Source organism: Ciconia boyciana, chromosome 12 (genome assembly GCF_034638445.1).
Source record: "Ciconia boyciana chromosome 12, ASM3463844v1, whole genome shotgun sequence".
NCBI classification, from domain to species: Eukaryota; Metazoa; Chordata; class Aves; order Ciconiiformes; family Ciconiidae; genus Ciconia; species Ciconia boyciana.
This window is the reverse complement of record NC_132945.1, coordinates 23,477,750-23,759,406: the sequence shown is the minus strand read 5'-3', so window position 1 is coordinate 23,759,406 and position 281,657 is coordinate 23,477,750. Positions and strand designations below refer to the sequence as shown.

At 47.1% G+C, this 281,657-nt stretch overlaps 11 protein-coding genes and 2 long non-coding RNA genes across 25 annotated transcripts; 6 read left to right on the top strand and 7 right to left on the bottom strand.

Annotated features, from left to right (window-relative positions):
- The first annotated feature begins 75,570 nt into the window (after positions 1-75,570).
- LOC140658696 (endothelin receptor type B-like) lies at positions 75,571-84,241 on the top strand. Its single transcript, XM_072877383.1, has 7 exons — positions 75,571-76,035; positions 79,186-79,298; positions 79,779-79,983; positions 81,345-81,494; positions 82,311-82,444; positions 83,088-83,196; positions 84,092-84,241. The coding sequence occupies exons 1-7, from the start codon at positions 75,586-75,588 to the stop codon at positions 84,239-84,241; spliced, it is 1,311 nt and encodes a 436-aa protein (XP_072733484.1). The 5' UTR covers positions 75,571-75,585.
- Positions 80,852-87,518, bottom strand: LOC140658697 (uncharacterized). Of its 2 annotated transcripts, XR_012044818.1 has the most exons (4): positions 85,791-87,518; positions 85,216-85,407; positions 84,368-84,662; positions 80,852-82,584 (listed from the first exon to the last, which is right to left on the bottom strand). It is a non-coding gene; the product is annotated as an uncharacterized lncRNA (long non-coding RNA). The 2 variants fall into 2 exon arrangements; XR_012044817.1 differs by having other exon boundaries at positions 85,216-87,518.
- Positions 87,519-90,239: 2,721 nt separating this feature from the next.
- LOC140658323 (DNA-directed RNA polymerases I and III subunit RPAC2-like) lies at positions 90,240-98,338 on the bottom strand. 3 transcript variants are annotated; one of them, XM_072876560.1, is made up of 6 exons: positions 98,265-98,329; positions 97,212-97,420; positions 93,730-93,827; positions 91,962-92,038; positions 90,783-90,865; positions 90,240-90,431 (listed from the first exon to the last, which is right to left on the bottom strand). In XM_072876560.1, exons 2-6 carry the CDS (start codon positions 97,389-97,391, stop codon positions 90,384-90,386), a joined length of 486 nt encoding a protein of 161 aa, XP_072732661.1. In that variant the 5' UTR covers positions 97,392-97,420; positions 98,265-98,329; the 3' UTR covers positions 90,240-90,383. The 3 variants fall into 3 exon arrangements, with proteins under 3 accessions (XP_072732661.1, XP_072732662.1, XP_072732663.1); XM_072876561.1 differs by having other exon boundaries at positions 97,212-97,469; positions 98,265-98,319; XM_072876562.1 differs by lacking the exon at positions 97,212-97,420 and having other exon boundaries at positions 98,265-98,338.
- VAMP7 (vesicle associated membrane protein 7) lies at positions 97,793-120,850 on the top strand. Of its 5 annotated transcripts, none has more exons than XM_072876557.1 (9): positions 98,397-98,478; positions 100,058-100,184; positions 105,844-106,002; positions 110,692-110,749; positions 111,356-111,493; positions 116,403-116,493; positions 117,123-117,190; positions 119,699-119,791; positions 120,507-120,850. In XM_072876557.1, exons 3-9 carry the CDS (start codon positions 105,857-105,859, stop codon positions 120,573-120,575), a joined length of 663 nt encoding a protein of 220 aa, XP_072732658.1. In that variant the 5' UTR covers positions 98,397-98,478; positions 100,058-100,184; positions 105,844-105,856; the 3' UTR covers positions 120,576-120,850. The 5 variants fall into 5 exon arrangements, with proteins under 5 accessions (XP_072732659.1, XP_072732655.1, XP_072732658.1 ...); XM_072876556.1 differs by having other exon boundaries at positions 100,058-100,194; XM_072876558.1 differs by lacking the exons at positions 98,397-98,478; positions 100,058-100,184 and adding an exon at positions 97,793-97,816.
- Positions 120,851-122,936: 2,086 nt separating this feature from the next.
- LOC140658324 (uncharacterized) lies at positions 122,937-124,695 on the top strand. The gene is made up of 3 exons (XR_012044695.1): positions 122,937-122,966; positions 124,432-124,583; positions 124,677-124,695. It is a non-coding gene; the product is annotated as an uncharacterized lncRNA (long non-coding RNA).
- On the bottom strand, positions 124,569-152,629 carry LOC140658320 (SLAIN motif-containing protein-like). 2 transcript variants are annotated; one of them, XM_072876552.1, is made up of 9 exons: positions 152,558-152,629; positions 149,052-149,779; positions 138,044-138,180; positions 135,288-135,437; positions 131,102-131,242; positions 128,784-129,101; positions 128,439-128,576; positions 127,960-128,278; positions 124,569-126,179 (listed from the first exon to the last, which is right to left on the bottom strand). In XM_072876552.1, exons 2-9 carry the CDS (start codon positions 149,759-149,761, stop codon positions 126,113-126,115), a joined length of 1,980 nt encoding a protein of 659 aa, XP_072732653.1. In that variant the 5' UTR covers positions 149,762-149,779; positions 152,558-152,629; the 3' UTR covers positions 124,569-126,112. The 2 variants fall into 2 exon arrangements, with proteins under 2 accessions (XP_072732653.1, XP_072732654.1); XM_072876553.1 differs by lacking the exon at positions 135,288-135,437 and having other exon boundaries at positions 124,850-126,179.
- Positions 152,630-154,568: 1,939 nt separating this feature from the next.
- ZNF185 (zinc finger protein 185 with LIM domain) lies at positions 154,569-209,038 on the bottom strand. Of its 3 annotated transcripts, XM_072876971.1 has the most exons (32): positions 208,925-209,038; positions 190,489-190,564; positions 187,754-187,892; positions 187,102-187,161; positions 185,159-185,197; positions 184,443-184,517; positions 183,510-183,584; positions 182,766-182,846; positions 181,629-181,712; positions 180,400-180,438; positions 179,688-179,771; positions 177,964-178,038; positions 177,234-177,314; positions 176,733-176,795; positions 175,216-175,299; positions 173,508-173,552; positions 173,015-173,101; positions 172,071-172,151; positions 171,460-171,558; positions 169,506-169,595; positions 168,720-168,833; positions 166,283-166,363; positions 165,969-166,070; positions 165,342-165,500; positions 163,894-164,007; positions 163,529-163,624; positions 162,268-162,369; positions 160,705-160,773; positions 158,507-158,587; positions 158,044-158,146; positions 157,353-157,451; positions 154,569-156,512 (listed from the first exon to the last, which is right to left on the bottom strand). In XM_072876971.1, exons 2-31 carry the CDS (start codon positions 190,511-190,513, stop codon positions 157,353-157,355), a joined length of 2,526 nt encoding a protein of 841 aa, XP_072733072.1. In that variant the 5' UTR covers positions 190,514-190,564; positions 208,925-209,038; the 3' UTR covers positions 154,569-156,512. The 3 variants fall into 3 exon arrangements, with proteins under 3 accessions (XP_072733072.1, XP_072733074.1, XP_072733073.1); XM_072876973.1 differs by lacking the exon at positions 163,529-163,624; XM_072876972.1 differs by lacking the exon at positions 173,015-173,101.
- A 7,488-nt stretch (positions 209,039-216,526) lies between these two features.
- Positions 216,527-229,389, bottom strand: NSDHL (NAD(P) dependent 3-beta-hydroxysteroid dehydrogenase NSDHL). 3 transcript variants are annotated; one of them, XM_072877330.1, is made up of 9 exons: positions 229,343-229,389; positions 227,983-228,127; positions 227,436-227,485; positions 224,913-225,074; positions 223,845-223,991; positions 222,255-222,383; positions 220,109-220,251; positions 218,432-218,534; positions 216,527-217,718 (listed from the first exon to the last, which is right to left on the bottom strand). In XM_072877330.1, the coding sequence occupies exons 3-9, from the start codon at positions 227,454-227,456 to the stop codon at positions 217,383-217,385; spliced, it is 1,041 nt and encodes a 346-aa protein (XP_072733431.1). In that variant the 5' UTR covers positions 227,457-227,485; positions 227,983-228,127; positions 229,343-229,389; the 3' UTR covers positions 216,527-217,382. The 3 variants fall into 3 exon arrangements, with proteins under 3 accessions (XP_072733431.1, XP_072733432.1, XP_072733429.1); XM_072877331.1 differs by lacking the exon at positions 227,983-228,127 and having other exon boundaries at positions 229,343-229,388; XM_072877328.1 differs by lacking the exon at positions 229,343-229,389 and having other exon boundaries at positions 227,983-228,705.
- A 333-nt stretch (positions 229,390-229,722) lies between these two features.
- On the top strand, positions 229,723-234,333 carry LOC140658609 (centrin-2). Its single transcript, XM_072877246.1, has 5 exons — positions 229,723-229,826; positions 230,089-230,247; positions 231,790-231,918; positions 232,626-232,763; positions 233,556-234,333. Exons 1-5 carry the CDS (start codon positions 229,824-229,826, stop codon positions 233,643-233,645), a joined length of 519 nt encoding a protein of 172 aa, XP_072733347.1. The 5' UTR covers positions 229,723-229,823; the 3' UTR covers positions 233,646-234,333.
- A 2,631-nt stretch (positions 234,334-236,964) lies between these two features.
- On the top strand, positions 236,965-238,830 carry LOC140658700 (centrin-1-like). The gene is made up of 3 exons (XM_072877387.1): positions 236,965-237,074; positions 238,347-238,484; positions 238,711-238,830. The coding sequence occupies exons 1-3, from the start codon at positions 236,988-236,990 to the stop codon at positions 238,828-238,830; spliced, it is 345 nt and encodes a 114-aa protein (XP_072733488.1). The 5' UTR covers positions 236,965-236,987.
- Positions 238,831-241,379: 2,549 nt separating this feature from the next.
- Positions 241,380-245,675, bottom strand: LOC140658584 (glutamine amidotransferase-like class 1 domain-containing protein 3, mitochondrial). The gene is made up of 4 exons (XM_072877201.1): positions 245,568-245,675; positions 243,201-243,372; positions 242,216-242,417; positions 241,380-241,572 (listed from the first exon to the last, which is right to left on the bottom strand). The coding sequence occupies exons 1-4, from the start codon at positions 245,673-245,675 to the stop codon at positions 241,380-241,382; spliced, it is 675 nt and encodes a 224-aa protein (XP_072733302.1).
- Positions 245,676-249,060: 3,385 nt separating this feature from the next.
- Positions 249,061-257,963, top strand: LOC140658699 (uncharacterized). The gene is made up of 9 exons (XM_072877385.1): positions 249,061-249,121; positions 249,875-249,988; positions 251,621-253,306; positions 253,897-253,996; positions 254,682-254,830; positions 255,001-255,113; positions 255,911-256,000; positions 256,894-257,016; positions 257,498-257,963. Exons 1-9 carry the CDS (start codon positions 249,061-249,063, stop codon positions 257,690-257,692), a joined length of 2,631 nt encoding a protein of 876 aa, XP_072733486.1. The 3' UTR covers positions 257,693-257,963.
- Positions 257,964-269,483: 11,520 nt separating this feature from the next.
- Positions 269,484-272,096, bottom strand: LOC140658418 (putative threonylcarbamoyl-AMP synthase). Its single transcript, XM_072876832.1, has 4 exons — positions 271,976-272,096; positions 270,970-271,135; positions 270,228-270,322; positions 269,484-269,597 (listed from the first exon to the last, which is right to left on the bottom strand). Exons 1-4 carry the CDS (start codon positions 272,040-272,042, stop codon positions 269,512-269,514), a joined length of 414 nt encoding a protein of 137 aa, XP_072732933.1. The 5' UTR covers positions 272,043-272,096; the 3' UTR covers positions 269,484-269,511.
- Between the last annotated feature and the right edge of the window lie 9,561 nt (positions 272,097-281,657).

Here is a 281,657-nt window from a genome sequence, read left to right as displayed (position 1 = left end):
GAGGAAGGCAAAGCCTGGCAGACACGAGGTCAAAAGCTATTGATGGGAGGCCAGGATTGGAAAGAGAGTGCAGCTAGCAGAAAAATAGTTCAAATTCAACAGCTTCCCTGATTAGACTCAAAAAAAAGTAATTTCTGAGATCTGTGCTTCCACCGCCATTTGCCCCATAATTTTACTGCAGGATCAGCACAAGGATCGGTCAGCTGTAACAAATTAACCCTTAGGTTAATAGGAATGGAGGTACAGCTCAACCTGGGAGGGATCGGAGGTACAGCTCAACGCTCCCTGGCCCCATGGGACGCAGGGGAGGCCTGTGGTGGTCTGCAGCCCCTGCAAGAGGACACCCCTCGCTGACCACGCAGACAGGACCATGAACCTCCATGGAGCACTTCCCACCACAGCATCCCCAACAACCCTGCTCCGTGTCCTGCAGTCCAAGCGAAGTGACTGCTCACACTGTTGTCTATAAGGTCTTGATGTACCATATGGCTTCACCGGTCCATCCCACCCTGCGTGTGAATAGTGCCTGGCCACAGCTGACCGGATGGGTATCACACATAAAGAGGGGACGGACATCCTTTATGCTTCATCCAAGTACAAATGGATAATGAAGGCATTGAAAGAATCACCAACAGTTTGCACACAAGTGTCTGTATGGTGGGGCTACACCCATGAAATCAAGTACTGAAGTTTAATCTTTGCCAGTGCTGCCCACTGCATCCTCGGGCAGACCTTGCTTTCCTGTGGTGCCAGAGCCAAGGTGCAGATAGGGAAGACTGAACCTTTTTCACCAGTTTAGGCACGGGACATTTCCTTGGACATCTTCTGTCACGTTTGGCTGGTGCTTTCCCTGCTGGTCATGATCCCTGGCATTTAAGATGCTTCTATCATCTAAGTTGTTACATAGCTTCAAAAGTCTTTTCCAAGCCAACCTTCCCTCTCAGCTTATTGCCCAGTCCCTCCACTAAGGGAAGGTCACTTCCAACCCATCCTGGGAGCGTTAATCACTGGATTACGGATGCCTGAGGAAGGCAGGAGGCCGGGCTGGTCCTTGAGCAACGTTACGGAAGTAGCTCCTTCCTTGCCTCCTCCCAGAAGTTGTTCCACATTTTCTGCTAATAAGGGCACGGGGAGAGAGAGAGACAGAGAGAGAAGAGGAGAAAAACTGCTCTAAATTATTCATCGACAATATCATTATGTGTCATATCAGTGTGTCTGTGATGGGAAAGAGTGAGCGTGGCAGGGGCTGGGGTAGCACAGTCCAGGCTGCACAATAGCGAGATCTGATTAAATATTGATGTGCACTAATTGGCTACAGGGTTTCAGGACAGCTTGGGCTTTGTTGGGATCATTTGTATTCTTGCTTTGGAAATGGACCCCCCCCACATATAAACCCAACATTTTCATGTGCAACTCTTCTCCCTCCGCCTCCTCCTCCTCCTCCTCCTTCTCCTCCTCTTCCTTTTTTATCCACCCTCCCTCTCTCCCTCCGCTCCTTCCAGTCCTCCCGATCCCCCCGTGAGTGTACAAATTAACATGATCTTAACCTCTCCTGATTTTCTACAGCACTGACATGCTGCCAACACCTCTGTGCAATTAGGCTAAGCTTGCAGAACTGCTTTTTGGTGCAGAAAACAGGCCTTGCCCTCGTGGACTGTCCTCTCTTTGCATCTGTGTCTGGCCTCTTCTCTTAGCCCTTTTCCTGCTTTTGCCCCCAGAGCAGGTGGAAAATCCTTCCCAGGCATTTTTTTCCTTCTGAAATGCTCCAGACCTTGACATGGAGCCTCCTATGGCTTGCAGCCATAGATCTGAGTGCAAGCCTGGGAGATGTGAGCAGTGTGAGGGGTAGTAGCTTGAAGTTTATAGGCCAGGTCATTTCATGGTTTAACTTAAACATCACAAAGCCTCCAGTACTTGGGCTGCTCTGCCGACAACTCCAGCTCTTCTCAGTGTCTCCAATAGATCCATCAACTGGTGGTACAACAGTGGGGTCCCTCTACCTCTCCCCTTGCTTCTAATAAGCAGGTTGCCACAACCTCATCCTTTGCCCATGGGCTGTTCCAAGAACTCCCCCACAAACATCACCTTTTCAGCCCCACGGACCCTCCCTTCAGGATGCCCCAGTGGGTCTCATGATCAACCTGAGGTCTTTTCACCCTCTGATACCTCAATAAGAGACAGGCTGAGTTGTCTGGAGCCAGTAGCTGCTCCCAGCAGAACAGTCTCAGAGCAAGGGATACTTCCTGCGATGCTTCATGCTCTGCTAAATACCTTTATCCAGTCTTTTGGCATTTTAACGATGCTGTTTGCAAAGAAGAACATCCAAGTGAACATCCCCAGTATCAGATCAGATGAGCTAGAGATCTAGCTAAGGAATTAACTGGAGCTGATGACTTTTTTTTTAGTTCTCTCAGCTCCTGTTTTTTGATAGTTATGATTAAAATTTTAAAGAAAGAATGACACGCATGATCTACACTATCTTTCAGCTGAATGGCTGAGAGGTATAGTTTGAGGAAAGATATTTGCTAAAGATATTTCCCAAGCTGCTTTTAAATAAATCAGATGGCACAGAGTGAGGTGAGGACTGGACGAAGCACCTTGTGTGCTTTGGTGTGTGCTTTGCTGAACGTACCCAGTAACACCCTGTTGAGTTTTTACTCCAGTGAATGAAGACAGGACTTCCCAGAGGGGTCTGGTTAATCCAGCCAGCACAGCAAGAACAAGATATATGTTAACAAGAGCATGGCATATCAACATAAATCAATTTGTAGGACCAGACCTTGGAGTCCATGTTCATTTTCACTGAGGGCTTGCTTCCATCAAGATGAACGAGCTGTCTCACTTTGATAAAGCGCGCTGAAATAGGATTCGGGCGATGTGGACTCAATTCTTAGCTTTGTCACTGACTTGCTGGGTGACCTGGACATATGCCTATATTCCTTAGTTTCCCTAGGATTTAGTTACCTTGCAAAATCTGGAATATCTACAGGCCAAAGCTATCCTGCATCTGATGGGCTGAGGAGTAATAGTCTGAACCAGCCAGACACAGTAATCTACTAGGGTGAATTTCCCCATGCTTTATGTTATTATCCATTTCTCATGCTTCCCAAAGAGAATAACTATTGAAATGTCTCTATATTCCCCAGAAACCTTCACACAAAAATCACATTAATATTGATACCACTTACCCCCGGAACAGTGCAGTTGTCTGTGCAGAAGACGTACCAAAAGCTGAGATGCGCACCCCAAAACAGCCGTTCGCTCTGCCTGTTTCAGCCCCTGCCTGGAAAGCAGCGGGCTGCAGTTTCAAATCCTGTTTGCTGGAATATGCAAGGCACCCATATATAGCCAAGCGAACCATAGAGAGAGGAGCTGCTAATTCGTTAACACCCCCTCGGTGTCTTGGCGACTGCCAGACACTAAATGAAGGACTTTAATGTTGCCTGCAAATCTGAACAAGGACCCAGAAATTATCTCCTCTCCAGTAAGAGCTAATTAAGGATTCTCTGAGAGATGTTTTTTGCACAGACCGTCTGAGATTATCTTGAGAAAATTAGTAGTGAGTACATGGGTCTGAAAAAAGCCAGCTGTGCTTTGCAAACATCATCCTTTCCATCAAAATCTCACATTGTTAATTTTAGGGCCACCCTCTGCAAAGTGCTTGCCCTTTTCAAGGCCATGTGTGGTTCTGAAGGAGAGGGATGCAGTTTTTCAGACCAACACAAACAAAAAAGACTTCTGAGTGATATCTCTGGTAAATTTTTCCCCTCTGATTTTCCTATAGAAAACAAAAGATTTGAGAAAAGGAAAGTCTCACTGGAATAAAGAGAAAACACAAAAAGAAAGACCTGATAAAATAAAAAGAACATTAGTCTAAAACACTGTGAAAAACACTGAAAAATTTTGGACAATTTTACTGGGAATCTGGAGAAGAAGAATTCAGTCAGAGTACTTGCATGGTAAGGTATTTTTTCCACTCGTTAAAGAAGAAATGAGATAAACTGCTAAAAAGCCATGATGATCCTGGCTTATTTTTTCAATCCTGATTCCCACAGTTGTATCCTCACCCAGTACCTCCAATGAAAGGACACAAGTTTAAGGTGATCTCCATGAAAGGAGATGGAGCCCTTCCAGTGATGTTAGTGCAAGCTGGACTGGTGGAGAAGTTGGTGTTTCCACCTACTTAGAGAGACGTCTCCCCCTCCTTACCCACATACACAGCCCCTCTGTAGGCAGTACAAAGCCCTAGTCTTTTTGGTCAGAAGCCACTTTTTATTCTGCCCTAACTGGAGAAGAATCATTCATTAAGAAGTGTCTTACCAGGAGATAAAGTCACTTACCACTCTCTTGGGTGTCTCGTTCATCCCAGTGCCTCAAGTGACTCCAGCTCCAAAGCGATGAGTTTGAAAGGTATCTAAACAGTCATGGGAGGTGGTAGATTCTCCATCTCACAAGTTCTTCAAATCTGCCATAGTGCTCTGTGGAAAGATATGTCAGAGCTCAGCCAATGGTCAGGCCTTAAGGGGCAGCTCCTTCGGTCCTGCCAGGTCCAGGACTGGACCCAGGACCTAGGGAGGTGCCAGGGGAGGCAGGCAGAGGTACCTCCCCACGGCACTTTCCCCGTCTGCAGCAACATTTGGCTTGGGCACTTTCTCAGGAGGAAGTGATATCTTTATATTTAATTCTCCCTGGTGGATCTCTATTGCCTGATTTGGCTGATCACTTTCTGAACCCATGCAAACCTTTACCATGAGCGTTGCAGCTTCACTCTGCCACGTGAGTTACCATGTCCTCTTACTTGTTTTGAACCTGCCACCCGCATGTGAAGGGTCCCGGATTTCTCTTAAGAGAGATGGTGAGCAGCCAGTCCCATGTCCAGACAATGACTCTGATGGTTAACATGGAAAAGGAGAAGTCAAGTGCTGTGTACGTGAGGGACTTGGCCAGCCACCGGCTGACCTGGGTGATTTCTGAAGCCCCTGTGCTCTCAGGATGAAGCTTGGACTGTTTGTTCTCTTTGCTTTAATGACCCTTCCCCCTCTTCTTTGAAATCTTTTGCATTATTCCTTATAGGAATAAAACAAAAAAGAGTTTAGTTAGTTTGCTTGTTTATTTATTTAGGACTAACCCTTCCCTTCCCTCCCGCGTTGGGTAGCGCCCACTTCAAAAGGGGCCACGTGCAAGAGTCTCTGGTGGATCCCACAATGTGGGGGAGATGGAGAAAATGCCTGATTGATTATCAGAAAGGACCTAAGTGAGATGAAAAATAGAGTGATGGAATTCATTTTAAAGGAGAACAGGCCTATCTCAGAGACTAAAATGTCATCAATTTTTTATTAAACAGAATCTTTTCAATAGACAAAATGAGCTTTTCTGTCCTCGCTCATTCACTTCTGTTTTCTCTTTCTTTCTCCCATTTCTGCTTGCCAGTGGTGCCTCCTGCGTGGGGAGATTCTGCTTTTCTTCTTTCTTTCATGCTCCTAAGTTTGGTAAGAGGCACGGGGTTAAATGGAGACCTGGACTCCAGGTGTCTGAACATGTGTTCAAGGCTATTACTGGTCCACCAAGCACTGAAATGTGCCTAAAGCTATGGTGATGGCTTCTCATCAAAAGGCCTCTACTCTTTTCCTCTGGAAATGCTTTCCCCGATCAACACAAAAAGCCACAGGCAAGGATAGGGCTGGGGAAAGCAAGGTCTGCTCTCCACATCTTCTGAAGAGCTCCTGGGTGACCATTAGCCATTGTTTCCTGCTCCTGCTGGTGGTGAATGAGATTTTCTGTCTCTCATCTCCTATGTCTCTTGCCCACTAATTTAACAAGACCAAGGCCCCTAAGAGAAATTTGGGATTTAAAAAACTTTTGAGATGTAATTGTTTCTTCCTCTGTGTATCTTGCTACCTAGCACAGCAGAGCTCTGGGACATTGAAGCCCCCTTTCTTATAAATATCTGAATGTGACGTTATCCCCTCCCCTTGCTCTGGAGCAAGCTTATCATCTGGAGGATGGAAGGAAGGATGTGCCACATGATGCTGCTCCTGAGAAGGTGGGGGATACTGGGTTGGCACTGGTACTGCTGTGGCTGATGGGGAGTGTAAAAGCAGCAGGAGCTGCTGCTGCACTGGAAAGCACTCAAGAAAAGCCACAGGAATGATTAGAAAACATAAGGACTGGAATCCCAGTGTTCAGTCTGGACCATCAAAGAGATATTGCAGAGATGAGCTGATCAGGTACAGCAAGCGCCCACAGCAGAAAAGAAATGCCTTGGTGGAGAGGTGTAAGTTATAGGTGTGGAGTGTGCACAGGGAGGGGAACGAAGGCTGATGCAGAGATCAGTCAAAATATCCTGTCACCTATGTGAGTGACAGCTGGCATCCTAGGACACATCATCAGGACATATTATGTGCCCCAGTGTCAGTATAAAAGTCAGAGGAGTAAGAACAAATGCAAAGTCCTGCCCCAGGAAGGAAGAAAACCCTGCAGCAACACAGGCTGGGGAGTGACAGGCTCTGGAGTGACTGGAAATGTCCTGGGGTCCTGGTGGATGGCAAGCTGGACATGAGCCATCCGTGTGCCCAGGCTGTATGAAAAGGAGTGTGGCCAGCAGATTGCGGGAAGTGCTTATCCCTCCCTACTCAGCACTCATTAGACCCTTAGGACAGGAAAGAAAACAAACTGAACTGAGTTCAGTGGAGGACCACCAAGATGTTTGGGAGCTGGAGCACTTGCTCTCTGAGGAGATGTTAAGGGAGCTGGTCTTGTTCAACCTGGAGAAGAGACAGCTTCAGCCATCTCAGCAGCTGCCATCCTGCTGATAGCAGCTTTCTCATACCCACAGGGAGGTCATCAAAAAGATGGAGCCAGGCTCTTCACACTGGTGCATGGTGGGAGGATGAGCGACGGTGGGCATAAGATGAAACAAGAGAAGTTCAAACTGGATATAAGTTAAAAAAAAATCACCATAAGGTTCCCCAGAGAAGTTGGGCAATCACTCAACACCTGACTGGATCAAGCCCTGAGGGTCATAGCTGACCCTAATTCAAGCAAGAGTTTGGACCTCGTGAGGTTCCTTCCAGCCTGAACTATTCTGTGGTCCTGTGAAGTAAAGCTGTCAAGCCCCTGTGCCCATCAATGGCAGTGAGGTGGTGGCACGGCTGCTGTATGGACTGAGGTCGTATTTTGCAAGGTCAGTTGTTGGTCAGTGTGGCAGTGACCATAGCTTCTGGGGGGAGGATTTGGTCTGAGGAAAACGAGAGGAAGGAGGAGGCTGGTGTTTGGTCTGGGGTGTAGTTAGGTAGGGGAGACATGAGTTGCGATGTGGGCATGGGAGGGGGAAGGAGCTGTTTAGGCAAGCTTTCAAGAGGGGAGAGGAGCAGGGAACGTTTCCTCCCTTAAGAATAATTTGGAAGCTTGCTGCTAAATCACAGAATCACAGAATCGTATAGGTTGGAAAAGACCTTTAAGATCATCGAGTCCAACCATTAACCTAACACTGCCAAGCCCACCACTGCACCATGGCCCTGAGCACCTCATCCAAACGGCTTTTAAATACCTCCAGGGATGGCGACTCCACCACTGCCCTGGGCAGCCTGTTCCAGCGCTTGATAACCCTTTCGGTGAAATAAAATTTCCTAATATCCAACCTAAACCTCCCCTGGTGCAACTTGAGGCCATTTCCTCTCGTCCTATCGCTTGTTACCTGGGAGAAGAGACCGACCCCACCTCTCTCCAGCCTCCTTTCAGGCAGTTGCAGAGAGCGATGAGGTCTCCCCTCAGCCTCCTTTTCTCCAGGCTGAACAACCCCAGTTCCTCAGCCGCTCCCCATCAGCCTTGTGCTCCAGACCCTTCCCCAGCTCCGTTGCCCTTCTCTGGACACGCTCCAGCCCCTCCATGTCTCTCTGGGAGTGAGGGGCCCAACACTGAACACAGCATTCGAGGTGCGGCCTCACCAGTGCCCAGTACAGGGGACGATCACTGCCCCAGTCCTGCTGGCCACACTATTCCTGACACAAGCCAGGATGCTGTTGGCCTTCTTGGCCACCTGGGCACACTGCTGGCTCACATTCAGGCGGCTGTCGACCAACACCCCCAGGTCCTTTTCCGCCGGGCACTTTCCAGCCGCTCTTCCCCAAGCCTGCAGCGTTGCGTGGGGTTGCTGTGACCCAAGTGCAGGACCCGGCCCTGAGCCTTGTTGAACCCCACACAGTTGGCCCCAGCCCATCGATCCAGGCTGTCCAGGTCCCTCTGCAGAGCCTTCCTCCCCTCAGCAGATCAACACTCCCGCACAACTTGGTGTCATCTGCAAACTCACTGAGGGTGCGCTCGATCCCCTGGTCCAGACCATTGATGAAGATATTAAACAGGACTGGCCCCAGCACCGAGCCCTGGGGACACCACTGGTGAGCGGCCACCAGCTGGATTGAACTCTGTTCACCACCACTGGTAAAGGGAGTAAATTTACCACCACTGGTAAACTCCATTTACCACCACTCCATTTACCACCATCCTGCTGAAGGCTTCCTTCTGCCTCAAGGAAGCTGTGCCTGGGAACCCGGGAGGTGCAGGCATATGGCGAGAGCAGTACCACTGGTTGATGCTTCTCAAGCCACAGGGAGACAGCGAGCGTGGCATGTTTGTGTCAGAGGTGCAGAGAAAGAGCAGCAGCCAGACACAAGAACCAGCAGGTCCGAGCAGCAGGCGAGATGACCCTGCAAAGCAAAGCAGAAGGCTGGAAGGAAAGAGGCAGCAGAGGTGGCAGAGGCATGGGAGGTGAAGAGAGGAGAGGATGGAGAAATCAGGGGGAGGCGGGCAGAATAAACCAATTTATTTCCAAACAACCCAAGATAAAACTGACTGAGATTCAAAGCAGCTTTGGGCTCGGCTGGCATCACAACATCACTGGAGATGCTTTAAAAGTCACTTTCCATGTACTATAAAATATACATATAGTGCAGCTCCCCTACCTTACTTGGCACCACGTTACAACCTGTACAACAACTCCTGCTTCTCCTCCTAACCTCTGCCTCGCTTCCCGGTGGGATTTCTTTATTTGCAGGTTTAGAAGCAGGTCCCATCACCTGGGCAGCCCAAGCATCGCTCAGCGCCTGGGCTAAAAGGTTAGCAGAGTGGCGACAACCTCCAGAACTGGTACATGCTGAGAGGGGTTTTTATAAGCCCCCCCACCGAGGCATGTCAGAAGAGCTCGACACTTCTCCGTTCGTCTGCAGAGGCAGCTGTCCGTCTGCAGCAGGCTGGCATCTCAACGGAGGGCTGCATGCTGGCTGGTGTCTCTCAGTCTGTCCTACGCGGGTGGGCAGAAGATGACTGATTCAGTAAAAAGGCCTGTGTCGGTGCCCATGATTTATTCTAACCCATGCTTTAATTTATAAACCATCCCACTGGTTTTCTGATGCTCGTGCGTGACAAGGAACAACCCAACCTCTGAGTCAGATCCGCCTCTGCAACCACCAGTGCAGTGTTTGCTGCAGGTTGCACAGATCGACGCTGCGTTTATATGCTTTGTTCACTACTAATTGCTACTTAGCGAGGAATTTAATGAGAAAGTGTCATCCACTTGTGTTAAGATAGACCAAAGTGTGAGGAAAGCTGCTTAGTGGCAGGTGTATGTATATGCATGTGGGGCTGAGTTGGAGTATTTGCACTTGTAGCTGGGGAAAGCCTCTGTGCATATATGTGAATATAGGTTTGTGGTCCTTTATCAACGTGTGCTGGTGCATTGAGGGTGCGTGTAAGTGTGTGTGTGTGAAGGTGGCTGTGTGCATGTATTTGTGCCTTTGGGTGCTGCTTCCCAAGCCACGGGGAGACAGGGACACGACCCATTTCAGCTGTGCGCTATATTTTTGTGTGTGTGCAAGTACTGGGCTTCTATATTGGGGAATCTGTGTGTGTTGCAGGTATTTGTGCACATGCAAGAGATGCGATGTACAAGGATGCTGCTGTTTCTCACAGGGGCTGCCTCTCATTTGCTATATTACAGCTTTATCCATGAAAACCTTGCTACGACTCCAGAATGTACCAGGGAAAAAAACCCACTGACAACAATGCGTGTTTAGGATCCATTTACCAGAGGGACCTTTTTCCCCCCCCTTCTCTTAATCCCTCTTGAGCTGAGCGAACGTGAGCAAAAGAATAAAAAAACACACACAAAAAAGAAAGGGCGAGAGTGAGGGAGAAAGAGGATTTCCTTCAAATCTGCTCTTTCTGCCCATGATGGAGTCTCATTCCCATAATCATTTTGACAGGTGTGCAATGGTTGAAAAGTTGGGGGGTACAAGGGTGAGGCGGGGAGGGGGAGCACCAGAAACCCGCTTTCTTGGCGCGGGCGGCCCAGTGCGCCCAGCGCGCTGATTAGACATGACAAGCACACCTGCCGTCTCCGCGGCCCTGCAATTAAAGCCTCTTTGAGGTCCCAGGAAGTGACCGCATTAGAAAAGCCCCTCGCAGCCAGCTCCTTAGCATATTTCCAGTGTCATTAGCAAAGCGGCAAAGGCAAGGCACATCGGCGGAGGGCTCTGACATGACCCGTGCTCCCTTCCCGCTCGGGGAGGGGATGCAAAGTGACTTTTAAAGAGGAGTCTCTTTTTTTTTTTTTCCCTTTTTTTTTTTTTTTCCCCTTTAAATTTTATTTCCAAGCCCCTCTCGCCGCTCCCTCCCTCCTGCTCTTGGAAATGTTCCATCTTCTTCGGGGTCGGCAGGGGGAAGGGAGCCAGAATTCATTAAAGACAGAAAAGGACTTTGCTAAAACTGGGCGGCTTCTGGGAGGAAAAACCAATTCTGGATTCCAGTGTGTATTCTCACTTTGCTCCCTGCTTTCTCTTCTTCCTCCTCTTTTCTGCATCCTCTTCCTCTCCTCCATCACCTCCCTGTCCCCCTTTCCTCTCCCATGTCCTGCTCTTGTCGTTGCCCCCTCTGGCTGTCCCTTGCCTGGCTGGTTGTGACCACTGTGAGTGGTGGGGACCAGATGGTGACTGCCCCGTGCACAGCATGGCGGGAGCGGGCTCGCCCTTGCAGCACGGCGTGAGGCCAGTGTCATGGGCATCCACACCAGGCATCCGTCAACCCATCTGACCTCCCAAGGCAGCCCAGCCTTGCAGCTCCTCTCCAAGAAGGGAGAGGAAGGGCCAGGACCAGACCTCCAAGAAGGTCCCCAGGGTCAGAAGCCCTTCCCTTCTGACACGGGAGATGGCCAGGACTTTTGCTGAATGTCCCATGGGTTCACATCGCTGTGCAGGTCTGAAGGAGGTTTGTGAGCTTGTTGTGTCCCCCAGCCCTATTTCCACATGAGCTGGGAGGTCCCCAGAAGGAGTTTGCCATCGGTCCTCAATGTTCATAAGACCTCTGGGGGAGGGAGGCTGTGTCCCTTGAAATTCCTCAGTCTTCATCACAAGTGAAGTCCTAAACCCACCTCCGTTCTTATTCCATTCGCCCTCTCTCCTTGCACCTCCCAAGCTTGCTCTAGAGACAGGAGTTCCTCGCTGGCCTCCATGCTGTGGAAGATGCTTAGGAGAAGATGCTTTCCCTTCCTTCCGCAAGTCCTCGGCACTGTCCCCCTTCAGCCTCTGGCCTCGCTGAACACTTTCCTCCTAAAGCAGCGTTGACTGCAGCATCCCTCGCTTGTGTAGGCACCTGGACCTTCTCTTTGGCCAAGAAAGACCCTGATCCACCATGACCTTGCCACACTCATACTAACCCCTCTACCACCGCAGGACGGGGCCGTGCATCAGCAGCACCGGATCTGCGAAGGCATCATATCACCCTGCAGCACGCAGTGGGCAGGTGAGTGTGACTATTAAGTGTAACAATCCTGACAATTATAAATAATGCACACGGAGCTTTCCTGCGAAAGCATTCGGGGTTGTTAGACTCAGCTAAGAAGCCCAGGCCTTGACAGCAGAACAAAAGGGTCCCTCAGGGACCGTTGCTGATTCCTCCGTGAGCAGTGGGGATTAGCAAAGCCATTTTAGCAAGGTACTGATAGGTCCTTCGGCTCCAGAGTATCGGAGCGCTGCGGAGACTTTAATGGATTCACGCACGCAGCACTGCAGAGGTGGGGTAGGGGCTGCCTCCGTTTTGCACAGGCGAAGAGGAAGCATGCGGCAGATTAAATAACTTCAAGAGCAGAGCCCAAGGGCCGTATCCTGGCATGACTCAGGGCCAAAGCAGCAGCTGCTACCACTCTACCTGAGGACACTTCTTCGGTGGGTGGCACTCACTGCGGAGCAGCATCTGAGCCAGCTCCACCTCGGCGGTCCCCAGCCCTCTGATGATTAACATCAACCCAGACGTGCCTCCTGGCCATCTCGGTGGCACCTGAGCAGTAAGGCAGGGCTGCACAGTGCTGTGGCACCTCCCCAGTGCCACCAACTCCTCAGCCTGAATTAAGCACAAAGGTGTCTGGGGGGAATTATTTTGGTAAATGATGTGCCTGGCTCTACCTAACACCCCCTTTGGGGCACTGCTCTGCTTCCAAATTACACTAGCTGTCCTTCTGGGCCCTTTCCCCTCCAAGAGTGAAGGTAGGCTTGGAGAAAACTGGTCCATTGGTGGGGCGAGGAGAGGCGAGGAGTCTCCCTGGCCCTTGTCTGCTCTGGGAATCATAACAGGGAAAAGCAATGAGAAAAATGGATTTGTTGAAAAGCTTCAGGTTCAAATATTCTTCCCTATTTTCTCTCCATTCCTTCCAAGTATCTTTGCAGAAGTCTCAGAAATAAAACACTTCAAGCACCTCCCTTGAGCCTTTCCCTTTGTACCACCATGGCATCGAGGACAGCAAGCACCGACTCCAAGCCTAACAGACCCAAACTGTGCTGAGTGAAAGGAGAGGAGGGACAGCAATAGCTGTGGAAAGAAACATGGCCATGAACCTAAAATAATGGCACCAGATGGCTGGTCTTCAGCAGTTTGGGCTGTCCCACTGTCCTGTACATCAAACCCTTTGTATCCACTTTGGGTGCAAAGGTCTGGGTTACATCCTTTATAAAGCTTGTGACAACATCCATAATATGACAACCCCACCAGCCAGCTAGTAAACCTCCTAATCCTCCATCCTTGATGGTCTCTGGCTTACAGGCTGCCTGGGGAAAGTTTTCCAGGAAGGACATGGAGGGCTGTTTTACAGGTACAGGGATAGGAGAAGAGAGGGAGGTGCCCCTCAGAATAGGTATAACTCTGCAAACACCCCATGCGATGATAATTTCTGACAGCTTCCCCCAACCCATGGTGTGTGGATTTCAGCCTTGTAATGGTATCTGATTCCCAGTCCAGGCTCCTCTGGAGCTGACCAGTGCCCAGAGCTGACCAGTGCCCAGGCGCTCCATATGCCACTGCCTGCAAGTGTGAGTGGAAGCCAGCACAGCAGGTCCCCCAGAGTGCCTTCCGCTTATCTACCTCCAACGGTTAGCAGTGAGGGGTCTAAATCTAAGCTGGCCGGTTCCCTTCTTATCCAGGGAGAAACAGCTCCAGGGACTTCCCCGAGGAACCCGCTCAGGATGTCCCTGCAGTGACTGCTCTCTCCTTAGATGATGCAAAAAAACCCCAGGTTCGGTTCCTCACACACCTTTGGAGGAGAGGAGGCGAATCCCACCCACCAGGTCCACAGTATGGTGTATGGCCACCTCTTGTTACCACGACTGCTGTGTGCTGAAAGCTTCTGCAAGAAAGCTCCCTTAGGAGCATCCCTCACGACCGTGCGGGAAGGGATGCAGGGATGCTCATCAAGCAGGGCCTGCTGGTGTGCAGCTGAATGCAAGCGGTGATACTCCACGCTGCTGCCTTGTCTGCAGAGCATGAGGCTGGGGCAGCAGACGTGTCTGTCCTTTGCCTGCTGCTGGGTGCAGGTGACAGAAGCGAAGGGGACAGAAAGCTGAATGGGAGTGGGAGGTGGAGCATGAGATGAGCAGAGGGTAGAGAAGAGGAAGAAGAAAGAAAGAGGTGAACGGAAAAAGAGGAGCTAGAGGAGGGGCAAATACTTCAGGAGGAGAGAAACCGAGCTTGAGGATGAGCTCTGAGCCCGCTTCGTCACTCTGGGTCCCCCCAGGGGACAGGTATCCAATCTGTGGAGCAGACGAGTGCTGTTCCAAAGTAATGGTTAAATCAATGTGTTTACGGATGATGACACTAGAGTGACACACAGTGGAGAAGCCTCATGAAAAAATAAACAGGTAATAATCACACCGCGATGTGCACACTCCACTTCTCATTATTGCAGAAAAAAAAGCCCACCAGGGTTCAACGCTTCAGGAGATTAACCATTCCCTCCCTGGATGGGACCCTGCCCAGGGGGTGCTTGCTCCCAGGGGGGTTCCCCAGCTCCTGCTTCCCCCATCACAGAGCAAAGGGGTGCAGCAGTACTTGCAGGCAGCGAGATCACACTTAGCACAAGTTAAGGGATGTGACTTATGGGGAAGTGCGGGGAAGAGGCACTCACAGCCCGGGTAAGCAGGAGAAAGGCTCCAGCTCCAGAAAGGGAAGGCAGCTCTGGTAACAGCTTGCTGGCCTCACACAAGAGGAGCTTCCACTGCCACTTCTGCACAAACCAGCTGCTGCTGTGGGCATTGCTGACCTCCACATCTGCCCCAGAGCCCATTTCTGTACCCATGGCTTCCCACGCACACACGGGCAGTCCCTGGGGACCTGCTTCCACACAGCTCAGTGCAAGTACAGACCCCCTGAGCCAGCTTGTCTCCTCAGATCCTCCCCTCTGCCTTCCTGCCACAGCTGCCCCCAAGGCCACAGAGGTCCTCCGGCCACGTAAACCAGAAGAGGATCAACTTTTTAGATGTGTTATTTAATACAGTCCTTTGCAGACAACTTGAGGAGAAACATTAATGAGCTAATGGTGAATAACCACTTGGCTGAGCCAGCATGAGCAGTGACTCATCTGCGAGACCCTGGAGGCAGCTGGGGAGAGCTGGTGGATCACGCAGGGCTCTACGAGACCTCCAACACCAGTGACAGGCTCTCTACATAAAGCAATGGTCAATCCAGACCACCTCCTCACCCAGACCACGGCCGTCTCTGTGGCCATGGAGAGAAGCAGGAGTGTTGACTTGAGATCGTGAATTGATCACCCATAGAAAACAGCTGTTGGACCATGCTGCCTTTTGTTGTCAGTAATGGGGACCCAGAGCCTCTGGGTGTCTGGGTGACTTGGTGCTTATCTGAAGCCTGGGTGGAAGGAGGTGGTCCAGCCACAGCCCTCACTGCTTCTGTCACAACCCCAATGGGGAAATTACAGCAACAAATATGTCCTATGCTCTTCTAAAATGGATTCACTGGCAAATGGTTGCTGCCCTGGGCTGCTCATGCATTCAAACTTTGATTGATATATATAGAAAAGGTGGGAAGGGAGTACCTGTACCTGTGTCTGCCTTGGTGTCCTTCACATGCCCCTTCACTGGGGCATGCTGTCAGGAGAAGAGAGTTGCTTTGATTCCCTCACTGTTCAAATCTCCACAACAAGAGACAGAAAAGCCCCTAGCAGTAGCAAGTGAGTGTTTACAAGTTCTGGGGAAGACTCCACCTTTCCTAAATCTGTTCCAAGAGCAGCCAAACTCTTCTTTGCTGTGCACTTTCATTGCCTGCCCTTTCTGTGTTTAAGTGACTACATGATATATGCCCCCTGTATGGGAGTATCTCCCATTAGTGTCAGCAGGAGATGATAGGTAAAGTTGCTCCAAGTAAAGGAAAAGCCCTAGAGGGATCTATGAAGTGAATTTGATACTGGAAAAATATCCCTGGGCAGACTGAACTAATCTCTTCCCTCTCTTGCAACTGGAGAGTTTGAAAGGAACCTCCCCTCCTTCTAGGAGCAAGAGATCTCCTTCATCCCTTCCTGATGCACATCTCCTAATCTATTTTCTAGCACCTCCCTACCTCCACTGCCAGATATGTTTAGGAGTGGAAAAGTGCACAGAGATGACGGAAGCTGGTGTTGCATCAGTGGGCAGAACCACCCCTAACCTGAGCCGGAGGAGAAGCCAGCATCCAGCAGCTGGGAGAGCAATTTGCTATGACTGTGCTCTGGACTTGCCCACCACCATTCAGAGGTGAGGTCTCTGAAAACAGCTCAACACCCTGCTGGGATGGGAATTGCAACCCAGAAGTTATCAGAGAGAAGGAGAGGACACAATACGTGTCCATGTCACTGTGCATGTCAAAGAGCTGGCTGCAGATATGGGGTCTATAAATCCATTTCTGGTGCAGCCAGAAGGAGGAGGAAATCACCATCACCTGCTTTACAGTACACAAACAAGGGACACGTGATAAAATTATTATCAAATAGCTTAAGAAAAACAGTTGTTTTCATGCAAGAGTGGAACTCGCTGCTGCAGGATCCTGGGGAGGCTAGAAACATAAATGAATTCAAAGATGTGGTTGGTGTGTTGGAAAGAACCGGTGTCACAGGGCAGAGTTTGTCCATCCACTGCTCAGCCTTCCCAACGTGACTGCTTCATTTCTGAGTGCACATAGCTGTGAAGATGCTGGCTGTGACGGTTTTGCACCTAGGGCAAGAGCCAGCTTACTCAGGGTTGCCGTTCACTGTTTGAACACTGACAAAGTGGGGTATGGACACAGGACTGGGAAAGCACACCCAGCTCGGCTCAGCCGTGCTCAGCTGCAAGCAGTCCTGTAACCGCTCCTGCAGCCATCAGAAAAGACCACGGAGCACGTCTCCACACCCACAACAAAACCCACCTATTCTGCAGGCTTCCCGACACTGTCCTGCCCTCCAACAAGCTTAAAACTTGCATAAAATAGTTCAAGTCTCCAAATCCATGTGTTCCAGGAGGAGAGCAAGGGAAACTGAGAGCATCACAGTTACCCTGGGGCGAGACAAAAGCTGATGTTTCTTACACCGCCTCCCCACCTCTCTGCCTGCTGTGATTTCAGGTTATGAGATCTTTACTGTGCCAGGGAACCTTTAGATCTTAAATGAGTAGAGGAAAACATGGAATAGCCATCCAGAAGTCAAGCTACATGGTGAGAAAGGGAAAAAGCCTTCCTGCCCTTGAAAAAGATCAACAGAAACACTGAAACACTGTGTTAATTCAGTATAAATGGGATGTGAAAAAGCAGCAATCTCCCCTTCATTACCCCATGGTGCTCTTACCTCCTTCGTTACCCATTATTACAAGCTTTACTGCAAGGGGCTGAGATTTGGACAGCAGAAGAGGGAGCTCCCATCCCTCCCTCCTCCATCTCCTGCCTTGGCAGGGCAGGAGCTTGGTGGGGTGGCTGGGGGAGAGGGGCAGGAGGCAGAGGGTGACAGCAGCAAGGTGACAGTGCAAGCAGGGTCAGGACGGAGAAGGGGAAGGGGCTTTCTCTGAGGCACTTGGACTGTCCAGGCATTTGCACTTCAGCCTTTCGAGAAAGAGCAGTGAGGACTCCAAGGTGGTGGGTGCTACCTCTCAAGTACTGTCTCCAGAGGGTCTTCAAGCACCAGATGTGTCCCCTGTCCCACACAGTAGCTTTTCAACAGGCATGTTGAGCTAGGGGAGGGCATCACACCAGCCTCAGGAGAGCCTGTCTCCTGTATAACCCATAAGGAAGGTCTGGACAGCATGGACAGGGGCAGCGAACCATCACCTTCATTGCCTACACTTCCCTCTTTGCCTCCACCCAGAGAAAGCCCTGCTGTGGACGTGAGCGAGGGCAGAAATGGGCTCTGCAATTCACACAAGCATCCCCCAGTGTCATCATCTCTGGGTGGCACTTGAGGCTGAAGGATGCCACCTCGTCCCCTGCCTGCTGCTGGGAAGCCGTGTGCCCGTCTCCTTCCACTACTCTCATTTCTTGAATCTGTTGACTCTGGAACAGCTTCAAAGTGTCAGTGCTGGCTGTCTCCCAGGGAGAAGGAGCGTTTTGTAAAATGTTAGCCGTGTCCCTATTCATTATGAAGCCGTGAAAGGCCCACAGCACAGAACAATCACTTCGCTGCTGCGTGACGGGAACGGCTTCTTGGCTTGGGCAGCCGAGACAGGCAGCTTGGCCTGATCCATGGGGCATGCAGCCCCTTCCCTCCAGCATGCACAGTGTCCTGGGCACTGCTCCCCAGCCCCTCGGTGCCTGTGGGGTGGCCCTCGGCACGGAAGGATGGATGGAGAAAGCAGCTGAGCCTCCTCTCCTCCACCCAGCAGCGTGCGGGTGGTGAGGGAAAGGAGGGGGAACCAGGGAGGAGGTTAATCTACAGCTCCTTGTTAGTGTAACCAAGATAACCAATATTAGACGCAATATTGGTTTGCTGTGCAAACCGGCACCCCCTGCGTCTAAGAAGTTCAAATGCCATCATGGTGTGCGAGGGCTTGGGATGCACCCATAGGTCCATGCACAGGCCACACGTAAACTTCCACTTACCAGCAAAAACGTATATGCAGACGCATGCCCTCTGCTTGCTTGGCTCTGAGCTCTGCTCACGCCCCCGACAAGCACACGAGCAGGTTGGCTTCATGCAGATTCTCAAGACAGGCATGTTTTGCCCCAAATCATTGATAGTTTCCACTGACAGGCAGCAGAGCTGGCTGTAGTTCTCGACTGCAATAGAAAAGCATTTTGCATGAGGAATTTGGATCTTGCCCTAAATCTGCTCGGAAGAAGGCCCAGATCCGAGCACGGGGTTGCACCCCTGTATGGGTGCAGTCTAGGCTGCGTGATGCCCTTGAGGATACAGACTATTGCCCGCTTCTGATCTTAGGGAAGGGTTGATCTCGTTGCCTGAGGTTCCCACTGCTCACTGCATGGGATCCTTTGACTCCAGCCCCACACTTAGATATGGTGGGGGAGCCCAGAAGCCAACGGAGGGGCCTATGAGCCACTGAAAAGCAACTGAATTCCAACCACACCCTGCCCTGAAGCATCTATGTAAGCTCCTTTTGGGAAGGATTTTGTTAATGCAGGGGGGGATTACATCAACAGCTCTCTTCTGCAGCACTACTTTGTTTGGGATGTTGGACAAGCAAATCAATCAGCCTCAATCCAACCCTGAGGAGCGGATAAATGTTTCTTGCCTTTATTGTGAAGACTGGGAAACTGAGGCACATAGGGATTTAAGTGGCTTTAAAAGAAAGAAAGAAATAAAAAGCAGATAATCACAGAGCAAGTCAGCCACAGAGAGAGGGATCGAATGCAAACCTCCCGGGTGCCAGCCAGCAGCTCGAACGACTTTCGTCTGCCGGACGGGGCTCCCTGTTTCTGCCACAGCTGCAGAGCACTGCTCGACCGTGGGCTGAGCACAGGGTCCAGCCTCTGCATCTCCTTGCAAGATGGGCTGAGTCATGGGCAGGTGGGCAGAGGGCTCCTGGACAAGGACACACGGTCAGGCAAGATGGACAGACAGGACAGCTGAACTCCAGTTCTGCCCAGGCGGGAAGGGGAAGCGGAGGGAAGAAGATAAGGTTTTGTTAAGACAGTGGCTGGACCCTCAGGACTGAGAGCTCATCCATATTTCAAATACCAGTTAGAAAAACAAAACAAGAACCAGAGAGGCAAGCAAGGAGCCCGTTTGTCATATCAAAAGGGGTTTCAGTGGTACCTTCCTTGCCCTCCTGTCCCCTTGAAGTTTGTAGCTGGGGGGGAGAAGGGACAGCTCCCTCTCCAGCCGAATGGCTCCTGCCACAGCTGGAGACGGCCTGTGTGTAATTAACCTCCAAGCCAATCCCCCAGTGGTGGCTGCCAGGCAGATCAAAGAACTCACACATCTTTGTCTGAAACCGGCAGCCAAGGGGAGCTGGGAGGAAAGCAGAGTAGGGGTGGGAGAGAGAGCGAGAGAGCGCGCGTGTGTGCTCCTAATTGATAAAAAGGGAAGAGCGTCTTCCTCCGAGAGATCTCAAGCCCCATCAAAATGCAGGAGGAGAAGAAGAAGGGGAAAGAAAAAAGATATCCTTTCCCTTACAGAAGCATGCCAAAATCCAGCTGCTTTCAACAGAAGAGGTGGTCACTGCTGTGGGGGCCAGGTCAGCCCCCAGCCAGGGCTGGAAGGAGAGGGCATCGTTGGTTGTGGTATTGCTGCTGCTCGGCGGGTGCGTGAGCCAGGATGCTGGCTTCCAGCTTTGCCCAGGGTGGGGAGGGTGGAGGGGCTATTCGAGGTTTGCTGTGGGGATCCTTTGCAAGGTGAGGAACTGCAGGAGCACTCAAAAGGATGAGGTTGGCCATCTGCCTCACCTTCCCTTGCAGCACCAGTAAAAAGAGGGGTGAAAACCAGCAGAGTTTACACATAACCTTGCGTGTTCCAGCATGGGGCTTGGTCAATTTGTTTACCGCCTAACTGCATGTTTTGGAGAGTGGCCCAGGCAAATGACTAGCTCACTGATGAGCTCCTGGCTGGAGCTCAAACTACTGGTCTTGACAGAAGGAATTTCCAGATGTGACAGATGCCAGTGTCAGAAGATGACAGAAGAAAAACGACGTTGTGAAGGATAGCTGGCTTTTACAGTTTTTTGTAAAGGGGATTGACATGAGAAATGGTCGGACTTCACAGATAACTGGAGGGGAGTATTGGGGGACCTTCTGGGTCTGACTTAGGACAATAACCCAAACCTCTTGTTCTGACCACAGCACAGGTGTCTAAGCTGCTTCTGCACTCAGGATGACCAGGAGGGAGCAGGTTGCCTTCCCCTGCTGGCAAAACACCTGATGAGACAGACTGAGCATCCTGGTGTCACCAGGCATCTTCCCAATCAATTCTAACACTGACACTGCAGGCCAGAGGGCTTTCCTAGAGCCTCACAGGCAAAATACACCTCACACAGCTTCACCCATCCAAAAATGAGGCGTCTGAGTCTAAGCATCCCTCTGCAACTGGTGGAGAGGGACAGCAGTGCTGCCCAGAGCTGGTTCACTCACCTTGAATTTGAATTGTGAGATGGATGGAAAAAAACACCTGCCAAAGGGACTGTTCTTTTCCATCAATTGCAACAAAAACTTGGACTTCCCAGGAACTGGAAGATACGTCAGTCTTTTGTGCACCACAGGCCGTGGGGTTCCATCGGGTTGCTCCTGAACTGAATGCACCAGTTTGTGTTTGGCTGAAGCACAATTTTAATAAATAGCATATTCCTTGATCCACAGGATTCAGTGAGGTTGGTCTTCTCTTGACAAAATGCCAAAGGCTACGTGCACACCAGTGTGTAGAGATGGAGAGATGAAAATGCAGAAATCTCCATATGGCACCTCCTCAAGGGCAGGGGAGTTCTGTAGCCATGGGCATCCTTGAATAGTGCATATACTTACCCCAATAACTATTCACATTGTTCTTTACACTTTGTTATTTTGCTGTATGCAAAGTCTCACTTGGGAATAAAGCAACCTTGATTTGGTTAATTTTTAAGTCGTATTTTTAAAAATGCACTAAATAAAAGGGTTGAAGCAAAAATTTCAATTATTTACTGTCATGCAAATTGGGGTGAGCACCACCCCAGAATCAACCTGTTTCAGGCTAGTGAAAGTCAGTTCCTGAAGAAGGAGAGGCCGGATTTATCATTTTGGTTGGCCGTGGTTTCCAGGGCAGGAGTCTCATCGCAGAAACCTCCTGTTTTTCTTTGTTTTGCTTTTAATTCAAGAAGATGCAAGTCAAAAGAGAAACTTGCCGGTGATCAGGCGATGTAGTATTTAGATTGTCAACATGGGTGTAAGTGACTGAGAAGGGAGGAAGCGGGCGTTGTTTGTAGATATTGTGCTCTGGAAATATGCAAAGAACCTTCAAAGGAACTGCGTGGCCTGATAAAAGAGCATATTAAAACTGGGCAACATGTCAGGTTACGTGCACAATGTGTTAATCAGAAGCCTTCCACTCCTGGACTGTCGCAGCCAATACTGAAGAAGGGGACGCCAACACACTTTAAAACAAAAGCAGCAGTCTGAAGATTATGCAGCCTTTACCACTTGGATCTGAAAAGAAATAGAGCCTGAAACCAAAAGATGCTGCTTACAGAAATACACGAACGAGTCCTCAGCACGTCCCTGTGCATGCGCAGGGTTATGGGACACAGCTCAGGCACAGTGTCCCTTCCTCCAGTGCTTGGTTTTTCAGCTGGAGAAACCCACAGGTCCATTCTGCGTCTTGCAGAGAGCAAAAATGGCATCGATGAAACCCCAACATGCATGGCAGATACGTGGTTCGATGGCACCCAGGAGCACACTTCAGCTTGTCGGTATTTGACGAGATCCAAACTCCCAACTTGATCTAGAAGAAAAGGCATTTCCCAGCTCAATGCTCTCCAAGGCATGGCAGCTGGGCTTGGGCGTAGTGCAGCTATCCAGTGTGATAGTCATGTCCCAGCCCAGAGAAAACCAGGAAACTAAATCAATTTCTTGGTAAAAAGAAAAGTTTTATTGCTCATAGTTTTAGAACAGAAATAATTGGGGTAATAAAAGCAGAAAGAGGTCGGTTGGGGTTTTTATTATTCCCCAAGCGAAATCGCCATAAGAGGCCCCCACCAGGGGCTGGCTCAGCACAGGAATAACCAGATTACAAGGAGGAAAAGGCAGCCCAAGTCCTGAGGTCTCAAAAAAACTGCATCTGTGCCCAAGAACATAGCGAGTCCCCAAACCTACCATGTCTCAGGTGGAAAGCTGAGGTTGCTCCGTGTTGATCGGGGGAGAAGAGCTGCCTTCAGAGCTCTGGGCAGCACGGGATGCTTGGCTTCACCCCCCCAGGATTGTTCTTATCGTGCCCTGTGGCCCGGGGGGCTACAGGGTGCACCCAGGAAACGCCTTGCTCAGACCACGGACCCAGATGAAGCTCATGGGTGGGACAAGGCATTCGGGATCCAGAGCCCGGGGTTCAGCCACATTTCCAGTATCTGCAGGACCCACCAAGGGAAATGAGATGGATAATAGACATAGTCATTGGGAACTGCTTTTTAGCTGTAAGATTTCCACAGACTGTGCTTTTGCCTTCAAAAAATCTTTTTTGACCTACTCAGGTTTGGGTTAAGCTAATACTCTTGCTCCTTCAAGTCCAGAGCAGCTAATGAGGCTGTGTTCTTGCTGCTTTTCTTTTCTCCTGTGCTCATCCTGCTGGTATCTCAGCCCCTATTCAGTTCTATTGCAATAATATATACCGTAAGGCTTTCCTAACCCTGAGATTCCCCCAGGCAGGTTTTGTAGAGTATCTATTTAAAATGATATTAATGAAACAACTTTTACTTAATTAAAGCCAATTATTGACTAACCCATATGCTCAGTAACACTCACTTGCTGACCGGTATAAAATGATTGGATTTCCCATCTTACCACCTGACTCTGAGGAAGGATTTCAGATATTAGCCGGCTTTCTGAAAATCAGTGTGCTGTTAAATGGTAAGTAGCCAGGCTTGTGGCGAGCCAGGAGCTCGTGGCTGTTTGGGTGAGTTTTTACTGGGCACTTCTATGGAGATACTGAGGTCAGGTAAGGGCAGGTTTTGGCAGATCCTAGAATTTAGGGCAGCAGTTTTTCTACTTTATGGTAAATTTGCAGTAACTTCATTATGAAGCTTCCTAATGAACTTCAGTAGAGCTGATTTTTGGTCTGAAGACATGTCCATGGAGGACAAGAAGACCAGGAGGGAAGCAGTCTGCAGGTTATTGTAGCAAGTAAGAGGTTGGGGTTGGTTTTGTTTGTTTGTTTGTTTCTTTGTATTTTCCAGAAATAATTTTTATGCCCTAAACTAGCAAATTCCAGGGGTTCCTTCCCATTTGCACCATGGAGTTATTTTAGCTATTATTTTCATCTCATTTCTTCCCATGAACAAGACTCAAACTACCCAAATGTCATGTTCTATGATTCTACGATATTTCTCGGGCTAGATTCACAAGATGTCCCTTCCCAACCAGCCTGAATGTCACCTCCCTCGCCTAGCCTGAGGGCTCAGCACCCATCCACACAGCCGTCTCAGATCCCATCCCTGCCGGCTTCCAGTGGGGCTATCAGATAAAAGAGGACCCTTGCTCCCACCATTTTGTCACAGCACCCTAAATCCTGTCATGAATCCAGCCCTTTGTTTCCACAGCTCGTGCCTGTGAAGAGATGAAAGGTGCTCCAAGAAAACAAGTTACTCCACAAGCAGAGGAACTAATGAAGCCCAATTCCCTGCAGGTTTGCCTCTTGTAGTTGGATTCCCTGATGTCTGGAGCAGTGTGAACTCAGACGAGAAGATGCCCCACACGCAGGACTTTCCGAGCATCTTTCTTCTCCCAGGTGGATTCTCCAGTGTCTCATTAAGGTTGAACACATGCTGCAGGCTTGCCCTCTCTCAGGCTGTTAGTAGGGTTTTGGTGTTACATCCGATTGCTTTATTTCGTCGTACCTTTTTAGATCGCATTTATCAACCACAGCTAAATGTGGTTAAAGCTGGCCACTTTTCAAGTGTCACTGCGTGGAAAGACAGGTGGCAGATGCACACATAAAATGTGTGATTGCATACATGTTTTTTCTTTGGAAAACAGATTAAAAGTAAGTGCTCTATTTAAAGGTGCCACAAACTTGCAAATTCCTGTTTCAGGCTGGCCGAAAACCAAATGGACACAAATTTTCAGCTCAGCCCATGAATATAAGACTTCCTTATCATGAACAAGCTCAAAGCATGCTCCACTCCCTCCCTCCAGCCCCACCATGGATTGCATCTCAAGCAGGACATAAAAGATAACAGTACCCAGAGCCCCACCTCAGCACCGGCAAGTGCAAGCGGACGTGGTAGAACACAAACGTGGACTCAGGAGAGCAGAACAGATGAAGACAGTGAAGCAAAGACATGTATGTGTGAGGGTGTTTGCATGAACCAGCTTGCATGCACACGGTAGATCAAAGCTGATATTCATCCATACCCCTTACGCTGTGGATACTGCAAAGCCAGCGTGGGTCTAGCCAGGTTCACGGTGCTCAGGGACGTTACTTGTTGCAGTCTCATGAGAAACCAACGCTGAATTGCAAAGCTGACTGAATCTTCGGGTGAGAAAATAAAAGTGCACACAGCTTTCAGTGGCAGTCGCAGTTGTACTGGAGGGCTGTCTCTATTGCTGGAGAGGAGTAACGTGGCTGATGTGTACAGAATCACAGAATCACAGAATCGTATAGGTTGGAAAAGACCTTTAAGATCATCGAGTCCAACCGTACGGTGTGCGCAGATCAGGAGAGAGCTCACTGTCACAGGCAGCGATGGTGGGGTGTAGCCCTTCCACTGGGGAGGAAGGAATCAGTATCGAAATCAATAACTCTTCTTCTCAGGGAGGAGAATTATCTAAGCAGGGAGAAGTGGTTCCCTTGCAGCTGGTTGATTTTGGTAATCCATTATTAATGCTTGAGTTACAGGCCTGGCACTCTGAAAGGTCATGTTGGTATAAGAGCACATCAATTGTTTCCAAACATTTCACCCTGCAGCACCTTTGCCATGGCCAGGGGAGTTAACATGGCAATTCTTGTTAGCCTTTGCCTGTGGCTTTTCTCTATCAGGGTTTTCAAGAGGTCTTCTTCAATATGCCATGATAAAATCTTGATACAAGGGCAAATATCAAGACACACCTCGTCCCTTTGGGGCTGCATTTAATCCCTGGCAGAGAGGAGAACCTGCTGAGCAGAATTTTGTCTTCCTTGCCACACTGAGGTGTTGGTTACTGAACAGTCTCAAAGGGAATCAATGGCATTATAGACAGAAAACCTAAATGAAAAAAACTAAGGATGCAATCAAAAGGAAGGATGCTGAATTCGGATGAGATCGTGGTTTAGTTTAGGAGTTGTGATACTGTTTAGATCCAGACTCAACAGTCTTGACATCTAGTATTCACGTGGCTTTGAAGCAGATGGGTGAAGCTATCTTACATCATTTACTCCCCTAAGATTTCCACCACTTTGAATGTTTATCTCCCAAGAACATCTCAAATTTTCTGAGAATAGCTGTATCCCAGCATGGAATAGCTCTGAGCCAAAATCCCAAACCCAGATCCAACTTCAGACATGAGCCTGCAGCTCAAACCTATCTTTACTATTGGCCAGCCCCAAAGAGCCTGAGCTCTAAGAAAGGTTATCTGAAGTTTAGTTGAGAAAGAGATGATAGGACCTCAAAGAATCTCTTGACTAATAAATAAATAAATGAAATCAGTCAATAGTCTACGGAACTCTTTAGAGTCAAGCCTGAAGCCACAATGGGATACTAGAGAAGTTCCTTCACTATGTTTTATGGTAGTAAAAATTTGCCCTAAGCTGTAAGACTCAGGATAGGACAGAAAACATTGGCTTTTGTACCCACCATCACAATAAAATGTTCTCCTCCAGTCAGGCACCTTCTCCGTGGCGAGCACAGGGCAAGGCTCGCTTTAGGACTCAAGCTATATGCAGGACAAGTTCTTCACCCGGGAAGGACACTAAAGAGAACGTGATGACACCTTCAAAGTGAGCAAGCAGTCCTCTGAGCCACCAGATAAATGAAGACTGCTCTCCAATGGATTTGCATTGTGTGATTGGAGTCTCTAATGTCTAATTAACTAGAAGTAGGCATTTGGGGTATTCAAGAGTCTCTGCTGGGTAGATACTCAGGTGTCTCATGAGGGCTGGGCACAGACTGTAGTCCCTTCCTCAGTAAGTTAGTTCATGAGACCTTTTTCTCCATATGGCTGCTAGTTTCCATGAAACCTGCAGGAACATAGTATTATGAGATACGCATACTTCTGCCAAATCTGTAAATTTGGCATGTAAGAACTGTTACTATGGTGGGGCAGACAGACATGCTTGCACACACGGAGATGGCATCATGACACAGGCAACGTTCTCACAAAACTAGGATAAAAACTAGCACGCTTCTTGCAGGAATGTTTGCAAAAATGTAAATTACTCACTCCAAAGCACACTTACAAAGCACATATTTCTGTGGCTGGCCTTCAATTCAGTCAGGGTGCATGCATATCTCTCTGGCAGGAGGACCTTCTCAGGGCATGCGGTTGAGTCCCTCATCCTGCTCCAGCTGAAAAAGGCAATGTGAAGGCCATGCTGTGGTGGAGAATTCATTTCAGACAAAGTGGGGTTTAGCCAATTTATTTCAGAAGGGCACAGGCTGGCATCTGAGAGCCCCCTTGCACACGTGTGAAGATGCTGGAAGGCAGGGCTAAGGGCAGCAGAGATGCACTAAAGTCTTGCAGCACTGCAGAGCTTCCAGGACTTATTCCATCTATAGGTCAGACTGAAACTCTCTCCTGGCTTAAACTGCACCTCTCCACACCTCCTCCACAAATCTTTCCATTATGTGAGGAGCCATCTCGCTCCCTCCTTAGCCAAGGAAGGCAAAGTCTGTGCAGCACAGCATCTTATGTTGGTATCATCAAGCTGGACATTAACTAAAGGGCAAATCAGGCAGCGCTGAACTAGATTGGGCACAGATGGTGGGCAAGGTCACCTGTGGGAGATGCTGAAGAACAGGCAAGACAGACTTTTAGCTGGATATGGTTTACACTTGATCCACCTTCACAACAAAGGACAAACTTTCTGAGGTCTCCATCCGGCATCGTTTACCAGAATTTTATTGAGTTACTAAGTTCTCCCTCTGCAAAAGCTGTGGACAAATTCCATCTCCATCAGCGTTTCATGCTTTATGCTGAAACCTTTTCCTTCACAAGTGCATTTGCTTCAGGAAATGCTGAGTGGACTCTGCCTACGGAATCCATATGGGATGGGGAGACCATCTGAAGACACATCAACAAAGCCCGCTTTTTCCATGGAGAAATAGAGAACATAGCTGAGAGTAAATCCCAGCAAACTATAGGAACAAGGGGGCCCGTCTCCATTTTACCGGAGGAGCTGGTCACTTTACCAATAGCTATGCTCAGAAATATGCTTTTATCAATAGCTGAATACACTCGAGCCAGCATTTAAATGACTCACATTAGTGTCTCTATTGCCCCTGTACCATGTCATGAGGTCACCTATTGCACATGTTAATGACCCCTAGGGTGAGAGAGTGGTTTCTGGTGTCTAGCCCACACTCCTCTTTATTCAGTCCCTGTGCATGCCCTAGGTTTTCGCCCTTGTCACTTATTTTATTCTGAATCCAAACACTGCCACACAATGCACTTGACCTTTGCCCTGGAGGGAACACACTTGGGATGAAGGAAGAATTCACTCTTTATTCCTTTCTAATTCTAGTTGTTACTATACCATCAAGGACAAATCCCCACTTACACAATAGAAATCAAGTCGTCTGTTCTCAGTAGTTCTGGGACTTTCGACAGGGGTTCCTCCTCCTGCCACAGACGGTCCAGCTTTTGCCTGCGTCCAGTTTTCACATTCTACATCTGTCCCGATTAACCCTTGTCACGACGCAGCAGCAGCTGCAGAAGGGATGAGCGGGATGGGTTTTCTGCCCCTGCCACCCTGGTTGTATACGACAAGAATCTGGCAGGCAGGTAGCTGACTTGCACTGCATGTGTGGCACATTTCACAGCCCAGCACACGACTCCTTGCTTTTCTGGGCATTTCCTGGGACTGTTCATCTGCCGTGGATGTGTGGCCAGTGTAGGGTGAGCTCTGGGCTGCAAACATGGCGTGAAGGACATCCAGCCTTCAAAACAGGCACCATCTGCACAGGGCATCCGTCTAGCCAAACTGTGTGGAGACCTAAGGAGAAATGGCAGGTCCAGACTCTGCCAGGAAATGGCCATCGCATCCTATTTCCTCAATAGTCCTGACTCCTCCTGCTTTAAATTATACACCGAACTGAGGAGCCACGTTGCCTGAGGTTTTCTTTCTGGTTGGAAGTTGATTCTGTCCCTTGGAACCACCCTTGGAAGGTGCTCCCATTTTTTGGATTCTCTAGCAGGATCCCCAGGGCATCCTTCGTGCTCTTCTTTGGGTCACGAGTTGAAATGCAGACTGGAAAAAGTCAGTCATTTCACTGAAGCCAGCAGAGCTCCTCCAGGATGATGCTGCTCTGAGAGAGAGTGAAGGCAGTGAGCTAGATGCTGCTGCTTAATTAATTGGCTTAAACACCTGAAAAGTGGCCCAGGAACTGAAGCCAAGCAGAATGTTTCAAGCTGGTTCTGCAATGGAGATGAGTTCCCAACATTTGAAATATAGAGCGAGATGTGGGGGGAAAGAAAGAGATTTTCCTCACACCCTCATTTAGTTTTCATCAGCTTTTAAAAGTGCACTGAAACCTTCAGGTTTCCTTACTACTGGGACCCTCGCTCCCTGATTTCATGGACAGAGCTGGATTAGACCAGCTTTCCCGCAACACACCTTGCTCTCAAACTAGCAGCAATTTGTATGGAGTCCACACACTGATCCCATGACAGACTCGTATTTACTCACTGTGTGCATCTTTGAAACCTATGTGGTTGGGACACAAACCTGCTCTCAGAAGTCTCAGCTGTACAGATGCAGAAGGCTGAGGTCAGGCTTGGCTCATCTTTCCAAGTCCCCAATGTACCTTCAGACATTCGTCTGCTCTAGGTCATTTTTGCATTAGTGATTCCAATGGGTAACTGGATTTCACATCTTCTTGTTATCTATTTGTGTTGATTTACCGCCTTGAAGTTGCATAAGTGGACTAAAACCTATGTGTACCAAGAGCGTTGCAAATCCTGAGTCCAGAGGTGACTCCTAGATCAAAGAGCATCTGCCTAAATGCATAACAAAAGGCAGCAGATGTGAGGAAACTGATTTGAAAAGAGCTCAGCCCATGGAGACTGTAGTCAGTTTGGTGAGCACAGTAACAGCACAGCCACTGTCACAGCTCCTGAGAAGGTGTCCGAGCAAAGAAGAGTTTGCAAGAGGACAAGGAGGCAGCTATGGGGATGTTTATAGAGAGCTCCTCCAGTCTGCTGGGACTCACCTACCTCTCCATCAGATGAAGAGGTGGGTGGGAATGTCCCAAATATCAGCCCACACCTTGGGCTATTCCACCTGCACCAAACCGGCTGATGAAGAGACTCGTGCACTCCCTGACTTCTTAGCTGTCCGTCATCCACATGGGACACCCCAAGGGAGACTCAGCTGGAGCCAAAACACTTAACCCCCTGAAAGACCAGTCCATGTTTTCCTGGAGAACCAGAGAACAGCCTTCTTCAGCTACAAGCATTTATTCATCCTTTCTTTTTCTTTTTTTTTCCTTCCTGTTGTGTTAACAGAGCATCTAATGTGACTAAATAGGACAACCTGCTCTCCCATCCCCATGAAAAATAAATGATGTGCTTTCTCTCGACTACCTTCCCCCCCCGCCCCGTCCTGGCACTTTTCCCACCAGGCAACTCTTGGACCTGTCCTCCCTTGGGCAGACCTCATGGAGGGGCCTGGGAACCTCCCCTCAGCCATCGGCTTGAGCCAGCAAAGCGCGGTGGAAGCAGGAGTTTGGGGGAGTCAGAGGAGGGTGGGAAGAAGGACAAAGGGGGTGTGTGTGTTTGTGGGGGTGGAATCTACGTGCAGAAAGCAGCCAAGTGGCAGCTTACCCTGTTAAATATTAATCATCTCTGCTTCTGCAATTTCGGCAATGCGTCTAGGCCCACCACTGCTGAATATTTCATTAACACCACTCACTTCCAACTGTACTTCTCCCACTTTTCTTTCTCCCGTAGACCCCTCTCCCATCCCTGCCCCCCGCTCCTTCCCCTACCATTGCCAGTGCCAGCCATGGCCATGATGTCCATCCTCTAACCCCACATGCTTAACTCCCCAGTGGTGAGCACCAGCCCTGCTCTGTCCACAGCCCACCGATCACGATGTCTGTGCGGGGAGAGAGCAGCGAGGCCGTTCAGAGGAAAGAAGATCATCAACTCCGCTGGGAGAAAAATATAAGTGCACATCAACAAGTCCCGTGCTAAATAATACATGAGGCAGGTCAGGGCAGAAATGCTGACTCTGGGCTGGGAGCTTTTTAAACTACGTAGTCTATGTTTCTTCATCACTGGCTTGCTCTGTGTGAGTACTTTGGGAGTGCAATCAAATGTGCTAGGGTGAGCTTTGTTGGGCCTGAGCAATTTTCACCTCAAGCTCCTAATTGCAGCTTCCCCCTGCCTGCTTCTAGCCACCGATGGAGAAGAGCCCACGTGGCGTGCAGCGCGTTGGGTGGCTGCAGCCAGCCAGGGCAGTGGCAGGAACCGGCACTAGAGAAGGACTGTGCAGGAGATATGAGGGTCCACCAGGAAAACCAAAGCAAGACCGTGTGCTGGTGCTCTAATCCAGACTTGATGGCCCAGTGTGCAAGTTTACCCCTCTATTCGCCCCAGGCATAGGTGCCTCTCATTAACACCAGCTGCGAACCTCTGCCTCTCCCTGCTCCAAGCCCTTCTTTTCCATCCCTTCTTTCCTTCTCTTCCACTCTTTCTCTTTTCTCCATTCCCAAGCCTTACTTTTTTCCCTGTCTATCATTATATTCCTTTTAAAACTTAAACAAAGTCAGTGATTAGAAAGTTCAGGTTGACCTTTAAACATTGCACTTCTGAACAATTACCTCCTCCCACTAAGTTCAGGTTTAAATGTTCGTATGATCCCAATGTGATATGAGGAAGTGTGGGGAAACAAAACAAGCTAAGCTGGGTCCAGACTATCTCTACCCATGGCACATGCCGGCCCCTAATTCGTTGGTGGAGATTTCTTATGCTGATAGGGAGATCTGCAATAGGTATGGACTCATAGCCTCTTGCTCCAAGAGGAGATGGCCATGGTGGGATAGAATCATAGAATAGTCTGGGTTGGAAGGGACCTTTAAAGGTCATCCAGTCCAACCCCCCTGCAATGAGCACGGACATCTTCGACTAGATCAGGTTTCTCAGAGCCCCGTCCAACCAGGATAACTCTGTCCTCACTGAAACATCTGGATGTGAAGCATTTAAGTCTGAGCTGGTCCTCTCTCCTTCCCTGTCACCCTTTATAATGAGTAGAGAGAAAAAAATGACTTGCAGCTCATGACCTGTGCCAGTCAAAAACTAGGTATCTAAGGCAGGTTATGTGAGTCTCATTTCTCTCCACTGGCCTGGCATGTCTAGCTTGGATTTGGAAGTCTAATTTTCAGATATCTCATGAGAGGTGAGATAAACCACCCCAAGATCATCAGCCTGGGTGAAAAGAGGCAAAAAGGAGCAGATAGTTATTACCTCTGAGGTAAGTGAAAGGCTCTCTGCCTGCCACTGCTTCTATGTGGTCTAAGATCAGCTGGAAACAAAGCTGAGTTGGCCATCGTGTTATGCGTATTGATGTCATCGCTGATGCCATCTGACAGCGTTAACTACTCACTTGCAGAAAGACACTCAGGCATCGGCTGGCGTTAGTTGTTCTTCTTCCAGCTACAGAAAGTGCAAATCCCAGGCAGGTTTTAATGTTGTTATCTGTCAAGAACAAAAAAATAAGATTCTGATCAATAACGGAGGGAATGCATAAAGCCAATGGTACGTTTGTTGCAAGAGAGGGTTTTCTATGCAAATCTCATTGGGGGATCAACATATTCCTTTTGTGTAATATATTAAATAAAATGTGCACTAGAGAAGTCACTTGAAAATATTGAATGAGATAACTTCATCTGATTAACATAGCATGCTTTCTTTCCCCCTTTTTATTAAAAATTCACAAGGCTTCCCATCCCTTATCTCAATTAAGCAACTTGTTTGTCAGGATTATTTGTTACGCGTTTTCATAAACATTTGATGAATTATATGCAAACGTCTCACTAATGTATTAACAAGACTGAGGTTTTAATTACACAACACTCAAGGAAAGCAGGCTTAAGGCTCCTCCAGTGAAGTTAATTGTGCTTCCTTGTGTGCCTGTGCATTGCAATGGGAATTTTCCTCTGGGGGAAATCACATTACAGCCCGCAGTGGCAACATACCCGCCTAGACTCTCTGCTAGCACCAGCTGGCCGAGCATCATTGAATTCAACCACTTCAAGAGCTCCACTAGCCTTTGCTAAAAGGATGCAACTTCAGCTCAAACTTTGGTAGTAAGAAGAGGAGTTGGGAGTTGATACAATCGGTTTTATATCAGTTCTTATTCATTGTCACATGGAATGACATTTTTAAGGGACTTTCAATACAACAGAACAAGTGTCGTGCTTGGTCCACCCCCTTGAACTTCTCAATTTATGAGGACGAGGAAAGTTTCAGACCATCTGCTGTCCTGGTCTGCTACATAATCAGTGTAGAGATTCAGGCACAACACCAAAGGTCATTACCTTCTGCAGATGGTCAGACGTCAGCCCTAAGTCCTCCCTCTTGACTATCCATGGAGCTGGGATATTTTGATGTTAGGATAACTCACGACTTGTCTGAACTGAGCTACTGTTGTATCTGTTTCACAGCAAGCCTAGCTGGCAGCTTGGGTGAAGTCCACAGCCAGGCAGGCAAGGAAAAAGTGGCTGTCCAGGTCTGACATGCCAAGAAGTGAAGAAGAGAAGCCAGGTCAAGGCACAGCAGATTGACCATGGCATCACAGTTCATGTATCTCAGAGTATCCAGACCTGGTGCTGATGCTATGTTATTCCTTACTTTGCCCCTCTGTACACTGATATTGACCTAAGAACTGTGAACGGAAACCTGGACCTGTTCAAGTCAGTGTTAGCTGCTGCTTTAAAACTATGCTGAGCTCAACTGCTTTGAGCCCACCCTAACCCTGATTTTCTTCATTTTTTTGAGACTTGATGACTAGCACCTTCCACAGCTCCCCAGCAAGAGACACCCATTGTGCAGCTGTCCAGTTTATATCCATTCTGCCAAGAAGCAACATATTGTCATCTCCAGGGTTTCCTCTATCCTACATCTGCCACCAGAATTAGGCAAATCTGCAGTTCCTGAGATGGGTCTAAGAGCTGTTCCTACCCCTGAGATCGCAGAAGGTTAGAGGCATGATAACTCCATGCTCTCCCTCAGTCCCCATTACCACTGCCTGATACAGCATCACCTCCATGTTACTGGACAAGGAGAGGCTGGACAGTGCACTGTCCTCCTGTCACCACTGCAGCTTCATCCATCCATGGTCTTTCACAGTGTAGGTCAGGGCTTGCACCATAACTTGCGAACAGCTGGATTTTCTCGTGATCTGTCTGCTGAGGCAGGATTTGTCCCCATCCTTTCCTCCTGGCATAGACAAGCAAAGTATAGGGACATCTGCATGGAGGACCTATGTTGCTGTACAACCACCGAGTCCCAGATCACCGTAAATCCCCCACTCCTTGGTGTTGTTGAAAGCATCATGGCGGTGTCCGGAGCAATAATACCAGCTTTCAGGTCTCAGCTCTTCAGCACAGGCAAAGAGCATTTGGTTCAAGCCAATGTGCTGTCAGAGGTTAAGGAACCCTCAGTTATTGCTCCAAACTTTGATCAGTCTGGGGCAGAGTAGAGAGCCAGGCTCTTGGTTATAGGTAGTCTTTGGAAGGTTTAACAGACCCCGTGTCAAGGAGTGATCACCATGCCACCTGCTATAATAGACATCAAGCTCTTACTTTATCTTTTCCCTTATAGATGGTAACTTGAGCAAGGAGGAAGAAGAGGAGGATGCTTGGAAGGAAGGGAAGCCACGGAGCAACCCAGGTCCGAGCAATGACTGGAAGGTTGCCTGACACGTGCTCAGAAGAGAGGATTTCCCCCTTGGCTCCTATCTTAAACTCTTCTTTCCTTAGCCCAGCCTTAAGAGAAACTCCTGCACAAACCTTTCCTTGCTTTGTGTCACCTCCTTTCTGTGTTTGGACAGCACTTCTTGCTTCGATGGATGTCTCTAAATAGCTCATCATTGCCTACACTGCAGCTATTCATTAAAGGTTTCAATATCTATTCAGCTCTCTGCTGGGATCTGGGCTCCTAGAAAACCTCAGCACTGAGGTTTTCCTTCTAAAAAGGCCCAAGTCAAAACTGAAACATTTTTGCAAAATCATTTGATTTTGATTTCCACCGGGTTTAGAATATTTCACTTCCTAAAAATAATTTAGAAATCCCTGAAAGTCCACTTGGAAATTAAATATTAATTTTGGTCTAATACTTGTGACAGCATTATTTGTTCAATATAATTTCTTTATGTTTCTGATGGAGCAGTGCGTACCTCATTACTTGTTAGTACTAATGACATGTCGACATATTATGATATGATGGGATGGCCAACTATATTATTTCTTCTATTTTTAACATTATTTTAAAGCTTCTGATTTTATTTGCTGTTCTTTTCGTTTTGCAAATTGGAACATTTGCAGTGTTTGATATCCTTATTTTAGCCAGGCAACAATTTCAGATGTTTTTTCTAAAATCAGCTGCTACCCTAATTAGTACTGAGCCCTTATCTCTCTCTCTGTTTCGGAAGTATTAAAACATCAAACTCTTTCATTAGGCCAGTGAATGTTACTGCCTTTGATTAATAAAATAAAGTGAGCATGTAATGCTAATTAGAGTATTAGCCATTCATTATTGTGTCATTTATTTTGTGACACATAACCAATAAAGGGTCTTACAGGACTTGTTCTAGACATGACTCATTTCTCCTGCAGATTTGTCACGATAGCACATGCATTCAATTCAATTACAACATTAAACCGAAGGAGCAAAATTTTAATGGCGCTTTAGACAAAATTAAAAACAAATAAATTGTTTCAAGACTCGTATTCCATGAACAAGGAATTCCCCTTTCCGAGCACAGCAAAACCAAGTTTCGAAATGCCTGAATTTCCCTGCAAAAGGATATTGAGTTTTCAAAGCCTTCGAAAGTCCCCATCCCTCCGACGGCTGGGATCATGAGACGGAGAGGGGCAAAATCAGTCCCTCCGTCTCCCGCGCCCCTTCCCGCTCCCTCCGCCACCCGGGCACCGGGGCTCGTCCCTCCCTACCGAGGGCGACGGCTTCCGTCTAGGCATGAGCTGTATTTTTCTTTCCCACTCCCAAAGTATATCCGTGGTAGCCAGTGAATACAAATCAAGGCAGTAGCGTTAATATTCTCATTACATTTAAATCTAATGGGCTTTTTTAATATTCAGAATCAAAGGCACTTCACCACCAGTAGATTTTTTTATAGGTTTTTTTTAAAAAAAGGAGCCCTGCATCTCATTCCACTCTTCCTCCTCCTCCTTTTTTTTTTTTTTTTAATTTTTTTAATTTTTATTTTTTTTTTTAAGCCAGGCTAAACCACCAGGGAAGGGCCGTGCCTATAAACAGATGCCACTCACAGAGGGTTTGGGAGGCTTTCACATCATTAGATGACGGTGAACTTTGAACTTGTAATTTGGAGGCTGTGTTTGCGGGAGAGGAGGAGGAGGAGGCGGCAGCAGGGATGAGGCTGGGGTGCAGGGTGGGGGGAGCTTGACGGGGCCTCTCTGGTGAATTGCTGGCCTACCCAGCACAGGAACGCTCAGGACTTCAAATCGGCTCCAGTCACTTTGAAGCTCCTCTCTCTTAATCTCTCTCTCTCTTTCTCTCCCTCTCTCTCTCCATCTTCCCCCCCCCTTGCATCTATGAATCATTCATGCCTTTTTTTTTCCCCTCAGAGGTTCCTTTAGGGAAAAAAAAAAAAAAAAAAGAAAAAGAAAAAGAAGGAAAAAAAAAAAAGGAGAAAACAAATACACACACATGCTCACACAAAGCCCTGCCTGTGTTTATGTTCTTATTGCTCTGTGTAGCTTATTATCACCAATGTTCAACAAATTACTTACATGATGTTTGCAACGTGCTGCCATCCCTCAGAGCGATGCTTGTGATGGGGCTGACTATTTTGTTTTAAATGTTAATGTACAGTGGGTCACCACGTTCGATGTAAATACACGGTGAATAGTATTTACGTGGTGCACAGAAAAGAGCCTGGCCCCAGCGCTGGAGCTGCCAAATGCAAAGATGAATTTGCACACACGTTTGCCAAAGCCAGGGAGCCAGAAACTAGTGCATACACGGCGACCACAGGCGGGTGGGAGAAGTGCTTTTTGCTTTATGTAGGTACATACGTACCTGCGGGAAGGTTTGGTAGCCTTTGGGAAAGTACATGACTTTCAGTGTAAGCACTCAGATGATGCAATACCTACTCCTGAAAATTAGATACTTCGACTTTCAGAACATATCTATGCTCCCAAACAAGCCCAGGAAGGGGCTGGTCCCACGTTTGTGGTTGCACCCACATTCACTCTTGGACTTTGCTGAAGAGAATGGTCGAACCTGCCTTGCCCGTGGGAGCAGTCCCTGGCCCGGGCCACCCCAGATGCTGCTTGGATCTCGTCTTGGAGAGCACCAGCACGCACAAGGCCAAACCAGGCCAGTAAGCGTGCTAACACGTGTGCAGTCTGACTTTGGGTACAAACTGGAACCAGTGAGAATTCACCATGTCTTCACCAGGACAAGGGTCCACAAGCCCATCCTGTGGGGATTGCTTCCCTCTGATGGCCAAGAGGAGCCCAGGACTGGCTCCTGCACCAAGGCTGGGGTCAAGCAGAAAGGGAAATGAGAAACAGCAAAGGCCCTTTTGCAGAGGGACGTTCACCAGGAGGGACGGAAACCCCATGTTTCCCATGCGAGGAAGAGGGGTCGGCAGATGGGATCACGGGGACCCATCACCTCTGAGCAGGTGAGCAGCGGTGTTACTATAGCAGTGGGGGAGCTTTAAGGAACCAGCATCTGTTTTCAGAAAGATCCCTTGGGTCTTGACCACTCCAGCATCCGTGGATTTCATTTGCCACCTCTTGTGGTTGCAACCAATCTGTTTGTAGTGAATGGCACTAACGCTCCCACCACAGCAAGCCTGAGCTTGGGATTTCACAGCAGAGGCAGACCTGCCCAGCAGCTGCTGCTCACCGCCCTGAAGAATACGAACATATCGGATCTACTGGAAATAGCTTGCTTTCAGAAACCCCACTGCCTGGCTGAAATCATCAAACTAAACGCAACTGCTCATCACCACCCTACAAGACTTGTTCAAACCCCCATATGTTGTTCACAACTCTCACGCTCCCCTTCTCTGCTCTCTAATCCTGGACTTGCAAGAGGCGGCTAACGCAACATTATGTTTGACTCCTGGAGCACATCTCAAGTCCTCAAAGCAAAAGGACAACCCAGGGGGACTACCTCTCATTTGGAAGCAAGGGGAAACTGAGGCATGAAGGGTGGATGTGGGTTGCTCGACACCACCCAGCTGGCTACTGGGGATGGGAAGAGAGTCAGCTCTGGAGCCTGGTGTTGTACTTCACATTGCTGTGTCGTTACAAAAAGGGGCTTCACTGCGTTTGGAAGGAAATTCAATGCGGATACCCAGCTTTTCTTAGCTCCTGGGAGGCCTGCGTAGATTGATGTGGGGTTAATGCCATCGGATGGGGATTTTAAAATGCAGGGGGCTTTGTACAACACTTGTTTTCCCCCGACACCTGGACTTGGCAGCACTGGCAGGTCCTGATGCACTTAAGCATCCAGCTAACTTCAACTCTGGAGCTCAGGAAGCTTTGTAGATATATTTCTACTGATGCAATGCTTTGTACATCCCCTATGTCTTTATTCTGTCTTTATTATTATTTTTTCTTTTTTTACATATAACCTAATAAATTTTCTAAGAAGTTTAGGGCAATAAGTGTTATCAGGAAAAATGTGAGAGGCCACCCACCTCACCTTCCAGGTGTGCGTGCGTAATTTTTCTCCATCTCTCTGGCTGATTGAAACCCTGAATCCCAAGTACAAGGAGCAGGCTCACCAACCAACACAGCCCAGAGGAGCCGACGCAGGGATGTAAGGGGGTGATTCATCCGGCAGCAGATTTAATTAAACCAAAGGCAATGCTTTCCCACACCACGAGCATGCCAGCTGGGGAACTGTGTCACGGGACGTGACGAAGTCACGAGCAGAGAGAGGACACGCACATTTGGGGCAGAGACCTGTAATGTCCCAAGCAAACCTGCTGGCACAAAACACCCTGAACTCTCTATTGCTGGAAGCTAGAAAAACGTCAGAAGGATTGCCTCTAAATACATACTTTTTTTTTACTATTCTCTGCATAGCTGTGATCGTAGCAGGCATGGGGAGACATACACGGGGATGCACACACCAGGGACGTAGCAGGAAAGGGGACAGGCTACTTACTCTGCCTGGGGACAGGCTGGGAGAGCTTAGCTGAGCAGACATTGCTTGGCCCATGCATCTGGACCAGGGAATAGCTCCTGTCCTGTGCAGGTGAGGATCTGAGAAGAGACAAGGAGGCTCCTGGAGACGCACGACAGAGTCCTTTTAAGTAAGCTCTGAGCCTGCACTAGCTATTGGCATGTCCCCAGTCTCCCCGGTGCTGTCACCAGCAACCCGCCTGCTGTCTCCAGCTGTAACGCAGCATCCAGAGCTCTCCTCTGATGCCTTTCCTCTTCTCCAGCACCTTCTCAGCAGGGCAGCTGCAGGGCTACTGATGGTCAGCCTTGAGCTGTATGACCCCTCGCACTGCCGCGGTAGAGCCTGGTGCCAGGAACCCATTTCCCTCTCTCCAAAGCAGAGGTACCACCTCCCAACCTGCCAGCCCTGGGGAGAGGGCTCGAGCATCCTGTCCAAATGCCCAGGGTGCAATCCTAGCTGGGAGCCCCACAGCAGGGCTCACAGTGGTAGAAGATGCTACACCTACATCTCACCATATAATTCCCCAACTGAGCCCGACAGATCGCTGGGAGCAACAGCCCTCCTGCAGCCTGCGGAGCATCACTCGAGTGCTTTTAATCACAGCTTCTGAAGAGAAAGCCCTGCTCTCCCCGTGCTTGCAGGGGTGGGCAGCTACCCCCAGCCCCAGCCATCTGCTCCGACTGCTGGGCATGGCGAAGGAGGGAGGGACGGCCGGACGCCTCCCGCCGAGCCGCTTTGGGCAGAGCCGGCTGCAAGTCCCCGGCAGAGCAGAGGACACCAGCTGCAGAGCCGGCTCCAGCCGCAGACACGCTTTGGAGCTGAGTGGGGGTAGGGAGAACAAAAGTGCTGTTTGTCCTCGCCCCAAAAATCAATAGAAAAGGTTTTTTCCCAAGAGCTTTGAAGGAAAGGTATTCAGGTACTGGGCCTGAATACCAGTGCCTTCAACATTAGGGAGTTATTACCTTCCCCAGCCCTTTGCCCTCCCAGTCGCTTTAAGGTAGAAGGAAATTTTGGGACAACGGGAGCTTGGTTCCTGTTTGAGCTGTCACTTAATTAAGAAAAAACAATTCTCTTAGTCTTACCTATTTACATGAGAGCCAGGCACACATCTCCACAGCACGCCTTTTTGGCAGAACATGTGATGCTCTGGGAAGATGCACGCTGCATGAATCGCACCCACACCTTGGGAGAGAAAACTGGACTGGGGGAGAGAATACACAAGGGTTAAACATCAGACTTTAGGGGAGGCTGCTAAAAATTCCCCGCTCTCTGCACAGAGTCGGTAAATACAGGAACGACACGTGGAGAAGCATCAGATCTTCCCAGGGTATTGATTCTTGACTTTCATTCCGCGGCCGTCGCCCAACTCGTTAGCTTCGGATCAGGCAGCCTAATCTGACCTGATTCTTAGATCTTAGGCTAAGCAGTCTGAATAAAAGTCGCCTGCCCAACGCTAATGCACTGTCTAATGGGCCATCTGCACACCTCCAGGGACCGGAGGATTGCTGAGAGCTCGTTAGGGCGTTGGGAAGGATATTGGTACCTGAGGGTTTCCTGAGCTGGGGAACAGGTTCCACCCATGCGTTTGCAGCAAGGCATATGAGTTTGGGTCAAGGTTAAAACCAGGCTTTGGAAATGAAGCTTTGAGTTCAAGTGCAGAAGGGCCTCTGCGTGTATACACTGGTTTCCAGAAGCCAAAGGCTGGTGCCAAACCTTGCTAACGCTCAGCATCGCGGGGGGGACCTGGGGTCTGGCACCCAGCTGGAAAAAGAGGAGCCTGAGCAATCAGCAGGAGGCTTGTTTCCTGCCACAAACCTGCAGCATTCAATTGCATTTATTTTTAGGTAGAATCAGATCAGACAGGTAGATTTTTTTGGCGATTTGATCAAAAAAAAGAGAAGGAAATAGGCTGCAAGGAGCTTTGGTGTATGAAAGTGAAACAGCATTGGTTTAGACCAAGCGTAAGCTCCGCATCCCATTTTGCTGAACTTTCAGGCAAGTAACATTCAGACCACCTGCCCTTTTTCCAGGCAATTCATTTCTATCCCTTGTGCCTCAGTTTCCCCACCCACCAAACAGAGATTGCCCCCATGGGATCTCCTTTTGCTTTGAGATCTTGAGAAACACTCTGCGAGGCTCTTACTGCAAGTTTTCATCAGCAAGCCATGCTCTTTGGGCCACCAGGTCTGTCCTGCACAGGCTCATGGACAACACCGTGGTCTCCAACCTTGCTCATCCCTTTGCCTTGTTGATAGCTGCTGCGGGGGGAATTTACCAAGATCAGCAAGATTGCCTGAAAATTTGGACCAGGGCTGGAAAATTGGCTTTATTGCTTAAAGCATGCCAGCAGCAGAGAGCTGGGGGAGGCAGCAGGAGGGAAAGGCAGAGAAAGGAGGGGAGAGGAGGGCAGTCTGGTGCAGCCAAGGCGATCGCATCCCACCAAGACATTAGGACCAGCTGGCAGAGGATCCCCTGTCCTACTTGGGCCAGACCTTTTGCCCTTGTTGGTCAGCTGTGCTGAGCATCAGCCATCCCCAGAGAAACCTCTTGGTACATCCCTCTCAGCCCCCCCCGGCCCACGCTCTGATCCTGCACGGACACGAGGAAGATTTTCCTTGAGTCTTGGGTTTTAAGTCTGCATCTGTGCAACCGATGCAGGTGAGCCAAAACACTTCTGGATCATGAGAAACTCTTGTCCTCTCCCGCTATCCAGGGCTCTCTCTTTCCCTTCCCCACTAGCTTTCAATTATTTAATTTCCCCTCCCCCCCCGCAGCATCTGAAAGCCAAGCGTCTTAAATACAAATCACCTCCAAATCATTACGTGCAGGACCTTTCGGCCCTCTTCAGAGCAATGGGCCGTGAGTAATGAGCTCTGCTGAGAGTTTGCTGGATTTCACATACAACAGATGTAAAAGATGGGGCTGGAGAAGGGGGAGGAAAGGGGGAAGGAAGCCAGATCCAGCTGGGGAGACGAAATATTTGCCACTCACCTTTTCCTTCATCTGCAGCAGGGAGAGGAGGTTCAGGTCCTCCTGCACTTCTGCAATCTGGCTCCTGAGCTGGGACCAGGCAGACAAACAGGCAGGGTGCAGCTTGAAATTTAAGCCCTGAGCCCTGCAGGTGCTCAAGCATCCTTCCAGGGGTGGGGGTCCCACCCTGGACCTTGCCCCCAGCAGACCATGAGCAAGCCCTTGTCTCCCAGGAGTTGTCCTCCCCTTCCTGCTGCTGCAGCAGGAGATGCTGAGGCACAGGGCGTGGGGTTATCCGAGATGCCAGGACCTGGGCTTGGCTCCAGCTCCTCTTGCTCTTTCCAGGTGATGCCCAGGGTGACAAAGCCTGCACAGAAACCTCGCTGCTGAGACACTGTGGACAGGGAGGAGAAACGGCCACAGGCCAGGCTGGCTCCAGACAAAGCTCCATGCAGAGATGGACAATCCCTGAGCTCGCCCAAATCGGTCAACTCCATCCCTTGAAGGGACGGTCACGGATACCCCTGATGGCTGCGGGTCTCTCACATGTCTCCATCCCCAGTTCCTTTGCTGCAGAGCCAAGTATTTTGGGTGAAAAAAACCTGGCAGAAGAGACCCACAGCATACCATCCTGCCCTCCCAGGCTGCATCTATGCCTCCCTTGCCATGCACTTTGCAGGCAAGCGTTACTCCACGCAGCATGCATGCTACCACCCACAGCACCCCACAAACCCGGGGGCAGGACACCATGTGGCTCAGGGTCACCGAGGCCAAAAGAAGCTTTGCACCCAGATCTAGGATGCTACAGGCTCAGGTCCTGAAGATATCAGATGATGCTTGGGGTGGTTTCACTTCCATGCACCGTGAGAGAGCAGCGTACAGGACAGCCAACATGGACCTCCCTGCCATGAAAGCAGGCTGCCTCTGCACCGTGCCCCGCAGCTCCTGGGGGCTCTCAGGACCCCAGCAGTACCAGGCAGGGACCTGTTGTCCCCATGGAGGAGGAGGAGTGCAGCTCTGCTGCCATCCCAGCCCCTCCACTGCCCCTTTTAGCATCCACACCCAGAGCACAGGGTTTGCTCCTTCCAAGGGCTCTCCTGGCCCCTGCAGCCAGCAACCATGGCTTTCCTCCTGCTTCAGCAGCACCGAGCACCAGCAAGCTCCCACACACACAGCAAACCACCCTGCACCATCTCAAGCAAGACCCCGATGCTGGGAGAGCCAGACCTGGCCAGGGCTCACCCTCCCCTTCCTGCCTGGGGAAAGTTGGGGATGGAGGGGATGGGGGGGGGGGGAGGAGAAAACGAGAGCAAACCCTTTCGCCTCAGACTTCAAAGTCATCGTCAGCAGGAGCCTTCGGAACAGTTTAAGTACAAAATGAATTGTTTTAATATTTAATCAGTCTATAATAGGCCCAGGGATCCCAGTGGAGGTGGTTTGCAGTTGAAAGGATGTCCAAACTGAGTATCCCCCCTCCAGAAGGGACAATGGTCCTGTAGGATCCCCTGTCCCCGAGACACATGTAAGGACAATCACCTCTCTGCTGGCTCCCCTTGATGCAGCACCGCACCTGAGATCGGCTCCCACCCACTCACCTGATGTCTGCTGTGGGCTTTGAGAGCCATAACCATAAATCCTCATCCTGGAGGATAATGATTTAATTCTCTGATGAGCTCAGAATAAATTCCAGCCTGCTCCCTTCCCACCCCGTAACACCCTTCCAGAAGAGTCAGACCCCCTTAGCCCACTGCGCTCCCTCTTCCCTGCGGGTTTGTGGGTGCACGCAGCCATTCAAAGGGCAGAGTCCCAAGCGCTGGCATTACTCAGGCTGGGAAGAAGCCCTTTGGTCTTCTGTGAATTGGGGTTCTTGGATGTGCAGGGAATAGAAACCAGATTTGGCTCAGCTCAGCCTTTCAGCTCCAGGATCAAGCTGTGGTCACTGCTGGGCTGTTACTGCAGTGTCCTGGTTTCGGCTGGGATGGAGTTAATTTTCTTCCTAGTAGCTGGTACAGTGCTGTGCTTTGGATGCAGTATGAGAATGATGTTGGTAACACAGTGATGTTTAGTTGTTGCTGAGCAGCGCTTACACTGGTCAAGGACTTTTCAGCTTCCCATGCTCTGCTGGGCGCACAAGAAGCTGGGAGGGGGCACAGCCAGGACAGCTGACCCCAACTGGCCAAGGGGCTATTCCATACCATATGGCGTCATGCGCAGTATAGAAACGGGGGGAATTGGCTGGGGGGCAGCGATCACTGCTCGGGGTCGGGCTGGGCATTAGTCGGTGGGTGGTGAACAGTTGCATCACTTGAGGTTTTTTTGTTTTTCCCTGTGTTTTGTTCCTCTGTCTCTCCCTCTCTCATTGTTTTCCTTTTCATTACAATTTATTATTATTATTTTATTTCAATTATTAAACTGTTCTTATCTCAGACCATGACTTTTCTTACTTTTGCTCTTCAGATTCTCTCCCCCATCCCACTTGGGCAGGGGGTCAGGATGAGAAGGGTGAGCGAGCGGCTGTGTGGTGCTTAGTTGCCGACTGAAGCTAAACCATGACATGCAGCAAGTCCAGATCACACAAGCAGGGCTCAGCTCCGGTCCTGCTGCATGACCCCCAGTAGCCTCACCCGAAGGGAGAGATGCCAAGGGACAGGCAACACTGGCAAAGTCCTTTCCCTGCCAGCAAGAGCACCCAGACTGTGTACTGGTCCCCCTCTCCCTTGCTGGAGTTAGAGCAACACCTTCTGGCCCTAGAGATCAGAGCTCACTGTGCATGGGATTGCGTTATCACATGCAAGCCTCTTGGGCGGTCCAGGAACAGAGCATCACTGCTCCGTTCTGCAGGCTGGGAGCTAGAGGCATGGAACCCCCAAGCACGGAACCCCCATCACTGCTCCGTTCTGCAGGCTGGGAGCTAGAGGCATGGAACCCCCAAGCACGGAACCCCCATCACTGCTCCGTTCTGCAGGCTGGGAGCTAGAGGCATGGAACCCTCAAGCAACCTCTCCAAGGCCCTTAGGCAGATCTGAGCCCGGGTCCCAAGCACACCTCAGAGATGTGCACAGGAGTCCCCAGGGCATGAGGGACACAGGGTGCTTCCTCCACTTCAGCTGCCTCCTTTTTCCTTGGGGAAAGGGAGAAGCTTCTGCACCCACCGGGAGGCAGAAGTAATTTGCTCAGTGCCAAGCCCCTGATCTGCCATCACACTCACAGATAGAGGCTCCTTCATTCCTGGTTAGCACCTGAGCGTGATCCTAAAGCAGCTTCCTCCTGGTAGTGGGATCCAGCCACACTCTCCAGCAAACTGAAAGTCTCACTCCTAACTTTCTGGAAATCTCTCATTTAAATTGTCCCAGCTTGGAAGACTGGAATAATAGACCTGGCATAGAAATCAGCTCCTGTGCAGCAGCTCTCGACATGCAGCTCCAAATGCAGCAAGCTCTGCTTTTGATAGGGGCCGCTAGATATTCACATAAATATTCACAAAGCCACTAGCGGGCTGAGGATGCGATAGATAGAGCAACACGGCACTTGGCCTAAAGCAGACCTCTGCTCATTGCTATAAATACAACTGTTTGGATCTTGCAAGGGCTTTGACAGTGAGAAACGTGTCCCATCTACAGCAGGGTTAAGGGCTGTGCGCTGACAGCTGGTAGGGAAGCGCAGGAAAGGGTGGTGATTTCATCCCAGGTGTCCTGGTTTCGGCTGGGATAGAGTTAATTTTCTTCCTAGTAGCTGGTACAGTGCAGTGCTTTGGATTTTAGTATGAGAATAATATTGATAACACGCTGATGTTTTGGCTGTCGCTAAGCGGTGTTTACACTGGTCAAGGACTTTTTTTTTTCAGCTCCCCACACTCTGCCAGGTGCCCAAGAAATGGGAGGGGGCACAGCCAGGACAGTGGATCCAAACTGCCCAAAGGGCTATTCCATACCATAGGATGTCATGCCCAGTATAGAAACTGGGGGAGTTGGCCGGGGGGTAGTGATCGCTGCTCGGGGACTGGCTGGGTGTCGGTCAGCGGGTGGTGAGCGGTTGTATAATTTTGGTTTTTTATTTTATTTTTTTCCCCTTTTTTCCCTCCCTTGGGTTTTGTTCCTCTCTCTCTCTCATTGTTTTCCTTCTCGTTATAATTCATTATTGTTATTACTATTATTTTTACTACTATTACTACTTTTTTTAAATACTATTTTTTAATACTATTTCTTTTATACTATTTTTACTACTATTACTATTATTTTTACTACTATTTATTATTATTACTATTATTTTTACTACTATTATTTTTACTACTATTATTTTTACTACTATTATTTACTATATTTTGTTCCAATTATTAAACTGTTCTTATCTCAACCCACAAGTTTTCTTACTTTTGCTCTTCCAATTCTCTCCCCCATCCCACCGGGGGGGAGTGAGCGAGCGGCTGCGTGGGGCTTAGCTGCCGGCTGGGGCTAAACCACGACACCAAGCAACTTGCAGGAGCGCATCTCCAAATGTCAGCAGTATCATAGGCTCGGTCCCTGCAGTCCTGCTGCCCAGTTGCTCGAGGCCATAGGGAGTTGCCACCATCTTAGGCTCCCAGCAAGCCCACGTAGGTGCCTAGATGGGAGGAGGAAAGCAGCCTGCACCGTGACAGCTGATGGCTTTACTGCTTCTTACCTTGGCATAGGCCAGGTTATCCCCCCGCAGGCACTGCCCGACGGTGTGGGCAGGAGAATCAGAGAGCAGCCACAGTATGAGCAGCAGCAACGGGAGGGACCAGAGATGCCGGCGTGGCTCCAGAGCCTGTTGCAGCAGTGACTTGCCCCCAGAAGGACCGTGCAGCACAGCCATGTCCAAAGCTGCAGCAGAAAGAAACAATTCCTGCATTTTCACAGCCTTTGCAAGAGGGATGCCTCCACCCCGAAAAAGACCTTCCCCAGGATGGGGTGTCCCCCACACCATTTGCTGCTTTTTGGGGGAATCCCCAGAGTTACCCCACTGTGGGGCAGCCTGGCCTGGCCCAACCATTCAGGAGGATGTTATGAGAAGGATCCTGGGGAAAAATAAATAAGCCTAAAACCATTATCAATCAGGGTTATGCTTCCATTAGTTGCCCAGAGAATCCTCTGCCCAGAAGCAGCCTTTGCCTCACAGGTTTCGAGTTACTGCAGTTTAGCTCTCAGTAACCTGCTGGATGTAATAAATAACTCTGTGGGCCCTGCATGGTAGATCTGGGACCATTAAACATGCTGAGTTATTTTTACAGTGTTTCTTATAGGAAGGAGGAGGGGAGGGGGAGGAAATCTAAACTCTTCTCTACCATCAGGAGTGGAGCAAGGTCCTTAATCACTTTCCTACCAGCACCATCTTCTGGCCAACACCAGCCCCTTGCCCTGAGGCTGGTGTGCAGGCAGCAGCCCAGGGCCCTGCCAGATGCAGGCAGCTGAAGGCTCAGGCTGGAGGAGTCGTGTTGGCTCCTGGTGCTTTGGCAGCATGCAGGATTGCAGATCTTCTCCCTTTGGGCTGGGGACCTGGGGCAGGGTCCCAGCGATCGGCACTGGTGCAAAGCAGGTCCTCCCACCATAGTTACTCCAAGCTACCGTTTGGGTTTGTAACTCAGTGGTCCAGTCGCTCAACCCTGGTAGTACTGAAGGGAGCCCTGGTGAAGTCAGCCAGGGTACCCAGAGGAGATGCCCAGCTGTGCTCACCTCCACATGCTTGGCCAAGGAAGGTTTCCTCACCAGCAGGAACGGAACACCAGAGCCAGGGGCAGCCCGTGGGGAGAGCTTTGCCATCCCATGGGGACCTGCTCTGCCTCTGACCCACAATATCACACCCATCGTTTGCAAACACGGCTTTCAGAGCAGACAGCCCAGACACCTGGTCCTGCAAGGAAGCTGTGCAATATCCCGAACCCTTCCCTAGACAGCCCTTCACTCCAGAGATGGGTACTTTTATCTCACTATCACTCCTGTTAAGGAAACAAGCTATGAAGGAGACCCATTTGGGTCCAACAGGGAACCGCTCCTTCCCTCCTGCTGGGTGAGAGCTTCTCTTCTCTCTTGGATGATTTCAGGGGGCAGCAGCCCCAGGAAAGGCCCCACATGGCCACTGAGCCAGTCCCCAGGAGCTGGCAGCAGCCAGCGAGAGAGCCACCCCCAGCTGGAGATCACCCCTGCTAGGGGCCAGCAGACCAACCAAGAGCTCTGGGGAGACCCTGCACCCCCATCCCCGGAGCTGCGCAGTCTCCGGGAACCCCTGAGCCGAGTGTTTTGGGCTGTAGCAATTCACAGGCCAGTTGCAGCAGCTGGAAAACTCCAAAGCTGAGAGCTCAGCAGTGCCATTATGCAACGAACACACAAGGCTGGAGCAAGGAGTTTCTCAACATCCAAAAGAAACCTGTCCCCAAAAGCGCAATTGTGCCAGGTCTCACTTCTCCCCTGCCCAGGGCAGTCAGCTATCTCTAGTCAGGATTTCCTTTCACATGGACAGATGGGCCATTTACCAAATCCTTGTACTTTGTTATCTTGACACCACATTTGAGGTCCACTACACCTTGCTTAGGGTGGAAAAATAAGCATTTCATTCTGAACTACAGTTCTCACTGGATTTTCAAACCCTGGCCCTGTTAGTGTTGGACTGGAGTCTTCAGCTTTTTCCTTGGTTGGAAACACCATTGAAGAAATAAAATTAAAAGCCTACAGATGCTGACTGTCTTCCTAGAAATGGTATGTTAACATTCATGCCCATTTCCATCTCTTGGCAGCTCCATACAGTAGGAAGAATGATACCTTCAGGTTTTATAACTCTTGGATGCTTCCCAGGAGGTATAAGGGGTTTCTCAGAGCAGTCCTCATCACTTGGGGCCAGAAGGAGAGCCCAGGAGATCTGTCCATCTGCCACAGCTCTTTTTGCTGAGGAAGGAGCAGACCACTGTGAAGCTGGTGCTGCTACCTGCACACCAACAGCCCGCATCCAGGTGATGGGTGCCTCTGGAAAAGGCTGTTTCTTCCCAGTCTTTCTTGGACTCATTTGGGACAGTTAAAGGGAGCAGGGGATGAACTTTGCCAGCTGTGAGGTGGTCAAGCACTGATGTGTATGTACCAAAAGCTTTTTTTAAAGTCTTCAGGTTTAATCAAGTTCCCAACCAAATCAGTAATTAATTTATATTTTGCCTTCTAGCCTCCTAACTTGGGGGGAAAAAAAAAGCACTGTTTTCTGTCTCAACACAAACTGATTTTCCCCTGAAGTCCGCCCATTTCTTCCTTGCTTTCCGTAAGTTCTTATGCCTCCCACTGTCCTGGAGAGCTGCAGGGTCAGCACATTACAGGAGGTCTGAAGAAGCAATCTTCCCTTCCACCTGCACACAGGGCTGCAAGCACCATGGATTTGCTGTATCACAGCATCGCTGCCCTCCAGACCTCTCCAGCCACAAGAATGGCCATGGTCTGATCAAGAAGGCAGATGTTCATTAGCATCGGTGATTAGCTGGGCAATTAGCAGCTGGGTTTTTTTGTCCATCAGCCCTGCCCCTCAGGGATGCTAAAAAGGTAACTCCATTGGGGAAGTGCTCACTGCTCAGATACTTTTGTGTTCCTCGGACATTGCTCAACAGCTCACAGTAAGATCTTGCCTCAGCAGACGAGAGGGCAGAGCACCGGAGGGGTGAATTCACCCACCGCTGGAGATGGCTCTTTTCTTTGAGGAGCAGTAGAGGCTGGAGATGGGCTGCCACCACCCAGACTCCACGCAAGGGCAGCATTCTCCACCACAGAGGGACCTTGGGCTGAAGGGCCAGTTATAAGACCAAGACAGAAAGGACACTAGCAACACCGGTGCTAAGATATGGAGCTTATTGAGCTCTGCCCAACTCAAACATGGCTCCATATGCTTGGGGTCTTACATGTGACAAGTGTGGGCAGGAGGGCAAGAGCCAAGGAAGAGGCCGGTGGCAAAAATGAAGCTGCCTGCCCTCATTTTTCCTCCTGAGAAATCCCACAGTGATGAGCCAGCTGTTTCCTCACCCCTCCACGCCAGAGGGCTCTGGGCTTTCACCCTTCGTCACACCCCAGATCCCTTTGCTTTAAGCCCTGGTGCCACTACAAGTAGGAAGCAGACAACCATCACTTGAGGGCACCAGGAAGGCAACCAGCCCCTTCCTGAGCAAGCCCTAGGGCCAGGGCTCCAAGGGAGCCCCAGAAGGCCAAGTCCAGCCCATTTTCCCCAACCAAGGCACTGCAGTGGTCACCAGCAAGCGAGACTGCACTCTTGCTGACCCAATGCCTCATGGGGCAAGGACACCCTCTCTCCACGTCCTTCTGCCCATGCTCCCGGTCACCACTGCCCCTGGGAAAAGCCAAGAAGCACCCAGCGATCTTTTTTTTGGGCTCAGGAACACAAAGTCAAGTCTCCTTTCCCTCCTACACCATTTTTCACTTCAGGAAGTCCATTCCTGGCAAGACCAAAAATAACTACCTGGGCGAGGTGATGACCAAAGCAGTCAAGTCAGGGCCAAAACAAGCAGCAATGGTCTCAAAATAGCTCCGGCAGCATCCCGTTTCCTGAGGGGGAGGGAAGGGCTCCTCACACAGCCGTCAATCCAGTTCCCACCACAGCAATCACAGAGCAGCTCTTCCAGCTTCATGGGAAAGGGAGAAGAGGAGTCTTCCCACATGCTCCACTTTGCCTTAGTGCTTGGCACTCCTGGCACAGCAGCCGGGCCCTCAGAGACCCCGTCAGTCGCTGCATCCCCTCCAGACCTACTCTCCTTCAGTTTGAGACTGGGTCTAGAAGGCACCATCTTCAGCCCTGTGTCCTGGCCTCACTGTCCTGCCAAGGACATAGGTACAAGGGGGTCTTTGCCAGATCCTTGGTGGCCCCTCAGCAGAGTTGTCCAAGGTGGTACGGCTTCCCAGACGACACCAGGCAACAGCAGCAGCCAGTCTCAGCTTCTCACCATCCCCATACAGGGAACACCATGCCTGAACCAAGCAGCTCTGCCACTTTGGAGCAGCGGCCACTGGCAGGTGTAGACAAAACCGGACTGACTCATCCACAGAGAGGACCTAAAGACTCCCTCATTCCTACTCCCTATTCCTTGCTGCCACAAGTGCTAGCAAAGTTTATAGACACTTACAATAATAGGCTGGTGCCAGGGACTTTTTTCTCAGCCCTGAGAACTGGCATGGCCTGATCAATACAGCTAGACCATCTCGACAGCAAGGTCCGTATCCAAGCTGCATATTAAGACCCTCCTGGACCCCCACCAGCTCACAAAGCACACCTGGAAATTGTTTGGATGCTGCTACTTGACCCAGGCTGAAACCAGGCCAAGGACCATTTCATCAACATAAGAGGCCAAACAGTTGCCTTCTAGCACCTAGAAGCATTCATTAGCACCACCATTTGGTAGTATAGACAGAGCCAAAGTCTGCAGTTCTGGAGCATATAAAAGACCATGGATTCATCCCAGCATCTGAAGCGTCTCTAAATTTTGAGAGGTCCAATAGCAAAGGGAGTTTGCACTCAAAAGTTTAGCTTTGTTTTGCCTGGAAACACAAATGCTGTGGTGGCAGGGGACAGGGCTGGGACTGGCTCTTCTCTTTGGAGACCCTGGCCAGCACCTGCTCCGGTTTTGGTACAAAACCTGCAAAGTTTCTTTCCTCACAGCCCTCTGGTCATGCCTGGTCGTGGTTTGGAGTCCGAGGAACTCTCTCTGCACTCCAACAGAAATAAATGAAGGGATGTGATTCATCTCACCTGAGGCAGACTCCAGGGAACAGGGAATGAATTCCAGTCAGGACTCGGATGTCTCCCCTTGACAAGAGTACAAGAAGAACTCATACTGCCTAACGGAAGGGGAAAAATGGGCACAAGTTGCATACAAAACCCTGTGGATGTGTGATTGTTCAGCATGTTTGGGATGGACTCTACACCCACCTCCCTGAAAGACAAAGCCAGATGGCTGTTAGAAACTCCTGCAGTCTCCTTGCTTGGCTAACACACACTGTGGTTTCGTAGGATAGACAAGCAGCTTTTGAGTCGTACAAAGGCTGTGGTTAGCCTTTGCAGACCAGCTTTGAGAGGAGCCAGAGCCAAAGGATTTCAGCCCAGCATGATGTCCGCCAATAAGTCCTTACTGGCAGCCTCCAGCCATCAGGAGGATGGACATGGACATGGTCCTCCACCCCCTCAAAGGCAGTCATGGTAGGCAGCCCTCCAGTGAACCGTCAGTTGCAGAGCTGAGGACCGAAGGACTCCACCATTTCTAGAGGATGTTCAGGCATAAAGGACCACACTGAGAACAGAGCCATTTCTTAGACCACAGCAGAGCTGTCACACCCCATCACAGCATTGCACCTGACATAGACCTGCACTCCCAGTATAGCACCTCCTGATGCTACGGTATCACATCCATAAGTTAGAGAGATACAAGCGTGAGGGGAAAGACCAAGCACTCATAGCTGACTGGACATGAAAGACAACTAAGCCCTGTCAGGACATCAAAAAAGCATCATCAGAAACCATGCTGTCCTGCACACTCCTGCCAGTGTCCTCTCCTGCCACCAGAGTATGTAGGAGGGAAGCAACGGGTATGTGGGGCTGGGACCCCACTAGCTCATGTTCAGTGCAGCGTGCCAGGACCCCTTTAGTTTGTTGCCATTGCCACCACTCCTCCACCCCAAGCAGTTGGCCCTGGGAGTCTTTTTCTCATCGTTCAGTAGCAACCACATCGATAGTTTCCAGGAAGGGAAAGAGAAGAGAGGCACAAGGAGTTGTTGCACCTCCCTTCTCATGCACCCCGTGTGAGGGCTCTGTCCCGGTCCAACAAACACACACATGAACATACCATACAGACAGCGGGACTTACAGCAGGCCGGGTCAGTCTATGCCAATGACCCCATATCTCTCCATACAGACAGGCAGGATATGAGCAAACTGGCGGCTTGGAAAGAAGTTAAACTCTGGGCAAATGTTCTGGAGAATGAATTCCAAAAAGTCCTTTCTTCTCTGCAGTTCATTGACACATCAAAAGAAGGGACTCATGTACTGCCAATAAAGCCGAGATAAGCCTTGCAGACCATTGCACTTTCAAGGAAGGCTTGGCGTGACGTTATCTCACTTGAGTTTTGGCTTCTGCATTTTTCTCCCGTCATGTAGCTGTGGCTCACTGAGATGCTTCTGCTCATTCTCTCTCCACTGCCCATATTTTGCCCCAAAGTTTCCATGGTTGCCCAGCTGCTGCTAGAAGGAGAGCTAATGTGAACCGAGGTGTTCAACAGTCCTGCAGGAGACCATGGTCACAGTGTCACATGCTCTCTGTCCATACTTCACACTCATTGACTTGTCCCAGGCTGGGTTACCAAGAACCACCCCTGTAATTCCTGTAACAAAAGCCCAAAAGACACTGGTCTCATATTTGGTGGCTCAGCTTTCTCACAGGTGACATAACCTTCACCTCTCAGAGGCAAGGCCAGACCCCACCAAGCAATGGCAGCTCCCAACAGCTCTGTTGGAAGTGTGGGTGTCTGCACCTTGCCCACAATTTGCAATGCCCATGCAGGCTGCGCTTGGTTGTCGTCACCTTGACTGTCACGGGAAAAAAGATACCAGAGATCTTTTGGACTGCAGTGTGACTCCCATGGAAATCACCCTGTGGAACAACCACCTCACATTGGAGCTGGATCTCCTCCCTGGTCCCACACAGTGCGAGCAGCAGGAGGTTGTATTAATGCCCCATGAATTTCTGATTACAGATTCATTACAGAGCTGATTACAGATTGGATTATATTTGTGAGCACAGCTAACACCATGCTGGTGTCTGAGGAACTGACTGGCAGTGATTCACTTCATGGGGCATGCAAGTTAGATAAATTATACCTAAACCAGCTGTGGCTAGAGGTTTGATCCCCAAGGGTGTGAGCTGGACAACCTGAAAACCTGCTGCTTGCAAGCCCAATGCCCAGCCTGCCTCCTTGACTTCACCTGTGAGCACCATTTGATGTAAGAAGGGAAACTGAAGTTAATCCAGCAAAAGCAAAAAGACTTTTTGCTCCGTTAACCAGGACAACTGGCAGCTGCCTCTTACCTTACAAGACCATCCCAGGCATCTGGAGCGATAGCTGCTACCATTGCCAGCGGAGAGGGTCATTGCTAGGAAGAGCAGACACTGCCTCCGCTCCTTCCCCCCATGACTGCGGGTGCAGGGGGGCAGCTCTCCAGGTCTCTGCCCTCCCTAGACCATCTCTCCGACACTCATCCAACCCTTAGCTCTGGCATGAGCATCCTTACCATGACAAATTGCAGTTTTGCCTCTTCCAGTAGCAGCCTGGTGCCAGCTCTCTCCCGAGGAGCCACACTGCTCCCACCCTGGCATCAGGGATGAAGAGCGGGTTGCCCTGCAGCCAACACCGTTAGCTGCCACGAAGCCATCCCAATACAGAGAGACACCAAACCACTGCCCTTCTTCTCTGTTTAATGGGAATCATTTGGAAGCCAGCAGGGATTTGAGCCTAGCAATGCTGGAGATGTCTCCTTTAACCCTGGGGGCTGCTGGCAGAAGGGGTTCTTGGGCAGGGAGGTTCTTTTTTAGACTCTCTGTGTTTCAGGGCAGAAGGTTAATTAGGTAGCAGGGTAATGAGGAGTCATTAAATCTGCCTGCATCATGCTGTTAGCATAACAAGGGCAGACCAAGAAGGTTAAAGCTGGGATTCTTGTTTTCCCATTGCCTTCAATTAACCTTTCCATGTTTTTGCAACACTCTGGGCCCCAGAGATAGTTTCTGGGTGCCTCTCAGAGGCTGTCAATTAGCAGAACACAGAAACAAACTTTTCTTTTAAGTAACTAGCATGATCATTTTGGCTTTCAGCTTAAAATAAACAGGCAGGACCTAGCTCACCCTTTGAGCAATGCCACTGTCCCATCAAAGTTTAGGAGGGTGAATTAGGTTCCTGGGGTTTATTTCAAATTGTTATTCTACTCTTGCTTTCACCTCCTCAAGTGGAAAGCTCTGGGGGCTCATCTCAGCCCTCCACCAGCGAGATCCCTCTACTCTGCATCCTGCAGCACTGCATGCACCAGGCACAGCTAAGGCAGCGTCCCCTGGAACTGGAGGGTCGGTGGGTTGTTGGGAGGAAGGTGTTCCCACCACCTTATTCTACACACCTGAAGCTGTTGGTCAATCAGCCTTCAAGAGTCTGTGGGGTGTCCGTAGGGCAATTCAGTGCCAGTAGATTCAGAGCCCCCATTAATTAGCAAGCACAGCTAGGATCTTATCTTAGTTACCTAAAAATAGGTGATGTCAATGACAAATACATCTGTGGGATATACATGAATAGCAGGCACATCCCAGGGAGTCACGATATGAAAGCTCTGACTAATCCACCCCCTGTGGAGGATTACTCAATCAGTATTGACACCACCTCCATGACTGGGAGGACACGTTAGGCGTACCAAACTGCACAGGATGGGGAACAAGCGCCTGGCTGCAGGATTCAGTTCCTCTAATGTTGACTTCTGCCTTGTCTTATGCAGAGAGTATCTCTCTCTGGGATCTTCAAAGACTTCATCCTGCCTCCACTGACTGGAGGCAGGCTCTTACTCTGGGGGAAGCTGCTCCAGGACAGATAAACTACTTGCCCAAGTTTGGCAGGCTGCACCCTGCCATAGGAAAAAACTTCAAATGAAAAGGCTTGTGAAGCATTTGGATGCACCTTCTGGATGCTAGGACATCTTCAGCCCAGTGGGCTGTAAGAACAAGATGGACAAACCCCTACCAGTGGGTTAGGCAGAGCTGATTGTGGGTGGAGGCAAGGAGATGGACGAGAGGCTTTCTGGGATTCCCTGTTGCATAAGATTTCTTACGTGTGAGGAAGAGCAGGTGAGGAAGATCAGAGAAGACTGACAGTGATTTACAGTGAAGGAGACAGAAAAGAGTCTGGAAAGGTCCAGGTACTTTTCTTACTGTGACAAAGTGCCTGGCTCGGTGCAGGAAGTGTTGTTTTCTCCTATAGCTTTTTATCATAGCACCAAGACACCTTTCTTCCACTTGACTTTCACTTCATCTCCTCTCTCTTGGTGCTCTTTCCTCCCCTCGTCTTTGATCTACTTACAGATGGGTGGTGAGACTGTTGTGGCATCCCAGCTCTCTGAACCAGCTCCTTCCTTCCAGAGGCTGTCAACAGAGCACACAGGGCTGTCTCACCTGCTAGCAAAGTGAGTATTTTCAGGGTCCATGGTGCATTCATTGGCGGAGAGACTTCTCAGCATAAAGGAACCTCCCATCATCATATGTTTAGCAGCTAAGCAGAGGGCATCAGCTACTGCCCATATGCTGCTTTCCTATCTTAAATCCCAAAGGAGATCTGTGGGTGACAAATGAGAAGTGTCCACAAGAAAAGCATTCTCCTCATCAGTCCACAGCAGCAAGAACCACATTGCACAGCTCCTGTGTGCAGGAGCCCACAAAGCTCCCCAGAAAACAACATTTTACAAGCCTAAAATGGGACCTTGGGAGCATTTTTAACATGAAGCCCTCCAAAAAAAAAAAAAAAAAATTCCTTTCCTTCTCTAACTCTCCTGCTTGTGGGAGTTAATGGAGCAGAGGGAGGCTTCCTCAGACAGGATGCGTCCACACACACTGTCCTTAACTCCACCATTAGGATGGATTGGCCATGGTGGGGCCCCACACTGGGGTAATGGTCTCCAGTCACATGCACTGCTTGTGACCCAGCAGCTCTCCTGGGACACGCAGCCCTCCACAGAGGGCCAGTGTCTTCTCCACACAGAGACGCTATTGAGAAGCCTCACATGAAACCAGTCAGTCCTAACACACGTGACTGGGTTTTGTCTCCAGGCTATCCTTGATTACAAGGCAACTACTTCTTTTGTAATTGTTTTTTTCCTTCCCCCATTAGTATTACTCCAGCTCCACTCCAGCAGGATGAAAACCTTCTCTGAGCCCCTCCGTATGCCCACATCACTTGACTCACCCTAAACTCTGGGGGCAAGTTTCACGTTGCCTTTCTCAGCACATCCCCTCCAGCATGAAGCTAGCAAGAACAAGTTGACCACTCTGGTTGGAATAGGCACTCATAAACATAATGAGTGGGACATTTAGGATAGCTACCAGGGTTACCAAAGGGACTTGGAGGTTAGTGGCATTAAGTTCAGGAATGGAACTGAGGACTGCTATCTGCTGTTGGCATGAAGATGACCTTGGGGCATTTAAATGGGATGTTTACTTCTGTGGATGAATGGATTTTTAACTGACAGTTAATTTATAAAGCCATCTTTGTGCACGTGCACTAAATGCTTCTTTCACCTCTCCTTTCAGAATTACCTTGCAGCAGCAAGGTAATTATTAATAGGGATGAGAAGGTTCATGCCAACTCTCCTCTTTCCCAAACTGTTTCGGGGACACTAGTTTCAAGTACCCAGTCCCTGGCCCAAAGACGACTGTCACGCACCATAGCGCGGGGCTGCCTACCTACAAGGCTCTACCATCAGCTACAGACATCCTGGTGGCATGATTCAGCCGGTGGTGTGATCCCCTCACAAGGCTCCTCATGCATTTTCCATCCCTGATCTAATGGCCACTCTGGGGTGGCTCTAGAACTGGCAGAGCAACAAAACTCTGCTGGTATTATACAAAGCCTCCTCCATATCACTGCCAGAGTGCCACACGCTGCAGACCTCTTAATAAAAGGGTCAGATTCTCTTTTGGCAGTGGGGACTTCCAGGGGCAGAGATTTCTCAATTTTCTTTCATGGCATGCATGAACCTGCTTTTCTTCTAGCAGGGTCCAGTTTCAAAGGGCGAGTTTGAAGCCAGCACATGCTGGAATAGGCCAGTTGTAAGTTAGCCACCATCTACATTAAATTCTGGTTATTCATGGCTCATCCCTGAGCTGGCTACCAAGTTGTTGAAAGTTATCAGTAAAGCCCAAAGTGAACAAGGCCTTGAGTTCCTCGCTGTATCTTTGGCTTTTACTCACTTTCCCCAGGCACAACCAAAGCTCAGACTGTAGGAAGAAAGTGTCCTCTATCACATGTTAGGGGAAATGACACACACTTGTGTTTTCCCCTGCCTTCTCTTACTCCCAATACATTTTTCCGCTGGCTTTGAGGCATTTTGCACTTTACCCTTTCTGACTTTATCGCTGGTGAAGAGCCAGCTAACGCTGTTTGTCTGCAAACTGCAGCAAGGGGGGTGGTACGGGTTGAATGTGGGGAATCACACCAGTCTTGCTCTCCCCATAATTTTAAAGAGTCTAAATTACATACTGTTTACCCAATCCATCTCCCACTGTGCTTCCTCATTCCCATTTCCTGGAAAGGTCATCAGTATTTGAAGAAGATGAAGCCTGCATTGGTGGCTCTTCAAGAAGAGGCCATTAATCTTTATATAATTATCTGCAGTTATTTCAGGAGCAATAACCCATTTGTCCAAACTTTTCTCAGAAGCTTGTTAAGCGGAGTGAGGGAATGGAAGGTAGGACAGACTGGGAAATAGTCCAGAAAAGTTACCACTGATCTTCTGGGTACTGTGGCTGTCGTTGCTCCTCTGCTGGCATTGTCCTGCCAAAGTCGACGAGGATTTGCACCAGCTGATCAGCCAGTCTCCAATTCCCTTCCTGCAAGATCACAGGAGGATCTGGTGATCTCCCCAGATTCTTTGTGGACTTTACATGAAGTGGCTGGATCTATGCCTGTGCAGACAGTGCTAGGAATTACTTTAATTTAACTGACTTTTAATACCCCAGGAAGATTGTTCCTGAAGTCAAAATATTCACATCTTCCAGTTCTCCACCTGAGCTGCTTAAATGAAACAGATCCCCCAAAATATATGAAGATAATAAATAACATTCAGACATTAAACAAAAACCCAAATCTATTTTCATTTTCTATCAAATTATAGAAAGTTACTGTGTAAATACGCAAAGGATTATTTAAAGGCTATCGCAATTACACAGGGCAGGAGAGTATTCTCAGCTCTATGAAGCCCTATGGTATTGTCAGTTTTAAAGCCAACAATATTTAGAATTCAGTCAAAGAGCTGGTAAAGGGAAATGAATATAAGATTTTCATCTCAGCTCTGCTGCCAGACACAGTAGCCTACCTTCAATCAGGCTTGTTAGCTAACAGCATCAGTGCTTCCAATGGATGTTCGTACGAGATCTTCCCAAAACAGCTCAGGGAAACACACTTTGTGACGTATAAAATCCAGATGAAAGAATGCTGGCAAAAATAACATTTCAGCATTAATGTACTTAATTTCACTCTCTTCCCTGCGCTTCCAAGTAAGATATTCGCAACAAGGTAGTCAGGGCAATCTGGCAGGTGTAATTTGGCAGGAGCCTCTGTGCTCACAGGCAAAACATCATTCTGTTGTTTCCTTGAATAAGACATACAGAGCTACAGAATTCCCCAGTAGGAAATGCCTCTGAATCCATAGGCTTGATTAATGCACAGGCATTAAGGCAGCACAGTTATTGAGTCTGAGTCTTCAGGGGTTATACACGCACACAGGAAAAAAATTACTCCTGTAGTATATGTTATGGTATAATATCAGTTCGTACATACACAGTCAGCACCATCTCCTGTTTGTCCCACGCTGTGAAGCCACGTGCACGTCCCAGCAGCACACCTGGCTAGCCTGGAAGAGCTCAGAAGTTGAAGCTCAAACGCTGCCTGTGCCACACTCGCATTTCCAAACTGTCCACCAGATCAGCTATGGACCAATCTATGAACCACTAAGGGAACCGCAGTTCCCCGTCCAGGAGAGCAGGGACCTCCTCGATCTGGGAGCTGCGGCAGAGCCGTGGGTGAGGAGGGGTGTTCCTCAGACAGTGCAGGACCAGCACTTTGGGGGGAAACTCTTTCAGCTGAAATCACCTCCCATTTTGATGGCAGCAGTCCTGCCCTCGTGGTCCTAAAGGGTGGGACTGCACTTGCAGATTGGTACTGCTTCACCAGGAGGACCCAAAACTCCTTTCCATCCACCTACAGCCACCTATTTTTTTTTTAAAAAAAACAAACACTAGTTCAAATGTGCTATGTCATCTGGCAGATTATTTCACCAGTCTCTTCAGCTCTACTCATTCCAAAGTCAAACCCAACAGGGGAGTAAACTTTTGGGGTGAACTAGAGAAGATACTGCCATGGGCTACTTTCTGAACGCATTAAGACAGACCAGCCTTATGGATGGATTTTATCCTGAAACAATCACACCCAAAATAAGCTGGAAGTTCCCCTCCACTTTCCCAGGGAGGAGAAGAAAGACCAAAATACCCCTATTTACTTTTATTGATAGGAATCAACTATCATCATTATAGGTCTTGGGTTTTTTTTTTCTGTCTTGTGCTTTTGGTTGCCATCCATTACCTAACCAAGCCTGGCACAGGCCAAAGCTGGTTTAGAGAACAGATTTGCACAGCAGCCTCCATTCAGTTGCAGGGCTTCATTATCAGGGAAAGCCCTGACAAGACCTGAGGATTTCTTGTTATGGGATGCCAGGGGATATATTCTCTCCTTTGATATTGTGAGTTTTGTCTATTTTCCACAGACTTTTCTGAACTAAACACCCCTTACCTGTCCCCCTGCACTGGGCTCACAGCCAGCCATTTTAGTTTTGTGTTCTTCGCTTTGTAAGAACATCAAAACCACAATGACAACTCACCCAGCTGAAGGACAAGCGTCCTGAGCCCTGCTTGTTCGCTCTCTACTATGCACACCAAGCAAACAAGCCACTTTCCTGAGTCAGACCAAAGACCTGGACCTCCATCCCCCAGCTCTGGGGATGCCTGACCACCAGGCTGTTCCAAACAGGCCTTTCTCATCCTCTTACTAGCACGTTTCCTCTTCATATAGATAACTAAATACTAAGTCGAGCAGAGAGCCAGGCTCACTGCAGGAAGATGGGAGTTCAAACCCCTGGCCCAAGCTTGGCAGAGGACTTGAAGTTGGGTGCTCTGCCTTCCGGAGGAGTGCTGCATGCACAAGGCTACTGGATTTGCTCTCGCTGCAGACCACAAATCCCAATGGGGACAAGAGGAGCATTGTCACCAGACCTGGAACAATTCCACAGAGGGTTCCAATTTTGATAAAAACCAAGGGGGGGGGGGGGGGGATCAGAAAACCCAAGTTAACCCTAATCTTCAAAAGGCTCTAACAGAAAATCCCTAGTAAATGCAATACAGAGAGGATACTGTTCTCACATAATTTCCTTTCCAGCGCTTTACTACATTCCTCCCTACAGAGCTGCAAGGCAACACCAAAGGCTGGATACTTCTCAGCCCTTTGCATCTCACTGACAATGCCAAGTTGGCTTGAACACCAGTCTAATGCCTGGTAGATGCTTCCCCTCTGTCTCTGGAGAATCCTCAGGATTTGTGGGGTTTCTGGAGAAACAAGTCCTCTTTCCATCAGGGTCAGGATCAACATCCTCCCATCACATCAGTTTCAGCAGCGTCTCTGGAGTACAGAGATGTCCACAGTTTCTGGGACTTCCTTAACGGCTCCCTCCACCCATGAGGAGTACAGTTATCCTGAACTCTGATGGCTTGCAATCAGGGCCTTCTTCTAAGGTATCTGAAGACGACAAGATTCTGCTCACTGCAAGCCCCAATTTATGAAATGGCAAGCAGGAAGTCACATACACACATGCACCCTCAGACCTGACACTAGGACATAATGGACAATCTTCAAAGAGAAGAAGCTGGCAAGTATCCCTTTCTACTTGTGACTACTGTCATGAAACTCCCCATGCCTCAGAAGTCAGAGCTGCAAATGCCCTGTCATCCCCAGCCAGCTTGACTTCGCTTGGCCCCAGCTGATAAGAAAGTTACGAGCAAAAAAACCCATCAAGTGCAAGGTCAGCGTGGGCTCGTGGGAACAGCAGTGATCTGGCTTTGCAACGCAGTGATGCTCTCCGAGACATCCCCTCCTCCAATGGGAAGGAAGAGTCCCAGCACTCCATGTGTTTTAAACAAGCCTATTCCTCCGCTCTCACATCCTGACCAGTGGGAAGGGATGTGGCTGCAAACGGACACATAGACACAGGCAGAGGCAAGTACTCAAACAATTACTATTTTCTATAGTCCTTTGCAAAGGAGCACATCAGCAGAGTTTGGTGGGATCCAGCCTGGAATTGCTGGAGGTTTTGTAGTGTGGGGTCCACACGAGGTTACTGGTAGTTCCTCTTGGGCTGGTACAGGTCAGGGGTGGGGACCACTGACAAAAGTATGGGGGAAGTGGGGCTTTTCATCCCACTGCTTCAAAGCTTTCCCAACCAATGGAACATCTCTTCAGACTGCCCATAAGAAAGGAAATGAGTAGAGGGCAGGATAGGTGTTGGCACCATCATTTGCTCTTTTTACTGTCCATTGCTACACTGGTTGCACCAGGGGTTAAAACTGGGGGATATCAGCCTGGAGAGGGTAAAGGATATGACAAAGTTCAGAGATCAGCAGCACCAGAGAGCTTGACAAGAGTGAAAACATTTGCTGCAGAAAAGCACCCCTGGAAAGATGCCAGAGCCGTGCTCCAGGACTCCAGACCTCTCTGGCAAAAGAGGCAGGGTAAAGTGAACGCTGGCAGCAAGATTTAAGGAACACGACTAGAAGTGCAGGCACAACTTTTTTTTTTTTTTTTCCCCTAAATAATGCCAGTGAAGATGTCAGTTTGGGAGTCAGTTTCTGAGCTTTTGACGTCAGCATTCCTAGTGCCCCAGAACTAAACCCAAACCTTCCTGGAGGATCATCAAACAAAAATACACTGAGCGTTTAAGTCAGATGAGAACAGGCCTCCCAAAAGCAGGAGGATTTGCCCACTCGCAGCCCTAGAGAAGCATATTCCCAAAGGATTTGGTCATGCAGGTCCCCAGCAGTCTCCTCTCCAGAATGTTTTACCTGCTTGAATTCCTGAGGGACTGTCTCCAAGTTTTCCTATTCAGGTCCCAGAGGACAGCCACCGTACCTGACATCTGCATGAATATCCTCTCCTTCCAGGCATCCCTGCTCTGCTGTTATGTTGCTTCCTACAGCACACTCCCTGCATTTGGGGTAATGCAGACTCAAACTCTGGGAGATACAGGGGAGGGGAAAAGCAGATACAGCTCCCTGGCTAATTAGCAGGATTAATTACAGTCAGGCTCAAAGTGATGTTGACTGAATTATATTGCTTCCCATGAGCACGATAACTCTTCATCATGTTGTGTTTCAGAGCAGAGCATAGGAACAGATGAGTCAAGACTGGAGGTCGAGCAGGATCTGTGGGAGGGCACGTGGAAGCACCCAGAGCACGGCAGGAGGGCAAAGGAAATGGGAGAGGAGAGATGATGTGAAGGAGCTGGAACAGGCAACGAGATGATCACTGTGGCAGACTCCCATTCCTTCCTCAAGGTGAGCTCAGGAGGCCAACTTGGATGTAGCTTCTCCCTCTAGAGATGGGGTCCCCCCGCTCAGCCACAAAGCCCTCCTCCACATCCCTGCTCCTAGAGGTGCACCTCTACCTCACGGCACCATCCCATCATCAGGGCACCACAAAGACCAGCAGCTCCCTCAAGGACAGGGAGCCAAGGGGATACCCCAGCCAGCAAGGCAGAGCCTCACCAGCCAGGGCCCGTCCCACAGTACCTGGGCAAAGTCAGCAGAGCAGGGCTGGAGAAGGCAGCCAGGTTCAACCACGGGTTGAAATTGTTGGGTAAACTCTTGGTGACAAGGCACATTTTGAGATCATCAGCCCATGGGTCAGGGTATGGCTCAACAGAACCCATAGCTAAGCAGGGGCTAGCTAGGGCTGAGCTAGAGACTAGGACTCCTATAGCTGAACTGAAATAGGGCTCCAGGACCCATGGGTGGGGGTGAAGGTCTCAGGTGAGGCTGCTCAGGGCCATTAAGATCAATTAGTGCCCTAAGGGTCCTGACAGCCACCTCCAGCCCAGGCCTGAATACATTTTGGGGTAAAGAGCTGCATTCATTTTGCAGGAGGGTGAATGAGTGTGTACGTGTCCATATGTTAGGGGGTATAAGATGAACCTCTTAAATGATTCTTCCAGATATTTCTCTGCTGTATGACCATACCTGTATGATCTGCTTCCTCTTGCATGATCACACACAAAAAACGGAGCACAACTGACTCTTTGTGGAACAGTTCCAAACTTACTTATCTGCAGGTTAAATCCAGTGATTCAGGCTTGAAGCAGAAGCGATTATTTTTGTTTATCAGTGCTTTAAGGGCTGCTGTTCCAGTGGCTTTGATTCTAGAAAGCCATCAACCTGTTCCCACAGTTGGCAAAGCTGTGAGGGATGCATGCCCTAATCTGTGCCTCTCTCCAGACCACAAAGATACACTGATCACACCAGTAAGCTGATTTCTTGCTGTGACACAATATCATGTCACAGCTTTATTTTGGTGTTGCAGCTTTAAAAAGTTAAAAGTTATCTCCCAGGCAAAGCCATGCACTGGGATGACTTACTCCAAGATGAGCAGAAGGGCTGCACATCAAAGGCCAGGAACAAACTCAATGTTAGCTCAGAGCTCTGGAGTACCACTTCCTATGAGTATCTCAAACTGGGAATGCTGGACCTAAAGGTACTGGTCAAAGACAGTCCCAGGGTGCACAAACAGCCCAGAACTTGGTTGCCATTCACTTCCTCTTGGGCTGACCTCTTCCATCATGGTAGCACTCTTTTGGCTACACTCATTCACAAGATCTTTGCTATGATCTAAGGAATTCATGCTGCCTAGGTTTCACCTATTAGCCCTTTCTCTTGAGATATTTGAGTATCGTATGGACAGGAATAGGTTAGGTGGGAATAGGAAAGAGCAGAAGGCTGTTGAGGTAGGTGGCCACTAGGTGATCCAAAGCCTGTGCTAAGAGGAACAAAAGGATGTAAGAGGATGATCCCTGGACAAATCAAAGAGGTGAATCAGGTACTCGAGACACCTACACTCAGTGCAAAACTATGATTTTTCCACACCTTAGCTTCTTGCATAGAAAAGAAATTGTAGAAGCCATTAAAGTTTAGCTGCAGAGGTGAGTTTTCAGAGCGCATCCTTCCAGCAGCTCACCAAGTTAAAAGCAAAAGCTATGTGCTCTTTCTTGTGATATGATAAGGCTGTGGTATTTCATTTCAACACAGATCTGTCTTTCTTCTCAACAAATACGATTGAAGCATTAGCAGGAGACACTGACAGATGGATGATGGTCTTTAGCAGGATCTCATCCAGATGCTCTCTCAAGGACTTGAGAGTATGTCTGATTTCCAAATGAAATCTTAGCTCCAGGCTGCAGATCAATCGACCTGGCTTAAAGGTAGCATGAAGACAAATTATCATTCTCCTCCTCATCTAATATATCAATGAGGAGTCGGTGTTTTTCTGAGCTACGGCTCCTCTGAGCTTGCCATGCAAAGGACTAGCTAATCTTCCCAAGCCACCTCCTGTGCTGCTCGCATGGGAATCACTTAAGCACAAATGGCAGCAGAAAGCCAAATTAATTATACCTGACGTGTCATCTTTAAAATGTAAGGGCAGTCTGTGCAAAGCAGATCCCATGAAGCTGTTGCTTGCCTGCACGATGCTAGTTGCTGCTGAATTGTACCGTGGCTTAATTCAGAAGTAGTTTCTTCATTCTGATAATTTTAGTGACCCTTAACATCAGCCTTGAAACTGAAACAGGCTGAAACATCAGCCTTGAAACAAGTGTTTCAAGGACACTAGTTGACTGTACAAGAAGATTGCTGTTTTTCTGGGGGTCTCCGAAGGGGGCTGGAGCTGCTCTTTGTCTCCAGCAGAACAGAAAGGCCCATTCATGCCTCTGTCACATGCAGAAACATGACTGTCCCAGAATAGGGCTGTAGGATACCTCCCCAGTGGGGTCAGGAGGAGAGGTGCCATGCGGGCTCGTGTGCTCTGGGAAGAGAGCCAAGGAAAAGCTGCAGCCCTCCAAACAGGCCAAAGGGTTAAAGGAGGCATCAACCGATATGCCAAGACTTCTGCCCTAGAGGGAGATGAGCTATTTGAGGTGCATATTTCCCGATCTGTCTGGGGGGTGTAAGTGTGCAGAGGGGCAGACTCACTCAGGGAACGGTGGGAGATCACCTCCTGGTGCCCTTCCAAGACACCAGCTGGTAATGAACTTGTTTGCTCCCACCCTGGCCCAGACCTCAGCGTCACAGGCGTCCAACAGGGTATAGAAACGCACGGAGAGGTGGGAGAGTGACAGATCCCTAAGATGGACCCTCCAATTTGGGATGCTTAATAGGATGAAGAGAGGAGAGTCTGAATGGAGGTTTTGTTCTCCGCTCTTCTGAGTGAGGAGTCGTCTCCGATAAACAAGGGTATGCAGTAAATAAAGACATAACTTTTCTATGGATTATCCACAGCTCTCATTCATCAAATCTTCAAGGAATCATGGAAACGATTCAGTGGAGAAAGACAGATAATTTGCTTTCACACAAAGAAGGAAGAAAGTTCCCAAACAACCAATATAGACTATCTCTACCCTATTTACAAATCCTGACCACTGAGAAAAGCTAGGCTGGTCAAATTTTCATTGGCATCTTTGGCCAAATCTCAAGATGAGAGGGAGTCTAATCCATTCTTGTGTCTGGATCCACTCAGAAAAAAGGCTGTAACAGGGTATACGTATAACAGTATTTTGTTGTGAGCTTCTGCAGTTCTCCCATAAGTAGCAGAGATCCTGCACAAGTTCACTCATGATCCCCATTGAAAAGGGCTGAAAAAGGATAGCCACAAATCAGAATGTGTTAGAGTCAATTGCAACCAAGGCAAACGTAGCATTTCTTCTATCATGTTGCCTGGCAAATGCCAACAATAACACTAGAAATTTTTCCCTGCTGAGAGTTGTCTCAATTGTCATGGTCTGACCTTCATTACCTCTTGAAATTAGAAGTCCTTTATTAATTTCAAGATCTGTTCCTCATTGATTTAGTTCTACTTACGCTTCAGCAATAAGTTATTTTTGTTCTTTTCTCAGTTCCTAAAGGAGCCTTGATCAATCTCTTCTGTCTTCTCACTTTACCTAGTTTGAAGACTAAGATCCATATCAAGGCCAGGACAAAGTTTCTCGGAGTCACAGAAGAGATTTACTTGCACATTCCACATTAATGAGGATTTTTTTGTCTGTGCCTCCAAGGTATCTTTGAAAAATTTCATCTTGCAGGTTGGATAGGATCCGCACCCTTTGCTGTGCGGTGGTTTGTTGAGGTTGCAGTCAAGCCAGGAGTCCTCCTCGGTGTTTGGTGCAGCACGGATGGACTGAGCTGCTTTGAGGAGTCTCTGCAGGGAGAGTTTAGGAATTAGCATTGATTTTATGAACTCTCTGAATCTTGACATCTAACCCCCTAATCCTCCTGCTGACAAGGCAGGAAGCAGCCACTGCACGCAGACTTATTGCAGCCTGGCTGGATCATCTCCCTGGAGAAAAACAAACTTGTCCCACGAATAATGTGACAAACCAAACCTGGGTTTGTACTGGTTTCTGCTCCTACCCCTACATGCTCCCATCACAGGAGTGTTTGCCAGGGTTATTTCTGGGTGCGGACAGGCACGTACCCCTGCGCTGACCAACCAGCCGGCTGGCCCCAGCCAAAGCAGGCAGTGGCTGAGCTCTGCTTGCTTTCCCGTTACTGGTGATACTGGTTTGGGTTTGTCCTCTCTGCTGTGCTCGTGGAAATACAATGGAAAACATGTCATCTCAGAGATGTTTGTCATTTTGAAACATTTGATCAAAACCGAGATTAAACTCACTGGAAAGAAGGAAGCATGAATGAAAGATGGCACGACCACATAAATCTCATTTCTTTAAAGAACAGACCAGAAATAACTATCATAGCCTCAGTCTGATCACTTGTAGTCTGGGAATTGCCAAGGTTTGAAAGCTTGGAATTACCCCAGATGTTGGTCAAAGAAACCAGATGCTACTCCAGGATCTTAGGAAGTCACAAAAACCCCCAGGACAAAGGATGCTTGGGCAGCATTGGGAGAAGAAGGGCATGTCTTCCTAACAGAGGGGCTCTTTTTTAGCTGAGGGAGCAGCTGAGAGAGAAATTTATATCCATGAGAAAAAGAGAAAGCCCATTATTTTGGAGATGAGAATGTAAAGTCTGAAGAGATCTCAAAAACAAACGAAAATCAGCAGGAGAAATCTGTCCAGATGTTTTACCACTGCGAGTTAATCTACCAGTTTCTTGTGTTACCTTAAGAAAAGAGTAGTCTTAGAATTTCTTGCAAAATCCTCACTAAGAGCTTCAACTACTCTGTGTCATCAGAGCACTAAATAGTCAAAGATCTATGAAAACTTATTTTAAGATATAGTGACTGAAGACCAACAATGGTCAACAGGGCTGAAAACATCTGGAGTCCAACCTCCCATTTCCAACAGAGAGCAGCAGAAATATCTGTGCTCCAAACACAGCAAATAGGTCCCATGAAGATACCGTGCGGGCGCCTGCTCAACTCAGCAGCTTACAAGGGTCAGAGTAAGACACATCGGGGTCTAAACCCAGCAGCCTCATGATTGTACAGAGGAAAAATATTAACTGGGGCTGCAAGGGGGTCTGCAAACCCAGGATGGATATGGGCTTCTCCTGAGTTACACTGCCCAATGCGCTGCTTCCCGGCATGAGCACGGAGTTTGCAGCGAAGCACAGAAGTGTTGTTTCCCATGGAAACTTGTTCATCCATAAGTCTGTGAATATCTCTCCCCGTGTGCAGCTACGCAGCCAGCCCCAGTCTCCCCCAGCCTCAGGGTGATGGCAGTCATTCGTTTGCCTCTGAGTTTTGATAAATCAAAATTATTGGTCAGTTTTGTATTTGTTGTTGTCACGTCGCACAAGCTTAAGTGGTCTGTAGTCGGTCAGACAAAATGAGCACGTAGCACAGAAGTCTGTCTCCAGAAGTGGATCGCAGCAGATTTGCTGCAAAAATCCTTTACAGGAGAATCAAGGACATAGGAGTACCTTTGCATGACTTTGTCGGTTTTTGAACGTACTAGGTTATTATAAAAAAATATTTTTTTTAGTAACTTACTGCATATGCTTCAAAGTTTAAAACTTTCAATCAGGGGGTAAGAAAAAAGAAGAATAGAGTAGAAAGGAACAAACATTTTATCTGACATTTCCGATGCCAGGCATACTTAATTGGCAATTACATTTTGAAGACTGGTAATCAAAAACATAGTAAGAAAAGAGATTACACAAGATCGTGGCTTGAAGATAAAACAATACACAAATAACATGATACAACTGAGAAGAGGTCAGAGATGGACAACAAGGGTGAGCAAGGCTGTGAGATGGCTTCCTACAAGAGATCTACGTTATTCCTCCCCAGGGGCAGGACTTGGCTCTTCCCTCTGTTGAACTTCATGACGTTCCTGTCAGCCCATTTCTCCAGCCTGTTCAAGTCCCTCTGGATGGCACCACGACCCTCTAGTGCATCAGACAAACATGATCTCGTTCCCCTTGAGATGCCTTCAATTTGGGAAGGAGTCTGAACCTATTCTGTCTGTCCTTATTTTGGGGCTAAAAGGGCAAAGGGATTCCTGCATCAAAGTGAAGTTGCCTTGACTTAGTATAGTTGCACCGTGCCAACACGTTTCTGAGCCATCAAGGACCCCAGAGCAAGGTGATTTGGCATTTTTTTAAATAAACATACCACATACCAAATAAATCTCCCATTCCTGAGAACAGCTGGGTTCACAGCATGGTGAAGAAACTTTCCTCTCCAAGCAGATGAGCCAAGGAGGTTGGGAGAGGCTTTGTCCACAGGGAAAGAGACAGGCTGTGCAGCAGCACAAATTGTCTACAGGTTCATATGGTTTGGAGAAAGGCGGGAGAGTCTCATGAAAGCACTGCTCATGATCTTCTGTTCAAAAGCAGAGAGCAGAGGGGAGTCTTTGAGCCAGGACCGTGTCCAGAGACCAGACTGGATGCGTGGCTGATGGGGAGGCTGGTGTGACCCTATGGCAGCACCGGCTGCTTGGCCATGAAGTGTTCTGCCCTGCACCTTGAGCAATCGGATGCTGCTTTTCAGGCAGTTCAGGAAGCAGAGAAACCACAGCAAAATAAAAACACAGCTGGCGTGTGAAAAGGCACCAGTGCAACTTCTTGTAGATGGGAGCATGGTCTGAAACCTGTTCCCAGCCTGCTTCACCTAGACCAGGGCTCACGTTAGAGGGAAAAGTGAGGCTTGTCCTTCCCCAGCACCTCACTAAGGACTTCTTGTACTCTGTCCTCTCTGCTAGAAGGGAAACCCCAGGTCCCCTCTGCCTTGCTTGCAGTACTCATCTTGCTCCTGAACATTTCCTCAAAAGCTCCAGGTGGAGCAGCTGGCTTTGTACACCCTGGGCAGAGAAGGCTTTGATGTCTCTTTTCCCCAAAGGTGGTCAGGGCTGCAGCTTCCTTCACCAAAGCACAGCCACAGGGCTTCTCCGAGCCCGTCACTACAACATGCCAAGCAGGCACGCTGCTTTGAGGTCAGCAGCCTTCCCCCAGCTCCCTCCCTCCCCCTCGAGCTTTATTTGTTTATTATTTTAATCTCCTTCACAGAGCTGTCCTGCGTTTCTCCTGCATCACCCTCCTCCTACATCCCTGTCCCGCGCTTCGCCTATTGGTTGCAGGGGCTGCGCTCAGGGGGAGCCCTGTGATTTTCTATATAACCAACCACTCCATTCAGAGAGACCTCAGCAAGTCACGAGAGGGAAGAAACATTCCCCTGAGCACGAGCCCACACACAAAAGCAAACTCCAGGATCTACAACGCTGCAGTTCTCTCAGGCCCTGCAGGACATGCCCAGCTGCCCGTGCAGTGGGAAGGAGCCGTGAGAGGGAAAGAAACTGATCCCAGGAGCATCCAAAGTTCGTGGTTACGAGGAAGGTAACTTAACTCCAATGAAAAGCTTTGCTGTTCCATGCACTAATTTGCAAATTAAATTATTTCCTGCTTCGGGGTGAGTTTTTGCATGTTTTTCAGGTCCCCCCAGCCGCCCCCCACTCTGGCGGGGGGGGGGGGGGGGCCTTGAAGGGACCACGGTGCTTGAGCAAGGTCTAACAGGTGGGCAGGGAGAGGGTGCATGAGAAGAAATCCAGCACACCTCTGCAGGGAAGGTCCCTCTGCTTGTGGATCAGGTTGGGTTCAAGTCAGGGAAGCAGCTGGGGATATGGTCTTATCATCTGCCTCCCTCTCTCCCCTTTCCCCCACCCACGGCATTTTTGCAAGAGATGTTTATCCACAGAAAAGGTCTGTTTTGCGTTTGGCAAGGTTAGTCTGGCAGGAGAGCGCAAGTGGAGCTGCTCTCAAAGGCAGCCTGCCCTGCTACAGGCAGGACAGCAGGCAGCACGCCGTGGAGGGACAGGCTGGCTTGAGATGAGGACAACACCTGGGATGTGGTCAGCTCTCCTGGGCTCCCAGGCAAGAGGAGTCCTGAGCCCCCCAGCCTGCGTGTGGCACCTTTCAGAGGGGAGCAGGCTCTGCGGGGCTATGGCAATGGTTTTCAGTCTCGTCTCCTCTCCGGGAATCTTTCTCTGATGTCCTCGTCATGCCTCCAGTGGTTTCAGCTGTGATTTGGACTCAGCACAGTGTAAAGGGCATTTCTGCTTTCATGCATCTAAGCTATTTGCTAACAGAAGAGCCCCAGCTGGGCAGGCGGGATGGGGATGGCCCCTTCAGGCACCAAGTCGCTTCCCCAGATGATCAGCAACATGAACAAAGCTCAGAGGATTTTGGGTCAAGCAATGCTGGCTTTGGCTTCACATCTGCTGGGCACTGAACAAGCTTCTTGATGCTCCCGTGCCTCAGTTTCCCCCACAAGTGAGAAGGGATTATGCTTTCAAGCACCCTGAGACATGAGAAGCAGCACGGAGGGCAAGAAGTAAATGGGCTGTTGCACAGGAGAAAACAATGCTTCTCTTTTACTAAATTGCTGGATTTTAAGGCAAGACGAGGGGGAAGTGCTTTGCAGCGGCACTGTGGAGGGGACGGGCAGGATCCAGTGAGTCGTGTCCTGTGATACTCACATGAGCTCTTCTGCCGAATACCCAGGGGCTGAATAGGCTCTGTAGTCCTGCATCGGGGAGAGCAGATAGGAGCAGCCCGCTGCTGCAGAGGGCACAGGACACAACTTTCCAGGGATGCTCTGGTACCCCTCTGTCAGCTGCTGACTCGAGGAGCCATTGTCTTCCTCCAAGCCCCCGGACAGCCCTGAGCGGCAGACATTTCTCTGTGCCATCCAAAGCTGCTCCCTGTGAGCTGCCCAGACCCTCAAGGATCCCAGGCAGGAATTCTGAGCTGGGTCTGCCCTCCCCTATGAGCCCAAATCCTGTGGGCATAGTGGGGAGGAGAGGAGGGCATTGGTCAGGGCACCCACCCACGAGACAGCTGTCCCTGGTGTAGCTTGGGGCAGGATGGAGAGCTGAGGACCTTAGCAAGGGTGCAGGCTAGAGTCCCTGCACCAAGTCAGAGCAAGGATCTGCACCCAGGTCTCCAACAAGTCAGGTTTGTGGTCCTTCAGGTTATTTATCCATTCTCTCCCTTCCTTTCTTCCCCCGCTTCCCAACATAGCTGGTTGCCTAGCACCCGAGCAGGGGTCACGGCTGAGAACACCACCAAAACAGGTCAGAGCAAAGTCCACCCTGGTCAGCTGTCTCCAGGACAGCAGTTGGCGCAGATGCTTAGGCAAATATCAGGAAGAAGGTGGTGTCGGAGAAGTTTCTCTGGTCACAAAGTCCCAGATTTGGCAATCAGCTGATTAGGGATGTGCTGAGACCAGGGAGGCTACCAGGACTTTTGTAGCCACCAAGTACCAAGACTGTTCCAGCAAGCAGGTGGGAACATTGCTCTCCACACACTGACTGGTGACAGCTTTATGAGTCCTCAGCTTTGACCAATGCCTCTCCAAAGCATCTTTTGTGAAAGGAGGTTCTTCCTTGTCTAGGCCCCTTAATAACGAGCTATTCTGGCACATAGCTTAGTCCCTTCCCATAGTATTTTATACTGGCTACCCAAGGTGACAAGCTGGCATCCCACCATCCCCTCCTTAGGAAATTAGGTCTGCCCGTGGAGGAGGGACAGTATGTGCTGAGGGTTTCCCCAATTTTCAGATCACATACACCTGCAGATATCCCTCAGTGATGGGATACCTACATACCTCCAAGAGCAGGGTGCTTACAGGCCAGATAGGGGTTGTTTCCCAACCATCATATGGAGACTCCTCTCTAAATGCTCTTCAAGTCATTGAAAACTGCTCTTTTTTTTCAGCCAGAGGCAGGCAGATAACTTCGTAGTGCCTGTTCTGGCTCACACCGATGTGGCTTATCTGCAAGATAAGTTTGCAAAGCTGTTTGAGTCTGCAAAGATAAAAGGCACAGAGAACACACAAGATTGCTAAGCACCAGGCATGAATATTTTAGCAGATAGAAGCATGCTTGTAGCGAGCTGAAAAGTGATGGGATCTTTAACTTTCCTGTGGTGAAACCGTATCTAAGGTGCCAGTATAAGGATTCAAACTAGAAAAGAAACATCTTTAAAATGTGGTTGTTTTAACAGAACTGAAAACTTTAACATGAACTGAGACTTCTCTAGTTCACGAGGTCTAAACTGTGATTGAAGGGATTTGGTTATTTTATTGCCTATATTTGACGCGTAACTGGGAATAAATTTTAGGCTTCCTCCTAACACTGCTTGTTTACAGTTTAAAGTACTAAGGACCTGACCGAAGGACATAAGAGGGTCAGGAAGAACTAAGCCTGATTTAGATTTTCTGTCAAGAGCAGTAGGGTGAAACTGAGAAAAGGGTAGGTCTGGCTAGACTGGTTTGTTGGGAAAGAGTCCAACTTGATGATGATTATGCTTGGAGTCTTCCAAACAACAGAAAGGCACAGATGTTTCTACAAAGCCTGGCCTGAGCCCCTGACACGTGAGGAATGCACAGCCGTATCTAGAGAAGCTACGGTTGTACCTAGCAGGGCTCATGGTTGGCTTGGGCATGCCTTCCCAGAGTGGGAACAGCATGCTCCCACCATATATGCATTGCTGGTCCTGGCATCCCCCGGTTCTGGGCAGGGGGATCCATGCTACAACCCGGGAGTGCTCTGGCTGAATGGTCCTGGGGAGCAGATCCCTGGGGTACAGCTGGTTTGGGCTCAGATCCCAACTCTGCCTAGTGGAGTCAGAGTGGAGATTGAAGTCCTATCTCTAATCCCAGGCAGGCACCCCGATCCCTGCCTAACTGGCTCCCCTGGAGCAGAGCACATCCCAGGGAAGCCCGAAAAGGCTCCTGCTTTCAGTCTAAGCACGGCAATTTTTCCTCCCTTCAAAGCTGTAAAGTTTCATAGTTTGAGAAACATGTTCTTCACCCACTCTAACCAGGAGACCCAAGATCTGTCCCTGTCTGTGGCACAGACAGAGCCGGGGCACAGACTGACAGGGTGCTGACATCTTCCACTCCCTCTCTGGGCTCACTTCCCACTGGTGGCCATATCTGGATCATCCAGAAGCCCCTTCCACAAATTCACATCATGCCAGGACAGTGCTAGAGCCATCCTCAGCTTTCTCATGTGGTCGTGGAGCAGCAGCTTAGCTAGTCCTGCCTGAAAGCACTGCCTGAGATTTGCAAAGCAGAACCCACTCTGGTGATATTTATTAGTAGTGCTCCAGCCTTGGTGAGCTTGAGAGACCTTTTACTGTACTCAGCAGTCAAAACTGCAAACAGCACAGGGAGATTTACATCCCTGAGTATTGAGTTGAATGGGCACAGTGGATTTGGAAAGGAAGTGGTTCAATTAACGACGATAAGGATGGGGAAGGAGGGGCTGTTCTACTCGCACATAAATTGGAATAAGATGTCAGGTATCAATACAGCATTTCTGGAAAAACCCTTGTAGTATTTTCCCATCATGGTTCCCAGCAAGACTGTGCTGAGTCTTTTCACTTTGCACTGCAAGATGGCGTACGGCAGCCCGTGGGATCTGATGAAGAGTGGGATGTTAGTGCTGCTCCAGTTTTCCCATGGCACGAACGGGAAGAAAGGTCCACTGGTTCTGTGGAGCCCAAGGCGGGGTTTGCGGAATCGCCCAGATGTGCAGGCGTCAACAGGGCAGGTGCCCCAAAACTGCTACTTCAAACAGTTAGAAACTAAATGTGGGGTGGGCATAAAAGGCTGTGCTGGGCAGAAAAGTCAGATTTGCTGGCTGAGCAGCACTACCAACCTCCGAAAGTGCAATAGCTGATTCAACACACCTATTTGAGAAGAGGCAGGTGCCCTCATTTGCTGAAATACTGTGTAAGAGGCATAAGAGACTGCTTGTTTTCCTTTTAGTTTGTGTTTCTGAACAGGCATGCTCAACTTTAGCAGCAAAGACTCCCACCCACAGGGGTCAGCTGCTTTGACCAGGTGGGATCTAATCTGGCATTATTTCTGATCACTGTGAGGATGGACTTTCTCCAGCAATTGCTTTCATTCAGTCTTACCTTGTTCCTCCTTCCTCTGCTAACCAATTTCTCTCCTTTGTCCCTTTCTCCATCTGCAGATCCAACCAAGACCCAAGCAAGGACGTCCCATGAGCACTGCGAGGACTTCTGCACCCAGCTTTGCCATTCGGTCCTCAATGGCGAGAATCTCTGCTCCCACCGCTCTAGCCATTTTCCTGACTTGCCTCTTCTCCGGGGCACATGGCCAGACCCCACGGGCTTTCCAGGACAGCACCATCCCCTTCGAGGTGCTTAGCCAGGAGCAGGCTTACAGTCTGGTCCAACCAAGCCTGTTCCAGGATGCCAAGCTGTCGAACCACTCGGAGAACCTCCCCAGGAGCACCAGCTCTGAGCCACCCCTGCTGCCCGTGTGCGTGAAGCCTGCAGATATCAGACACATCTTCAAGTACATCAACACCATCGTGTCCTGCACCATCTTCATAGTAGGGATCATTGGGAACTCCACGCTCCTGAGGATCATTTACAAGAACAAGTGCATGAGGAATGGGCCAAATGTCCTCATTGCTAGCTTGGCGCTCGGAGACCTTCTCTACATCCTCATTGCTCTGCCCATCAACGTATATAAGGTAGGCTCCACGTGGCACGAGTGCCGCAGCAGCCTGGCAATTGCAGGGACGGTGTCTGCTCCCACCTGCCTCGGTGCCGTGGGGAATATCTAGCCTCTGCTCTTTATTGCAGGCTCCATTTTTGTAAGGGAGAGGGGGAGGGTGTTTCTGCTCTCCAAAGGATGAGAAAAACATAAACAGACAAAAAGCTCAGAGTACATTCCTGGGAAAGCAGAGGTGTTCTCAGCTACAGCTGTGTTATGTACACACACATACAAGCACGCAACCTTCCAGATCTTTTAAATCTCATTTAAAATCACAAGAAAAGAATCGCTTGTGGTCTCCTGACATTACAACCCGATATTTATTTCAGCTGAGCAAAAATTATAGTTCTTGTGCACTGGGAACACTTCTCCCAGCACAGGTCAGTTGATCAGCCTCAAGCAAATATCTTTTTTATTCTAGCTAAACGTGAAGACTCATCCAGGAACAAGGAAGAGAGCTGTATCATAAAACAGGGGCTTCTTTCAGAGACACTGCCCCCTAAACTAGAGAGAAGAGGCACAACAAATAATCAGGGGATCCTGAGCTCTGCATGATGCACTGGGACAGAGAGGGCCAGGCAGATGCGGGTGGTAGACCTGAGACCCCAGTTGAGAGCAGAAGGTGTGTTATGGCATCTGTGAGATGTGCCTGGGCTATTGCAGCTCTTTCTTTCCCACTGCTTGAGACAGGTTTTGGTGGGCTGGAGCCAGAGGTTTCTATGAAGGGTTGGAAGGGATGCCATAGGGTGAAGGACTTGGAGCTCAGCCAGATTCGTTTGTCAAAGGGAAGCTTTAGCCTGAAAAGTGGAAATGGAGTCAGAGGGGTCCTGGATCGAGCAGGCTGGGTGGCAGGGGGAGAAGGCAGAGAAATTCAAAGTAGGAAGAAGGTGCATATAATCTGACAGGGAGAACAACCAGATGTGGCTGGCAGAGGGTCTCAAATCACTGAATAGATACACTTTAAGTGAAAATTGTTTGAAAACTATAAAGGCTTTTTTAGCTCAAAACAAACGGGTTCCCCATGAGCTGGACGATCCTGCTGTTACAAGAATACGGATCCATGCAGAGGGTTTCACTCGTGCAAGAAAAGAGTAGCTCGGGGCCAGCAGCACTGACCCAGGGGAAGGTTGCCCCCCTCCACCCACGGGCTACAGCCCATCTCCGCTTTCACCCAACGGGCCCTTTGCTTTGAAAAAGGTGCAATTTGTTCTGCCCGAGAGGGGAGACACAGTCTAGGGAACACGGCTGCAATGCCAGCAGCTCTCCCGGGGTCACCTCTACCCTGCACCCATTGCACAGGCAGAGGTTGTGGAGGCAGCCCAACAAGCGTGGTTATAGCTGAGCCCCTCAAAAACTTGAAGAGCAAAGCCCCCCAGTATTTGTCCCCAGTCAAAACCAAGGCAGGGAAGATTTACGTTTTAATCCTGTCTTTGCCACACTTGATGGGAAATGCACCATCTGGCCAGGGAAAGAATTTGGGTCGTGCAATGTACATTTAACAAGAACAGAGTGACGGCAACAGCAAAATATCTGCAGACCTGACTCCATGGGATGCGAATAATTCTCCACTTTGGGGGATCTGGACTGCAGAGTCCATCTGTCATGTTTATATCACGCACAATATCGGGGCAGTTGGGTTGGTTTTAGCCTGGGTTCTCAAAGAAACGAGGCTTATACAACAGGACTGTGAGGACATGGGTCTGACTTGTTTTTTGTTTGCCCAGTTCTGCTGTATTTCACAAGTCTCTGTTGTAGGAAGGTCCTACGTATCATAAAAAAAGGGGCATGTGGGACCAGATGGAGGCTGTAGGAATGACCTTACTGAGGAAAGCTGGCAGATAAACCAGTCACAGGCTCAATACCCAGCTCTGCGTCCTGGTCAGCCAAGAACTGGGGTTGCACCAAGCTCTGTGCAGAGTTCATGGCTTAGACCAAAGGCCTCATCTACAGGACACCTCCTGTTAACACAAGCTGCTGGCTTGGAGACACACTTGGCCATCTCTTGGAGCTGCAACTAGCACAGCTTGCAGCCAACACAAAGAAAAGCCAAGATATTTTGTCCAGGCTAAAGACGTCATCTTGCATTGGTGTTGCCTGCCTTCTAACAGGAAAAGTAGGTCAAATCTCTAGGGTTGGGACTCCCTGCTCTGGCCACATCTACACTGACATTTCCTGACTGATGTTCATGATTTCCCTAGGCCACCTCTCCCTTCCAGCCACCTCCTGGAGGAGAAATTGTTGCTTGTTTGAGAAGCCCAGACTGACTATGAACAACCTGGTCTTAAAAGCAGCCCAGTTCCCTCGTGGTGTGTCTCCCTTATGACGCACTAACAGATGAGATGGGTGGACTACCCAGGTTTGCAGACCAAAGGAAAGGGTAGGGTTGGTCGGTTGCCTACACCTGAGACCCTGATTTCTAGGAGAGCTTCTGGACCGATTTGTCTTGCTGCTGAGGCCAAACTAAAAAGCTTGCACAGGGGGGTGGTTCTGAGTAGGGGTAACCTTAGGATGGGCTCCAGGTGTCATGGGGATAGAAGGGTTGTGAACCCAGGCTCACTCTCATCTTCAGGAGTGAGTGGCCTGGATTTCTCCTGCCTTCAGGGCATCTTGTCCCCATTGATATCCGCTGCTTGCCCCAGCTGAGCTTGGGGCTACAGTGTATGTGTTCCATAAGGAATCTAAGTGTGGTAGAGGGTCAGAGTATGGTAAAGGCTTAAGACTACATAGGTTTGAAAGCCACCTGAAAGAAGCTGCCCTTGCTGGATTTTGACTGTTTCAGAGAATGACACCCATTTTTCCCTCTGAAAGCGACCCAAACCCCATTGTGGCATTTAGGATTCAAATCCATTCAAAACCACTCCAGACCCAGGGTCTGGAGTCAGGACCTGGTGTCTGGACCATCCTTCCATCAACTCATCTCACAAGAAGCCCTTAGGGAAACGAATGGTTCCCAGTACAACACAAAATACCGGAGAGCACACACCGCGTAATCCCAGCAGAGGTAACCTCAGAGTGCTTTCAGCTGCTCTTTGTGGGCTTCTCGCACCTTGTGGGTAACCACCTGCTATTACGGGAAGCCGGACACGCTTTCCTGAAGCAGCCTGTTAACCCTGCGGTTCTTCCCCAGCTCTTGGCAAAGGACTGGCCCTTTGGCGTGCAGGTGTGCAAGCTGGTCCCCTTCATCCAGAAGGCCTCAGTGGGCATCACAGTCCTCAGTCTTTGTGCTCTCAGCATCGACAGGTAAGAAACAACTTCTACAGCTGCACTGCCCAGCCTGAACCTTATTTGACTATAGCGTGTCCCTTCATTGTAACCAAAAGGCAGACTGCAGGGCGGCTTGGTCTCAGGCCAAATTCAGAGATGGAGACAGGGTGCTGTCATGTAGAGTTGAAAACCAACAGGAACTGACTCTGGTAACAGAGTTTAAATCCTGATGGAAAAGGTTGAGGGAAGGATCATGATGTGCTGGAAAAACTGCTGGGAAGGGTGGTACCTCCCCAATGGCAAGTAGACATCAGCCAAGGAATTGGCCATCACATTCATCCATTGAGCCCATTTTTTATCTTTCCCATTCCACTGAAGGGGAAGGTTCAGGGGTGGAGGAGGGCATAAGGGAAAGGGCCTTTGGGGACGACTCAAATCTGCACCTTCTCGGCCCCTTCCTGACAGTTGCTTTTCTCACTCCAATCTGCTCCTGTTGCATCCCCACGCGTTGGGCAGGTACCGAGCAGTGGCGTCCTGGAGTCGGATCCAGGGGATAGGAATCCCCATGTGGAAGGCAGTGGAGGTGATGCTGATCTGGATAGTGGCCATTGTGCTTGCAGTCCCTGAAGCTATAGCTTTTGACATGGTGGAGCTCAGCTACTGGGAACGACACCTTTGGGTGTGCATGCTCGCCTCCGAACAGAAATCCAGCTTCATGATGGTAAGTACTCTGCCCCATCTCAGTTGCAGTGCGAGAGAGAGGGAGACACAGGCAACCAGAGAATCCTCCCTCTTTGATTAGAGGACTAGAAGCTTCTGTAGATGGCTTCTTCTAGCCATTGGGATGAACACAGGGAGAGCAGTATCAGACAAAGCACAGAAGACCCAGCATTGTAGTGACATGGGGCAGACTTGCTTTGAATAGACAGCTCAATATGAGCCAGCAGTGTGCCCAGGTGGCCAAGAAGGCCAATGGCATCCTGGCTTGTATCAGAAATAGTGTGGCCAGCAGGACTAGGGCAGTGATCGTCCCCTGTACTGGGCACTGGTGAGGCCGCACCTCGAATGCTGTGTTCAGTGTTGGGCCCCTCACTCCCAGAGAGACATGGAGGGGCTGGAGCGTGTCCAGAGAAGGGCAACGGAGCTGGGGAAGGGTCTGGAGCACAAGGCTGATGGGGAGCGGCTGAGGAACTGGGGTTGTTCAGCCTGGAGAAAAGGAGGCTGAGGGGAGACCTCATCACTCTCTACAACTGCCTGAAAGGAGGCTATAGAGAGGTGGGGTTGGTCTCTTCTCCCACGTAACAAGCCATAGGACAAGAGAAAATGGCCTCAAGTTGTGCCAGGGGAGGTTTAGACTGGATATTAGGAGAAATTTCTTCACTGAAAGGGTTATCAAGCACTGGAACAGGCTGCCCAGGGCAGTGGTGGAGTCACCATCCCTGGAGGTGTTTAAAAGCTGTGTAGATGTGGTGCTTAGGGACATGGTGTAGTGGTGGACTTGGCAGTGTTAGGTTAATGGTTGGACTTGATGATGTTAAAGGTCTTTTCCAACCTAAACAATTCTATGATTCTATGAATGTGGGGCCAGAAAACAGGCAGCTGGTCCTTAAGCTGTATCTTGTCTTCACCATCCACATCAGAAGGTCATGACACATCTTGGGAAGCTTCAGAACCTGCTATGCCATCCCAGCAGGCTAAAGAGCATCTCCACAACCAGTCTGCATGGCTAACCTTTATCACAGGGTCAGCTAAGGGTGAGCAAGGGAATGAAGACCCCTACAGAGCATCAGAATTTATCCCACCGTGTCTGCCAAATAAGCTCCTCGCAACTGTTTCTTGCACAAGAGTGCTAGATTGGACGGGCAACCAGATGTAAACCAGCCTTTACTTCTTTAGGTTAAACACATGCACCAGCCTTGGGGGGAAGATAAGCCCACGTGCACCTAGCACAGGAGCTGTTACACTTTCACACATCCGAAGTGTCTGATAGAGGCCAGCATCGGTGTCAGGGACTGGGTCAGTTCATGCCCCAGTTACCCCCTGCTTTCCTCAGTTTCCAGTTGCTCTTTCTTTTGCATGCAGTTCTACCGTGATGTGAAGGACTGGTGGCTTTTCGGCTTCTATTTCTGCCTCCCCTTGGTATGCACTGGCATCTTCTACACCCTCATGTCATGCGAGATGTTGAGCAAGAGAAACGGCATGAGAATTGCTCTGAATGACCACATGAAACGGGTAAGAAAACCAGGAGGGCAGAAACTCTGATATTTCCCAAACGCGAGGGAGCGCTGTCAAAGAGGAGAACGTGCACCGGTCCCTGTAAAGGACACGTGTGAGCTGATGTAGCTGCACAGCGGCCAACAGATATTGGCACATTGATGCAGATGCATGAATTAAACCAGGGAGATGGGCCTTCAACTCTACGATCTCCAGTCTCAGCGACAACCCAAACCACTAGCCTTATGGCCATGGACCAGCTTGATTTTCAATTTCTTATGGCCATTTATCTCTGGCTGTGCTGTGCCAGCCCAGGTCACACCAAACTGGACCAAATGCTGAATGTGCCGTATCACAGACAAGGGGTGCAGGGAAAAGAATAGTTTACTGTCCCCTCCCACACTTTGCAGAATGATCCCTTGAGGCAGACCAGCTGGTTGTCACAATAATATAGTGTGGGTGGAATGTGGAGAATGGATGGATGGATCCATCCTCCACCCAATCCTGGGTGGATGGAGGAGGCTCCCATGTCCCAGGGAGCGTCACCCCAGCAAAGTCACCAGGAGCAATGGTGGGGAGTGAAGGATTCTGGTCCATATTGTGCTGCTGGTACCCTACCCCTTTCCGCAGCCTGGATCTCAGGGTCCTCCTCATGATGCAGGAGTTGGGACCTGCAGGTTGTGCTCTGGACTCAAAAGGGGTGCCCAGCTGTCATCAGATTACAGAAATTACTTGAAGGGCCCTTGCTCAGCAAGGGGAGATGGTGCTTTGCTCCACCCGCTCTCCATGCTCAGCCGAACCATCCCTTCTGTCCTGCCCACCTTCTTTTCACAGCGCCGGGAAGTGGCCAAGACTGTGTTCTGCCTCGTGGTGATCTTTGCACTCTGCTGGCTGCCACTCCACCTCAGCCGCATCCTCAAGAAGACCATCTATGACCAGATGGACCCCAATAGATGTGAACTGCTCAGGTAGGGGCATCAGCAGGAGGGGACCGTGCTGGAAGCTCCTGCGGGCACTGGCAGAGGCTCTGCTGGGCTCATTGCAGGCTGGTGGAGTTGCCTTCCAAACACCTGGTTTCAATAGCTCCTCTCTAGATGGCATTGCTCTCCTGATAGGCACAAAGAAAGGGTGTGGGGGACCATAAGAACAGAAGAAATTAAGTTTTGAAATGTCTCTATAAAGCTATGGGTTAAAGAGGTCTCCTGGGCAGAGAAACATTCCCTGCAGGGCTAAAGGGACTGCATCATGTCTGAGGGCTGTGCACACTTTCTGCCACTTGGTAGGTGCCTGTCTTCCCCTCTCCTCTTTACCCATCATGCCAAAATCCAGTTCAGGCCAGAGACTGCTACTGTGCTTGAGTCTGAGAACACCAAAGTCACCAGGGGAAATCAGATCTCATGCTTTTGGTTTCCTCAGGAAATGCTCCTCGTATGAGGTGTTGGGCAATTGCCCAACTGCAGGAGGGGCTGTTTTGTGCTCACCTCTATGTTATCAGTCACTGGCCCTCCGTGGAAGCAGGTTCCCAGACCAGGCAGTTTGGAAACCCTCCCTCAGTTCTCCGCTCAGTGAGCTTCCAACACGTCCACCCTCTTCTCTCCCCTCCCGCCTCAGTTTCCTCCTAGTGATGGATTACTTCGGGATCAACATGGCCTCCCTCAACTCCTGCATCAACCCTGTGGCTCTCTACTTTGTCAGCCGGAAATTCAAGAACTGCTTCCAGGTAGGGTTGACCCCTCCAGAGCTCCTGGCTATGGTGACCATTCCCAGACACCGGTCCCAGGGACACAAGCTCCCATGGACCAGGCACGGTGCAGCCAGAGGCACCCCCATTGCAGTGGACTTCTGTGCTTACAAGATGAGGGGAAAGGTGGAGAGTGGTTTGGCAAACAAACCCAGCAAGCAGCAGCAGAGACAGCTCTGGACCTTGTAGCTCCTGGCTCCCAGACAAATGCCCCATCAGGGACGTGGCGGGGCTGCCAGCAGCCCACAGGATTCCCCTATTTGCTCATATACTGATCATATTTCTCCTCCCAGATTTCCCCCCTGCTAGGTGCCTCTCTTCCCAGCCTCAAGTACACTAGAGCTCACTGCCCTGCTATGGGGAGGCTTTTGCCAGTGCAGGACCTAGGACAAGCCCAAGTCCCTGTCATTCTGGATCAGAAGTAACACCACAAACCATTAGACCAGGGACTGAGGCTGCTTTAAACTTCAAGCCCAAGTTATTAGGAGAGAATTTTCAGGAGCTGTGGAGCCCTGAGAAAGGAAGGGGGTGGGGTGGGATGGAATCACCTCCCAGCTGCTGTAGCAAAAAGAAGAGTTGAGCCCAGCTAAGCATTACTAGTATTTTCTGTCCCCCAAGGACAAGAAAACACAACTGCAAAAGGCACCCAAGATTTCGGTATCTTCATTTCCAATCCACACCAGCCCTATCTTGGAAAACCTGCTCCCAGCAGATCTGCAGGACAGCAAGGCTCAGAAGTTCAGGCTGCGATTCCCAGCCTGGCACGGTGCAGGTTGACTTGCCAACATCAATAAGGGAACGTTTCCTGCTCTTTTGCCCTGTTGCCCACGCTTGTAACCTTTCTCTCTCTCTCCACCCTCTTGTCTCCTTGCAGTCCTGCCTGTGCTGCTGGTGCCAGAGACCAGCTCTGAGCATCACGCCGACAGATGAGAAGGGCTCTGTTGGGAAGTGGAAAGCCAATGGGCAGGAGCTTGGGCTGGACCGGAGCAGCTCCCGCTTGAGTAACAAGTACAGCTCTTCCTAAAGCCGTGCCACCCGCGGGGCCAAGAGGAGAAGGCACTGTGCCAAGACGGCAGGACCCCTCCATTTCTCTCACACGGCCGTTTCCTGGCTGGGCCTGAATCATTTTTGCCTTCATGTCGTAACCAACCTGGAAGGAGCTGCACCATTTCACGGACCCCTGGGACTAGCTCCGAGCACAGCCTCTGAACCACGCCGATCCATCCTCTGGTCCAAGTCGCCTCTGGAGGAGGGGGAAGGGGATTCAGATCCTTGGAGGATTTTTCATTTCCTTGCAGGAAAACCAAGCGACAACAGTTTGTCTCGGGTGGAAACGTGGGGTGGGGAGATGTGTGTCAAAAGGGAAGGAAGGTTGAGATGTGGTCACTTTGAGATGGATGTGGGATGAGGAGGAGAGGGAGAGGACCATGAGTGACAATTTCCAGCTGAAAAAGCCAAAAAAAAAAAAGCTTTGATAGCATCCCTTATCACCTCCCTCTGTTGCTGGGAGTTTGTCCCTGGGCAGAGAGCCAGGATGAGATCCAGGCACCATGCATGTCTGGTAGACCATCAGTGGCCTGAAATCTCCTCCTGTTCACGGTAGGGAGAGATGGGCAGTAACTTGGCTTCATTGTGTGACCAACCTGACCTGGGGAGCCCCAACAGCCCCCCTCCTCTTTACCTTTTCCTGGGAAATCTGCCCCAGGCTCCCCACCCAGGGATGACGTTCACCTCACCTGTGTATGGCACAAGAAAGTGGTTATACGGGACTGCACAGCTTAGGGGACCAGGTGTCCTTGGCAGAAGCTAGTGGCAGCATCCAGCCAAACCGTCTGCTCCAGCTTCCCCCTCCCCAGGGACAGATGAGCTCCTGGCTAGCCAGGCGCTGGTGCTGGCCCAAGGGGCTGTCTTTCCAGGGAAGAGTTTGTAAGCCCAGGAAAGGGAAGGCAGAGATGGCTCGAATCTGGATGAGGCTGGGACCAAGGAACCAGCCCTCACCTCTCCAACCCCCTGCGTAACCTGGAAGCAGCCAATTCTCTCCCTGATGTAGGATGCAAGGGAGAGGATCCAGGAGATGTGCCCTTCCAGAAAAGCATCCAGCCTTGATCCACGGTCTTCAGCAGCTGTAAAGTCCACAGCCTCCTTCAGCCACTGGCTCCTGGGAGGAGGATCTCCTGCAAGACCACAGCTCTGAAGGGAAAAAAGGGGTGCCCTGCATTTTGATGCCTGTAGTTCGTCTTCCCCCTGCCAACAAGGCCGAGCTCCAATCAGGCAGTGGGGCTGGACCCCGATGTGTCTTGGCTACAGCACCATGACACCAAGGCTCATGCCATTTGTAAGGGGGACAGAGATGCTCATCCTCATGGTCAAACTGAGGTGGAAAAGGCAATGGGAAAGGTCTGATCTCAGCTGAAAGAGCCACTGGAGCTAACTGAAATATGGCAAAGAGCTTTCATAAATTTACTGTTTAAAATAATTAATCCCCAAGGTTTTTCCAGCATGTTTTTCTAAAAAAATAATGCTTGCATCTCTTGCCAAAACTTTAAGAAAGCCTATGAGAAAGTTGTAGTTACCAAGTTTTTGATGATTTTTCTGTTGGTTTTTTCTTCTCTCTTACCTCTCTCTCTCTCTCTTCTTTCCCCTTTTCATCTTGTCATGGAAAAAAAGAGAGAGGAAAAAGGGAGAAAAGACCTGCAAGTAAAGCAAAACATTTTCCAGGTGTTGGGTTTTTTTTAGCTTAGCTTTCACTGAAGTGCAAATGTTCTACAAACAAATCACATATCTGAAAGACAAACGGGTTTCAACGAAAACAGGAAGACTGAGGAATATCTAAGGCCAGCACATTTGCTATAAACTTACCTACCCACTAGAGCAGATTTGTCTATATTTCCCAGCGCTGCTGCTGTGCTCTGCGCTAGAGCTGGCTGTTGGTGGACAAATGAAGTCAACAGAGAAAACTGATAAAGACTGAAATGTTCCAGCACAGACATCTTAGTAGAAGGATATTTTTTAATGATTGTGCTTATAAAAAAAATCTGAATTCTATGTATTTCTGTATTTGTCCACATTTACAGGCAAATGGATTCTGTGACTTCAAATCAACACCTCATACCACTCCAAGGACGTAGCAGTGGGTAAGCCAGTGGCACATCGAGCCTAATGCAATGTCTCACTCAAATTCTGCCCTACCCCAAATTGTGGCAAACTCAGTTCCAGACGGCCCAGCTCCTCGGTGGTCTCCTGCCAGGGTGAGGCTGGCCCTCTCCTACCCACCAGGGCCTGCCCTGCCGGCTTGCAAGCAGCCACTATGGAGTGATTGGCTTCAGGTTAACATCTCCACCATTGCATCTCTGTTGGTACTCCCCAAAACTCACGCACTCATCCGAGCTCTGGGTGTGGCGGGCTCAGGAGGTGCCAAGGCAGCTGCGCAGTGCCGGTGGCTGGAAGGGAGGGTGGGAAGAGACAGATGGGATGCGCTGACCTTTTCATCTGCTGCCACGTGCATCACCAGGGGTTTTCCACTAATTACAAACCTCTCATCACCTTCAAACAAGGGTCTGCTTGTTGGGCCACGCAATGGGGAGGTCCGTGGAGGTGTCAGATCACTTGTCAGGGAAAGAAGTCCCCTAACAGGCAGTACTTAGGATGCTAGCAGCTAACTGGGATGCTCTGACCCTATGGCTACAGTTTCCCTCCCACTCGCCTGAAACGGCTGGTGCCTTGGTCACAGGCTGAGCCAACATCTTTCTTGGGGTCCTCGATGCATTGCACAGGCCTGGAGTGTAGCCCTGACTCGTGGGGACCCCACCACAGGAGTCACATAGGTGAGAAACACTGTGTAAGCAGGGGACTTGCTTGCTGGGGGCTGATTTGGGTCAGTGCCCTTATAGCCTGGACTACCTGGAGAAAGCTGACAACTCTAGTGAGCAGAGGATGCTGTGGGTCAGATCTGGAGATCTGTCAGGTAAAGCTGGTAACTCTGGGTCACAGTAGGTAATTCAAGGCCAATAGATGCACTGAGCAGGGCCAGCTTCAGCCCCAAATCAGCACTGGAGACAGGCTGAGGATGAGCATGCAAGGAATGTGACTTCCTCCGTCCTGTCCACCTCTGCCCTCCTGGCACAGGTGAGAGGGGCCCGCCTTGCCCCTCTGCTAGCCCAGGCACCAGTTTTCAGGTATTTTGTTCCAACCTGACCCTGAAACACCAGTCACAGGGCTGCCCTTAATTAAAAAGAAATAATGCCAAATGAACGGGAGTTGTCAGAAGACAGGATCCCTTGGGCAGAGAGTCAGGAGAAGCAGCTTTCTTTAGAAACAAGATCATTCCAGACCCAGGAGGGATGTGGACACCAGCTCATTGTACCAGGACACAGGGGAGGGAGATACTGTTCTCTAGAGGACTGAAATACCCTGGGGACACAGGAACCAGCTAAAATGCACTCAGTTCCTCAAAGAAGCAGGAGAGAGCATCAAGCTCCGCATGTCCTCCTAGCAGAGAAGCCACAAGCACCAAAAAAGTGAAATAGCACAGAAAGAAAGCAGCTTAGGAGCTTAAAGCTATAGACCTGGCCCTGGCTGTTGCCATAATCCTTGCTGCAAAATAAAGTTGGTCCCAACTGGTAAAAGTCAGCCATATCGTGTTAAAGCAAGAGCAAAGCATGCAGTCAAGCGCCTGCCAGCAGCTGAGCAAGGGTTGTTCTGCCTTTTGCTTGCAGAGTGCATGGGAACTAGCATATTTAAACACACAGCTCCCATTCAGTTCAGTGAAGATTGAAGCATCTTGACAATTTCCCAGTAGTGACCTTTGGTAATGCCATAGGGAGCAGCATCCCAAACACTGAAGAGCCACGATCCTCTCATAAGGACAGGCAGAACAGCCAGGACCTGCTAATATTCACAAGACAGATACCAATTACAGGCACACAGGGGAATCTTTTTACCTTACTTAACCTCCTGGGCCCCAAGTGGCTAACATCTCTTTTTATGCTCCAAGAGCAGATTTAATCATATCTGCATTAGCAGCTACACTCAGATCAACATTTTAGCCTTAAATGGTTCAAAACCAGTCTCACATTATTAATCTGCACATTATTAATATTGCAACAAACAGACTGACATGAATTCATCCCAGCTCTGGACATTGCTATCGCTTGCTGCAGGTCTGTTTAACAGGGACTCCATCCTCCTTTGGTATAGCTTTCCCCTTGTGTTTTCCTCCCAGACATCTTCTATTAAAACCAACATCCTAAAGTTTGACCAAGTGTGAGGGAGGAGGGAGAGGAGAAGAAAACTGAGATATCAGCAGGAAACAGTACCCTTTTAAAACTCTTCTATTGCACTGGCATCCAAATAGCACCTTCCCATCCCTAGAAGGTCTCCCTTAGGCTACAACCAAGACCAGGACCAGCAAGCTGCAGCTCAAAGGGAAAGTAATGACTATCAGAAAAGGAGCACACATGCAGCCTGGTTTTAGCTGCTCACAGAAATGCAAATGCAAAGACAGCTCCCTGCTGCCAGCTCCTATTGCCCTTCACAGGGGAGAGCTGTACAGTTACGAGCATGCACATCCTACCTTTGCTTCCTGGGCAGAGAAGGTCCAGAAATAGAGTGGTCCTTGCAGCCCAGCCAACATGCAACTGGCCCCTAGCATCCCCTGGGTGCTGGAGGAAGTAACCAGCAGGTCAATGACCAGCTGCATTTCAAGACCTGATAAATATTCTCCATGACACCTGGGCTTAGATTGAGCTCAGGTGCATTAGTCAGCTCCTGGCTTATTCACCCCTTCACCCTCTCCCCCCCTGCCCTGGGGAAACTGCTTTCCAGCTTTTTTATATCTCCCTCTTGCTTGGGCTGGGGAATTCTCCAACCAGAAAGTCCCCAGGCCTGTGCTTGCTCCTACACAGCAGGGTGGAACACTAGGAGCAAGTAGCCCCTCTCCCCTGCTGTGCCCCAAGCCCTATGTGAAAGCATGCTTTAACCACCCACAGGTTTCAGCATGAAGAAACCAGGCCAGACAGGATTAGCCCAAAGCAAAGCCCCAGCAGCTGCCCACTACAGGTGTGGGACCATGTTGGCATGGACAGGATGAATCCATTGCAGCAAACTGAGAGGCAAAGGAGCCTTGTTATGAAATGTAGAGCTCAGCTGGCTTCTTGCCCTAATGCCTGCAAACAGAAACCCACCGCCAGCCTGTCAGAGACCAAGTCTGTCAATTCGTATTTGAAAGAATGATTTTACAGAGAAAACCTGACATTTTATATCCTCCCTCTTATTCCTCTGTATGTTAATAAAACATGTTGGTGTTTGAAAGGAAAATCTCTGGGTGTTTCTTATTAAGCAGCAGGGGGTCTGCAAAGTCTGCTAAATACTTAATTGAGTGTCAGCAGGTTCCTTTGGTAACTGCAGACCTTCACTGAAGAGACAAGCGATGCCCCCCCTGCGCAGAGCAAACCGGAAAGGTTCACAATTCTACACCCGGCATGGAGCAGAAAAACCCCTGCAATTTCATGCCACATTACACCAAACAAAAGGCTTTCACTTGGCTAGCTGCCAGCAGATCGAACAAGGCCAAGGTTTCAGTGTTGTACCCTTTAAACCTGCTCACAAGGAGTGGTCTGGGCTTGCCTTTGTCTGCATTCTTCAGGGGGTTAAGAAAAGGCAAGTGGTTTTTTACTCATCTCACCCCCCAAATGAGCAAAGTATCATTTTATAGTGATCTGTTTAAAAGGGAAGGCTGGCCATATCTGCTGAAATCAACTGCACTGGTGCCAGTAACAGAAAGATTTAAATTGAGAGAGGGTGCTGCCTCTCTAAAAGTTTGATTTTACACAGCACTGAACCCCTTTGCTCCCTGTGGACTCCGGGGCAGACTAATTCTGTGCACCAGACTACCTGCAAACTCTGTGATCTGAAAATCCCGGGCAGGAAACAGCAACGACACTTGGAGAGGGAAAGAAATAAGATGGAAGAGTGAAAGAGCTGCCTTCTAGCTGTCATTTTCCATACCCATGTTGAGCCGAATGCAGTGTCACCTCATAAACTTTATTATTAGAGAAAATACAGGTTTGCAAAGTGGTCATAAAAAAATCCAACCAAACAAAAACTCTCAACACAGGGAATTCAACACAGACGTTACACACATCCATGGGGACTGCCATCCCCAAATACTACTGCATCTCTTCCTCCCTCTGGGCCCTGTATTCCTTCATGCTCCTCTGCAAACAAAAGCAAAGGACACATGTTAACAGCACATATCTGAGTGACCCAAATACCACAGTGCCACCACCCCGGTCTGTGCTGCAACTTCTCTGTCCAGTGCCTGGAAAGGCTGAGGGACCTGAGAAGCTCTGACAGAGCTCCAGGTACTTTCAGAAGTGACTGAGCTTTACAGTCACTCCAAGGGAAAGGAAGCCAGGCCATGCCGCAGGTCAGGCAGAGAATGTCTGAAAAAACGATCAGGTTTTTTCATATCAAAAGTGCCCACAAACACAGGTCTCAACCCATTCCTCTCCCCTCTGAGACCAAGAGATAGAAAAGGCCCCTGAGCTCTTCAGGAGTAGTCTCACCTCAAAGGTGTTGAGCACATGTTGGCAAACACCCATCAGGTCATTCAGCCCTTTCCGGAACGGCTCAACAGCAGGAATGGCCCCTTCAGGAAAGAAGATGTGTTAGTGAAATGGGAGGCAGCTTCCAAAGGGGTTGGTAGCCCTCTCCCTCACCGCTCTGAGGCAGCGTGGCCGTCACCACCATGCCCAAGGGCAGTCCCAGTAATGGGGAGACGCTCTTACACCAGGTATGTGCCCACGCACTTCCCTCCTGCCAGCCCACCATCAGCAGCCTGAGAGCTGAGCTCAGTGCGGTGGTCCAGGCTGTGGCGCAGGAACAGGAGACACTTACTCTGCAGTTAGTCCCAAGGCGAACAGCCTGAGTGCTAATTATTTTCAGGAAATTAAAGATTCAGCAAGCACAAACTAGATACTTGCTTCCAGGAAGGGGCTTCTACATATCTGATGCGCAAGGGAACAGCCCCATGAGGAAGGAATGAAATAACACTGCCCCTCTAAGCAGCAGACAAAGCTGTGGGGCTTGCAGGGCCTGGATGGAGGGTAGGGGACTGAGCTGAAGGGGTTGGTGTGCTGGGAGGAGTGAGTGACTGCAAGAGGCTCAGAGCTGTCAGTGCTATCTATTATCAGGGAACAAAGTCCTCTTTGGGAGGCAAGTCAAAAGACAGCACAGACTGACGAGGCTTTTCAAAAGAGCTTCGGGTCATAGCCTGATGACCAAAGCTGCAAGACAGCTGAGAACGAGAAGTAGAAACAAATTACCTCATTGCAGCTATATATGTCAGCACACTTTGGCTTTGCTTTCCAATCCCCGTGCTGATTTAGGGGCAGATGGAGCACCCATCACCTGTGACAGGGAGTAGCAGATCTGCTCTACCCCAGCACTACAGTTTGGTGCCTGCTGCCAGCCAAGCCAGATACCTGGGACCAGGCAAGGCTGTGGGCTCCTCGGGCCTCAGCTGGCTCAGCCCTACAGTTGGCAAACAGAAGAGCTGTAGCATAATGGCTCAGAGCAGCCTCTCCAGGTGAGCAACAGGGCACAGCAGTTGCAGGTGGCTAGCAGAGAAGAGGGAGAAAAGTGCTTTTCTTTATTTAAATGACTCATGGTGGAAACCTGACGTGAGCAGGGGGAATTACACAAAAAAAGGGCCCCGGACACAAAGGAAACGTGCACACCCACACCTCTGGTCTGGATCCGGAAGTTGATCTTGCTTTCAGAGGGGTGCGTGATGCAGTAGCCACAGAACTCCACATCAGGGCTGCAGGAGGGGAGAGAGGAGAAGAGAGCAGTGAAACCCAGGCCAATCCACAACAAAACTCAGGAAAGTCAGAGGCTCAGGCCACCCCAGACCTGCTGGGGCTCAGGATGTTCCTAAAATGACTGAGGGTCTTATGGGAGGGACATGCTGAAGGGGAACTACCTGTGTAACCTTATTCACACGTCCCCATCTGTCTCTGAGCTGCAGCTGGAGCTTTGCAGGGGAAGGACATGGCTGGCACGATTGTAGGCACCATCCTGGCACCACCAGCGGTCCACTGGCAGGCCTGCAGAGTTCAAACAGGGGATCCTGCATGCTTGGAAACCTCACTGGACACAAACCTGTTGCAGTTCTGCTGAGCAAAAGAGGCTGACAGGTCTAGGGCACTGCAAGGATTTACCGAGATGGTTTGCAGGTTGCATGGCATCTGCCTTCGTAAGCTGGGGTGGTTGGTAGAACATCTGTGCGCCTAGCAGAAAGAACAGCCCTTTGCAAGAAGCCTGCTGTTTTTCTGGTCACAGTGATTTATCAGAGGAATTCACATGACATTTGCAACGCAACTGTCATTTGAGATGATGCACTGAACTTCCTGCTGTAATTCTTCTGAGGCTTACCAGTAGATCTTCACAAACCCTCAGTGCTGCCCAGTTCGATAAAACTGGGCAACCAGGGTGAACCTATTGGTACATTTTGATGGGGGGAGGAGGATAATTAACTCCCAGCATCAATTCCTGCATCTCCATGCAAGCATGAAAGATGATCAATTTGCTTAATACTGGATGTTCCTACCCTCTTTTCTGACAGTGCTTGTCCCAGAAGGAGACATAGACACTGCCTGGCCACATGTACTTAGAGCCGTGCATCATTTTACCCAGGGCTAAATAAGGCATTCAGAAGTCTTTTGCATGTCAGACATTAAATTTCCTCCATAACTAACCATCAAGGAGCAGTGAGGGATGGCTGTTCCCTAAGGGATGGGGAGCTGGGAGCCATGAGCGGTAAGACAGCCAACAGGGCAGAGGCCTCACTAGCTAGCCCTGTCCCACAGCACCCAAGCGAGGGAAGTAGGGTGGGTGCAAAGGTGGTAGCCAGGGTCAGCCAAGGGTCCAGATCATCTGGCAGGTTTGTGGGGATGAAGCAGGTCCAAGGTCAGGCCAGGAAGTCAATCTGCAGGTCAGTGTCAGGTCAGCTGAGGCTAATGAGGGTCAGAGACTGCTTAGCAATCACCAAGGCGGCGTACAATGATGAGGAAGGGCTGATGCCAGGTCAGGAAGACAGTCCGTGGGTCAGCATCCAGGTGAATGGAGTCCACAGCCCAGTAGAGGCTGAGCTGGAGACCCATACTCCTACCACATAGCTCAGGAAGGACTGAAAGCCCTGAGCTGAGCTTAAAAGGGGCTCCTGGGCCCATGGGCAGGGTGTGGGTGGAGGCCCCAGGTGTGGCTGGTCAGGCCCATTCAGGCCTATTAGTGCTCTCAGGGTCCTGACACTAACAGCACAAGGAAAAAGTTAATCCTGTGAAGAGAGGTAGTAGGGAAGGAGTCTCTGGCACCATGTCTGATATAAAGAGGTAGTTTCTGATCATTTGCCTTTTTCCAGCAACAACTGAGATGCAGATCAGTAAGGAGAAGGCCAGAGTAGGAGACAGAGGTACCCGCAGCGATGCCAAGCACCACAGAGGCTCCACTTACTTCTTCATGACCATATATCGGAGGGAGTTGCCGAGTGTGTGGTCCTCATCGTGCAACACAAACGTGACACAGTTTCCATCTGTCCCATCTGCCTGGATCTGCCACAAATGGGGAAAGAAGAGATGCTGTAAGGTGCTCTGAGGTCATGAACACTAGCCCTAGGGTGAAGAATAAACTATTGTGTTCAGCTGCGCCAGAGTAACTGGGAGGGCTTGTAGTTCTGGCTGGGCCATCTCCATGGCTTATGTCTTGGGTGCTGCAGTGTGACCAAAAGCACCTTTGCAGCGGAGGGAAAGTTGCAAAATTACAGACCTCGGAGACACCTCTCCCCGGTTATCAAAGTGCCTGTGCATCCTTCCTCTTCACAGGAGAGACCAGGAGCCCAAAGCAAGCTGCGGCTTTAGGGCCCATGGTGGAAAGAAGCTGGGAGTGGCTGTTCAGATTGGTGTGATCCCAGGTCCCACCACCAGCCCGTGGCTAGACAGGAATGAGAGGGACAGTCAAAAAATCCCCAGGGAGGAATGCTGCCTGTCAGCAGGGAAATCTTATCCCAGCTCAAAAACAAAAGGAGCTGTAACCCCAAATTCACACACTTAGGATGAGGCTGGGGAGCCCCACATGTAATGAACCCCGCAATGCCAGCAGCCAGCCCCTATTCCTCCTGCTGCTTTTGGCTCAGGTGCCCGAAAAGAGCTTTACCAGCTAATGCTTCCTGAGAAGATGGGTTTGGGATCCCCTCCAAAACCAACAAGTCACCTAATTAATTGCCTAGCTGTCAGAGGGCTGCTGAGCTTCTGACCTTTCTCCAGGCTCAGCGTAGCCACCGTGGAGCCTGACGTGCCCAGACAGCCCCCAACCACTTCCTCTCTCGGCAGCAGAGAGAGGTTTCAAGGTTAAGTGCGGAGCCGGGCTAAGACAAGCGCTGATCTTTTCGCATCCTGCCTGCAGCCAAATCCTCAACCATTCCGGGGGTTTTATAACCCCTCACACTTCCCCTTGAGTAGTAATACCCCCCTAGCAGTCCCGTTTTTCCTTCTGCAGGTACGGCCACCATGGGGAATTGACTCAGCAGTTCAGAAGGAAAACACAGACTGATCTCAGCGGAAGAAGAGATCACCCAGACCTGCAGCGCAATTCAAGGGCAGGCTCCCTGCGCACCAGCTATCACAGAAGCAACATTACATCAACAATGGGGATATTGGACTGACAGGCTCTCCCTCACCTCCTAGCATCTTGCAATCCACAAGCAAAGCGGTAAGTCTTGCTGGTGATTAAAATAAGGCAGTGAGTGGCAAAAACACCTTCCCTCGGTGTGGAACGAAAGTGTTTAAGTGATTTGACACAGGTCACTCGGGCAGCTAGCGGCACGAATGAGACGCCCTCCCTGCTCTCCTGCTTGCTAGACCCAGCACCCTCCTCCCTCTTCCCAGAAGCAGCTACTGGCCTCAGTCTCTCCCATTCTGAGGACTTGCAAGGAAGTATTTATTAAAATTATTAGCACCAGTCATACTCAAGAGCTTGTGTTTTCCAAAGACTACAGGCTCGAACAAGAGTAGACTAACTCAGGAGGCACCCGCATGCCAGGACGGGTCGCCTGGCCCCCAGTTTGCTCCCTGCATGCAGTCACAGGGTTAGAAGTGTGCCCAGGTGCCAAAATCCCAAGTGGCCCCCTCACCCCCACAAGACAGGTACAGCTCTGAGTCATGGGGACAGTGACGCGCTTGCAATTTGTTCACACGATGGGAGTTACACCTTAGCTCAGGTGTAGCTCTGCACACACGGGGGCAAAGAGATGCTTTTCCAGACAGAGAGCAAATATTTACAGCTGAGCTACAAATGTTGCATAAAAATTATTTGAAAAATAGGATAATGGGAGTTTAACATGCAGTGCTGGGAGTTGCCATGACTTCAGATTCCTTCCCAGAGCTGAAGGAGCATGTAGGCATAGGAAGGAAGGGACAGACGCATCTCTGGCATGGTGGCTGGGCCAGCTTGTGGAGCTGCAGCAAGTGCCTCAGAGCAGCAACCCAATGAATTTAAGCTGTCCCTGCCTCCTCAGCACAGCGCAAGTAGCCAGTGCATTGATCTGGCAGATGAAAGCCAGAGCACGGCTCTTTCACGCAGCTGTAAGGAACACATTGTGCTGAACCTGTCTGCTTCACAGAGACTGAATTTCTCTCTCCTCTTTCCTGTGGAGTATCCTCGGATACAATTCTGGATCTCAGCAGGACCATAAGCTTCACTGCTTCTCATCAAGCCATTGGCCCACCTAGTCAGGTATCTCACCTCTAGCACAGAGGCTGTCCGATGCTTCCGAGGAAAACCCACACATTCCCCTGAAGGACAGGTTCCTCCCTGGTCCCTGCAGCGATCGGGTCGGTGCCCTGAGGCAGAAGGCTGAGATTTCTCAGTGTTTCTGAGTCTCATTTCTGAGGTGTCCAGGTATCAAACTATTCATCACTATAAAACTTTTTCTCCTATGAACCAATTTGTAAAAAAAGCCAATGCCCTGGAGTAGGGAATTCTGCTCGACTGGAGTTTTTCCTCTTCGGTTACACACCAAAGAGGTGTGTAAGTCTAAGAGGTGTGCTAGTCTCTTTACCAAATTGTCCTTGCTCTTGTATTATGGTAGAGGCAGAAGGAAAAGCTGATGAGATCTCGAGGCAGCTTTAGGATTGATCAAATTCACTTGAGCCCCTCAGAGACAACAGAGACAGAAAAGCCTGCACCTCCTCCAAGATGATCCGGGGTACACCCTCCCAGCAAGGTCAGGATATAGCCCCTGCCACCCAGCCACCCACGCATCGGACACCCTCCTCCTCTACCGGCTACGCAAGCCTAAGAGCTGCAATCTCACATCATCCAGAAGCTCTCCTGCTTAGAGGGGCTGTGATTTATGATGATGAATTATTTAATGTTGTATTTGGTGCCTAGGTAGTGCTGTGGCGGATACATTAGCACAGCGCTGAGATAAATGGGATCAGCTAGATATGAAGCAGGTAGGGAACAGTTCTACAACTCGCTTTTTCCTACACTCACTGCAGTTTACGCATAACTTGTCTTTTATGTCAGAATACATAGTCCTTTGCTGGTCTTCACGAGCCGGGATCGCTTTCTATGCGTCCTCCTGTTTTCTGCATGGTACGGCATTCCTCACAGAGGAATCTGCTGGTTTGCCAAGGGCCTCTCTAGGAAGTGCAGCTCTTCAAAGATCAATTTCATTCATCACATCAGACTTGTGGGACTAGGATTGGGCTTCCTGGTGCAATTGTGACTTTCAGCCTGTGGCCTGCACAACTGGGGAGAAGACTATGGCTCTACAGAGCCTGGAAAAGGTAACCAGCAGAAGCCAGACTATTGCTAAGAGACTGTAGGGTCTGTTGTGCCATTAGGAAAAGTTTAGGGGCTGTCGATTGAGAGACTATGGAAAACCATTGTATTAAGCCTTCCCTAAAGGCAGCTTTTAAAACCAGGCAACTTACAGAGCCCACTTGTTTCTCCTGTATGGCTGTCCTGGTCCTCAGCTCCCCTCGTTTTCCACTGACAGACAGACTGGCGCACGGAGCACCCGACGGTCCTGCGCCAGCTCTCCCTGTCACCGTGTCTTGGTGTAACTGCCAGCTGGGAGCCCGCAACCCTGTTAGCGTGAGGTGCAGTGCCATCTAGTGCCTTCTGCTGCCTGCAGCGGGTGCTGGAGATGGAAAGAGGGTCCATAAACTCCTGCCAGAGGGCTCAGCGACCTGAAACGGGTGTATGAGAGGAGACGAGGCACGCTGCCGGGGCCTACGGCTAACGGGCAAAGCCGCCCAAGGCCTGGTGTTATGCAGTGCTGAGCAATTCATCCTTAAAAAGCAAGGCTTGTTTTAGAAAATGTTAGTCCCAACTAGTTTTAAAACAGGTTAGTCCCGACCCCTAGCTGCTTCTGTTCCCCACACGACAATCTCAAACACCTAAACTTCCAGAAACTCAACTAAAAGGCACATTCCTGTCTGTCCCTCCTATTTCAGGAAACACTGCTCGCTTTCCTCCGCTTCTTTCTCCCTCTGCTGTTCACAGACACTGCAACAGAGCAGCCGCTCCATGCCAGGTAAAACCAAGCGGGTTTACGGGTTGAAAAAAGCCGGGCAGGGCTGCGCGGGGCTGGGAGGGGTGGCACTGAGGAGGATGTGGGCTCGGGTATGAGGAAAGGCTGTCACGCAGGCGGGCCGCAGCATGGGGCCGCTTTGCAAAGGGAGCTTTGCCGTCTCCCGCTCCCGGGATGAAGCACCAGCCCGGGGATGCGGCCGAGGGCGACCTGCGGAGGCGGCCGTCCCTTGGATCTATCCTCACTGTCGCGATTTATCCCGACGCCAACGCCGCAACACCCCTCCTCAGCGGGCCCGTGCTGAGGGGTCCCCGCCGCTGAGCCGGGCCCCGCCAGGCCCGAGGAGGCGCCGGCTGCCGCTGCCAGGGGAGAGCAGCCCCTCAGCGCCTGCCGGCCGAGCAGGGCCGACCCCTGCCCCGTCCCCCTCAGCCGGGCGGCCGCACTCACGCACCGTCTCCAGCGCAGCCTTCCTCTCGCCCTCCTCCGCCATGGCCGCCGGACTACAGCTCCCGGCAAGCACCGCGCGGCGGGGACTACAATTCCCGGCGGCCCGCGCAGCACCGCCCCCGCCGGAAACGCGTCGCGGCGGCCCGGTGCCGGGGGGCGGTTAACGAGCGCGGCGGGCGGCGGCGCCCAGCGAGCGCTCCCTCCTGCCGCGGCGGCCGGTGAGCGGCGGCGGGGCCGCGGGCTGGGCTTCTGCGGGGGGGCCGGGCCCTCGGGAGAGCCGCCGGAGGGTCGCCTGTTGCCCTCAAGCGAGCGGCTCTGTCTGCGGTCCCCCCGGGGGCGGCAGGCCGCAGCGGGGCCGGGACGGACGGACGGACTGACTGACTGACTGAGTGACCGGGCCGGCGGGCGGTGGGGCAGGGCCAGCAAGGCCGGGAGCCGTTGCTGTGGGGGGAGTCGGGCACCGGCGGCGCCTTCCTGCAGGCGGAGGAGCCTGGCTGGCCGGCCCCGGCTGCCCCGGCCCCGGGGGTGGGCCGCTCCTCGGGCCGGGCCGGTGCTGCCGGCGGTCAGAGGCCTCGTTCGGTATCAGAGGGGGGGAAGGAGGCGTGGGGTTGGGTTTTGGGAACTTGGGGAGCGGGTTGCTGGAGTACGTGGGGGGAAAAGGCCGTAGCTGCTGTGCTGCGGTTAACCCCGGAGCGCCGCGGTGCTGGTGTAACTCGGAGCGAAGGCTTGCGTGGATTTTAAAGACTGGATAGCGATAAAGAATTGCAGTTGTGCTTGCGATAAAGAATTGCAGTTACGCTTGCAGTGGGGGTTCTTAGGGGGATGCTGTAAGTATGCTTTAGGGTGTACTTGTTAGCTCTCTAGAGAGCTGCTTATTCAAGAGCTGTCGTATTTTATTTCTTTACCCCTCTCCTAAAACATGTTACACTGCCTTCCAGAAAAGGTGATGGGCCTGGAAGAGAAACTGGATTAATTTTATCTAGCAATTTGTTTCTGTAGTGGTGAAGCGGAGGTACCTGAAGGTACGCAGGCAGAGAGGAAGCTAAACTTCTGTTAAGTTGGTGCGTGGATGTCATGCTTCTCAGGCTTAAAATGAACAAATAAACTACAGGGCTTAACGTTGGAATATCCTTTACAGAAATAATAACTTGCAGACACCAAGGAAGGGTTAAAGGGAAGTCTAGGCTGCTTTCTGCTGAAGTCACTGTACTTAAATGATCTTCTTATTGCAGTCAGGCAGTTTGCAACTTGCAGGGTTGCAACACCTATACTTATTGCTACTGCCTTTAAACACAAAACGTGATGCCCCTTGCTTTCTGTAAAGAGGATTTCTGGAAACATAAGCAGTAGCCTTCTCCATCACTTGTTGGCACCGAGGCTGTAAATCTTCTGATCAAGAAGAACTGACGAGTCCCCCTTGGCTGGAAAGGGCAGTACTGCTGATAGAGGATGGGCGCAGTTTTCTGGGTTCACTCTGTGCCCCAATGGCCGTAACTGACATCTGATAGTTTATTCTAGATCTTCAATGAAGTCAGAGCAACAAACAAGTTGGTTTCCGTGTCACTTGAAAATAATAAACCATCCCTACTGAAGTTCTAAACATCATGTTGAAGACTGAACCTCTGTTTCTGATGTTCCTGAAGGTGCTGCAGGTTTTTCTGTGCCCGTCTGTCAAATATCATGAGACACCTTGTAGACAGCAGCACACCACATCTTGCAGCATGACTTGCAATGAGTAAATAGTCCTTGCAATACAAATGCAATGCCCGACTCACCTTTGTGCTTCATCTCTGTTAGCTGCCAAATGCTTCTGGTGCTGCTTAAGGAGCTGTTTGGATCCGTGATGTGTTCTGGGTGGCTGAGGAATGCAGCCTCTTCCCCCTTTCCCTCCTGATGTGGAGCCTTTCCATGCAAGGCCTACCAGGTATCTCCAAGTGAGTTTTTCTTTTAGGAAGGTTTGGTCTTGGCTACTTCCAGCCATTCGGTATTGTAAGTTTAGACAGAAAACAGTTGTGATCTCTAGGTTATACAAAGGGGTTGATTTTAATGGATTTAATTCCTGACTCTCTTGCAACTTCTGAGGAGAGGCGTTCTCTAGCAGTTTAATAGATTTGTATTACTAACAAGAGTAATACATGAGTTTTACAGGGCTGCATGAGATGCTGCTTATAGAGAAATATGCTCCTTGTTAATCTGTTTTACTTCATTTAATCTATTCTGCTCAAAGGTGGGGGCAGGTGTCACTGCAAAGTACATGGCTGTTGTCTCCTAAGTAAGGCTGAGGACTGTGAATTCAGTGAGTTGATTTCCTTGTGTTGCAGGACTGTGGGATCCTACAGTGTCAGTGAGCATCACCTTACTTGTGGTACTACTGAACTCTTACCTCACTAATGTGAGTTCTGCAAATATCCCATACTAAAAGAACGGAGACTTTTAGAAGTTGTCTAAACCATTTTATAATCCTCAGTTTGAACCTAGAGTTCTTCTGCTCCAGGAATTAAGGTGTCTCTTTGCTTGTGTGGGCTTTGTAGTTCTGAGGTTAGTTGCTCGCTGCCTTGCAGACTGCTGGTCTTTTGCAGTGTGTATGGCGGGGGAGGGTTTGTGGATGTTTTTCTTTTACAACTGCTCCTTTATATTGGTCCTGTTCATTGAGTGACTGCAGTGTGAAGAGATTGGTTTCTTGATACTTGATAGTCACCTGATTGCCCAAGAGGCTTAGTCGTGTTTGTTTATTCCTGGCTGTGACCTGGTGTTGTACCATGCACCGACACAGTTCTGGTTCAGTTGCTAGACTGGCCAAAACATTGCAGACGACTATCTTGGTGGATCTGAAGGGACATGATTGTATAACAAATTCCTCTTGATTTAGTTAGGATTGTTGCAGATCGGTGTGCTGTTGTAACTGTTCACAAATTCTTTGACCTGTGCTGCTCAGCAGGTGTTCCTCGTTAGGAAAACTAGGGTTGGTAGCACCTGAAGAGATCAGGTGTTGAGTGGGTAGAAAACAGAATAAAGTGCAGCTTGTGTAGTTTGCATCTTCTGGCTAAATTAGTCAAAGCTAAGGTGTAGGACAGAGGCTGAGTCTAAGCCTGTAGAGAATCGCTTGTGAAGGACTGGACAGTTGAAATTATTTTGGTTTTGGCCACAGGTGTTACTTGTGCTGGGAAAATGTTTGTGCTCTCTCTGCAGCCTGATCAGACAGGAGTGAGCTGCTGTCCCTTTAATCGGGAGAAACCAGGAACAGTTGCATGGCAGTTAATCATTTCTTTTTGCAAGATCAGAATCAGCTGTGTGGCTGCCTTTGTCTCTGGTGTGGTAAGCATTTAACTTGAGTTATCCAAGGTTTAGTTTTGTTTCATCTTTGTCTGTAAACATGTTGGGTCTGTGTTTTTGCTTGGGTTCTCTTCTGCTTCAGCTTCTCCAGGTAGAGATAGTGGCTCCTGCAAGAAGGTTCTAAGGAGTTACCCATTCCTTTATGTTTTAGCTCTGAGTAATCCCCACTTCTGCTCAATGCCATGTGCAAACACTCCTATCTTAAATGATGTTGTGAGCATCAGGCTAAAGCTTTTGGTCTCTTTGGGTCTGTGGAGGGGGGGACTTGTGATTAGTAACTTACTCAGCTTGTGTTTAACTAGAGGTAGGTGAGTCTTAGAGCACTGGAGTCCCACTTTGTGACCCTCAGACTTCCATGTCTGTAGCACTGTGCTTTGAAGAACCGAGAGCAGCTTTTTAAGGACAGAGGCAGCAAAGTATCACTGGGTTCTGTGACTACTTTTCCTACTCTAATGCAAATCAGCATGTGGTTGATGCAGCAATTTAAGGCTGGCTTAAAAAAAAGCAAGCTTGCTAGGTTGGCCATTTAAGTCTTCTGTGGCAGGATGTCAAAGAGCTCAGTGCTGGGAGCACCCCCAAATGATCTGTGTGTATGCAGGTTGGCCAGTCTGTGGGCTCTTCTAGATCCAGCTTTCTGGAAGGAAGTTTAGATTTTCTGTCGTGGGGCAGCTCTAAAACACTCTGGGCAAGATGTGATCTGGCAGGCTGGTTCAGTGATGCTGGAAGGAAAAGGTTGTGGTTGGGCTTCTAAGAAGCTTTGCAAATGACTTGGCTCTCTGCTTGTCATGTGATGTTCTTGGTAGTTTAAGTGTTGCAAGAGATGATAGGATGCCTTGGAAGTGTGTTTTTAAACTCCCTTAAGGCATTTGCTCTACACTGGGAGTGCTGGGACTTCGTAGGTCTTTGTATATCTCTTAATTGTTCCTGTACGAGAAGAGCAGTGTGCTGAGCAAGAGCAGCCCTAAAGCTCAAGTACTGTGAGAGTCATAACCTCGACTGGGGCTGGACCATAGATCTGACTTGGCCGGCCACCTTGGCTGCTTGGAGATATTACTTGCTCTTCATAGTATTTCTCCCTGGAAAAAAAAAATCCCAAATTTCTGTGGAGTAAGTGATTCTCAGTGTTACAAATGGCTGTATTGAGTCAGACCAAAGGTGGGTCTGGCTCTGTGGTCACAGGTGGGATGCCTGCGGAGGAGTGGAAGACTAGAAGAAACTCATGATAAACTCTTAGGCTCCAGTGAGCAGCTGCTTGGGTGATATTTGTTTAATAGTGATTCTTTTTCTCCATAAACTTATCAATTACTTTCTGAACTCATGTGAACTCTTTTCCTCCATGATAACATGTGGGAAGGAGCTTCAGAGGATGCATTGTGTGAAGAGCTACTCCCTCCTGCTGGAACCTGTTCTTGAACTTTCTTTTCATTCTTGTATTACAGATAGTGAGTAAGCACAACTTTCTTCTCTGCTTTATATTCTTTCTCCTTGGGTATCTTTGTGCTGAGGAGTTTCCTTAGAAAGTGTGTAAGGGGAAAAACTGTTACCCTTGCTTTTCCATGTTCTGTAAGTTCCACAGTCATCTCCAGGTGGACATTGACATTGCTTAATTGACCATAATAAGCAGTGCCTGTCCTTATGTTTAAAGATCATCTCCTCTTAGCTATAAAATAATTTGGTGTTTTTTCTGTAATGCTGACAGGCTTGATGTTAAGAGCAGTTGTGAGCCTGCAAGCCAGCATACCTGTGACTGTGGGAGGAAACAAAAGCAAACCTAGCTGTTTGTCACCTCTTTGTACCAACATTTTTAAACAAGCTGGAGCTTGCTTGCTTCACTCTGGAAGGGAGGGGGACAAGGCAGGGAAACAGCTGTTTGCAAACCCCAATTCCTTCACCAGTAGTGAAAGGGGGTCTGTTAGTGTGGCCACTCCTCACCTTCCTTCTTCCTAACAGATTTTGTGCAAGCACGTCAGCTGGAGGTAAATCCTGTTGTTTAAATCCCTGAGCCACGTCCAGGTGAGGCTGGCATCTAGGTGGGAGTGATGGGTGGGAAACAAGCAGCGTGTGAATACTTGGACACAGTGGGTGAAGACAAGGAAAGTTGTCATCTCAAAAAGAGCAGCAGGTAAATGCAACAAGTTGCCTTCGTTCTGAAAACAGGTCTTGCTTTGAGACAGGGTAAACAAGAAGCAAGCCATGCAAAGCAGCACAAGGGGCTTCCCCTGTGGCCCTGGTAGAAGTGAAGGCGCAGAGGAGTGCCAGCTTTAGGCCAGGAGGAAGTGAAAGCAGCAAATCTGTCTGGGGGAGCTGCTGCTGAGTGCTTTGGTGCTTCCTCCCCCCTTCGGTTATTGATGCCCTTTTGTGTTACTAGTCAGGAAGAGCAAAGAACAGCTTATCTGGGAACTTGCTCCTTCATGGTGTGAGGCTTTGTCTGGTGTGTTCTCCCTTCGCCTTTACTGGCACTATGAACCCTCTCAGGTTTTCTAGAGTGCGCTTGGCTGGGTGCTCTGCTCCGAAGCAATGTCCTTTGAGACCTTGTACTGCTCTGCTTCCCACTTTGCTTGCTGTGGCCCCTTGTCAAACTCACCCTTTGCCTTCTGTTCCCTTCGGCAGTGCTGGCTCTGAATACCTCAGTGCTCCCAGGTGGCTGGAGCTTAGCTGTGGAGTCTATTCTCTGAATAAATCCACGAGTTTATTCTTTTTACTCTCCAATGTTCAACTCTTAAACCTGTGGGAGGTTTGGGAGTTTACCTGATTGTTGCTGGCCAAGCCTGAATCTGTCAAGCTCAGACTGACAGTGAGCCCCGATGCTGTGGGGTAGTGATTGTATCTCAACTTCACGGCCTTGTTAACAGCTCTGCATTCCTCTGCCACCTCTTCCACTCTTGCCGTGATCATTTGTGCATCAGTTCACATGAAAGCATAAGCTCTTCAGGGCAGATCTGTCTGCACAGTGCTTGGTAGGACCAACCCCTGATACAGAAGAGATCGATAGGTCACTTCAGTCAGTGCCAGAGGGGTGGAAAGTCTGGTTGGGCGTAGCCTATGTTCAGTCTTTTCTGCCTGTGGTCTTCAGATCCTGAAGCTAAACCACTGCTTCTCTGCTGTTGTACCTATTTCTAGAGAGGTCTCCAAGCTACCTGGTTGCATTGAAATAGGTGTGTGATCTCTCCAGCCGGAACGCAGATGTTTCTAGACACAAAACAAGGCAGGCAATATGAGGGCAGTCAAGTGCAAAGTGAAAAATAAGATTTTTGGGTTTTGCAGGGTCAAAAGTCTTCCTGAGTCTTTCCTAAGCAGAAAAGAGACTTATGGATGTACTGGATCAGCCGAGCAGATGTCACAGCTGTGGTCTGACATGTGGTCTCACATGTTAAATCTTGCATCTGTCAGTAGATTAATGTGGTGATACTTGAGCTGATTAAGTGTGTCCCTTTATATGATAGCAGGCATGTTTTTCCAGTTCTGGAGACTCCACAGAAGTCTGGCCCTCAAACACCTGCACACTGTAGCCCTTCCAGTTTGATATGCATGCAAGAATGTTGGCTTGTAGAAATGGTGGGTTGCTGAGGATAATCAGTTTGCAAATGTGCTGTCTGGCTTTGAGAAGTGCAGATTATGTGCTTTTACGGTAGTCTTGGGACAACATACACTTAGTGAGTGTCCCTAGACCATTAAAAGGGGATGTGTATGGTGTGACTCTAAGCAAGTGGCAGTTTTTCTATTTCAGTTTGATAGCAATCAAAGCCAAGGCCTCGCCTCTAAACAGTCATGTGTTAGGGATGGTGGGCTTGGTCTATATAACGAGCTGCTGTTAACAGAGCTGCAAGACAGTTACTTCCTTTCTGAACTGGAGCTTGCTGGCAGTTTTTTTTCTTGCTTGTTATTGAAAAAACTTAAGGGTCAGTTGAAGAGCAAAAAAAATGTACTAGCTAGAAAAAAAAAAATGTAATAGCTAGAAATCTAGGTGGAAAAAAGGTAGGCAAAATTCATTATGGGATCACTGACTGTAGGACACCATGCAGTTGCAATAAGAAAAACCTTCTTCTAGAGATTATTGTAGTCTTGGTGTCATTCTGAACAGAACCTAAAAGGGGAAACAAGAGACGCTTTCTGATAATGGTATCCCGTCGAAGTATTGAACAGCTTATGCCTTCCCCCCATTATGTTCAGGGCTGAGAGAATACTGTTAATACTGATGCTTTCTCTGCCAAAGAATGTGAGTCTAATTCTTGCACCGTTTTTATTTCCAGGTAGTGTGAAGTCATGGCTATCTTGTTCGCTGTTGTGGCGAGGGGCACAACCATCCTTGCCAAACATGCCTGGTGTGGAGGAAACTTCCTGGAGGTGACAGAGCAGATCCTGGCGAAAATACCATCTGAAAACAACAAACTGACCTATTCACATGGGAAGTGAGTAATGCTTCTCTCCTGGGTATGGGAGGAGAGACTAGTGAACGGCCACGAGGATAGGAATAAATGGAGTGTAGCCACACTCGTATTTGGATGTGTTAGTATGCTGATTGAATGAGCGGTCAGCTCAATAGCAACTTTTTTTCCCCCAGAACTTTGCAGCACAACCAGGATTTGAATTTAGCTTAAGCAATAAGTACCAAGGCAGTTGATATGAAATAAAGTTTTCTATTTTTATAAATAGAGGCTGCTCAGCTGTGGATGTCAAACTGTTGGAGTCTTTGGTATTTGGCTTGTGGAGTCTTTTGCTGGCTTTTCTGAGGTTTGAACATGGCTTTAGGTAAAAATGCCACCCTTCTCAGTTCACTTGTGGATCCTGGTTGCTTAAAGTCATGCTGGTAGATGTTGTAGAGTCATCCTGAGCTACCACAAATCCAGTCTGTGGGACAGAAGGATTTTTCCCAGGCCTGTAGAGATCTCTGAATGGCCCTTGGTCAGTGCTGATAGAATGGAGGGATTAGCTGTTACATCACCTGAGACTATGCTGACTTATTGCACATGTAAAGTAGGTAAGTGTGCTGGTGTGCAAGTAGATAATGTGCTGGTGTGCAAACTAAAGAAAGAACTGTGGAGAAAGCAAATTTAGAAGCGTTGGACGCCACTTCAGCTCTGTATTTGTAATTGGCAGTGTGGCTGGATTCTCAGTATTGCCCAAGCTGTTGTGTTAAAGCTGTTTTGGCTGCCCGAGGGTTCAAGAGAGAAGAATTGGGGTAGTCTTCCCACATCCTTCCCTGGCTTGGGAGCACTAAAAGTCTCTGGGGGAGAGATGTCCGAGGAAGCTGCCTGCCCTGCCGCCTAAAGTACTTTGGATGCTGAATCTTTTTTTTTCTACTGTAATTTTAAGGGTTCAGTTATTTTCTTTTGTTTTAACTTTGCCTTGAGTGCTGTTCAACCAACTACAAAGTTGAGTTTTAGGAGTGCCGTAGTGCATTTTTATAGACTAAAACTTGAATGATGGTAGAGAATGGCTTGCTCTTTGCTGGGGAGCACAGAGAGATAGGTAGCTAATGCATCTACGCTTGCAAAGCATGCTGCAAAGTGTACAATCTTTTGCTCGTGACTGATTGTTTCCTTAATGAGGATTTAACAAATGTGGCAGAAGATCACTGCAGTTTGTAGTGGTTCTGCTTTGCATTGTGCTATTAAAACATACAGGTGCCATTCTGCAGCTCTGGGCACTGAGCTTAGCATCAGAGTGTCTCCTCTGCTAAAGTCAGTCTCTTCTGACAAGTCTTAGATTGGCTTTTTTTCTATGATTTGGACAACCACCTCTTCGGTCGGAATCTGTCAGCCCTGCCTTCCTTCTAGGAGAGGGGAAGGAAGAGTTCCTAGCGATCTGTTTGGGGGGATTGAATATTTTCACACACACACTTGCTTGGAGCTGGCAACTTCTTCCTGCTGTCAAAAAGCAAGGTTTTTGGTTTGTAGTGATACAGAATAGGCTCTTTTTTTTCCTTGACCAGGATAACTGGGCAGAATGTGAAAGCTGTGAAGCTGAGTGAGCACAAGGAGTTGTCGTTCTTCCTGTCTGTAGGGTTTCAGGGATCCTTCTGCCTTGCCAGGGTCCCAGCCTGTAGGCTAGAAAATTGCCCTGTTATCTCTCTGTCTAGGATCGTTTCTCCTCTTCTGAAACAGGAAAAAACTTGAGTTTCTTCTAACTTTGTTTGAACTTCTTAAACTAATTAAATGAGTTATTTTTGTTTTTAGAGAAGAAATTCTGTGCCTTTTATCACAGAATCGTATAGGTTGGAAAAGACCTTTAAGATCATCAAGTCCAACCGTAAACCTAACACTGCCAAGCCCACCACTACACCATGTCCCCGAGCACCTCATCCAAACGGCTTTTAAATACCTCCAGGGATGGCGACTCCACCACTGCCCTGGGCAGCCTGTTCCAGCGCTGGACAACCCTTTCAGTGAAGTAAAATTTCCTAATACCCAGTCTAAACCTCCCCTGGCACAACTTGAGGCCATTTCCTCTTGTCCTATCACTTGTTACCTGGGAGAAGAGACCGACCCCACCTCTCTCCAGCCTCCTTCCAGGCAGTTGCAGAGAGCGATGAGGTCTCCCCTCAGCCTCCTTTTCTCCAGGCTGAACAACCCCAGTTCCTCAGCCGCTCCCCATCAGCCTTGTGCTCCAGACCCTTCCCCAGCTCCGTTGCCCTTCTCTGGACACGCTCCAGCCCCTCCATGTCTCTCTGGGAGTGAGGGGCCCAACGCTGAACACAGCAGTCGAGGTGCGGCCTCACCAGTGCCCAGTACAGGGGACGATCACTGCCCCAGTCCTGCTGGCCACACTATTCCTGACACAAGCCAGGATGCTGTTGGCCTTCTTGGCCACCTGGGCACTCTGCTGGCTCACATTCAGGCGGCTGTCGACCAACACCCCCAGGTCCTTTTCCGCCGGGCACTTTCCAGCCGCTCTTCCCCAAGCCTGCAGCGTTGCATGGGATTGCTGTGACCCAAGTGCAGGACCCGGCCCTGAGCCTTGTTGAACCCCACACAGTTGGCCCCAGCCCATCGATCCAGGCTGTCCAGGTCCCTCTGCAGAGCCTTCCTCCCCTCAGCAGATCAACACTCCCGCACAACTTGGTGTCATCTGCAAACTCACTGAGGGTGCACTCGATCCCCTGGTCCAGACCATTGATGAAGATATTAAACAGGACTGGCCCCAGCACCGAGCCCTGGGGACACCACTGGTGACCGGCCACCAGCTGGATTGAACTCCATCCCCCACCACTCTTTGGGCCCGGCCATCCAGCCAGTTCTTTACCCAGCAAAGAGTACACCCGTCCAAGTTTCTCCAGGAGAATGCTGTGGGAAACGGTGTCAAAGGCTTTACTGAAGTCCAGGTAGACAACATCCACAGCCTTTCCCTCATCCACTGAGCGGGTCACCTTGTCATAGAAGGAGATCAGGTTGGTCAAGCAGGACCTGCCTTTCATCAACCCATGCTGGCTGGGCTTGATCCCTTGGTTATCCTCTACATGCCGTGTGATGGCACTCAGGATGATCTGCTCCATCAGCTTCCCCGGTACCGAGGTCAGGCTGACAGCCCTGTAGTTCCCCAGGTCCTTCCGGCCCTTCTTGAAGATGGGCATCGCATTTGCTAATCTCCAGTCAACTGGGACCAGGATATAATCTCCATTATAATAGCCATTATATAATCTCCAAGGAAAACCAGCCCTCTAGCATCAGGAGTTCTTGGGGTTATTCTGTCTCTGCTGTTAAGATTCTTCTGCAAGTCACTGGGGAGCCTACAAGGTAGTACCAGACAAGCTTTACCTCTCCCCTTCCAGAAAGGAGGGGCAATAGTTGCAGATATGCAGGAATTGGGGGTTTTTTTTGGATGAGAACAGACCTTCAGGGCAGTAAACTATACTTCTAGCCCACCCCTAAAGCTTATTTCAATGTCTCATATCTATATAATACAAAACCTGAGTTTGAAAGCTACTGAGCTGTGCCCTTAGAGCTGTACAAGGCGACTGCTGTGCAGCACGTACATTAACTTGCTTTTATTCTGGACTTTGTAAGAGGGTCCACATGCTGGCTGGGGAAACTTTTGGGAATACACAAATGTCAATGTGAAAGGATACATAGAGTATTTAATTAGAGAAAAAAAAAGTATTCATGTGGCCTTTTTGCAACTGTTCCTATTTTGTCCTGCTGTACTCAGCAGAAGAATGTCACGTACTGAAGTACCAAATAGTGGTGAGGGGGCAATGTAATAAAAAAGCAACAGCTAAAGCCAGTGAGTTGAACTAGAATGCTCTGATCAGTTCTGGTCTGGCTTTAGTTGTGTACAAACTAAAGGGTGGGTTTTTTTCTGGTGGGCCTAAAATAACACTTGGTTTTTAATTTTGATAGGAAAATACTGCTTTGAATTGGCTTGCACTGTTTTTCAGGATACTGAGGGAGGGTTGCGTTTAACTAACGTCTGCGTTCGCTCAGCACCACTGAAGGCATCTTTACATGAATAGTTAGCCTAGCCACATGATTCAAGCCTGTTTAGCCCAATTATTGTTCTAATTCATTTTCTGCTGTGGTTGCTTTTGTCTCTTAGCCTTTGCAATGAAAACCAAAGGCAGCGCAACCCAGTGGTCATACAAACAAGGCTAAAGCAGCAAGTCACTGTCCCAGCGAGGTTCACTAAAGTGTTATCTTTCTGGTCACTGTAATTAACGGCAGCTCGTGTCACATGTGAACTAGTGCACGCATGCTTGTATGTAGGTTGACTAAGATTAGACATAAATCTTACCCCTGCATATCCTGTCAAGGTTTTGTTTTTACAAGTAGCTGGAAGAATGTGGAACTGCAGCTGTTTGGCAACTAGATGTCCCACAGAGTTATTGCTAAGCATGGAGTGCTGTGAAGTATGTGTGAGGCCAGTGATTCTTTAACATGGAGGTGGTTTCTAATTCAGTGCAGCTTATAGGAATGGAGACACTTACCTCAGCAAAGATGGCTGGAATGTGTCGGCATCTGTGTGATTTCCTGTAGAGTAACTGGACTTTGCTCTTCTACTTCTCCAGCCCTTGAAGGCCCTGCAGGCAGTAGTGTCTTCTAGAAGATTAGCCCTGCGGCAGCTCCAAATGACCCTTTTTTCTTTTTCTTTTTTCTTCTCTGCAGTTACCTGTTTCATTACATCTGCCAAGACAGGATTATATACCTCTGCATCACAGATGATGTAAGTGTTTTGGTTACAGCTATTGCACAGACAGGCTCTTTGCAGGTTTGGGCTTTTTTTTGTATCTGTATGTCAAAGAAAATCAATAGTGGGTGCTAATCTGAGGTGCCTTTTCTTCCCATTGGAGCTACTGCTTGTGTTCTCATTCACATCAGTTACAGCTTTGAAGTCTGGAACTCAAATGCACGTGAATAGTTCTGATGTTAAGTTCTTGGTTTTGCCTAGTTTCTCTCTTAGCAGCCCCAGTGCAGTAGAATGTAGATGTTGAGGCTAGCTTTTACTTGTCAGTGAAATATGCATAATACTCTTCAATTCTGGAAGCGTTGAAGCAAAAACTTCTCCCTCACTGGAAAAAGGTACCAGGCACAGAATTAGAACTATGGATACCCCAGTAAAGTCTGCTGCCAACCAATGTCCAGGAAGCTGAGACTGAAATCTGGCTGCTACTCAAACCTCAGGATAACCAGTCAAATCCCATAGTGTTATGCACAGCATGCCTGTTAAGAACTGATAATCACAGTTTCCTACAATTGGCTACGTGCCCCGTACACGTCATTATTCCTGACTTGATACAGCTCTGGACATGGTCTGCTCTCTTCCTTCCAGGACTTTGAACGATCCAGAGCCTTCAGCTTCCTGAATGAAATCAAGAAGAGGTTTCAGACCACATATGGCTCAAGAGCACAGACAGCCCTTCCCTATGCAATGAACAGCGAGTTCTCAAGTGTCTTAGCTGCACAGCTGGTGAGATCTGTTGCTAAATGGGATTTCCCTAACAGGCCAAACTTCTCCCCAGAAATTCTCCTTGTATTTTCTCACTCGGAACTGAAGCGCCATGCTGAGCCTGGCTATACAGCCAGGGGAGTTGGCCGTTTTCCCCACACTTACCCTGCAGCTGGGTTGCTTCACTACTTCGGTGGTAAAAATGGGTTGGGGTTAATAGTGATGCACTAACTGTTTGTACCAGGTAGCTGCACTGGAGATTAGATTTTAATGGTAACATTTGAAACGTCAAACCTAGTTCCAGTGGACCATCCAGTGCAAGCTAACATCACTGTCACGTAAGAGCAAGGCAAATGCATGTTCATCCGTTTCTGTTAAACTAAACTTCAGAACTTGAGTATCTAGTAATCCCTAACTGCCTCTCGCTTCTCTCCTTCTTACTTCATGGTAATTTCAGTGGCACACTGCTGGAGCGTGACAGCGTATTTGCTTATGGTACTGCATCCTTTTCAGGAGGAAAGAAAACTGGGCTTGGATTACAGTCAAGTGCTGCATACAGAACCATGGTAGACTCTCCAGCTAGCTTGCACAGAGGCTCCAAGGATTTACATTCCCAAGATAGGCAGGAGGTTAAAGAGCAGGATAAATGACTTGTGAAAGGTCCCACATTCTCTGAGCTGAGATTTGCCTTGGACCCTTCCAACCCCAAAATTAAAAGTACGAGGGTATTTCAAAAGTGAGGGGAATATCTATTTCACCCTCAACTTGCGCTTTTCAGCTGAGGCTGTAGTGGTGTTTAGGACGATGCTGGATTCCAAGCCTAGGGACTGTAGGCACTGTAGTCTTTGCAAGGTGATTCGCTCCACCAGTATGATTCCAGTCTGGATGGAAGATGAAGGGAGCCTATGTCAGTGGGGCCTGTGCAGGCACTGAACAACAGCATGGAAGGGCTGTGGGACAGAGAGCCTTGCGAGGAAGACAGCTGCAGCGAGGAAAGCTGCTGTCAGGGGGCTGCCTGCAGTGTCAGGCATCTTCCTGCCCACTGCTCTAGTGGTTACCTCATACTGGCACAGCTTGGTGTCCCGGTGGGATTGTAGTGGCACCCCTCTCCTGCAGTGTGAGAAGGCAGCAGTCTGTCCTGGCTTTCCCTCTGGCAATGTAGCATGTTGCTTTCAGTTGCTGGAAGTGGACGGCACCACTGTTCTGATGTGTTCTGGCTTGTGCCGTCTGATTTTATTGGCCCTGTTGACAGCTCAACTAAAGCTGAGTTCTGAATGTTGTTGTTAGGGCACGTACAGAACACCATCAATCTCCTTCTTCAGAAATTTCCAGGTTTCAGAAGACTATTCTAGCCACTCCGGGTCTGTTCTTGGACTCCTGAAGGAGAAGGCTGGGCTTGAATCTGCTTTCCTCTCGAAGTGCAGAGGAGTTAGGTGCTTATTTTGCTTACCACAGGAATCTCATATGGCCTTGATGCTACCATCCCATTTTCACAAAAGTGCTTTGCTTGCTGTGTATTGTATGTGAGGTGTGGCAAAGCCCACAGCTGCCAGACAGGAGAGATTTGACTATATGCTTTATGTATTTTATTCATAGCAGTATTTGGGTATAGCTTCTGAAGTATTTAAGTGCACAGCGTCGTGTTTGCATTTCTATTCAGCCCTCTATAGAATGAGATGCATTTCACAGAGCACTTTTTCTTAATGCACTGTTGACTTGATGTGTAATCTGGGTCTGCAAACAACGCCCTGCTCCGCTTCAGTGGCGTGTTTTTGTGGGGGAGAGGAGGAGAAAAAGCAGAGAGCAGTTGCTCTAGGTGTGGGATTGGGCTGCTCTTAAAATATGAGCTGTTAATGTAGTGGGAATGTTGCAGTTCGCACTTCTCCCTGTTGTTTGGTCTGCAGTGGTACGCTTCCAGCACCTGCAGAGAAAACAGGCCTGGGGAAAGCACAGGCCTGTTGCTAGATGTGATGTCCAATTAAATGAACAAAGTCAGATGGAAAATAGAGAAGGAATAAAAAACTGCCCTGTGACTCATATGATCAATAGCCTTATTAGTGCACAAAACCTCAGGCGATATGGTCTACAAGGAAAGTGCTTTGAATCTTCTGTTGAAGACTTAAGAGTCCTTAATTGACTACAAACAACTTCATAACCTGAGCAATGTTGGTTTGGGGTTGTTTTTTTTGAGACCTCCCTTGAATTAAAGATAAGATGTCCTTGGAATATTGGCTTTCAGAGCTTGTACACAATCTGTATCTGGGGCAACTACAACTGGTGCTGTACACGTGGTGTAGGAGGCTCTGTTTGCTCTGCTGTGGCTGGTGAGCATGTTGGTGCTGCTGTTCTCTGTGAAGGGCTTGGCTTTTTTCCTGCTGATCTACTGAAAGTGCCAGGTTTGGTGATATTACAGGTGCAGGAGGAGAGGTCCTTTGCTGGTGACCCATGAGCATAGCTCTTGCCTGTTAGTGTAGAAACTGGGCAAGCTTTATAACACTCTCCAGCAGTAAAAGTTGCATATTGAGGTGCAGGATGAAGCCAGGACTGTGAGGTGGGTGAAGGTGAAGTGAGGATTTGCACTTGGGCTGCCTGAAGTTTGTACTGGAGTTTGTGAAAGGAGCCATTGGTGTTGGTGCCCTCAGTGCCTAGCGGAGGTGATTTGGAGCATGTAGAGTTGCAGAAACTGTTCTTTGGCTTATGCAGCAGATAGAAAGCAATGAATAATAATGCCCGTGTGGCTCCAGAAGGGCCCAATGCGTTGTGCATGATAAATTAGATTAACTTCCTGTGTGTGATAGGGCTGAGTTTTTCTTCTCCACCAGGCTTTGATATGTGGAGACTGAAACTATATGAAGTGATGACTCATCAAATAGTAAGCTGTTCATGGCTGGAATAAGCTTAATGAATTGCCTTATCAGAAGAGCCAGGCAGTCTTCAGAGCCATGGTGTTGATATTCCTCTAAAAATCCCAGCCTTTCCATTTCTCTAAAGCACGAGAGGAGCTGCCTACCTTAGCTTTTGCATAATAGATGCATTGATAGAAATCCAGGCATCAACTAATAGAAGTTCAGCGATGACAGAAAGCTCTTCCCTCGAATGGCTCTAAAACTTGCTGAGATGAGAGCCTTGATCAAATATTACATGTAGTGCAAGAGCAGGACTGTTATCTAGGTGATTTCTGTAACTTAAGGAATTTAACTAGTGTGAGGCTGAGGGCAGAGGAGGAGATCATATGGTGGTTCAGTATTACCTGCGTGCTACAACTCCAGTATAGGGAGGCTACGCTTCCAGTAAAACCAGTGACCAGCTTTGATAGCATGCCAGTTCTGCACCTTCCCCTAAAAAACTTAACTTCTGAGGAGAAGGTTCAAAGGAGCCGTTGCATTCAATGCCAGAGCCATTAATTATGACCGGAGTATGTGAATGCTGTTAGTGTTAGAGACTCTTGCTTCCCATGTTGTCAGAAATGGATGCAAATCGAACAGTTACTCAGAAGAAAATTGGGGTTTACATAGCCACAGGGGTGGTCATGAAGTAAAGCAATCATGATCTAGTCCTGGCCTCTGCTGTCAGTCTCCTTAGATGGTCTCTTATTAAAGTAGAGATGCTTCGTGAAGGTCTTCAGATGTGAGTGCAATGGCTACAAGTTTAGAGGAAAACAGCAGTTTATGAGTTTTGCCATGGAGACCTGTTTCCCTGGGTGAAGGTGACTTAGAGAGTGGGATAATAGGAGCTGTGGCTAGCAATGCTTGACTGCAAAAGGCCTGTGATGAGAGCAGTGACTTAAAATCAGTCCAGGAGTAGCAGAACTTAATTATCCAATGCTGCCTTCACCTCAGTTTCCCTCCTTTGATTCTGCAAATGCCGAGACCCCTTTTGACCTGGGGATGTTGGCTAGTGCTGCTCTCGCCTGCCAGCCTGAACCATGCAGTCACCAAACTGGTGACATGCAGTCACCTGTGATCCCAAAACCTGAAGAGCAGTCTTTGAGTGAAGTCCCTGTCACTTCTGAAGGGAAGAGAATTAATGGGGAGGGATGACAGGAATGGTGCACAGGTTAGCAACATGTCATGTTTTTTTGGCTTGCTTCTGTGAGGCCGCAGAACGGAGTGTGCTTCTGTAGGTATCTGACAAGCTAGCAGGTGAGCGTGCTCCATCCAGACACTGAGCAGCCCGCTGGGGTATCTAGTGCGTGCTTCTTCCACTGGCTGTAACACACCACAGGGATTCAATATCAGCAAAGCTGTCGGCAAGTGCCAGGCTGTAGCTAGGAGGTGGCATGTGAAATCCTCCTAGGTGGGTCTAGTACGGAGCAGACTGGCTCCTGGCTGCCTGGCAACTCAAATTGGCCATCTTCAACATCTTCTGGTGTGGTGTTTCCAGTTCACAGGCCCTCCGTATCTTTGCTGGAACTCCCTCTGACGCTCACCTGCAGAGATGGCTGCGTGCTGTCTTCCTTGTGAAATTGCAGGACTCTCTTGACATGTTCTAGAGATAAGTAGAGAAAGTCATGAAAGTGTGTTGCCTTCATAAACAGTTCAGAACTGATGTGTGGGAGTGGGACTGCTGATAGTAGCCCAGGCATTTAGTGAACCAAATCTCACAGATTCTTGTCTTAACTTTCCTTCCTTGCTGCCAGTTGCTTAGACTTTCAAAGGAGGCTGTTTATTTCTGGGCACTCTGGAAGTTGCAGGCACCTGGCTGCCTTGCAGCTCCTGCAGTGCAGGAGCAGATGCGCATATGTGATCTGTAAGTGGCTGAGAAAGTCAGATTTTGGTCTACTACCCACTTAAAAATGTCTCAGGTAATTTGAAAACTCGTGTTTATGTCTGCGCTGTTCCGTAGCGACCAGGAGTTTCCTTTTTTGTCTTAAGGATCTGAAGTGCAACGTTGAGGGTCCCTGCTTTCACTGACTATTCATTTGTTACAGAAATACCACTCGGAGAGCAAGGGCACTGACCAGGTGGCAGAGACGCAAGCTCAAATCGATGAACTTAAAGGAATCATGGTTCGAAACATAGGTATCTGGCTTCCCTCAGTGCCACGCATGCAGAGTTCCTCTGGGCCAGAATGGCAGTCCCGCAGGGAGAGTTTCCGAGAGTGAAGCTGATGGTGGGGTGGCCTCTCGTGACAGAATGAACCGATGAAGAAGGGGCTGGGGGAGCTCTGAGTTTGCAAGCTGTTACTTGCGTTGAGCTTGGTTGAGGGTGGCACATGGGTGTGAGGAACGCTGTTTGAGATGAACTTGCACAGCTTGTGATGGGGTGAAGCTCGCTCTGGATTTGGTCTGTTTGTCATTGTGGCTTTCCTGCAGCTGCTGTGAGGAAAATGCTCCTCAGTAGCTTGCTTTTTTTTTGTGTGTGTGTGTGTCAGACTCTGGTTTGGGTTTTGACAAGTCTGACTACTTAAAATAGAGGGTTAGATCTGGGATTGACCAAATTGAGTCAGGTCAGTCCCAAAACGTAGCCTGTGTGAAGCGAGACTGTTCCTTAAGTACTGTTGCCTGGCAATCTGGGAAAGGCTGAGAACTGCTTGATGTCTAATGAGCCACTGGCAAGAGCTCCCGGCTTGCAGTTGGGCTTGGGTATTGGAAGCAGCTTTTTGCACTGGGGTTCTACCTACAGATTTGGATTTTTGTCTCTTTCTCCAGACCTTGTGGCACAAAGAGGAGAGAAGCTGGAGTTGCTGATCGATAAAACAGAGAATCTTGTGGATTCGGTAAGTCTGGGGAAGAACTTAGAAATGGGGGAATAGTGTTACTGCACTGTGCTCATGAGGGAGCAGTGGAGGTGAAGACCAGCATCTAGAGCCACTTTTAAACGGACACTGAAGCATCTAGACCTACAGGTAATCCTTCCCTGCATCAGACGCAAGTCCTGTCTCATTTCTCCCCCTCCTTATAGAATCATTTAGGTTGGAAAAGACCCTTAAGATCAAGTCCACCGTTAACATAGCACTGCTGTTTCACAAGCTGCATCTCAGCCTTGCAGCTCCTTTAAGAGAATGAAGGTATCCCATGCGTCTCTGTTCTGTATCCTGCCGGTACCGGTGGGATTTGTGGGGGACTGCTAAATACTAGGCTGTGCTGCTGGCCAAACGCTCTGCTCCCGGGGCCCAGCAGCCTGCTGCCCCGTCCTGTTAAAGAACCATCTTCAACTTGCTCCTGTTTGCTACAGCCGATGCACAGGCTAACGTGCTGCCAGCACAAGCGGGGGTGTTTCTTGTCCTCATCTCTTGTGCCCAAGGGGGGAGAAACCCGCCCTTTATCTGGAGCGATAGGAAAGCTAAAGATCATAATTAAAACTTCTCTTGCAGCCTGGTCTGAAGTCAGCTTGACGCAGATAAGCTGGAAACATGTTAATCTGTGGAGTTATTCTAGTATACCAACAGGGAAAGTGTAGCTGATTTTTTTTTTTTTAAAAAAAGATGAGTTGTTCCACCTGAATAGTCTGTAAAAGACTCTGGAGCTCCATGGAGTGTTTCTAAGTGAGAAAAGACTGAAAAAACCTAAAATTTAATGTAATTATAAAGCATTATGTTATCTAGTAAAGTGTCGTACGCTCTGAAGCTTTTTAGTCTTTCCTCTGGGAATCCCTAGACCTGGCTCAGCATCTTCCTCTGCAGAGTCCTGGCTTGGCGCCCAATTCCTTTGGCACCTGACTCTCCGAAGGCAATCCTCAACCCGGCAGAGTGCCAGTGTCTCCTGTATGGGCCTTGTGGAGATTCAAACATCTCTAAGCTGGCAGAAAGTATTCATGCTTTAGAGAGCTAGTAGAGATGCCTGGAGCTTACGCAGTAGGGAATACTGTTGTCCAGCTATCAGGTGTTTAAACCTTACCGCTTCCTCAGGTGGTGGCAAGAAGTAGTCTAACCTCAGGTAATGCTTTAGACAAATGGACTGGAATTCCTTCAGCAATTAGGCTGAATTCATGTACGAGCTCCCCCAGGGAGTGTTGGTTCTTAGAAACCGTGCAGAAAATGAAGGAATGGGATATGCCTCTAGTGTGAATGTCTTGCAGCCCAGTAGTGAGTGTCCTAGGAGATCCAGGGCTGAAGGTCTCAAACTTCAGAGCAGTGGACTGTGTTTTATCATGCCTGTATGAGCCTTGACCACCAGAATATTGTACATAAACCAAACCTGTTAGAACCCTCCTAGCAATGGTGGCAAGGGCCTCCCTTAGGGAGGGAGGTCTGATAGAAGCTGGTGGTCAGAGTAGCCCTGTCCTCTGGAGAACCAGTCTGGGCTGAGATGAGGTGTGCTGGCATCCAGCAGTCTGCTTCCACGGGTAGAAGCTGCACCACTGAGCAAGAGAAGTGATCCCAAACTTCAGGTGGTGGCTGAGCATGGGAATCGGCTTGAAGTCAAAATTACAGTTCGCAGGGATGCAGTTCTGCGTGGGGTAGCCTTACCTGAAAAAGTTGGGGGGTGGTTTGCGGGGAAAACCTGAAAATCACCAGCAGAGTGTGCTGCTGAGTTGGCTCGTTCTGGGTGCTGCAGCCTTTCTCTGGGCAGGAAGATCCTTGCATGAGCTGTGCAGGGAAAGCGTGTGAAGAGAGTTGCACTAATACGGCCTGGGGGGTTCCTGAGGTCATTTGGTGACCAAATGGGTGGAATTGCAGGATACAGAGAGGAGACTCGCAACAGGGCAACCACAGGCTTTCCATAAAATGCAGCAAGCCCAAGTACTGGAGGAAAGTTCTAGCATTAAAGGACTCATCTAGCCCCTGTGGAACTGTTGTCGAGAGTAGCAATATGGGTTGTCTCATTTACAGTAATAAAGTTGCATGTAATATGTTGGTGATTAGATCAGTAGTTCCATAAATATTTTGGAGCACTTCAATTCCCAGAAGGTTGGGAGTCAAATGAGACCCCACCAGAAGTACTCCAAGGTAAGCTCATCCTCGTGGGCAGCCTCCAGACCCAGCGATGTTCTGCGTTTAATTCTCCCAAGCTGAGCGTGGGAAGGCGCAGCCCCGAGCTCGTTCTGGACTGACTCTTACACTTTATCTTGCCCCTGAAGTAGTGGGAGAGTCTTCTCTTGATGCCCGTTGCGTTTTGTATTGGTGTACCTGCAGGAGTTCAGTGGCTCTGGAGGAGATGACTGCAGTGGTTTGGGTTATTAGGGAGGTGGTAGCTGGGAAAAGCCTCTTCATTTCGCTTCTTGGGATGCAGCTTCCTTGGCAGCAGCTTCAGGAATTAATTAGTTGTTTTACTTTCTCTTGTAGTCAGTCACTTTCAAAACTACCAGCAGGAACCTTGCTAGAGCCATGTGTATGAAGAACCTCAAGCTTACTATCGTCATCATCATCGTATCAATTGTAAGTATGGAGCACAATAACCTTTAGCTCTTAAGTCAGGCTTAACCACTGGAAAATGCCAATAGCATATTACTGTCTTTAGACCCGCATGTACTCAGCTCTGTGCCTGGAAGGGTCTTCGCTGTAAAACAAGTGTTTTGATGGTCTTGTGTGAGGTGAGGAGAGAGGAGTGTCGTGCCAGGCAGCTTTTCTTGTCAAGGCAATGGGAAAAGCTTTCAGACAGTGCTGTCTAGCTGCTAAGTGCCTGTCACAGACAGCTGCCTTGCTAGCTCCATTAGAAGCTAAGGGATTGAGTTTATGGCTACTCTACCTGTAAAAGCTTTTTGGGCCTTCGTCCTGTTGGTATCTTGTTATTTAACTTCAAAGTAGCTTTTTTTCGATGTGACGGTGTACCTCCAGCCTGTAATAGGTGCAAACAGGGCTAACGTGAGGATGCTGAAGTGTAATTGCAGGTTAGATGCGTGAAGTACTTTGTCACCACTGAACCTGCGTTTGTGTTTTGCTGGCGGACGGTTCTCATCCCCATCCCCATGCTGCTGCAAGGTTGTGGAGGAAGAGGCGCTGGCACAAAGCCCTGTAGGGCATTTGACAAGTTAGTTAGGGTTTTGATAACCTGGGGCTTCCAAGCTTGTGTTCTGATTGCCAGGCCAAGTCAGCAGTTGACTGAGTGATGGAAGTATGCTGCTCTACTGAAGTGGCTGTTTTCTTTCCCCAGGTTATCATCTACATCATTCTATCGGCTGCCTGTGGTGGGCTTGCGTGGCCAAGCTGTGTGCAGAAGTAACTGGAGGCAGCTGGCGCTGGTCACATGGAGATGAGAATCACAGGAGTGTGAAGAAGCAACCTGCAGAATAACTCTTAATCTGTCACTACTGACACCTTCTCATTCTTCCATCCCTCCAGGACTTCAGACTTTTTTGCCTTATCACCCCAAACAGGCCCAGCTGGTCACTGCTTCTGTGCAGCTGTAACCTCAAGAATGGGCTGTTTTAAATTACTTGAAGGGATTTTTTTTTTGTTTCTTTTTCTGTCCCAGCTGCAACCTTCTCAGCTAGATGGGCGGTACGTCCAGCTCTGAAGGGTTATGTGCATGCTCGCCTGTCTGTCCATGTAGCTTTGCACTTTCATGTGAGCGTGCAAGTGGAGAACAGTACTGCTAGCAACTGCCCTGCCCACGAGGATGGTGTTGGGGGGTGCTTCAGGGTGGGCTGAGCCAAACTAATGGGGGAGGGACGAGATGGGTGTACGTGAGTTTCCACTTCCTACACACATTGGAGATGCAGGCGCCTCTCCCTGCACATCTGGCCTCCCGTGGTTCTGTAGCGCTTCGCCACGTAGAGGCTGCAGGTGTAATAGTGGTAGTGAGAAAAAGAATGGCTTTTGGGCTAGGGCTTTATGCACTGTAAGATGGAGGTGCTGCTTCTGTGTGAAATCTCCCTTTTCCTGGAGGTCTTTCTGCAGGTGGTAGGAGAGGGTGTTGGGTCACCTCAGCATTTTGAAATGGCTGCCTCTTCATCCTCACTTCTTCCTCATCTCCCTCCCCTTAATTTGTGGCTAAATCAATACAGTAAAGGAGATGGTTGCATATAGTTAAGGTCGCAGTAATGTATCTGCTTTCTCACGTTATTTCTCCTGTTCTTCTTCTGAGGGTGGACTAAAATGAATACTAATGTTATCACTTGCTAAGGTGAAATTGGGGGCCAATCTATTGATCTGGCTTGATAAGGTGTCAGGTGTCTGCTGCTTGTGCTTCTACTCTGAAGGTGTGTGTGAAAAACCGAGGACAGAGAAGGGACAGCAGGTTGGAGTTGATGGATGGTTACTTTCTCTAGGGTCTGAAGAAGAATAAAGGCTCTTTCAGAGGATCTAGTAATGTACTCCTCTGAAAAGAAACAAAACCAAACCCAAGCCCAAGGCTAATAACCAAATGGAGGGTCAGGTATGCTGGTGATGTGCTGCTGTCAGAGGATAGGGAATGCTTTGCCTACTGCCGGAAGCTGTGAACGCTGCGTTTCTGTCCTGGCTGGACGTCTGAATCATCAGGCCAGTCCTGGCTGACTGGAGCCAAAGCTGCTGTTGCCTGGGGTGAGGAGGGGTGTAGGGACTTTGGTCTTCTATCCTACAGGCTCATTTCCGAGAGGAAATAGGAACAACTGAAATCTCATTGAAGTATCAGATGGTCTACAAAGGAAGCTGCATCTTTTTGGCCCAGGGAAGTGGCTTGTAATGGTGGGTGGAAGCTGTGGAGGTATGGGGAGGGGAGGCTTAATTTGGTGACTAAACTCAAGCACTTGGTCAGTGCCATGGGTTCCTGCGCCCTGCAACACCGGCAGGGCTGTGACGTGAAGCTGCTGCTCCTTCACCTGCTTTGCTTGGTGTATGTTACACTGACCTTGGAGCTTTCCAGCCTGTGCAGGTAAAGAGTTCTCCTATAAACCTGTATGCTTATTTGGATTTCTCTTTGACTAGGCTGAAATTTAACCTGAGGGTAATCAGATCTTGATATCCAGTGTCAGTGGTTCTGGTCAGCACTGTGGTCATGGCATCTGTTTCTGTTTGAGGTAATCAAATGTAAAGCTTAGAGAAAGATTTCCTTCCTCTTACCTCCTACGCTTGCAGCCACCCACAGTTCAGTGTACAATTGTGCATGTTTTAGGGATTGTTGATGTTACTGTGTTCATTTCTATGATTTGTTGTCTTATGTACAAATACTTTTTAAAGAAAATGCTTCCTTTCCTTTTAAAGGATGCACTGAGGCATTAGTGTAAAAACAAAGTTAACTCAATTTAAATAAAATTACTGTACAGAAGGCAGAGTTCTTTAGTTTGGTGAAAGGTGGGTCTGGCATTAGATGTAGACCGTTGGTAGGAACTACTCTGTGAACCCAGCGCGTACCTGGGGGGGGGTGTCACCCTGCGTGGCTGCCTGGAGAAATGATGTGCAGCAGTCCTGCCGTGAAGTAGTTTCCACGATGGCTGGGTAAAACCTCTCAGCTTTGGAAGGGGTTTGACACAGGGGCTTAGTGCTGGTGGGGGAAAGAACCTGCTTCTCCCTGTTGTGAACCTGGAGCCTGGAATGAGGGGGTGCTGAGGGACAAGGTGTCCCCTTGCAGGTGGAGAGGATACAAAAGGAAGAGTGATGACACAGAAACACCACTCCCCTGCCTGCTTGGAAGGTAAGTGAAAGCCTGTGAGAACTTTCTTACAGCAACTTCCAGTGATGTAAAACCCCACCGCCTTGAGGGAAGCCCCTAGCACTGGGTGCTGTTCCTCTTCTCTAGTCATAGCTGGGAAGAACCCACTTTTTCTCGAAGAGTTTATCCTACAGGGCGACTTACTGCTCGCTGCCTTGCACTAGGGCCTCTGTAAAAACACTGTAGCCTTTCACCTGCCTCAGGAACGTGAAATGCTGCTGTAGCAGTAGGTGGGGGAAGCAGGCTCATGCATCAGTATGAGGGCGTTGGATTGCCTCTTAAACTTGCAGAAACTGTTGGTTGTTATCTTGGTTTGAGGCAAAGCTGCATTCTAGTGATACCTGCTAGGGGCTCAGGATGATACAGAGTATAAAAATCTGAAGGAAAACCACTTCAGATGAGAACAGCTTAGAAAAATGAAAGGATAAAACTTAAATTAACATCTCATTAGTGTGATAGTTCTTACAGAGCTGGGTTTTGTGCTTAATGGTCCTGACTGATCAGGGAGAGCCATCTTCAAGCGCTTGTCAGTATCAGACTTCTCTTTAGAGTGCCCATGGATTCAGGCAGCAGCTAGCCTCAGAATAAGGCCCTGGTTAACCTCTTTGCTGACTTCCCTTTTTAGCCTCAGGTCTGTCCAGAAATGTGCATCCACATCTGTATCTCTGCAGGCATCCATCTGCAGTTCTTCATGGAAACAGCAGCACATGCCTGCTAAGCTTTAACTAGAATATAACCTTAAACTATTTAAACACTTTACTTTTCCAGAAAGTTTTTATTCTTTACCTAGCATTAAATATCTGTTAAAGTATCCACTAAATTGCAGCAGCTGTCTCAACATCAGAGGATGCAGAGAACTGCCCTGCCTGGAAAATGCAGGCATGTTCCTACCTTCGGAATAGAGACCACAGTAAAGACAAAAGGAGAACTCAAACAGCAGAGCAATCGAACTGAAGCGTCGCTGGTCTGTTATCTTTCTGTGCACTGGGAAGGTAGAGAAGTTCCATGTGACCAAGTTCCAGCTTTTCCACCAGGCAGAAGTATTAGAAAAAACCTTCTCCATAAAGGAAAAACCTCCAATGCTTTATCCGGGTAGTGAGAAGCTGATTTGTGTAAAACCAGTTGGCTCCAGCATTCTCAGATGCAGAAGGGAGGTGTTTATGTTCAGAGAATGAGCACTAGCTCCAGTTCAGTCTCATCTGCCTCTTCCCTTGCCTGTAACAGTGCTCCTAACACAAACCTTCCTTTTTGACCTTTCAACAAGGTGGAACTGGCTCTGAGACTTACAAAGCTGCTCTGAACTAGAAGAGGATTATTTCAGCTTCAGGCAAATCATGGGGTACAGCTGTATCTTCAGAAGTTTCTAGTAAAACACTGATATTCACTAGAATGAGCAAATGGAACATGAGAAAGAAACCCTTGCTCCTTTTCAGTTATTACCTTACAGATGCATCTCTCAAGAGGCAGCAAACCCAACCTTGGTCTCAAAGCTTACGCACCCAATGCTAAGAGCTCCTATTGTGGGACAACTTCTGTGCAAGGGGCCGAGAGGAGTCAGCTCAGAGGAGGACCAGTCCTGCCCTCGCATTGTCTTCCTAGGTGAGATGACTGGGTGATGCAGGAACATAGGCGTGAGCTAGTCTGAAACAGCAATCTGATACCAACTGTCATCTCCTCTTTTTCTTTTTAAAGCAAACTTGCTGCAAAAAGGGATCTCTGCTGTAAAGCATCCTGCAGAGCTTCCTACAGGCAAGTGTTGTTTCCTATATTCTGTTCTGCTTAGGTCACTTGTGGATGTTCTAGAAAAGACATGAACAGAGTGCTGCGAATTAAGTTTTTCTTAATTCACATTCTCATTCTTATGAAATCCAAGGAGATTCAAGGTAAACATCAATATTTGCATCGTGAGAGACTTCCTCTGGAGACCTGTTTACCTCAGTAGAGCTTTAAGAGCTGAAGTGCAGAAGCAGACTCCTGGAGGGCTGGGCCTGGCGTGAAAAGCCTCATTCCTAGCAAAAAAACACTCAAAAGTCAGGCTTGCTGTTTGAATAAAGCAGATCTATTTCAGCACCATAACATTTTATTAAACTACACTATCAAAATCACATTGATGGCAGGGAGAACATTGCTATCAGTGCATATTTTCTGTACTAAGACTGTATTCATAGCATCCAGCACTTGCTGAGGAAAAGGACACCAAAACAGAATCCTTCATAGCCAAAGAGACAGTAGAAAACTCTTCTACAAAAGTCAGGGCAGCTAGGGGCTAGCTGAAAGAGATGAAAGGGAAACACTTCAAGTCAAAGCAGTCAGGGAGGGTTATTTTTAAAAAGTTTACTTCTAACCGGTGTTTGTTAACTTCCTCATCTGAGATATGAAGATGCTGATAAACAGCAGTTTTTAAATAGCATCCCCTGTCCCTGCAACTGCCTGCTCACAAACCCACACAAATATTGTGTACTGCTCCTTCACTTGTGAACTGTGATGCACACACTGGAATACAACAGCTTGAAGTGTACTACAGTTATAAAAACCTGCTTCATCTTCTAGAACAAACAATAAAAAGTAGCAGAAATACATTCTATACAGAAGTAAAAAAAAAAAAAACCCAAACAGTTGAGTTTCAGACAAATATTAGAGTACATCAGGTTGAATTTAAAAAGTCTCACTTCTAACATCTATGTAACTATTTCTAGTCTCCCCGAGCCACTGCTATGTGACACACCATAGCAGCAGCTCAAAGCTGCTTTCTGGCACAGACAGGACAACCAGCAGCCTTTTTAAGCAAGCGTCCTCAGGAGCAGGTCACCTAAGACATTTTTTGTGACAAGCCTGCCAAAGGGCTGCAAGCAGAGGTTTAGGTGAAATAAGGCTATTTTCAGTCTTCATGTGAAGACTCATATTGAACAGTGGAAATGCAGTAACGCAGTTGTCTGTTCCACCGCTAAGAGGTCAGGCTCTTGGCAGAATAGCAGAAGGTGAGGATGGTTGGCGTTCAAGAGGAGAGGAACTATACACAGTCTGCAACATGACGGGTCTCTCTTCATTTTCAAATAACGTTCTTACGCCCAGCCAGCTGGGGGTCTGCTTCACAGCAGTGGTTGGCAGTGCATCAGCATTTTGGGTTGTCAGTAACACCCATCCTTCCAGGAATCGTCCTCAGTGGCCTGAGTGGTCTGTGCTGACTGAAGAAATCTGGTTTGAGAGACAAAAAAATAAAAAAGTCACTAACAGCTATGAGCAGCAAAGACCCCAGTAGTCTGTTGATGTACACAGGAATGCTTGTCTGAGGTTTTTCTGAGGTTTTAGTTTATGCTGGGCTTCTGTAACGTCTGTCTTCTGACAATGTCAGCATCTGCCTGCCTTAGGTAAACCACTGCAGTCTACACGCACAGCTTGCACGCCCCCTGCACCAGGAGGCCAGCAGAACAGGCACAGCAGCAGCAACTTCAGGCAGTTGAAAGAAATTAAGTGACTATTACAGCAACAGATTTATCCTGCTCTGCTAACTTACTAACGCTGTTGTGGGTTTTCCCCATGACCAAGGCCAAGAGAAATATTTTTTCCCTGAAAATATCACACATGAAAGATAATCAGGTTGTATGTAGAGTACTACAACAAATTAAGAGTTTTAAAAAAATACCCAAAAGGGAATTTTTAAAGTGAGTAAATACAGTTCAATTTATTGAAGGCTACAACGGGACATTAAAAATCAACTACTTATTGCTTATTAGTCTGATACTGAATCAACTTAACTTCTCTCAATCATAAAAGTTTACACTACAGTTGTACTGCAAATAGCTGTAAAAAATAGCTTTTGGCAATTTGGTAGTGGATTTACCACACACAAGAGCACAGCAGATGCCTTAGGACAGTGGGATAAGAACACTTTGCTTTGCTAAAATGGCATAAAGCAGCCTGTGCGTGTAGTTGTTAGAAGCATCTTAGAAGCCTTATTCTTTAAAGAGATCGAATATGGTCTCACTAAACAGCTGTTGCTTTAGACTATCTACAAGCTTGAGGTATCCACTAAGTATTTAGGAAGCTAATCATAAAAGCTAGAAATAAATGTCCAAAAAAAGTCCAAAAACCTGTTGCATCTTTCTCAATTAAGATGTGGCCCCAAATCAGTTCCGACTCGTGCCACAAGAACAAAAACTGTATGTTTTTAGAAACCATTATATGAGCTCTGCTTTCACCCTCTTGTATGAAGTTACTATAACGATTCAGAATCATGCTTAAGACAAGCCTTGTTAATTTACCCTACTTTTCAAACCCTTCTAAAAACTCATTAGGCCCTGGACAATGCCCACCTAGAGTCCTAACTGAAGACTAAGGAAGAAAAAAACGCACCAAACTTACTTCACCAGAGGCAAAGTTACAGAAGCACCACAGCAGGTCATCGGGGAAGATTATTGTATTAACAGTAAAGAGAATTTATTAGTCCTTTGGAAGAGTTTTTCCCCTTCCCAAAAACAGATGTACGCACCAAATAAATATGTGCCGTCACATTCATGTCTTACACAAATAAGTTTGAGTCTATACCTCTGTTTTCCGGGATAATTAGCTTTGTTTTAAAAAAGCACTTTTTTTTATACAGATGGAATACTGAAACATGGAATGGTTTGGTCACAGATTACATGGTAAAGAGTGGTATCTCACCCAGAAGCCTGTCAGTTCACACATACATTCACAGAACTTCATTTTAGTGGTATTTAAAGGAACCGCAACCCTTTGCTTCTTGACTGGGGGCAAAGTCCTTAACATCCATGAATCCTCCAGCTAAGTGCTACCCTTTCTTTAAGGGCTCCCCAACCACAACCCTACATCTAAAGTTAATCAGTAGCCCTGAGCCAACTCTATACCCACGTCACACTTTAAAATCAGAGATGAACATAACTTCATATAAAAAGTGTTTCTAATTTGTGAAATAAAAGCAGATGTTCAAGTCTGAGGCTTGCAGTCTCACGCTTACCTCTTGGATGGCGGCGTCGGCTTGCTCTTGGGCACCGAGATTCCTCCAACAGACGTGCGTGCTTTAATGGGTGAATTTTTGGCCACAGTGACCATATTACCGCTTCTGGTAGTGCAACTGCTACTGGAAGAGCCTGTACTAAGCGAAGATGCCTGTGGTTTTCGAACTCCACTAACAGGACTTGTGTAACTGCAGGCTTTTACCGGCTGCCTGGGTGCTAACAGAGAGTTTGTGCATGACCCTGCTTTCATCGGTTGTCGCACTGTTAAGGGAGGCTGCCCAGCGCTGGAGGAATACCTGAGCTTACTGGGAGCCAGACCTAGAAACGGAGTAACAAAAGGAAGAATAACCCAGTTAGCAACAGTATTTTAAGAACACTTCAGGATACTGGGCCTTTTAAGGGCCTCAGGTTTAGTCAGGTCGGTTAAACAGACTAAAGGAAAGCAACTACAGCGACGTGCATCAAAGACTGTGCTGACCTGCTGACCGTTGCTGAGTTCTTGGAATTCGACTGCTTGGCACCTGCAGGTCTGACTCCAAGCTCCGACTGCTCCGTACAGACTCCAAAGCTCGAAGGCTCGTCCTGGCCAGGTTGGGCATGCTGTGGCGCATCTCCTCTGAAATCAAGAGCAAATTCTCTAGTTGCTGCTTCTGGTAGCAGTGGAGATGTATAATGGTTTAGACTATCTCTTGAAAAACATATGCACTTAAAAGTAGACAAGTGTGTAACTAATTCCTAGCTTCCATTAAATAACAGCGCTTTTGAAATGTATATGTCAAAATTATTTTCATTGACTCGTATCAAAAGCTCGCAACTGGCTTACCTTCGCTGTTTGCATATTTGAGCCGGTCTTGCATTGGACTTTGCACAGATCTCCTTGGGGGACGGATACGGGAAGTAGATGACCTGCCATAATCTGCACTGGAAGAAGGGGACTGGCATCGGGGTGAACTGAGTGGAGACGGTGAATATCTGTGAGCACTACGGTATGACAGGGAACAATCATAATCATCCTCATCCTCAAGGCTGTATGTATCGAACTCCTGGTCACTGTAGGTACCTCTTCGCAGAGAGTGAAGGGAGGCACTGGAACTGCGACGTGATACAGAAGCAGAGCTGGAGGCGCAATCCTGACGGAGACCTGGAGACAGGGCAACACGGCTCAAAGTCATCATACTTTAAAAGAGAAATTCCTTACCCAGTTGCAATGCAAATTCAGAAACAATGCTTTTATCAGTGTTTCATTTCACCTTGGAAGGAGAGTCAAGTTAATAACTCTCGTTACTGAAGACACTCACAGCATATGGAATCTCTAAACCGGAACAGTGTCACCCCTATCAGTACTGTTTAATTAGAGCAAAGAGTTAATACTCAAATTGACCTGAATTACTCCTTATGTCACATACCCAAGCAGCTGTGATTGTGGACTATATACTGCCATGCAAGCTCTGTTAGGTTAACTAGGTATAAGAGTCTAATTTACAGTATAAATTTTTTAGTTCAATTAATTAGGCACCCACCAGCATTTCAACAGGTTGAAACAAAGATTTGAACTTCTGTCTCCAAGTGAAAGAACACCTGCTTTTTATTGACATCTGCAGTGCATCGCCCTGGTTTATTTACAGGCCCTTCCCCAACTTATGCCTTTATTTAAGTCTTCTTGCCTAACAAAATACAAGCAACTTCTTACCAAGAACTAATTTAGAAAACTGGTTGAAGGGCCTTTTGAGAAAGGCGTCAGTTAGTTCTGAAAAACCCTCTTCTCATTGCAGTCCCTTCATTGCAGAGATTAAAAAAAAAAAAAAAAGGCAAGCGTTCCCCACTCTTCTCCCTTCACAATGCAAATATGAAAAGCTCCCATCACTCTGAGGATGAAGCACTTTTCATATTTCACTGGAAACTTTGTAATGTGACAGGATTTCCTTGACTTTTTTTTTTTTTTTGAAGTGATCACAAAGTATAAGAAAATATTCAAGTTTAGAAAGAAAAAGGTCGTTATTTGCTTTATTCACTTTAATACAACTTTTCCTCAGCTGTGGTCAAGTGTAATAAAGTGATAACAAGATCTTACGTCTTTTGCTCTTTTTGGTCTCATATTCCAATTCCTAGATTACAGTATTTTTTAAATTTATAAAGGCACAGTACTAAAAGTAAATATTCTCCAAAAGAAAAACAGAGAACTTCATTCTCTATTTCCTGTAAATCAAATTAATGATTAATTTGCACAGAAAGACAGATCCAGCCACTTTGTTCCACCTTGATCTTCAATTAGGACCTCATCCAAATCACACTGAATTCTACAAGAAAGTTTACCAATGATTTAACAGGAACTGGATCAGGGCCCTGAACTCCCCACACGCTGGGACACAGGCATGTTTTATGTGTAAGTTAAATTTGCAGAGCTGTCTCTGAGGACTTTACCAGAGCAAAACTTAAATTGTAATTTCAGCTCTTTCAGTTTTAGTACTCTTGAACTCTTGGTTTTACTCAACACAGCAGTGAAATACTACTGGCATCTTCTGTGAAATAAATAACTTGTAAAATTCAGTCCTCTAGACAGCTTCTAATGTGATTTCATGCTGCAGTTAGGCAGCCTGCTCAGAAAAACAAGAATTTACAAGCAAAAAGTTTTGCTGGGTTATTTTTTTTGGCTGGATCAGTTCCCCAAAGCAATGCACAGTGCAGTCACACAGCTGCTTGTGTTTGCTCAAGCGAGGGGAGAGCAACCAGACAGGCAATTGTGGGCTGCTGCTGTTTGAACTGCCACTATTATGAAACAGTTACTCATAAAACTTCACCTGTACTTCAGAGAATCTGGGATGGAATGTTTTTGAGTATTAAAGGGTGCTTACATATTTAACAAAGTGGGGTTTTGGATAATACTTTCAATAAATTGGTATAATACTTTCAATACTCTGCTTTAAGGGGTCTAATCTTGAGAACATTATACAACAGCTAAGTTCAAGTAACAGCTTGGGTCTGTAGATTTTTAAAGGAAGGCCCTGCAAATCACAAACATTTCAAATGATCTATTAAATTATTTTTTTGTTGGGGAAAGGGGGCAGAGAAGAACAGTTGGAACCTATCTACATTTCTCTACAATTCTAAAACAGTAACACAGAGGAGATCGCCGTCACGTACTTTCTTCCTGAAGGCGTGCCATAACCTGGACGTCAGTCAAGTCCTGCAGTTTATATCCCATCGAGATGGAGTCATCGGATGTACTCAGCTCACTGTCCACAGATGACTGAGAGCTCAGTGCAGAATGCATGCTCAAGTAACCTTTAGGAGGGAAGAGGAGGGAGGAACAGAAAAAGCATTCAGACATCCACGTACAAAACAAGACTGAGCAGCAGAGTATTTATTCCAGTAATGAAATCAGTGCAGTTGTGAAGTTGAGGTACGGTTGCTAGAAATAACTAAGAAGTTAGACATTACTTGAGAACACAATGCTCAGTATTTTCAGCTGCAATTTTCAGGAGGCAGAGTGTCTTTGTGCAGGGATAAAATTGTGAACTTCTGTCCAGAAGGTGGCAAAGGAATGCTTGGTAATTTTGAGCTTAGAAACATCCTTTAAAAGATGAGTACTATTTCTGCCTATTTTGAGAAAGGGGCAACTACTGATCTAGATACTCATCAGCAAAGTTATGCAAAGTGCTTGCTAGGGTGTTGGTGAGCAGTCATAGGAGTAAAGGGATCCAAATGGCTTTCCGAGTGCAGTACCTCTAAAATCAGTCATGCAATCTGCTTATGCAAAGTAGAGTTTACAGTAGATTGCGTCCTCCCCATTCCGGAGGTTTATCCATTTTTTTCCTCTCATCATAAATCAAACTCTCTCTTACAGGGAAGGATATAACTTGTTCATCCAGTAGGTCATAAAAAACAAACTGGAAGGATCTTTCCACCAGGGAAGTTTTTCCATATGTCAGGCATTAGGAAGAGGAACAAATAATTGTCCTTTCAAATAATAATAATAAAAATATCATTGTAATCATCATTAAGTGCAAACTTTTACCTGTTAGTACTTTTTCTTAAGTCAAGCAAGTCAGTATTTTCCATGGTGTAAGAGTACTACCACTTGCTACTGAAACAGGGAGATGAGAGCAAGCCATGTAACTTGGGGGTTATACTGGTACTTGTCCTTCAAACGTGGGAGACCTGTAAGTAGCCCTATGCACAGAAAGGTGGTGTCACCTTCCGTTTTCCTCAGGTACTACTCTTCCTGGCATCTGGGGTGACTGTTACCGCAGGAAGGCTAAGCATCACCTAGCAGTTAGCTCATCTCTGTCTGCAGATGGCAGGCAGATGCGGGCAATGATAGGAGAATCTTGCTACGATTCCACCAACGTTAATTTTAGCTCGGGGTAGTATCTCAGAGAGAGCACGCAATGGTGAGCATACCTCCATCTTCTTTTCCCATTTTATAACTACCATACTGCTTTGTATTAAAAACAAACAAACAAAAAACCCACAACCACCCCCAAAACCCCACACATTACTAGAAAAAATTCTTGGAAACAGAAGGATCACTGAATGTAAAACCTCTACGTGGCAAACATGGTTATCGATGCCACATGTTACAAAATGCCATAATATACTCCTAGCATAACTAGCCCTTGAACACAGACACATAAGACTAGATAACTTACAGAGCTATTTTAGGAGAGAGTACATCATTACTTTAAATTAATTCCAAGACAAGGTTGCGATTAGTACTATATAGATTTAGATCCACAAAAAAAACCCCCACAAAGTATAAAACACGATCTGACCAAAGATCAGATGAAGCCAGTAGATATGCAAGAGCCTAAGACCACTTATCACTTTCAACTAGAGTAGGCTTAAGAAATACAAATCCTGCTCAAGCAGGGATTCGAGATCATCCCTTAAATAAAAAGCAACAAGTAGGCTGTAGCACACCAGCCAACAAATCAAGAACGTAAGTCAGCCTCCCAAAGCATCCGTATGATGTCATTCACCATTGACTTTTACTTTAGCTCATGCAGTTTTGCCTGCTGTGTTCTAAGTCTTGAAGGCAGTGCACCTACTGAATAATTCTCAACAACAATGGTAGAAAGAAAACATTTTGTTCTCAGGAAAACATCTAAAAACCATTGCTGAGCAACACTTTCAAACAACCGTTAATTCCAGTTAGGCAGGAAAAAGCAGCAGGTTCCCAACGTTATTTCTTCAACAGCTTTGAAGAGTAGTAACTGATGACATGGAAAACACACATTTGAAGTTCAGGTGTAAAACAAATTTCTTACATGGACATTGAGCTAACTGCTTTGTACCAGTAAGCCTCAAATCCCTCATCTGAAAAGGCATAAAGTTGTTCCAGTTTCAAGATGCTGACATAACACAGTGACAGAAGTGTGACTGTAGTGTAAGGGGTGCGTCTGTGAGTGTGTGAGTGACACAAATACCCACTCCAGTATGAAGACTGCACTGCTGTATAACATAATCCCGTTTCTTTCCTTCTGGTGTCAGGAAAAGACACTGTAAGCAGTTGAAATCAAGCCAACGTGAGAGTAGGGATTGCATCCGTAGGATGTAGTATAATGAACAAGCACAGGTTTCCTGCTCTAACCCTTTCTTTAAGACTAAAAGCGGTATTTTTAATACAGCTGTATCTTGAATACAGCTTTTTAAAATGCAAAGTTCCCCATTCAGTTGTGTGTGTTTAGTTTGGTTGTTGCATTTCAAATTGCAGGTCTATTTAAAAACAGTCAAGGAGGGGAAGAAAAACATTCACATTCTTTCATCAGTACAAACTGTTGTGGCTCAACATTGCAAGGTGAACTGATTATGGTTTTCATTACAGAAACTTCAAAATATACCACATCTGGATTTTGTAAAAGGTTTTTTTGTTTAGTTTTTAAAGGAAGTTACTGTTAAACATTGTTGATTTGAACGGTAGGGGAAGCTCTGTTTTTCTTAGCGATAAAATTAGATTCGAGTCAATCAAGTCGACAGTGAACTTTAAACTCATGTTAGCACTTACACAAGTCACATGGGAAGAGCCACCAAACAAATGAAGTGAACTCTCATGTATAATCCTAGACAGACAAAGCCTGTTCTATACTTGGCTTTTTATTTGGTACCCTTGACACCTTCAGGAGATTTGCAGAGTGCATGAAGAAGTCTGGAAGTTGCACAGACACTTTGGTTTTACACATCAGTAACTCTTTCTGTGTGAAAAGTTGGTTAGACCTTTGCCAACCGACCTCATATTAAAAACAAGAAATTGATTTCGAGATCTTTCCCTGCAGAATTCAGCTTGAAAAAATAATCAGTCCTACATGCATCCTTTTGTTTGCAAAGTAGAGGTAAGTGTTAATTTCTATTTACAGCAGAAAACCAACAGATCTCAAAAGCATACCTGCAGCTGTGAAAACATCCATATGCATGGATGTTTTTGGTTTTTTTTCCTTAAAAAAAAGGTTCATTTAACATCAAGTTTCAAGCCAGAAACTGTTAAACATGCTTTATGTTTTTAAACATGCAAATTAGGATCTAGCAATTTCCACAAAAGCCAAACAAATCAAGGAAGACTCCTTTGATGATAAAGCCAAGCGGCAAAGCATTTGCACTAGGAAACTGAGCATGAACTGCACCAAGGATAAAGGAAGCTCCTGAAAGAGCCTCCGTGGACTCCTTAGGCAGCAGCTTAAATGCAAAGGCGGACTTGAGGCCAAGCCACTTAGGAGAAGCTTCATGACCATACCTACAAATACAGGCTTCTAACATGAATTTTGTATAAGTTGCCTCTAAGGTAGGAAATCTTACTCCAAACACAATTCAGACTGATAGAAAGCTTTTGTTATTTTGTGTTTAGCTGCCCACTCGGCCAATCTAAAGGCGTATCCTGGAGACTACGCCTTTTATCTTAAAGCACAAGGCTTCTTTCTGTTGCCTACATTAATCAATATTTTCAAAAGAAACTTCACAAACTCTCAAGCCAGAAAACTGAATCCAAGTAACTTTATAAAGTTAACACCTACATATGATAACATTATTCTAGAGCAGTAATTTTTTTGCCCAAATAGCTGTTTTCTATTTTAAGTCACTTAAAATTAGTACAATTTATAAAAATACATAGAAAGAAAGTTATAAAAACAAAACCATGAAATAACTACGCGACATTTAGAATGCAAGGAGGTTTTCTCCCACATAATAGATGAAACCTAGGTCAGTAAGTGAGCAATTAAAAGGAGAAAACCCCATGGGTGGACTTGCATCTCTTGACAACTTTTCTGTGTCAATTAGTAATACTACTTGCATTTTAAACACTACAGGTTTGCACTGCTCTACTGACATGCCATACCTGAGCTGCCACAGGTTAGTAGTGCTTTGTTAGTCGATTTGAGATGCCCGGGAGAGTTTAGTGCATTGCTACAGGAGCCTGTCTCTGTATTCAAATTATGTGCGCTTGGTGATGCCAATGGACTGCAATACAGGTTTTTCCATCTACTGGCTAGAAGGAAAAATACAAAAAAGCCATAAAGATTATCAAATTATTTTTGAAAACAAAGAGCATAAGATAAAAAAAGGCATCAAACAAGATTAAATACTGTAACAGATGTACTTCAAATAAGACATCTTGACGGTGTCAGTTATAAGATGTAAGAAGCAAAGCAGCGCCTGTTCCCTTGCTCACTCTCCCCTTTAACTTGTTTTGTCACTTCGGAAGAATTCCAAATAACTACTGACAAACTCAGCTTTAAAGAAGCCATACATTTCTGAAAGTTTCAGTGCTGGTCTTCAAAGATTACTGTTTTCATAAGTATCTGTCACTTCTACACCCCATCTTCCTTTTAAAGAACTCCACTGACCTTCATGTTTACACACGTGTTACTTGAATTTTTAAAGCTATGCCTTTAGATTAAAATGAGAGCAAATTAATATGAAAAACAACCAGTCTGAAATGTTTATTCAGCACACAGACTCACATACGAGTTAGTGAAACAATCAAAATAAGCCAGGTAGCAAAACTTAGTGCAGCCATGCTTACTGAAGGTGGAAATAGGCAGCTGCAATGCTAAGGAAATGATTCAGTCTATGATCTGTATATATTCAAGGGGCTGCTGAATTGCCCACTGAACCCTTACCATTGAGAGAACAGTAGCTAAGAAAATAATGAAGATTGACTACATAAGTAGTTTTCTTTTTTATTTCCCCCACAAATATAAAGTCAGACTATTTTAGTTAAAAAGGAGTGATAGAATACAACTAAAGCCTGATACATTTCAGACAGAAAACAAAGAGTTAATCAAATGAACCTTCATTCAAATTTTTAAGCGCAGATAGTTTATAAAAGTAAACAAAGCTTGTTCTCAAACTACATTCAGTTATCTCAAATCAGGAATTTCAAGGCTAAACTCAAAATAAGCCTGATTACAAGCAGTGCCAAAACACTGTTCGTATGTAAACTTAAAAAAAAAAAAAACCACACCACACCAAACCCAAAACCAAAACAGTGGCCTCTCGGACTTCAAATCACTGAGGTCAAATTGCTGGTCAAACTGAAATCAAAATTATTGCATTCACACAGAAGACAAAGACAGCGAATTCAAAACCCAGGCAGGCAACAACTTTTGTACCAAACTGGGGGTTGTATTTTCAGCAGTTAAGAACATCACTGAACTTCAAAACATTAATTCTCTCAGAAGCCTCACTTCTTCAAACACTGCTAACCACAGCCTTTGTGTTTAGATGTTCATGAGTCAAACTAGACAGATGAGGTTGCAACACGTCCTGCTCTGCAATGCTTTTCAATGATGAGTTGTTAGAAGAGAATATTAAAACTAGTCATCCCTCCAGCTGCAGGGGAAGTCACATCTGCCTAGATATAGGAAAGCTAAATTAAATAGGAAAGCTATATGATATAGAAGGCTATACAATATAGAAGAGGATTACTTAGTCACTTCAAACCCCTCAGCATCTTGGCTATCAGCAATTCAGCCCAGGACTCGCACATTTTATATACAAACCCGGAGTGCATTTGAAGAGACAAAGGTAGGATATCCACCAGCTGGATTCCAGGGGAGGTACTACAGATATGTAGAAATAGAATAACCTTCTCAGTTTTGTAATGAAGTAAACTATGCATCTATTCTAACAGCTAATATGGGCTTGATCCTTCTGTGCTCTGAAAAAGGAAAAGAAAAAACACAAACCTACGACCCCAGCATACTGAATATGATGGTGGTACGCGACCACTGAACAGAACGCTCCGTAGCATTTTCATTTCAGGCAGATTAAGTAAGGGATTTTCCCTCAGCGGTTAAGTAACACAGCTGAAAGCCACCATGAAGTGCTTTTAGAGGATGGTAAAACTGGAAGGAAAACTAGGTTTCCAAGTGACGCCATTTCTTCAAGTTACAGATTTTAATGTCTCATTATTGTAAGCTTTGAGCATCAGACAACTATTTTACCCAGGTAATAATACTAGTGGTAAGATATGGTAAGAATAATCACCATTAGAAACACTCAACAACACTAGAACTTTCTATATAGAAAAAAGCTGCAATAATTGTTTCATATGATTCTCTCCCCCACTCCCCAGAAGCACATTTTTTCCCTCTACATATTTTTACATTACAAATGTTTAAATATTAAAAAAAAATTCAAGAGCCTGGAAACACTAAAATATATTTTAGTGTTTAGGCTTTGAACATATTAAAAAAAACCAGAAAGCAAGGTGGTCAATTTGGCAATTAGTTTGAAATGCCTGTATTTGCATCTTAAAAAAAATACAGAGAGGCAAAACATCACAGTCAGTTTGTTTTGTCTAGTACTTGTAATCAGCATAATTTTCTTTACATTTACAGAATGATCTCTTACCTTCATCATCTGAGGCAGTACCAATGTAAACCAAAAGCAGGGAGGTTTTTAGACAATGACAAACCTGGCTGTAGAGATAGGCACCAAGAGCACGACACCCGAGTGCTATCTCTGCAGATATTCTCCACTGCAGCACCCGCAAACTGCGGGTCTCCTTTGCTTTACTGTTTCTCAATACGGTAACGTACCCAAGTGGAAATAAGACACTTGAAGAAGCAATGCTTATAGTTTACGTACCTTGATCAAGTCTGTTTATAAGAGTTCGGCAGGCTGCTTCTGTCTCGGGACTGGGATTATCCAACACCTGTCGGCACCATTTTAAAGGCGAGTCCGTTTTCTGATCTGTAGTGGATTTTCTCGGGGACACATAGAGCCTTTGCAAGGATTGAAAGGAGACAGTAAAAAATGCTCATTAACTCAAAGCATACAGCCACCAAAGTAGCATTTACTAAAGTATACCTAACAGTAAGCAATAGAAAAGTTATCCAAATTAAAAATAGGCAAAAAAAAAAAAATTTAAATGGTATACTATAACTCAGAAACAAAAATTTACTTTCACAATAGTAAAATTCACTTAAAGATGACTTCACAGAGAAAGCACACAGCCTCTGCAAGGCAAGGTTCAAGCCTGGGCTGTTGGGATACAACTGACAGTTAAGTTGTTGGAATACTCAGTGTCTCTAACTTGAGATTCAAGGTGATCTACTTTGAGAAGTCTGACTGTTGTATTTTTGGTTAGAAACCCCATGGCTCTGGATATTCCACCTGTATTGCACTGAAGGCAACAGCTGTCTCCCATCTTCTAATAGCAGCTCTCTGAGGCTCTGAATGAATAGTAAGAAGTCTACTCACAGATTTCAGGGATAAACCATTTAAATGGAAGATTTAGAAATCTTCAGACAGTTAGGAAGTATGACTGCATGCTACCTTTCCTTTTTTTTTTATTGTAATGTTAGATAAGTTCTCCTAAAGCCTAAATTTTTGGCAGTTCTAATACACCTAGCATTGTTTTGCATATCCATACAGGATTAGCCTTACGTACAGACAGATTTAATCTTCTTATAGTCTTGGATTATTTACAACTGATCTTGTGTAAAGCAGCATCTTAACTATATTTTGGAAGTAGAAAATTTCTCTCAAGAAAGGTCAAAGGGTATAGGAGCCAGATTGAAAAGCAACTCAAGAATTTTACTTGCATATCCCACATTCACATTTTTAAAGTCAAAAAATCCCAACAGAAAAAAAAGCACCCTGTATTTTAACATATAAATAGCAACACACTTAAAGCTTTTGTGAGAGGGGGGGAAAAAAAAAAAATCAGTATTGTGTACATACAAAAGTTAAACAGTTTTTAATTCTTGCATGTCACTTAGAGAAGAACACCCTCAGGTAGAGGGCATCGAGATCTCAATCAATAGCATGAGAGAGGCAGGAACAGAAACAAGAAGTGCAGTCATTAAGAGAATCTGCCCACAGAGATAATAAATTTCCTGCATATAATAATACATACCTTACTTTAACATTAGAGCTCCAGCTAAGTAATCTTAATATGCACGTGTTAATGTATTTACTGTGCTATGAATGCATTGATACAAAAAGATATTTAATATATTTAAATGTATTAAAATATATTTAATGACTTCTGCTGAAGTCATTCAGTGGATCATAAAAAGGATTCACAGGTAGGACAGAAAGCTCTGGGATGATGAACTTAAGGACCTGCATCTGTGCAATTTCTGGACAAGTCTGAGAGGTGATTACCTCTGAACTCAACAAAAAAGCAGAGAGAAGATTTCTGCAAGCAGAAACTTTTTTGATCTTGTTTGGCCACAAGGCCATAAGATTCTTCAACTTAAGTTTTGAACTACTGAATTTGTCCACAATGTAATTTCTTAGAATTAAGCATACCAGAAGAAGAAAATTTCCAAGTCTTTGAAGTTGTGTAGATATTGAATACCTTTCTAGAGGGGATATGCTTTGAGACTAAATTTTGGGGGATGAATGTACAGGAACCCCATTGAGAAGTTTAGCAACATGAAGTCTAGCTCTCGGTCCATCTTTCTCAACAGGCTCTGATGAGCTGTTCATGGGGCCTTCAGCAAGCACAGCTGCTGCCTCTCTGCACAAGAGAATTCACATGAACAGGCTTCATGGTTCATAATCTCCTGCGAAAGCAAGAGAGTTCTTCCATGCGCACACCTTCCTATTTTCCACCACCACCTTCCTCTGAAGCACCAACCTGGTACTGCTTCACCCAGTGAACTGCTCGAAGGTGACAAAGAACCCTCTTGGTCACCAGCAAACATGCTACAGCCACACTTGATTTACGCTACTCCCAACAGCTGTCCTCACGCTGATGTATACATAATATTTCACCTTCCTCAGTGCAAGATCCAGTATTTGAGCATAAAATGATCATGAGGATGGTTTTAAGACTTCAAGGAATGTCTGCATGCACTTCAATTGCCTCCTACTCCCTCTTCTAGCAGTAACTTTCAACACTCCTGCAGCAAGATAACATCAAGTCTTTCTGCTCCAGTTACTCATTCTCACACAGACATCTCGTATTCAATTCATAAAATACTCCTTTCCACAACAAAACTAATATAAATAAGCAGATATTTTAGTAACTATCCCATTAATTTCTGAAAATCCCTCCTGATTAAAAGATATAGAAACATACTATGGGACTCTCAGTTCTCAGGTGTCCTATCCACAAAAGCAATGTTTGGCCAAGATAAAACATACAAACAACTGGGATATTTAAAATATTGTACTGGCATCACAACGTCCATCTAACCTACTACCCTGTCACCTATCCTCTATCCAGGTAAGGCTAAGTACAGAAACAATCAATCCAAAAGCCATACTGATGTGCAAAGCTGTCCTGGAATCCCATAATTTTGCAATTTGGGGCTATCAGATTGAGCATCTCTGTCTGCAACAGCTCTCAAAAGAGTATTTTCCAGTGAAGGCATCTAATCCCTTTTTTGAATTCATATCTGCTTTTAGCACCCACAGCACCCTAGTGCAATGGGTCCCACGACGCAGTGACACACAGGGTGAAGAACCACCTCCATTCACTTGCTCTGAAAATGTCACCTGCTATTTACTCTTGATATTGTCTGGTTTTTGGGGGATGAGATACAGGTGGGAGGCAATTATTCTCTACTGCCTCTTGACATGCCACTTATGACTTTATAGATCTTAATAATATCCCTGCCCCTGGCCAGACCCATCTTTTTCAGGGAGTAGAGATTCAGTCTCTTTAGGCATGTCTCATACAGAAGCTTTTTCATACCAAGCTTCACACAAAACCACATGCAAACAAAAAAATCCAAAAGCTAATTTGCTATTGACAAAATAAGTGCTGAGAAATGTGAACACAAATATTCCTGAATCTGCAAGGTTATCTTTTATGAAAGACCCCACAAGCCTATCTTGCTGCGTTTCTGCACGGGCAAATGAGCATTACAACCACTCAGATCCAATAAAACAGAGAAAGCAAAGTGCTCTCGCTCTGGATTTATGTTACAGTTCAGACCAAAAAAGCAGCAATAAAGCCATCAAACAAAAAAAAGAGGCCAATAGCCTCCTCAGGGCAGGTCACGCTGTTCTTCACATACTTTAGGTTAAGGGAGGAAATCCTGCTCTACGTCAGGAAGTTCTACCCAGCTCCTTCCATGCTTCCAGTCATGTTCCTACCCAGGACTCTACCAGCTGAAGATGACACCACTTGTTTGATGGCTAGAACCATCTCCACATGGAGCAGAGCTACCTGCTTCCCGGGTCATCAGAGTCCTCAGTAGTCTGCCAGAGGACTCATTTTTCAGCTGAGAAGTCTCTTGGCAAGGGATGGTCTCACTTAGAATTTCACTAAACTCAATTAAGTAATCACAACTCAATTTTTCAGAGCACTGACAGGCAACTTACGAAAAAGAGGAATTCTGGTTTGATTTCACAGCGTCAGGTTTACTATTTTCCTTTTTAAGTAGCTTTGGGGAAGGGTTCCACATCCTTAGCAAGCTAACTTCTCAAAATATGGTGGCATAGCTTATTCTCCTGGAGCACTGCACACTATCAGCGGATAAACTAAAAACACCAGCCCCACAAACAGAAGCAAATATTTTTCTGGACACAGAATTAAGAACTAGAAGTCACCTTTTCCAAGAGGCTCCCCCACCCAGCGCCATCCTCCGTCAGGCACCATGGCACAACTGCCGCAACAGCGGCCAGGCTGATACAGTACCACAGCTCCAGCTGAACTAAAACAGGCTTTCTGCTGAAAGAGGGTTTTGTGATAAGCTAAACTCACTCTGCTCTGTTTAAAAATATGCAGAATTTTATTTCTGGTAGTTTTATCCTCTAAGGCTGTTTGATTTGTCAGGTTAACTTAATCCAATAAGCCCTGGAAAAAAATGTACTCAGGCATGCCATTAAGCATGCATACAACTGCCAGTTCACGAGTCAGCCAAAGTCTTTTGGGTTTAGCAAATACCTGACTACTGAATAAGCTTTACCTTGCATTTTGTTCCTACGACTCAGCAATTTGGGTGTGAAGCATGCTCTGTTTAAATGGCAAAAGGTTACGCTTTGAATGTTTTCTTTTTTCAAATTGCAAATGACAATTAAGAAGTCATTTAGATTGTTACAAGGCCTAATACAAAATTCAGAAAATAAACATTTGGGCATATATTCTCAATCTGATGTATTGGGGGTTTGCTGCATAACTTATTAAATACGAATGAGATTTTCTTCAGCTTCTGCGAGGAAACCCTTAGATAAAGCATCTTTAGTTTCTGCTTACTAGTGTATGTGTTTCACTTTCCCATATGAAGTATTTTATGAAATGCACCTCTGGCAAGAGCCAAGTAGTTTTAGTTGTGCAGCAAGCACAACGTGAGATTTTTCTTCCATTAAGAATGTAGGCGCTCAAAAATAAATTTGTGGGATTCTCTGCACTTTGACATATTCCAATGTGCTAAAAGCAGAGCATCTTCTAGAGATAAAATTTTTCTTTTGGGGTCAATGTCACAGGAGGATTTATGGGAGTTAATGGCCACTGTTGTTTGATTTTGAAAATACTGCTTTACATACCCCCCCCCCCCCCAAGAATCTAGAAAATACTATGACAACTTTCTCAACTCGCACACTGCACTGAAAAAAAAAAAAAGCATCTTCACAATTTAGTAACACATCAGATCAATTATAAGAGTGCAAGCCAGTATTGCCTGAGAATTTAACATCCTAATCACGCAGAATATTTGCACTAGTAAATCTACAGATCCTAAGAAGAGAATTCAGGCTGCAGAAAGCTCTATAACTAGTATGTTAGTAAATTAAACTGAAAACAAAATGCACCTCAGTTTTTAAGACACATGCTTGGCTTATTATACATCTTCCACAGCACTTAGCACCAGTAGCTACAGCAGTACCAAAAATGGCAGACATTACACTGATTTTCAAACCTTTGAGTTATATACATCAGTGCAAGGAGAAAGAGACCTGACATAGCTGAATATGTTTAGAACAATTTAGGTTTACAAGATATGGCTCCTTAAAGTGCTAAGGCAGCAGCTAAATTCTTCTATTAAGCATGTATTTCAAACAGATAATGCATTCATTTTCCTTTCCTTTACATATCAGACTTCAGAGAGTTGATTTTCAGATTTATTACTGTGCTTATGCTGTTCTAATCTCAAATCTAAACACTATTGTTGAACAGAAATACTGACAATACAGTGTTGTGGAAAGCAACAGTGAAACAATACTGTCCAGGTCTTGAAATGATAGAAACATGAAAGGAAAAAATGAGAAAAATCCCGTGGAAAACACTCTACACAAAAACATTATAGTATTAACCCAAGTAGAGGTTTGAGCCTTTATTCCCAAGAAACAGAAATGGGAAGAGAGAACATTATACTGCAAAACCCAGAAGAGGCACCACTTTTTCATGTCTATCTAGTGACCAATCCTGCTGAACAAAATACCAAAACTACTCACTAAATCACAGAAGCTGCGAACATCGCATTAGCTTAATCTCAAGCCAATAGTCTGTATGACGATCAAAAAGCACCTTGTGGGACAACTTAGGAGTGGTATTATACATACACTGCACAAGGAGGCTGAGCAGCATCTGTAGCAATCTTGCTGCAGCAACATAAAAAGGCTTTCCCCCTCCACCTGGCAGTGCAACCAAGCAGATTACCGTGCCCACACCTCTTTTCACAGAAAGATCCGTGAGCTGATACCTCAAGTGTTTCGATAAGAACTCCATCATTTTAAGCCTGCGCCATCAAAAGCAATTTAACCCAAAAGGTCATATTTTGCACACAAGCATCAGACAAGCAGGTAGATTTTTCCTTTCAGATTACTCCGGCACGGGCAATTACTGGCCACGAAGCCTGCTGATGGTAATGCTACCTTAAAGCAGCGCAGAAGGGTTTTGAAGGAGCTCACCTACCCAGAGATTGCGCACAGTGAGACAGACATTACCCAGACCATCGTCATGGCTAACTGCAGCTAGCACAAATGGGTAACACACTGCTCAAACACACTACTCAATCAGGAAATGGTTTTGAAAACTTCAATCTGTACATTATTTAATGCAACAGAGCTAACTGAGCCATTGTTAAAAATACCTCTAGAAGGTTTTCATAAAATGACCAGTCTGAGAAACCGAGACCTTGCAAATTACTGTTTCTAAGTCACACAGAGTCTTGTCAGCAAGGAAAGATCAGGCAAACTACTACATGGCCTGGGGAAATGTACAAATTGATTATATAGAGAGTAGGGCGTTAAAGTTCTCCCCAAAATTAGAGGCACAAGACGCTGTATTTTTCATGATACTATAGTGGTATAATATCTGAATTTTGTGTGGAACCACAGCCTTGTTTGGTGGAACTTCTCCAGAAACTTTTTTCCTATATCCAATGGTACAACAAGCTAACAACGATTACATCCTGCAGTATGTTTAATTAAATGCCTTAAGACATTAATATAGAAGGCTGCTGGACATGGGGCTAAGTCTGAAAACATACACTCCCAGGAAACTCCTAAACAGTAATTTATTTGAGCAAACCAAGCTCCTTCTTCCTACAAAGACTATTTCAAGGGCACCCCACTTGCTGTGTTGAACTCTTGAAGCAGGAGACAACACAACACGACGGTGAAGGCAGCGCAACCTGTTTTCAGTTGAAAGACAAGCTTTTGGGAATGAAAACTGTGCAAGGCGTGCACGTACCAGCAACACAGGGATTCACCTGAGTGACATGGATTCCTTCTCCTCCTCACCCCACAAAAAACCAGGACCATGTCAGGCTGAGTAGACCCGTACACTCATGTGCACCCATCGTATTTTACATATTCTTTTAAAAGGAACTCGGCAATTTAAAAGAAACGTAAAGAAAAGGTTCTGTTACATGGATTTGTTTGATTGTTATGGTGTGTTTTGCTTCTTTTTTAAAAAGCAGAACATACATAAAAGCTTATCTGAAGCCCTATGTTAAACCGCTGGCAGTTTTGCCACTGGGATCAAGATCTTAAGCAACAACAGTAGCAATACTAGGGAGACGCATACAAGGGCCTCTTTCCTTCCGTCAAGGAGAAAACCTACAGTTGTTCAAGGTGAGGCATGGACAGAGAGTTTGGTACGCATTCCATCAAAAGAGATGGAGGCAAAAATAGTCTAATCCAGTAAAAAGGAGAGTATTGAAAAAGTTTAAGGCTTTTCACTTCTGCCATTTCTTTCTCTCGCTCTTTCCTCCAGTGACACATTAATAAGAACGCTTTATAGTTCAGAGGGGGGTGGAATTTGAATCATTTCTTCATAATTCCAAGTCAAAATTCTCTCTCCCAAGTCTTACCAGGAAAAATAACTGACAATTGGCAAAACACCAAACAAGTAGCATGGGAATACATAACAAAATGCTGAACACAAATCATTGCACGAAGAACAATAAACTAAACACACAGAAAACCACAACTTAATTGTTATATACAGGGAGTACCTAACAAGGACAAACACTAAGGAAGACAAACAAGGTAACGCTATTGCAAGTGTATCTTGTTTGTTCCCTTCTGTAGGGGTAACAGCCTTCCTACAAACAGCTCCGGAGCTGATCTGCGCTGAAGCATAGCGTAAGGGAACAAACTGGTAAGCAGTAATGGGAAGACTGCACTGAAGTCTAAGTTAAGGATCATGCTGAACTCAACAGCACAGAAAGCCGACTTCCACTTGATTGGGTCTCAAGGATATTTACAATTTTGAATAGCTATTTGAGAAAGTGACCTAAGAAAGCAAGTCAAGGGACAGACGCCACGGAGTACAGAGTTACAGCTACTGCAGGTGATGCACCTCATGTTTCACAGGAGTTCAGTCACTGCAATGTTGTTTTTAAAAACAAAGCCTTAGACCATGCAAATCTTGCTGAAGCCAAGGGAAGCTGCACAGAAACGCTTGCAAGTTTGATCCAAACAAAACCAGTAATTTCAAAAGAGTGCAGAAACTGAGACTCTGAGACTCTATCAGAGAACAGTAACAAATCCTCTGACCCACTCCTCCGTGCTTCTGCCTTCGCCCTCCTAGGGTAATGGCTTTTGCTGTTACCACTTCAGCTCAAGTGGCAAAAATCCACATGGTAGACTTAACTAGAGGTTTCAAACCTCCTAAGAAGTCATGGGGCATAAGCACACCACCACAACAGAAATTATCCTAATGTTTGGACTTGTTCTTAAACTGGAATGACATGAAGATAGAAGAACTAAAGCCTCTCTTTTTGAAAGCCTCCAACTCCACACCCCCTATTTTAAAGACTTTCACACTTTAAAAGAATACAAAATGAGTTCTTAGTATTCTTTGATGATGCTATAAAGCATCATCCCCTCTACTAGATGATATTAAAGAAAAGGTCAGCAAATCAAAAGCAAATCAATTCAGCAGTGACAGGAAAACTCAAAGCCACTGTGAATTTCTCAGAAATTACCAAAAATCGTAAGTATCAAAGTACACATGATATGTTCCAACATTAGCTACAGGTTTTTTCCTAATGTATAATATTAAAAAAAGGACTGCAAATATAAAAATATAGTAAGCTATTTGCTTTGACTACTACACTGCTTGACACATTTAGATATTAATTCCAGGCAGTACAAAATTCCCCCTCCAATTAGCAAAGCCACCTTATTAAAGTTGATCCTAAATCCAGATAGCGTTAAGGTTTTTTTGTTGGGTTTTTATGTTAGTTTTTCTTAAAAAGCTCCACCACACACTGTTTTCTGGTTATTGCCGATAGGAACACATGAATATCTGCACCGACAGTATGCAAGATGTGCTTATGAAGAGAATTTAGGGTATTTGGCAATAGGCACAGCCATGCACCACTGACTGTACATACATTATTCGTTCCCCACTTTCAGTTGCTGAAGAGCTCTAGAACAAGAAGCCATTGTAAGAACGGCTTCTTGTTTTACCAGGTTTGACAAGAGGCAAACAAAACAGACAGAAGCAATGCAACATGATCAAAGGTAATTTATGATAATAGAACTTGCACAAGAGCTCCGTAATACCACCTTTATTTAGGCTCCTTGGGGCGCCTCTTTTTAATCTGTTAGCCTATATCAATGAAATTTGACAAGAAAACAGAGGTATCAAAACCAGGAAGATCCTACAAGGTCTAGTGAGAAGGGTACCTGGTAAAGAATGACCTTATTAGCCACCAGCTCAAGGAAACGTTGATAAACTGAGCCTCTGGGTGTAGAATCCCTCCTGATTGCACTGCACAGTATTCACTGCCCGTGTAAATCTCAGACCCCGTCGGGTTTCTTTACCAAGTCAATGTAGTTTGAAGAATCTCTCATGTCACAGGCTATATAAACATGAATATAAAACTAGCTGTTTTCATTAACATGGAAATAATGAAGCCTGTCTTCCAAATTCAACTTATTAAGTATACTCCCTTTTTTTTTCTTTTCTTTTTTTTTTTTTAAAAAAAGAAATCTGCTCAAAATGCTGTTTAGGTATGCTAAAGAGTTTCAGTGATCAAGTTAGAACCAGTATTTGGGTTTTAAAAGAAAAAAAAAATCATGACTGGCAGTAGAAGTTAAAAACAATGAGAAGTCACTTGTACTACCTGCAGCCAGGAGAAGTGTGTGAATGAGCTTTCTGAATGCCTAGGGAAAGAACACGTAAGAAGAAACTCAATTTTGAAGAACACTTCTATCTTTATACATTCCTTTCCAAAACTAACTAATGCTGAAAAATCAGTCTTCCCTCATTTGTCATCTCAAAAATGCCTTCCCCTGTTTTTAATATAACCTTGAATTTAGGCTGGAGCCAACATCATTACGTTATTGAGCTCCATTCCATTAACAAAGAAAAGTTTACCTTCACTTACAACAGCTAACGAATTTTTAAAGTTTAAGATTTGTTTCGTATTCAGCAACCATCCTGCAATGGTATCTCCACTGCCAGATTAATCTCTAGCTACACAATTTTGAAATACAATTTGCAGATCCCTGAGGCTAACCTACAAAGTCTTAAAATTAAGAACTCGAGGTAAAATCTCAAGTCACAGCTACTGCATGAGCTGGAATTAGCCTCAAACTTTAACTAGGTTTGGAAGGGCAAGGGAAATTAATCTGCTGATTTCTAAAACAAGTTCTAAATAAGGCTGCTGGTGGAGTGGAGAGTCCTACAAAATAAGGTCAGTTAAGGATTACATCATTGATCTGTTTCAGTTCATGTCTCTAAACAAAAGAAACAGGTTAACTGCAAAGAAACAGTATTCAGGAAATGGAAATTATTTGTCTTCTTGGATACTAGCAAAAGCCACAAACTCCAGATGGCCTAAGGCCTCAGTTTGTACTTTACAAAATTCTTACTTAAATACAGTATTTGACAGTTATGTACAAAGTTTAAAAACTCCATTATTCATTCATCTGCATGCATTATACATACATAAACTCACAGCGAAAGGAAGGTTTTCTGTGCTTGCTACAGCGGTGTCAGGAAGAAAGGGGGAAAGAGAAGCCTTATAGTTAAACTGATTTAAAAAAAAAATGCTCTGGCACAATGGTCTTAAAAATAAGAACAGCCCATAACGAGAACTGCATTCCTGCTACTAAAAATCAAAGCACTGTATAGAAATCACTTTAGACCCTTAAAAATTATTGCACACCTAAACACAGAAACTCCCAACCGCAGCAGCGTAAGTTCCATATATTACTAAAGTTCTGAAATACATACCAGCTATCATCTTCTTCACTGCAATTTTCAAGTTCTAACACTTTCACTTCATCCAGATCTGTGTTATTTGAAAGACTTTCTAGATCTCCACATTTTTCGTTGGGATTTTGTTCATTTGTTTTAACTGAGGAACCAATACCTGCAAGGACCAAATCTCCCATAAGCTCTGTGCTATTACTTGTATCCGTACGTGAAGAACATCTGATGTTATCGCCGGTCTTCGTTTCCGCCTTACACATGCTGGAAGACAATTCCTCAGTGGCACTGTTGCAACTATATTGCATTTGGGCATCAATGCCTTTTTTTAAGTAGTTGTTCTCTCCTTCCTCTTTTCTTATTTTGCTTAGTTGGTTGTGCAGATCTGCCATTATTTGCAATTCTTGCTTCTCAGTTATCGCATTGATGCTATTATTAATTTCCATCCCATTAAGACCAGAGTCATGGTTATCCACACCACTATGGATCTCACTTTGCACGTTTGTCCCAAGCACGCTCCTGCTACTCTTCGTTCTTGGGTGCTGATTCTCGATCTCCAGTCTCCTCACTAGCTCCCGCAGCTTTCGCACCTCCTCTAGCTCTGGGCCAACCTCCTCGGATGCCGGCTCCGTGTCAGGACCCATGGCAGAGTTCTCCATTGAGTCTCGTCCTAAGTCAGGCTCCAGAGCATGATCCTGCTGTATGACCGGGGCATTTCCAGGAACTACCATCATCCAAAATGCTCAGTTTCACTGCAAGACATGAAAAATGTATAAAAGCTCCACAAAGATGCACAATGTTTTAAGCAAACTGGAATTAAACACCGACAATTCTGCCTTTTATAAGCATAAACTAATTACATTGGGGTACAAGGTGACTGAATTTAATCAAAATCTATTGAAAAAGAACAACTGAAATTAGCATGAAACATTTCATCAAACACAAATTACTCGTTTTAAACAGCTAGGATGTGCAACTATTCTGCTACAAATTAGACTGTATAAAAGGAAGCTGATTTAATCATGCACAATAGTTTAGTTTCCATCTGTTTACAAACAAAATACATGAGAAAAGCACTGATTGAGCAAAGTCAGGAAACATAATTAGCACGGTGCTGACGTCAGACAATGACAGCATTAAGAAAATGGTAAAAACATCCTTTGTTCATTACCAGGTTTATCCTGGAAAAGCAGAAAAAAAACTTGAAAACATTTCTGTATCGACTTATACCAAAGACTAAGGACAATGACTAATGACAGGAACTGCAGTTACTGTGGTGCATGAGAATAAGCATAACTAATTATTTTACTGGCATATTTTCCTGTTAAAACTGAAAAGAGAGAGGCAAGCTCTCTGATGCAAACAGAGCGAAAAACAGAAAAAAAAATTAGATATATTTATCCCATCACAGATTACATATTCCAATAAGTTTCATAGAACGAAGACAGGAAAAGCAGAGAGATGGCTGAAGTGCTACTATTCATCCCATGGTTGTGCGGACCAAGGAAAAGCACGCAGAGCACCATCACCCAGGCAGCTTTAAACTGCCCAGGGATTCAGGCTTCCCAAAAGCCATAAAATAACGCTGGTGCATTTAACACGCAGTTTTACACCACTTACAGAACATTAAGCAAACACTGATTTTTCCCTACACTAGTGATTTACGTGAGTTTTCAGTTTCAATGCGTGCATTCATTTCTGAATTGACTCTTCACTGAAAAGCCCCTAATATGAGATTAATGTTCCACAGCGCAAGTAAAATAGATTCCCCTAAAAAAAATTATAAATCCATTCTATTTTGCAGAAAGAGGGCAAATAGACAGACTGACAGGCAGAAGAGGGAGTTAGACCATTCAAAGTTTAAAAGATTTGATGCAGGCACTACAGCTGCATTTGAGCCCTGATTTTTTGTGGCTGTAGATATTCTTCCCCCTTCCCCTTGCTGTCTGAAGATTTCTCCTGTTTTTAAGGCCTGCCTACCTAAGGCAGGTAGAGGAAACCACAACAATTAAATGTCACACGAAGTACACAAAGCAAGCAAGGTTAAAACTACAGACACTCCCCATACACACCTTAGCATCTCCCTATTACTTAGTTCCTTGTAACAGCAGTAGCTGAGTACATTTCCTAAAAAAATATAGTTTTGTTTTTACTTGACAGGGTTGGGTGTTTTTTTTTTTAACTTTGGTCCTCTACATCCAAGATGAAAATTTCAGGCTTATATTTGAATTAATAATGAACATGAACAGCACTTACAAAGAGCTATAAGTGAACGCAGCTGACTGCAGCACACTTTAAACACAGCTTTCAAAAATCATGCCTATAAGAAGCATTGCTGAAGTCATTTTGACTTGGGGAAAAGAAATGTAATTTGTAGTTACCAAGCCATCCGATTCCTACTCATATGCCCACTTGGAAAATCTCCCTGCGTGCATTCTCACTCCTACGAAATCATCCCATCTCTCAACGAGTAACGAAACTAGTATGATTTCCAAAGACATTTCAAAGCTATTGCTCGGTAACTCGCTGAGGATGCGCCAGCGGGGAGTTTAAGAGTTCTTCTGTCAAAGTGAAAGACAACGACCCAAGGGGGGAAAGCAATGGGAGCTGTAACCCAAAAAATCAGTTCCCCTCCAAGGCTGAGGAGCAGCAAAAAGTGCATTTGCATTCACAGGGGGGACACAAACAGATTAAAACCATTTAGCCTTTTCCCACAACCAGTAAAAGTCTAAAACCCACCCAAATAAAGCTGCAAGGATACAGAGAAAAAAAATATAAATCTGTACAACTTAGTTTCATTGTATAATGAGCTGGAAAAAAAAAAGGAAGAAAGAAGGAAGCCACATTTTAAGGCATTACTGTGTCAGAGACAATAATTTGGACTTTTTCAAAAAGACATCCGGGTTTTTAACGGCAGGTTAACGGGCTCTCCTCACCACAGCGGACGAGATGCAGTCGGGGGGTGAACAAATGCCTCCCGTGTGCCCCCCACCCTCTCCTCCGCCGGGGCTCCCACGGCCCTTCCACCCGCCCGGCCACGAACTCCCCCCGCCGCGGGCGGGCTGCAGACCCAGGCGGCCCTCACCATCCCCGGCCCCCGCTCCGGGGAGGAGGTTCCCCGCCCCGAGCACCCGCCGCCCGGCCGGGAGTCCCGGAGCGTGGACAGCTCCCGGTGCGCGGGCACGGCCAGGGCCGGCCGCGCTGAGGGAGGAACCGGGGGGAGGAGGAGAGCGAGGGCGGGGAGAGGGTCGCAGTCGCAGCCGGCACCGGGTGCTGTGGAGAGACCGGGGCCGCCAGAAGGCGGCTGCGGCCCGGGTGGGAGCCCCATGGGTGGAGGGAGGTGGGGATGCCCTGCGTGAGGAGCGGGCATGGGGTGTGAGGGACCGGAGGGGCGAGGGCGCGACCCTCACGGGGCGCTGCGGGGGGCTCGGGCGCGGCCAGTCCACGCCGAGCCGAGCCGAGCCGAGCCGAGCCGAGCCGAGCCGAGGGCTCCGGCCACCCTGGACCCCTCCCTCCCCCTCACAGGGTACCTGCCGCGGCCACCGAGGAATGGTGGGTGGGTGGGTGGGTGGGCGCCCGCTCCCGCTCCCGCTCCGGCCCCGGCCCCGCCGCCGCCGCCTTTCTCGGGCGACGTCCGGAGCCTCGCTCGCAAACGGCGGGAGGGAGTCGCCGCCGCGCGCGCATTCGGGCCCCGCCCCCTCCCTCTCAACGCCGCCGCCTCGCGCGCGCGCGCGCCCCCGTGGAGGGGGGGAGGGGGGGGCGCGGAAGGCGGGGCCCTCTGCGCGTGCGCGGGGGGAGACCTGAGGCGGCGGCGGCGGCGGGGGTCTGGGAGGAGGGAGCGCGGCCCCGGCCCTGCCGAGGCCTGCGCCGCTCCGGCATCGCGAAGGGGATTTCCAGCCATCCGGGCTGCAGCTTGCCTTCCCCGCGGCAAAGGGCTCAAGGCACGGACGCCGTCCTCCGCTTGCCCGCACCCCACCCCCCCCGGCCTCTCCCCTCTTCCTGCCCGAGCCCCCCGCGGGCTTCGCGGGCGAGTCACCGGCCCGGCCCGGCGCTGCCCTCCGCAACGCTGTGCGGGAAGAGCGCAGCCTGCGCCGGGATGAGAGGCTGCCGGTGGGGCCGTGGTCGTTTGCTAGGAGTTACCAAGGCTTTACTAAGGCTTGACTCTTGGGGGAAGAGCCCTGACTGGCAGGGACTGGTGAGTGAGGGGGAGAAGGGGGTCTCTCCTTGTGCGTACAGTCCTGAAAAGAAATATGCAAAATAAAGATTAGCCGGGACCTTCCAAAGCTGTGGTAAGCCTAATGTCTCTCCAGGACGTGGTTTCAGCAGGTGACAATAAAGACATCATCATTCTTTTCACATCCTCCTCCAAAATGACTATGTTGGACCCAAATACACATTCTGGCATCTTTGGAGAAGCGTTAGATATTTTCTTGCAGTCATCAAGGACAAGTGCTATAAGCAGAATCGATTTTTTTCTTCTAAATTAGCTTGAGCACCAAATCTAGCACTGACACTCGTGAAAGTTGTTCTGGGAAGGATTTGTCTGTACAAAATCTCCAAAAGCACGGCGCTGTGTGCCGCCTCGCAGGGCCTTCAGGGCGGGACGGGTTTGCCTCCCCCTCTGCCGTCCCTACCATTGCGTCTTGTAGCCTTATACACGTTTATGGGATTTCACATGAAATAATCTGGTTGAGGTTTGTCCCCACGAGCAGCAGGATCCCTAGTGGAAGAAGATCTCTCCCACGTCTGTGGAAAATACGTGACCTCATCCATCACGTAGGAGAAATCTGTGTGCAGATGACCCTTTCTCCACAAATACGTGGGGACACCAGGAAACAGGAAGATTTAAGTCTTTAAATAATTCATTTCTTTTTTGTTCAGCAGGGTAAAGCAGGGCAGGGTAGGTCAGCAATTCTTCAAAGCTCAGGCCAAAACAAATTAAAGCATGTTATTTTTAGAATAGCTGCAGGTTCCTTTTGGGTGATGCATGTCTCTGTGGGGGGAAAAAATGCCATCGAAGCCTTTGCGATGATGCTACACACGGGCGTCAGCCGGACGGCAGTTCTCCCCCGCCTGACCCTAGGAAACGCGTGAAGAAGGGACGGGCAGCAGCAGTCAGGAGCCCTGCCTGGACGCAGGGGTCATTTTTTAGATTAGGGCCCACTGAGGACAGCGCACTGTGGATGAAGGCTCCCTTTTCCCCAGCTAATAGCAGGTTTTTAGAGCAACCAGACTTAAATTGTGTGGAGAATATCAGATCACGTATTTGCTGAGCCAGTTTGCTGAACCCACCCCCTCCTTTGAGAATACCCTTTCTCCTTGGTACCGCTTCTTCTCTCTCTCATTGCCACATCCTCCAGCAAAGCACTCGGTGACTTTACCGACGGGTCATGCCCGTAGGCCACCGAGAAGCAAAACGTGACAGAGACCAGCCGATCAAAGGGCACACAACAGGAACGTGTTACACGGTGACGCAGGTGAGGAAGCTGCACGTGCGCTAGGAGTGTTTATTAGAGCCGTATACTGAGGGTAAACAATTGCTACGGGGAAACGCAGTGCTGAGGAGAGATGGTGCAAAACATGATGGACAAATCCTGTTCCCCACGAGGCCACGTACCCATCAGGAACTCTGGAATCGGTGACTACGTTATTTCTGCAGATCATCTTCTCAACCTGCACCTGTAGCTACAGGCCCATCTGTTTCGGTATTTTAAACAATCCCCCTTTGACCATGGCATAATGAGATGTGTAACAGCTGCTGTACCAGTCATTCCCCACCACTGGTACAGGTACCAGTAAGGAACCGCTGGCTGTGGTTTTCAGCAATGAGCGATTCAGGGAGATGGGATGCTTTGTGACCCTCTTCTGTTCAGAAAGTAACGTCTATTTAACATCTTGATAACTTAGAAATGTAGGCAGCCAAAAGCAGTAGTCATTTTTGAAAATCACGCCTTCGCGACTACTGGGTTTTCAGGGGGTTGTTGGGCCCCTGCTTGTACCACGCACGCTCAAAATGGAGCTGCCCCATCCCCTCTCGCAGCCACGGCTTGAAGGTCTCAACCTGAAGCTTGCCAGTAGCAGAGTTGTTACTGCTTGCGACTGGAGTTCCTCTCATGGAGTTGCTTCTGAGGTCATGCCTATAGTTTGGTTAAATAACTGGTAGAGCGGCCTAAAAAAAGCTAAGCAGCACTTGTGCTGTAAAACACTAACTTGCTAAGCTTTTGCATGCATGCCAGCTTCCATCACTAAGCGCATAAAGAATTATCTAGCTAACAATAGTCTGCATGAGGGCTTTTGCCATCACCTATTTCCATGTAAGAGCTACTACAGAACTGACTTGGGTGCTTTGCAGACACTCCTAATGCTCTCAAAGAGAAAACAGTAACTTTCTGGACACATTCAGAGCGCTACTTCTAAGGCATAGAGGCTGACTTTCAGGTTTTGGTATTCAGCTTTCTCAGCCTCTCAGCATCTGAATTAAGGGCTAAAATTATGTGATTCTGACTTTTTGTAAGTACAGCATCTGCTAGAAGTTCAATTTTGTGAGCGAGCATTTGTGACGTAAATAATTTACAGCAATAAGAGAGGCATTATGGCAAGCCTTGGCGAGGTGGGGGGAAATTCAGATTTCAGTCAAGCAGCGCTCCTTGTCAGGAGAGGCAATTGAGATACCTATTCTCTGGCGCCTTTTGTATGGCCACGAGACACCTACCATCAGAGGCCAAGTTAAACCACCAGGTGAAGGAGAGTGTTATCTTCCCAAACAGACAGCAGACACACATGCTGCTGCAGCAATCCACTAGGGAGCAGGCAGGAAAGGGAAATTAAAGCTGACACACAATTAGAGTAAAGTGAGTCTTCAAGTGCTCCTGCTGAAAGCCCATGGAAAGCAAATGGAAATCAGGCAGAAGCTATTTCTAGGCAGAATTTGGGGGTGAGAGAAGCAGAAATAGGCTTTTGCTAAGAACTAAATTCAAACCCTCCCAAGAATCCAAATTTAGTGTTTAACACTTCTTATATCTGCTTGCTTTGTGCCAGCTCACACACACTAAGCTGCAGCCTGATTGCAGAAATGAAAGGGGAAAAAAAAAAAAAAAAAATCAGAGGAGGTGAGGTTCCTTGCAATTAGCTTAGAAAGACCTGAGGAGCTCTGCCTGACTTCCAACACAGGGGGCACTCTGGAATCTTAATGAAATTAAAGACAGGCAGAGGGGCTCAGCACCTTTGGAAAATCAGCCCACTTATCTTTGTGGATGACACTGCCTTATCTTGTTAACATTGGCACTTGTCTTGTATGCAGCTGACAGCACAAACTAGCGGATGTTAAACTCGTTCATTGTGATGAGGCAGTGAGAGGGAAAATAAACTTGAGGAAAGGGGGGAGCAGGAATTCTGCTATCTCAGCCAGTCAGGAACTGCTAGATATATTCCGATACGTGCTGCTGAGGACTTTCCACTGGCTGCCTTCTCCAGCTTTGCAAAACCCTGCAAGCAAAAAAAGAGAAGGTGAACACAGGAGCTGGGTACCACACAAAACACTGCATTACGGAGGTCAGTGGAGCAGACGAACGTGCAGGAATGGGACGAAAAAGGCTAGCCAGTCACATTGCATTAAGAGGCAAACAAAGCAGCCACCTATGCAGTGAGGCAGGTGCCCCTTTCCCTCCTTCTCTCGATCATGAGGCAGAGGGAGGAAAGGAGGCCGCTTTTTATAATCTCAGCGCAGTGGCAGGGTTTCCGGTTACCACTGTGGTGACTCCTGCCCCATCCAGAGAATCAGACAAAACTATATCCAACCTACTTCCTTGTTGATTTTTTGACAGAACATACAACTCTTTAGTTTGCCCAGTGGTTTTCATCTCAAAGGATCTTTACATAAAGCAGTAACTGCACCTGCCACTGACATGCTGCCTCCTTGCTGGAGAAATGTCACGGCTGCAAACAGCACCCAGCCCCCTGCAGTGGGTTAGCCCAGGACACAAGGAGGAACTCTTTAATTACCTTCAGAGAGGACTCTCAACCTCTAAGGGACATTCCTCTCATCGCTCAAGCCAGCCCTCTGCTTGTCTCCCCCGCATGAAGCTAACACAGCCTGTTTATCACATTATGGTCAGAGATCCTGGCTCCAACCCAGACCCCTGGGACCAGCTCTAGCATGTTTCTAGCTAATTCTGCAACAAGGGTCACTGCTTCCCACTAAAAAGCCACAAGAAAATCCTGGTATGGGTCACTCAGTAAATGTGAGGGTTAAATGCTCTTCATTCAGTAAACTCCATGAGCTCTCTCATGCAGCCATTTATGCTGACACTGTAAAGCGGCACTCACCTAGAAGAGTTTCTCGTAGCACTTGTCACAGTGGACAATGTCCCGGTGGATAAATATTTTATCCAGAAGATCTCCCATTGCTTTGTGGCAAATTCCACACTGCCAAAGGGAAAACAAGGTGGTTGGACAGTAACCAAAGCACCACGCAGTAATGACAGCATGGAGGGGCAGAGAAATGAACAGTCTCTCTATCGTTTTATAAAGGTGTGAGGATGCCAAAGCAGTGACCTAGTTTGAGGCTAAAAACTTTTCTACAACAGACAAATGCCACTGCAGGCTTCCTCCTCCCACACTCACCATTTTCACAGACTTTACTTGTAAACTTTGCAAGGTTTGAGAGATTCAGCAAGACCTGCACTGGGGTACAAAGGCCACAAAGCAGCAAGTCTGCCACAAGGACAGGGACATGAGGAAAGAGGGTGCTGCTATTCTATCAGATGACAATAAAGAATTCTCCTTGTTCTAATATGCGTTTATTTGAGGAGCTGAAAAACTTTTGGGGACACAACCAACACCTCTGACTGCATGACTTTTTTTGTCCTGATGTGGATGCAGGCATTTGGCACACACTATATACATTACTCTGAAAGTCTGAGGACAGAATTCGCACCAAGATTCCTTCTCCCACCACTCCATTTCACAGCAGCACGCAGAAGGCAGTCAGTAGTTAAGGTTTTTTTTTTTTTTTTACCCTGAAACAGTATTCGTGGCAGCAGATGTTAAGATGCTCTATTATGATCTTAGGGCAGTCTCGGATCTCACGGCTGCAATAACTGCAAACAGGTTCACTGGACCTGTGAAGGAACAGATGAGTGAAATCCTCTGTAACACAAGCTGGTTCCAGTCCCAGCCCTGGTACCAGAGGCTTCTTACCTAACACCAGCACCACTCTCCATGAGCTACCTGCTTCTACATGTGTTTGACTGTGTCAAGTGACAGTACAGAGGGACATGTGTTATCCCAGGCATGCAGAGACCGCAACAGCAGGGCAGTACAGATCTTTAAGTCAATGTCACTGTATTTTCCAAAGATCATTTACGCTTCATGCTGTTATTTCACCAAACACATACCAATATTCTAAAAAAGCAAAACCTTAAAGTCATTTTTGTTTGGCAGTTTGCTGAAACCCCCAAGGCAGCCCCAAACTGTCCTACCTCTGCAGGGGAGCACCGGACAGGTAGCTGTGGTGGCTGTAGGTTGCTCTCTCCAAATCGGTCAAATCTGCAAGGCTGCCACTGGAGACAGAAGGAAATATCACCACTTGACAGTGATATGTGGGAAGAGCATCTCAGATGGAATCATTAATCATTAACCTAAAGTCCTAACTGCAACATCTGGGTTGCCTGTTCCTTGGAGAGAAGGTTGGTCCTTCCTAACCAGTGCTGAAAAGGCATTTCCCTAACAGAGAGGGCCACACTGATCGACAGAGCGGGGCTGTCAGCAGCACCATCTCCATCTTTGCCGTATTCACGCTGCAGATTCTCCAAAGGGGTGGCAGTATCCTGCTCCCTACCCCACACTACAATCACTGGGCCTCAGGTGGGACCCAGAGCCGACTCAGGCTCAGCCTGGCAGATAAGGTTTGCAAGGAGTAGGCACCTCCAAGGGCAAGCAGAGACAGCAAAGAGCTGGCGGCCCCAGCGCCTAACTTCAGAGCACTGAAAAAAAGCGTCTGGCTGCTGCTGTCCCCACAGGGAGAGGCAGGATGTGGGCAGCATGGCTGGGAAACTGGGGCATGCACCCTGAAATGGGGCCCCTTCGAGCCTGAGGCCATGGAGGTGTCACAGGCACACCTACCCTGTCCTGCAGGCTCTCCCACCCTGTCACCTTCATGCCAGGAGGAGCAGGGGTGTCAAGAAGCTGGTGCTGTTAGTCCTACGCGAGGGTTAGTCAAATGCAGCTCAGGAGGGGGCTGAGAAGACCTAACAACCTTGCCAAAGCAAAGGGAAACATGCTGCTCACTCTTGCTCTCCCCCTCCTCCAGTATGTTCCCGACCACGTGCTCCCACCCCCTTACTCCTTGCCAGCCATCAGACCCCTCTGTGAGCCAGGTTGTCTCATGAAAATGGCAGAAAAGGCAAGACTGGGTGGGCTGGGAGCAGGGATAAAAAGAGGGGAGCAGGAGAGGAGGAGGGGGAGCAAAGGCTCCCCTGTCAGTGAGAGCCACGGCTGCCTTGGCTCTGCTGCCCATGGGCCCACAGCATGCCATCCAGCTGGTCTGGAGTGGGGACATGCACAGGCTGTGACCCAGACTATGGGGACCAACATATTTTCCACTGGCTGCTAGATGAGACTGGCAAAATCCTGCGCTGGCTGCTGGACAGGCAACCTGTGAAATCCTGCCTCCAATACACTCATCAGTAAAACTTCCCTGGCCTCACTGGGGTCCTCATGTTTTACATATGGACCCTATAAATAGCAGCTATTTTTACTGCTTACTAAACTCCCAGATCCTGAACTATTATGCAGGAAAAGGCAGGGAACACATCCTTAGTCTCACTTAGCTGAGTGTTCCCCCTCTGCTTTCTGTTTGCCTGTGATTTTTAGATGCTGCAGCAATACGCTTATCTTTGGTTGCTGACATCTGCTTTGCCGACCCATAGGAAAGGCTAGAGATTTATGGAGTCTGTAATCAGCTACCACAGTAATGCCAGCACAGCGCTGAGGGAGGATAAATGCCAGCAGGGAGGGATCAAACTTAGCTGGCTGCCACATCAATGTAAGCACAATGTACCTAGGGCCAAATTCTGCTCTCAGTCACGTTGGTGTCAATCTGGAGTAGCTTTACTTAGTTACCTTTGAGCAGACTACAAAAGACTGAAGATTTAAGCTTGAAAATGGCATCTTTTAACTTTTTCTAACTCATAAATAACTTTTTTGAGTGAGAACCCTCAACCTCCACGTTTTTCTCACCAATTCCGATCATTTGTTTATGTGTGCAAATGCACAGTGAAGCCTGACAGTGCCAAATATGCAGCCTAAAAAACTGCAGTGTAGTGTTTCATCCCGTCACCCACCTTAGAGGCCAACCCACTGAGAGGGGGAGTTTACCCCTCCACCAGGGACTGTGGGACGAGATCCTCCTGTCACCACAACGGGTCTAGACAGCGCAGTGGATTGCAGAGATACCCGTCTGGGTCCCCAAAGCAGCACTGCTGTCTTAGCAAAACTCTCTGCCCACCCAATGTAATAATCCCTCCAGGGCTAATTAGCTCCGGCACAATGGCATGCTGACGCAGTGCTAACTGTTCCAGCTCGGGAGCTTGCGTGGTGTGTGTTAGCTGGCAAAGCCATACGCTGTTGCTTTGCACACGTATGTAGACACATGACTGTCTCCGGACACTCCTCATACCTGCCATAGCGTGGGGAGGCTGATAACTCGCTGCTGTTCACGTACTCCTTCACAAAGAGGACCCCTTTTCTAGGAAGGGATGGAAACAGAATGAGAAGCATTTGCATTAGAAAAGACTGGAGCTAATGAGAGACAGTGCAAGGGACCACATGTGTGCACTTGGACACGTAACGCATGCATGAAAAGGCACAGAGTGAGATGCTGTTGTTCTTGAATAAATACTGAATATCAAGCACTGTTGCTAAATAACACCTAATATACCCCTCTAATTAACCCACCAAAACAAATCAAGTTAATTAAAATGAATAGGATGGATAATACAACTCTCTCATCCAGTTATCCCCTGTTTTGCAAGGATAAGTCTTTTTCAAATCATGTCAGGATTATGCACACAATAAGTATTTAGAGAGCTTGCGGTTCTGCCCGTTAACATTAAAACCCTACTGGCACAGCACTACTTACAGTGGCTGTTTTGTCACTGGAATATCTCCAGCGTTTTCAACCATTATAAATTGCTACTGGTTTGTTTTGGGGATGTTTTTGCTTACAGAGCTGACCTTTCTTGCATAGTCCTCCCTCTTTAAAATTCTGATTTCAAAATGACATGCCCCCATCTGTCTGTCTGTCTACAGCTCTGTTGCCGATCGAGGGGAGACACTGTGCCCACCGGCTCTCTTCCCAGAGCCATGAAATGAACTAATCAGGCTCTTTCTCCATGGTGCATTTTTGTTGCTGCCTACAAGCTATGATTAATCCTCTCTTCTTATATGAGCAAACTAAGCCATGTCACAGCTAAGGAAAAAAAAGAAAAGCTTTTTTTTTTTTAACTTAGCATAGACACTTCCCATGTCAAGTGTTTCAGATGAGAGTCTCCTACTTAGACAGGTGTTGTGATAAGCAGGCTGTAGCAAGGCCAGGAGGACTCAAATACTGCCCATCAAAGCCTATGCTGACCTCTCCACTTTGAAACCCCTCTCTAAACTGTGTAAAACTGTGCAGCAGTTTTCACCTCTGAGGTGGAGCCTCTGGAAACCACAAATCCCAGAATACAGCTCTGAGCTGACAGCTGCACCGTGACAGGACGCTATCTTCTGTAATACATGACAGATGAGGGTCCTGTGCCAGCTCCACCGAAACCTGATACACTTGCTGTATGTAGACTGCTCACTTGCTCATAATTGACAAAGCAAAGAGTCTTCCAGAAGCCCTAAACCTGGGATGAGTGCGTATGGCACGAAGAGCTCCATCGTGTCCCTCCAGCTACAATGTGGTATGGAGGAGTCATAATTTTGCCACGCTAAAGAGAAAAGACACAACTCATACCGTGAGCTACATCCTGGTCTCTCAAAAAGGGCACCTGGAGGAAAGTACCCAGCCCATCTCTCCCTTTTGGGTAGCTCTGGCCATGATGGTAACGTCTGTGCTCTTAGCCAGAAGTGGCTGAGAAATGTCCCGTGGCCCAGATGCCAAGCAGCAAAGCCTGGCTTGTCTTCACCAAACAGGATGGCTGCATGCAAAACCTGTATTGCAGCGGGAGGATCATGACCACCCGTTGCTCTTTACCCGGCAGTGCTGGAATCAGGCTGGTACCCAGAGGCCACTGGGCTGTTGTGCGGTATGGTGGCAATCGGACTGCAGATCCTCTCACTCGAACTGGAGAGAAGCCTGGCAAGAGAGAAGAAAGTCTATGGGCACCGGAAACATGAGCCATGACATGATCCAAGCCGGCAGCTAAGAAAAGACCTACTACTACTGTTAGGAGGGTGTAATATTAAGGCCCTTAAGCCATACAGATTAATTCATCTTTACTACAGACCAAAAAGGCTCCTTTCTCTTCTTCCATCTGCCACATAACAATACTACTTCCCTGGAGAAGTGATTTGGAAAAGTATCATTTATAGAGCCCCAGGAGAAAAGATCAAATAAGAGCTTCAAATAAATACAGGCCGTAAGTGAATCATATAGCCTGCACGGGAGCAGCATGGGAAACGGCACACAACATATTGCAGGAGAGGAGGAGATGGGGACATATTGGCCAAAGTCCAAAATACTATCCCAGCATAACTATCCTCAACTTAATAATTTCAAAAGCTGCAGAAGGGAGAAGGTGGCAAAACTACAGCTACTAAAATGTCTTTGGAAAACAGCTCTGCCTATCTACTCAGCAATGAGACCTGTTAAGTCTGCCTTGCAGGGATGAAGCTGATCTTGCCTGGAGCCAGTCCTAGGCTACCCAAGGATCTCGTGCCTCCTGCTCACACCCACAACGTACTCCCCTTTACAGATCCAACACTCAGACCTGTGCTGGTGCCTCCATACAATGTTGGACCGCATGTGAATGGACTGACACTGCCATGAAAGACTGCAGAAAGCCCAGGGTAATGGTATTCCATGTTGGATACCCTCCTACCCCTTCCAACAGCCTTGTTCAGGGACCAGTTCAGTCATTTAATCATTGACATTCTGGAGACAGCGATCCTCTCTCTCGACATCTCTCTTTGCTTTTAGCTCTCTTTTTTTCTGTAGCCTCTGCAAAGGCTGATTTCTGGTCAAGGGATGGTAGCCAGCAACCAGCCCTTCATTCTCCTGTCACTCTGTTCTGGCACCCCACATGGTGAAAAATCTCCAGAGACGGATGCATCACAGACCCTGTGCGGGGTAGCTTTTGCTAGGAATGGTTTAAGTGTAGCTCTGTGCCTCTAGATCACACATCCACTCCCTGGAAACGATTCATCTCTCTCTCAGCTGTTGGCTTTGCTTCCTAGCTTCTCTTCCACAGCAGTTTCATGGAGGTTTCCCTCACACACCAAGACTACCCATTTACCTGGTGCTGTTATAGTTTAAGCTGTCCATGTAGAACGGCACCCTGTGGCTTCTCTGGGAAATGGACATGGTGGTATCTCTGGGAAGGGAGTCGTGGCTATGAAAGGAAGTGATACAATCTCAAGCACTGAACTTGAGCACGTGAGGGATTCTCACAAGTGGTGAGAACCTTGGCTAAATGTCTCCCTGCTTAGCATCAAAATCACCCACACGCCACAGCCATCCACACAAACAGCACCTCACTGCACATGCTTAGATCCAGGAGAAGGGTAAGAAGTGGGTCAGGACACTCCAGATCCTGAATAAACGTAGCAGTGGGGTGTTCTTTGGGTTAACAAGTCTGGATCCCACCCTTTGACTTCTTACCGTCCGGCTGTGGGGTTAAATTCACAGTGCCCCCTGGCACTAGCGCTGTCATATCTGCCGTTCCTGGGGCTGCTTCTCCCATCATAAACTCTCCCTTCGTAATCTGGGGTAGGTCTGGCAAGGAAGCACAAAGCCCTGATTACATCATACCAGGAGTCACTGGAGTCCCCACGTTGGCTAACTAATATTTTGTCTCAGCAGTCACTATCATGATGCATTCTCCCTTTGCTCTGCCCATTTCACCTGTGCTGGTTCTGCAGCTGCAGCATATATACAAAGCTCTGAGGTTAGGAAAGCAGACCCAAAATCTAACGCTTGAGCATAAAGCCAAAGCAGTTCATAAATGGATATATCTTCGATATTGTTTCCTTTCCCGGCGCTCACCAAAACCACCACTGCACCATCTGCACGTGTGAACTGCTGACCTGCTGGCCCATCTGGGTGTCAGACCTGCACATCTTCACTTTTCCAAGACAGAACTCATTATTGGAATGGCTTTAACCTGTGGGCAGAGCTCAGGCTCTTTCAGTAGAGAAAATGAGCTTATAGCTTACGGTCATTCTTTTCTTGCAAGTGCCCTGGGGCACAGATTATGTTTATATTGTATATCAGCACTTTGATCCTGATTAAAGCTGCAGGCAACTGTATAACTTAATGTTAAACAATGCTGAAAAACACTGCAGATCAATGCTGCATTAAAGAGAGAAAGAGGGACAGGCTAAGTTCATCGTAAGATGGGAAAAACCCTGCTCTGGGCAAGACACGCATTTGGTCTATGATAGAAACCCAAGGGCAGGAACGAAGTGCGAGTTTCTTGCGCTGCAGAGAGACATGTCAGCATCACACAGTGCCGGGGGGGGTGGTGAAGTACAGGCTATGAAGTACAATAAAGGTCTGTCCCATTTTTTCTAGTCCTAGTCTGCAAACGACTGCAAAAGCAAATGAGAGCTTTGTGACACCAACTTGCAGAAAAATGCTAAAAGAGGTGAAGGCTACATTCAGATCACATGAATGTAGACATATATATAAAAATAGTAGTTATAAGTGGACAACTTGTCTCTTATGTCATTGAGGGTCATGAGAAATAAAAACCAGACTGCTCCTGAACCATCATCTCTGCAGTTACAGAGACGTAGATGTGGTCTCTACACATCTGTCAGGTTTCCAGGCACCATGTAGGTGGTCTGAGTACAACCTGCCAAGAACTCTCCAGTGTTACGGAGCAATTATCAACTCAGATTTCCTGAATCCCTTCTTCAGCCCTTCAGGTCCAAAAATGATCTCGTTCCATGTGTTGTGAGACCTGGCAATATTGTTGATCCCCCTGGGAACAAAATCCTGTTCTTGCTTCTTGATGCAGTGATTGTACAACCTGGACCAGAGTTTCTGGCAAATATTTCTGTGCCAGCAGCTTTCCCCATCTCTGCATCCCATCCCCAAACCCTTACCTTCTGGTGCTGAATACTTGGCTGTCTACATAGGATGGTATCCTGTGACTGGGTGCTGACACGCTGGTGTTAAAAGGCTGGCGGTCCATGTAGAGTGGCATGGGATGCTGGGTCTCATATGCACTGAGAGCACTCTCTTTTGAGCTGAAGTTAGACCTGCTAAAGAATTAGAGCCCATTTGACCATTAAGCCAGTGACTGTATTTGCTATCACCAGCTCACACAAGTGTTCAGAATTTGCTGAGGCTGGATCACGCCTCTTTCTACTGGCAATAAGGAAAACCTGGGACACCATGCTGTTAAGAGGTACTTAAGGGCAGGGGGAATGGCAGAGGTCTATACTACTTCCCCTCACCTATGTGAGCTGAATTCCCAGCACAATGAAATGCTGCAAGATTCAGCAGTCGCCTAAGTTAATTTGTTAACTGAAATGACATATGAACAACCATATGTGGGTGGAATCCTAAACCTAATATTCCTTTTGTCAGTGTCATTTCATTAGCGTACACTGGGCAAATTTACGTAGGTCCAGGACTTCAGCCAGGTTTGTATCAAGAAGCAGGAATGGCAAAGGATGAGGATTTGAGAGCTACTGATGGGGAGAAACAAGAGGATAGTCCCACTGTACCTGGCTGCCACTGGGCTAGGCTCGTTGTGCCTCCAGTCTCCTGGGCTCTCATGGTGACTGCCTGTGGTGGGGCAGGTTTGTTCCTCATAAGCTGGAGTGATCCTGGTCAGGGAGGAAAAAGCCTGTTAGCAGCTTTAGCACTTGTGTCTAAACCTGTCCACTGTGGTGAGTAAATGCAGTAACATCACGATTATGTTGGTTTCTGAATTCACTACCCAAGAAATGAGCACCTGTAATGCCTTTGAACAGGGCAACAGGGAGCACACAAGATGTGCGAGGTAGCAGTAAGCATGCCTGGTCCCCTGGCTCCGTACCTTTCCCGGCATGGGTCAGATTCATTTGCACATTGGGTCTCTAGAGCAGTGATGCTGCTTTCTGTAGGTAGAGAGCTGGACCTGCCAAGACAGAAGACCATTATAGTCTGCAGAAGTGCCACTGCGCATAGAATTACTGTAGGATGTAGATGCAACCCCTGGTGAATCTCCTACCTCAAGAAAAGTACAATATCCCTGCATGGGAATATGCCAGATAATCCAAAGAGATGTGAAAAAAAAAAACAGAGGGAAGATACAGATCTCTTAAAAAAATAAGGCTGAAAGGAAAGAAAAATAAAGCTCCTGATGAGCATCAGTTACCTGTTTACTCTTTCCAAACTTGACATTTTAACTCTGATCATTTAGTTATGACCATTATGGGTTATCCAGTGCCTCTATGTTACATTTCAGACCGCTAAGAGCATGAGCTGGCCTCGTTTTGGTACCATCTCAGAAGTGTATCCACTAGATAAACCCACTGCAGAGCTACCCTGGATTTACAGCTGTCTACATTCATCTACAGAAAAGTTTGTTTGCTTTTTCTATCTGGTTTTGTATGTTTGTGCATACCAACCCCTCTGGGAATACTGATACCCTGTAGAAAATCTGAAACTGGCTTGGATTCCTGCATCAAAACTGCATTTAATTAGACTCTAAGAAATGAATTCTCAAAATGCTTTCAAAGATCCTGAAACATTAAGGTTGATGAAAGAGGAGGCAGCCCTTACACTTTACTTGCTACTAGCTGAAGGCTTCCCTTCACCAGCATTAATTTGATCCCTGCAAGTTCGCTAAGGGGGTAAAGCCACAAAACGATTGGTACAGTCACCCAAGTGAAAGCAAGATCAATTTATTTTTGATTCCTCTGCGACAAAGGTAGACACGTTAAATTCTTACTTCTAGCAAAACACTAATGTTCACTGTAGATTCCCATTCAGGTTGGGATGTTCTAAGTGCCTAAAGACGACGTGTTTGTCCAGGAGCTCAGACTCAAAATCAATTTACTGAAAAGAGCAGGAGATAACTCCCAAGTCCTTCAGTGGAGTGATGCTGCAGAGGCACTCCTGACTGCTGCCTTGGTAAGTCTGGTCCAAAGTCACTGCACCTGGAAGCACTAAGACTCTCAGATCAGGACTCTGCACTTCTCTCGGTAAAATGGTAAGCTTGAGGGCTTATCCAAAGGAAGTCTGTGGACTGGGGGAGGCATGGAGTGCGCAACAAATGGAGTTTTATCCATCTTGGTCACTTTGCTGGGGGTACTGGAGAGAAAGGGGAAGTTTTCTCTCTGTAACTTCTTTCTTCAGCAGTCTAACTTCCATTCACGTCCCTGGGGACTGAGAGCAGCTCCTTCTGCCTCCCTGCATGATGAACTACAATTTGGAGTATTTGTGGTACATCCAGGATAGCTCCGTTTGTCAGAAGAACCCAGGAGGACAGGACACTGACACCATTGCTCTCTCCCTGCTGCTATTCCCAGCGCCCCTTCCTGAGCTCCCTCCTCCACAGTCCTCACTAGCCACGCACTGCTGTCCCACCACTCGCTATGTATCTCCATACATTCACAAAGAAAGCCCAGCTTGGTGACTCCTAACCCCAAACACAGCATCCTCAGTCCCTTCTCCAGAACCACCTGCAGTAAATTCCCCATGTTCACTCATCAGAAAAAGCAAGCCCATTTTTTCTCTTTCTTTCTTGAAGTGACTTCTTCACTCTGCACACAGGGTGATATCCCCTTGTTAATGTCCACGCTCCCACTAGTGCTGTCCTTGGAGCATGGCATGGACCTGGGGGAGAAGAGCAGTCTGGTTTACAGGTTGACTTGAAGATGGGTTGTTCACTGAATTACATGTGTGAGGAAGCCTAATTTCACCAAGAGCTTCAACTCCTCAAATTTAGGGGGAAAATATGGACAAAAGCAAAGAAGTCAGTCCACAAACTCCTTCCATTTGGACATTTAGCCCTGCACTGTTTTGCATGAGGCAGGCTGAAGGCAGCCACCACAAACCCAGTGGAGACCCAGGTCAGTGGGAAGGAAAATGGTCCAGTGCCAGGGTGACCAGAGTACAGCCCGAGACCTGACGCTGACTGGATAAGTTCAGAAATGAAACCCAGCGTTACCACGGAGGTGTTACCTCATGCCAGATTATGTTGCTTATTGGCACATGTCTCTAGAGGCAGTCTCTGCTTCCAAATTTAAAGTCTAGGCAGCAACTCCTGGCAGTCCAGCTGGACACTGTTTGATGCCTCCAGCTAATGAGGATGTTTTCTCCCAGGCTTTCATATAAAACCATGGTAAAAGGTTTACTCAGTAGAATAAGGCACAAAAGGGGAGCCTGGGAGAAGATTTTATCAGCATAGGTATGTGGGGGAAGACACGCAAGGAATTAACCCTCATCCTACAGGAAAAGGCAGGGGGGGTAATTATCTAATTCCTTACCTAGTCATGCTGGGTTCATGTTCAGTACGTTCCATCGACCTGGGAGACTCTGGGTGGACATCACGGCCAGGAGGTTCTTGTCCCTTCTCAGTATGGTTCTTTGAGTCCAAAAACCTAAAATAAAGATCCGTGCTTAAGGCAGTGGAGAAAAAACATGCTGGGGTAGGTAGACATCCATTCCCTTGACAGGAGCCATGAGGCAGGGAGCAGGAGACACTGTTTGGCCAGAGCTATTCCAAACTGCCCTGGTACCAGATCTGATGGGAATCATGCATACAAATCCCATTCTAGCTTGCAGGATTGTAGCTAAAGGCCTTTCATCCGAGATTGTCCCAGAAGGAAAACGTTAGGCGCAGGAGAACGCACTCCTGTCAGAATTCCTCAGACTGACAGATGCTTCTAACACCTCAGGACACACTCATGCATGATTTTGCAGCATTCATAAATGCTTGGATAGTATTTGCTGAGATCTCTGGGCAGCAGAAGCTACTGCCTGCCACTGTAGTACCAAGGGAACCATGCTGATGCCGAAGGACTTATGTCACGTGCTGTCAGCGCAGAAACCGTCTCTTAGACTTCACACGTTGTGTGAGTCCATCTCATCCAGCTGGCTTTTCCCATCGGTACAGGTGGGATTGCCTGCTGTAACGTGCCATTATGAAGTCCTCACTCCTGGGTGCAAAGCAGAGCAGCTGTTCTGTGGTCTCAGTTACAGTGGGAACAGAATAAGACATGAAGAATTATGAAGTGAATAGATACTGTGGGTGAGTCCTGCTGACCACTTACCCTTCTTGGATCAGCTCTGGTTTATGGTCATCTGAGGCCCGCGTGCTCTCGTGCCCCCTTTCTCTAGTGATGCTACCCTCTTGGGAAGACCTTGCAAAGGAAAAGAAACCCCACTCGTGGCTGCCAGGAACAAACACCTGAAAGTTCAGTTCAGTGCACACTGAGAAGAAAGTAAGTCACCAGGCTTTGGTGGAGGATATTCAAGGGCTAAGCTGTAACCAGCACAATGAAGCACTGACTTCAGCACGGCAGAAAGCACTGCTTAACTGCTTGGAATTCAATGGATGGGTCAAGCAGCAACTTTTTCACATGCTGAAATTAGCTCTTTAAAATACCAGACCAAACTATGTTTTCTCTAGACAAATATGCTGCTTTCTAGCATGAAAGTAGACCTGCAGGGTATTGGATTATTTATTGTGGCTGTATCATACATCAGGATGTGTATGCCAGGACAGGCATCGCATCTGGTACAGTGTCTGATAATACCTGAGGCTGAATTTGAAATGTTCCCCCTGTCCAGTATTCTGAAGGTTTTTCTGTAGCTGGACTCACTCATTCAGTGTATCTAGCGATAACACTCAACACACCTTCATCTCCCCTTGCCTTTCTAGCTCAAACTCCCTTTTCTCAGGATGCATGTTGACTTTGCACAGGACCTTTGGAATAACGATGCTGCTGTCTCTCAGAGAAGAGTTGGACCTACTGGAGAAGGAGTCCTTCCAGCATGCTAAGTACAGAGCTGGACTCTGAGGGAATCGCTAGGGAAATGGCTGTGTTGGAGCTGTGCTTTATGAGACTCAACAGCTCCGTTTAGCTCTACCTTTTCCCCTGGAACGGGAAGGGCCATCGGGAGCTTTCTGCTTGACAAAACTGTTCCAGACAAGGAGTATTAGCCAAGGAAACCTGACCCAAGTCTTGCCAGCAAGGAAGGATGGTAAAGACATGGATGTCCAAACAATGTTGGACTGAGGAGAAACATGGCCTGTTCCTAGTCCTGCTGCTAATTCAGGATGCCATTCAGCCATCCATGTACAGCTGGCATCTGAAATAGGCATTCAGTGGAGACATCTAAAAGGAGTGGAATAAAGTATTCAGCATTTCTAGAAGGATCTTTTTTTCCTCACTTGTGGCAATAGAGGAAGTCTGAACAACTACTGCAGAGCAAAACCTCTCTTTCCTCAGCAGACTCCTGATGAGGGAGTCAAGCGACTCCTCCCTTACCACAAGTCTTTTGGCAAAACACTTTTTAGCTCATTGGGTTTCTGTTTGCTTATCTAGTGGGATAGGAATCCCTGCGGGGAAGCACTGTGGCTGCCCCCACTAAGGTTTTAGGGCATACAGTGCTGTAGAAGTGATGATGATGATGATGATAGTTCTTTGGCTGTATTTCCTGTAACTTTTTAGAGACCTTTGCCATCTCTGCACTAGGGTGCAAAATCCAAAGTACTCAAAAGCTGCACCAGTCCGTGCAAATGGACTCCCAGGAGTGCGCCCCAGTTGTCCTACTGCCCCAGCTCATATCTGGCTCCGTGCCCTGGGCTTCTCCCTGCATAAGGCAAGGGAGCAGAAGTGGGTGATGCGCACTCATATCCCACCCCAGGACTGGTACAGGATGCAGCAGACATCTCTGTCCAGACTCATAACCACAGGACAGGTGGAACCAAAGGGAGATCAGGGCTGAACTGTGCTGCATGCAGCAAGGCCAGGGGCTGCTGGGAAGAGACTGGGAAATGTTAAATGCATTTGCTGTGTGATTAGTCTTCAGTGAACACAGTAGGAAATTTACTACTTCAGTGAATGCTGGAGAGAGGAGCAGTTCAGAGCTGCTTAGACAAATGGCCCTTATTATGCTGTTGTTCCTGTGCTCAATATTTCCTGAGCAATCAGTGTTTCCAAGGCTTTCAACGAGAAATAACGTATTAGCAAAGATGGGGTTAGCACCCCAGGTCCTTACGTTGCTTCATTCCAGTAAGGCTTGCTGTATGCTGGGACCTCGGGACTTGTGTATCTGCTCTCTTGGGTGCTGCTTCTCTCCTCATAGCCCAGGACAGATCTGATAATCAAAGAAAGGCCCATTACATCTTTAACAACTGGCACATGAAGCATTGCGCTAGTGAATACTATCTACTCACCAGGCAAGGCTTGTGTCAATCTACCATTCACTGTCCCACACCAGGATTTTTCTCTAGGGACTATATTTAGACTACAGTTGCATTTCAATGTATTTCAGCTGCCTTTCAGCTCCCTTGCTGCCACTCCAGCATCACTGTAGCATTTCACTGGGTTATCAGTGAATGAGAAGGTAGTGACTGAACCCCACCAAGCACACAAGCACCAAGAGGAGAAAAAAAGATGGGCTGCTTGGCTCATATCAAAGATGACGGAGGAGGGATACCACACAAACCTCTTGGTTTATTTTTCAAGCTGTGCTTTAAACCTCAGCACAGTTGCCTTCATCCCTGGGACAAAAGCCGTGAAAAGAAGCCTCTTTCTGTGCCCACCCATTCAGATTTCCCTTAATCCTCAGTATTACTCATACGCCCACTAAATTTACCCTACTCTTACCCTTTAAAGGAATATTCTGTGTCCTGTAGGTGTACAGGGGCTCTCTCAGTAGGAGAAGGGACATCAGACTGCAAGCTAGACCTGTCAAAAAAAGGAAGGAATCTACAGCTTGATAGCTTGCCAAAGGCTTCAAGGGGGACTTGTATGAAATAACAACACTGCACTTTATATGAGACCAGAAAACAGAAAGTAATTTTCTCAGAGAACTGATTTTCCTTCAGAAAAAAACATTTTCACTCTCTCTAATCAAGAAGAATAGAGGCTGTTAGTGGAACTAATGCAGTTACTTGGCCTCAATTCACACACGTCTTGGCTGGATACATGACTTTTCTGGCCTGTCATAGAATTATGCACCTGGGACAAAGCACAATATCAACAACTTTGGGGAAGATGTTCCTACATTACTAGCAGCAGCTCTAGGTCTTGGATTTTAAACCATGCTACTGGGAACCTCGTGATCCTCCTGACCTCAGCTGGGAGGTCTGAAGACATCATTTTCTCACCTCAAGTCCTTTGGTAAGCCAATACATGGAGTCAAGTCCCAAAATAATGGACTAAAGTAAGCGAAGAAAGCAGCTTCAGGGAGATTAGTGTGTTTGGTGTCAACAGCAGCAATTCTTTCCTGACTCTGAGCCTTGACATTGTCAGGGGAGCAAGCAAGCTCTAAAAAGCACATGGAATGGAGGCACTTTTGAGACCAATGCTAAAAGCAATGATAAAGCTGCTGTAACTGCTCCTAGGCTGCTTCTCTAGAAAGAAGTTGATGTGTAACATCAGAAAGAATGCTGTTCCCACTGTTTAACCACCTAGGATTTTCTGGCTCCCTTTGCTTTCTTGCCCAATTTGGATTCTGTTTCCAACTCTACTCTGAACAAGTAACTTATTCTCCCCCCTACACCTGCCCTCTGCGAGCAGCACTGTGAGTACCAGCACCAGGCCCTGACCTTGCAGGTTCAGACTTTGCATCATCCAGGTGGTGAGAGGTCTCGTACTGACGGTGCAGCTTGTCTATAGCATCTGCAGGTCTGTCCCTGCAACCAGAGTTGGAGCTGGTAAGAGAGGGAGTTTCGTGGGTCACAGAAGGAAACTTAGCAAGTTGGAGAACAGAGCAAGAAGCAAAAATATCAAACATGAGATTTTCCTGTCTCAAACATAACCTCTTTTCCTCCTTCCTGCTTAGCTTGGTAAGTTTCCTGCAGCAGACCTGAAGGGCAGAGACACAAATCCAACGAACTCATGCTAGTGCAAGGAAAGAAGCTGAAAGATCTCAGTCCATTTTGAGCTGGTGGATCAGGTCCACCCCTGCTTTGCAAGTGCGTGCAAGTGCTGCTCCCAGAACACATTTGTTAGGGCAGTACTAGGTCAGGAACAGACTTCTCTCACTCTAAAATAATGAAGAAAAAGTGAATTTTACACTGTTAATAGGTTTACACTTACTTTGGTGGGTAAAATCCATTGCTGGCTTCTGTGTGTTCAGGATAACTGAAAAGGAGAGACACCAACTTTAGAAAGCATCTTTGGTTTGGTTTGGGTAATGTTCTACTATTTTTTTCATATGCATTTAATAAAAGAGAGAGGAGGAAATCCCTAAAACTTCCCAGAGATGTTCCTCAGTATATTTCTACAGGCAAAATGGCAAGAAACTTTGGGGAAATTCAGTGCATATGAAGTACAAAGGAGCATTTTGTAACTCTGAACATCATCAACATATGACAGATGCCAGTGGTATGGAGTCATCTGGAAATTCAAGCCAGGACTCTTCCAAAAACAGTGGGATGTCCTACAGCCCACAGCTGCAACACAGGCACCTCCATCTGCACGCACAGAAGGGAAGGAACAGCCCTGACATCCTCTGGCTTGTCTCAGAGGAGCTGACAAAATGGGGGACTTCAGGTGTCTGATCCAAAATCGTACGCTTCTGTTTTCTTTTTTCCAGTCTGTGGGCAGTGAACAGCACATGGGTGAACAGCTCTCACTGAACTTCTCTTCTGCATACCACAGGAGCAATGCCTTTCCTCCCTCACTTCCACTTTCTCGGGCAGGACAGAAGCACAGGCACTGCTCTTTGCAGTTTGCAACCTTTCTTGATTTGTGAATTTCTAATTTTTTGCCAGTGAGGGTGCAGACTCCCTAGAAAAGCTGCAAAACGGGCTGCCTCAGAGACTGCCACACACTGCCGTAGAACAGGCAGGAACTGGGTTGCTTTAGTCGACTTCAGTGGATCGCTGAGACGTACCCCCAGACTCACAGATGTTTCTGGATCAAATTAAACCAGTGTTTTCTAGAGAGGGAGGTGTGCCTCCAGCAAGGTCCACTGACAGTGGTGAAGAGCAGCACAGCGTGGAGCCCAGGCTAAGGAGATCCACTGGCTATCAGCCTGGTTGCATGCCAGAAACGCTGGTGCCCACAAGAGGGGCAGGATCCTGCTAAGGACAGATCCTGGCAGGCTGGGGGCAGGTGATTCTCATCACACAAAGGGCAGCAGAGCGGTGATGGTGGATTTCATTTGGGCATTTGGAGGCAACAACCCGCTCAGCTACGCTCAGCTACACTGTACTGCCTGTGACTATGGGATCTTTAACTATTTTCCACAGTACCTTACAGTCAGGACACAACTTTGCCTCGTCACTGAACCTTTTGGTTTGCCAGACAGTTTACAGGATGTGCAGTTTCCTTTTGTGTTTGGGTTTTGGTTTTTTGGTTCTTTTAGGGGGTCTCTTGTTGCAAAAGTAAATAGGAAGGTGGAGGTTGGAGGCCTAGAGAGACACTGAGTGTGAATCTCTCTCTACTGAAGAAAGAAAAAAAAAAAAAAAAAAAAGTAGTTACATTCCAGAATTGGTTTACATTTGGGAATAAACCCAGAAAATGCAGAAGTGATCCACAAAAGTGATTATTTTTTTTTTTATCATAAAAACTATAGAAAAAAACTGGAACAAAATATCAGTTTTATTGAAGATGGTAGGGTTTTCTTTTTTTCCCCTTCTTAAATTAAATTTTAGAGAAACTGCTGCAGTTCTGCAAAGCACAGATTGAACCGTGTTTTTCCATCAGTAAATATCCATTCAGAGTTTCCAGACAGCTCAAGAGCAGCAGTTTATGATTTGCACAATGCCCTAGAAATAAAGGAATTTCACACTAACTCTACCTTCCATTTGTGGAAACCACGGTTGCTCTGGGGGCCAGTTCATCCCATGGCATTGGCTCAGACTTTTCCTTCAGAGGTTTGTCACTAGAAAAAGGAAAATGCCAGTGAGATATGACCTGACAGCATTTATATTGTATCATCCTAGAACAGTCTACTAACATTTAGTTAGGAGGAGCACAAAATGGGGCTAACTCATTGTATCAGGATCGGAAAGGCCAACCTTCCGAGTACAGTGGGCCTGACTGCAGTTCGTGGGTTCCTTAAGAGAGATGTCTTGCTCCCTGCAGCGAGGCACTGCTAACCCCGTTGCTCAGGTGAGCGTAAATACCCTACAACAGTTCTTCTCTCTCTGCTCGTGGGCCAGAAAGGCCTTCCTACAGGTCCACCAGCCGGACCCTACACCCATCTTTCACTCCCCCAGACCTGTCAAGCTGTGCATCTGTCTCCTTCCTTTCCTGCCAATTACTCTCTCTCCAGTTTTAGGTGGCTTAAGTAATGAGGCATCCTCTAATTTCTCTGGGAGACTGACTCACAATTAGGAGCAGCTATGTGACCCAAATGACCCCAAGCACAATGAATGCGTTGTAGTCAGGCTGTCCCTGCAATGACATAAGGATATATTTATGGGCCTCAGTTGAATGACCATGACAATAGTCCAGTCTCTACCTTTTCTCAAGCACTCTAGACTTTGCTTCAGCCTGAGATATTGGTTTGGGAACATTCAGCACAACAGAGTGAAAGGTGAGGCCACATGTACAACTCTGCCTACTTCAGTCTAGACACAGCCAAAAATTCAGAGTGGTAACACTGAGAACAAAAAGAGCCCTGCTAATATGGGGTATATTTTAAAAATCTGAAATGCTCCAGTGTACAGTCCAGAGGATAAAGACTACTGGACATAAGCGTACAAGGAGGGAGTGATCTCTCTCAGGAGGGCCAGAAGCTTCGCTGCCCTCAACTGCAAGTTCCCTGTCTCACCTGTGCAGCTAACACAGTGTCAGAGCTCTGCCCCTTAATGCATCCAGCACCTGTACCCATGCCTTTAGGTTCCAAACCAGTTCCTTCTTTCTTAGGTTTTCCTCCATGCAACACAGCTTTTTACACTTTCCCATTGTTCAGCCACCCCTTCAGACTTCCTACAGGGTGCAGAGGACCAGAACCAATGTTAGCAGGAGCCACCAGCAACTGAGGTTCAACACATCCCTTGTAGGTGGAAGAAACTCCCCAGGGAACAGCAGGGGGAGGGCAATTAGAGTGGTAAAAAAAACAATGCACGAAGTAGACTCTTTAGGGACTGAGCCAGAGAGGAGAATCATTGAGGGAGGTGAAGGAAGAGTAGAGAAAACTGACGAGTTGCAGCCTAGCCAGCAGATGATGCTCTTGGAGTGCAGCCCAGGACCATAACTGGAGAGATCCCATCTGTTTGAGACCACTAGCAGGTATACACTATTTCTGAGCAAAAAGCAGGGTTACGCCTTATGTTCAGCAGCACAGATCAGCCTTTCTCAATTTCTTACCCATCCCCATGCTGTGACACAGAGGAGGATTTCCCATTAGGAGCCTGTCTGTTTTCACCATTTCTGCAAGCAAAACAGCAAGAACGATTAGGTAGGGAGATGAGGGGACACAATGTGAGGCACAGAAACTGTATAGCAAGGTGCTTGTACGTACAGTACAGGGATTGCATTACAAAGAAAGCCTGATCACTTTAGGAGATAGAAAGGTCTGCAGTTTTTGGGCTCATATTCTCATCAGAAAGAACTGAGTAATGTTCAAGCTGTGGGAGGCCCACAGCTTCCATCTGGGTATATTTCCTCCCAGATTGCTAATGCTTTTGTAAAGTGCTGCTTTCTTAGATTCCCTATGCTGTAGTATTTATTGTTCCATGACTGCACTGTGCCCAGAACAATCATGCGTATCTGGGAAAATACCACCAAGCAGAGCCAAACTCTCCAGTGCAGCATGGCCCTTGCTATCCTTAGTGGAGCTTTAGGATGATGCAGGGCCAACAGACGTACCTGATTTCAGCAGAAGTGGAGATTCTCTCTGAGGTTTCACTCAAGGATGTGGTTGTTTGGCTCTTACTGCCTGTTTCAGGGCTGCAAGAGAAGGCAAAGAAAAAAAGCTGTAATTCCTGAACAAACCAGCTCCCCACTGCGGCTGGCCAAAATGTTCCTGCATTGAAGTGTTGCTTTCTGTGAATAAATGAAATGGAAAACAAACATCACTGCTTTCAATACATTCACTTACAAAGTTGTCTTATCAGAAGCAGTTTTTAAATTAAAACCACTGATATTGCCAGGAATATCTACCTTCTGCCAATGATACACAAAGAATAAAAATAACAGAACAAGATCAGTAACCAAAGCGCTGTTTGCAGTGCTGTGGAAAACAGTTTCAACATTTTTTTATACTATAGTCATAAATTCAATCAAACAAAGTTGAAAGCAGCTGAAAATTATTCCCCTACACGTATTTAGCGAGAAAGAGTTCGGCATGTTTGGGTTTTTTCCTTTCAGGTTTTGAGCACTTCTGTCAGGGTGTTGTCAGATCCTTGCAGGACATAACATGGATTTCAGACATAAGACCTTTTTAAAACAGCTGCCTGCATCTAAGAAAAGTCTCCCATGCACAAAGCTGACAAGTTTGCTTCATTTCACCTCCCAGAGTCTCTGACCTACAGCTACACATGGGCTGATACAGCCGCAAAAGATGTCCAGGACATCCCAGCTGTGCTATACAACTTACCTGGATGGAGACACTGCTGTTGTCTTTGGCTCATTCCAGGAAGGCCCAGAGGTGGTTCTTCTTAGCCCGTTAGTACTGACAAAAAAAAAAAAAGTAACAAAGCATTAAAGACAAGATTTTTTAGGTGCCTTCTCCTGTAGGGGACACACAGCCTGCTTTTTGGCCCACAGCTCTTGTGTCTGCTTCCTGAGCAGTGAGGCCAAACCCTGCTGTGCAAGGACTCACGCACGCAGTTGTCCCTATGCGCTGTTGCACTGATGTGACTAGTATTTGCCTTTCTGCCGAAATACTTGGTCTTTAGAAACTGGCTTTTCCTATTTAACACAGCTGAAGCCATTTCTATCCCCAATGTTTGAGTTTGCACTAAAATCCAACTTCCCCAAGTGTATAGATTGAAGCTCAGTGCATTCACAAAATGGATTTCACTATGTGCATGTGTGTAATATGTGAGGAAGGGAGGGTAACTGCTTCCCAGCCTTGCCTCAAACCTGCACCACAATGGCACGAAATTGCTACCAAAATTCATGAGGCAGCTCCTTCATCCTGAAAATAAAGCATTTCGGGCTGAAAGACCTCATTTATTGGACTCCCTGCTGGGCCCACTAAGGACCAGAGTGGCAGAGAAGCTAATAATGCTGCTGCCTGGCATCAAGCCACCCCTCAGAGCAGGAATAGAGAGCTGAATCCCAAATTAAATGAATCTGCTTGAAAACAGAGAAGGATTCTCCCTCCCAGGGCAAACTATTCCATTTCAGCCAAACATTTCTGCATACTGGTCTCACTCAGCCCCACACCACGTGCCAGCTGTTCCTGACCAGCGTGGACTAGGGGAGGGTGTCACTGCTGCCCTTTCACACCAGACACAGCCTGTCCCCATCTCTCACACACCACGGCAAGAACGCTCCGGCCTGTCTGCCACGGCTCCGTACGGCTCTGCCTATAACTTGGGCTTCACAGTAGCCTGTGAAAGGGGCTGGGGGCTTGAAACCAGGCTAACATTTCCCATCAAAGCAAAGATCAATTTAAAGATAATGAACCTCTCAAACCTCTCTGGTCACACCTATCTGTTGCTATCATGGTAGAATAATTAAATCTAAAGTCTAATAAAAGCAGAGAGCTGGCTCAGGGGACTGGAAATAATGAGATACTGAGTATGTCATGTCTAGGTGATGGGGTCAGTTCACACAGCCAAGTTTGCTAGTAAAAGAAAATCATTACTATCTGACGGGTAGTTGAGCTCATCTAAACCTGCTCTGACTCCTCCTGCGAGTTGTCTTTCCAGAAGTGCCACCAGGCTCATTCCTGTGGCATATGAGCACCTTGTGAAGACAGGACTGATCGGGCTGTGGAGCGCGATCAGGAGAGGGGCTCAGTGGCAGGTTTACACCATACAACTCACATTAGAGTTGGCCTGTAGTTAAATGCAGTTTGTCACCCTCCAGGGCTGTCACTTGGGTACTGTATGACACTCTGGCCCTGTTCCCATGCCTGCCCATTTGTTTCACCAAGTTAGCTGACCTAATTTTTCATTTTGGATCTTTCCCTTTTTGCAAGAAAGGGGCAATCGGGATCTTCTGAGAAGTCTCTTTTGAAAAACCCTCATCTCTAGTTGTGTTCAGATAGCTGCTACCTTGCAGATAAATGCAGTTATCTGCAAAGATGGCAAACCAGTGTGCCCTAAAATCAAAGACAGTCAACACACTACTCCAGGATGAGGTAAATACCTGTTGTCATCTGGTGTAAGCCTGCGTGAACCAGACACAGTTGGACTCCTCCTCTGTTGTCCTTCCTCTTCTTCTATCTCAATTCTTTCAAAAGGCAAAAAGAGAGACAAAAAGAGAGACACACTGTTTCCTACTCCCCACTGCTAGCTAATTCAGGCAGTTTATTCTTGTTTTCCCTTAAGCTGTGTTTTCCCTCTGTTTCCCTTAGAGGCAGATTTTTCCTGCTCCTCATGCTCCCTGTGCTCTGCTACTGGTGAGCATCTCAACTGGCGAGATCTTCAGCCCAAATCAGTGGCATTTTGCAGTCACAGTCGCTTTACAAATAGCATCAGCTGAATACTTAAATTCCAGAGAGCACCCCACGCATAATTTCCCTCTCATACCGACTGCTTTAGGAGTTAAGTGCCTGAAGAAATTCACCTTGCTGGTTGGAGCCACCCTTCCCTGGAAGAAGAAAGGCAGCGAACAAGTCTCTCCTTGTTTCAGGTTGCCCATAACCCAAAGCATTATCAGTACTGTATTCTCGATGTTTACAACACTGTGGGCTCTCAAAAGCCAGCATGATTCAACCCAGAGCATCCTTGTTAAGGGAAGTGTCCATCCTCTGCTTTGAAACACGTGGGGATCTCCTATCCCAGCATTTAAGAGCAGCCCTGGTACAGTACGCAGACGCACAACCCCAGCAATACTTCCAGAGGGTCAGTGACCTTACCTCTTGGCGAACAAGGGTGGAAATTCTTGTGTTGGGCTGCTGTAAAGGAAGCATAAAGGCGACAGTTAGAAGTCTGGAGGTAAAGACACATCTTAGGCAGGGGCAGCTCCCACAAAGTCCCTGACCCATAATTGACCCATATGGTGCAAGGCATTAAGGAGTCATGTAACACCATTTGGGCAGAGCTGACAGTGACTGGGTGTGTTAAACCTGTACAAATTACAGAGCAGAGGAAACAAAAATAGGAAGAGCAGCTAGTTATAACATGTGACGTAAAGAAGCTTCCCCAAAGGGTCTTTTTAATTTTTTTACCTTCCTGATAGCTTTCTTCCTGCATACAAGCCTGCCTCCCTCCATGCCACACGATTCTCAGTGTACCAGAGGAACTAGCAGCCAGTGCAAACACCCTTAACGTCCTTACAAATCCTGTCCAAGCATTTCTCTAATTCTGGGCACAGTTGAGTGCTGCTGGCGCATCTCCTCCCCTGCTTCCTCCCGCACTAGCAACCTCCTGGTGCCTCATTGTGTCACCCTGAGTTATGTTAAGAGGAAAAGGATTTACAGTGAAAGTGAGCTGCAAAAAAGTCACTATCAAGGCTCCTGAGAGATCAGAGACCTTGGAAAGCTGCTTTTTTTTCCCCTCCCAGGAAAGAGATGGACAACAGAGCCTTGAACACCACTAGCTCCCACACATCCTTCACATTCCTGTTACACATCCACACATTACTGTTAGATTCTTTTTCCCCACAGAACTATTTTGAAGTTGCAACTAAGATCAGGATCTTGTAAATCTAGCTATTGTTCAAACACAATGTAAAGACAAACTCTGTCTCAAAAAGCTGATCCATATTAGATGCAGTTTATATTTGTTCTGATTTTCCCCTTACATGCAACAAAACTGGAGAGAGCAGTATTAAGAACTGAGTCTGAAAATTGAAGCCTTGGTTGTGGACCTCAGGGAATTAGGGACTATCATGGTTTTTCTCTTCCTGAAATTTCATCCTTCTCAGTAAGGAAGACTTCCCAAGACTCCTGGAGAATTTCTCCAGTTCTGCAGAAACCTGCAGGTATCCTTGGCATTTCTAGAGAGACAGCAGCTACGTCTTCTCCACCCATTGGAAAGGTACTCATTGCCTTCAGAGTCTTGGGTCAGGCCACCAGCCCTGTGAGACCGCCTTCAACAGCCTCTTCCCTGTCTCCTGCCCCACACTTGCATGCTGAAGACTCACCCGTTGCTTTTCTTGGCTGCTGAGAGGACGTAAGCACGTTCTCTGCTGGCAGTGCGTCTCAGGACACTGTTGGCCGCCTCTGTCCTGGAAGGGAGGGAAGGGGTCACATTCTGCTCATGCTGTTAGTGGCTGCTGGGCGTAGCCTTGAAGAGGCAATAGGTGAACAACCCAGCGGAGGCTTGTGCTAACCATGACAGAGCTCCCATGCTCTGGGGAGCAGAAATCCAGCCAGAGCTAAGAGTAGTAACAATGTCTTATCTCTTTCTTTAGTATCATTCATGCTGGGCCACAGCACTTACACATGGATGTAAAGCGCCAGGCAAAAAAAAACCCCCAAAATTCCTCATCCGGAAGAGCAGAGGAAGTTCCTCTTTTCAAGACCTGGACTATTGCAATATTGCATACTGCAGGACAAAAAAAATGGGATACAGGCTTTGTGGCTGACATGCTGCATGGACTGCACGTGTCTATACAGACATCAGTACCACCAGATGTACCAAGGGTACATCTTGGTGATGCAGATCTCTGAAAGGACTTTTATTGGTTCATCCCCAGTGGGCAAACTACCAAGTTTTCATTTGTAAAAGTCTTGTATCTGAGGAAAAGTATCTTCAGAAACTCGACTGAAAGCAACAAGAATGCTGGCTGCATCAGCTGCAGATCTACCACACAGACGAAACACATTCTACTGCTGGTATGAGAAGGAGAAACCCGTCTGGATCTGGACTTAGATGCAAGTCCTCAAGTGGTCCAGAGTCAGAGGCACACACGTGGGCTGTGGGAGGTGGGCTCCTCCCTTTACTGCCAGGCTATTTGTGCATCTCTATCTTTTCACATAGACACTACGCAGCTGATGGATTCCACAAGCCATTTCCAGCTGCCAAATTAATTGGGGTATGCTGTCAGGTTGAATCATGTCAGGCTTTTAATTATATTTTGTTGGGAGTGCAGTCGCCTGTGGGCATAGATGCGCTCTGTGTAGAAATATCTGCTTATTATTATTTTATTGCAATCAGCCCTAATGGCTCAGCTGTAATCATCATCGAACTGACCCTCCCAGTAATGAACAGTTAAGCTGAAGTTAAGTCCACTTGTCACTGCCCCTGCAAGAAAAAGGTGGTTACCTGGAGGGCATACCTCTTTTTATGTTCATCTGGAGTAAAAGGCACATCCTCCTCATCCAAGTCCACTGATTTTTGCTTGACATTATATGGAGCTCTGAAATAGAAAGGGAAGGGGACAGCCAGGGTAAGGGAACTGCCTCTGTAGACTGTTGCAGAGGCAGCACAAGCAAAACCTAAGGTAAATCCAAAGGCAGGGCGTGTGGAAATGGGTTCAGACCCTAGAAGCGTTGCACCCAAGTGTGGAAGACACTTGTATTTTTCATGCACATTGGGGTATGCATGTCCCCAAAGGATTTTGTTTTCTTAGTGTAGGGGTTAAGACTAGAGGCTGGTTCATGATAAATGCTCAGCTGCATTTCAGATTAGAGCCATAGTCTTTGATGTGAAAAGCTGTGTAGGAAGTGTCAGCAGTGTTGTTCTGCTACAAGCCCCCTCCTTTCTCCTGGTTTCAGAAAGGCCAGCAATGCTGCAAACCAAGTCCCCAGGCTGCATCCTCCAGTTTCTGCCTTAATTACTACCAACTGATAAAATTCACTCCATACAAAGGCCATTACCAGTTCAAGGAATTTCTTATGGCCCACACAGGCCTGGAAGTAGCACCAGGAGCTAGTTCAGTTTCTAGTGAAAGCTCTGCAGTGCTCAGCTGATGAAGCCATGCCTGGCCAGGCATCCATGTGCAGGTGGCTTCATCACTGAGGCTCAGGTGCTGCTGAGCCTGTGCACAGACAGAAGGTGCTGCTCCCCTTTGCACACTCACAGTTTCTTGTAATCCTCAGTGGTCATCCTGTAGCCAGAGGAAGAACGGCACAGGCTGTGTCCCTTCACGGCAGTGCTGCAGATGGCACAAATCATACCTGTTAACATGACCCTCCTGAGCTCTCACCCTTTGCCACCCTCTTCCCCAGGTGAGCTCAAGCTCCACATGATGGGGGAAAACAGGGTGATCCCAAAGATCCACTCTCTGAATTCAGGGAATGCTATTTAATTGAAGGACAGCATTTGCCTTCTTTTCACAGCCTTGGACTAGGATTTGAGGTCTACTTTGCTTCCCCAGGGCCACTGTGAGTCATCAGAGCCGGCATGGGCATACCCCTCTGTGGGACGGTGCTACTCCGTCCCAGGATCACCCAGTGAGAAGGCAGAAGACACTTTGTGGCATCATCCTGCTCCACAGATGAATCAAAATAGGGGGAAAAATGGCTTTTCAAAAGGTTTCACCTGAGGTGCAACAAAGCATCTGCTTAGATCAGAGCCATGCTTAGATCTTACTTACTAGAATTAAATGTAAGGGCGTCTCACAAGACAGGTTTCAAAAAAAAAAACCCAAACAAACACAACCCACAAAACCCGCATTAAAAACATCAAAATGAAGTGTTACAGCTTTGTAATGATTCCTTGTGATTTGTCCCCAATCAAAACTATTTGCCAAATTAAACCTAAACCTGTGAGTACTTTCACAGCCAACTGCCGTCCCATGCCCTGGTGAGGAAAATATGGGGTTTGATGCCTTGTCTTTTTCCCATGTCTGCTGAGCAGAGCTGTTAAATGAACAGCCACATCTTCCAGCACTTAGTAGGGATTTACTTGAGCTCAGTGGAAGCCCACAAGCACTGGCTAAAGTAAAAGGATGACTAGAAATATATACAATATTTAAAAGCTCATTTTCATGAAGAGGAAGACATACACATACCTTTTTTGTGCTGCATTAGAAGATGAAGAATCTGGCACAGAAGAGGTCTTATCGATGGTTTTTGTGAACACCCCTCTGAGGAGAAAAGAGACATGTTAAATTTTTTGCAGGACAGAGTTTGGAACTAAAATTAAGAGACTTGCAGCCACTCTTTGGCCTAACAGTGTCTGTGTGTCGTGTCCTGTCGGGAGGAAGGTGCTGGCTCAGGACACCGAGAATTAGAAGGTGCTTCCTTGGGAGAGTCCTCCTGAGACAAGTCCCATCTTCCTACTCCCTGGCCTTAGACAACACAGTAAAATCAGCTCGCAGACAGGCTTGGGTATGGTATCACAGGGCTTGCCAACCTGTTTAGGATTACAGTGGCATCAGAGTCTCCATGGGCAACAGCCCATGCGTCAGAGGAAGCTGAAGCACACAAGCCCCATCACTGGTGCTGTGCTGATCACAAGGATGGTGGAACATTTTCATAGCACGATAATCCTTCCATGTGTGATCATTGTATCATACAGAGGAGATCTGATTTTCTGTTAACATCACCATCGAACTACCTGTTAAACAAAATACTCTGGACTATCTCTTCACCAAGGTACTCCCTGAGCATTGTAATGTTCCTAACTAATAGGAGAACCCAAGAGATAGTAATATTTTTCATGCTTGTTGCTCCTGATCTAGTTCTCCTTCCCCTACAGCCCAAATATATGCCACTCTATACCAACCTGATGAGGTAACCGGATTGAGGCTTGGAGGCAGAAGACCTGTGGCAAAAAACAGACATTAGTGAATTAACAAACACCAGGAAAAAAACAACCGCAACAGCACCAGTATTAAAGGGAAATGTCCACATGGCTGTCATGCCAAAAATCTAGCTAAATGGGCCTTGAGTGATGCCTCAGGTGCTGCACCAAAATTAACCTTGGAAGGATTCTTTAAAAATAATGAATAATGATCAGAACAAGCTCTATAAAAGATTTTTATAAGAAAAGTGAATTTTGGAGTTAGCCAGTTAAAATTAGCCATGCTGACAGTGTTTTCCGGCTCAAAATTAAGTCTGCAAATTGATGGCGCAGAGGGGGGAAATTAGGTATAGTAGAGATCCTGGTTGTTTTATCACAGGAAAACACCATCTTCACACTAACTTCTCTGAGGGTCCATTCTCAGGAAGGGAGTGCGGCATAGCTCCCCTGGAGGGAAAGGAAAGGGATACCGTCAGGTGGGGATCTGGCCTCTTGTACCAGGGCATCCCAGGAAGAAGCATCCCTGGAACCTGCTTCAAGCTGTCTTGGAGACGTCTTCTAGAGAGCAAGGTGGGGACCAGGATGGGCCTCAAGGACCTGGTTCCCATCAAATGAGCTCAGACAGGCTCCCTTCACCCCTGTCCAGATACCATGGCCTCTTTTCCTGTCTGTCCAGGCGCCCTTAGAATCACAAGATAATTCAGTAAGAAAGCTCAGCAGGTCTCTGGTCTAACCTCCTGCTCCAAGCAGGATCAGCCGTCAGGTCAGAGCTTAGCAGGAAGGCAGGTTTACACTGCCCATCACCATGTGCTTGAGGTGGCTGCCAAGCTCAAATTTATCCAGTTGCCTTCACAGACACAGAAATGGAAACTCACTGCAGGCTAAGCCTAGCTCTGGAGCTCTCCGGATGGGATGAGCTGGACGACAATGAGTGCTGAGCACAGCCCCAGGCTCTTGTTTCTGCAGCATCCTCAGAGCAGGCACCAGCAGGGTGTAGCCCTTCTCAGCCCCACTGCCTCGCTGTTCCCTGAGCCTTGAGCTTTGAATGAGAGCTGCAGGGAAGCCGAGAAGTTGTCCAGCTTGGCATACGAATGCCTGTCCTCACTTTGAAGTATAAACAGATCCTGAGTGTCCTGGACTCCCTGTCACTCACCTTCTGTCAACTTCAGGCCCTCACACATTTGTGTGAAGATGTCCCTTCAGATGCCACATTTCCAGTGTCACAAATGTCCCTGTTTTTACTTATCCTGTGCCTGATAAAGCACTATGCTACAGAGGGAGGCAGAAAGAGGTAGGGCACACCAGGGAAACCATCCTGTCTAAATGCAACAAGAAGTGACAGGAGCTGGCACAGAAAAAGGGAGAGGAAGCAGGAAACTGCTCAGGGGAGAGGGCAATGCTCTCCCAGCAATGGCACTGCAGCTAGCAAAGAGCTCTCACATATGACTAAGCTCTTTCCAACAGTTTCATATTTTAGGATGCTAGTCCTACAAGCTCCTGGGTTCCTGAAGAGCCCTCATGCTCTGGCCCTGACGCAAATTCAGCTCCCACACAGGGCTTCGCTTGCTCTGAGGAGCCCCCAGGCTTAGAGCATACAGTTGTTGCACCAACACAGGAGCTGATATGCACCAGTAATCTTGTGGGATCATGGACTTGAAGGCAGCCATTCATCTGCCTTAAAGACATGAATCCATCTGGACTTTGCACGAGATAAGCCATGCTCTCTATGAGGTTACAGTTTGTAAGACATTATACTGAACAATGCAGGCTCTCCTCAGGGACTGTATTTTTCAACATAATCACAGCAGTGAGTGGCTATGAGGAGGTGAAGAAAGAGCAGACATTTGTGAAGAACCAGTGAAAGCATGCACCCATCCCATGGGATAACACAGAAGGGAAGCAACAGGATGGGTCCCCAAAATTACCTGTCACTCTGGGGAGCAATAGGTGTTGAGGCTGGGGATCCCCCACTGGCCCGTCCAGACCTGAGTAAAGAGAAAACACAATCACATAATTAACTTCGGATTTTGCTGAGCTGCCTTGCTGAACACGGCAGTGATGTTTTCGGAGAGAGTTGCTAAGAGAAGACCAATTTGGGCTTGGTTTTGTTTCTAATTAAAGAGAAGCTGGTGCAGATTGTGGTGTTCCCCAGTACAGGGGTGGCTGTGTGACACAGCCCTGCGAGCCGCAGGGGGAGATGCAGACCTGGCTGTTTTATCACTTAAACTCTCTCTCATCAAGGTTTGCCCCTTCGTTTGTCACTCTGGAAATGGTGAAACACAATCTGACTTAAAAAAAACTTTGGAGTTCTCCTGAGACTTCAAATCTGCCTGCGCTGCTGGATTCCCAGCTCCCAGGAAAGGCCATTTCTCAGAGCTCCTCCCCAGCCTGCATTTATCAAAATTGAACAGGAGCACCACTTCTCTTTGGCAGTGTCATTTCCTGGCATCACGGGGACCCCAAAACATCCTAGCACCACGTGTGCTTCTTCTGCAGGCTGGAGAACAGAGTACTCATGGGAGGTTAATGAGGGAAAGGGAAAGGAGAAGAGCAGCGTTCCTCGGTGGCCACACTTACAGTGGGCTGCTCTTCTTCTCATCCTCAGAGTCCGAGTTATGGTGTTGGATCCAGCTCTTATCTCCTTTCAGGGTGGTGCGAACCTTCATCTGCTTAATGATCCTCCTGCGGTCTTCATCAGTGGATGGAATGACACGTCCTAGGAGAGGCAGAGGGAAAGGAAGGAGAGAGGAGAAGGGTTGCTGAGAAAGGGCAAGAATTCACAGTGTCAGCAGGTGAGCCGGGGTAAATCTCAGACAGCAGGGAGCACGGGTCTCCTTTCAGTCAGAGATTCAAACACTGAATGAGTCTTTTGCCACTTCTGGGGAAAAATGGAAGCAAGCTGTCATCCAAACTTCAGGATCAGTCTACCCTGATGCATCACCTCCTCTACAGAGACTCATAGAGATTTTTCTCTCCTTTCAGAGGACTTTTCAACATTAATGAGTCACTTTCTCTCAGGAAGACCAAAGACATTCAGTGGGTGGTCTAATCACATATTTACAAAGCAGTGAGTTTCCTCTGGCATTTCCCATCGCATCAGCTCTAGCACGAGGCTTTTTTGGTTTGTGGGAGAGGATGATATGTCTGGAGCATGAAGCCGAGCCAAGAGTTGGGGGACAGAGGTAAGCCATAAATGCAAACACCCAGCTGTCAGCTTTCTCTGGTGGCCTGTCAGAGTTGGAGGAGACACGTCCTTTGGTTCCTCATTTCCACATTTCCATTACAAAGTTCAGTTTCAAAAACATAGTCTCAAACCATGTCTCCCTAACGGTGTGGTTCTGGCCCAAATCTGGAAATGTCCTACCCTGTATGATCTCTCTTTTGCTGTCCAACAGCAACTCTGCCACCATCCTCACTCTGCTCCCTGTCTCTGTTCAGGCAAAGAACCACAACTACACTCTCTGGTTGAGAAAGTCAGCAATGGCAATTAAAATATAAAGTTAGAATGTAGGAAATTGCAGGAGGTCATGGATTAGGAGTTGCTAAGTCCTCCCAGTGGGAAGAAGATTGAGTGAAAAAAGCACAGGTTAATGGGGAGGAGTATTAAAGCCAAAAATATTGGAAGCAGGCAGGGAAGGAGATGGGAGGCTGGGGAAGGGGGAACAGTCTCTCACAAGGGAAGGAAATGTGCAGGTGACGTGAAGGGCTTCCGTCATCCTTGAGTGCCAAAGTCCTGCTGGGCCAAACTGATTGCAGCTGGACATTATTTAAAAAAGAAAGAAGATTAAAAAAAAAAAAGGCATTTTAACTGGAAATTCACCATCCAGTATTTTATTCTGAGGGAAATAGCTGTTTTCCCATGAGGAAATTGTAAGATGAAGACCAGCTAAGGAAATCTCCTTTTCTATATATTTCTGACTATCTTCCATCTTTTGCCATTTTGGAAATGACTGGTAAAGGCTGAAAACATCAAGCCTGCTCTCCTTGTCGCACTTGGACCAATACAGCTCAGGGGTTTAGAGACACCAACAAGTTATTGCAGCTTTACAACTAACTTCTTATCATCCAAGCCAAGGAAACTGCCTGCCTGCACACTCTTAGCCTGTGGCAAACATGAAATAATTCAATTTAGCTACCAGGAAAGGAGGGTCAGCTAAGTCTCTATCTTGTGCTCGTGATAGGCTAGAAGGCTGCCCAGAAATAGTTATCACTGAGCAGCTGACATGCGGTAAATTGATTAATCTCTGACACACGGTCATGTACTTCAAGTATATGTTGTGTAGTAGGGGTAAGATTTTTTTTTTAAAACTGGTCACATTGGGTCGTCTCTAAGGAAAACACTATAGCTATAGCAATGAAGAGAATATCCTTCCTCATGTGGAATTAGCAGTAGCAGTTAAAAGGCACAGTTATGCCAGGCCACATCTACGTCAGGGTGCAGTTTAGGGCCCAGCAGTAACACTCTTCATGGGGAGCACCTGGAAAGGGAAGGGCTGCTTTTCTTAGCACTGAAATTGAAAGTTAAATCTATTGCCTAATGGAAACGAATAAGGCATTTCCACTCTTCTCCACATTACTGTTTCAGGCTACCTATGTATTTGGAAGCATCATCCCATCTATTCACATCTAAAGGTCCTGTGAGCGTCTGTTGCTTAAAAATTAAATCTCAGAGTCTGCCGCAGAATTCTACAGCTTGGGCATGTTCCTGGGCCATCGCAGAGCACCTTGTAGCCCCAGTATGACTTTTTCCACACTCCTTTGATAATAAGACATTATTAGGAGTTTATGAATAATAAAGGTAGTCTTCTCGTTACTGTATGGATATTACACACTGCACAAGGGTAGTCTTCAGCCCACAAACTTTTGGTTTTTATCTCTAGAAGAGACAACAAGAGGGTGTGGGTATACAGAGATACAGGGAAGCCATCCTGGTCAGCTGCTGCACTGGCTGCTAATTACTGCTGTATTGTCAGTAGACATTTCAAAGACAGAGAATTTTAAGGAGGGTCTTGAAAAGAGAATAATATAGCAGTTTATTAGTCTTTTGCTCATCTCAAAACCTCATCCAGGCTCTAAGCTCTCCAGCTCTCTATACCTTCATGGATACTGAAATTATAGCCAAATGCACGTAATTTTGGAACTACAGGTTGGAGCAGGTCCCAGACAAGGAAGAGGTGTCCTCTACCCTTGGACACACTGCACTGGGGGAGTTGAGCAGAGAGGTTACAGCAGATGCAACTGAGCAAAGAAGGCAAAGGAAAGCCATGACAGTGGACAGATCCCCAACTGCTCGGGATGGGGAAAGGAATTACCTTTACTGACACCTAGGGACATCATGGCTCTCAGAAGCGCCTTCCCCTTCAGTTACTGTCTGAAGACAACAAGCCCCTGGAATAAATGAAAAAGGGGAAAGGCAGATTAGTAGTTCTGATATAAAAAACTTCAAAGTTATGTGGAAGGGAGAGCATCACAACAGTTCACAGCCACAGAGCCTGGAGGATGGGGAGACTGTGACATATACCAGAGTTGCGATTTCTCCCCATGCCACGTACCTTCAGCATCAAGGATAGGAAAAATCAAATGGGTGTGTTCTCCACACCAGCAAGTCTTCAGATTGGCCATGACAGACGGGTCCTTCCAGGTCTGGGAGGAAAGCGGTGGAGGAGACCTTAGCAAAAGTGCCCAGAGCCACTCAGGTGGGACAGACCTTCTGGAGTCTACAGAACTCAGAGCAGCTGAGGCTGCTTGGGTGAACCTTGGTATTTTTGTCCAGTGGGAGTATAACATAAGGGCTCCTGACAAATTTCAGTCGGCAGAGATATCTGTTATTCCCCCAAGATACAGCAGAGAGAAGGTCTTACTGCCTGTCTCAGAAGCAAGAGTTAGTTCTTGCTTCTGATGGCAGCTGGGCCCCTCCTTCAAATGACCACAGTAAAGCAGCCAGGAGAAACTCCTGGATGTACAACCTTGGAGACGCTCTGAGATTAGGAATCTGCAAAGCACTGATTGTTTAGTGCTGCAGTTGAATCAAAACCAACCACAAACTAAAAGTCAGGAAAAAAACCTGGTTGTTTCAGATTCTGCCAAGACAATTAGGTTTTTTAATTTGTAAACAAACGAACAAACAAAAGAAAGCAAAACCCCTCAAAATGAACCCACTGTTTTGAGATTAGTAGAACCCAGGTTAATTCAGCACCTGATTACATTTTTATCAGAAATGTTTATTTTCTTTTTCCACTCTCTAAAGTTTTTCAGGTGAGCTGTGGGATGAGCCCTTGTTTCAGAGAAAATCAAGCGCAACTTCCGGCTTTTACAGCCCTCCATTCTTTCCTTGCCAAAACTATCTGCTGAACCTGGATTCTTAAGTGACTATGCTATTCATTAATAAAAATGCCCAACCCTATTCGGGAGTCTGTGAATCTAAAATTAGGTTGTTATTATCTGCTGGTGGGCTTGTCCCTGCAATATTGCTGTGAAGCCACACGCCCATAAGGAATGCCGAGCACTGATCTCATAGCATTGCTCCTTGGCAAAATCTCCTTTGGCTTGTCTCAGCTGAACATCTATCTACTGCATATCCACTCCTCATCCAGTTTGTACTGAGATCGTGAACAAGCCCTCTGCTGTTACCCCAGGGCTCCCTCTCCCTTTCACGAACACTCCCAAACATTAACTCAGCTTTCACCATGAGCAGACAGCCCACCTCTCTTCTTATCCTTCCCAGATCCCCCTTCCCACGCAAATTTAATTGACCCTGCTATTTAGAGAGAAACGAAAACTGTTGCATTGTCCTAGATATCCATGAAGAGCCTCTAAATACTTGGGTATCTTTATACTAAAGGTGGGAGACGTGGCTGCAGTCTGCAGGAGCACAGCTGACAGACCTGTAATCTGACCATTTTTGGATTAAAAAGAAACCACAGCATCTTGGAGCTGCACATAGCGAAGCCATGAGCCTTCATTACCTACAGTATCTGAGCAAGGTGGATTCAGACCACAGCTACCCTGCTAACTGCAATTTGGAGGTGCATTTGGTGCTCTCTTCTACTTATTAAATTCTTTCCTATTCCAGGACAAAATAAAGCTGAAGCAAGTGGAGGATGAGAAGCAGTGGAAAAGAACTATCCCAAGAGTTTGATACGGCCCTGAGCCAAGGTAAATCAAGGGCAGAAGTAGATATAGGCTACATGCTGTCACATAATGGAGGTATTTGGAAGCTGGAGAGCTGTTACCTATCTAGCAGCATAATTGAGAGGTGATTAGCCCCCCGGCACAGATCTTTTAGAGTAATAAGCAGGGGTTTAGGAGCATGTAGGAAAGATGCTCGGGAAGGGCTGGAGCAAGAGCTGGAGCTCACAGAGGTGCAGGACTGAACTCCGCTCCCGGTCACGCACCGCAGCTCTGCCTGGCACGTACTGCAGGCATTGCGCGCTAGCCCTGTGAGAAACGACGTCTCCATTTATTGCTTAAACAGAAACTTCGCTTCTTACTCACACAATTACCCTAACAAATACACCCAAAAGGAAGGGAAGCCACGAAGGGTGGCACTCAGCATGTGTATAAAAACGTGCCAGCAACTACACATTGGCCAAGCCTTTTCCTCTGGCCCTGCCTTTCCTCTTCCCGGCTCACATCATCCTGGGAGGGACCACAGCAAACACTGTTGTACTCCACTGATATTTCTGGCTTGACAAACAGGCATTGGAACATGTCGGTGGCGCTCACTAGGCTTGGCTTTGGGGGACTGGCAAATGTTTTCTGCCAGCCTGCTTTTTCCAGCTATGAATCATGCAATGGCGGCAGCAGTCCGGACGCTTGAGGTCAGGCCCGCTGCAGCTCTGGACGGTGTACCTGCACAGTGTGACCGATCGGGATGTCTCTACTGCTCAACTGGCAGAAACTGCTGGGGGTTAGAGCCGGCTGTTCTCCTGCCCCACACCATAACAAAGGAGTCCAGAATGAAGCTTTCGGCAAATATTCTGTGGCAGGTGCAGAGGGGTGCAAAGGTCCTTCTGTGAGAGATGGAGGAGTCAGCTCTTTGCTTCCTTATAACGTAGTTTTCTCTCTTTCATTAATGAAGGCTATCAAGTGGCTATTTGTACCTTTCACCTGAGGATCAAGGCAATACAGCCTAAACAAGATCACCAGAAGATGAGTGGGTTCAGCAAGAAAAGAGCAACTCAAGTACCCTATTTCTTGCCCATATTCTTTAATCGCCTGCTGTAGGCTCCTGTTGGACATAGGATACTGGACTTGGTAAAGTTTTGGGCCGATCTTATGTGTGCTTAGTGCCTGCTCAGCGACTAGAACATTAAAAGACAAATCAACCCAGGTTATACCATGAATCCTGCAGTTAGAATACCTCGGCATTTCTCAGATAAGAAACTTAAAGCTCATTTTCTTGTTTTAATGCTAGCTGGCAGAGATACCTGGCAGATAAACTGACATCTACAGATGCCAAGATAGTAGCTGTGATGAAGAAACGAGAACAAGAGAGATACATGGGACTCACTAACCCAAACCAAAGACAGACAGATCGGCAAACTACCATGAAGAAAAATGTTTGCGTCTTCCTCCTAACTGTATCTGTCCATGTTTTGATATTCCAGCAGTTGGTGGTTAGAATAAGAAACAGTAGACATAGCTTCTCAGGCTACAACAGGCTGCAATGGGACCACATCCCAGTCCATCTGCTCAAGCTATACTGCTGTGCAGAAAGATGCACAGGATTTTTGGGGCCCGACAGAATTAGCAAGAGGGTGCCTGGCTCTAGAGCACTGACACAACACTCCTGGGAAAGAAAGTGCTTCTCCCTGCTCCAAGGACGGCTTAGAAATTGAAACAGCGTCCCCTCTTCACCAAAATTTGAATTTAGGCTTCAATATGTGCTATAGGACCTCAAAACACATTTCAAAGCATTTTTGCCTTTATATTCAAATTTTTGTGAGTCTGCAGTGCAGTAAATCTCAAGGAACTCAGTTCTAGATTTGGAGAGGGTGTCTTCAGCTGTTAATGCTTGCCTACCATTATTCCCACAAAAGGCTGTGACAAGACAACATGGAGCACTTCCGAAATCTTCCTTGACAAAATGTTGCTAGGGAATGTGTTTCTTCAAAAATATGATTTTATGCTACTGGAACCTCCATGTGTGATGTTAAGTTACAAGGGCAAAAAGTGTTTTTGTTGGTACAGCTTATTTGGGAATTATTAACTACAGCCATAGGATACAACAATTTCCTCTGTTGGTACAGAAACAAATGCTCTTGCTTAGTGCTGGAACAGACTGCAGCTGATCCCAACAGCTCTGCTTCCCACCTGGAGAACAAGAACATTATCTGCCACTTGAATGAAGCTTGGAGATCTGAACTCAGCAGGTGAGGGGAAAACATCGATACTCAAAAAACTTCTCGTGGTCTGCAATTCCTCAGCTCTGAGCATCTCCAGACTTTAGATAAGACAAATGCTTTTTCTCCCAGTGGGTTAAGACCCAGGCTTCACTGGAGTGGCTAGTATTTCTGGAGGTTTTACAATCCAAAAGCAGCATTCCACCTTGTGAGAGTCATTTAGAAGCTGGGAGCATGGCCCATGAGTTTGGGAGCAAAGAAAAACCTCTCTTCTGGCAGTGCTGAGGGATATCTGTGAACCTCTGGAGCTGGCTGTGAGCACAGCCTCCAGCTATACACCACTGCAGCTATCTTTTCAGGACAGATTCTCAAAAAAGCCCCAGAAGAAACCCTTTCCTCTATGCAAGATGCCAGAGACATGCTGTTTCCTGGCTTCCTCTTGCCAACACAACTCAAACATTAGCCCAGCACCTGGCACTTGTGGCAAAATGAAAGACAAAAGGGAAGAACGCAGTTCAGATTATTCGCCATGGCCCAAAAATGATGCTTCAGGACAGGAAACATGGCAATGGATCCCTCTGTATTTTGGGAACTCCAAGTCCCCGTGTCTACAGCATCCTAGTGCTGACAGAGAGCACTCTGCATGCACAGGAACTTCTAGACCTGTAGCACCACAGAAATGCATGTAGCACTGGAGAGGAGCACGACAGCAAACAACTCACTTCTTCCTTTACTGGTACGCAAAGGTGGCTGTCCCCTGAAAACCTCTGGGATCCTTATCTCCATTCACCAACAAGCAGGTCTCAGATTTTGAGGCACTGGATGAAAGACAAGCAGGTAAAGCTGAAAAGTTTGTAACCTTTCCCACTCCTGTCCTCCACGCAGCCCCCAACCATCTCTGTCCTTCATTGTCCCACAGTCCTCTATCTCTCCACCACTGCAGAATTCCATTTTCTCTTTTTTTTTTTAAACCCTATCCACACCGACTTCCCCATCTCTGTAATCACCTGTTTCCAAACACACAGCAGCAAACTCCCGTCACCGTGCTTACAAAATGTGGAGATCTCCACCTCTCATGTAGACCAAAACCTCTTCTGCCTCAAACTAGATCCATCCCTTCCCTCTTGCCTTATAGTTAGAAAATAAGCTCTGCCAGGCTGGACACACCTTTTTGTCCTCTGTTTATTCATTACCTAATACAAAATGCTTCTGCTGTGTGACTAGGAACATCTCTATTATAAAAGGACATACAGTAAGTCACCAAGTCAGTCTGTTTTAGATACCAAGCAGAGCTGTTCAGGAATGTATTTTTTCTCCCAAACATTCACAACAAATATAAAATCTGAGAAAAAAAAAATCTATTTAAATAAAAATCCCTATTCCGTCCCTATTTATGCAGAAGATTTGCCTTCAGAAGTCCAATGGGGGCCCTTTGGAGCCAGCTGACTCCTATTAAGTGTCTGCACACCACCAGTGCAATAGGCCCTTGATCCTAATTGGCACCCTTGGGTGCCATTGTTATGTAAATGAGCAATAATCCTTCTTCACTTCCTGATCTAACCAGTTATTGCAGGCTCTGTTGCACCGTTAAGCATTACCCAGTTTACTCTGAAATGGCTGCACTTTGAAGGATGATTCCCTTAACACACTTTCCCTGGACAACCTTACAGAGCTGCCTCGGGCTTAATGTTTGCAAAGTGCCCTGGGATCCTGAAATAAATACGAGATTGGCTTGCAAAACACCAGCTCTGAGAGGTGATCCCCCTCTGAAAACAGTCACAGAAAGTAAGGAGTTACATCTGGCTGCAGACAGATGTCCATTTATTTCCTTTGCTGCTGAGTAGATTGAGGCTGCACCTGTACCATGGGACTTCCCAGGTACCTTGTTCAGGTCCGTGCTTCTGCCATGCCCTGACTCCTTACTGAAACAAAGCCAGTGCAGGCACTATGTTTCTTCCCAGTTATATACTGATTTCCATGTGGACAGAGCTCTGGCACTTGGGCTTAGAGGAAGCTGTGGTGTACGGCAGTAGGTCTTTTACCTGGGCAATGAGAGAGACGGGACCGACATGAACTTGTGAGCATGACCTGCTAGAGGACATCAAACAGGCAATAAAAAACCCCCGGACTGCCCATGGTGCCTAAACCTGCCTGTGGGAGTGACTCCTTCCTCAGCAGGGACAGCTGGGCATCGCTACAGACAATAAAAGACCCAGGTACATCCATCCATGACCTACCTGTCAAACACAAAGTCTAGAGAAAATTTCTAGGGAGCATGAGACAGATTTCAGTTCCTCCTGCACCTTCTTATAGACTTCTCCTGAGCTAAAATAATCTAGATTTCATCTATTTTAAAAAGTCTGTGACTCACAGAGCCATGTGTACTGTCCATGCAGAGCACAACAGGGTGCAAATTCACAGCATCACAGAATCGTATAGGTTGGAAAAGACCTTTAAGATCATCAAGTCCAACCATTAACCTAACACTGCCAAGCCCACCACTACACCATGTCCCTGAGCACCTCATCCAAATGGCTTTTAAATACCTCCAGGGATGGGGACTCCACCACTGCCCTGGGCAGCCTGTTCCAGTGCTGGACAACCCTTTCAGTGAAGTAAAATTTCCTAATATCCAGTCTAAACCTCCCCTGGCACAACTTGAGGCCATTTCCTCTCGTCCTGTCACTTGTTACCTGGGAGAAGAGACCGACCCCACCTCTCTCCAGCCTCCTTTCAGGCAGTTGTAGAGAGCGATGAGGTCTCCCCTCAGCCTCCTTTTCTCCAGGCTGAACAACCCCAGTTCCTCAGCCGCTCCCCATCAGCCTTGTGCTCCAGACCCTTCCCCAGCTCCGTTGCCCTTCTCTGGACACGCTCCAGCCCCTCCATGTCTCTCTGGGAGTGAGGGGCCCAACACTGAACACAGCATTCGAGGTGCGGCCTCACCAGTGCCCAGTACAGGGGACGATCACTGCCCCAGTCCTGCTGGCCACACTATTCCTGATACAAGCCAGGATGCCGTTGGCCTTCTTGGCCACCTGGGCACACTGCTGGCTCATGTTCAGGTGGCTGTCAACCAACACCCCCGGGTCCTTCTCTGCCAGGCAGCTTTCCAGCCACAAATACCAAATACCACCTACCTTCAAAACAGTTCACAGTAATGTCTGTGGGTTACAAACACTGCAGCACATGCAGTGCACAGACACTTAGACCAAGAACATATATGCTGAATCCTTTCTGGGGCTTAATCTGTAGTTAGGCATAAATACATTATACTCTTCCTATTCTACATAGTTCCTTTTTCTTTGGACTCAGTAGAGTCACTGCACGTTGGTATTTCTGCACACGCAGCTCTGGATGGATGTTTCAAATGGTACACAACACTGGGACTTGTGTTCTTCCAGCAAGCAATATTTGGAGAGTGTTTTGCTTTTGTTGTTTTTTCTCCAAAAATATTTATTTTTGGAGAAAAAAAATAGACTGGTAAATATGTGCCAATTCCACCACACTTTTTACCTTAAAACAAGATGAAGATGTAAGTGCTTTACTTGCAGAAGCACAGGGCTCTGTGAGAAATCCCTTAGCTGGGAACAGTAAGGGAAACCAGGGGAACCTCTAAGAGCTGTCACAGTAAGCCCCAACCCCAGTGATGCTGGACACGGGGGTTATTAACACCTGCGGCCATGAGAAACAAACCCCAAACCTGGTGAGCAAACGCACCAAACTGCAGAAGAGCCCTCATGGGCTGAATCAAACCAGCTACTGAATTTCTGAAGAAACAGCTTCACAAAAGCCTGTCTGTGTAACGAGGTTTAATGGGAAATAACAGAATCAAAGTGATTCTGTTTCCCAGGATAAATGCCTACAGTTTTCATCTTCTGATCCTTAAAACCCCTGGGTTCTGCAGACAGCTTATAGAAACAAGCCCTTACTGAAAGTAAGTCTGGAAAGGCTACAGCCAGGATGTTTAGTCCCCAAGCAGTGAAGGTGTATCCATAGGAAATGCAGTCTGCAGACTGGAAAAAGCTGGGGAGAAAAAAAAAACCCACAGGTTTGCTTTCTAATGAAGGGAAGAGCCCTGAGCCGTATAATAAGTGACTAGGAGCCTGTTATATAGAGGCAGCACCACTGTTAGGAGAGGGGTTAACTCCTCACTGCCATAACTTGAGGAAAGGAAAACCAAGTCCCCAGGTGCCTCTGAGTCTATTTAATAAAGAGAATAAAAGAAGAAGCCCAAGACGCTACTTGGTGCCGCACGCAGCCCAGAGAACACACCTGCCTCTTTGTTGAGAGGCGCTGACGTGGCCGGCGTCAGCAAGCAGAGCCGGTGGCATCGCCTGTCTCAGCTCCCAGAGCGGGTGTTCGTGTCCTGCACAAAGGCATCCTTTAGAGGCCTTGAATCATGCCCTGCTGCTGGCATGCAGGGAGGGGGCATTCATCTCCCCTCTCCATAATCTGCTTTTTCAGTGTAGCAGTGCAATGTTAAGAGGAGTAGGAAATTAGTGGGTTACGGGCTTACTCATTTCTCAGGCATCATTAAGGAACAGGCAAAAGATGGAGGAATTTTTATTCACTGATCGTTTCCAGCATAGAAAAAGGTTGTTCTGGTTTGATGTGAGAACACAGCTTTCAGCAAACGGAAAAATTCAGACAAGATCATGACAAATCGGCCAAAGGATTTAGTTGCATGTTATGCTGCTATATATGTTTTAAACAAAATTCAATGAAAATTGAGGAAAAACCCCACATTGTTTCAAAACATAAAATGAAAATGTTTCAGTACAAAAGGCTGAAGTTAGCCTTTTGTTTCAGGTTTTAACTTCTTTTTTCTTGGGAATAAAAACTTAGTGAAACTTGCATGTATTTTTGAAAGGGTTCAGTGTTGCTAATTCTGCAAGTCTAACCACAGAGCTGTATCAGGTTCATCGCTGCCAGTCCAAGTTCACAAGGCAAAGCAGCTGCTAGCTACAGCCTCCCCAAAGTACTCCCAATGTCTCCTTTACCATGATCCTAGCCAAAAAAACCCAACCCAAAAACCCCTGAGAAGACCCTTCCCCTATTAAAATTCACCAAATGCTCTACCCACAGCCCAAGCTTTCAATTCAGGGTATATCTTCACGTGCTCCTGAGGACATACCTGCTTCAATGCCACCGGCTTCCGCTCTCCTCCTCCGATGGATGTGTTGCCCTGCCACCCTCTGCTCTTAGGCAAGAGGTGAAGCTTGATCCTTGCTACAGGAGTGTTGTTCTCCTCCCAGCTGCTAGCCGGGAGCAGCACATCATGGGAGTGTTTTGCAGGAATACCCAGTGGTGGCCCTGCTTGTGCCCTCATTAGTGCCTGTGGTGAAATCCTACCCTGGGAGTAGAGTTGGGACAGTCTGTTGAAACTTGGATCTTCTGTACCCACTTCACACCCAGCACTGGATGCCAGGTGAGCAGAGGGGCAAGCATGGACCATTCAACCCTTTATCTCAGCGTACCGCTCCAAAATGGGATCCTGCCACAACAGCATAAATAGACAACTCTGCTCTTCCAAACCTTCCACCTTGCCCTCTTGGCTTGCTGCAGGCTTCTCCACTCCATGTTCATCCCTGGTGTGCTGCTTAGCCCTGATACCACTGTCATCTCTTTCATCTGTTATCTCCTTGTTTCCCAGACCTGTCCTTCCCCCTTGCTGGATCTGCCCACAGCCAAGATTCAGATAGGCTGGCACCTTACTGAGGCTCTGAGTCTCTGACGGGATGTTTCCAGCATGGATAATAACAGCAGAGAAACAGGGTCAACTGAAACTGCCACCAATGCCTTGGTCCTACATGGCGGAGAAGTGACATGCTGGCCACTGGACAGAGCAATTTTTAAATTCATCTCCTCTCCCCAAGTTCTCACAAGCCCTTTATGAGTCAGGATCTGACCAGCTTCCAGGCAATTAAACCCAGATTGCCTCTCCCCTCCCTGCGATAGCAGGTCTCAGGTATGTAGCACAGGTGGAGCTATGTGCTGGGTACGCTAGAGAAGGTGAGGTTGATCATCTGAGTGATATTACCAGGAGAACCTCTGTTGATAAGCCAGGTTTCCTTCTCCCTCAGCTATGCAGGGCTGATTTCAGGGAGTAGCAGGGATGAACTTGGCCCGACTATGACAGTTTACAATCTCCTTAATTCTGCAGAGCACTTCACAAGCCAGAGGGATCTCCCAGCCTGGCCCCCTCACCCCCTCCTGCTTCTCTCTCCAGCCCTTCCCTGTAAGCAGCATCAAGATAAAGGAAACTGGCTGGCCATCCCTGGCCCAATATGAATGGCCCAATATGAATACATGACAGCTATAGGCTAGATACGCTTTCTGATATTTGAATCATCTGTGATTTACAGTCCAGCTCAGCCTCATGCTTCACAGTATGGTCAAAACACTCTCACTGCAAGTCCCTCAACCTTTATGCTGGCTGGTTGCAATTAGTGCTCAGCTTTCAAACAGCAGCCTCTGGGATGTAACATTGGGATGACCCAGGCAAGAGGAGACCCATAAAAATGGGTGTTACGATGGCTACATTTCTTCTGACAAAGCATCCAACACGAGCACCCCAGCACAAGAAATAAATGTTCTGCCTGCGCAGGACCGAAATCCTATTAGACCGTGTCCTGAGACTGTATGCTTCAAATGGAGCTGCTAGCTAAATCCATGCTAACTACTTATACAAAAGCCCTGATTTTCAAAGGCACGGAGCACCACCAAGACCCTTGACCAAGCATGGTCCTCAAAATCACATGCAGGTTATGTCCACCTCTAGGAGCCCCTGGGGTGCACAAGCAGCTTTGCTACAGAGCCAGACAGCCTTCACTTTGGAGTCAATCTGCTGACTGCAGGCAGGAAGGGCACAGTGCCTGCCAATACACTGCCTCCCACTGAAGACATTAACTCTGAAGATCCTCATCACGTGAATGAAAGCAATTACAAGCTATTTAATAAGGAAAAGGGAGCTGAAACCTTGTTTAGATTTCAATCTTCAGGGCGCGTCTGTCTGCGAGCAGCCAGCCAGCTCAGCTCTCCCTCTGCACGCTCCCGGGTGCTGCAGTGGTCCCTGCCCTGTCTCGGGTATTTCAATGCGCTTTGAGTTTTTAAAGTGGCTTCAAAGTATGTCACTGCTGCTAATGGGATAGAGAGTCTCTGTCTCTCAGCAGCGCTTCAGAGAGTGGCTCCTGGTGAAAACCCACACCCTCCCAGGTGAGGAGGTGGCTGTGCTATGTGAAACAAGCTGAAGAGCTCAGTTTGGTTGCCCGGGGGCAGGCGATATACACACACGACCACAACAGTGGGCACTGTCATCAGTGGTACCAAGCAGAGGAGCCACGAGATGGCTCAGGCACCATAAACTCCTCTCTTACTCTTAGCAGGGAGCGATCCCTACGGATCACAGCCCATGGGCTGAACAAGGGAGTAACTACAGCTGTGCTCTTGTCTGTCCCCATGGCCACCACTCTCCCCAAGGCCACAGAGGCTGCAGCTGGCCCTGGGCAGCTGGCAGAAGGAGAGGGGGATATATCCTTGCCCACTCATGCAGTCCTCTGCGAAGGAGCTGACATACAGCCAGCCCAGCACTCTTTGCTAATAAATTCTCCAAGTGCCTGAAATCAGCAGCCCATCACTTAATTGGGAATGATTCTGCTTTCCATGTAAGCCACTTAAAAAGATGTAATTATACTCCAGGAGATGAAACACTTACTAGTCTTTAAAAGCTGACTGCAGCTCCTATTACCTGCAAACGCACAGAAGAAAAACCTGCCAGCCATCCTCCTTTTTGATGGCTCAACTGCAACTTTAAAATGTTAATAACAATTTTTTAGCCTGCTGTTGTCAGGCTTTTGTAGGGCACTTGCAGTAATAGCCCCTTTGCGCCTAATAGCCACCTTGCCCTCCGTTCATCTTGGTGATGAGCTGGATCCGACGTTGGACCTAGTTCTGAGGACTAAATGAATGCCCTGGGAAAGGAAGCAGAGCTGCTTTGATCCTGTAAATACAGCTTTCCTGGGGAGCACCACAGGGTCCCTTTAGACTCCTGAACTGTCCGCACAGCCCAGGCCAGCCACCGAGTTCATGTTACAGCACTCCTGTTCCCAGTGCCTCGCTCCTCGGTCTCAGGACAGGATCTCCCTTTGATGTTCAGGGCACCAGACTCACTTTACTGTGCTGGTTCCTGCAAGAGCTGCATGGTGAGATGCTCTGTGCCAGGAAATGCTGTATCAGTCAGACCCTTTCTGGACAGGTACCCCACAGCCGACCCATGCACTGCTGCCTTCCCTAGTCCATGCAACAGGGAGTTAAACTCTCGGTGCCTCAACAGAAAGGTCATTAATAGATGAAAAACTGTGTCCTAAACCAGTGTTACTTTCCTTCAGCCCAAAGCCCATGCGGCATCACTTATGCGACCAACTGCAAAGCAATCCTATCGCACCTACAGTGATCCAGGACCTGCAGCCAGCAGCTCTGGGCTCTGCTGCCTGCTAGCAGAGACCACCCGTGCTGTCACGCTGCTTTCCAAGGAGCTCTCACATGCTCCTCCTTTTCCTGGGTAGAAGCACAAAACTCATCTCACCAGCTAGGAACTTGTGTACTAATGGAGGACTTGGCCAGCGACCTGAATGCTGGCCCTCAGCCGCAAACAGGACTGAGGTCAGTCATGAGGAAGAATATCCTGATTTAATGATAATTGATGCCTATTCTGACCTTCACAGTCCTCAAATTAAAATGTATTTAAAGCTTTCAAAAGGTTGGGACCTTCTTCATTTGAACCTCCTAAACTCTGCTGTGAATTTTGTCATCTAGATGTAAATCAGGGTCCAAGTCCCTACTCTCCAGTCCATATGGTGAAAGGTGGGACTTTAGTTTAACACTCCGCAGATCAAGCCCAACTTTTACAAACCCAGAGGAAGGAAAGCCAGGGAGAGGAAGCTTCTCCACGTAGGTTACACACAGCCATGAGACACCCTGCCCCAGAAAGGCAGTATTCAGGTTGCGGGATTGCTAATCCAGATCTGTGCACTGTCAGACTGCCCTCCAGTGATCTGGATTAGGCGTGGGCACATACTTGCATTTCTCTTGCATTAGCCAGAGCACACAATGCAAACTTTGTGCCAATGTTATGCTTTTATGTCAGCTGTTACCTGATCTGCTGTGAAGTGAGAGCAGCGTGGATAGACTGTACCTGATCTAGCATAAACCCTGCCAGAACAAAGTTAACCCTTTAAATTCATTTCAGCAAGTTTGAACCGGTAAAGGAAGTTTATGCTGGATTAGCACTTCGTACCCAGTGGCTGTGACATTTTTGAGCCAGCATTCTTAAAACTAGATTTATTTCACCTTTGAACTCTGATTTGAGTGACAGCCCACACCTGGGAAGGATGGACACTTCCGTCCCACTGTCTGCACTTGGGGAAATGAGTGGCAACAGGAATTACACTTCAGGCATCACACTGTGAACTCGCAACATGCAATTTAGGATCTCATCCCACCTCGTGCACACAGGTGGCTGAATGTGTTTGAAGTGGGAGGTTGTCAGTCAGTCTCTGAGAGTCCAGACCCACAGCCTGAGGCACGCTCCAGGACTTGGACTGAGCCTCAATGGCAAATAGCATGCAGTATCCCGATATCGGCTCAGTATGAGGAGCAACTGGATGGCTGTGGGCTTCCAAATGGAGATAAACTCATGCATAACCAGCTCTGACCAGCGGAAAGGTTTATAATGCTAAACCCCAGCTGAATGGTCATCCATACAGGCAGGGTGATGAGTCTGCACATTTTGGACAATGCTTAGCTTCTCTGCAGGACCAGCTTTTTACTCTTGCCTTCCCCCTTTTCCATGCAGTGACTATTAAACACTGACACTGTTACATACACACTTGGTGATATTTAAGAAGCACTAGGAGTTTTCTAAAGTCAAGCTTGTGAATGATAAGGAATGCCATAGTTGAAGCAGTCCAGACAACGTTAAATCAACCCTTCTAGGCTCATGCAATACAATAGCTCGTCACTACCTTGTTCAGCGCATGCAGAGAGGCTCTAAGGAGAAGCCAGGCTACAAGAGGAAGCTCTTTCCGCAGGAACCACTGCTAGAGGTGTTTGAGGAATCAGGTGGCAGCTGGAGAGGATGGATGGTTACTCCACTGCAGGTGATATTTTATGCCTCTGCCACACAGTTCTTCCATGATGCTAGTCAAATAATTTAAACTGCATCATGGTCATCAAACTGTGTGCCCACCTTTTTCAGGGTGGCCAACACGACCCTGAATACGAACCACAGAAGCATCAAGCACTTGCAGCTGCAGCGGAGCCTGGCTGGCTGTGCAGGGTCTCTGTGAAGAGCCTCAGCCTGGCACCACAGTTCCTCAAGATCTTGGTCACCGCTACCTGGGGACAGCGAACACCTCTTCTTCCCCCAGCACGGGTAAAAGAGAGATGAAAACCTGCAATTGCCATGGGGAACCGTGCACAGAACTCATTCACATGAGCAACGCAGACACGTTTCAGCCATGTCCGAGACAACAGCAGTAAAGCTGCAAACGCACAGTTATAATTTCTTTTAATTCACTTGCAACCACATACCCCACAAAAAAAAATTTCACTCCGACCAGATGAAGTTGGCAAAGACATGAGCTATTGAAGTCAGGAAAGTGTGGCATAAACTTAATTAGAGCAGCATGCAAACCTGCCTATCCCAAGAGATTATCTTGGGGCCCTGTTGTGCTAGGAGCTGTACAAACCTACACAGCATGACCACCCCCAAACACAAAAACTCGCTGCTGTTACTGCCAAAAATGACTAGATAATTTTTCACTATACTGGGTATACAGTTTCATTACTGTAATTACAAGGCTTTAATTCCTAATTGCTCAACTAATTTCTGTATTTGAAAAGGAAGAAGGATGTAAAGGATGTTTACCGCACCCACATGCCATTGACCTTAAGCCTTGATGTCTAAAGATGAAAGCAAGAAGGAAGGAAAAGTACATTTTGCTTTCAAAAGCAGAGCTTTGCATTTGTATCACAGACCCACAAACAGAGCAGGACAGAAAATCTCATTGAAGCTTCACAACATCGTAGAGACAGTACAAAGTTTTGCCAAGAAAAAACAACATTTTTGTAAAAGAAAATTAAAATCTGTCATTTATGGAAATTGGGACTTCCAATGAAAACATGATAAGTTTTTGGGAACAAAAGTAATGCTTTTTCTCTGGCTGGATGAATAAAATAAACTAGCCTAAGTACAACATCCTGATCAATCTGATGAGGGAGGACATCTCTGCTCCCCAGCTTGCAGTGGAGCAGCCTGTCCAGCTGAATCCAGCTTGTCCTCCTGTTAGGGTTTTGTCCTGGAGCAGCCAAGGGCGAGCAGAGGGGTGGGGACCGGGAAATGGAGAAGACATTCACCACGCTTGGAGGTAGGATGAAGCAAGGACTGAGGGAGGTGCTCGCCTCCTCTGTACCAGCTTTACCGCTCCCATCCCTTCCTTTCCAGGGTGCTGATTTCATACTAATTCAGAGAGAAACAAAACAAGGCAGAGCAGGAGAGAGAGAAAAATCTCTATCTGCACCCCTCTCCGTCCCACACGGGTCCTGGGGCGGTAGGGCTGGAGAAGCAGAAAGTGGTGCAGCTTACCCCAAGCCTCTCAAGAGGTTGTCAAGGGTCACAGGCTCAAATTTTACCCATGTTGTCCAAACTCTGCTCTCTCCTGCCCACACACAGACTTTTCCCCAGGTAGCTCACTGCCATGCCCCCTGCTCTACCTAGTAAATTAAGAGGGGGACAGATTTTAGAAAGATGTGAGGTGATGGGAAGGGAGGGAACTCAGTGATCAGACAAGGGCAAGCAACAGAGACCCATACCCAAATCTCCCTTCTTCTGCCTCATTTGCGTCCCTGTACTAACACCATCCCTATAGTACTCAAGTACCATTTTAGATCTGCACTTTGGTCCAACACACTACAGAAAACAGCTTCATTTCCCCATGCAGGAGGAGAATTTAAAGTATCGGTTCAAGTCTCCCTCATCCCCGCCAGATCCCTGCATCAGCAGGTTAGGAAAGGACAGCCCTCCTCTTCCTCCTCCTCCCCAGGCAGAGAGAACAGGTGAAGCGCAGAGAGAAGCAGCACCCCAGCTGTCCTCTGCAAGGGCCAGAGGACCAGCCTCCCTGCCCAGCCCTACCTGCGGAGGCTCCTCAAGCTGTGGCTTCCCCGCAGAAGACTGATGCGGAGCAGCCTGCAACCAATCTCCCAGCACTTTTGCCCCCCAAGGACTCGCAGCAGGTATCTCCGATCCTCCCTGGCAGCAAAGGCAGCTGTGGGCGAAGCTGAGAGCTTACCTGCCAGGCGGACCGAGAGGGCTGGCTCCTGGAAGCCAAGCCTTGTTTTGAGGAGGAGACTTGGGTGTGTTTTGCCCTTCAGGGGAATCAAACAGGTTTCTCCATTCAGACGGCATGGTCTCCCCTCCCTGTAAGCTCTCCTCTACATTCCTCGCATTCTCCAGCAAATGCCATGTTCCCCAGCCCTGTGCTGCAACAGGACAGCAGAGAGCAGCCCCCCAGCTCTCACCCCACAGCATTTCTTCTCAAGCCAAGCATTGCCAGACAGGCTTGCCCCCCAGGAAGGGGGAGCAGGCACCCCACTGCTATTCAGATACCGGCAAGCCCTTGAGCCTCAGAGCCGCTTACAGCAGTGGTACCCAGGTAGCATCAGGGACTGTAATTAGCACTCAACAGTGATTGTCTACTTCTAACTAGTTAAATGAGGTACACCGGTGTGATTATCACTATTCACTGCAGAGAAAATTGCCAGGTATTCTGCTCTTCCTCAGTTTATTTCCCCTTCTAATTGCTGTGGTCACCACAAGATCCCCGAGGCCCAGCTTTGGTGAGTCTCTGACTGGACACAGCAAGACCCTTGGATACGCTTTTTGCCAGTTCCTAAAGACCGGTGGCTGGGGACATGAGTTTAGAGAACTTCTGAGAAGCCAGGGCTTCAGCCCAGGACTGCCACAGGTTGGTAAGAAGGCAGCAATAAAGCCCCAACCAAGCATCTGTCAGGACTTGTCCCCACCAGCACACTTTCCCCTGCCCCTATGAACCGATCAGAAGTAATGCCAAGTCTGTAGTAGATGAACTGGTGGAGAGAAGTGCTCCTGTGCTCTCCTCGCAGCTCTGCGACTGATCTGCTGTAGGATGGTAGGCAAACCACCAGCCGGCTGGGCTGGGATGTGCTATAACATAACCCATCCCTGGCTCCCAGCAGCACAACGAAGATAACGTCTGAAAAGCCCTGATGTCAACGTTGCTACTCCAATCCCAGATCTTTCTCTCTGATCTACTCAAGCTGCAACACCAGCAGCAGTGGCACAGGCTCAGCTGAGCTTTCTTCCCCAGAGGCTGCTGGTGATCCCAGCTGAGATAAGCACAGGCGAGAAGATGTAATATTCACAAAGCCGCATCCTGAGCTTGGAGTGGGCACAGAGGGGTGTTCAACTCAGGAAAATTTAAAACGTTTAAAGTGGGCTGTTTAAAATGCAGCCCAGACCCTAGACCTCCATAAAGCATCCTCTGCTTCAGGGTTCCAGCTGACAGTGCAGCTTTATTTTCACTAACCCCTGAGTCATCCCATTGTTTGCTGAAGGTTCGTTCAGGTTCTTTCCTGAAATAATAGTGACTAATAGCTTGGCCAGCCTTTCAGGTACAATAGGTCCTCTGCCAAGCAAGCAGAAGGGACACCCCAGGATCTAAGGACTACGCTTTTTTCCCCAGTGTGAACACACTGTTCCACAATGAGTGCTCAAAAAAAAAAAAAAGGCACCTATTACAAGCACCTTAATATTAAACACCAAAAGAAATGGATAAGGAGATCCTAAAACAATACACACAGAAGCTGAGTGTTGTTTTACTAGATGCAGACAACTATTTTGTTGAACTGGCACATATGCAGGCTAAAACATTAGTTGTCTATCAGCGTTGCGCTCTTCCTTAGAAGAAAGGAACACAGCAAAGAACTGCTAATTAACTAAGAGGAGATAGGTGCAGTATTAAGTAATATTTTGTTATTGGCTTGAAAATACAGGTCCAAGCATATATACAAAACTTCCAAAGACAGGTCTTAAAGTCAGGGGTGTGGTGGCAAGGTAGAACAGCAGAGAATGTATTTCCGAGCTGGCAGCTCCATCACAACAACTTGGACGCACAAGTTGTCAGTGGAAGACACGCTGCACCGCACGTAGCCTAGTGAGATACAGAGAAATGCCAGGCAAGACACTTCTCCACAACATGAACTACCATTCAAGCCCTGTCAACTCAACTCTCTATAAAGTCTCCTCAATCTTCAGCCTCTGTGCTCAACCTCCTGAAGCCACCCAAAGCCCTATTGATTCAGCACTGACCTTACACAGCCCTCCTCCATTTCAGGAGTCAGCTCCCTTGCTACTCCAATTGGAAATCCATATCAGTCCCACACAGGGTTCTCCACGCTGTGCTAATCCTGTGGCAATGCTCCTGAGAGAAGGGACAAAAGGAGACAATTCATTTCACTTAATGTAGCCGTGGTTTTCTGGTGAAATCACTACCTACGTAATTTCAGCTGCTGGCTAACACAGTTGTGAGATGTAAGGCTGTTGCACAGCAGCACTTGTTGAGTGACGGAGAGTGTTTGCCTACTCACTGCTGTACATCACACTGGCCACATGCAGCTTCTTGGGAGTAAAGCAAGAGGAGACAGGTGTAGTATTAAGTAACATTTTGTTATTAGCTTGAAAATACAGGTCCAAGAATATGTACAAAACTTCCAAAGACAGGTCTTAAAGTCCGGGGTGTGGTAGCAAGGTAGAACAGCAGAGAATGTATTTAAGGCTTGTCTGGGAAAGCCAAGGGAGAACTACGATACTGCTACAACTGCCACACATGGACAGCCTACGTTGGAATAAAAGGGACTTTATTCTGCTATATCTACTCCCCCTTTCAGCTAATTTCCCATTTAAATGGGGTACAGTTTCATTTTATTTAAGAAGCCATGATTCACTTGTGAACTGCAGTCCTGGGGAGGGGCAGCAACACACAGCTTCTCCTTCCCCTTATGTCCACGGTCCTTCCAGTGCCAAGGTACCCATGCCTCCTGCAAGTGCACTGCTCCACTGCGGCAATGTCTGCGCTTCAGTTAGTACCTTGTATGAAAGGCACCAGCTCATCATTGCAATTAAACCCGAGACCTATCCAGCAGCTCCAGTTGTCTCTCCCATCTGTTTTGAAGCAGCGTAGCCCTTCACTTCAGGGGAGTTGCTTTCATTTGCAGTAATATAATTGCAAGGAGAATCAAGCTCATGCATTTCAGAGACTCAAGGTCTGCTCAGGATGATCACCAAGGACAACATCATGTCCCTAAAACACTGCACCCTCATCACCATTTAGCATGTGGCTGCCAAACACCACTTTCAGCAGAAAGAGTAAAGCAGGGAAACTCTTCTAGCCATGATGACTGTTGCTAAAGAGGAGCGGAGGAGTGGATGCTCTAAGGACAGCATGAATGTCACAGACCTCTCAGGGCATGGTTTTCCCAATTAACAGCAAGAAAGAGAGAAAGCACTTTAAAAAGCCTGGAAAGAAGGAAGTCTCAAAAACAGTTGTCTTCCGGGACTGGCAGAACATGGAAAGGGACCTTCTATCTTTCTCACATGGACTAGGAAAACACCGGAGGGCCAGAGACATTAGATACCATGGGAAATGTAGTATATACGTACATACATCTTAGCATACAAATATACTAATGTAAGCCACAACTTTGCCTTTTATTTCCCCGTAAGGAGAGTAGGATAGGAACACACTTTTTTTTTTCCTTCTTTTTCTTTTTTTCCCCTGTAGAAAAGGCTTTTCATACTCTTTGTTCAGTTGAAAATAACCATGGCCAACCATGCAGACAGCTTACCTTGAACTGAAGATTTCCAGGGCTGTCGTGTCACCACAGTTCACAGTACTCCCATACTGCAAACAAAGCTCAGCAAGTACATCTATGGTGCTCAGCAGCTTGAACAGTTAGGGACAATCAGTCCCAAACAAGTCTTTGTGGTTTTATCCCAATTAAGCTCTTAGATAAACCACTCTTTCCAAAGTATAGCTGGATGTCACTCACACCAGCAGGCACAGAAACCCTGATGGGTGTTTTTCTTCCTCATAATTACAGGAGCATATTCAGTTTTTAATGACATGACATTTCAAAATCACAGCAGTGGCCAGAGGCAGAAGTTTTTTTGCCAGCAAGTGGGAGGTCTGTGTGACATCCGGTAGAGCACCATGCCACAGGGCTGCTGAAATGCAGCACCACCAGGTCACTCCAGACCAAAGGCTAAAAGACCGTCCAGTAAGTCTGTAGGGAAAGTCAATTTACTTAACTTTAGGCACTTAACTGAGACAATCAGATCAGGAGCATCATCTCTGTGGCTTCTAGAAGAGGCTTAGGGATAAAGACTCCAGATTTATGTTAGGACTCCATTCAATATGCAGTGTGTGTGTGCACATGTGCGTGTAGGGAGAGTGAAACTGGGTCTTTTTGCCAATATATATAGCAACAACTACAGTCCAAAGCTAGTAAAACTGTAACTCTTAACCACTGCAAGAAGCAGCAGCTTTTCCAAGCTAGCAGCTACAGGTTAAATACTGACAAATTCATGACGCTTTGGGAGAAAGCCACCAAACTCAGTCTCACTGGCAAGACCAGCCTCATCTGGAAACAGCACAGTTAACCCGCATACCTCTGGAGCAAACCCTGCATGTACTGAAGTCAACAACAAAAAGTCCCTTATCTTCATCAGTCCAGGAGCAGAATCCAAGAGGGGCATTTTTTTTTCCTCTGTACCAGGTTAAAACCAAGAGGGTCTGGCTTGAAACCCCCCCACCCTGCTGCGGATCTGGACTCCCTCCTTGGGCCACGAGCCAAAGGTGCAGTTAAGGCTGCCATCCAGGTGTGCCAGAGAAGCCAGCCCAGCCCAAAGCAGGAGGAACGTCCTGTTGCTCTGTTTCAACAACACAACCTTCTCCAGGGACACACACGCGCTCCTGCAGCAGGGGAGGAGCGAGGAGCAAGTCAGAAGAGCCTTTTTTCCCCATCTCCAGTTACAAAACATTATTTTTCTGTAAAAGCTTTAGGTAATTTTCAGCCTGGAGTATCTGACTTTACCAGGAACTGGATTCTCCCTGAATCTTCTTTATGAGAAAAGCACAAGCACCTCTCATAAAGATGTTTCACAGTTAGCACTGGTTGATGCTTGTTTCACTGCTGTTTATCTGCCTCCCTTATATTCTTAGTGCACTGCAAAGCAGATAATTTGGGATCAGTGAGACACAAGAATTACATCACACAAGGAAGCTGCAGCCACAGAAACCACTTGAAGGCTGGAGAGAATGCCTAATAGCAAAAGATTTAAAGGACTCAGAACATTTAGGTAAAAAAATTTAAAAAAATTTTCAAAAAAAGAAACGGAAGTGATTTGACCATAGTCTAAAAGAACTATCCAGGAGAGAACGTGGCAAGTATGAAGGGCACTTTGCATTCAAGAAATAAAAACAGAAAAATTGAGGACTGAGCTGCAAACTAGACACTTTCCAATGAGAGTTTTTTTGTTTGGGGGTGGACTGCTTTTGGGTTTTTTTGGAAGAGCAAATTGGAAAAACACTGCCAGTGCTCTGAAACATCAACAGATGAGCTCTCCATTTCTTGAAGTCCAGAAGTTGTCCCAGAGGGGATCCCTTAGCCAAACTGCAGCAGATGAGCCATACAGAGGTAAGCCCTGTATGTCACAGCTGACAACGCAGAAGGTCAGGCTAGCAGGTTTGTCTGGCTGTGAACTGCAGTTATGCCTATACTGTAGTCTCTTCTTGCTAGGGTAAATCAGCCTGCACTAAGCTCTCTTCTGCCATGGGCACACTGCTACCACTTCCAGAAACAGCCAGTTTAAAACCAGTTTGCGTAACTACAGTACGTTCCTCTCCAGAGGTGCGGTACACATACCTTTAGACACAGTGATGTCTACGAGGTAGGAACCTGCTCAGCTCTCAAAATCCAGGCAGCCAACGTTATGGGAAGGTGGCTGTACCGAGTTGCATAGCAATTCTTGTAATTCCTATGGCAGCAATGGACTTCTGCCTAAGGCATGCAGCCTCCCTGACCAGTCCAGCTTGTATTTGAACAGTTACTACAATATATTCTTAAAAATTTTCTAGTCATGAAAAATTAGTCAACACCACTCCAGAGCACTGAACTCCATTGGAACATTTCCTGTTTTTTTGATAACACTTTCTCCTGTGTAACACTCTGGCCCCCATCCTTGCACTGAAGGTGGAAGGAAGGTAACTAACCCATCAATCCTTTGGGCCTTTGCCAAGGTGACAGAAAACCAAAGCCTCAGTAGAGACTGAGCAGAGCTGTGATGAGTAGAAGGGTGTAAAACCACTACACCCATTTGTTACGAGGGAATCAAACTGGTTTTTCATGAGGTGTCATTACAAAGCACTGCCAAAATGCCAGACCTCACCTTCCTAATAGCAGGTAGCAGAACAGAATCGTATATCCTTGACTACTTAGTGCTAGAATAGAATAATCTCACCCATGGTCACAAAGACACACCTGCACAGGAGGTCAGGAGCTCTCAGTGCTGAGGCAAAATGATCTTGTCAGCAAGCACAGGGCAAAAGAGAGGCTGTGGCTAAATGCCAGCCTGATGGCATTGCTAAGACAGTAAAACAACATGTGCAATCTCGTAACAGAAACACCTCAAACATGCTCTGTTGCAAGCAGGGAGATGCCTATTTATTTCTCATCACCAACTCAGAAAGCTTCCTCTGGGCTCTGAGGCAAACAAGTTGCTTTCCTTCTCCCATAATAAGGACAAGTTGCACCATCACTTACATCTGTGGACCTGGCACTTTCCAAAGGCTTGCACAAGCATTAGCGAAACTCGGTAAACAATCCTCTCAAGGAGCAGAGTCCAGCCCACTCATGCCATGTTTGGCTCTGCAGTGCTAAAAGGTGTGGGAACTCATACTAGTGCTTGGTGATCACTAGTATCAGCAGATTTGACTAACGTATGCAAGGGTCTACTGAGTCAAAAGGTACCCCTTTCACAGTGTCACAAAAGGCTGCATTTGAGCACTGTAATGCATCGTAGGTCCCTGTATTTATAAGTCACTGAAGGTACTGAGCTTCCAAAGTGGTAACCACGTGCTTGCGTGATGCAAACGTTATCCTCCACCTGAAACCTCCCACATATCCACCTCAGGCTTGACTTAAATTTGCCTCCATGCCTTTTTGCTCACTGGACATGCAAGATAATTTATGACCTGCTTTTTCATCTATTGCTCCTCTTACCTGTTTCAAGTAATTACAACCAAACCACCCTTTTTCCTTTTTGGCACCGAGGTGTGTCTGGACAAGGGCTTCCCCCACACTCTATGGGCAAGACTGAAAGGTATTTCTTACACTGTAACACTCCTCCTGTCCATATGTCCCCTTTGCAATCTCTCTGTAAAAGGGGAAATGGGGTTCTTGGTTACCTTAACTCCACCAAGAAAAGCACTTTTAGGCCTCTCTCTTTCCCTCCCTCTCCTTTCTCTAGGGTAAGCAACAGAAGATACCTCCTTTATCTCTCCCACTGCTTGTCAAACCAAAAACAGTCTCAGGTCAGCAAAATTAGGAGCTGCAGCAAGAAAAAGCCAGGAAAGCAAAGTGAGAGAGATAAGAAGTTTGACAAGTGCTATAGGAAAGTCTTTGAAGTCTTTAGCAGCTCCTGTGGAGCATTACTAAGAACAACAGATTGCAACTGCATTTGACCCTAGATATTAGGAATGAAATTTTGATAATGGCAATTTTGCCTTGTAGCCTCCTGCTTGCATGCTGACACACACAATATACAGGTTGCAAAGAGGTGGCATGACGAATAAATCACAGGCAGGAAAGTACAGAAGGATCTCATTGGCTTGCCCAGAAAACACAAGATGGGACTTATGCAGGTGCTTATTAGGATGAGAAAATGAGTTGAGAGGAAGAGGCTTGATCAGGGACAGAAGAGGCTATGGATAAAGCAAGGTTTCTCCTCTGTTGTGGCCAGGGGTATAGGTACAGCAACGTCAGGCTCCATCACAGCAACAATGCCTGTTTACTTCTGTTTTGGAAAACAGAAGCCAGTCAGCCTGCCAGAAGAAATGCTGGGAACTGACCTAATTATATAGGGACTACCAAGTCAAACCAACTTCAGCATGATGCAATGCTTCTTTCCATGCCCAGCTCTGGGAAACTGCTCACCCCCATACAAGCAAACCTCTGGTTTACCCATCTTGTATTAACCAGACACGTGAGGGAAAGCATATTGCCTGCTGCTTTTTATCCAGCAGACTTGAACTTCCAGTGCCTCTTGTTTCTGTAGCACCTTCTGGTTGTTACCTTCACCTCTTACCTTGACAGTCCTCCAAAGACACGGGGACATGAGTAACCCTCTGCTGGAACTGTGTCCAAGGACTGAGAGACAACATTTTTGGGACTGATTGAAGCTGCAAGGCAGACCTAGCTGGGAAATGCCATCTAGAGGCCAAAATGTGCTTTTACCTATTTTTTATGTTTGACTTCAAGTAATCGTAGTGCTGGCTCCTTTCCCTTCAGTACAATCCTATTCTCTCACCACCTCTCTGTGGGAGGGCAGTGTTATTCCTGCTTCACAGATGAGGAGCTGAAGTTCTCTGCTGTGCTGCACCATGAGTCCCACAAGCAGTGCCATCTTTTCGGTGCAGCACTGCATCTGAACTAGAACACGCTGTCCCTCAGGGCTTTCGGTACTTACCAGCTTGGGTTTAGTAGCTACCCCTACTGCACATAGTAGAGGTTCCTCTGAATTGTCCGTTTTCACAAAAAGCCATTCTTCTAGTAACGTGCTATGAGTTTAGTGTCAGTCGACTACACTACAAAAACTAGAAATGGGCCCAGCTTTACGGAAAGGAGCAAGGAACAAACATACTCCAGTCCTTCCTCACCCCTTAAAGCAGGTGAGATGCCTGGCCTTTGACAAAACCTTGGGAATAAAGCCATGTCTCTCACCCAGGCATGGTTTCACCATATGAGTGCTCTTTTTATATGTCACAATTTTTTTTTTTTTTTTTAATATAGATGGGGCACTGGTACACACTTACAGAAACACTGAGGGAAGAAAGGGTCTTTCCATTAACACTGAATTTGTGCTGGCACATCGATGCATCACATGGAGGCTAGCACAGCTTAGGGCTTTGAAAGCAGCAGCTGTCTCCCACTGAAATGGGATGTGGGATGACACAAGCAGATTCCAGAAAACCTAGGAACCACAGGGCTTTTTTTTTGAACAACGTGCTGCTGAAGAATTGCACTCTAGAATTCAAGCTTTAAATATTTAACCCCACAGGCTGGGGGGATGGGGGAAAAGCCCAAGGTGGCTGATCAGTGCAAACCAGAACTGCAGGAACTGTCCCAAGCAACTGACTAGTATTTACTTCAAGATCAAGCAAGGAAAAGGTTGGTAAAACTAGCTAGCTGTTAAAGCAGCAAATAAAAATTTCCAGGAAAATAAGCCCAACATAAAACTCTCCAGAAAATAACCAGAAGTTAAAATAAAACTAATTTCTAAGCAGCATATCGAGCTCCCAGATGAGGTTAAGGCTCATCAAGTGAGGCACTTCCCATACTTCTGAAATTTGAAACACCGAAACTCCTGGGGAGCCAGGAACTGGCACAGAGGGAAGCTCCAACTCTAACCTAAACTCTTCATTTAGAAACAGAACAGAACTGAAGCACTTAGAAAGATTATAGGGTAAAGTACACTTAATATAAACATCAAACTAAACAGCTTGGTGAACCATAGTATTATGATAACCATTTTCTTGGGGAAAAGAGGGTTTTTTTCATGTACTAAGTGGTCAAAGCAACAAAAATCACCATTACCAGCAATAACATGTCAGACAAGATGAGAGCTTTGTGCAGTAGGATCTTCCAACCAATGTAGTTCTTATGGGAAGTAAGTGAGCTATGGTAAAATAGTATGTGCTGACTGGCAACAGCCACAGCAAAGATTTCTCCCCCCAAAGGGAATGATTAAAATCCTGTTTATGCTGAGAAGTTCAGAATGGGATCTGCCCTTTCAAAGATGGAACACAAAATTACAAAGTCATCTCTTCTTGATTTATTTGGGTTATTTTTGAATAGAAATAGGCTCCTGCAGAAACAAAGGCACATGCTTCCTTACAAAGAGAGGCCTAGCATGCCTTTTCTAAGGTTTCCTTCTGATGCCTCAGTAAGAAGCCAAATCACCCACCAATCATGGAGCGAATAACAAAATCAGCTTCAATGATTTAAGAGATGGTGGCAGAACTCCTTTTTGGCATGAGCCTCTCTTTCATCGCTCTTGTATAGAAAAAAGCCAAACCACAGAGAGGAACCAGTCGTGAGAAGTATTTCCTTAACCAGTCTGCAGCTATGAGAAGAGGCGGCTGTTATCACCAGAGCAACAAAACAGAGGACAAGGGTGGAGAGAGAAGACGAAGGAATGCTGATGTGCTGGGTTGGGATTGAAGAGGGCACAGCAGGGTGTTTATTCATAGTCCATAGGGTTCAGCAGCTATTTCAAAACAAGAAGTCACATCAAAGAAAAGAACTGTTAGCACAGCTCCTACATGAGTTTTTTTCAACCCAGATAAAGCCGTCTTGATAATGGTGAGGAGGAGGAGGGACTTCAGGAAAACTCCCTGTTCCAGAGAATTAGTGAAATTTGCTTCGGTGTTCATGTTAAGATGTCAAAGCAATTATGAAAATCGAGTAGAAAAAAATCCATATAGGGCTTCTCAGGCCTTAGCCCGGCGTAGGTGGGGGTAGCTCTGCAGAGTCCTGTCTATTGCTTCATCCAGGCTCACCACTGGTTTGTAGCCCATGTCTCTTTTGGCCCGTTCACAGCTATAGTAGTGAAACGTTCCAGCTAGTGCTACCCGCATAGGGGTAAAAGTGGGCTTGATGGTGACCAGCGGACTTAGCAGCCACAGCACTAGAGACAGGAACAGGGCCAGGTAATATGCCAGCCAATAGGGAATATGGTACTTGGGAGGATCGTAGTTCAAGCCAGTCAAGATACGGGACATGAAAGCCCAGAAAGGAACTGGTTCATCATTTGTGATATGAAATGCCTGAAAGAGAGGAAGACAAAAAGCCAGATGATAAAATCATTACGGTTTTCACTAATTTGTCTCTGTGATGGCCCACCTCACGTTCATGCTGAGGAGACTGACATCCCTGAGAACACATTTTCATGTGAAACTGCTTTGCACTAACCACCTCTGTCTGAAAAGTGATGAACCCCTTCTTTGCTAAGAAAGCCAGCTACTTCCGACACTCCAGATGTTAAGATTACTCGTAAATGGTCAAGCAAACTGAATGACACAACACAACACAAGAACATTAAAGCATCCTAGCTGTATGTACAGTGCATGCCCAGAGCACGGTGGTGCCATGAAAATCTATGAAAGTTTCTCCTGTTCTGAACTCTATCGTAAAAGCTAAATAACTATGTTTCTTATGTACACATCTCGGCTGTCCGCAATTCTGCCTGGATTTGCTTTCACAAGGAGTTTTACAGCATGAAGTTAAAGTATATTCATACATCTTAGCCCCTGTGGTTGCACACAATGGTCACCAGATGGGCAACCATTCATTATACCCACAGACAGAAAAAAAATGACCCATTTGTGTGTACTAGTTCCACTCATCTCCAAGACAGATGTTCAGTACAGACAAAAATCAGCATGAAATACAGAGCAGACACATGAAGCCAAGCGGGGCTTGCAGATGAAGTTCGGCTAGGGGACACCCACTCCCCTCCCCTTGCTAGGTCCTTCCTTACCTTCCCACACAGGGGAGAGTCTTTCTGAAGATTCTCTGCAGCTAGGATGTGTCCATGGACCACGTTTTCCACATAGGTGAAATCTACCAAGTTCTTTCCATCACTGCACAGACAAAAGGAAGAAGTTTAGCCCCAAGGCAAGTTAGGCTGAAAATCTGCTTGTGGCAAAAGGAAGGACTTTCACACAAGATATATTTATTCCAAGTTTCCTCTTCTCCCGCTCTCTTGTGCTGCAACTTCAGGCTATACCCTGTCAGAGATATAAAATTGCTACATATTATTTTGGAGACAGAGGAAAGGCTGTTATTGTCTCAGCTCTTGTCAAGGCCCTCAAAGTTTACATTCCTGTAACAGTACCATTTTTAAACCTCACAGGCTACCAAGTTTCTATGTGTTGCAGATCCCACAGGTCTCAGAATCAGCAGAGTGATCCACAGAAGCAGAACAAATAGAAACAGAGTGGTAACTAACACAAAGAAAGTCACTTAAGGACAAGCTTTCAATTATGAATTTCTTGGCTCATGAAATTCTAACTTACTCCCTCAATAAGCTAACTTCAGCCCTAGCTGAAACAGATTTAACCCACTGTGTTAAGTCTATTTCTACACAGATACAGAAAATGAAAATGAATCTGCATATCAGATTTTCAAGACTTTTCAGGGACTTTTCAAGTCCTTTTCAAGGACTTTCAAGAGTCCAGCTAAATCAAACAAATGGTTTGTTACAAAACCATCACCACACTCATTTGGCCATAAAAACTGTATTGCTGCAATCCAACATTCTGAGAAAGAATCATTTTCCTTTCCTACGTTCATGGACAAATGGCTATTTTATTTGCTTTCTTGGAAGGGATATACAGGTCTGTATAGCAGTAGGAAAACTCAAATGAGGAATGCATGTTTGAGCTGGAAGAGAATGCAGACTTGCATGAAGTGGAAACCTTGAGTTTGTGTAGGTTTGCTGCTCACAGATCAGTTTGAGAGATCAATTCAGAAGTTAACTGTAAGGAAGAATAAGAACAAAAAAACCCAAACCCCAACACCAAAAAACCCACAACCCTGTTCCCTTTCTTCCTTCCACCCCAAGGATATATTCACATGTACACATATACACACAAACCAGTGCCCTGCATGTAATAAAAATCTATTATAAATTAAAGAGCATGTTTCTTTTAAAGAGCATAATACAATCAATAACTTGAACTATTTCTTGCTCTAAAATTTCAGTGGTCCCCTAGAAGCTCTGCCAGGCTCAATAACAAGGCAAGTATTTTGATCTTATAATCAGAAATATTAAAACACTGCCATACAGGCTTTTTAATTGCAAGAACCTCAAATACCAGAAGTGTATATTAATTAAATTAACAGCAAGTAATCTGAGCTCTCTCATATTTAAAAGGACAGCTCTTTAGACAATGCAAAGACAGCTCAAGCTATGTCAGCTTTCCCCACTGATATTCTTTCCGCACTATGAACACTTACCATCTGAGTGCATGAGTCCCTAGCCCAGAAGGGTTTTTAAAAAAAGAATCCTGGATCACAAGTGAAAAATTAAAGAAACATACTTTTTTCCATGCCACAACATGACTATTGATTTAATATTATTCCTTTCCAAAAGGGCTCTGTAGGTTCAGCATCAATTTTAACAAAAGCTATAAAATGACTGAGCCTAGCTCACCCAATTATGAACTTCATTTTGCCGCTCTTAGCTGCTTGGATGAGGATGGGAACCAGCTGAGGGTCCCTAGGGCCAAATATTCCATGGGGACGAATAGCAGTAGTGAAGAAATTGTTGCCTGGGTCATTCGCACTGAGCACTTCCTGTAGGTAAAAAAAGATAACCAAATCAGGAGAGAGAGGCTGGGAAGAAAAATATGGCTTAGTAATATATTCCAAGATCATCACTAAAGGGGGTGGGTGTTCCCCCATCTCCTTGGGAAGACATCGGTGAAAGAATTACTGTCCACCTATACCTTTACAAATGATCCTTCCTTTGTTCCCATCTCTTCTCCCACTTCTCTTTAATGAGAAAAACAGACAAAAATCTGTTTTCATTATTGAACACTTAATGAATTGACAGGCAAAGGAAAGGAACGCTTCGCCTCTCTCATTTAACACCACAGAAACCAGAGGAGCTTTGAAAGTTCCTCCACTCCATGAATTCTTTATGGACATGTTGGAGAAAAGAAGGACACTAAGCAATTCAATCTCTGTCTCTCTCATCAGTCAATGGAAGATTTCCATCACGGGCCTTCTCAATCGCATTCAGAAGGGGTGTGATCCCTTTTTCCCAGCAGCACCCCTTGCTAAGCAGATTTAGAAAGGCATCTTTGAAGAAGATTTAATTCTATTGGGAGTTTCCAAACAATGTGTTCTACTAATTTTTAACAGCTGCTGGATTTTCTATTACAAATCCAAGAACAACACATACAAATAAACACTGAATACTTTCACTGTTTCACCCAAAACAAAGACATAGTTACAAGCATATTGGGCTAGACTTGATTGCTGCTCATAAGCTTCCACTTTATTAGTCCACTTTACTGCAAAGTGATCGTGCTTGCGAATGAACAGATGTTTTTACGCTGCGTTTTCAATTAAGCTCTTTTCAAGGAATATAAGAAAAATTCTTAAAGGCTAATACTCGACTTTAGAGGACACGCTGTCAGCTTCAGTATGGAAGCAAGTATAAAGCCTTCTTGCACAAAAAGCATAGATTCTTTCCACGACTGAAATGCAAGCCACTGAAAAAAGTTTGAAAAAATGTTTGTTCACGTTGATTTAAAACATTGTCATACCATATTTAAACCACAAATACTGCAGCATTAAGAATCTGAAACAGAACAGATACTGGTGATCTGCAAATGTCCAAAGTAGTGGACATTCAGATGTAGGGGAAATTTTTAGACTTTTTAAAACAAGAATATTTTCAGTATATGGCCAATAGCTTACAACACGTAATTAGGCTGGCATGCTCCTTAACTCAGTCCACATCTCCATCTCATCTTCTCTTTCCCCAGTGACTTGTTCACAATCCCAACTGTAACTTCAGGCTGCACATCAGGTAAATATCATTCTGAAACAGCCTTCCAGTAGGATCAGAGAAGGCAAAAAACTCCCCCCAGCTGCTCTTAAAACAAAGCTGGATCAGTTAAGAAATGGGATTATCACATGGCTCTTGCAACGAAAGCAACATCTCTGCCAGTTCTTTTATTCTTTCTCGAGAAACAACCTCTGCAGTGTAACACACTATTTCATTCAACTTCCCTGGTAATTTATGTCACAGCTTTATTTTATTCTCTTTTTTTATTAAGTGAATACACTACTTAGGAGTTTCACCAGCCAAGGAAGACATAACTGACTACTTATGTATTTGGACTGCTAGACAGCTGCTGGGAAAGCATCCCCTGGACCAACGCCTCAGCATGCCTGGGGAAAAAGATGCGGGTCACTTGTGAAAGACACAAGTGGCAGCCACCTGCCATACTTCTCTGCAACAGAACAAGTGAATCCACAGCTCGCTAGCCTCCATGCAGAGAATAAGAGGACTAAAATCTGACAGATTTGCCTAAAAGAAGGGAATTTTCTATTTCAGTTATACTCTGAAAACTCTGGCAGGCATTGCTATATATGTATGATTCTGCACAGATTCTTTGCAACTGTACGAACGAGATACTTCTTTTTAATGAAAGAGAGATTCTGGAAAACAACAGAGATCTGTTCAGTCTTGAAGAGTCTGTTGTGTCCCCTAGGGCATGCCCTACTTTTAGAAGGGCAGTTTTAATCATCGAAAATAACAATGTTAACCATATGATGACAAATACCTTCTCCTGTAGGATCTTTGTCTCTGTGTAATAGTCGATAGGTTTTTTTGCATAAGGGAGGTCTTCTGATCCATTTTTTATGTCTGTGCCCTCAAAAACTACACTGGCACTGCTAGTTAACACCAGTTTCTGCAATAGATGTGAAAGAAAACAGTTGTTTAAAGCCTAAGACAAAAGGGTCATTATTTACGAAGGCTGAGTAAAGACAATAATAATGTTTAATCAACTGATTCTACAGATCATAAACTAAGTCTAGAAGAACATGGGCTAAAAGAAGACCATCTGAAACTGCAGGTAAGAAAACTTCCACTCTTTTAATTGACTCTGTCACACTGTTTAGTGGTACCTAAAGGAGATTAAAACATTTCAACAAACATCCAAGGCAGCCAGTCAAGGGGAAAACATCTCCAGGAAAATCAGAGTGCCCACTCAGCTTGGCACATTTTGGCACTTAACACGCAATGAGTGTTTTTAAGGTATATTTGCTCATCTTGATGATATCAGTATCATCAATATCACAGTATCAATATCAACAATATCACAGTAGATTAAACCAAAAGAGAATTCTTATCTTGGATGTTTTTGTTGGATACAAACATACCCTAGTGGATTCAGAACAGGAAGTCAGTGATGTATCTGAGTAATCAGAAACATGTGGTTTTAAACCAGATCTACATTGTAATAGAAAGATGACTAGATCCAACAAGTTCGAACAAGACTTAACTCCTTGCTCTGACAGAATCCAGATTAAGCCTGAAGGTAAACACCGCGTGGCCCATTTCCTACAACAGCTTATTACACGAGGGGAGGAAAAAAACCCCAACAAACAACAAACTGTGGGGCTGGGAGTCCTATATGATAGACATAATTTAATTCTAAACATTATCACTTCTGTATTTGTACGTGGACACTGCGCAAAATGCATGCTTTGGAGGCAACATCTCTGCCCAAAATAAGTAAGGGATCTTCACATGCGTTGCGCTTGAAAATTTGCTAAGAATTTAAATGAAAACTCATGTGATATCAAAATAACATAAGGGGGAAAAAAAAAAACAACCACCAAAAAACTTGCCTGAACAGCAGCCTGGTTCCCTCTGGCTCTTTCTTTTGTGGGCAAATGACTTTCTAAACCAAATTATACTGAGATTATGGTACAAGTGTGTTCCTTCTCATTATATGTCAAATAATTCACATAGGTAATAGATGCCATGAATACTTCCACTGCTGGAAAAGCTATCTTTAGAGTTGTCCCCTTATTAAAGCATGAAAGAATCCACTTGTCAGTCATGGTTCTCCCATAGGTGATTCCCAGTCGTCTAGTAGGACAAATTTTAATGGATGCTTTTGCTGCAGGCAGGAAGATTGCAATGTGTAGGTTTTCTGTGGCAAACATGGGCTGAGCTTACACCAGACACTACGCGGGAGACCAACAGAGTCTCTCTCTTCCACTAATTTTCATAGAACAAGGAGGAATTCAGTATCTCAGAGACCTTTGCCCCTCTATCAAACTAGATCGAAATTGGTCCATGCAGCAATTGTTATAAAGTCACATCAGCGTCTTATAGTCTCCATGTGCTTTTCTACCCTTACCTGCACTCCAGCTTCTTTGCAGGCTTCAATGACTGCTTTGGTTCCCATAAAATTCACCTTGTAAAACAGTTCCCTGTTGTCACTTGAAGGTGCTGGTGATGCACAATGAAATGCCACTGACACACCTTGTAAAGCTGGGAGCAAAGCCTAGAAGATACATCGCATGAGACAGCAATGAAGCAACAGGAGTAGTGTCTACTCAGAAAAAAAGAAGAAAGGAAATAAAACACAGTTCTTTTTCTCATGGAAACAAAACCGCTAAATTTCAAGTCACGTTCCTTCCATAAAGGTGAGCAGCTGGAATAGGATTAGTGTGTAGGATCTTCACAATGTCCTCTCCTTCTTGCTAGGCAAAAAAGCACTACATCATCTTTTCTTTCCAGAGAAGAACCTGGGAACTTTCTGAGACCTGGAGGCTATCTAGACTTAACTACTTGCAATGGTCTCAAGTGCAGTTATGAGACTCAAAATTACCTGGAGACAGGAGTTAGAAAACTCAGCAAGCAGCAGGTTTAACAGCCAACAGTACCCCATGGCACTGTCTGTGTTTGAGATGACTGTCATGAGTCCTGATACTTTATACTGGTGGGGAGATGTCTCTTCACATCGCCTACAAACGTTTTTGCCAAGGCTCATGCACATGACTGAGTTAAGGCAAGAGGTCTTAGCGTGCCTTAACCGTGAGGAGTAATGCATTCTGCTGTACTCATGCAGCTGAAGTTAGCTAGGAGAGCGCCCACAGGTAATTACCAACAGCGACTGTAATTAGACTGTATATCTAAGCTAACAGTAATGCAAATCATAATACAGAAACAAGTTCTGTTCTTTCCAGCTTCAAGCAGATGTCAAGGGTATTTCTTTAAATGTCCTAGATGAGCAAAACTGCTTAGGCTACTGACTTCACAGGGAAAGGTTGGGAGGCATATCTACATACCCTTTTACAACCTGCGCAATGCCTTCAGGTGTTTTAGTGCTTCAGGCAAGGCTCAGTAAGCTGTTTGAACGAACATGTATTTAAACAGACATCCTTTCTATCTACCCATGTCATGTACTGTTGTTAGTCTGTACCTCTTTGTCACAAAGGTCTCCCAGGAAGAACTGCACTCTGTCATTGTCAAATCTCTTCTGAATATCAAACACATTGACCGCGTAACCCTTCTCCAGGAGCTGCTCCACCATGTGCTGGCCTAAGAATCCTGACCCGCCGATCACTGTACATTTCTTACCAGCCTGCAGAGACAGGGAGAAAAGCACTTTAGCAAGCAGACATACAACAACAAACTGCGCAAGTAAACTGATGGAAACTTCCTGAGATCTTAACGTGCTGGAATTTTGCACAACTAGTCACTAGCTAGTGTAATTGGAGGAGTCTAAATTCAGATATCAAAAGACTCTTCAATATGTCTGTGCTATCACAGTAACTTAAGAGTTCAGACATGCTAACGGTCCACACGGCTCACATGCTGGTTTGTATTTGGCAGGACTCTGCCTCATCACCAAGTGGCTCACGTAGCAGGGAAGAAAAAGAAGACTGGCTTCAACAAACTCTGCCCTGATGGTAAAGCAAACAGAATCTGCTTCAGCCACATGGCACAGATAATTCAGAATACTAAAACTGTCACCGTTAGCAAGGACAAAACCATTTTCAGAGCATGTGAAACTTAGGCTTCTCCAAGCCAAGAAAGCAATCAGGTAAAGGCAACGCTTATCCTTTTGAGTTAGTCATTAGTTCTTCCTTTCTTTTTTTAAGCTTTTTAAAATCAATGGCTGGAGTCACTAATTAACAGATTCCAGTCTGGCCACTCGTCTAACTGGACTGAAACTTGAAGACCTTACCGCCAACACAGAACATACAAGCAACGAGCCTGAGGAAGCTTTTGTACAAAGAATGCTCTGTCCTGGTTGGAAATAGATTTTCTCCTTATTGTTGCTACACAAAAACCCACCTCTGCAGTTATACTGTCGAGCTGACGGGAATTTTAACCCAGTGAAACCACACAAAGACAACAATTGTTCAGAAGTTTCTAAGTGCTACATCCTTAAACAAAGGTTCTACTGCAAAGTGTCAATTATCCACAACAGAATTTAGAAGAGTTCACTGGAGTTGCTCAGTTACATTAAAGCATAACCCATTATTTAGAATGGTGCATGCAAAGTACAGTCTGATTAAAATAATTTTTTAAAAAGTTCTAATGGGTTGGCCCAGTGGTCTATTTGTTTTTGATAGCTGCAAGAGAACAGATGATATAGAAAGATACGTGAGCCTAAGGACTCTCTGCAGTCCACTCTCCTTTTACTCCCCCACTACAACAGGTTTGCATTTGCTTTACTCGTCAGCTTCCTGATTCTCTAAACTCAGTCACATCCCCCCCTGCGGTGTCCTCTCCCTGTTGAGGGGTCTAGCCTTTCCAGCTTCTCTTCCAAAGGCAGTCACTCTGTTCCATTGATATTTTTACTTGTCTTCCCCTGTACCCTTTCTCATTCCAGGGTGTTCTTCATAAAATGAGAGCACCCAAACTGCACTTAGATGTGCTGAACTAAAGTTTTACAGTGGCAGAATGACGCCCTCTGCCTGGCTCTAAATATCAGAATCATTTCCTACCAGTACAGATGAGATAGTTCCGTTTTTTCTGTATAATAGTTTTCCCACTTGCCCAAGTAAAGGACAGTATTCTAACTAGTGATGAGAAGCAGCCTATTTAAATAATCTTTAGTGCACATTTATAATACGCAATACAATCTAGTACACACACCTCTTGGGAAAGTACTAAATGAACCAACTCAATGACCAGAATCAGTATAACTGCAGCTAACAGTGCTGCACCTGGATTAATTAGCTGTTTTTAAAAATGCACGTAGAAAGCCAGGCTACACATGATTATATTGATTTTAGGATATGAATTACTACCTCTCTAGTGTTGTGCTGTGATGATACAACAGCTTGTTCATGCTCTCTAACATGATGCTACATTGGGGTTTTTTTTGGTTTCTTTGTTTCCTAAATATCTGAGATTCACTGGTCTTCCATAAGCTTCATATGAATTAATGGGAAAATAGTTCAGAAGGTAGGACTTTCTCTACTAACAAGAACCACAGGTAATGCAACAGAACAGCTTAATAAATTGTACTCCTAAGAGTAATGTCCAAACATTTCTCTGAGCTAAGCAAAATGTTACTCTTTCCATATTCTAACCTCCTGTATTCAAAGTAGTAATCATAGAAAGAGGTTACACAATGGTCTAGTGGATCTTAGGGACCTCAGCTGGGCCTTTATCTGCACTACAACATGGAATAATGTTATAAGGCACGTAGAAATGATCCTGGAGTAACTAAATCTCCAGACCAATTGATTTGGCAGCACTGACAAAGCCACTGGTGTTCTTGGGGGGGGGTGGAGCATTCCTGGATCTCTTTGGAACAGCAGCAAATGATTCCTTGGAAAATCACGTTTTCCCTGCCAATACCTCTAGAGTTAGCATTAATGCAGGAACCGTCTCATGTCTTCCCTAGTAATGTTCAGAAGAAATATCTATGAAAACATGTTTCTGCAAGACAAATCTTCATAAAGCATCATTTAAGTCTTCAACTTACCGATCTGAGGCGTGTGGCCATTTCTCAGATGATTCACTATCAACCGATTCCTTTAAAAAAGGAGAATATTATTTTATTCACAATACAATACTTTACTTAAGCATTCCATTAACACAAACCAAACTCTTTTTTAAACACGTTTCTAGTTATAGAAATCAAAGTTTGAAGCCATTATGCTGAAGCAGAAGCATGAAAAGAGTGAGCTAAGTCTCTCTGCCCTGCTGAACAAAATAAGCGGTAGAAGAGTAACAGTTACATCAAATAGCCTTCTCAAAGGCATAACTTTAATATAATAAAATGCCATTGATAACAAAGGCACCATCTTATTTTAGCTAGTATTAGCTTCATGCACTTCCTTTAAGTCTGAATATTTATACTCCAAATAACATGAACACAATTGCAGGTTTTGGCAATGTCCTCTTCAGAAATATAGTTGCTCAAGGGTGTTAGGAACAACAAAATAAAAGTGAAGTTCAAGCATTTCAGCAGCACCGTGCCGCCTGTCCCACAGCAGCAGACACAGCACGGAAGAAACGCTGGCACTCACTGGTGCCCATCAGTGAAGAGAGGGGAGCCTCTGGTGAGATTTTCCAAGTTTTCACATCATGGGCTGTTGGTGCCACCAGTTTCATTAAAAGACGCTCTTCCTCCCAGAAACGGCAAACAAAATTCCCAACTCAGCTGGGATCCTACTGTGTGGGGTATAATTGAAAGACAGAAAAAGACAATATGCCTACTTTGATCTGTCCCCAACATAAAGACAAGGTGCACGCAAAGACTTCTGATGGCTTTATGGTCACTTTAAACCATCACTATGATAAACTACTGCTTTAGAGGCTGATTTGATTCTCCTTATTCCTAGTCAGTGCTTCCCACTCCCTCCTGCTATTCATGCGCTGAGATGGATCAAGGCTATGACTAGCTGAAAATTAATCATTTTCTGCCTGGGTTGGTTTTCAGCCAGAGCAGCTCTCTGACCCATCTCACTTCACGAACACTAGTGCCAACACAACTGGATGAGATCCAGGAACAGGTACACCAATACCACTATAAAATTATCACAGTATCATGCCTCACGCAAGCAAATACATCTGTTGGACTGGCTCCCTCTGCAAGCTACAGTTTAGCACTCTTCATTTTTTATTTTTCTGAAAAGCCCTTTGAAATGGCAAGGAAAGAGACAAAGAAAGGCAGGATTGGTGCCTGTCCAGCCAGGAACACCAAGCTGGTTTGAAAGTATGAGCACAGGGTGATCCACCCTCCAGATGCCCCCTCTTTTACACCCACATCTCCCTTAACACAGTCCTTACCCCTCTCCAAAATACAATTTATGAACTGCTCTGCCTCCAGTTTCCCTCCAGCTCTTTCAACCCCCCATCCCAGAGCCCCCCACCCTTCTCTCACCCCTTCAGCCGCCCTCCACACACCCCCAGCTTTCCTCACACCCCTCTACTGCCTGCCCTTCCTCACACCGCAGCCCTCCTCACATCCCTGCAGCCTCCCCTACCCCCAGCACCTCAGACCCCAGCTGCCCACTCCACACACCCCACAACCTACCCTCTACCCCACGTCTCCTCACACTGCCCCCAGCTTCTCCGCCCCCCAGCCTGCCCCTCCACACACCCCACAACCTTCCCCATGCCCCAGCCCTCCCCACATCCCTGCAGCCTCCCCCATCCCCAGCTTCCCTCCCCCCACCCCACACCCTATCCCATGTTCCCCCACATCCTCCCCTACCCCCCGATTAGCTCCCCAGCCCCCTCAACCTACCCCACACCCCAGCCCTCCTCACAGCCCCGCAGGCTCTGCTGCCTCCAGCCTGCCCCTCCCCAGCCCCATGACCTTCCCCACACCCCAGGCCTCCTCACACCCCTCAGCCTCCCTCAGCCCGACCCCTCCCCACTCACCACACCGGCAGCGCCCGCAGTCCTCCTCAGCCTTCCTCAGCCCGCCCTCACCCCGGCCCGGCCCCGGCCCCGGCCCCGCCCCCGCCTCGAGCCCGTCCCTCCTGCCCACCAATCGGCGCGGACGCTTCCAGCAGACCCCGCCCACTCCTCCGGCTCCCGCCGCTTCTCCTCCCGCGCGCCCTGGGCTGAGCATCGCGCTAGCCGGCTTTCGCTCGCTGATTGGTCCGCGGCATCCTCCCTTCGGCCAATCGCGTTGACGGACGGAGGAGAGGCTCTTCTCCCCGCTCAGGCTCCTCTTGGATCCGCCCCAGCCACGTGTTGGCCAATAGCGATCGCCTAACCGCTTCCCGCGCCGGGCTCTCCACCAAATAGGAGTGAGGGTTGCCATAGCAGCGGTGTAGGGGCATTAGCCAATGGGGAGGGGCGGCATTGAGTCTCGGCCTGCTAGGACTGGAGCCGCCCCAAGGCACCGGCCGCCGGGATGGTGAGTGCGGCCCGGCCCGGCGCCTCCCTCACCGGCGGCGGGGCGGGCTCTCGGGCCCTGCGCTGCTCTGCTCCGGCTTCCTGGCGCCACGGTCGCCAGGCCGCGGGGGAGGCCCTTGTCAGCCCGGAGGGGCCCCGGGGCCGCGGTGTGGGCTGGGGGCTGAGGCGGCCGCTGTCCCACGGGCCTCACCCGCCCTTCCCAGGGCGGTGCGTCGCCGCGGCGGCGGCCTGATCCTCCTTTGCTCTTGTGTTGCTGTGCCAAGGCCTCCAGCTTTAAGAAGCCCTCGCTAGGAGCCGCGTCCCAGAGGAAGAAAGCGAGTCCCAAGTTGGAGCTCACTGAGGAGCAGAAGCAGGAGGTCCGGGAGGCTTTCGACCTGTTTGACACAGACGGCACTGGGAACATAGATGTTAAGGAGCTGAAGGTAAGAATTTTCCTAGTGCTAAAAGCACAGTTCTACTGAGGTTCTAAAGCAACAGGGGCATAAACGCCTAAATGAACTTAAACCGGAAAGGAGAGTTTCCCCCTCCATCCCCTCCAGCATAAAACCTTGCTGTCAACGGGTACATTTTTCTCTTTAATTATAGCTCTTTACTGCTGTTACCAGGTGTCTTTAGGGCTGGGCTGGCCAAAATACATCAATAGTTCTGTATTTTCTGTACTGTCTCCTCCTTTGTTAGTAAAACATCAAAAAGGGTTTGTGCATGTTAAAAAGGGGGGGGATGTTCCCCTCCTGTGTGTTGTTGAGGATTGCATGCTTTGCAACTGAGGTTATCCAAGCTATGGAATACACCAATGTTACTCATTTTCATGCTTTTATTTATTGCAAAACATTTTCGGTTCCTCCCCACCCCTGTCCTTTGGGAACAATAATCAATAAATTAGGACTTCTTTTGCTCTCAGAATTTGCCCTTCCTATTTGCTAGCTGGATGTCCATATTACTTAAGACCATAGGGAGGAGACCTGATTTCAAACTTGCCGCTTGCCCTTTTATCAAAGGAGGAAAAAGTAAAGTGTGTGGGTGTGCATGCATGTGGCTGCGAGTGACGGCATCCTTGGATATGCTGCTTATAGGAGTGTTGTCAGAAAGGCACACGAAGCGTTTGACTCGTGTTTTCCCAACACTCATTGAAAAAGACTTTTGTCACTAGAATGAAAAATTAGCTGATTTAAGTTCCCTGTGGTCTACCAGCTTAAGACCTTCCATGTTTGTGCCATCGGATCTGGTTGTTAGAGTTCGGTAGAGTTGCAGGTATGATGGAAACTTCTTTCAGGGAGTCACTTGTCTTGAAGTTATTTTGTTGAGACATTTCTGGGTCTTACGTTTAGCCATTTTGCTTACAACAGGGCCTGAAATAAGCTTTTTTATTATTCAGTGTCTTGCTTCTCATTCCAAAGGGAATACAGGTAGCAATTCCCTTGACAGGAGTGGAATAACATTCAATTTTCCAGTAGCCTTGGAAATTGCTATCCACAGCACTGTGTGACAGTTTGGGATTTTTCCTTCAAAATATTAGTGGAAGTGGGACTCTTTTATGCTCTGAGTGCCCATCACAAGAATTTTAAAAAGTATATACCAAAATAGCTATGCTAAGGCTTTATAAAAAAACTCCACATTTTCTCAGAGAAAATATTTCTCCCAAGACTCTATTATATAGCCTTACCCTCCACGTTCTTGCCTGTTCTGAGCTGGGGGTGGTGGATGCAGTGGTAAGGATGTGTTTAGGAAATTTCTGAATTAACTGAAGGACAAATCCAGAATATGAATGGTTGCATGCCTGTCTTCTGCATCTTGATGTGCCCTTGTGTGAGAGAAGCATTGCTCCAAGTCTGCCCCTTACCTTGCTGTTTTCCTCGAGACACAGAGTGCGTGTTTTAACATGATGTGGCATAAAATTCAACTTCCCCCCCCCGTGGTTTTGTTTATAGTTTTGTTTGATTTATGAAATTTTTTTGTCCTTACAGGTGGCCATGAGAGCGCTAGGGTTTGAACCTAAAAAAGAAGAGATCAAGAAAATGATATCAGATATCGATAAGGAAGGAACGGGAAAAATAAGCTTCAATGACTTCTTGGTAGTGATGACACAGAAAATGGTATGTAAGTTTTAAAAGTCGAAGTGAAAGCAATCTGGAAAATGGCTGAGTACCTTTCATCTCCTTTTGGTTTTAGTGGAAGATGAAAGCACTGTTTTAATCTTAACAAAATACATAAAAGTTAGAATTGCCAGACAGGGACTACCCTATCTCATTTTTCAAGGTAAGATTGGAATAATTATGTCATTAACAAGTTTCTTTAGCAATCAAGTTTTTGTGTGTGTGTGAGAAAAGGGAAAAACTGAAATCAAGATTTTTATCACAGATTAAAACCAGCTCTGACCTGCAGAAAGCTGTCCGGAGTATTGACACGTGACATGGATGACTGTGTAGCAGTGCACTGTATTTTCTTTTATTGCGTTTTAAGATATTTACAGATGAAATCTCTGGTTTTAAAAATCTTAAAACATGTTGAGTAAAACCAGATATTTAACACTGGAAGATCCTGATACTGAAATCCCAAAGACATCTGGGTAGCTATGAAAGAAAAAAAAAATTCCTGAAACCCTGAGGTTCAGGAAGCATCGCTGTGTCTCTGACTACTTTCAGCTTTGCACATATACTTCCTGTTGGCTGGCCTTCATTAAATTTGCTCTTAAGAGAGTTTCTCAGTCTTTCTAATGCTTGTCTCTTATCGCTTTATTTTGAGTGTTACCTACAACATAACCACTACTTTTTTGCCTTAAACTTATGCTTACTTCTTTAAGGCTGAAAAAGATTCCAAAGAGGAGATTCTCAAAGCTTTCAAACTCTTTGATGACGATGAAACTGGCAAAATCTCGTTCAAAAACCTCAAACGTGTCGCCAAAGAACTGGGGGAGAATCTCACAGATGAAGAGCTGCAGGTTTGTACCTGGTATATGAAACCATATCATACACAAACACTCACTGTCTGCATTTGTGTGTAGTGAACATAGAAAGGTCCAGATTACGCTGTGCCCGTTGGGTAGGAAGGCAGCCACAGAACATTCGTGTAGTTGGTTTCATATTTACATTTGTTTAAAACCGATGTAAATAGTCACAGGCTAATTCTCCATCTGTCTGGAGAGCTGAGCCATATCTCTAACTGGTCTGCTAAGCACTAGAGCTAGCAGTGAGAATAAGGAATGGGAATCTCTATCTCAGTGGGGGCAGGAAGCCCTCTCGGGGTCAGCTTTTAGGTAAAGGCAGCAGTCTCTCAGTCTTAGGTGCTGTCCTCTGGCGTCTTTACGCTTGAACTGTTAGGAAAATCTGCCTCCTCTCTTCCAGAAATGGAAGAGCTTCTGTCAATTTGTGATTGAGAAATGGATTCTGAGGTCAAAGATGGGTTAAGCATACATGGCTGTCGAAATTGCGTCAGTAGAATTGCAGTTTTATGGAGTTACGGTGATGTAACAGGAACAACTCTGCTCCAAGCACTCTGTTTCTTCCAGGACAGTTCCTAATACAACATTTTCTATAAAGATTTTTGTATAAATATATATAAACATATGAGTGTCTAGTTTAGTAAATACTTTGTTGCATAGTAGGTCTGATGTTGAGCTAACACTGTCCCCTCCAACATAATGTACCAAAAAGTGGTTCTAATTCTGAATTAATCCAACAATTCTAATCCTAATCTAATCTGCACCTAATTTCTGAATACAAATATATTTCAGGAAATGATTGATGAAGCAGATAGAGATGGGGATGGGGAAGTGAACGAGCAAGAATTCTTGCGGATCATGAAGAAGACCAGCCTTTACTGAAATGGAATTTTATTTATTTTTGCACATGTGTATATAGGTTTGGTAGGTGCCTCACTTTTCTACAGTCTTTAATTTCTTTTGAGACAACAGAAAATATAGGTCAGTATGTTTTTTAAGTGGATGTTTTTCAACTTGTGTTTGCGGACAGTTACCAACTGCTAACCTGTTTACATGTAGCAACGTGGTTGCTCGTTTGTGCTCGTAAGGTGTTTACACTCTTTGTTTTCCACACACAAACTGCATTTTCAGTGACAGTATTCAGATCCTTCTCTGACTAAAACCCATGTGTCAAATGATGATGGTTTGGTAAAGAGAGGACTCAAAGCCAGATAGTGGAAATCTCTGTTTCCTAGCAGTTGAAGTTTTTGGTTTAATGTCTTGGTTTGGGCCCAGCTATAGTGAACTCTTTTTATGTGACATATTTGCAAGGATCAGCTTTTTATACTGTCTTACAGCGATTATCCCTTCCCCCTTTTTTAGTATGTTCTTTAAACTGAAAAAAAAAGTAAGTAAATAGACTGCTGCAATTTAACTTACTGCTATTGAGTTCACATGCTTAAAGAAATCTGTTTGCAAAAGATGAGGAAAGTTACCAGCGCTGCTGCTGAAAGCTCTGTGTGTTTGCAGGAATATTCAGTGGCCGCAAATATAAGATTGTATTTAAAATAAAGTGTCTTATTTTAAGCCATCAGAGTTGTGGAAAGAAGTATACACAAATACAACCAAATCCGCTGGTACAGCATGCCCTCTGATCTGCTGACGGATAATAAAACAATTCTTCCAGGTATTTCAAGAGTTTCAACTTTTAACTGGCTTCAGAAGGGCCCTGGGTATTAATGCTTCGCTCTAGGGGCAGCAGCGACAGCACTCTGAGGTGAGGGCGTAGCTGAAGGGTGGTTTGTGCCTTGTGCTGGAAGGAAACAAGCTCCCCTGCCCTCCTGCTCGGTCTCCTTGCTCCCCGATCCCTCTGGTGCCCTCCCTCCCCGCTCAGGCGAGGGAAGGACAGCTATCCTCCCTTCCCCAAACCTCAGCCGCCTCCTGCCTGACTCAGCAGCTCATTTATTCCTCCGAGGTTCTTGTAGCCTCGTGTGCCCCCGTGTGGTAAAGTCCCCCTGTTACAGAAAAGTGTAAAAAGTAAAACCGGATTTCGAATTTTAACACGAGACGTAATATGGAGGAATATGTACGTGGCAAGGGGTACATCAAAAACTGATTGTTTCATTTATCGGCCAAGGTTAATTTAATAAATGCATGACGTGGGTCATTCGTTCTGAGAAATAACGTTCAGCTCGTCACACGACTTCAGATACCCGGGCAGGATAGTTGAGATTTTGGCTTTGAAGCCGCTCGCCACCGGGCCACGACCAGGGACGGGGCCGGCCGGTGGCCGCGGCGGCCGGCGGGGCCACCCCGCGGGGCTTGTCCCGCCCCCGATCTGCGTCTCGGCCAATCAGTCCCCGGCTTTACCTGAGGAGCAGGAGCACTAAGCCAATGAGGAGCGCGGTTGCAACGGCGCCGTGAGGGTAGCGGGGCGGGCGGTGGGATGGCGAGCGGGGCAGCTGCCCCGCGGGTCCTCCGCGCAGCCTGCTGCCGGCCCGGGTCTGGCGCCGGTCCCGGGAGCTGCTCTGCGGAGCGGCGGGGCGCGGGTGCTCGCCTTGTCCCGACCACCGCCTTGGAACCCTCCCTCAGAAACGCCTCAGGCGGGGTAGGGCGTTGCTGAGGCGCCCGCCTGAGGCGTTTCTGAGGGAAGCGGCGGGCGGTGGCTCTGTGGGCGCCTCCGAGGGAGGATGGCGGAAGGGAGGGGGCGACTGCGGCCGGGGCCGGTCCCCGTCCCCGCGCCGGCCCGTCTGAGGCCGCCGGGCCTCTCTCCGGCAGGCCTCCAGCAGCCGGGAGCTCCCCGCCGGAGAAACCAGCCCCCGCCTTCCCGGTCAGCGAAGAGCTGCGAGAGGCCTCTGAGTTGTTCGGTCCTGATGGCTGCGGCCTAATAGATGTCAGCGACTTGAAGGCAAGAAGCTGTAAAAATGCAGCGTGTTTACTGGTGAAAACAAAGGCTGTGAGGTTTAGTGACTCCTCGCTTGTCCTCATTTCCACCCCGTGAAGCCCCACACAGCTGCATTGCCTTTTTCACATGCCTCTGGGCTATGGAGAAGAAAACCCGGTCAGGAATGAGAACCTGCGGTTACAGTGAGCTTTTAGGAGGTGAAGTTATTCCACCGCTCTCACCCAGATGCCTTCTACTTTCCTACCCTGGTTGCGAATCTCCTCTTGTCATGTTTTCATCAGTGCACCAAGATAACGTTAACCTGTGCTGCAGGGACTGTCTAGGCAGGCCTGAAAGAAGGCACAGATGTGCAGCATATCCTTCATAACCCATTTCACATGTGGAAAATCATATTACTATAGTATTGCTGTTGTACTACCATGCCTGCAGTGGGAGTTCATAATGGCATGTAGAGCTTGTCATCGCTCTGCTGCTGATTGAACTCGGCCCAGATCAGTAGGGGGTTTAGGTCCTTTTTCTGTGATGCTGCAGAATAAACCTCAGGAGTTTCCTACCCTCTCTTTCTTCACAGCAACCCCCGTCCTCAAGAAGTTGAGGAGGAATGACATTTTGCAGGCAAAATTCTCTTAACAACCCCTGTCATCTAACAGCCTTTTACAAACACAGTGCAAGTTTATGTAGCTGAAGGGTGTTCAGTCTGCTGCTCTTCGGGATGTGTTTGCACAGTCTGAGTAATCCAGATCAGAAGCCTGGATCCCCTCAGGCAGGTAGAAATGACACAATTGCTTTGTGACCACAGTTGCACTTGGAACTTGAATTACTGTAGTCAAACAGAAGTGACTGGCAGTAAACATAAATGTTGGAAATGAGGCTAATCATTTACAAGCGCCTGATAAACACGGCTGTGAGAGAGCAACTGGTGTTTGCCACCTATTGCTTTTGGACCACCTGCTGTGCTAACAGACTTTGCTGCCTGAACTCCAACTCGTTATGCAGCCATCAGTGGTGTAAGGTTTGTGCCAACTTACTAGCCAGGTAGCCTTAGGAGGGACTGAAGCCTTCCTTCTTGGCCCTTGCTGGGAGCTCTTCGCTGCTAATTTTTCACTGCCTTGTACTGCTGATGTTAGATGGCTACAGAACCCTGTTCTCTAGAGAGAAAATGGTGGATGAATAGCTGTTGATGAAAAGCTGGAGGTTTTTTCACCACTTTCAGGTACCTGCTTGTTTCAAACATCTTTCCCTCTTTGTTTCTGTTTGATTTGTACACCACGACATTGGTCTGTTTTCTCTTTTGGCAGATAACCTTAAGGGCTCTGGGCTGTGAACTGGGGAAAGCAGAGATGAGGAGAATCATCTCTGAATTCAGTGAAGAAGGGTCAGGGAAGCTAACCTTTAAGTCGTTTCTGCAGGTGATGACTCAGAAAACGGTATGTGAGCCCAGCTGGTCACAAAGAGTGAAATTCCTCTTGCCTAACTTTAGGATGCAGGTAGCCACAGTAGATTAGGTCACTCTGGCTCCCTGCAGGGGAGAAACAGGAGTGTTTCAGGAGTTTCACCTGAGCTATTTTAGAGATCTACCTTTGGGTGAATTGTCCTTACCCCTCTTGCCTCTTTCCGTGAACTACAGAGGGAGCAGGATGGCTAGTTCAGATAGACACAGCTGCATCTCAGCAGAAATCTCCTTCCCATCCCGGAGTGCCCTGAGCACACACAGCACCTAGGAGCCCCCACTTCCCTTCCTTAAACCTTTCCACATGAAATTTCAGTTCTGTCTTTATAGTCACAGGGCTATTTATCTTCAGTTCAAGACAGCGGTGAGCAAATGTCATGCATCAGATGAACAGTTCACCATCTGTAGTGAAATCATTCCTTAATACCCACTGACACTGTCGGCATCCCCTGCAGGCAACAGGCACTCAAGTTTGTGCAGTGTCTGAAGAGCTGCTCTTTGATACCAGCACTGTCCTTCATGTTCCCTGGTCCTCATCACCCATCTAAGATTCCTGTGGCTCAAAAACCTCTGTATCCTCTAGTGCCTGGCTGCATGCAGACGTAGGCTGTTCTCAAAGAGCACCAGCTTGCCTGGTTCTGCCTCTCCCTTCCTTCCGATTTCATTGCAAGGCTTTGTGGGATGCCTGGGAAGTGACTGGGGCATAGCTGGCATGGCGTCAATGCGGTCTTAGTTGCCAAGGCGTGTATGCATGGGACCCACGCTAAGAGGGCAGTGAAGATCCCCATTTTCCCCCTAGTTCAGTCAAAGCCCACACCTAACTGCAGGCTTGTGTAAGCATCACCTGTGTGGGAGGTGAGTAAAGGGCAGTAAGAGCCAGCGTTGGCCTGGCTCACTTTTGAAATAAAATAAAGCTGTAGGTGTTGGATCATTCTTGGCAGCTGCTTCCTCCTCCAGCAGCAGTGCTAGTCCCCCTCTTCCTGACAAAGCTTGGCCAGGATATTCCAGGCCAAGTCCCCATGCCACTCACAACTTCTCTTGGAGCTTTTCCTTTAATACATAGTTATATGGGGGGGGAAGGCAAAGGTGAAATAGCAATGGTAGATAACCCTCTTCTATGGCCATGTTTTCCCCAAAATTATGTCTTGGATTTGATTGCAAATGTTTGCTGGCTGAAATGCGTGACTAGGGATTGTAGGGTGGTATGATGTCATGTTTACATGATGGCATTTTTTATTTCCTTTCTAAGGCAGAGCCATGTTTGGAAAAGGAGATCCTGGAAGCTTTCGAGGTGTTTGATTGTGGTGGCACTGACAAGATCTCCTTTGAGAATCTTGAGGTGGCAGCTAGTGAGGTTGGGGAAGACATCACGGATCAGGAGCTGCAGGTTTGTGAAGTACAAACATATTCCTCTCGTGCTCTGCCCAGGGAGGGAAGGGAGCATCTTACTGCGGGGAAGACCAGTTGGGGGATTGTGCTGTGTTGCTTTGCAACGGACACGATCTCTATCTCGCTTGGGCCTTGCCTGAGACCTTCATTGGTGTTTGCACTTTGTGAGCATCCACTCTCTCAGATCCAACCTAACCTGGTCTCCAAATCTTTGCTATCCACAGGAGAAGATTGATGAAGCAGATGTGGATGGAGATGGGGAAGTGGACGAACAGGAGTTCCTACAGATGCTGACACTGACCCGTAATTACAGGATTTTCTTTTTTCCTCCCATTCCCATATAAACAACTAGTTACAATGTCACTTTTCTCCACCTTCCTTATTTCTTGTTTGTTGTCTTTCTTGGGTGTCAAAACACACCAAAATATTGTTAATGTTTCATCTTTGGGGTTGATTTTCCTGCTCCACTAGTGGAAGCAGGTTTCCGCATCCCAGCAAACAGTGGTGTTACTAGCTTTGTGTCTGTGTGGGATGGATCTAAAGTTAGAGATTAATTCAAATCCTTCAGCCAGTCCCTGGAATTCTCCCTATTGTATTTACATCCCATAGCTTTTCAGCCTATCTGATAAATTAGTCAAAACACTCTTAATCTCAGAAAATCCTGTATAACTCTCAAAAGTTAGTGCTTAAGGCAGAATTTTCTGTACCTTTCCCAAACTCCTGTGTTGTGCAAAAGACGAGTTCAAGGGCTTGGGAGCAATTACTTTCCGTAAGGTAGTGAATAGCTTAAGCTGTGGATTCCCCTTCAGAAGTAACAGTATGGGAGAAAACTGTGCAGCTCTGAGGCCTGGTCTCCCATGGAGTTCTGCTTCCGTCCTAATTAAATGCTAATTCAGATTGAACGTTACTCTGTGGTTGGGATGCTCACCACAGTTCTCTATAGGGGATTGTCAAAGGACCAAGGGAACAGTGGACTTTTTGTGCTAGCAAACATTTCCCTCCTCTTCCTGGCAGCTACTGTCCCAAAACTGGCTGGTCCTTTATGTCCTGGAGGCTTTCACATCTTTGAAAAAGGTTATGGAAGGTGGCCAATGGGCTGAAAATGATTGGTAGGAGAATCAGTGGAAGAAAGTAACACAGAAAAGAGTGACTGGATAAGCTACATTTTCATTAGAAACCTGGGTAGAATTGCTGTATTATGCTACTCTGGGCTCTTCTGTCACTGCCAGATGTGCTTGAACCCCTCTTTGCAGCACCACTGCGGCATGTGGGTAAATTTCTTCCCACTCTGGCCACCAGTGTAGTCTCAAAGTATCTTGCCATGTTGCTGAGAGTGCAAAAATATGCCGGTGTTTTGAAAAGGATGTAAAAAGCCTGAAGAGTTTGCTGAGAAGAGCCTCAGAAAATAGTTGCTGGCTTAGAAAACGTCTTACACTAAGAGAATTGAACAGCTCAGTCTGTAATGATTATATGATACTACCTTATAATAATAACCTATATAAGAACAACATAGCAGCTACCATCTAAAAAGCTCTTGAACCTAATGGAGACAAACCTGTCAGCATCCAGGGGCTGGAAGTAAGCTCTTCAACTATAAGAGAGAAATAAAGCATGGCTTATCTTAAATGACTTTGGTTAACTGTGAGAATGAGCTATCAAATACTAGGGCAGCGTCTTCAGGTCAAGACTGAATCCTCTCAGCAGGCTTGCTTCAGCCCAGTGTAAGTAGCTGTGCTCTTTACAGCTCCTGCAGAGTGGTCAGATTACACGGACAAATGGTTCCCTCCGGCCTTAAAAACCCGTGCCTGGCCTGTTATCTGAACAACTGTGCCTGATAGCGGGCTATTTTTAGTGCCTTCTGCTTGTCAGACCTTGCTATCGCCCAGCCAGTTCACAGCTTGCCATTCAGGTTTCAGCTAGATGGGTATCATCTTTCTGTCCCTGTTGCAATGCAGAATTGTTGCTTCCAGGTTGTTTCTAGGAATTTTCCTAGAGACTGGAAGGGTCTGAAAATTGCACCACTTTCTCTGGGATGCCTAGGCCTCACCCTGGACTCCTTCTGCCTAGGAGCAGTATGGAAGGCTGCTTCCAAAATACTCCATGCTATCATAGCAGGTCTTCTGTTAATACCAGGAAATAATTTAACCTCTTCCCATGAGATCTGGATGCTAACATCGGTTTGATTCCGCTTTCAGTGGCGTCATATTCATGCCCAAGTCTGGTTTCCGACAAATCCTAGCAAAACAAGTGAGGTTTGTTGCTGGTGACTTCTTCCTGTACCGTTTTCCCCACTCATGGGCCAACCAGTAGCACTAAGAGCATCTCCTACTGCAGAGTAAAAGGCAAAAATGAAAGCAGAATTCAGCCCAGGTAAAAAGTGTCAGGTTTTATTCAGTAGCAGAACCATGCTCCTTCCTTTTGCCACTAATTCCTCTGTTTTGTGAGGTATGTGGGGAGCTTTGAAGTACTGGTGAAGATGGATGTGTAAGGAATCTCAGAAAGGGACCAATTCCTGTTGACGCATGATATGCACATCAGGTCAGCCCAGTCATGGCTGACATGGCCCAGGCAACTCCTCAGCCACTCAGAGACAAAGACAGCAGCTGTATTTGTGCCCTGTGGAAACCTGGCTTCTGCATGCCAGCTCGATGTGTGCCCACACTCCAATTACTGCCAGGTTGCTGTCAGTAAGTGGTGTGTCCTTGGCAGAACACAACGCTTTCATTACTCTGGAGTTCTCCCTCCTCAGCAGCCAGCAGTGGTGCGGTTGGGGGGAAGAACTCCATTTGAGCAGCAGTTTGCCTGTTGACATGTGGGTATAAAAGAGGAAGAACATTATCCGAGGCTCAGTGCCTGCACTCCAGAGGAGATGGATTCTGTGGCTTTGTGGCATTCAGGCAAGTCTGACCACTTCTCTGACCATTTTTCCAATGCCATCGTAGATCTCATGAATGGGGGCATTGCACATGAAGGCGCTGGTGGTCACCAGCTTGTTCTTCACATCCACGTGAATTTCAGTGACATGTTTGTTCACATGCTTGCAACCAAGCTCCTTCATGGTCTCAGCAGTCTTTGCGTAAGGCCATCTACAAGAAGAAAAGAGAATAAACCCTGTGTGGGTAAGCTGTCATTACACAGAGTGATTTGATGAAGGCCTAGACTGGGACATCTGTTGATTACAGGGAGATGGATGGTCCCTACAGAAAGCCTGCTCAATAGGATCCAGATCTTTTCCTGGCAGAGAGTTTCTCTGGGACTAGAGAACCAGGAAAACTTCCAGATTACAGTGAGTTAAAAATCTGAAGTAAAGCCAAAATAAGACCTTGATGTTCCACTGTAGATGTTCCACTGCTTAACTCTGCCCACTCCAGACTTTGCATTTAGGTTTGGGGTTTTTTTTCACCAGCTTCCTACAAGTGATGTTACTTCCTAGCCCTTCGTAGCGAGAGCCATCATAGTTCCTTCCCTGCCATCAGGAGAATTCAGTCACAGCTTTCCCATATGAGTAAGGACAGTTTAACTCCCTCCCTCTCTTAACACTACCAAGTCTTGTGCAACCATCCTGTTCCTACCTAGGATCTGCTTAACTTTATGAGTCAGCAGTCTGGTGTCTTTCCTACCCTGGGACCAAGAGGTGCATGAGGCAGGGTGCTACGCACATTGGGGAGGCATTGCCAATTCTGTGATGTTCATGGTGTGATTTCATATGAGCACTCCAAGGTTACTTACTTCTCACACTCTGTGTCGTGACCCACAGTCAGCTCGCAACCGGGGAAGATTTTGGCTGCCAGCACTGGGGAAATGCAGCACAGGCCAATGGGCTTTTTGGCAGTGTGGAATGCCTTCAGGACGTCCTCCACCTCTTTGGAGATGATGCAGTTCTTGCCTTGGGTGGCCCAAGTACTCAGGTTTTTAGCCACTCCAAAGCCACCTGTGAAAAGAAAAACAGATTAGACCGGAAGATTAGGACTCCAGGGCAGGATTTTTTTTAGGTATTACTTAGTAGAATGCTAAAATGGATTTGGGGGGTGGCAGCATTTGTCTAAGGTTGATAAAAGAATTAAAAACAGACAAGCTGAACCTTTGTGGTCTGATGCCAGGAGATGAGACATCAAAGCACCTTTTTTGCTTCCATACAGAACTGAAGCGGAGAGGTCTCAATGCTCTGTTGGGTACTGTGTTTCACCCCTTTTCTGAATTATGGTGGAACATGCTGACAAGTTTTCACCTGTCTCTTAATCCTTGCTCCAGGCCTAATCCACCCCCGCTGAAATCACGTGGTCATACTTTCACTAAAGATGAACTACCAGACTGACCAAGCTTTCCGCTTTTGAGTCACCCCCTCTATGTCCCAGTATCTTCTCTTGATAAGGAGGTAGGCATGTTGGTGAGGGAGGGAATAGTTTTACATCCAGTCAAAAAAAGCTCAGTAGATGGCACAGAGGGTAATTCAATTGGCAGTTATCTGCCCTCTCCTCTTGGGATAAGCTTCTGCATTGCCATGTTCTCTTTTAATATAAGTCCAAGCTAGCGTGCCAGTGCCAGCACAGATGGAAGATATCTGTCCTTCCAGTCCCTGCTTCCAGCCTGTCTTCTTCCCCAGTGGCTCTGCCCAGTTCCTCTCTAGCCCATGACTCCCACGTCATTCAAGGTTTATGGCATATCTAAGCTGTTCCCAAGACTTTGGGCGTGCAGACCCTGCATGCCATCCTACCTGGTATGATTAGGGCATCCAGCCCCTTGACGTCCAGCTTAGCTAGATCCTTGATGTTGCCTCTGGCTATTCTGGCACTTTCAACGAGCACATTACGCTTCTCCTGAGTTGGCTGTCCTTTCACGTGGTCTACCACATGCATCTGGTCAACATCAGGAGCATAAACTTCTGCCTGGGGAGGGAGTGGAAAGGTCTATTATCCTTCAGTCATGTATCCTAAACATGTTAAAGATCATGGCTAGTGAATGAAAATGCTGCAGTTACTTTGTTAGGAAAGAACTTTGCTGGTGAATGCAGTGACCTTCAGGCTCACCTGTATCTGATACTGGCATCAGGAAGGTTATTGTCATAGGGAGGAGAAAGAAAGAAAGGTCTTTTGTAGCTTCTGCACAGGAACATTTACCCTGACCTTAAAGGAATGAAGGTGGTGTTAGGTGAAAGCCAAGAAGCTAGCCCACGCTGCTTGTTTTGGGCCCTGAAGTGCTGGAGAGGGGGCAGTGACTCCTTTCCTTCCTAGGAAAACGAGGTGTCCCAAGAGCCATTGGTGAAGCCATTTCTTAGAGGTTTCCATCTGTATCCCAAGCAATCACCTGCACTGGGGCAGCCCCAGCCCTGCCCCAGCTGCCCCCACAAAGCCAGTCATCCCCTATGGGTGCTGACTACCCAGCAAGCTGCTGTCAAATCACATGCCTCCCTCAAAGACAGGACTTTGAGTTTCTTCTCCCCAGCCACTCTTTTCCCAAAGCCAGAGTATTTCTTTTTCTGGAAAATGCCTCCCCTTCCTTCAGAACTGTTTCAAGCTCACATGCAGTAATTAAGAGTGGAGGATGGCAAACAGATGGGCAATAGATTTTGGGACTGTACAAGCTTTGCAGTTCTGGGCCCCACCATTTGAGAAGGTACTTGAAGGCGTCCAGAGGAGGGCAACAAAGCTGGTGACGGGGCTGGAAGGCATGTCCTGTGAGGAGCAGCTAAGGACTTTGGGTTTGTCTAGTTTGGAGGAAAGGAGGCTGAGGGGCAACCTCATTGCTCTCTGCAGCTTCCTGAGGAGGTGAAGTGGGGAGGGAGGTGCCAATCTCTTCTCCCTGGGATCCAGTGATAGGATGTGTGAAAATGGTTCAAAGCTGTGCCAGGGAGGTTTAGACTGGACATGAGGAAGCATTTCTTTACCAAGAGGGTGGTGAAACACTGGAACAGGCTTCCTAGAGAGGCAGTCAATGCCCCAAGCCTGTCAATGTTTAAGAGGCATTTGGACAATGCCTTACTAACATGCTTTAACTTGGTCAGCCCTGGATTGGTCAGGCAGTTGGACTAGATTGTTGTAGATCCCTTCCAACTGAAATAGTATAGGCTAGGCTATGCTGTGCTATGCTATGCTATACTATGCTATGCTATTCTTTGTTTCCTTAGACATGCATGACCGAAAAATAAAAGGAGGGGGTTGAAATAAGGCCGGAGTTTCTTCCAGTAGAGGTCCCTGCCGATCAAGGGATGAGTGCAGGATGGCGCTCCGAGCCTGCCAACTCCGGGTATGGCAGGAGGGAAGTGACTGCAGCAGCTCCAGGAGAGAGGAGGCAAAATTACAGACAGTGGAGAAAAGGTTTGGACAAGTCTCAGCTTTAAGCCAAACCGAGAATACACACTTTGAAGGCTTTGGAATTGGGTGGGCTGGCTCTGCAGCACACGTACATGACTGCTGTGCCTTTGTATTTAATAGAGCAATTCCTATTCCCAGGAGAACGGCTCTGACCCAGATTTGTGGGTGGCTCAGAGCTGAGGGTAACGTTACATAGGGCTTCTCTCCCTCCTCTTCCAGTCTCGCAGAGTGGCTATCCTGACGAAGGGCATATTAGAGAGGCTGCTTGCAGGTCGCCTTTTTTACCCCTTTTCAAGTTCAACTCACAAGAACTTGTCTATTTTCAGTTCTAATCTTTGGGGAGTTAAAAAGATGAATTTCAAACAGCCAAAAACAATAGTACTCTTTTAAACAGAAATACCAAAGCAGAGAAGAGGAAGTGCAAGCCAAAAAGAATAGAGAATGCATTTAGGAAAGTTCGTTTCAGAGTTTGGATACACTCAACACAGAGCACCAAGCCAATCCTCTCGTACAGCAACGCTGTAAGAGCAAAGCAGAGACCAGGGAGTTCTCCATGCTCGCTGTAGCAGCTCCTACACTGTGCCGTTTGCTTTGCCTCCAGTCACTTATGCTTTGCAATTACCCTAGCAGCAATGGGGAGCTTGTGATTTGTCCGGCAAGCTGCAAAACTCCTTAGAGCTAAGTACCTTCTGCAAGAGAGCGAGACTGAAAAGCAGAGCAGGGCAAAAGGAGCCAGAGGTGGGGCAGGAGCCTGCCAGGGTGCCTCTTACCTGTGCCCCCTCCCTGCTGAGATGCACCAGCACAGCGGAAGACTCATGGATCTCACTCCCATCGTACACCCCGCAGCCAGCCAGCACAACAGCCACTCTCTTTCCCATGGTCACAAGCAGAGCAGGAGGATTCCCTGGAGAGCCCCAAATTGCTGTGCATCTCTGTTCACTGCTTGGAGTCTTTTATAGCGTGATCCCTCCCCCAGGAGCAGGTGGGGCCAGGAGGGTTGGGCTGAATTCCTTACTGGCAAGAAGGTTTTATTTCCAGTGCCACAGGCAGGGCATGTAAATATTATTTGTTTCCTCAACTGACTGCTCCCTTGCAGATCTTCTTCCCAGCACGTTGTCTCCGAAGCATCCCCAGCTGACGTGACCTGTTCAACAGAGCAGCTGTGTTTTTCCTTCTCAGCTGTCAATTTTCCATTCTATTTCAGACTAAAGTACCAAAGTCTTTGCACATAAGATGGTATCAAAAGGAGCCCGCCCAGAACAAGTAGTCAAGCCAGTGCATTCCTCTCTGTGCCCCATTTTTTAAAACCCTACCCTCCATAGGCAGCCTCAGTCTTTTAACACCAAGATTTCCTTTTCTGACCTTAAATGTTCTTATCCTCATATCCCATCTCTCAAGAGCAGACGTTTTGCACTCAGTTGTAGTTGTTTTCTGGCCTTTGTGTCCTGAGGTTAGAAATTAATAACTTGGTTCTTCATCAACAGCACTATCTCTCCATTTGCCAGGAAAGTGGTACGAGGAACTGGCAGACCCCTGACCTCTGTAGCGGCACTTGGCAGCAAGATTCACAGCATGTGATGGGGAAGACTCCCTTCCTCATGCAAAGACTTGTTCTTCCTTGTCCTTGATATGCTCACACCTGAGATGATTATGTACCTCTCTATTTCAACTTTGCACTCTTGAAATAACTGTGGCCTGTTGAGGCTGTCTTGCCATTCTTCAGAGAACAAAAAATTTCATGCAACATGGCTGAAAAATGTTTTTCAGGGATTATTTATAAGAAATTTTCCTTGGGTCTCTATCATATTTGGAAGAGACACAAAATACAGCCTGTGTCTAATGAAATAGTGTTTTGGCAAGTTCATTAGTTATAGCAGGCATGAGGAAGATACTCATTGCTAATGCAGGTGACTTCATTTATTGCACGCATCTCTTAAAACCAGTGATAATCAGGCACCACATACTCCTAGCTGCTACCTATACAAGCAGGAACAAAAAGCAGGTGAGAAAGGACTTGCAGTCCAGCTAATCTAACACAGGCTTTTCCTTTCAGTTACTCTTATTACCTAGAATAGGAATTAAACTGCAAGATATGGGTGGAAAACACCCAGAACCTTTTCACTGCTGTTTGTTTTGGTATCTAAGGTATTCTAACTGTGGTTTAGAAATATATTCTTTTGTCTTGCATGAAAAAACAGCTGAATCATGCTGCAACTTGAACAGGTAGTTTCTTCCTCCTTCAACTGGTCAGAGAGCAGTCCCGTTACTGATGGAACCAAGATAGCCAGAGGCTGATCATTTAAACAAACTTACTGCTTGCTGCAAACCACATTGTTTAGCTCTGCCTATTGCAAACTGACTGAGGTGGTTCCCCTTACTGATATAATTGGTTAGGTGTAACTGGACAAACCAGGCTTGTTCCAATGCTTGCTTCCTCATGTAATAAGATCTATCTCAATAGACATATTGAGCCTAAAGGTCTACCTGCAATAAGCATATTCTTGATAAATAATACTTTTCAGCTGAGTTATTCCATTCTGTGTGGGAATGTCTGCACACATTTATTACGGTAGAGACATTGGGCTTTAATATTAACACCTTGCTTTAATCTGCATTAATATTCTAGTGAAGATGAGTGTGAAAGAACCCTGTTGCCTCAAAGCTCTTCTTGGAAGGTGAACACAGTTAAAGATAACTGTCCTCCAAGAAGGAGAAGCACTGAAGCACTGAAGAAACCTGGAAAGTTTGGGAGCCATTATAGGGATCCAGCTGTGCAATGGAAGCATGCCATCATGCTCCAGCTGGCTCAGAGAGCAGGAGGAGCAGGGTCCTTTGACATTATCTGTGGACCCTGACAGTCTGGGGTTGTTCTGGATGCTGCTACAGATCTAATGCCTCTTGGATGATCCTGGAGGCCTGTCTTTGAGTTCCAGTCTGTGCAGCTCTAAGTCCCATTTCCAACAGCTTTTCTGTCCTCCAGCCCTGGCTGTGGAGCATGACTTATGGGAGAACATAGAGCAGGATCTGCCAAGAGGAACATCACAGCTTGCTGCTGTAGGGCCTCTGCAGAGTCATCCTTGACCAGCCCAGTAATATTAGTGTGAAGCTCTTTACACTGTTCTGCCTCTTTTATCTTGTCAAGAGGCTGAGAGTGGAATTTGCTTTAACTGGGGCTGATGGGAACAGGAACTGGGTCTTTCACGGGAATAGGCCCCACACTGGTGTATTGCACACAAACAAAATGATGGAGGAATGTACATAAGTGCAGGCAAGTGTTGCCCCTGTTTTCCATCAAAGCTCTGTTGGCTCTCACAGAACAGTGCTCTGCCTAATTCCCACTTGAAGTGTGACCCAACATGATCCCAAGGCCAGCGTCCACTGCTTTCTGCAGCCTCTCCTCCATTGGTAAAGACCTTTATGCCCTGATCTCGTATTCTCCATGGGAAGCAGTACTAAGCTGTGGATATGTCCTTCATGTCGCCTTTGGGATACAGCAGCGATCATGGCAATGACTGATACTCACTCACTGCCTGCACAGTTCTCCTGGAAAGCCAGCAAGGCTCCTCTAGATTTATCCTCATGCTGATGGTCTCCAGACTGCACGTTTGCATTGACACCTCACTCATGAAAACCACTTAGGAGGAGTTCCCTGTGAGTTTGCACAGAGAGGCTGGATTAGATAGATGTGGAGTGACTCATGGACAGAACTCACCTTTAAGGGAATGGCACTGAATCTGCCCTGGGTTTGCCCAGCACAGGACAGTGGTGCCAGGCATTCATAGCTATGACAGGGACAAACAGCAGGACCATGGTGAGTTAGGAGAAATAACCGGTTCCCAAGGAGCTCCTGGGCTTGCAAAGTACTTGTTTGCTCCAGCAAGATGGATTCTTTAAAAAACCTTCATTTTAACCAGTCTAATTTCCTCACTGGCAGTAGCAAAAAGGCAGTAATAGTAATAAACCCTCAGGGTTATTTTTCAAGTGTCTTTTTTAACAAGGGTTAATCAACAGTAAAATTAACAGGCCCCTGGAGGGAGCTACCAGCAGTCCATGCTGACTCACAGACTGAAATTTATTGCAGCGAGGAACTCGTTTGCATTTCCTCCCGCATGCAGAAGGAACACTAACAGAAGATGTTTGTAGGGAAAAGGGGTGGAGAGCAGGGAGGAACGCAGGCCAGTGGAGTTGGTTTGGTTATAAAGAGCTAGGGAGGAAAGAGAGGCAGCATTTCAGCCCGCATCTGGGTCTTCAGCGGACTCTGCGATGGCAGACAGAAAAGCTGAGTCACTGCATTCCTCCATAGGGCTCTTGGGCATTTCCGCAGGTAGGGATCGAGTCTTCTTGGCATGGGAGGATGGGGTTGGGACTAGCTTTCATGGACAACTCCCTTTTCAAAGGGGGCTAAAGAGTCCGTTTATTCTGAATCTTCTCTGCCTGGGTAAAGCTTTTAGATCCAGAGATCCCTGGGCCTGTTTCAGCAGCCAACAAAATATTTGTCTTGGCTTTAAAGCGCTGGCCTGAACTTTTGTACTCGATCCATCCTGGGCGGGAAGCAAATCAAAACTTTTTGATAGTCATTTTCATAAATGATCTTTACTTGGATGCACTTTCATCTCTTTTCCTTTTCTAGCCATTTTCCCTGCAGCTCTGTTTTCTGTGTTCACTCCCTTTCATTTGCTCCTTCTTTGTGTTTCATCTTTCCAAGTGCTGCCCCTTTTCATTTTTAGGCTAGTTTTCTGGAGGCACAAGGCTTATGTGATCATCTGTAGAGCATGTGTCTGCCTTTTGTGTAATTGGAATCAGAGAGCTGATTTTTACCTTTATGTGGCAATGGGGGAGCACTTTCAAACATGATTAAGTTCAAGTTTCTTAAAACTAGGCACCCAGAAAGACGTGAGACCTTGGACACAAACCAAGTTACAACCCCCACCCCCCAGCTCCTTAGATTTCATTATTTTCAGATCTTGTACTGCTATTTTTAATCTGTTCCCTGCCCTTGCCACTCTGGTTCTCTCCTGTTTTTTTGGGCAAAGTTTACAAGCTCTTTCTTTTTCTCCACCTCCCTTGTCACACACAGGATCACTCTTACTGGCAGTGCATTTCTACGGTTTACCCAGAGCAGCCCCTCTGATCCCCAGCACAGCTCTAGGCGTTCTTCTGTTGATTTTATCGTCTCTTTTGGCGTATGCAGGTAAGACTCGGAGGATGGCCAGCTTCAAGGCCTCCCCCTTCTATAGCTTTGCATGTATTTGGTCTGCTTTGCCAACAGGTTTATACAAAACGTGGCAGCCTTGCCAGACCACTGATTCATTCTCCTAGAGGAGTATGTCAGCACAGCAAATTTTTCCTATATAGGCAACCAAAGAAATCAATGTTAGTTTTGAACAAATGCTTTACCGGGATCTCTGGGAGTTTTAACAGACTGAATACATGATTTCTCTAAAAATGGTTCCCAGGCTTTCTGAGAGTACTTTAGGCATCAATGGATTGAAATGGCATGTCGATGTGTAAATGCCAAGAGATCTACGTATCTGAGAGAAAAAAATCACTGGCTATAACAAAGTCCACACTTTTTAGAATGCATGCTGAGTTATTTCTCCTTTTTGACTCAGAGCGATGAGGACATGAAAATCCAAGAGTTGATGCTGGTATTTTTTCCTCTACAAAGCAGACAGCTTGCGAGAGACACTACATATTTTAACCCATAAAACATAGGTCCACCTCTTCTCTCAGTCAGTGGTGGCACAAAGCATTAGTAGAAAGCACTTAGAAGCAGTTGTATTGATGGGACCGTATGGAATGGACCACCGGGCAGGTGATGTTTCACAGTTGGTGGGAATCAACAGCCTCCTACCAAAGACAGGAACTTCGTCCACCCTTGTTCCAAGAGATGCATACTTATGTCATTACAGTCCTCTGTGGCTTGGGGACTCATTCAGCAGAGCTCTTGCTTCCCTTCCCAACCTGAGTCTGGCTCACAAAGCTGTATCAGTTTGAGGCAGAAAGGAAGCATAGGTCCATTACAAAGCTCCGGCTTGGAAGGAAGCTTTCAGGTCTATCCGTGCTGATCAGTATCCTCATACGTGAGGTGAGAAAGTATAGCAGTAAAAATAAGGTACTTTGTGATATTGTTTAGGTGTAGTGGGTGGGTTCCATTCAACTTGAAGTATTTTAAATCAAGGTCTTTGTCATTTTGGGGATCAGGATATGAACAGGATAGTTCTTGAGAAGGAATGAGTTTCGCAATTGCTATGCTTCTGTCTTCTGAGAAGGCCCAATTATTTATGGGGATCCAGCAGGTTGTATGACACTTGTGGTTCAAACATTGGACCTGACAGCTTACAGCAGGAACAAAACAAACCACCAAGCAAGCCAAAAGAAGGAGGTGTCAGGACTTGATTTGCATTAATATATTATAGTCTTGTCATTGAGTCTTGTAGGCATCATGAGGAAGATAAGACAATGGCTTGCTGAACCTCGACTTCATTAGGGCAGACTGCATGCCAGGCCTGGTACAGTACTTAGTTGAAGGAACTCAAGTACTTTGAGCTCACCTCAGGCATTCTGACAAACATGAAGTGTTGCGCTGATGGAGTCTTTACGATCATGTCTACACAGTGTAATGGGAGATGGTGCAGACCTACCCAAACTCATGGTAGCTCTGTCTAGCATCATGCAGGACCTGTGCAGCTCCATGCTAGCATAGTGATCATGTTTCCAACACACCATGTGCCTATAGCAGAGCTGCCTGTCCTAACTACTGCTTTCCATAACCTACTGTCTCGAAATCACAGTTCTGTCTCCTTTGTCATTTGTTTCACAGGAATTCGGAGAAGCCTAAGAAATGCCTCCCTGTTTGTGTCTCTCTGCTTGACCATCTCAGTGTTCTGGTGTGGCTATGGAGTGGTCTTCATCCTGGGAGGGCAAGGAGTTTTGAATGACACTGGTGATTTCCGCAATGCCTTGGTGCCTGGCCTGGTCACATTTACTTTGGCACTACTCATTATTGCAGTGGTGGGCTTCCTTTGCAGAGAGGTCATCCTAGCTATGATTGCTTCTGCTGTCTCACTTGCCAGTGCTCATGAAGTTGCCATGCGTTATAGCACAGCTTTCGGTTCCTCTGCTGTGGCTTGCAATTATATGATTGTCTGCTTGGTTGGTGGTTATTTTGCTCTGGGAAGGATTCTCTATTTCCTAACCAAAGAGAAAATTGCCCTCCCTGGCACAGATCTGGCCAAGAAAAAGACCCATGAACAGATCCATTCCACCAGTGGCAGCATGAATCATTTTGCAGTCACTGGTCTGATCCTGAACATGCTGTCTGCCAGTGTCTTTGGCTGTAGGCTCCTGGGCATCACTGGCAAACTATTTATCGGTCAAGTGCCCTGGCTGTGGGCAGCTGGGATCTACCAGACTGGCATCTGCATTTTATCATACCGTGCAATGGATGTACTAATGGCTACATTCTTTGGTTTCACTTCCATCCTGAAATTTGCTGGAGGCTATTGCCTTCTGTACCCAATCTGGCAACCAGAGGAGCCATCTTTCCCTACTCCATTCCTGGTGGTTTTCTCAATTCTTTTTGTTGTCTTGGCTCTTTTTCTCACTCTTAAGAGCCCAGTGGATGGCCTGTATTTGCTGTTTTATGTGGCCTACTGCATTGCATTAGCTTGCTGTCCCAAGGGATTTTTTGAAGGTGGACCCCAAGGTGTGGATGTGGCCATCTTTGTGGCCTCAGCCTTGATGACTCTAATTCACTTGTACAATGTGAAAGCAAGTGCCAAGATCCCAACAGGGAAGGATGCTGTGAAGGCCCTACTTGCTCGCAGCAGTTTTCTGAAGCTTCGTGAAGGGCCAGACCTTCACGCTCCCTACCTAGGTTATTCCAAGTATGCAGATGCAGAAGTACTTGGCTATGCATGCAGTGTCCTCGCTTCTTTTGCTATAACAATGACAGGGGACCCCCAGGCTCCACTTGCTACTGTTGTAATTCCATGGGTAGTGGTAGCTGGTGGGATCCTTAAGCTTCTAGGCGGCTCAGTGGCCTTTGCCCGGGGTAAAACCCTGGAGAGCAGTGCCTTCATTCTCTATGCTGTCATGTGGATCATCTGGGGCTTGACAAGATATGGTGGCCTCTATGGCACTACTAGAAGCTTCCACGCAGCAGTAGGCATCATTGCTTTCATGCTCTTCAATGGCTTCATTGTCTTCTGCACGCTCTTCTTAAATATCGCCTGGTTCTTTTACTCCCTCACTTTCTTGCTCATCGCTGTCAGCTTCTTGCTGGATGCCATCCATGCTCTTCCAGCTGGCTATGACATTGCTGCCACTCTCATCTTCGGTCTGGTCAGCTTTTACTGCTTCCTGTCTGCCCTTTTCAACAGCATCTTTGAGGGTTCCTACTTACCAATGGGCAGGCCCATTGTGCAGCTTAGTGGTGTGGGGGGAGGAATGACCAAGTGCCTTCACCTGCCTGCCAGGAAAGCTTCCTCAGTCAAGAGAATTGCAGGTAAGGGAAATACATAGGGCATAATGTGGGGGTGGAGGGTAAATTCTGGGACATTTTATAGCAGAACACTATTAAAAGAACATTTTTCTGATCCAGATGTGGAAACCATTATAATCTGATGACATTTTGATGAAGAGGGCCATGTTGCAAGAGTCATTAGATGCTAAATACACTATGGGGGAAATAGGACCAATTCCTTGATAGGAGCTGGGTTTAGCAGTGAATTTGCTGCTGTCTCTCCTGTATCATATCCCGGTCTGCTCATCCAGTCTGAGATACATGAATCCTCCAGGCTGGGGCTACCACTGAAAGCTTTGTACTGAGAAAGCAGGGCAAGTGCATGGTGCTTGCTCTCTCCACAGGGCTGAATGACTTCTGGCCCTGATGAACGTGGCCCAGAACTCCCCTAAATGCCAGAGCTCCTCTTGGATGAATGCTAGAAAATGCACTGTCAGAGGAAATGCTTTGTTAGCTGAGAAAAGGAGATGAGAGCACTGAATTGGCTGTTTTGTCTGTGACAGCTCTTCCCTGAATTACAGCCCCTCACTTCTAGTCACTCAAGGGGTTCTGCCCTGTTCACATGCCAACAGATATCCTGAAGAATGGAGGGACTTGCGGCATCCCCACAGATACTGTGTATGTGCTTGTGGCAGCCTGTAATCGGCCTGATGCTGTGGAGAAAGCTCACCAGTAAGTATTTGTCTTGCTGCCCCACTGAGGGCTTCCTTGGCTAGTCTAAAGAAGCCTCTAGGACTTATAGCTGCTACTGAGTGCTGGCTACAGCAACCATCAAGAGCAGTGAGGCACATAGCTTAGCCTTCATGGGAAAAATAAGGTGATGAGCCTAGGGGAGAAGATCCGAAAGAGGAAAGGAGGCAGTTGAGCTGGAATTGTCTTCTGGGATATTGAAGGCTCCTGCAGGTGATGGAGCCAGGTAGCTTGGATATCACAAGGAAACCCAAAGAAGTAGCAAATGGGGCAGGGGATTATTGTACATATTTGTAGGTACATATTGTCAGAACCAAAATCCCTCTCGTGTTTAACAAATGCCTCTAGCTGTACTTTTGTAAGCAGCTGGGACCCCTCATATTGGTGAGGTTTCCTCAGAACTTGGGCAGTTGGGACTTCTACCCATTACTACGCAAGAAGATAAAAACCTTGATTTGGAGTAGACGTTCCTGATTGGGAATAGTCATTAATGCCCCTTCCTGTCAGGTCATCTGTTGAACAGTCTTACTTTTACTACAGACTGGTGACCTGGGACAGAGCCTACACACCTTGTCTTAAGTCTAGATCTCACAACTCAATTTCCTTTTCAGCTTGAAAATAAATCCCCATCTTACTTCCAGGCTCATTTTTCTTGCCTCCTTTCCAGCTCCAAGCGCCAGGCTCAGGATCGCCCCATGTCACTCTGGATTTCTAGCCTAAAGCAACTGGAACCTGCAAAGCATTTGTTCACTCCCCTCCTCTGGGACTTCATGGAGGCTGCCTGGCCATCTCCTATTAGCTTGGTGGTTCCCAGAGGTGAGGAAATGCTGTTACTTCCAAGCTCTCTGGAGAGCTTTGGCTTTGAAACTCCAACTTTAAGTCATGCATCCCTGCAACGCCACACGCTCCATGGCAGTATTTCTGGTAAGATCATTGTGTTCGAACTGATGTACATCCATAAGTGCCATGTGACTCTTCTTGTGTAGGTGAATGGGTGGACTTCCTGGGAATGAAGGACTCTGCTAAATACGTCGGTACCCCTCAGAGCATTGCCATCCGCATCCCCGACTGCTCTGTCACCACACACCTCATCGACTTGGTGAGTGGCCAGAGCACGCTCATCCCAGCAGCACAGGTGACCAGACCTTGGCATTCCACTGTCTAGGGAGCAGGCTTGGCGTCAGTCCTAGCACCCAGGTCCTCTGGCCTGCTGGAGGGGAGAAGGATAGTGAGAGGCTAGAACACTCTGACAGCCTTCTTGGCATGCCACCTCTCCTTTCTTTTTTCTTTTCTCAGTGAAGTGAGGATCCTAGCATGTTCAGACAGGTTTGGGGAGTGAAAAGTGCTAAAATGAGTTACTCCCACAAGAAAAATATAATTAAGAAGGGGTGGGGTATGCAGGCAGCTGGTTGCTGATTTTATTGCAGAAAAGAGGGTAAAAGGAATAACCACCAGGTCAGAAAGCCAGAAAAGATGTAATTAACAGACACTTTGTCTGATTTCCTACATAGAACACTTTTGTTGTAAGCACGGGCTTATCTGAAGCCAGAATAACTTCAGAAGGTCCAGAATGCAGCCGGAGGAACTGTGATACCCTGCATGTTCTGCTTGTTTCGAGGACAGACATTGTAGGTCTTTGGCAATTGCTATTGCTGGAAAACAAAATGTTCTTTCCTGATCAACATCAGTAAACCCCAGTTCAGAAGGGTGTTAGTCACTCATACACAGATTTGGTGGGACTGTAGTTGCCTACAAAGTAGGTGTCTCTACCTGTGTGAGTCACCCTGAGTTCTCTTTAGAGTCACAGAGGCTCACAAGTGAACTTCAGAGTTAAAGTCATCTGTTTTATATAGCAAAACCCGCTCAGAGCTTTTATTCCCATTTTTCTGTCACCAGGTCGGCCCCATTGTGGTCACGTCAGCTAACCCAACAGGAGAGGCAGACACAACACACCACAACCAAGTGTATGCCAAGCTGGGAGATAAGGTAACTGGGGCTCTGTGTCTTTTCATTCCAGCTGGTCCCAAAAGATGTGGGGATGGAAGAACGCACCCACTTTGTTTCCAGTAGGCAAATCAATAGATGATATCGAGAATCTGGGAAAGCATCTCATTAAAAAAATCTCATGGACACTCCTCATGTCGGTGTCATAGTGAAAGAACAGTGTAAAATACAGAACTTGGTGGGAAACCAAAATTCTTCTGATTTATACAGTATAGTTATGGCTTGGCAATGTGAGTTAGTTCATCTTCCAACAAAGAATGATACAAACAACAAAAAAATGCTTCTTTGCTTACAAGCAGTAAACCCACTGATGCCTGAATGCACCAGGGCTCCAGCTGGCATTGAGCTGTCAGAACACAGGGGATTCCCATCTAAAGCTGAAGCTGGTCTAAAACCGGTGCCAAAGCTCTAAAATATTCCTGGCTTTTAGAACTTTCATAGGTTCTGGAAGTACAATGGTCATGGCCATTCAAATGGCTGTCTTTCATTTCCCTGCTAAATCCTGAGTGTACTACATTTTGTATATTCGTGGCAGCTTATGTGAGAGCAGTTTTAAACAAAATGTGGTACAAATCTTCCATCTCTAACTCCTCAAAAATCTGGCTTTCTACACATTTGCTTTGTGGATGGGATTTCTTCAAAGCTTCTCAGCTGATGTAAACCTGTCTTTGCTGTACTGCTGACCTACACCCCATAGAGCTCTCTCTCTCTTTGCTTTTAAGTTCATTCATTCCAAACTCAGCCCTTAGTTAGTGTCAACACAGTGGGATAGGAAGGAGCAGAGTTGCCTTTGATAGTCATTACCTGCTGTTGAGAGGGGGAAACTGCTCTCTCTTTTCCCAAGTGCCTGAGGGGAACTTGGTGTTGCTCTTCAGGTGGATGCAGTTCTTTGTGATGGGCCTTCTCCAGAGAACATTGCCTCCACCGTTGTGGACTGCACCAAAATCGACAGCGGAAACATAGGATTCTTCAGAGTTGGTATCATCCCCAAGTCTCAGGTAAAATGAATCTTGATTTTATTTCTGCTCCCTTTCTCCACCTCTCTTAAGTGGGTTTCAGGCTGGGGGTTTCCTAGTTCCATAAGGAGATGAAGAAATGTGTGACAGCATGAGGAGATATCATAGGGTGGTGTGAAAGAGCAGAAAAACAGAGCTCCATGCTGCCTGTGTCCTGATCCTGCCTCCGGACCACCATGGCACCTCTCTGTGCTAAGCACATTGCTGGGGAATGTGCGAGGTGAGACTGATTTGTTCTCAGAAAGAGCTCTGAGATCCAAGGTCGTGGACCCCGATGGGGCAGGCTCTCCACTTACACCTGCCCCAGAGACCTCTGAGCAGACAGAAAAGCTAAGTGTAATCCCAAGGCTGAGCCCAGACACATAGCTTGAAAGAGAACAGGGCATTATTTCAATAGCTGAAGAAGAAATTAGTGGTTTCCCCTCATTACTAACCCGCTCACAGCTGTGTTTACTAATTCCAGGTGCTGCAGATACTGGAGCAGGTGCAGAAGAAACACACGTTGGTTCCTAACAGTGGCACTTGCACCACAAAAGGCCAGGAAGAACATCTGAATCATAGCCACGCTGTGCACAACGGGGTGGGCATGGCTGCCTCGGAAGACACAGCACCGGCGCAGTCCCCCAATGATGGCTGTGAAAATCGCACTCGCCTCTGACTCCCGTGCAGGTCAAGCAGTTACGTGCTCACTAGGAAGGTGTTTGCTGGAAAATGACATATGGGTCAAACTGGGGAATGGGAGAGGTTTCCCAGCTGCAGGGGTGACTTATTCATCTTTCTATGGATACTGCTAAAATATCCCAGTGCAGAGCTGACTTACAAACCAGTCACTCAGAAGTAAAATTTTAACTTACGGAGACTGCCAGCTTTCACTGAAGATCGGACATGACCAAAGAAAGTGTTATATCAGTGACAGACCGGCCCCAGGGTGACAGAGCTTTTTTCCTTTCACTGGGAGCTAATACCTTCAGTTTGGGGCAGAGTAACATGAGGTGTTTCATAATTACATGTTGGGGGAAAAACACTGCATGAAACTTGAAGTGGGAGAGGGAGAAGGGAAGATGTATTCAGGTACTGTGCTGGTGAATACAGTGGACTTTCTAAAATAGGTGAGGCAAAGCACGTCCTCGGGAGCTGGGGCTGTCTTCTGCTATGTCTTCTGAAAATGGAGGTCACCGAACCCAACACTAAAAAGAAATGCCATTATCCGACATGCCATTTTCTGTATTTCACAGTCAGTGTGAGGGTGGAATTACCATTTTGATGACTCCAATAATATCCCCTTAGGAGTGCTGGAGCATTATGGACGACCCTCCCTTCCCACGTGATCTTATGCAGAGTATTAATTTCAGGAGAATCATCTGCACTGCATTTGAGGATGCGAGGAGCCGGTCTCTTGCCTTATAGCATAACTGTACACGTCTCATGGTACATTTCCTCCAGAGGGCGGATTTAGTGCAGAGTGGTAGCTGCTGACCGGGAGGAGGTGAAAAGAAGTTTCAAACCAACGTGAGGAGTTTTCCTTGGCAAAGATGGCATGGCTGTGCAGTTAGTGGCCTGTTTAGCCTCTGAAAACTGTTGATCTTATTCTTACCTGACTCAGGTGCAAGGTGCTGATCAAACTCCAGCTGAAATCAATGAACTGATTCATTGATTTCACCTGAAGTTCTGCTGGAACTTAAGCATAAATGCTGTGCAGTCAGAGGAGCTCAACCTCTATGAACTACAGCAAAACCAGGTCTTCTCAGCTTGTTCTTACAGAACTGGCTCACTTCCTGCAGAGAAAGAAAATGCTAGATTATTGAGTTTGTTAAATAATTTTGCTGATCTACTTACTGTATCTCTTTGGAGTTTATTAAAACTGATTTTTAGAAAGCAATAAAATATTTTCAATAAACAGTCATATGTCGCACAGGACTGTGCTATCATCTGCAGCAACCACCTGGAAAAAACTTGCGGGTCAAAGGGTTTTGGATTGCAGCATGTCAGGGTTCCTGGCCACGCACAAAGGATCTTACAAGGGAATCAAATTGCATCACTTTCTGGGGTGGGGAGGAGGAGGGAAAGAGAAGATAACTCTTAACATCAACCCCCTGGTGCCATCTCCCTTGCTGAGGAATGCTAATGAGCTCATAAACACCAGGGCTGAATTTTGCTCCTTAACTCAATAAAAAAAACCCATAAAGGCTGAAATCTGAGGGAGAGTGTTAAGAAGCATTAATCTGGAGAGGTGCTGAAGCATCGCAAAGCCTTTTGCTGTGGGAAAACAGCCCTGGCTTAAACACAACAGGGATGCTGCTGCTCTGTGCTGCAAATTAAGATACGTTTTCGTGTGCCACGAGTTAAAAATGGTTTAAAAAGCTGGATTCTACACAAGGTGCCTCACCTGGGCCCATTTTTCCTCTTTCACGCTCTCTCCATGGTGCTTGTTTCTTGCAGAGTTTTGATCGCAGTATCAGGACACTGGGAGAACACGCGCGGGAACTGTTTCTCACTTTGCTGAGCGAGGTGCAAGACAGGGAGATATTTCATTTAAGTTCAGTCCTTATTTCACCCTACCTGCAGCTCTCCTGTGAACAAGCAAACTGGAAAGAAATAGTTTAGGGAGGAGGAGATTTAAATGGGATGTTTCAGTTAAATCAAGGCAAAAAAATTTCTAATATTTCCAGAGTTTTCTGAGCATTCAAAGTGAAGAAAAACACTTTTAAAGAGAAGTGGAGAGAGAGGAAAAGCCATTGTTTTAAGTGGCAAATCCACTTCAGTATGAAACTCTTGAGACAAACATTTGAACTTTTTTCAGCATATTTTCTGAAAAATCACAGATCAAATCCATTCTGAGGCATTGACAAGAGTTTATCAAATATTTTCATCACTCTAAAAATGTAGGTTTTGATCAGAAATGGTTGCTCAGCCCTTCTCAGAGGAGACTGTCATTGAGCCCTTCTGGTGCTGTTCCTCTCCTGTCCTGCTTCATGAGAAGGAGTTGCTCCATTGCGGTGTACTGGATGAGAGGGACAGAAGGGGACTTGGGGTCCTCAGACCTCCATCACAGGAGGAGTTTGAAGTGACTGAGGGAAATCAGAGACTTCTGAGAAAGGCCGATTTTGGTTGCATTGTCAACGACTCCGAGGCCTTCAGGCCTGAAAGGTCACCCTGGGAGACAAAATAATCCCATGAATGGGCCTCTGTGAAATAGCCAACACTTTAATCCCACTGGGGTTGGAAGCAACCCAGGAAGAAGGGCTGTCCCACCTTGATTTTGCCCTTTGTGGAATCCAGACATCCGTGTCAATGGAAAGAAAAAAAAAAAGAAGAATGGAAAATAAAGAAGTGTATTTTCCAGTCGCAGGAAAAAACCAGCTCACCCTTCTGAGAATAGAGCTGTGCCATAGGAACAGGAACTGACTCAACGACATCTTCGAGGGTGCCTGTTGGTATAGTGGGTGGACCTGATACTAGAGTGGGTAGAGTGGTTCAGAGAGGAAGGGCGGCATCGCAACCACCTCTTGAGTGTCACCAGCCGAGCAGAAGCCCTGAGACATGGGCAGAGTCATCAATGTCCCTTGACCACCTCCAACTTAAAGAAACAGCAGGAACTGGGAGCTCTGTAGGGACAGAGCCCTCTCGCCCTCTCCTCTTTGGCCCCTGCTCCTGAAATATGGAAGTCAAAGTCTGCCTATAGCTTGGGATGGGACATGAGGTGGAGGAAAAGGCAGAAGCAAAGTCCTGCTTAATTGGGCGATAACCAGTCAAAGCAAAACCCTTTGATCTTGGCACTGTTGAGGGCACAGCATCTGAAAACACAACCCGCAGTGATTTTATGTCATACTCGCCTTGCTGCATTCTTCCTGGTACTCCTCCCTACACTATCAGGGGCCTAGGGTTATTACTACAAAATAACCAGCTAAGCTGGTTTGTCACTTTTGGGGGAAATACCAAGAACAACCAAGAAACAGCATATTTCAAAATCCTGGGCCAGATCTTCAGCTGCTCCACAAAACACAGCTTGCATTTACATACCTGATAGCTGAGTTGCGGTGCCCAGCCAAGAGCCGGACAACCTCTAATGGTCTAAAGCCATCTGGGAGTCCCCGGCGTTTGTGCCAGCTGTAATACCGAATTTACGGAGCAGCTCTGAGCTGAGGCTCAGAATAAGTCAGAACAGAGGTAGCTGGGTGACAGCAGCCGGGCACTTAACCAAAGCAGAAAATAACTCTGTTAGAATTGTCTTTTGCTGCATGTCTGCGTCGTTGTAATTCATGGTGCACCTGAAGTTGTCTGGTGTGGAACAGCAGTAGAGGATTTAGCTACCCAGTGAATAAAATCAATTGTGTAAAAAATCTTGTGGGAAAAAGCAGCGGTCTGGAAATTGAGCTTCTTGAGTAATAACAAGAATTAACGGGATTAACTCCCAGTTGTGACTCCATCATATTCTTCCTTTCTGCCCCAACTAGAAAACTGTCTGATGGCTCCAAGACTTTCACCTCCTCTTTATGCACGGCACTGTCATAGCTGGGACTGAGGAAGGAAAGGCTCGTCTTTGGAAGGCAGCTGCATCTTTGGGCAGGGACCGGTGGGTTTATCAGATCACTGTATTCCCCTGCTCCATTTCCACGGTTGCTGGCATCCCACTGCCAACGGAGCTGAGTTAATAACTGACCATGTGTGTGAGGGCTTGCGTTCAGGTCGGTGGCTCCGTGCTGCTTGTCTGTGACCACTGATGGAGGCGATCCTGCACCTCCAGCTCTGTCGGTGTAGGTGCCTAACCCAGCAGTTCTCCCTTCAGATCCAGCATGCATCGGTGCAGTGTGAAGGTGCACAAAGACAACTGGGCACAGGATCCAGCCCTCCGCACTGGTTCCTGTCTCAGTACTCAAAGGGTCCCACAGCAGCACTGCCCTGGGTCCCCAACTTCTCAGCCCCGTGGGCTGGATGGAGGAAGACAGCCAGAAAGCACTGCAGAGCAGTCGGTGCAAGGGGTCATGTTGGGGGGCTGGATGGGGAGGTCTATCCTGTACGTCCAGCTCAGCTCTGCCTCTGGCCATGCTTCAGCAGCCATAATAAATACCTCAACTGAAAAGCCCATGTTCAAAGGCTCAGAAATGTTAGTTCTTGTGAGAATCACCTTTTCATGCCTTCCTGGAAAACACAAAGAGAAGATCTTACTTGTGTTATTATCTCTTTCTAGATACCAAAAAAGCAGGAATTTCAACAAATTCTTCTGCTCCGGCCATGAGACGGATGTCAGGGTTCAGACAGTTATCGTGAGATATATCTGTTCTCAGCAGCTGTGGAACAGAGACACTGCAGTCCCTTCGGGACCAGCCATGCCCAGGCACCTTTGAGGAACCTCATGCTCTCCACGTTCTGCTGCAGAAGCAGAAAACTCTTTGACCATCTCGCAAGGCAGCCTGTCTTGGCTCTATGCAGCTCTCAGAGAAGCAGGGGTTGTAGGATCACAACCCGAATTTAGAGGCATTCCGTACCTGAGCACCTCCATTCGCAGACCCTATTTTTCATATCATCTACCCAGCAGGAAGTAACACGGGCCTTTCATAAGGAGATGTTTATTGACGAGTTCCAGTAAATAGCCAGCTCTGATTTCCTTCTCTGACATAACAGCAATTACAGGAGGTACTACAACAACCTTCCTCATTTGACCTGACTGCTGGTTCACACCAAACAATTGCTCTCTTATCTGCTGAATTAATGACGGATGCATATAAACAGTTTCTCACTGTTACAGGTTCCACCATGACCTTGTGCAGTCAGTGACACCTTAAATTAGCAGGACGTGCCCAGATTTCCCTTCAGTGCACTATTCTTAAGAACCTGGAGGATGGGAAAGTACCAGCAGCACTGACTCTGCCCCTGAGCAAACTCACCTTTTCTCCTCAAAATTCCCATAAGTCCCCTAGCCACCTCTGGCATCCTTTCCCCTGCAGCCTTGCTGAGGACAGTGTCCTCCCACACTAGGTTATCAGATCTTACAGGACCCAAGGGGTACCACAGTTCCCATCCTCCTTCTTACCACCCCCTACAATTGCTCCAGGCCCTCCTTGCCTGGGGCTGCCAGCAGCTGCGTTCACTTGCAAAATAAACCAAGTCCTAATTGGTAATACAAGAGTCCCTTGTGGGAAGTGGAAATGGCAGTAGAGGTGGAGGAGGAATAAGGAAGGAGCAGACATAGCAGCTTGCTACAGTTCCAGGCGTGAAGAAGAAACCAAATCCAGTAGGCAGCAATGACTATGACCGCTGGGACACAGGATACAGGCTTGCTTCTCCTTGGCCACAGAAAGAGCTAAGATGGGGTTTCCACAGACGTAATTAATGTTGATTATGTTCTCCATCTCGCTTCCAAGCTCTAGCTCTCCAAAGACGCAACAAAGTGTGAGCCAAAGGAAGCTGAAAGCCTTATCCCTGCCTCTTCATAGACAAACTTCTGATATGAAACAAAGCAGCTTTGGGGGGGTTCATAACTGAAGACCTTCATAACTGAAGATCCATCCAGCTGATGGATCCTTTGAGGTTGCCTTGTCTGTGATGCTACGGTTTTGGTGACTTTTTGAACTTTTTGGACAATTCATTCTGTCTGTTGAGGAAGTGAGTCCCGCCAGATCTCTGGTGGAAGGGTGAGTCGGGCAGGAGGGTGCGTGCATGTGTACAACAAACGCTAGAGACTGGTTATTTTTTCCTGCTACTCTGCACAAAACTATGTTTAAAGTGCCATTGATAAAATGCAAATTCCTGGAGTTATGACTTCACTGCCTCCAGGAAGATGCCTTTTCAATAATCAATCAGTGAAAAAACAAGAAGGAAGGAGACAGGTACGGGCAGAGCAGAACCGAAGCCAGGCAGCACAACTCTGGACATGGGTCAGCTCCAGGAAGGGAGTAACCAACTCATGGGACCTGCTGTCCTGACTTAGGAATGACTGTTTCTTATTTTCAGATTAAACCATGATTGGTGAAAGCCACCAGCTGAGAGTCCAGGAGAGTGGACAAGTTGGTTTTCTGTGCTGAGACAGAGATGGAAATGCAGTGCACCGGGAGGCTGAACTGACCAAATCTTGCTTTCCTGAGAAAGGAGGCACTGCAGAGGCATTGGAGGCTTGGTGGTGCAGGCACGTGTGCTGTCACCCTCCAGGTGTTGGCCTCTCGGTCACAGAATGGGCCTGTCCGTGGAGGGCCGGATGGTCATGCCCTAAATGTTCCTTTCACCAGGGTCCAGCGTCTCTCCTGGAACAGAGATGTGATGCCCTTCACCACCAGCGACATTTAGTCCAATTCACTTCCTTGATGATGTGAGCAGACACTCAGTTTTGCAACAACATTTTGCTCCAATGTTTCTGTTAATAAAATAATGACTTTCTGTCCCCTTGCCTAAAACTTCCTCTCCCATCCCTGCCTCTACACCTCTTTCCCTCTCCCATCTGATTGCACATACAAGTGGGCTGCTCGTCTCTGCCAGATGTGGTGCCCCATCCTTGAAAATGATTTTATTAGAGCTCAGCTCACTTCTAAGCAAACACTAGGATGAGAAGGGGGGCAAAATGAAGAAATCCATCCACAGGAGAGATTTAGGGACAAATATGACATGGTTTACATCCTTTACCCCTAGCTCTGTTAGAAGCCAAAGGCCTGGTTGCTTATTGCTGGTTCCCATTTGGAAATGAGCCTTCAGCAATATATAGCATCTTGTAACGGAAAACACAGCAAGAGGCATTAAATATTAGCAATAGCCCTAATGAAAGGACCCTGTGTTTAGAGAGCTTGAATAAAGGAATTGAAGGCTCCCGTTGTTGATCTAAGGGAGGTGTGTTTGTTTCCTTCTAACCTTGCAGAAATGCTGGCAGGGGCGATCCAGACCTGGGCAGTTTGCTTTGAGTCCTTGGGAAGAATTGTGGGTACACGACCATGCAGACGTTGCTCCAGCTCCCAACCTTCTTGGGCTGAGTTTATGGGAAACAGAGACCTGTTATGTTCATGGAGTCTGGACATGGTGCTGCTCACTCACGTGGGGGTTAAATGGTCACTAAGCCGTTTTCCAGGTTAACTTGTTGTGATAACTGTTCAGAGCCCAGTGACGAATTCTGCCTTATATTTGGCTAAAGTGGCAGAAATGACAACCTGATGTACAGACCAAAATCATGAAGGATCTCTGGAGGTCCAGCGGCTAATGCTAATGCATTGGGCAGGACCTCATCAGACATGCTCAGGATTTAGAGCTGTTGCTATTTGGAATACGATTAAATTAAACCCTCTTGGAGGCAGACATGGGTGACCACCTTGGAAAATCTGGACTTTTCTTTGGCATTTGTTGAGGATATCTGCTGGGCATGAGCTCCCAAGCCAGACACGTCTTCAATCGGTTTAAGCTTTACAGTTCCTCTGTTCCCATGGTCTTGCACACGCAATTGGGCATTTCTGGCCAACATCACTGGAGGTTATGGAACGACAGGTTTGCTTGGCAAGAGGAGAATCATGATAAATCTCAGCTAAAACAGCAAAAAATTAATGTTATTGTAAAATACTGTAATTCACAGCATTTTAACAAAAAGACTTTGTCATGATAATAATATAATGGGGATTTACCCAAATATGTTTTGTAAGGGAAATATTCCACTCTATTTAGCAGCACTAAGACACCACTGAGAAATCTAATTTATTTCTTTGTTTGCAGCAAAGAGAGATGCATGCTTGTTCCCAGCACAAAGTGGGGGAAGATAAAATTATTTTGTGGTTTATGTGTTAAATAAAAACATCTATTTTCTTTTTATCATGCCACACCTGATGTTGGAAAACAGGTACACTGCAAAGAGCTCTCTCCTCTAATTCCTCATGAGTCAGCAGAATACTTATGAGACAGTGAGTGTCGAGGTAAGAAGCCCAGGCTATGGTGAATGGTTTTTTTTTTTCTGTAACATAATTTGTTTGCTTTCTTATTCAGTAAACCATAAAAACTCAATTAATGCATAAAAGAGTCCCCATCTTTACATCTCTGGCTTTCACCCTGCCCGTAAGTACAGACGGTTCATTGATTTCATTGTGCTCTGCTGGTAGGTAATTCTTTGCATAAGCATGTTGTCAAAGGAATTACCATTCATGGTTTTCCCTGAAACGAAGCTGTCGAAGCTGTCGTCTGAAGCCAAGAGGCTACTGTAATTTTCTTATCTTGCTCCATTTACAAGGTAAATTATAGATTTGTCCATAGCTCTGAAGTTGCAAACCAGTTTCTATTTTAACCCCTGATTTTCCAGTCACCACAATGCTCTCAAGTGCTTTCCTCAAGGGCTGAGACATCCCAGTCTTGATTTACCTGCCAGATAGCAGCAGTGCAAAGCAAGAGCTGCTACTGCTCCCAAGATGCTCGCTCTGCAGCGTCCCAGGAGCCCACAGCCCCCACAGGTAACTTTTCCAGCCGGGCCAAAACTTGCCTTGATTTACCAAATCCTGGGCGTTTGGTGTGTGCGCTGATCATGGCAGATGGGGAACTCCACATCCTCCCCTCGAGCTGAAATGTCCTGTGCCACCGACACAGAGACGGTCTAACGCAGACCCACATCGCAGAGGTGACAAGTCAAGAAGGGACCTTCTGCTTTTTTTTTTTGTTCCAGCAGTTTATGGCCAATATTAAAAAAACCTCATTTGCTTGGAAAGGTCAAGTAGTTTTTCAAGCATTAAAACATCAGAGAAGTCCCATGTTGTGGGACTTCACCACATGCTTAAAGTTAAGCCTCTGCTGGATGATGGTGGACCTCAGCTGGCACTTAAATGCATTTATTGAATAAGTGCTTTATTGTACTGGGGCTTGCAGAAGGTTAACAGCTCTTTGCACTACACTAGTAACCCGGTGTTAGCATGGCCTCCTCTCCCTGTTGGTCTAACATAGTTACCTAATTCATTTATCTGTACATTTAAACTAAATATTCTGTGGCAGCATCTGTAGCTGGGATGCAGGTATGCTGAGAGCACAAGAACCACGGGGAACTTTGTCCCAGTGAAGCAGTAGGATTTTATTGCACTGACTTATTGATGACTTTGTCCTGTGCCTTTTTGGGTCCGGGCCAGACAGGATGATGGTATTTTAAAACTTCTGCAGAAATCCCCACAGTACTCTTCAGCTTACCCAGTCTCCTGTGGTTTCCTGGTCCCCTCCCAGCTGGTCCACCTCACCCTGGCAATGTGTTGCTGCTGACTTTCCCTATGCCAGATGCAGCTGATCACTCTGATCCGTGCTGGGAGGTGCGCAGCGTCCTGGAGGGGACGAGGGGCCGCGGTTCAGCACGCGATGAGAAGAGGGATGCCTGGTCCAAAAATCAGGGAGAACTCTGCCCTGGGGAGAAGGGGTGGCCCAGAGGTTCTGCTCCTTGGCTGAGGCTGAGCGTAAGAGCAGCAAGCCAGAGCCCTCCCGGCTCACTTTTTATCTCGGGAGTGCCCTGGGCAACCTGTGGAGCTGGCAAAGACGAGGAGATGTTTGCTCTGCTCTCGCCCCTGCTGTGCCCAGCTGGCAGGGGAGGAGGGACGGCACTTTGCAGAGGGTACGGGGGACGTGCTGTCCACTAACAGCAAGAGGAGGGAGCTGATTTTAACCTCCGGGGAGGAACAGGGGCACTTGACACATAGTCTGGTCATATAGGTGCCACCCTGGCTGATGGCTCAGTGAGGCAGAATACACGCTTGTGTGTGAGAGAAGGGCCCAGTGTGTGCGGAGGCTTGTTTAGCTGTCATAAGGTATGTGCAGGGAGGAGAGCATGACTTAATTCCTCTTACAGATGCTGGCACAGGCTGGGAAACCACAGAAGGCTGGGAATACCCGGCTGTGCCTGAGCAGAGCAAACAGCGGCTGCCCTCAGCCTGGGAGCGGAGGGTGCAAGTGGGTTTGCAGGGTCAGAAGGGTGCAGGGTGAAGGGGAGCCTGTGTTCAGACCCAAGGAACGGCTGCCAAGGATTTTTAATCGGGAGTTTGGGGAGCTACTTGAATGAAACAACATCCGTCACCTGGAGCCAGAGTAAAAGCTGCTATTTATGGTGACTTGTGAGTGCAAAGTAAATAGCAGGCTGCACCTCATGGCGGATCAGATGGACAACAACCCCAGTGCCAAAGCAAGCTGAGCATGGTTAAAACTGGAGTTACTGTTTACATGTTAGTAATGAAGCGTGGGAGGAATCCAACCCCAAAAGCTCCCAGGTTTGGCTGCTCAGGTCCCAGAGCAGTGTCGGGTGAGCAGGGAGGGAGCGAGCTCCGGCCCGGAAATGCAGAGGGGGAATGTGGCTTGAGGGAGAAGTCCATGAGCAAGACAGAAAGATGCTCCAAAACAATGATAAGGAAGAAGAAAAGGGAAGGGGCTTGTCCCTTGGGTGGTGGGAGATGGTACTGGGGCTGTGCCGAGGGAGCAACCTCCCTGCCCAGAGCAGGAGGGAGGAGAAGGAACAACTGCAGGGAACTGGCAGAGATCTGCCACTTGGACACTGCCTCCAGTACAGGAAAAAACATTACAGAAAACCTCCAAATCTGAAATGCACATCTCAGTGTTTTGAAGCCGGTCTCTTGCCTTTGGGCCCTAACTCCTTGTTTCCTTGGTTGAGGTTTGTCTTTATTAAGAGTGAATTTCCCCCGTCCCTCACTCCCCCTGGGTCTTATTTGCTTTGGGGGAGAGGAAAGTTCTGTCCTCTGCTCTTGGCAGAAAACTCCCTCCCGTCCACGCTGCGTAATGCAGGTCCATGCACCTGGGGACCAGCGTGGGGACGGCTCCTGAGGCAGTGCGGCCAGGGGCCACCCGACCCTCTGCAGCTCCCGGCTTGGCCACGGACCCACATCAGCCCCTGCGTGTTGCAGGAGCTGCGTGCTCCGAGACCAGCTGGGGACTCCCCTGGGCCAAGCAGGGAATGGCTGTGGAGGTGCCAGAGAAGGACAGGGGGTGAGTTACTTGCCGTAAGCCCTCTGTCAGAATTGCGCCTTCCAATATTTATTCCTTCCTCTAGTGTTTAGCCATGGAGCCTTGCAATTTTTGGAGGACGAATAACTCGGTGGAAATCAAATTAAACTCAAAGCCTTTTCCTTATGTTCCAAAAAGAGGATTTATTTAGTGGATTTTAGCAGTTTAAATACACAGATCTAAGTGTTGTGGAAGGGGATATACAAGCAGGCATGACATTCACAGTTCAAGGCGTTTAGGAAACACAGGCGCTCTGGGAATTCCTGCAATAAAGTATCAGCTCCCGATCCTGCCGGCACTCTGTGGGCAGGTCTCCCGGCGGTTTCAGGCACTTACTGGAGATAAACAATAAATAGCCGCAGAAAGCTCCCAGGAGAGATGCTGGGTGGGGAAGTGCTGCTGTTTCCCAAGGAGGTAAGTGCTTGATTAGAGAAGGTATGGCTTTCACAAGGCCATGTGCTCCAGTGAGGCATGGGATGCCTCATGTCTTTTAGTGAGACCAGACACTGTTCCTTGGCTCAGGGAAGGTTTCCTTTGGTTTCAGACTGCTCTGTTCTTCACGCTTTCAAATATCTGCATCACCTTGCCTGCTGGTATGCAGCCTTCTCTCACGATGGTGATGCCACCTTCCCGGAGGAAGAATGAGAAAGTTAGGATAATGCCCAAAGGGTGAAAGAAAGGGTTGGGGATATAAAGGAACATCTTGGACCAGTAAAGCCATCCGAATGCTCAGGACATCCAAATAATAAAGTTGTGTAGCAAGAGGACCAGAAACTTTGTCAGAAAGCAAAAACACCCACCAACACTGACCCCGCACTTTGTTCAAGAGTTCAGTTTTCCACCAGAGAATCCCACTCAAATGACAACCCAGATCCAGCTAACGACACCTCAGCTTGTGCTCTGACATCATTGTGGATAAGCTCCCATAACGCTTTCATTCTGGTGGTCTACAAGAAGTATACACCCTTCCTTTCAGAAGCATCCATCCTCCCACTTGAAGCATTTTTGCTCTTATAAGGCAGATTTTGCTTGCACAACCGTGTTTCTCCTCACTGCTTTGTTCTCTGTCAACACAGAGGTCCTCCAAGGACATCTTTTGTTTGTTCCTCTTCATCAACATGTTTGCAAATGTCCAGGCACTCAAGAACTGTTACTCTTGGAGCACACTGTGCTGCCAGATTGATACTATTGAAAGGAATGGAAACATCCCACAAAAATGCAATTGCTGACATTAACAGGGTGGTTCTTACACTCACTTTCATCAATCTTCGTGCAGTTGACCACAGTTGATGCCACCACCTCATCAGATTCTCCATCACAGAGAACACCTTCCAGCTTATGGCCAAGACGCCTGTAGGGAAAAAAACCCAACAAAACTACACAGTACTGTTGGAAAATAAGTGAGGAACATGTAAAGAATAAAGTTCAAAGGGTCAACCAAGAAGAAACAAAAGAAAACCCAAGAATATCCCGGTAAAGCCAGATCTTCCAGCATGTGATATTTAACAATGGAGAAAATGAAGCCTTAAAAGGAAGAACGACCCTGAATTCATGACCTGAAAAGCATGGTTTTGGGGTCTACGACCACCGTCGACCACCAGAGGACCCCCACGTGAAAAACTGAGCATGCGTTATGTTAAATCTTCATTATGTAAGCTACTAATTAACACAGTCCCGCCTAGTAGTGTGAAAACTTATGCATATGGAAAGATATACTGTATAAATGAACCTAGATCTGTGTAAACTGGTATGCACGTTGGGTGGAAGGTTCCCCGTGCGTCCAGCGCTGCAATAAAGAGGATGCCCGCTTCTTAATGCTGCATTGGTGTTAAGAGGTTTATTCCCGATTTCGGTGACAGTACTTCATATTACATTGTGCTGAAGTTCCCCTCGATGAAGGGCACCAAATCGTGATCTATACACCACTTAAATTTGCTGGCCACCCACTTGACAGGTGGTTTGCACTGCGATAGAAATGCCGGTGAACAGGGTACTCACGAGATGACCATGTCGTGGTGTGTGCTGTCAACCTCTCCACTAGGATTAGCAGATGTGATTGCCAAGGGTCCCGTCATGTCAATGAGGTGCACCAGGACAGTCAGGTCAGGCACTCTGATCATGATGCTGTCTTGAGTTCCCACTCTGCTGTAGCCTGCTCCAACCCCTTGAAAGACAGAGAGAGGACGTTGGCAGGGGCAAGACCAGCACAATACCTGGCATGGCATCAGAGGGAGATCTCTCTTTGCAAGTGATCCTGCTCCGCACCCCAAACAAAATTGCAAGTCCCTTTGTATCGTTTCAGAAAAGTGTCTTGATTGAAAATCCACAAGAGCAGATATAAGGTTTTGGGACTAACTGCAAAAGGAAAAGATTAATGGCTGAAGATCAGCATTGCTGTCTTCGTGGACATAGGATCTGCCTGTATCACAGAGTCTAACTTCTTGTGATCACTGCCTACCCTCCCGCCCTCTGTCACGTACCTCTGCCTGTCAAGCATGCATAACTCCTACTGTTTCTTCAGTCTTTAATATTTTCATTGATTCCCAGAAACCAGGTTTGAGTGTGAATCATTCTGCTGCTCACAGTGTCTTGACTTTGTCCATACGGTAGGAAGGAAGAGGCGATGAGAAGGGATGCCCATAGGAACACTGTCCCCCTGGGACCTCTCATCTGTCTTTGATGCTCCACCCGGGGGTTGCTCATTCCCAGCTAACAGCTCTGGTCTTGAAAGAGGTGACCCTCCCAGGCTGATGAGCCTCCCTTCCTTCGAGTCTGACTGGGTTAAAGAAATTATCATGCTGGCTTACACTGTTAATGAGTCATTCCAGCTCATTAACACCCTCTGCTAAACATCTCCCGAGGCATGTAAGAGCTCCAGAGATGATTTATCAGGATAAAATGAACAGAATCTCTCCCCATTGACATCCAAAAGGGTGTGTGGATTGCAGACCTGTTGTGTTGAAAACATGAAAGAGGGAGAGAAGGGCTGTCCTGTTCATCTCACCTAACTTCTTCAGCCACTCTCCTTTCTTGATAATGCAGCCGATGCCACCAGGGTAAACATTTTCCATGAATTCCCAAAGCAGCGGGCTGATGGGGGGAGCAGCTGCTCGCAACTGGTCCAGGTTTGAAATAAAGATGCAGATGGGCTTCTCTTGAGGCCTGTCCTGCAAAAACCAGGAAGAGAGGAAGGGAAAAAATAGATGAAGAGAGAAAGTTTGTGTTGAGAAGATCGAAGCCCGCTAGTTTGTGTGCTTCCCAGGGACCAGGAGCTCCTAGCAAGCAAGATGCTATCTCTGCACAAAATGCTGAGCACAGGAGGGGACTGCATGCTGTGATTGATGCCACAGCTCAGATCTGCATGTGCAAATTGAAGAAGAGACCAGTGGTCTGCTTTCGGGATCTTGGCAGGGTGCATCCAAATCCTCTGCTTTATACACAACCAACGGAGGGACGGTAATGCTCTGCTCATTATCGGTGCTTTTAACGTCTTATACACCAGGGGCCTGATTTTCTTCTAACTTATGCTGGTATAAATCAAGGCCAAACCCACCAATTCACGACAGGATAATGGAAGGAGAGCCTAACCCCCTGGAAACCAACATCTACATGACCACTTCTTCAGTTCTTCAGTGCTTCGAAAAAAGCTTGCTGTAAAATGAACAGTGATATGGAGGGAAAATAAAAAGAGCTCACAAAGCGGTGTCATTTCAGTCCTCAGCTGACATCAGTTTCAGCAGGGCCAAATGACTAACAAACTGGGCATGTATTTACATTCTGTTTATATTATCTCATCGACAGGGAAGGTTAGCATTGGCACCAAAGCAGGACAGAAAAGACTGCCTTTGTTGCTGATGTTCACACTAAGTGCCAGCTGAGATAGTCTGTTATGCTTATTTCTCCAGGCTAGCCAGGAAATTGCCTCATGGAGAATAGATGGGGCCAGGCTGCAAAAGTTGTATTGAAGGTGCAAACTTTGGGTCTGACTCCAGCACTGAATGTCTCCAAAAGTCTGGGGAAATTTAGACCTGGGATTCTGATTCAGCACTTCGTAAGACAGAGAGGACAAATACAGGCTTGGACCCACTTGTGACACGTGTCAGGGCTGTTCCAGTTTGGGTTTGTTTTTTGTCCCACCAGTGAAACAGGACGTAGCTGTCTAATTGCCCATGCCTGGTGCCTAGAGCAGAGGGTGCTTTACCCCAGGTTGCTCAGCTCGGAAAATGATCCATGATGTTTTGGTGTGGCTGCTCACAAACTCTATCCGTGGTCAAATTCTGAGTCTTAGGGCAATTTGAAACAAGGGGCTCCCATTTCTGCCTCTGTACGTAACTCATCTATAGGACATAACCAGGATCCAAGTAACAAGACGACAGCCTTGTATTCACACCTTGATTCTGTAGACCTTCTCGATGGCTTGAGGGTGTTTGCAGGAAGCTGCCAAAGCATACACAGTGTCTGTCGGGACCCCACATACCGCCCCGGTATTCAGCAAGTCAGCAATGGTCCTCAAGCCACTCGTACAGTGGGACTTGGGGCAGATGCAGGGTGGAGGATCTTCAGTGTCCTTCTTAGAGCTCTCAGCCTGGCAATAATCAGGAGGCAACAAATCCGTTACGGTGGGAATAAGCAAACATATGAAACACAGGGTAGGATTCAGTCCACCCAAACGCAGGTATCTCACTGTGCCATGCTCCCTTGATAGTTAAAGGGCAGAGGCAGCACTTCTAGGGACGCTTCACCTAAAGTAGGTGAGATGAATTACAAGGCAGAAATGATTAGTTCTGTCCCAGTAATAAAGTCAAAGAGACTAGCTCAGGTGTGGACATTTGAAGTGCTGATGCCTAAAATTACAGGAGATTAATCCCACCCAGCACAGTGACTGCTTCCTGGAGAAATAACTGCTCTCCAAAATGACCTAAGGAAACTGCTAGGGAATCTGAAATCCAGAGGAACTTGAGTAAGATCAAGTTTCAAGTGCTTTCTCATGAGTCTCCGTGGTTAGAAACGCTGATTTAATGAAAATGTTTCTCTGCAGCAGGAATTAGAACTGTCAGATCAATCAACCCAGTTAGGTGGAACTGCCTTAGTCAGACATACAAGACGGTAGAAGAAGTTTAAAGTTAACAGATACAGTGGGGAGCTCTTGCTGTCCACTTTGGGAAACTTTTAACTCCCTAATTCCCTGCCCCCAAGGTTATGGCCTTTAAAACTTCAGTCTGTCAACAATTCTTGGATTGGAGATGGCTAATTCCACAGGACCATGGAGATAGGCATTTTGGAGCGAGGTAGGAGTTTTGTAAATGTCCCTGCCCTTTCTCCAAGTTTCCATACGTGTTATTCATCATGGAAGAGAGCTTGTTTTCAGCTCATAGCTCCCTACAGAAATGCTGTGACTGGGATTTCAAATGGCACTAAGGGATTCAAAGGAAGAATATTCAATGGAAATTTGAACTCCCCTAGGTAAGACCAAAGACCCCAGGATATCCCTTCTGACCAGGGAAGCTACGCCATCATGCAAAAAATCTCTTACTTTGAACAGAGGGGGTCCCATCATCATGAGATCCTTCCCAAACATGCTGTTTGCAAGTGACGCTGTTGCTCCGTAGAAGCAGATGATGCTGAAGATGCTTAGCATCACAACTGGAAAAAAACCCCAGAGAGTCAAAGGCAGGAAGGGCGATGACAAAGTTTTATTTTCTTCTATGTCTCATGACTTCCCAGCATTGCAAACTTACTTCAGTCTTTCCTTCAAACTTTCCTGCAAACTTACTTCAGTCATGCAACGTTTGCAGTCCAACATATTTGTGGGTCTAAAAATGCAAGGCATTTCCAGGCTTGCCTACCTGTGCATTGTTTGCCATATGCTTTTCTTTTTCCTGGTGGAAAAGCTTCTACCAAGCATCTTGCTAAAACACTCTATGTAATTACAAATAAAATTCTCACTTGCTGCAAAGCCAAAGCTTCAACAGAGCTACAGCCATTCACACCAGTGGCGTGTTTAGTTCATCCCAAATCTTAGCTCACTGAACAACTACTAGAAAGTAGGACCGTACAGAACCTCAGGAGGTTGTCGTGATTCAGCAGTATCAGCCACACCTAAATGTTTATTAGAAGCCTCAAGGACCTGGGGATGATAAGAGGAAAGATTTCCTCCTCCAGTCCTCGAGCGGAACGGCTCAGCGTCCATAGCTTGCATACACACCAGTCTTCTAGGGAGAGATAACACACTCTTCTGCTTGCTTTTTTCCATCCTGAGCTTGTGCAGAACATTGCTCCCCAACCAGGGACCCACTCACTGCACTCTGTGGGTGCAGGTTTGAGGACCAAGTTCACCTAAAACTCACTTTCAGATGGCAAAGGGAGGTTCTCCAATGTAAAGAGCAGAAAACAAATGGTCAAGAGCTCCATTGCAAGGGTCAGGCAGAGAAGCACCACGTTAAAAGAGGAAGCTGTGAAAAGAAATAGAAACCAGAGGGACTCACATCAGAGAACAGCTCATAAAAATGTATGTGAAACAGCAGGAGAGTTCCTAAATCAACTTAATCTATTTGATTAGAATGAGCGGTCCATGATCTGACTTCCCTGTTCATGGAGGAACAGAGAGGTACGGCTATGGTTTGTTCAGCGCTCAGCTTTCAAGAGACGAGCTGCCAAACCCTAATCTGCTAGTACACTGTGCTCACATGGAAAACACTTCTCAGGCAGCCAGGAAGATTCTGATTTACAGCAGCTGGGCTGGAGGGTGACTGTGGATATATGCCAGTGGCCCAGTCCGTCTAACACTTTCACCTTATTTGAACCTTTTATTTTCTTTGAAATGTTCTTCTGTTCCCTTATGACTGTTTCTTCTAAGCCTAACTCAGCTTCTGTTACTGGCTGTGGGCAAAACATTTCAGTTCTTGCTTAACTGGAGTGACAGAGCTAAGACTCCCTCACTTGTGCATCTCCACCACAGAGTGACCACAGATGCGATTAATGATCTGACCCTAAATATCCCTCAATAAACAATCACATATGGTACTGAGACTTACCTAAAATAATTAAGAAAGCATTGAGCACCAAAAAGGCAATAAAACCAGCAGTGAATCCTTCACTGTTCCCCTCACCGATGTTCAGCAAGTGGCCTGAAAGAGGAGCAGCAGATTTGGTTGTGAGAAAACCATTAAGTGCAGTGTGACAGAAGAATGGCATATCTGCAGTTGGAATGACTACAATTCAAACGAATTCATGGTGGCTGCTACAAAGAAAATGCACCGCATCGAAACCCGTTGCTTCTGCAATGCAAAGCATTTGAGGTATTAACTGAAGAACTGGTGATGGTTATCCAAAAAACCTGATGATTTTACCTCCAGCTTGTAATAAACATGGTCTGGCTGAAAACATTAATAGCTTCTTGTCATACCTCTTAAACAATAGCTTTAACTTTCCCCACAGGTGTTCATTTTAATGGAACCTGGCATGGAGGCTGTATGAACCTGCTGCCCACCTGGAGCTAAATAAGGCTTTTTAAAGCCCAGGCTCATCATTCTGAGATCTTTTTTCATGGCTATGACCAACTAAGATGAATGGCTCCAGGCTTCTGGAGGATAAATCTAGAAGCTGGAGTCTTCCACTGCCTAAAAAGCATCTCCTGAAGTGTTATTCTGAGATAACAGCCCGGAGACGGTCTGAGTGCTGTCTTGCAATAGTTTAGCAGGGGAATCTTGACCTCTGTTGGAGTCGAAGACACAACTTAGACTCTTGTACTTGTGAGAGTACCAAGTGACTGCAACAATGGCAATCAATTACATAAGTACAAGCTGGGATGTTTGGTCATTATCTTTTTACAAGGAGGAATATTGGTAAACCTGGTGTCACTGAATCTCCTGGGATAAAGAATTATGTTGGAGAAAGCAATCTGAAATTTCCTAAAAACATCTTTTTTTTTTTTTTTCTAGTAAGCAAAATAGTAATCCTGACTTTGCGTTACCTGCAAACCGAAGCCAGGTCCATGCTCCCCAGAAGGCAGCATAGCAGAATGGAAGAATGCAACCAAACCTTCTCCCTCCTTGAACCTGGATCCTGCAGACATACAGCTGCATTATGGCTCCTGGGATGAGCACCGAGGGTATGGAGAGTTGCTGTCTGCTGGGGTCACTGAAGCTACCCTGGATGGCAGAGACTGCAGCCAGGCCATTGCAGATGTAGAACAAGGCATCTGGCACTTCAGCACTGGTGCCGCTTGGGAAATCCTTGGACCTCGTGAAGCAGGTTTTGGCAGCCATCAGTGTGGTTTGAAGAGCTGAGCTGGACATAGCCTGGACACCAACTGGAATCAAAGCCTTCTCCCCGATGGAGTTGATAAGGCTGGCAAAAGTGGCATACATTGAGAGAGCAGTGCAAAGGCTGCAGGCAGCCCCGAGGAACAGGTAAGCACCTGGCATGGGGATCTGGTGGATGGAGGCGGTTGTGAGGATGATGAATGAGGCGTTTTGCAGCATCTCCAGGGTATCTTTGTGGGTTGACATCAGAAAGAGCATGCAAGCAATGGCCAGGAAGAACCACCCTCCAAACATTCCCAGCCTGCTTTCCTGAGCCTTGGGCAGCCCAAGGAGGGTGGTGAGAGTAAACTCTTCCCAAGACATCACCAGCCAGTAGAGGCTGTGGACACCAAACTTGGTAGTGTAGTAGACATCACCCCTCAGATAACTGTAGAAGCTGGACAGCAGCTGGCAGCTGGAGATGATGGATATCCACGCTGCTCCAACACAGAAGTTCTTCATGTACCCAAAGAAGTAAAAGGCAAATAAGAAGGGAGAGACAGTATCGCAGATGTTGCCTAGGGCCATTGGCTCGGCGTACTTTGTATTCTTTTTCTTTTCTTCCCCAATGGCCTTGGAAGAGCTCTTCTGTGCTGACCCCAGTAGCAAGACATTGAAGAGAGGATGCCCGAAGCCTGGCAGGACGTACCGTTGTGTGATGCCCTTGAACAGGAGAGCCACCGCTCCGTACAAACCGCACATGACAATGACAAGCTCAATGACACCTGACACTACCAGGGCCCACTGGCCAAACAGTGCAACTGCTTCGAACACCAGGGCTAGTGCGATGGCCCCGAATATGAAGGGCATGATGTAGTTCACTGTGGCTGAGCAGAAGGAGAGGATGAAGGAAATGGAAATGTAGGCCACCAGCCCAGCCACCGCACTTTGGCTGGCAGAGAGGTGGGCCATGCCAGTGGGCAGGAGCTGGCTGGCATTCCCCGAGGGCAGCGTTATGTTCTGCAAGGAGGGGTGAGCGGCTGCAATGATGCGTGTAGCCCCGTAGCTACTCCACAAAGCGGAGAAGGTGAGAAAGGCTGCACCTCCGAGGTGGTCATACTTCCGGAAGGCAAGAAATCCTGCCAGGAGCTGGACAAAGCCTCCAATCAGGATGAGGTGGACACCTGAGAGACACGAAGAGATCAGGTAGGAAGCAAGCCACATAAAGGCTTGAGTTGCAGGAAGCAGTGTCTCCAAGCTCTGGGGGACACCCCACCACAGGTCCCACAGCCTTCTTGTGACCAGCCCTATGGCCTCTGTCTCCCCCTCTCTTCCCACCTTTATGACAAATTTCTGTGCTGGGCCTTGGTGTGTGGCCACTGAGCCCCTTGGTATGCTCAGTATGGTGAGCAGGTCCAGGAGCGGTTTGGATCTATGAAGGTAGGGGAATGGCACATGAAAGGTTTGGACCAGATTCCTGCCAGTTGCTGGGGAAGGAGGAGCAGCCGTTCTTGGGAGCACACAGACCTTCTTTACGTTGGAGAAAGCCCACATTTCCCCACCTGTCCCACCAGCGCTGTCCATTTGCCCATGGAGGTGACTCCTCCAAGAGTCCATCTTGCCTGGCACTCTCAGGGAAAGTTCACCTCCGACCAGCAGCCCCATGAGCAGCATCACCCACCTGCGAGGATGTCCTCTGCTCCCTGCGGTCTGAGGCCGGTGTGCGCCACGGCGAAGTTCTGCAGGCAGAGGAGGAAGGCGCTGACCACGTTCGCGAGGAGCCCCAGCACCGCCGGCTCACTGTAAAAGACGGCCGCGAAACCCGCCGTGCTCGCCATGGCCCTTCCAGACAAAACAAGAATGTCGGCGGTCGCCCCCACAACCTCACCGTCGTCGGCGTCTAGACCAGCGCTGCTTTGGCTCGGGCGCTTAGCCAGCCTTCAGAGCCGTGCCCCTGCTCCAAGGAGGGAGAAACTGGTGACAGGCTCAGGTGTTTCCATAGTGCCTCCCCACTTGCTGCTCCAGACAAAGGCTCGATTCAAAGCAGAACTTTAGGTGCCTACTTTCCGGAGTCCTATCCAGAAAAAACACACACAACCCATTTAGGCTACGAGGATTTCTGGCAAAAACATGTTTAGGTGCCCCAAAGCGCTGCAGGTGGTGGTGATGGTTCCTGCCCCCTCTTCTCCAGGCTGCTGGAGATGGAGAGGAATGAATAGCCTAACACAAATGAACAAACATTCAGACGAAACCCACAAGGTATTTTTGAGCCATTCCAGGACATTTCTTATCCACTGTTACAGACAAACAGGCAGGCACGACACACACATACACAGTCTCCCTTCCAGATGGAATTTTCCAGCTCCATCCCTTTCTTGAAACCTTAGTGACTAAATAGTCTATTTTCAAACCCTTCATATTTCTACCATTAACTCGTCTATTTGCAGGCAGCCCCCACATTTCCATTCCTCTGCACTCCTGGGTACCATGAGCTGGAGTTTGCTCTCTGGAGGTTTTTGTTAGGAAACAAAGATGAAAATAAAACAGCAATGTTCTTGTTATTTTGGTATTTTTAGAACATTTTATGACCTAAAGGAGCTGGAAAAGGAGAAAGTGATGTATTCAGTTCTCAGCCATTCCAAAAAGCCTTTTGGAAAGAAAGGAAAGCATGCGGCACTACTATTGATATGGGAAGTGAGGAGGAGTGAAGGAGCACCACCCAAAGAAGAAATAGTTTTGTGAATATTAATGAACCTAAATCCCAGTGTCTGCTCAAACACACAGAACTCCTGGGCAGACATACACGTTTTGCAAACATCAATGGCCTCTGGACTCTTTTGTTCCGTTAAAAACCCCATGTTTTCCTTCTCTCCATTTATTCTAAAGGATGTAATTTTCATAAAAATGAAGAATGAAGGATAAACTGACTCCTAACAGCACTGAACTGATTCAGCAACTTAAACTCTCATGAAATGTGGAAAGGGTAAAAAATTTCAAGTGAACCTTGGAGGATAATTAATTAATTCAATTATTTGGCTGTGCTAAGGGTTAGTTTTTATGGTTCAGAAAGAGAGATGCACCAAATCACAGTTCTGCAGGAGGAACACTCTCTTTTAACATCAAGCATCTGTATAAACTACTGACTTGAAGGAGGCCCTAAGAAACAATACACCTGTAGGAAGAGCTGAGCAGCTACCTGTGGAGTCCATGATGTTGCGTGTTTTTTTTTTTTTTAAATGACATTCAGATATAAATAAGCTGTTTGGTTTAAATGGTTATACTTGGAGGAGGGCCACAATATTAAGTTCCTCCAGATGTTTCGCTCCGAAATAGCCCAGACAGTGGCTTTCTAGGCATGCTGCAACAAGCCCCTGTTTTGAGTCGGTCTCTGGAGGAGAATGAGATGGGTTTTCTGGAGGAAGATGGGCCGGCCAGGTGACTGCTTGGCTTGCAGAAGTGGTTTTCAGTTTGCCAAGGCTCACTTTGTTGGCGGTTCCTGCATAACTAGCCGTGCTAGCCGTTTGAGAGCCTGCAGCATACAGCTTGGTTTTGTGAAGGATGCAGAGACACAGCTAATAGGGCTAGTTCCCTCTGCTTGCCGTGCAGTCCTTCATAGGACATCTGAGAAGGAGGAAAAGCAATACCAGCATATGCCTTATCAGGCTACGGAGGTGTAAAGGGAAAGGATGTGAGAGGATTTAGACCAAGATATGGAAAAGGAGGAGGATGAAGGAGCTTCCCTTGGGAGGAGAAGGTTTTGGGGTTGGAAATAGCTGCAGATGTGCTCTGCTCACACCTACCCACAGCATCCCCCCGTGCACTGCAAACACAGACTTGTGCTCCCTGTCCTAAGACTATTTCAGCATTTGTGCATTGCCTCCCCTCCTCTATTTCGTGCAGCGTAAGGACGCATCAAATAATTAATCCCCTCCCGTTGTTCTCTCAGGAGTAGCAGCACTAGTATTAGTGCTGCGGGCTGCACCAAGACCTGGAGAAATGAGGGTCTGCGTGGAAACACTCAGAGGTGTATTCTGTTCAAAGTATGCCCAAGCCTTGTTTGTCCCTAGGATAAAACCACTCATCGCTGCTGTCACTATCCGTTTGGCACAGCTGCTGCTGCTGGCACCTTGTAAGGACCTGTTTCTCCGCTTTCACTACAGCCAACAGATAACGTGACACCTCTGCTCCCCACTCCGTGCAATGCAGAAAGGAGGGATCTCCCACCAAGTCTTTCCTTTGCGCTGAACTCTGCAAGACGGGTATCCTCAGCTGGGACTGGTGCAAAGGAGCTCTTTGGGTAGAGACTATGCAGGCAATGCAGGGCAGTGCGGAGGTGGAGGAGCAAACGGGAAGTCCCTTTCTACCATGTGGGGTTAGCAGCTCTGTGTACACACGGGGTACAAGCCAGCACAGCCACAGTCCAGGAAACCGCGAGGATGGAGA

Bases quoted from the DNA above. Each gene is read 5' to 3' on its own strand.
- LOC140658696 (XM_072877383.1), top strand. From the start codon at position 75,586: ATGGCGAGAATCTCTGCTCCCACCGCTCTAGCCATTTTCCTGACTTGC. The intron at 82,445-83,087 runs GTAGGGGCATCA...CTCCCGCCTCAG, and splicing joins AATAGATGTGAACTGCTCAG to TTTCCTCCTAGTGATGGATT. The intron at 83,197-84,091 runs GTAGGGTTGACC...GTCTCCTTGCAG, and splicing joins AATTCAAGAACTGCTTCCAG to TCCTGCCTGTGCTGCTGGTG.
- LOC140658323 (XM_072876560.1), bottom strand. From the start codon at position 97,391: ATGGCACTGCACCTCACGCTAACAGGGTTGCGGGCTCCCAGCTGGCAG. The intron at 92,039-93,729 runs GTAAGTGGAGCC...CCCCTCCTGCAG, and splicing joins CGATATATGGTCATGAAGAA to CCCTGATGTGGAGTTCTGTG. The intron at 90,432-90,782 runs GTGAGACTACTC...TTTTGTTTGCAG, and splicing joins ATGTGCTCAACACCTTTGAG to AGGAGCATGAAGGAATACAG.
- VAMP7 (XM_072876558.1), top strand. From the start codon at position 105,857: ATGGCTATCTTGTTCGCTGTTGTGGCGAGGGGCACAACCATCCTTGCC. The intron at 106,003-110,691 runs GTGAGTAATGCT...TCTTCTCTGCAG, and splicing joins CTGACCTATTCACATGGGAA to TTACCTGTTTCATTACATCT. The intron at 117,191-119,698 runs GTAAGTCTGGGG...TTTCTCTTGTAG, and splicing joins CAGAGAATCTTGTGGATTCG to TCAGTCACTTTCAAAACTAC.
- LOC140658320 (XM_072876552.1), bottom strand. From the start codon at position 149,761: ATGATGGTAGTTCCTGGAAATGCCCCGGTCATACAGCAGGATCATGCT. The intron at 135,438-138,043 runs GTACGTAAACTA...TTTTCCTTCTAG, and splicing joins TATAAACAGACTTGATCAAG to CCAGTAGATGGAAAAACCTG. The intron at 129,102-131,101 runs GTACGTGACGGC...CCCTGTCTCCAG, and splicing joins GGCACGCCTTCAGGAAGAAA to GTCTCCGTCAGGATTGCGCC.
- ZNF185 (XM_072876971.1), bottom strand. From the start codon at position 190,513: ATGATGTCCCTAGGTGTCAGTAAAG. The intron at 164,008-165,341 runs GTAAGGGTTTGG...CTTCCTTGCCAG, and splicing joins CAAGTATTCAGCACCAGAAG to ACCTACCCCAGATTACGAAG. The intron at 157,452-158,043 runs GTAAAAAAAAAA...TCCCTTTGGCAG, and splicing joins GCCACGAATACTGTTTCAGG to TGTGGAATTTGCCACAAAGC.
- NSDHL (XM_072877330.1), bottom strand. From the start codon at position 227,456: ATGGCCACACGCCTCAGATCG. The intron at 225,075-227,435 runs GTAAGTTGAAGA...CTGTCTCTGCAG, and splicing joins TGGCCACACGCCTCAGATCG to GCTGGTAAGAAATGTACAGT. The intron at 220,252-222,254 runs GTATTTGTCATC...TTTTACCTACAG, and splicing joins CAAAGATCCTACAGGAGAAG to GAAGTGCTCAGTGCGAATGA.
- LOC140658609 (XM_072877246.1), top strand. The intron at 230,248-231,789 runs GTAAGAATTTTC...TTGTCCTTACAG, and splicing joins TAGATGTTAAGGAGCTGAAG to GTGGCCATGAGAGCGCTAGG. The intron at 231,919-232,625 runs GTATGTAAGTTT...TACTTCTTTAAG, and splicing joins TAGTGATGACACAGAAAATG to GCTGAAAAAGATTCCAAAGA.
- LOC140658700 (XM_072877387.1), top strand. From the start codon at position 236,988: ATGAGGAGAATCATCTCTGAATTCAGTGAAGAAGGGTCAGGGAAGCTA. The intron at 237,075-238,346 runs GTATGTGAGCCC...TTCCTTTCTAAG, and splicing joins AGGTGATGACTCAGAAAACG to GCAGAGCCATGTTTGGAAAA. The intron at 238,485-238,710 runs GTTTGTGAAGTA...TGCTATCCACAG, and splicing joins TCACGGATCAGGAGCTGCAG to GAGAAGATTGATGAAGCAGA.
- LOC140658584 (XM_072877201.1), bottom strand. From the start codon at position 245,675: ATGGGAAAGAGAGTGGCTGTTGTGCTGGCTGGCTGCGGGGTGTACGAT. The intron at 243,373-245,567 runs GTAAGAGGCACC...CTCCCTCCCCAG, and splicing joins TCAGCAGGGAGGGGGCACAG to GCAGAAGTTTATGCTCCTGA. The intron at 241,573-242,215 runs GTAAGTAACCTT...TTCTTCTTGTAG, and splicing joins CACGACACAGAGTGTGAGAA to ATGGCCTTACGCAAAGACTG.
- LOC140658699 (XM_072877385.1), top strand. From the start codon at position 249,061: ATGGCAGACAGAAAAGCTGAGTCACTGCATTCCTCCATAGGGCTCTTG. The intron at 253,997-254,681 runs GTAAGTATTTGT...CCTCCTTTCCAG, and splicing joins GCTGTGGAGAAAGCTCACCA to CTCCAAGCGCCAGGCTCAGG. The intron at 256,001-256,893 runs GTAACTGGGGCT...GTTGCTCTTCAG, and splicing joins ATGCCAAGCTGGGAGATAAG to GTGGATGCAGTTCTTTGTGA.
- LOC140658418 (XM_072876832.1), bottom strand. From the start codon at position 272,042: ATGGAAAATGTTTACCCTGGTGGCATCGGCTGCATTATCAAGAAAGGA. The intron at 271,136-271,975 runs GTGAGATGAACA...CTGTCTTTCAAG, and splicing joins AGAGTGGCTGAAGAAGTTAG to GGGTTGGAGCAGGCTACAGC. The intron at 269,598-270,227 runs GTGAGTGTAAGA...TCCTCCGGGAAG, and splicing joins CTGCACGAAGATTGATGAAA to GTGGCATCACCATCGTGAGA.